This window comes from Anolis sagrei, chromosome Y (assembly GCF_037176765.1).
Source record: "Anolis sagrei isolate rAnoSag1 chromosome Y, rAnoSag1.mat, whole genome shotgun sequence".
Classification (NCBI taxonomy): domain Eukaryota; kingdom Metazoa; phylum Chordata; class Lepidosauria; order Squamata; family Dactyloidae; genus Anolis; species Anolis sagrei.
In genome coordinates this window covers 46,171,227-46,459,584 of record NC_090035.1, presented here as the reverse complement: position 1 = coordinate 46,459,584, position 288,358 = coordinate 46,171,227, and the positions used below count along the sequence as shown (strand labels likewise).

The 288,358-nt window shown below is 44.2% G+C and overlaps 2 protein-coding genes and 1 pseudogene across 8 annotated transcripts; all 3 read right to left on the bottom strand.

Moving 5' to 3' along the window:
• Positions 1-59,753: 59,753 nt before the first annotated feature.
• On the bottom strand, positions 59,754-68,767 carry LOC137095208 (small ribosomal subunit protein uS8). Its single transcript, XM_067461606.1, has 5 exons — positions 68,684-68,767; positions 65,748-65,885; positions 64,909-64,988; positions 62,086-62,171; positions 59,754-59,902 (listed from the first exon to the last, which is right to left on the bottom strand). Exons 2-5 carry the CDS (start codon positions 65,878-65,880, stop codon positions 59,809-59,811), a joined length of 393 nt encoding a protein of 130 aa, XP_067317707.1. The 5' UTR covers positions 65,881-65,885; positions 68,684-68,767; the 3' UTR covers positions 59,754-59,808.
• Positions 68,768-81,595: 12,828 nt separating this feature from the next.
• Positions 81,596-263,396, bottom strand: LOC137095101 (serine/threonine-protein kinase SMG1-like). Of its 7 annotated transcripts, XM_067461345.1 has the most exons (66): positions 263,111-263,392; positions 257,502-257,665; positions 253,361-253,516; positions 251,021-251,157; positions 249,102-249,160; positions 248,015-248,228; positions 231,423-231,548; positions 231,264-231,336; positions 230,887-230,984; positions 228,509-228,682; positions 219,945-220,169; positions 218,853-218,954; positions 218,434-218,703; positions 217,382-217,512; positions 209,655-209,816; positions 209,109-209,227; positions 205,320-205,407; positions 205,124-205,225; positions 204,481-204,621; positions 203,584-203,783; positions 199,022-199,218; positions 198,212-198,376; positions 196,858-197,012; positions 196,598-196,743; positions 195,780-195,981; positions 194,003-194,112; positions 192,392-192,539; positions 191,859-192,018; positions 188,276-188,396; positions 186,586-186,834; positions 185,518-185,802; positions 175,959-176,103; positions 169,265-169,400; positions 164,659-164,889; positions 164,374-164,551; positions 164,000-164,161; positions 163,180-163,397; positions 162,861-163,015; positions 161,728-161,950; positions 161,272-161,518; positions 160,476-160,705; positions 159,863-160,111; positions 136,978-137,226; positions 136,535-136,753; positions 136,067-136,257; positions 135,428-135,600; positions 132,011-132,290; positions 131,232-131,504; positions 130,529-130,763; positions 129,310-129,533; positions 126,690-126,840; positions 126,412-126,601; positions 124,703-125,172; positions 124,038-124,175; positions 121,712-121,864; positions 121,386-121,565; positions 120,261-120,488; positions 119,546-119,757; positions 117,622-117,728; positions 106,771-106,950; positions 106,540-106,646; positions 85,920-86,053; positions 84,491-84,610; positions 83,333-83,450; positions 82,709-82,793; positions 81,596-82,547 (listed from the first exon to the last, which is right to left on the bottom strand). In XM_067461345.1, the coding sequence occupies exons 1-66, from the start codon at positions 263,212-263,214 to the stop codon at positions 82,429-82,431; spliced, it is 11,493 nt and encodes a 3,830-aa protein (XP_067317446.1). In that variant the 5' UTR covers positions 263,215-263,392; the 3' UTR covers positions 81,596-82,428. The 7 variants fall into 7 exon arrangements, 6 of the variants coding, with proteins under 6 accessions (XP_067317446.1, XP_067317447.1, XP_067317449.1 ...); XM_067461346.1 differs by lacking the exon at positions 84,491-84,610 and having other exon boundaries at positions 263,111-263,393; XM_067461348.1 differs by lacking the exons at positions 257,502-257,665; positions 263,111-263,392 and adding an exon at positions 254,339-254,376.
• Positions 210,321-210,645, bottom strand: LOC137095259 (ATP synthase subunit epsilon, mitochondrial pseudogene; annotated as a pseudogene).
• Positions 263,397-288,358: the final 24,962 nt, after the last annotated feature.

The window sequence follows — 288,358 nt, the reverse complement described above, 5'->3', positions numbered from 1 at the left end:
AGCTATTTTGTAATTGTTTTGTAATTGTTTCGTTATTATTTCAGCTCCCAGGCTGCAAAGGGGCCCGAGCAGGAGCAAGGAGAAGGGAAGGCAGGCGAGAGAGAGAGACTGAGCGAGCAAGCTCCCTTCCCGGCCTGGCTTCCTCCCCTCGCTCCCCTGGCTCCCCCCACCCCCTTCTTCCCCCTTTTCCCGGCTCACCTGGGCATGCACACCCCACACATGCCCGGCCTGGCGCAGGGGTGGTCCAGCGTGCCCGCTCGGCAGGGCCCTGGCATCCGCCGCCCTGGGAAAGACCCCCGCCCAGCAGCAGCGGCAAGGCTGACGATGCTGCGGTTGCTGACTCCCCCGATCGCCTCCCCCGCCAGGAAAAGGAAACACAGGAGGAGGTGCAGCAACGAGACGGAGGCGACCGCACGGGTGGGAGGGAGGGAGAGGGAGGGAGGGATAGAGAGGGGGTGGACTAAAACTATTATTAAAAACTATTGTTATTAAAACTATTAATAAACTATTAATAATTATTAATATTATTAAAAACTATTAATAATAATAAAAACTATTATTATTAAAACTATTATTTATTTAAAACTAATATTTTCATGTTGCGCAACCGCGTCCGCCATTTTAACGAATTGATTCGTTAATAATAACAAAATTTCGTAAATACCTAACTTTTAAAAAGGAAAATTTTGTAATTAATTTAAATATCAAAACGCAAAAAACCCCAAAAAACGAATCGATTTTAGAAACAAATTTTTGCGTTGTTACCCAGGCCTAGTAAATATCTGAGTTGCAGAATGTATTTTTGTTCTGGAACAGCTGTTCCAGGAGCTCCAATTTTATTTGCTTTGAATTAAATGTTGGTTTGCAATCCCAGGCTTGGGATTTCGCAGCAGGGTGGCTTCCTGTTATAGTTTGCAATAATAGGGCAAGCTACTTGTCTATTATAGTTAGGATCCCTGGTCCTGCCCCTCTCTGGGTTTTTTGGAGGGAAGGGGCCATTTTTCAGTTAGTCTCAGCAAAGGAAGTCAATGCAGAGGATGTATACAGACGTCCTCCTGTGCAAAGGCTTCGTCCCTTAAGACTTCCCGGGGGAGAACAGTCTTGAGAGCCTCTAAAGATTCCCAAAGGTTCCAGGGAAACAGCCTTACAGCCCTGAGGAATTCCGGAGGGAATATCAGCTCTAACCATCAAAGCAGCTAAGTGATTACTGTTGGTACGTCTACTCGGTTCTGAGACGCAGTTCAGCCGGTAGTGGATTCAAATCAGTCAGGTTTAGGTTCACAGCAGCCTGGGAGGAGCTAGAAAGGGGAATTTTCCTTTGAACAAGGTTTTTGAAGATAGTGCCTGTTCCCTGTGGACAAGATTGCAAGAGCCAAGGGACTGTTTAGAAAACTTTACAATTCCTATTTGTTCATCAATAAAAGACTGTTATATTTAAGCTCAAGCTTCATAAAGACTGTTTAATAAGGGAGATTTCTCTAAAGGCTTCTTTTCGGGGGCCCTGGCTTCCCGCTGGATCCAAGCCATACATCCTCTCTTAAAGGCACTTCATTTCAGGTCCAGCGGCGACAGAACAATTTTCATTCACTGTACCAAATTTGACACAAATACCCAATACGCCCAAATTTGAATACTGGTGGGGTTGGGTTAGGGTTAGGGTGTAGATGTGAAATCATGGGGGAATTTAAAAGGGTCTGGGCCTGAAGGAGAGACCCTGCGGACCCACCAAAGAGGCTCGCTACAATGGTGAGCAAAGAGAAGCCCAATTTAAAAGGTTTTTCCTAAGTTCCCAAAAGAAATCTCACTAAAGTTGAAGGAAGCACAATTGAGATGATTTTATTGCGATTTAGCTGAAAAGGATGCAAAGCAGCAATATTTCGGCATGTTGAGCATACAGTGTACAAAAATAAAGGCCTTTTTATACATAAAACCAGTTTTTAATTGCGTCATGTCATTATTGTGTTGTTTTGCTTTCTTATGAGTTATTTATTGTTGTATTGTTGTTGTTATGTTTTATGATGTATTTGGGCTTGGCCTCTTGTAAGCCGCACTGAGTCCTGCGGGAGATGTTAGCGGGGTATAAATAAAGGTTTATTATCATTATTATAAAACAGAGCTGCCAGGTTTGAATCACCCATTCCCTGCCCCTCTGCTGGCTCGACGATGATTGGCTGGTGCTCTACAGTTGGGAGGAGGCTTGACCGCCTCCTGAGTGCCTGGACCAATCATTGGGCTTCTGCCGCTTCGGTGTCCTGATGAATCAGGAAAGAGGGAGGTGGGACAAGGGTAAACAATGCTTTCTTGAATGGATTATGGAGATTTTGAGATGTCCAAGTGACCAGCGAGTCCCAAGGGCCTGTGAGCTAGCCTTTGCTATTGTCCTTGAATGGCTGCAATAAACGTTGATCTGGATTTTTACAGTGCTTAGACACAGAAACAATGAGGGAATCTTGACTGTAGTTTCAGTGGATAAAAGTTGTATCAGTAACAAATTAGGACAAAGTGTGACTTTCTGAAGGCTTCCTTTGTCCTATTAAGATATGATTATAAATGCCAAGTGACTGTTTCCTCTGGGGGGCCAACTCCGATGCCTTTGTTATTGTCCATGTAAATAGTGTCTTTTTATAAGGGTCTTTTCAACTGAAGATTTCCTCCTTTCCAGGGTCACGCAAGGGTTGTTGCCTTGTATTTTTTTGTACATTTTTCAATAAAGGGGAATTGGGCAAAAGGGTCAGGAAAAGGTCAGATACACAGAGAGGAATATAGAAATATAGAAATCATGTTATAGAAAACATACCCACTTATCCCTCCCACCAGAATCCCATAGAACAGCGGTTCTCAACCTGGGGGTCTCGACCCCTTGGGGGGTCGTTTGGCCATTTTCTGGGGGTCGCAAATCCGCATTGGCTGGCCACGCCCCCTCCAAAATGGCGGCCGACCCCCTGCGCCACTGGCATTCCCGTGTGCGAAGCCATCCGCCTGTCCCTCATCTCCTTCTGATGGCAGAAGGAGGCGAGGGACGGGCGAACAGCTCCATGGGCGGTTAGGCCACGCGCGAAGCCATCTGCCCGTCCCTCGCTTCCTTCTGATGGCAGAAGGAGGTGAGGGATGGGCGAGAAGCTCCTTGGGCGCTCCTCGCCTGCTCCGCTCTCCCGCCGGCCGGCAGGGGTGCGGAGCAGGCGGGGGCCTTTGGAGCAAGGCCTTGCGCCAGGCGCCCTCAACTGCTCCGCTCTCCCACCGGCTGGCAGGGGTGCGGAGCAGGCAAGGGTCTTTGGAGCAAGGCCTTCCGCCAGGCACCCTCACCTGCTCCGCTCTCCCGCTGGCCGGTGGGGGTGCGGACCAGGTGAGGGCCTTTGGAGCAAGGCCTTGCGCCAGGCACCCTCACCTGCTCCGCTCTCCCGCTGGCTGGTGGGGGTGCGGAGCAGGCGGGGGCCTTTGGAGCAAGGCCTTCCGCCAGGCGTCCTCGCCTGCTCCGCTCTCCCGCTGGCCGGCAGGGGTGCGGAGCAAGTGAGGGCTCTTCGTTGCAGGTGAACTATAAATCCCAGCAACTGCATATCCCAAATGTCAAGGTCTATTTTCCCCAAACTCCACCAGAGTTCACATTGGGGCATATTGAGTATCTGTGCCAAGTGTGGTCCAGATCCATCATTGTGTGAGTCTGCAATGCTCTCTGGATGCAGGTGAACTACATCTCCCAAACTCAAGGTCAGTGCTCACCAGACCATTCAAGTATTTTTCGTTGGTTGTGGGAGTTCTGTGTGCCAAGTTTGGTCCAATTCCATCATTGGTGGAGTTCAAAATGCTCTTTAATCATAGGTGAACTATAAATCCCAGCAACTACAACTCCCAAATGACAATCAATTTTCCCTCCAACCCCACCAGTATTCAAATTTGGGCATATTGGATAACATAAGGTAAAAGTTTTCCCCTGACATTAAGTCCAGTCGTGCCCAATTCTGGGAGTTGGTGCTCAATTTCTAGGCCAAAGAGCCGGTGTTGTTCATAGACACCTCCAAGGTCATGTGGCTGACATGACGGCATGGAGTGCTGTTTTTGGGTATTTGTGCCAAATTTGGTCCAGTGAATGAAAATACATCCTGCATTTCAGATTTTTACATTATGATTCATAACAGTAACACAATTATAATTAGGAAGTAGCAATAATAATAATTTTATGGTTGGGGGTCACCACAACGTGAGGCACTCTATTAAGGGGTCGCGGCATTATCCAGTCAAGGTGATCCCAGTGGTGATTGGCACACTGGGTGCAGTGCCTAAAGATCTTGGCCTGCACTTGAACACAATCAGCGCTGATAAAATTACCATCTGCCAACTGCAGAAGGCCACCATACTGGGATCTGCACACATTAGTTGCCAATACATCACACAATTCTAGACACTTGGGAAGTGTCTGACGTGTGATCCAATACAACAGCCAACAGAGTGACCTTGTTTGCTATGGACTCATCTTGCTGTGTTTCTAATAATAATAATAATAATAATAATAATAATAATAATAATAATAGCTTCTGCAAATATTCTAGTTGACCTCCAAGAAAGGCTATTTTCCCCCTGAACCCCAATTCTCAAAATAAACCTGATGATTAAGTTGTTTGCAAACCAGGCCAGGATCCCTGGTTGATCTAAGCAGCATTGTAAACAGATGGCTCTGTTCAGCCCTATAGCTCGGCAATTCCTGGACAGGGCTCCAGGTTCCACTTAAGTGAATGTGCTTTTCTCTGAAATACGTGAAAATGTCAGTTCATTTCCATACATAATTTCCCCTAGCGTGCCGACATTTGTATCTAGCTGTGCCAATTAGGCCCACATTTCTCTGCATTTCAAAGCCTAAAATACACCAAACATTTGGAGGAGAGTGGAGGCTTCAAGATTACCATATTTCTATCCAAGTATTTGTCGAGAAACCACAAATTAGGTTAGTAAACTTTAAAATGTGGATCATGCAAAATTCTCCTCCATATCTATCTCTTTAAACACACACACTGAACACCGGAAAGCACGTCAAAAGAGACCTGATTCCTCAGAACAAACATCCACCTTCTCTGATCATCATGTTTCCTAACATTTACTCACTAGAATTTTCTGAAAAGCCATTGAGCAAAGCACAAAGACAAGACACTTTTCCTATTGTTCCAACTGAGCAGCAACTGGGGATCTTGGGGCTGAGTTTGGATCCTCCAAAGAAAAAGGGGAGTCCTTTGGATTCCTATTGTTATAGAGTATCACTACCCCCACCCGCCCAATTAAAAGTTCATAATTAGGGAACTTAAAGTTTTGCCAAGGACACCAGGCTGGAATGGCATAAAAGGGGTTAAATCTTGGCTAGCTAGCAAAAGGACTAACAACAAGGACCCCTTCTTATGTTAGATCTGTGTACATTTAATCAAGATCTTATATTTATTTACTAGCTTGGGGACCCGGCGCTGCCCGGGTTATTAGAGAAAAGTAATGGCGGTTCTGTATGCCAAGTTTGATCTTTATTGGTCATTGGATGATGGTTGCATTGTTTTCAGGAAGTGAGTGAAGGTATTTGAAGTCACATCATCCATGGTCCACCCTCCTCCAAACAGTAGCAGGATATAGAGTGGGTCATGGGGGCTCTGTGTTCGAAGTTTGGCTTTTATCAGTCATTGGATGAGGGTGGCAGTGCTTTCAGTAAGTGAATGAAGGTACTGCAAGTCCTATCATTCAAAGTCCATCCTCCTTCAAACTGCAGAATGATGCAGAGTGGGTCATGGGGACTATGTGTGATAAGTTTAGTCTGGTGAGTGAAGTGACTGCAAGTCCCATCATCCATTGTCAAATTCTTCCAAACTGCACCAGGATGTAGAGTGGGTCATGTGGGCTCTCTGTGTAAATTGTGGTCCTGATCCATCATTGTTGACAGTTGTAATGGTCTTAGGAAGGGAGTGCAGGTATTGCAAGTCCCATCGTCCATGGTGCATCCTCCTCCAAACTCACCCCCCCCCCCACACACACACACACACACTGTCCCTTTTCCAAAGACGTACATAACTTTTCCTGCTTGGCTCTGCCCACTTCTCACTCTCCTGAGCTAGCCTGCCTGGTCTCCTTGGCAATGCTCACTGTGGATTCAAACCAGATAACTCTAGTTTTAGCTACTGGTTTTTTTTATTTTCACTTGAAATTACAGACAACAACAACAACATGTTGGGAAGATCTGGGTTGGCATAGGGAGGGGGTGAGGGGTGGAAGGGGGGGATGACATATAAAGGGAAAAATTGGAGGGGGAGGTAGTACAGGGGTGTCAGGGGAGGTCGTTATAGTGATATCGAACATTGAATGACATATACAAATTAGACTTCCTTAAGGTTATCGCGGGATTATAAAACTAGAGTAACTTGTGTTTAGTGCTCTTTTTTGTGGATTTTTTTTTGAATTATGCTCCTTCTCCTAATCAAGGTCAATATTTTTCTTCTTTTTTAAATAAAGTCTTAATGGATGCCAGTCGATCCTTCTTTTCTTGCTTGTTTCTTCTATCATATTTGCTAACGAGTCCAATTCCATATAGTCTCTTATCTTTAGTAGCCAGGTGTTAATTGTTGGTAGATCTTTGGATTTCCATTTGCTTGACAGCACTGTTCTGGCAGCTGCGGATAAGTGGAATAGAATCCTGTCTTTGTTTGGTTCTAACTTGAAGTCGATAATGTGCAACAGGTAATATTCTGCTTTAAATTCTAGTCTTATCTGTAGGATTCTCTGTACTTCCTTGTGGAACTCCCGCCAGAACCTTCTTACTTTTTTGCACTGCCACCAAACATGGTAGTGTGAGCCCACTTGTGCTCCACACTTCCAGCAATTGCTGTTTGCTCCTTTGTGGTATTTGGATAATTTTTGAGGGGTGAGGTGCCAGCGGTGGAATACCCCAAAATCCATCGCCCGGGCAATCATACTTTCCTTTATTAGTTCAGTTTCGGTTTCCCACTCAAGCAGCTTCTGGTATATGGCTTTTATAGTTTTTCTGTCTTTCCCCATAACTGTGTCCCAAAAAGTCTCTTGCGGCGAGAAGTCCTTTTTTCTGTCGTCCTTGAAGCAGTCAGCAACTTGAAGATAGTGAAACCAGGAGAGGTTCTTCCCCGTTTCCCTCAGTGACTCTAAGGATTTTTAGCTTCCATTGATTTCCTTCTTTTTCCAATAGTTCTTTATACATGTACCATTTTTCGCTTGGGATTTCTCTTTTATGGTGGGCTTCGATAGGTGACAGCCAGAGAGGTGTTTTGTTATATAGCTTCCCCTTGTGTTTCTCCCAAACTTTCAGCAGAGCGGCTCTTATAAAGTGATTTGAGAAGTTCTTTTCAATTTTCGCCTTGCTGTGCCACAAGTAGGCATGCCACCCTCTCCTAATATCGAAGCCCTCAAGATTTAACAATTTCCTCTTCTTTAGCTTAGACCAGTCCTTTACCCATGACAGTGTGCAGGCCTCAAAGTACAAGTGTAGATTGGTAATGTAAATGGATTGAATGTACCCAATAAAAGAAACGTAATTTTCAGTGCATTAAAAAAAGAGAGGTATGACTTTATTGCTCTCCAAGAAACTCACATCACACAAAAGCACAGTAAATATTTAATGCAACCCCAATTGGGCAAAGAATTCTATTCCCTGGCTCCACAAAAGAAAAGAGGGGTAGTAATTTATGCTAGAGACACCCTTATGGCCACATTTGCTTTCAAGGATGAGGAGGGTAGAATGATAGGGATCAGATCTAAAATTAATAACTCTGACACTTTAATTTGTAACATCTATGCCCCTACCGGACCAAAAACAAACTTTATTAGAACATTAAAGGAAAAAGTGGCAGAACAAACCTTCCAGAACTTGATTATCATAGGTGACTTTAATGGGGTGATTGATTGTGAAATGGATAAAACCAAAAAAAATAGGAAGGACAGAAATGGAGGCAAACTCCCAGCAAGCTTTTACAGCTGAAAAAAGAATTGTATCTTCAGGATGTCTGGAGAGCCAGAAATCCCTGGGGGAGGGATTTCACCTTTTACTCCGACAGACATGCCTCCTGGTCCAGGATTGACATGATCTGGGCTTCCAACACATTGACAACCCAAATAAGCAAGATCCAAATTCTGCCCAGATCTCATACGGACCATTGCCCCATGATAGCAGAATTCCAAGGAGCAAGTTTTCAGAGAAGCTGGAAACTAAATGAATTCCTCCTAAAGACTGAGAAGGACATCGAATATAATAAAAAACTAATCAAGGAATTCTTTCTACTTAATAAGAACGAGGAAATTAAATCCAAAGTGGTGTGGGACACCAGTAAGGCGTTTATGAGAGGGCAGTTCATTCAACAAGGGGTGATCAGGAAAAGGAAAAGAAATGAAGAAATCACCTCCATCACAAAGAAAATAGAAGAAAAGGAAAACATTAAAAAAGAAACCAGGCAACAAGAAAACCAAATTAGACCTGGAGTTCCTGAGAAAACAGCTGAACTCGACTCAATAAGAGTTGCTGGCAAAAAAAATTAAATTCCTGATAGCAGGATACTATCAGCACTCCAACAAGCCAGGCAAGCTGCTGGCAAGGAAACTGCAAAAAAGAAGGCAACAACAACATATCACTAAGATAATGAAGGACGGTCGAAGTTTTGTCACAGAGGAAGAAATAAAAACACAATTCAAAGAATTCTATGAAGAATTGTATAAAAGAGATGAAATACCCATAGAAGAGATAGTCGAATACCTGGCGAAACACAAATTAGAAAAGATCTCGGAGGAACAAAGAACAGACCTCAACAAACAGATTGAAAAATCGGAAATCAGTAAGGCAATAAAAAGCCTCCCCAGCAATAAAGCACCAGGCCCCGACGGTATTAACGGCTCTTTACTACAAAAGACTTCAGGAAGAACTCATTCCACATCTAATGGAAATATTTAATAACATCCTGTTGGAAGCCAGAATACCCGATTCCTGGCAAGAGGCGACCATCACCCTGATCCACAAAGAAAAAACAGAGGAGGACAATGTTAAAAACTATAGGCCAATTTCGTTGCTGAACATCGACTACAAAATATTCATGAAGATCATGGCCAACAGGCTAAAGGCTTTCCTGAACGACACAATTCATGAGGACCAAACGGGATTTCTCCCAAAGAGACAGATGAACGAAAATCTCAGAATGATACTTAATATAATTGAGTACTACGAAACCAACTCACAAAAAGAACTCGGCCTGTTATTTTTAAACGCAGAAAAGGCCTTTGACTGCGTCAACTGGGATTTTATGTTTCAAATTGCGAAAGAGTAAGACATAGGGTTCCAATTCACCAATACACTGAAAGCCATCTAGTCGAAACAACGCGCCAAGATTAGAGTCAACAGACAACACACAGGAAACATCAACGTGGAGAAGGGCACAAGACAAGGCTGTCCCCTGTCCCCACTGTTGTTCATCATGTAACTAGAGATTCTGCTGGAAGGAATAAGGAGGGATGATGAACTGAAAGGGATTAAGGTAAGGAAAGATGAATTTAAGCTGAAAGCATATGCCAACGACATAGTTTACGTAATTGAAAATCCTATTGAATCAATCAACAAATGGGTGGAGAAGATCGAAAACTATGGAAAAGTCGCGGGGCTCAGAATTAATAGAACAAAGACAAGAATCCTCACCAAGAACATGGAAAACGACAGGAGAGATAAACTAGAGGTCGTCTCACAATTCAGGGTCACCAGCAAAATAAAGTATTTGGGAATACAAATGACTGCCAGCAATTCACAACTGCTAAAGAAAAATTACGAGTCAACATGGAAAGACATCCATAAAAAACTGGAAAGCTGGAGACAACTGAATCTAAGCCTGTCGGGAAGGATCGCTTTGGTCAGGATGAACCTACTCCCGAAGATGATCTTCCCATTTCAAATGATTCCAGTGCTCAGAACTAACCACTGTTTTGCGCAGTGGAAGAAAGATCTGATGAAATTCGTGTGGTGTGGGAAAAAGCCAAGAATTAAACACAAGATAATGGTTGACACGTGTGAGCGAGGTTTTAGCTACTGTTAAAAACACAAATATATACAAAATATAACAGTTAAACACATACAATGACTTCTGCACAGTGGGCCAAGGGGATTCTGTGTGCCAAGTTTGGTCTTGATTGGACATTAGATGAGGGTTGCAGCAGTCTTGGGAAGAGAGTGGAGGTATTTGAAGTCCCATCATCCATGGTCTGTCCTCCTCGAAATCGCACCAGGATGTAGTGTGGGTCATGGAGACTCTGTGTGCCAAGTTTGGTCTTGATCGGTCATTAGATGAGGGTTGCAGAAAGTCTAGGGAAGTGAGTGGGGGTACTTCAAGTCCCATCATCCATGGTCCATCATGCTTGAAACAGCATCAGGATGTAGAATGGGTTACGGGGGCTCTGTGTGCCGACTTTGGTCTTGATCAGTCATTGGATGAGGTTCGCAGAGGTCTCAGAATGTGAGGTTCTGGAAGTCCCATCAATCCATGGTCCATCCTCCTCCAAGCAGCAGAATGTGAGTGAAGGTACTGGAAGTCACATCATCCATTGCCTGTCCTCCTACAAAACTACAGCGGGATGTAGAGTGGGTCATGGGGGCTCTGTGTGCCAAGTGTGGTCTGCATTGGTGATTGTCTGACTCAGCCCCCTCTGGCCTTTTCCTTTCCTCTCTTTGTCATCTCGGAATCTTGGAATTGAGGCTGGCCAATCAGAGACCATATGCAAATTTCCTTCTCTCCTGTCTCCGTTTCTGTCATGAACCCTTTTCTCCACCAGGGGCTCCTGTTGCGGTTGGCCAATTAGAGACCATATGCAAATAGCACCACAGTGGCAGCCAATCAGAAAGCTGGCACATACCCGGTCGCACCGCCACATACAAACTATGACTTTTATTATATGTACTAGCTTAGGGACCCGGCGTTGCCCGGGTTATTTGAGAAAGGAATTGTGTATCAAGGTTGGTCTTTATCAGTTATTTATATGACTCGCAGTTGTCTCAGGAAGTTAGTGAAGGTACTGTGAGTCCCATTATCTGTGGTCCACCCTCCTCCAAACTGCTCCGGGATGGAGAGTGGGTCATGGGGGTTTTGTGTGCCTAGTTTGGTCTTGATCGGTCATTAGATGAGTGTTGCAGAGCTCTTGGGAAGTGAGTGGAGGTACTTGAAGTCTTCTCATCCATAGTCTGTACTCCCCCAAACCTCACCAGAATGTTGAGTTGGCCATGGGGGCTCTCTGCTCAAAGTTTGGTCTATATTGGTTTTTGAATGAGTGTCACTATGGTTTCAGGAAGTGAGGGAACGTACTGCAAGTCCCATCATCCATTGTCCATCCTTCAAACAGCACCGGGATGGAGGGTGGGTTATGGGGGCTGTGCATGCCATGTTTGGTCTTGATTGGTCATTAGATGAGGGTTGCACCAATCTTGGGAAAAGAGTGTAGGTACTTGAAGTCCCATCATCCATGGTCTGTCCTCCAAACTGCACCAGGGTGTAGAGGGGTCTTTGGGCCTCCGTGTGCCAAGTTTGGTCTTGATTAGTCATTGGCGAGGGTCTCAGTGGTCTCAGAAAGTGAGTGAGGTTACTGCAAGTCCCATCATCCATCTCCAACTTTTTCCAAATGACACCAGGATGTAAAGTGGGTCATGAGAGGTCTATGTGCCAAGTTTGATCTTGATCAGTCATTGCATGATGTTTGCAGAGGCCTCAGAATGTGAGTGAAGGTACTGGAAGTCACATCATCCATTGCCCGTCCTCCTACAAAACTACAGCGGGATGTAGAGTGGGTCATGGGGGCTCTGTGTGCCAAGTGTGGTCTGCATTGGTGATTGTCTGACTCAGCCCCCTCTGGCCTTTTCCTTTCCTCTCTGTCATCTCGGAATCTTGGAATTGAGGCTGGCCAATCAGAGACCATATGCAAATTTCCTTCTCATGTCCCCGTTTCTGCCATGAACTCTTTTCTCCACCAGGGGCTCCTATTTAAGCTGGCCAATCAGAGACCATATGCAAATAGCACCACTGCGGCAGCCAATCAGAATGTTGGAACTTTCAGGCTGGTCAATCAAAACGCTGGCACATACTCCTCCTGTCGCACCGCCACACTTTTGTCCGCCACATACAAACTTTCACCTTTATTATATATATAGGTATAGACTAGCTCAGGAGCCTGCCGCTGCCCGGGTTATTAGAGAAAGGAATTGTATATCAAGGCTGGTCTTTATCAGTTACTAGCTTGGGGACCCGGCGCTGCCCGGGTTATTAGAGAAAGTGGGTAATGGCAGTTCTATATGCCAAGTTTGGTCTTTATTGGTCATTGGATAACGGCTGCATTGTTTTCAGGAAATGAGTGAAGGGACTTGAAGTCCCATCATCAATGGTCCACCCTCCTCCAAACAGCAGCAGGATATAGAGTGGGTCATGGGGGTTCTGTGTGCCAAATTTGGTCTTTATCAGTCATTGGATGAGGGTGGCAGTGGTTTCAGTAAGTGAATAAAGATACTGCAAGTCCCATCATCCATGGCCCATCACCCTTAGAACTGCATCAGGATGTAGAGTGGGCCATGAGTACTCTGTGTGGCAAGTTTGGACCTGGTCTCTGATTTGTAGGGGCTACAATGTTCTGTGGGAAGTGAATCGGGAGAAGGCACTGCAAATCCCATCATTAGTGGCCATCCTACCCTGAACCGCACAGGAAGTCCCATCATCCATCGTCCCTCCTTCTCCAAACAGCATCGGGATGTAGAGTGGGTCAAAGGGGCTCTGTGTGCCAAGTTTGGTCTTGATCGGACATTAGATTAGGGTTGCAGCAGTCTTGGTGAGGGAATGGAGGTATTTGAAGTCCCATCATCCATGGTTTGTCCTCCTCGAAAGTGCACCAGGATGTAGAGTGGGTTATGGGGACTCTGTGTGCCATATTTGGTCTTGATCAGTCATTGGCGAGGGTCTCAGTGGTCTCAGGAAGTGAGTGAAGTGACTGCAAGTCCCATCATCCATTGTCAAATTCTTCCAAACCGCACCAGGATGTAGAGTGGGTCATGCGGGCTCTCTGTGTAAATTGTGGTCCTGATCCATCATTGTTAGCAGTTGTAATGGTCTTAGGAAGGGTGTGCAGGTATTGCAAGTCCCATCGTCCATGGTGCATCCTCCTCCAAACTGCACCAGAATGTAGAGTGGGTCATGGAGACTCAGTGTGCCAAGTTTTGTCTTTATCAATAATTGGATGAGGGTTGCAGTGGTCTCAGGAATTGAGCAAAGGTACTGCAAGTCCCATAATCCATGGTCCATCCCCCGCCAAACCACACCAGGATGTAAAGTGGGTCATGAGAGATCTATGTGCCAAGTTTGGTCCTGATCAGTCATTGGATGAGGTTAACAGCGGTCTCAGAATGTGAGTGATGGTACTGCAAGTCCCATCATCCATGGTTCATCCTCCTCCAAACTGCGGTAGGATGTCGAGTGGGTCGTGGGGGCTTTGTGTGCCAAGTCCGGTCTGTATTGGTAATTGTCTGACTCAGCCCCTGGCCTTTTCATTTCCTCTCTTTGTCATCTCGGAATCTTGGAATTGAGGCTGGCCAATCAGAGACCATATGCAAATTTCCTTCTCTCATGTCCCCGTTTCTGTCATGAACTCTTTTCTCCACCAGGGGCTCGTATTGAAGCTGGCCAATCAGAGCTCATATGCAAATAGCACCACAGCGGCAGCCAATCAGAACGCTGGGACATACTCCTCCCGCCACACTTTTGTCCTCCGCATACAAGTTTTGACTTTTATTTATATACATAGATTTATACGGCTCGCAGTGGTCTCAGGAAGTGAGTGAAGGTACCGCAAATCCGATCATCCATTGTCCCTCCTCCTCCAAACAGCACCAGGATGTAGAGTCGTTCATGTGTGCCAAGTTTGGTCTTGATTGGTCATTAGATGAGGGTTGCAGCAGTCTTGGGAAGTGAGTGGAGGTACTTGAAGTCCCATCATCCATAGTCTGTTCTTCCCCAAACCTCACCAGAATGTTGAGTTGGCCATGGGGGCTCTGTGTTCCAAGTTTGGTTTTCATCAGTCATTGGATGAGGGTCTCGGTGGTTTCACTAAATGAGTGAAGGTACTGCAAGTCCCATCGTCCATGGTGCATCCTCCTCCAACCACACTAGGATGTAGAGTGCATCATGGAGACCCGGTGTGCCGAGTTTGGTCCTTATCGGAAATTGGATGATGGTTGCAGTGGTCTCAGGAATTGAGCTAAGGTACTGAAAGTCCCATAATCCATGCTTGATCCACAGTCAAACCACACCAGGGTGAAAATTGGGTGATGAGAGGTCTGTGTGCCAAGTTTGGTGTTGCTCAGTCATTGTTGAGGGTCGCAGCAGTCCCGGAAAGCGAGTAGAAGTACTTCAAGTCCCTTCATCCATGGTATGCCCTACTCCAATCCACAGTAGGATGTAGAGTTGGTCATGGGGGCTCTGTGTGCCAAGTTTGGTTTAGATCGGACATTAGATGAGGGTTGCAGCAGTCTTGGGAAGGGAGTGGAGGTACTTGAAGTCCTATCATCCATGGTCTGTCCTCCTCGAAAGTGCACAAGGATGTAGAGTGGGTCATGGGGAATCTGTGTGCCAAGTTTGGTCTTGATCAGTCATTGGTGAGGGTTCCAGTGGTCTCAGGAAGTGAGTGAAATGACTGCAAGTCCCATCATCCATTGTCAAATTCTTCCAAACCGCACCAGGATATAGAGTGGGTCATGTGGGCTCTCTGTGTAAATTGTGGTCCAGATCCATCATTGTTGGCAGTTGTAATGGTCTTAGGAAGGGAGTGCAGGTATTGCAAATCCCATCGTCCATGGTGCATCCTCCTCCAAACCACACCAGGATGTAGAGTGCATCATGGAGACTCCCTGTGCCAAGTTGTTCTTTATCAGCAATTGGATGAGGGTTGCAGTGGTCTCAAGAACTGAGCAAAGGTACTGCAAGCCCCATAATCCATGGTCCATCCCTGGCTAAACCATACCACCACAGCGGCAGCCAATCAGAATCTTGGAACTTTCAGGCTGGCCAATCCGAAAGCCGGCACATACACCGCCACACATCCGCTGCATACAAGTTTTGACTTTTATTATATATATAGACTGGCTTGGGCACTGGTGCTTCCCAGATTATTAGAGAAAGTGGGTAATGGCAGTTCTGTATGCCAAGTTTGGTCTTTTTTGGTCATTGGATAATGGCTGCATTGTTTTCAGGAAGTGAGTGAAGGTACTGCAAGTCCCATCATCCAAAGTCCATCCTCCTTCAAACTGCAGCAGTATGTAGAGTGGGTCATGGGGGCTCTGTGTGCTAAGTTTGGTTTGATCAGTCATTGGGTTAGGGTCTCAGTGGTTTCAGAAAGTGAGTGAACTCCCATCATCTATCTCCAAATGTTTCCAAACGACACCAGGACATAAAGTGAGTCATTAGAGGTCTATGTGCCAAGTTTGATCTTGATCAGTCATTGGATGAGGTTTGCAGAGTTGTCAGAATGTGAGTGAAGGTACTGGAAATCCCATCATCCATGGTCAGCCCTCCTCCAAAACTGCAGCAGGATGTAGAGTGGGTCATGGGGGCTCTGTGTGCCAAGTTTGGTCTTGATTGGTCATTAGATGAGTTTTGCAGCATTCTTGGGGAGTGGAGGTACTTGATGTCCCATCATCCATGGTCTGTCCTCCTCGAAAATGCACAAGGATGTAGAGTGGGTCATGGGGACTCTGTGTGCCAAGTTTGGTCTTGATCGGACATCAGATGAGGGTTGCAGCTGTCTTGGGAAGGGAGTGGAGGTACTTGAAGTCCCATCATCCACTTGAAGTTCCATCATCCACCCCCCCAAACCTCACCAGAATGTTCAGTTGGCCATGGGGGCACTCTTGCTAAGTTTGGTCTTTATTGGGTTTTGGATGAGTGTCGCTATGGTTTCAGGAAGTGAGTGAAGGTACTACAAGTCCCATCATCCATTGTCCATCCTTCAAACAGCACTGGGATGTAGGGTGGGTCATGGGGTTGTGTGTGCCAAGTTTCTTCTTGATCGGTCATTAGATGAGGGTTGCAGCAATCTTGGGAAGGGAGTGGAGGTACTTGAAGTCCTATCATCCATGGTCTGTCCTCCTCGAAAGTGCACCAGAATGTAGAGTGGGTCATGGGGACTCTGTGTGCCAAGTTTGTTCTTGATCAGTTATTAGTGAGGGTCTCAGTGGTCTCAGGAAGTGAGTGAAGTGACTGCAAGTCCCATCATCCATTGTCAAATTCTTCCAAACCGCACCAGGATGTAGAGTGGGTCATGCGGGCTCTCTGTGTAAATTGTGTTCCTGATCCATCATTGTTGGCCGTTGTAATGGTCTTAGGAAGGGAGTGCAGGTATTGCAAGTCCCATCGTCCATGGTGCATCCTCCTCCAAACTGCACCAGGATGTAGTGTGTCATGGAGACTCAGTGTGTCAAGTTTTGTCTTTAACAGTAATTGGATGAGGGTTGCAGTGGTCTCAGGAATTGAGCAAAGGTACTGCAAGTCCCATAATCCAAGGTCCGCCAAACCACACCAGGACATAAAGTGGAGCATGAGAGGTCTATGTGCCAAGTTTGGTCCTGATCAGTCATTGGATGAGGTTAACATCGGTCTCAGAATGTGAGTGATGGTACTGCAAGTACCATCATCCATGGTTTATCCTCCTCCAAACTGCAGTAGGATGTCGAGTGGGTCATGGGGGCTTTGTGTGCCAAGTCTGGTCTGTATTGGTAATTTTCTGACCCAGCCCCTGGCCTTTTCCTTTCCTCTCTTTGTCATCTCGTAATTTTGGAATTGGGGCTGGCCAATCAGAGACCATATGCAAATATCCTTCTCATGTCCCCATTTCTGTCATGAATTCTTTTCTCCTCCCGGGGCTCCTATTGAAGCTGGCCAGTCAGAGACCAAATGCAAATAGCACCACTACAGCAGTCAATCAGGACGCTGGCACATACTCCTCCTGCCACACTTTTGTCCTCCGCATACAAACTTAGACATTTATTATATACATAGACTGGCTTGGGGACCCAGCACTGCCCAGGTTATTTGAGAAAGGAATTGTGTATCAAGGTTGGTCTTTATCAGTTATTTATATGGCTCACAGTGGTCTCAGGAAGTTAGTTAAGGTACAGCAAATCCCATCATTTGTGGTCCATCCTCCTCCAAACTGCTGCAGGATGGAGAGTGGATCATGGGGGCTCTCTGTGCCAAGTTTGGTCTTTATTGGTATTTGGATGAATGGTTTCAGAAAGTGAGTGAACGTACTCCAAGTCCCATCATCCATCGTCCATCCTTCAAACAGCACCAGGATGGAGGGTGGGTTATGGGGTCTTGCGTGCCATGTTTGGTCCTGATTGGTCATTAGATGAGGGTTGCAGCAATCTTGGGAAAAGAGTGGAGGTACTTGAAGTACCATCATCCATGGTCTGTCCTCCTCAAAAGTGCACCAGGATGTAGAGTGGATCATGGGGGCTCTGTGTGCCAAGTTTGGTCTTGATCAGTCATTGGCGACTGCCTCAGTGGTGTCAGGAAGTGAGTGAAGTTACTGCAAGTCCCATTATCCATCTCCAAATTTTTCCAAACTGCACCAGGTTGTAGAGTGGGTCATGCAGGCTCTCTGTGCAAATTGTGATCCTGTTCCCTCAGGACTTTTAATGGTTAGGACTTGTAATGGTCTCAGGAAGGAAGTACATGTATTGCAAGTTCCATCATCCATGGTGCATCCTCCTCCAAACCGCACCAGGATGTAGAGTGCATCATGGAGACTCAGTGTGCCAAGTTTGGTCCTTTTTGGTAATTGGATGAGGGTTTCAGTGGTCTCAGGAATTGAGCAAAGCTACTGCAAATCCCATCATCCATGGTCCATCCCCGGCCAAACCACACCAGGATGTAAAGTGGGTCATGAGAGGTCTAGGTGCCAATTTTGGTCTTAATCAGTCATTGGATGAGGTTCACAGCGATCTCAGAAAGTGAGTGATAGGACTGGAAGTCCCATCATCCGTGGTCCATCTTCCTCCAAACTGCAGTAGGATACAGAGTGGGTTATGGGGGCTCTGTGTGCCAAGTTTGGTCTTTATTGGTAATTCGATGAATGTTGCTGTAGTCTCAGGAAGTGAGTGATGATACTGCAAGTCCCATCATCCATGGTCCATCCTCCTCCAAACAGTACCAGGATGTAGAGTGGTTCTTGTGGGCTCTGTGTGCCAAGTTTGGTCTGTATTGGTAATTTTCTAAAACATGTTGGCCACATGACCTTGGAGGTGTCTATGAACAACGCTGGCTCTTCGGCTTAGAAATAGAGATGAGCACCACACCCCAGAGTCAGACATGACTGGACTTAATGTCAGGGGACTACTTTTACCTTACCTATAGATACGTCCTTGCAGACGGCCAATTCTCTCACACCAGAAGCAACTTACAGTTTCTCAGGTCGCTCCAGACACGACCTATAGATATAGATATAGATAGCAGAAATGGACAGGTAACAAATAGAGTGTTCCCTCACATCATAGGTGTTACATTCCAGAACCACCACGAAAAGTGAAAATCCATGAAGTAGGAAGTAGCCAACCTTCTTGCTTGCTCTCTCGCCCACCCTTCCTCATTTGCTCCTCACCGGGCTGAGTCCCAATGAGTGAGCAAGCGAGGGAGGGAGGGTGGGTGAGTCAGTGAGTGAGCGAGGACAGCAGTAGCGGCAGAAGCAGGAGCCTGGACACCTCTTCCAGGCTCCTGCTTCTGCCACTGCTTCCCCCTTTGCACCCCTCCCTCACTCTCTCACCCACCCTCCCTTGCTCACTCGCTACTCACCAGGTCGGGTCCCGGTGGCAGAACAAGGACTTGGCCCAGTGATTTGCAAGGAAGAAAAACAGTGAAACAGCGAGTCCGCAAAAAAAGTGAGCCACGAAATATTGAAGGAACTCTGGAATCCATGTTACAAAAAGGTATTTGATCTTTACTAGGCCTTTGCTGATTGGCTGGCAGATACTGTAGTCCTGCTTATGCAGGGAATCCCTCCCTCTCCATGATATTAATAGAACTCAGCCAATCATGGCAAAATGGGCCCCAGTTGGGGCGGGTACAGGGAATTCAAAGGATTTATGTCTATAAAAGGTCTGGGTTTCCCTCTAGAAATATGAAAGCCTTTGGTTGACTTTGGTTTAGTTATCGCTAAAGCTGTAAGGCTCATGTTGAACATATTAAAAGCAATTGCTTTGTATCTGGGAACTTTCCATGGGCCAGTTTAATCTCCCCCCCCCCCCCCTTGGTTTCATGCTCAGACCTGAAAATGAACATGAGTGGAAATCAACATCCACTTTCTTTTGTTTTAGAAGGGCATTACTTACCCACCTTGATTTAAGGGGAAGTACCATATTTCATCAAATCTAGAGAGTACTTTTTCACATTTAATGGGCTTCAAAGATGTGTCTTAGATTTGACAACACCTTATATTAGGCAGTTTTGGTTTTTAAAGAGGTGGAAGAGGTGGCCAGGCTCCTGCTTCTGCCGCTACTGCTGTCCTTGCTTACAAGGAGAAGAAAGGGAGGAACGGTCCTGGCTCTAATGGCTCTGCCATCCCCCATCATTTGGTCCTCAACCTTTGCCAGGTGACTATTTACAATTGGCTGAGCTAAGAGCCACTTCCTGAATTCACAACGGGCTCATAAATTTAGCAAAATAGACTCAGGTACCGGGCTTAGCACAACAGGTGAAAGCGCTGTGCTGCAGAAAAATCCTGCCAATCAGAAGGTCATCAGTTTCAGCCCAGGTGGAGTGAGCACCTGCTGTTAGCTTCAGCTCACCAGTCCACCTAGCAGGTCAAAAGCAGAAATGTGAGTAGATAAAATAGGTACTAGGTAATAAAAAGCACCTTTTAAAAAAGGACATAGATTGGAGGAAAATTCCTCAGCATGGAAGATGGAGCGACAGCACTTCCCTGTGGCTCGAGTGGAGCACAGCCTCCAAGATGCTGGAAATAAGATGGGAAAAACTGCCTTTACCTCTGTTTGTGTTGTCTGTCCTTGTGTTGTCTGTTAATTGTATAATTGGCATTGAATATTTGCCGTATGTGTATTCTGTAAGCCACTCTGAGTCCCCTTTGGGGTGGGGTATAGATACTGTAAGTAAATGTAAAGAAATAAAGGCAGGCAGAGCATTAGCGGGATTTTTCACACTTTCTCCTCATCCAGCAACAAAGATTGCATTGTAAAGCCACATTGTAACAAAAAAAATATTTATCATCTGGCTGAGCTAAGTGCCACTTTCTGAATCCCCAATGGGTCCGTAGACTTAGTAAAATAGACTCATGCAGACAGCTCACTAGCAGGTCTTTTCACAGTCCCCTTTGGGGTGGGGTATGGTGCCGAGCCCCCCCCCCCCCCCCCCGCCTCGTGATTGGTCTGCACTGCAGTGGAGAGTTCCGCAGTTCCTGGTTGTCATAATTGGAAAAAAAACTGATGAAATGTGCCCCAGCAGACGGCTCAAAATAAGGGACTGCGCTCAAGCTTCTCTTACTTCCCCCCAAGCCCTGACTTCGTAACTAACCCCTAATAAAGTACTTGAGCTTTGCAACTTTAAAACTTTTCCGCTTGCTACTTTTGTGCCCTTTCCTTGCCTGAAACTCCTTTTTATGTGAAATAAACCCTTTTCCAGGCTCCGGAGAGCCGTGAGCCTGGTGGGGATGCCTTTCCAGCATCCCCAGGGGGCAGGATCTGCGTCCATCAAAACCGCGGATACTGAAACTGCCATTTTGGACCCCAGTAACCACTAAAATCTCAACATGGCGGATCGGCTCCGTCTTAATTTCATATTTTTCTACAACTAATTCTAAGACTAACTGCTATCTCGCTTTCCTCAATCTGGATCCCTCCACCCGGGAAATAATTTTTTTGTTTTAAGTAATATAATTTGACAGAAATCAGTTGTTTGCCAAATCTCCGCCGGCTCTGCATGGGCAACCCATTTCTCCTTGCTGCCACTCGTTCCTGATTGGCCCCGCAACCGGGGACTTGCTTCGGATGCCCCCAGGAGACATCGGAGAGGGGGCCGGGCAAGAGCCCCAACTCATGGGAATTGTAGTTCCCCGAGGACTGAGCAATGGATTTTGTTATTGATCAACTCAGCGCCCATCTGCTGACTTCTTCAGGGAAAAATGACTCTTTGTTGCCTGACGGGCTGCAAGTCACCTCCGTTTCCATGAACCTTCCCCAGGAGCATGGGATTTCTAGTTTCTTTTTAATAAATCAATATTGAAATAAAATAAAGGTGTGGGGTGGGAAAGGAAATTTTGTATGAACTCTGTATAAAGATATTACTGTATGAAATATAACTTGTTTTCCCCCTTCCCCTTGACTTTTGCCCTACTAAAAGTGACCAGGAACTGTTGAATTGCTCAAGGGGAACCCCTGCCTCCCTCGATACTCTTTTGTTGATCCACTCATCTGCATGAGACAATAGCCATGTCTTCCTTATCTCATTTTCTGAGCCTGTCTGATGAGGGAAGGAAGCTCATGAAGACAAGGAAAAAAAGATGATTAAATTTACAAAGGACAGCGTTGATCCTCTTTTGGGGTTTGCAGCCTGACCCTGTTTGTTCCCCTACCAAAACCCATCAAAAGACAGGAAAACTTTTGTTTGTAAAGATCACACCTTGCCGGCCCAAACAAAGCCTTGCATTCCAGCTGGCTGACAACTCCTAATCCCATCATTTCCCCCCATTGTCCACGGTCGTCTCGCCTCCCAGCTTCTCATTCGTCCATCTTCAGAAGCGGTAGAAGAGTGCTGGTTGGCCCTCTAGAGGCGAAGAAGCAAGCTGATTGGTCCAGAGGCAAGGCAGGCCGCCAAGCCTCCTCCCAGCTCTTCAGCTGCCAGCCAATCAGCACGAAGCCGGCTGGCAGGGGGCGGGCGGGAATTTTGAAATGGTTTTCTTTGTCTTTTCTCTATAAAATGCCTGTAAAATTCTGTAGCAGTATGCTTGTGGTGGAATTATCCCTGCAATGCATCCGATTGCAGCTGAATCACAAATAAATCACCTCGATCGCTTGAACTTCCTCCGCTTTGGTGAGGGTTATTATTTTTAATATTTTGAATCGCTGAAATTGACTTCTGCTGGCCTCACCAAGGTTTCGGGGCCCTTTTTACGTGGTCCTCAGGGATCCCCTCCGCTGAGGAAACCCTGCTAAAAGCAGCTTGATATCAGGTATAGATACTGTAAATAAATGTAAAGAAATAAAGGCAGGCAGAGCATTAGCGGGATTTTTTACACTTTCTCCACATCCCACAACAAATATTGCATTGTAAAGCCACATTGTAATCACAAAAAAATTTTATCATCCGGCTAAGCTAAGTGCCACTTCCTAAAATCCCCAAAGGGTCCACAGACTTAGTAAAATAGACTCATGAAGACAGACCAGTGACGGGATTTTTCACACTCCCTCCTCACCCCACAAGACAGATTGAACCATAAAGCAGTAGTGTAACCAAATGTATATATATATACTGTAAATGCAGAGAGAATCTAGTAATTTCAAAAATGGGGTGCACCTCACATTCAGTGGTGCCTTAGTGAAATATGGTCTATCTCGGGGAAGCTTCAAGGAGCTCTCTTCTCCCTTTTCAAATGACATATATGTAATGAGAACTTCAAGAATGCTGTAAAATTGAGCAGGGGGCATGTGGCCCATCTCAGGGCATATTTCCTGCAAAGGAAAGGACCAAAGTCCACCAGGTCTCCCACCCAGCCTGGCCACTACACATGTTGGCTAGAGGATTATGGGAGTTGTAGTCCCAACACATTTGGAGGGCCCAATACTAGGGAAGGACAGCAGGGACCAGACATGCTGGATAGATGCACCCCAAACCTGTGGGAGCAGGGAGACCCCATCTTAAAATCCATTATTCTTGTAAAGACTTTATGCAAACTGCCATGTTTTCTTTTTAAAACAAAAGACTGAAAGTATCAGGAGAAAAGAAAACACACTCCTTAAATAGATAGTGAGTTGTTTTTTTTTATTTTTGTGCAAACTGAAAACAAAAAGAGGAAAGAAGAGGAGAGATCAGTGCACGAATCACTATAATCAAAGAGCATAAATAAATAAAACCATCTGAGGACAGTGAGGACAAGAAAACAGATAAGAACAAAGCATAAATCTATTAATTCTATCAGAAGCATTTGTCTGCGGCAACAATGGGGTTTTGGAAAGCTTGATAGCATTTTGTATTAATTCCTGCTTTAACAGAGTGAAAACCACTCAGATGTTTGCTGGAGGGAGATTGGCTTCATCAAGCAAAACTGCAACGTGGCTTTGTTGGGCCATTGTTACACACTTCTAAAGCAAAGCAAAGAAACAAGAGGCAGTTATGTTTTAATCAGCGTCGAACACAGCTCCAATGTCTTTTTTAGAAAAATGCAAAAATAAGACTTCAAAAGGCGGACTGATATTTCCATTTGGAGATGGAAGAACCATATACAATTACAACAGAATCACCAACACACATACTCCCACTCTGACCAACAGGTTTGGTGGGTATTGACCTTGAATTTTGGATTTGTAGTTCACCTACATCCAGAGAGCACTGTGGATTCAAACAATGATAAATCTGGACCAAACTTGGCACAAATACTCAATATGCCCAAATGTGAACACTGGTGGAATTTGGGGAAAATAGACTTTAACATTTGGTAGTTGTAGTTGGTGGGATTTATTGTTCACCTACAATCAAAGAGCATTCCAAACCCCACCAACAATAGAATTGAGCCAAACTTCCCCCACAAAACCCCAATGCCTTGAAGGGACTTGCAGCCTCGCACACTCTTCCTCGCCCGCACATGCTCACCATGCTGCTGAGACCGAAGCTCCTTGCCTTCAAGCTGATCTGACCTGCATCAGGGAGCTCCACAGTTCTACAATGCCCTGCTTGGCTAACTGCATGAATGTGGCCACAGCAGCAGCTGCAACTCAGAAGCCTTATCATTTCTTTGCTTCCTAACATTGTAACTAATCCCCCCAATAAAATGTATCAATTATTTGTAACTTTTCCCTCTCTGTAGTGTTACATTAGGTCCTTTTACTACCTCAAATTTTCCTTCCAATAAATCTTTCCTCTCCCGGGCGGCAGATGGCTGCCAGCCCTCCGGGGATGCGATTCTTGCATCCCAGGGAGGCCGAAACTGCAGGCCCCCGTATCTGTGAGTTAACGGATCACTTCAAAAACTGTGCCAATCTTCTCCTGGGATAATTCCAGGACTAATGGCTATCTCAGTTTCGCTCTGCTCTTCTTTCTGCCCCAGGAATAACTTTTTTTTTTGCCCCAAAACCATATCATGGAGTCCAGATGTTTTTCTGCCACCATTTTGTGGATATCCAAAGAGTCTGCTGATTCTGGGGAACTGTCGCAGTCAACCCATGGAACCCCTAAGATGTTGGTGGGCCGCCTTGGTCCTTGGTGTGAAGGGATCTGTAGTTCTCCCCCAGAGTTTGATCTTCAGCATTGGTGGATGATTATGAGGACTCCGTGGACACTGGGACATCATTCCACACTTGCCTTTTCTGGATTTTACAACTTTGGACAACTTTCTCAAACTTTCAAGGAACTTTGACAACTTTATGGAACTTTCCCCAAGCCCTATGGACTCCCTTCTCATGATCAAGGGATGTTATGATTTTATGCTTATGGACTTTTTTCCCCTTTTTTTGTACTCTGGTGGGCGGGATGGGTATATGAAATTCCCTTTATGCCTTATTATTCCTTATGTATCTCCCTGACCCCTATGCATATGTTTATATATGAAAATATAAGGAAGCCACCATTTGTGATCTTCAGCATATCAACAACCTTTTCCCTATTGACTCAGGATCTGAACAAAGGACTAATTGCATGATAATACCTTGGCCCACCGCAGTCTCAGAGCAAGACCGCTGGAGGAGAGCCACCTGGAAAAACCAGTCATTTCTCAACAAAGGACACCCTGCTTTCAAAAGAAGTCAGGATGTTCCCATTTCCTTCTCTTTTGTCATTTCCCCATGGATTGAGGAAACCATATGATTACACAATGGACTCAAATCTGTGACCGGGGAAAAACCAGGGCCAGGCAATCTTGCCAGCCACATCTGCATATCTCATCCTTTCAAAAGACTAGATCGGCTTTTGAGGAATCGTTTCATAGATTTATTGCTTGTCATTTGGACAGCTTAAATCAGCCTGTCAATCACCTGGACATTCTTTTCATTGTTCTGCCCAAGGACCGCCTCCTCCGCTCTTATTGGCTGCAGGCTGGAAGGGGTGCTGGCTTTCTGATTGGTGGAGGCTCAGGCAAGCCGGCCGTGCCTCCTCCCCAGCTGTTAACGACAACCAATCAGAAAGAAGCCGGCTGAGGGGCAGGAGGTGGGAAATTTGAACTTTGACAGCTCTGTTTTTTCTGTAAAAATGTACCAAAATGTACTGCTTGCATGTCTCTCCTGACAAACTATTGTGGTTTGACATCCTATCCAGCTGGATCGCAATAAACAACTCGGTGGCTTTTCTTCAACCTTGGTGAGATTTATTTGGAAAAATTCAGGGAAAATTCTGGGTTCCTTCCTCTTTGCTTGCCACGGTTCCGGATCCTCTTTGGTGGGTCTGAGGGCTCCTCTCTCCTGGGCGGGAGCCTCCAAATTCAAGCACGATATCATTGCCATGTGCCGAGCACACCTGCTCCCACCTCCCCCCACTTGGAGTCCCAGAAACAGCCCTCCCCTCGACTGAGAGACCAGCTGAAAGGTTCACCAATCACAGCAAGAGGAGAGCTTTTGATGGGAGGATTCGCAGTCTATTTCCCAAAAGAAAGAAAACGACAGGCAGAGAGATCTACTTCAGCCTTCTCTACCAAGGGGTTTCTAAGACCATCAGCAATATATATTTTCTGCTGGTCTTTGGTGACCCCTCTGAAACCCTCTCATGACCCCCCCCCCCCCCAGGGTCCCAACCCCCAGGTTGAGGAATGCTGATCTAGATGGAGGGAAGTCATGGTTACTCTCCATTCTGATTTGATCAGACCTCTTCACCTGGATTTACACTGTGTACAATTCTGGGCACCATGGTTTAAGAGAGACATTGACTTTAAGCTGGAAGGTGTCCAGAGGAAGAGGGCAACTAAAAGGATCAAAGGTTTGGAGACCATGAATAATCCCTCCAAGGAGCGTCTTAAGGAGTTGGGTCTATTTAGCCTACAGAAGAAAGGGTTGAGAGAAGGAGCCATGAGAGCCATGTATAAATATTTGAAAGGATGTCATAAGAAGCAGGTTTGCTTTCTGCTGCTCTGGAGACTAGGACTCGGAGCTATGGGTTTGAATGACAAGAAAGGAGATTCTATCTGAAGAGCTGTTCAATGGGAGAACTCTCTGTCTCGGAATCTAGCAAAGACTCCTTCTTTGGAGGCTTAGAAACAGATGGCTGCTTGATTGTGCTTTTCCTGCATGGCAGAAGGGGATTAGACAGGATGGTCCATGTGATCTCTATGATTCTGATTCTGTAATTGGTGAGAAAAAGTGATAGCAGGCAGTTTTGCTTCCTCTTAATACAGGCATAGGCAAACTTTGACCCTCCAGGTGTTTTGGACTTCAACTCACACAATTCCTAGCAGCTGTAAGATGGCTGGCATTTCTGGGAGTTGAAGTCCAAAACCCTTTGAGGGAGGGCCAAACTTTGCTCATCCCTACCTTCATGCCTTCTCTCCCTCCACAACCAGATTTCCACTTTTTCTGAGCTCTTCCCTTCCTTCCTCACTCCGTGACTGTAGTTCTCCCCTCTTCCAACTCTCCCTTACTTTGGCACACTTGTATTATTACTTCTTCACCAGCCCCCACCACCCCCTCACTACCAAAGGTGCAGCAATCACTGATTATTTTGCTACTGGCTTTGTCAAGAAAATTGCATGCATTCAGCCTGACATGGTTGTCACAACTCTTGGCGATAACATTTCCCTGCATCCCTCTTTATCTCTAAAATATCAATGCTTTATAAATCAGCTAATCACCATGGCGATTTTCTTAATGCTTTAAAACTTAGTGGCCGAGCTGAGAGGCTCAGAACATATAACAAGAGTGTGGAGTGTTTCCAAGCAGAGAATGCTGTTGTCATAACTAGCAATGCTGCCCTAATTGTGAAACCCAGTCATGTTCAAGACGATACGCATGTGTCTGGTTGGTGATGCAAGATGATGCAGGAATGCATTTGGCCACTGCAGCTAGACATCGCAGTTGTCCTCGTTCTTAATTCATATGATGATAGTGTCATGATATAACCATTGCTGCTACTACTGTTGGAGTTAGCAAACTCTGCATGCTTACACTCACTTGGTGAGAGCCAATACTCAAGTCAAAGCAAAGCAAAGAAATTTCATCTAAACATTAGAAAGAGCTCTTTCTTGATTTAAGGTGTTGGCATGCTTTCTGATATCCGAACAAAGGATGGATCAGAGATGTCAGTGCCTTGGGGTTCCAGTATGGTGGAAATCAACAAGACCCTGAGCTGCGCCTGCTGAGCTTCTTAATCTGAGGAAATCTAAGGCGATCCTCCCCCCAGACTCTTCCCTCGACTCAAGTGGGGGATCCGGAATAACCAGGGATCTTGAAGGAGGCCCTGGTGGTCCGTATTATCTCAGGAGAAGGGGAAGCAGAGGAGGGGAAGGTGAGGTAGAGCGCTGCCATTACATCACAGCTGGCTCCCTCAACTCTAAGATCTTACCTGTATCCTGGAGCTCCCGGAGCTTTCTGTTGGCATTTTGAGAGGCGATGGCATGCCACCGCTCCTTCTTGCCACCTGAGAAGAACAGGCCACGATGGGCTTGCAACACCGCCATTCCCGCCATTACCGCCGACGCTAACACGGCGGCTAGGGTGTTGGCGGGAGTTAACATCTAGAACTGTCGGCTGGAGGAGCAGGCCGCGGCGGGTTTTCATTGCCATTTCTGCCGCCGCCGCCCTGCCGCCACCTTCAGGGCTCATTATTGAGCTGTCCCCTGGCTATCGAGGGTGGGCTGCAGTGGGACCGCCATTGCACCGCCGCCAGCGCCGCCAGCGCCATCAGTGTGAAACACCTTAAGCCCCCCTCTGCTCCCGGCTGTTCCGGCCTTGCTTCCAGGCCGTGCGGAGCCGAGCAGGCAAAGGAACTTCCCCCATCTGCCAGACCGGAGGTGGGGTTGAAGGAGCCGAGCCACCCCATCGCCCGCTGCTGAATTAAATTATCTTCTGGCTGCCGAGGGCAGGCTGCAGTGGGCCGCCATTCCATCTGCTGCTAACGCCGCCAACGCTGAACATCCCAAGCCCTCTCCCCGCTCCCGGTTGCTCAGCCGGCCAACTTCCCCCCCCCCCCACCTGCCGGACCGGAGGTGAGGGCGAAAATAGTCAATCTGCAGAACAAATCCTGGTGGGAAGTCCCCCCCCCCCACCTGCCAGACCAGATGTGGGGGTGAAGGAGAGGGGAGTCAGCCAGCAGGAACTTCCATCATCTTGCTGGGTCTTGCTGTTTTGTGTTTAACATCATAATTGACATCATAGCTGCGGACGTACAAGGCACAAACAACGGCCGGAAGATTTGGTCCGCCATATGACTCAATGTTTTCACTGTTTTACCATCAGGGGTCTCAGGATTCAAAGATCTAGTTATTCATTGCACACTGCCCTCCCTGGTCAAGCCAAGCAGTGCAAGCAACATCATCTCACACAGCTTGGAAATTGTGCTGGCAACCAGTGATAAATTCAGTGACTGTCTTCATTGGTCGGTATGATGGCACACCGGGAAGATAAGGAGAAAACTATATGTGTCTGGCTATTTTCCCAGTGACCATCGGTATGCCCTAAATATACTTTAATACCTCCAAAATAAAAACGAGACTAAAATTCAACCAATTAAGTTACTAAACAATCAAGATGAATCAAAACAAGGTATACAAAAGTGCAGTTTGAATTTTGATGATATAGAATTAGAATAGTAAGGAACAGATATAAGGTATAACTCTGAGGTAAATAACAAAACTATATTCTATGAGGTAAGTACTCTATAAACTCTGGGACATGTACTGCTTAGGTCTCTGGCATGTACATCTATAAACTTTGGTCTCCGAGGCATGTATATCTGTGTTCTCTGTGGCCTGTATATGCTAAGGGTGGCCTGTTCAGACTGCTGAGCTAGACCAGACACTTTCTGGCTAACTACTAAAAGCTATGGTCCAAAAAGAATAGAATAAAAGGTCGTTCCACCAGGCTCTGAGCCAGAATGGGCTGAACCAACCGAGCTTGGCCTCTAGAGGGATCCTAAGCTCCTATCCTAAAACTTAGCAGAATAGAACAGTCTACCTCCAGGGAGCAAACAGAGGGGTAAAAACTAGGCCGAGACTTCACAGTAGGGTCACCATCTTTTCTCGTTAACTTTGCCATCATCTCTCCTGGATGGCCAAGAAGAATCAGAGACCTGACCTTTGATTGCCGGCTTGTTTTCCATGGGTCCAAGAAGTTGGGCTCCTATGGTTTTGAACCAACTGTCCCTGATTGAGTGACTTTTGGATTTAATCCTAGAAGTCATTAACTTTGAACTATATAATCTGTTCTAGCACTAAGGCACTTTAGTCTGAGCACTTTTTAGACCTTCCTTTAATCTGCCAGAACCCATGCTATTAATTAATTGGTCCCAAATTACCAAATCTGTGATCAAGTTGTTGTTACTTTAGCACTTTAAACAAATGCTCTGAGATCCTGCACTGTCACTTTAGAGCTATTCAGATATATTGCTAACCACCAGCACTTTACTTCCTATGTCACCATTTATGCTATTTTTGCTACTTCTGATATTCTATCAGCTACTTTTCCCTTCCACTATTGTACAAGTGCACTTTACAATCTTTGGTACACTGGAAGAAACAGGAAGCACTAAGGGGTGGGAATGTTGGGGTCCAGCTATATGTAACTATTACAATGTCTGTTATAAAATATCAACAGCCGGAACAACCATTGAGGAAAATGGAGGGAGCTTCCCCGGGGGGGGGGGGGATGGTTCCGCGGGCAGGGGGGTGCCATAGAGGTGGTGACAGGTAGAGGGAGATACGGAAAAGGGAGAACAAAACACTCATTCTGGCCCAAAATTCACAATAACAAATTGGCAAATTCTAAATACACAAGTGATTCAAGACAAAAGCAAATTTGATCCAAAATCCACAATAGAATATTGGCAATTTCAAAGATTACTCATGTCACATGTCAACAACCTATTCGGGCTGAAATTAATAAGGATATATTGGCAACTCTAAAACACTCTCCTGTCAAGATACAGCTGGGGTGCCAGGATGGTGGCCCCTCCAGGTTAAAGGTGATGCTGTTCAATGCCAGGTCAGTAAATGGGAAAACTTCTATTATTCAAGATCTAATCCAGGAAGAACAATCTGACCTGGCTTGTATAACAGAAACCTGGTTAGATGAGGGAGGAGGGGTGAATCTCTCCCAACTCTGTCCACCGGGCTACTCTGTGCAGCACCAGCCAAGGCCTGGAGGGTGGGGAGGCAGAGTCGCAGTGGTCTATAAGGATTTTATCCCCCTGATCAGGTGCCCCATCCCACAGCCATCTTCTTTTGAGTGTGCCGGCTTTAGGATAGGTGACCGGGACAGGATAGGTATTCTGTTAGTGTACCGACCACCCCGCTGCACAACAGTCTCCTTACCTGAGCTAGCAGGAGTGGTCTCGGACCGGGCATTGAGCTTCCAACGGCTTTTAGTCTTGGGAGACTTTAATGTCCATGCCGAGACCTCTCTCACAGGTGCGGCTCAGGACTTTATGGCTGCCATGGCAACCATGGGCCTGTCCCAATTAGTATCTGATCCCATCCTTGGTGCCAGGCACACACTGGATTTGGTTTTTTTCCCAGGGATGGGGTGAAGGTGATGGGGTGGAGGAGCTGACCATCGCTCCATTGCCATGGACCGATCATCACCTGATCAGGTTTAGACTTACAGTGCCTCCTAACCTCCGCAGGGGTGGTGGACCCATTAGAATGGTCCACCCCAGGAGACTTATGGATCCAAATGGCTTCCTGATAGCTCTTGGGGAATTTCCCACCTCCTTGGCTGGCGACTCTGTCTATGCTTTGGTTTCTCACTGGGACACTGAGATGACTAGGGCAATCGATACAATTGCTCCAGAATGCCCCCTCTCGAGTAACCGAGCTAAACCAGCCCCTTGGTTTACTGAGGAGTTGGCAGCGATGAAGCGAAATAAGAGGAAGCTAGAGTGCGTGTGGCACCAGAGTCCTACCAAATCAGCCCAAATACATCTGAATGCCTTCTTAAGGTCCTACGATGTGGCAATAGTGGCGGCACAGAAATCATTTCTTGCTGCCAATATTGCATCTGTGAAGAATCGTCCAGCTGAGCTTTTCCGAGTTGTCAGGGGTCTGTTAAATCCACCAAAAAGCGAGATCCCTGATGACTCGGGGGCTCGTTGTGAAGCATTTGCTCGATTCTTTGCAGATAAAGTTGCACTGATTTGGTCAGATTTTGACGCCACATTAACAGCGGTCTCTGAGGATGTAACACGAGCATCTGCTTGTCCAGTTTTATTGGATTCATTTCAATTGGTTCAGCTTGAGGATGAGGACAGGATCCTTGGGGAAGTGAGACCTACCACATGCATCCTAGACCCCTGTCCATCCTGGCTGATAAAAGAAGCCAGAGTAGGCTTGGTAGAGTGGGTGAAGGTGGTGGGTAATGCCTCCTTACAGGAGGGAAAGTTTCTAGCGAGCTTAAAACAAGCTATCATAAAACCTCTGTTGAAAAAGCCATCACTGGACCCCACTCAATTAGACAACTTTCAGTCAGTTTCCAACCTCCCCTACTTGGGCAAAGTCATGGAACGTGTGGTGGCAACACAACTCCAGGGATTTCTAGTAGACACCGATTATCTAGATCCAGCACAGTCTGGCTTTAGGCCGGGACATGGAACTGAGACAGCCTTGGTCGCTTTGGTAGATGATCTTCGCTGGACAGGTAGATGAGCTGGTAGATGAGCTGGACAGGGGGAGTGTGTCCCTTTTAGTTCTGCTGGACCTCTCAGCAGCCTTTGATACTGTTGAGCATGGTATCCTTCTGGGACGCCTCGTAGACATAGGACTTGGGGGTACTGATCTGCAGTGGCTCCGGTCCTTTATTGAGGGACGGTCCCAGAAGGTGTTACTGGGTGGCACCTGTTCGGCCCCACAACCATTGTTGTGTGGAGTCCCACAGGGTTCAATTCTGTTCCCGATGTTGTTTAACATCTACATGAAGCCGCTGGGGGAGATCATTCAGAGTTTTGGAATGAGGTGTTATCTCTATGCAGATGATGTCCAAATCCATCACTCCTTCTCACCTGTCACCAAGGAGGCTGTCCAAACCTTGAACCGGTGCTTGGCTGCTGTGTTGGACTGGATGAGAGCTAACAAATTGAAATTGAATCCAGACAAGACAGAGGTCCTACTGGCCGAACAGGGCATAGGGTTACAGCCTGTGTTAGATAGGATTACACTCCCCCTGAAGATGCAGGTTTGCAGCTTGGGAGTGATCCTGGACTCATAGCTGAGCCTGGAACCCCAGGTCTCGGTGGTGGCCAGGAGAGCTTTTGCATAATTAAAACTTGTGTGCCAGTTGCACCCATACCTTGGGAAGTCTGATCTGGCCACAGTGGTCCACGCTCTTGTTACATCCCGAATAGATTACTGCAACACACTCTACATGGGGTTGCCTTTGAAAACTGTTTGGAAAGTTCAATTAGTCCAGTGGGTGGCAGCCAGATTACTCACCGGAGCGTCATACAAGGAGCATACCACCCCTCTGTTATGTTAGCTCCACTAGCTGCCAATCCAGTTCCAAGCACAATTCAAAGTGCTGGTTTTGACCTACAAAACCCTATACGGTTCCGGCCCAGCGTATCTGTCCGAACGCATCTCCTTCTACATCGCGCCTTGGAGTTTACGATCTTCTGGGGAGGCCCTGCTCTCAGCCCCACCTCTATCACAAGTGAGGTTGGTGGCGATGAGGAGCAGGGCCTTCTCGGTGGTGGCCCCTCACCTGTGGAATTCATTCCCCAGGGATATTAAGTCATCGACATCCCTCCTCTCTTTTGGAAGGAAATTAAAAACATGGATTTGGGACCAGGCTTTCGAGTAATCTGGCAGATAGACAAAGGACAAGCGACGACTAGAATTGATGGATTTGACAATGTGGAATTGAATTTACAGACTCTGAGCTGGCAAATGTTGAGCACTAGATTGGTTTTAGGGATTGTGATGCATAATGGATTGTTTTTAATTGTTTTAATTACAGTTTATATATGTTTTATTTTTATCTTGTTGTTGTGCTGCCATTTAATTGTGCCTTTTGTAAGCCACCCTGAGTCCCCCCTTGGGGGTTGAGAAGGGCGGGGTAGAAGTGTGAGAAATAAATAATTGGTCCTTTCATTGCTGGTTGCTTCTTCCTGGCAAATATCAGGTGGTGCAAAACCAGCTAAATAGTGTAATTTCTCCAGCTGTGTAGGGCGTGGTCATCCTGTGATAATGCGGCTTGTCTCATTAAGGACCACATCCACTGTTTTAACATAGTGAGATGTATTGCACACTGGGCACGCGTACTCAGCAGCACAGTAGCAAAGCACAAGGGCAGATGTCTTCACTGTGTCTGCTTGTGATCCCCAGGTTGTGCCAATCAGCTTTCATATGATATTATTTCTAGCACCCACTTTTTGTTTGATAGTCAAGCAGTGCTTCTTGTAAGTCTGAGCACAGTCCAGGGTGACTCCCAGATATTTTGGTGGGCTGCAATGCTCCAGTGGGATTCCTTCCTAGGTGATCCTCAGAGCTTGATATGTTTGCCTGTTCTTAAGATTAAAAGCACATGTCTGCATTTTTGATGGATTAGGGATCAGCTGGAACTCCAATTAAACATGTGGAAAACAGGTCTGTTTCAAATGGTGCTGAAAGAACAGCTCTACAGCACTCATGCTGAACGGGGCCTCAGTAGAAATCGAAAGCAGAAAGTTCCTTAGAGCAAACTGTCAGGATCAGCTGGAGCCAACTTCTGACAGCTGTCAAACGAGCCGTCAGGAACCCGGAAGTGGTGAAAAAATAGGTTCCCGTGGTGCTAGAGATTCGAAATTAAGAGAGAAGGTTGGAGATGGGTCTCCAGCCTCATGTGCAATGTTTCTTCTTCCTGGGTGCCTCAGAAGGTGGTGGGTTGGGTTGGTCTGTGGGAGGGGAGGTCTTGCTGTGGTACTTTCTGGAACAGCAACTGCAGGTCCTCTCCCGGCTCGACAGTCCACTGGTCCTCGCCTTTCTCCTCCTCAGCTGATTCAGGTTCTGGCTCTGGGGCTCGCTTCAACCTGGAATGAAGGACCCAAGCTCGGATGCCAGATACCTTGGCCGCTGTGTGAGTGGTCAGGAGGATCTGATGAGACCCGACACACTTCTCCATCAAAGGGTCTGGCTGCCACATCTGCATGAAGACCCAATCACCAATGGAGAAGTCGTGGACAAGAGCATCCAAAGGGACAGGAAGTTGGGAAAGCAGATATGTGTTCAAAGAAGAAAGAGTGGAGGTGAGAGAAGACAGCCTATCCCTAATACTATCGGACCCGACTTCATGCAGGTGTTCAGCCTTCAGAGGGACCTGTGAAGAGGGAAAAGGCCTGCCATAAAGAATTTCAAAAGGATTCAACTTCAGCCCACCCCGAGGAGCCGCCATAACCCTAGTGAGAGCAAGAGGGAGGGCATCAGGCCAAGGCAAGCTCACCTGCTGACAGACCTTAGCCAACTGTCTCTTGATGGTCTGGTTCATCCTCTCAACCTTACCACTGGCCTCAGGATGCCAGCTGGTGTGCAAGGTCTGGGCCACCTGCTGAGTTGTCTTGGAGATGAAAGCACCGTTGTCAGAGGAGATCCAGATGGGCAGTCCGAAGCAAGGGATGATGTGATTGAGGAGGGCCTAGCTTACTTCCTTGGCTGTGCAGGTGTAGCAGGGAAAGGCTTCTGGTCATCCATTGTAACAGTCTACAAATACCAGCAAGTACTTGTACCTTTTACTGGATAGCAACTCAGCAAAGTCCACCTGCCACGCTTGCCCTGGTTGCAGTCCTGCCTTGAGATGTCCCACTTCTGGCCTCTTCTGGATCTTAGGGTTGTTCTTCAGACACAGGAGGTATCGCCTGCAGGCCCAGATAGACTGCTGGGCCATACAAGGGCTGAGATGCTCCAGCATGGCATCATGACCCCAATAGGTGCTCTTGTGGAGGTGGAGGGCCACCTCATGCATAAGGGGATCAGTCAGTAGCAGACGGCCTTGGCCATCCTTCCACCAACACTCTTCCTGTTTCAGACCCTCCCTCTTGGCAAACTCATCGTCCATAGCTCCGTACACAGGGAGGGTTGTCAAGGTGGTGTCTGGAATGAAGGCCCCTTGGAAAGTGGGCTCCTGGTTGGCAGCTCCCTTGGCAGCGGCATCTGCCCTTCGGTTCCCCTTAGCAGTGTCCTGGTCCCCTGTCTGGTGCCCTCTGCAGTGAATGACAGCAACTACAGCTGGCTTGCAGACAGCCTCCAAGAGTCTTAGGATCTCAGTCTGATTTTTGACAGGGCTGCCAGCTGTTGCCAGCAGCCCCATTTCCTTCCAGATGGCTCCATGGGCATGAAGCACATTGAAGCCAAACTTAGAGTCTGTATAGATGTTGGCAGTCTTTCCCTCAGCCAGCTCCAAGGCTCTGGTAAGGGCAATGAGCTCTGCCTTCTTGGCAGAGGTGCCAGGAGGAAGTGGCTCTGCCTCTATGGTGTCCCATAGAGTGACTACCACATATCCTAATCTTCTCTCCCCATGGTGGATGCTGCTGCTGCTGTCTGTGAAGTACTCTAGCTCCACATCTGGAAGGGGCTGGTCCTTGAGATCCGGCCAGCTGGAGTAGACCTCGATGGTGGTGATGCAGTCGTGAGGGCTCCTGGTAGTCTCCCACCGAATCCTCAATGGGCATCAAGATGGCAGGGTTGAGGCAGTTGGTGGTGGCCAAGGTGAGGTCTCCCTGGTCGATGAGGAGGGCCTGGTAGCTAATGAGCCGGCCTGCAGACAGCCAGTTGGTCCCGTGGCATCCAGGACAGCCAGGATGCTATGAGGCATGTAGACGGTCATAGGCTGGCCCAACGTCAGCTTCCTGCCCTCTTCAGCTACCATGGCAGTGGCAGCCACAGCTCTCAGGCAGGCAGGCCAACCAAGACTGGTGGGGTCCAGCCGCTTGGAGAAGTAAGCAACCGGCCTCTTGGTGTTACCCAAAGGCTGGGTCAACACCCCCGCAGCCACCCCCTGACATTCATGGGCATAGAGATAGAAGGGCTTGGTCATGTCTGGGAGCCCAAGGGCCTTTTTGATGGCCTCAAAGGCAGTCCTACATTCTGCAGACCAAACAAAGAAAGTCTCTGGCCCAGATGTTGCCTCATAGAGGGGCCTGGCAAGCAGTCCGAAGTTCGGCAACCATATTCTACAGAAGCCAGCCATGCCCAAAAAGCCTCTCAGCTGCTTTTTGGTCTTTTGATTCCGGACCCTGCAGCTGAGAGGCTTTTGATCCCGGACCCTGATCCCGGATCCTGCAGATGGCTTCCTTCCTTTCTGGTCCCAGAGCCCTTTGTCCTTGGGAGACATCAAACCCCAGGTACCTCACAGTGTCCTTGCAGATCTGTGCCTTCTTCATGGAAACCTTGAAGTCAGCCTCACCCAGGAAGTTGAGAAAGCTGATTGTAAGCCACTCACAGGTGTCCCGGTCATCCTTGCATAGAAGAAGGTCATCTATGTATTGGAAAAGGACCCCCTGGTCATGATCCGGCCATTTCTCCAACTCTGAGGCAAGGCTTTGGCTGAAGATTGTTGGAGAACAGGTAAACCCTTGTGGTAAGACCTGCCAGCAAAGCTGCACCCACCTGGCTGTGCCCACATGCTCCCACTCAAAGGAAAAGATCTCCTGGCTATCTGCATGGATAGGGATTGAAAAGAACACATCCTTCAAGTCCAAAACAGTAAAGCATGAGCAGGAAGGAGGAAAAGTAGAAAGGAGAGTGTAAGGATTTGGCACCACTACTATGGCATTGATGGCTCTAAGGTCCTGGACAAAATGAAATTCGTCCGAATTCAGCTTACGAACAGGCAGAACTGGTGTGTTATGAGGCACACTCCCTCAACAGAGAGTGCTGTAAGAAATTGTCAATAATGGGCTGGAGCCCTTTGCGGGCTTCCAGGGAAATCCTGTACTGGGGTATCCTGGGAGGCGTGACATCAGGCTTAAGGGCAATGGTGACGGGGCAATGTTCTTGGCCCTCCCTGGGACCCCATCTGCCCAAACTATGGGGTCCACCTGCTGGAGAATGGCCAAGGGGAAATGCCCTTTGAAATGCCCTTTGGCCTGACATGGGTAACACCAGGCCTCCCTTTGCCTTCCATGCCTCCCTTGGTCCCTGTCCCTCCAAGCTGGCTGGTCCTGGTTGTCTCTTGCCCCCCTGTCCCTGTCCCTTTCTGCCAAGGCTGCAATCATGCTGATGGTCTGGGCCTCTGCTTGAGCCTTCCGATCGTCCTCTTCCTTCTGGACAGCAGCATCCTCCCTGTTGTGGAAGACTTTAAAAGCAATATTGATTAAGTGGGAGATGGGCATCGCATCCCCAGCTTCCAGCTTCTGGAGTTTGAGCTGGATATCCCTACATGACCTCCCAATGAACAGAGAGTTCAGGATGGGATGGAATTGGGAGTCAGTGGGGTCAATGTTGGTCCATTGCTTTGCAGTGCAACAAAGTCTGTCATAAAAATCAGAGGGGCTCTCATTTGGCTCTTGTTTGAGGTCATAGAATTTAGAAAGGTTCAGGGCAAGGGGTTAAACAAGGGGCAAAGTGACCAAGATGGCATGATGGAAACCCTTCAGTACCAGCCTGCCAGCATCAATATTGTAATTTCACCCTGGGTCATCTTTGGTATGGAAACTAGCTCACTATCCTGCTCATCATCCACATCTGCCTTCATGACTTCTGCCTGAGCTGTGGCCAGAAGGCAGCGCTTCTCTTCTTGGGTGAGAAGAGAAGCCAGCAGAGTCATCATATCCCCCAAGTGGGGCGATGGGTGAGAAAGATGGTCCTAAACAGTTCTACCATTTCTGATGGGTCCTGGGACAGTGGGGCTGTGCTCCTTTTCCAATTGATGAGATCTGAGGTGGTGAGGGGAACATGTACAAGGGTTGGCCTCCCTCCACTCCCCACCATCTCCCTAGGGGGGGGGGGCAATTATGTTTGTAGGATGGCTGCACAGGCTACCCTTGGTGATGAGGGGCTCAAAAGGGTCCTCTGGGGCAGGAGAGGCCACCTGGGAGCTGAGGAGGGGGCAGGAGAGGGGATGAGGGGTGGCTGGACCCTGGAGAGGGCCTCCATGACTTCTGGGTGGGCTGGTAGGGTAGCTGGAGAATGGGAGGGGGCCACAGGGGTTTGTGGAAAAGCGGAAGCAGTGGGTTGAGGAGAAGGGGCAGCCCTGGGGGTCGCTAGGGGCTGAGAAGGAGGTAGCAAAGAACAAAAGGATTTGGGGCAGAGGGAGCAAAAGGGTCTGGCAAGGGGCCAGAGGGGGTCTTAGAGGAGGTGGCCAGAGGTGAAGGAATCAGGGGATCAAAGGGGCTGTGGGGTGAGGCGGCTTTGGGAGGACGAAACAGGGGAGTGGAGGGGCTAAGAGCCAAGGAGGGGGTCAGGGAAGAACCCTAAGGGAGAAGTGAAGGGGATTGGGAAAGGGGAAATGGGATGGGGCTTGAGGGAAGAGCATGAGGAGACTGGGAAGGAAGATATAGAGGGGTGGAGGAACTTTGAAACGATGAGCCAGGGGACTGGAAAGAGGAAGTTACAGCAGCAGGAGGTTTGGGATGGCCTTGGGACAAAGCAGGGGAAGCTTGGAGTGTGGGGACCTCAGCAAGGAGGGGCTGGTCAGAGGGGGCCTTCTTGGATTCCTGGGACAGTGAAGGGTACAGAGCTGGGGCAGAGGAAGAAGGGGATGGGGAGGTAGAAGGGGGCCTGTGATGTTAAGGAGGGGGGCAAGCAAATGTCTCAAGGAAGTTCTCCTCTGCAGGAGGAGGCAAAGGGTCTGGAGAGGATCTTCTAGAGGGAGGGGGTTTGGTGATCACCTCTTTGCATGGTTAAGAGTTGGGCACCTTCCCTCTTTTCAGCTTCCTTCCAAATCAAGGTCAAAAAACATGAAGCATAAGTGAGTTCAGTCCATCTGGCCTCAGAATGGCAGCAGGCTTGGAGCTTCAAAATGAGCTCTTCATCCAGACTCCCATGGGGAGGCCAGGTGGCACCGCCCTCCAAGGACCTTAAGGGCCACTTGTGCACACTATATTTGACCATCCTAGCGGGCAGCAACAATCTTGATGCAAGCCCATCCCAATCTTCTAGAAGCTTGCCAAGTGGTGTTTCTTTTGGGATGGGGTGTCTGTGGCGGCTAGAACAAGTACCCATTTTTCCAATCAGCCCCTGCATTCACTCACAGTTAATGGGGAATCCGCCTTGCCAACTGGGAACGCAGGCTCTCCCCCAATGGTCCCCTCCACGGAAAATTAGATGGCTAGCACTTGGGCCGACCTGTGGGCGATAAAGAGAAACACTCCCACAACCCCACACAATCACGAAGCCTGCAACTTGCAAAGCTAGACTGCTCTAACCTAACCTAGGAGCCAGATCTTCCACACCTCACCTAGGAATTTGTTTCCGAATCCTGTTACCCGAAGTACCTTACTTCTAGGATCCCGCCCACCTAGGGTCTTGATGTGCCCCTGCCTGCTTTCTTACCTATGGCATCTTCCGTATCACATCGGTGGCCCTTCTTCTGGGAAGTCCTTTGAAAGCTTCCCTGTTGCTCCTTTGATGCTGAAATCCCAGGACAAATCAACCAAGAGGAAGGTGCTGTGAGAATTTTTTTTATGAAATAAAAACTTGACATAGGCGCCTCTTTCCCAGCTGTTCCTCCTGCTGAGCTGCCCCAAAATTCCTGGACCAAGTAGCCGGTTGGAAATTTGCTCTAGAATTTTCTGGACCTACAAACTGGGTCCCTTCGTGAAAGTCACCAATTGAAATCAATAAGAATTTTAGGAGGGTCTACCCCAGAAGGAGAGACCCTGAGATTCCACCAAATGAGATCGCTACTTCGGCGAGCAAAGAAAAGCCTGATTTTCAGCAATTTTATTTCCCTAAAAATCCAGAAGAAATCTCACCAAAGTTGAAGAAGTGGCACCGAGGTGTTTTATTAGTGATTCAGCTGAAAAGGATGCAATGCAGCAATCATTCACCAAGCAGAGCATGTGGTTACAGAAATCAGAGGCATTTTTATAGGAAATACAGGCTTGGAAGTTTCAAAATTCCCGCTCCCTGCCCCCCTCCTGGCTCGATGGTGATTGGCTGATGTGATAACAGCTGGGAGGAGGCGCGGCTGCCCTCCCCATGCCAGAACCAATCACAGAGCTCCTCCGCTGCGCTAAAGCCTATCAGGAAGCTTCTACCGCCTCGGCGCTCTAGCGAATCAGGAGGAAGGAAGGCAGGATGAAAAGAAACAATGCTTTTTTGAGTGGATTATAGGATTTCAATGTCCTGGGGTTCCTTGAGTCCAGAGATCGGCCTTCTAAAGAAACTAGTTCTATTGTTCTTTGATGGGTCAGTGATAAGTAATGATTACTTAATCCGGGCTTTCCTGTCACAATCAGATATGACACAATGAAGAGGCTGGGGTGAATGTCTGTTGTGGAAAACTTTGAATAGAAAAAACAGTGTTGGGGGAAAGAGACTTTTTGAGGGTCATCTTGCCCCCATTGTTATGTGATTAAAAGTTTGCCAAGCGAGATGCCAATGACAGCCCGACTCCGAAATCAAAAAGGAATTTTCAGTTCTATTTTCCATGCAATAAGTTTCAAGATAAGAGTTCTTTTGTGATTGCCGATCGCCTTTTCAAAGCCAGGGCAGCTTCCTTGTTGATTTTCCCCCAAGGGGTCGGGAAGGGACAAAAGCTTCAGGGCCAGGTCAGAAACATGAGGAAAATACATGGGGAAATATAGGAATCACAAGAAATTCATATCAGGCACCCCCTCTCTGTCCCACCCACCAGAGAAATTGATTAAAGTAATAATTTCAGAAAAACATGAGTCCATACTTCATTCAAGGGGAATTCATAGGTGTCTTTTTGAGTCCAAGACACTTGGCAGAAAGTCCACAAAAAGGAGTCTGGTGATTTCCACTGAGCCAAAGGATGGAGTCCTGCAATGCCGAGATCGAGCTGGTCCTTGGTCCTTGGTAAACTACAACTCCTTCTAAGGACTGAAGCCCCAAGGCCAGGCTGTTCCTCAAAAGCCTCGGGGGGTAGCCGCACCGGGTCTCCAGAGCAGGGGCTTGGCAGCGGCGAAGAAGTGGAGAGGGCAGTGGCAGTGCAGCAGCAACAAAGCTGGGCTTTTGACAATCAGCTGTTTCTTTGAAATTATATTCTTAAAACTTAAAAGTTTATTCCCCAACCGTAGAAGCCCGAAATACAAAAAGCGAGATAGCAGATAGTGTTAGAATTTAGCCAGGAAAAATATGCCATCAAAATAGAGTCGATCCGCCATCTTGCGGATACAGGTGCCCGAGGGGTTTCCATATCCGCTGTTTGGGGGAGTGCAGATTTGGCCTCCCCAAGATGCCAGGAAGGCATCCCGGGCAGGCTTGCAGTCTCCTGCAGCCTGGAAAAGGTTAGTTTCATGCATTTGGATAGTTTCAGGCAAGAAAGGGACACAAAGTATCAAGCTGGAGAGGTTAAAGTTGCAATTTGATTAATCTTTATTTGGGGATTGGTTACATAGTTGGGTCTAGCAAAGGAGTGAAAGGAGAGAGCACACGGCTGTATAGAGTCCCTGGTTAAGGCTGCTTCTGGGGCACATTTCATCAGTTTGGGCCAACTTGGCAATCAGGAACTGTGGAACTCCCTGCTGCAGGTCACACCAGCTTGAAGGCAGGGTTCTGGGATGTCCTCAATGATAACTTCTGCATTTTGCCGGGAAGGCTTTTCTGTATCTGTGTTATGAATAACTTTTCAATAACTTTAAAGCATAGGGTTTTTTTTATTGCAATTTCGAGCAAGAGAAAGGGTATCAGAACTTTTACACTTACACAAAGTACGATATTAAGACATATAGACATACAGATTCTATGTAACTACATTGAATCCACAACCAACCTATAGTTACACTGGCTAACAAACAAAGGGGAATTGCCATTTTACTCAGCATTCATATTACACATACACATTCATTCATCCTCATTCATCCAAACAATGCCATATCCTTTCTCCCTCTTTGGAGAAGCACCTGCTTAATAATAATAATAATAATAATAATAATAATAATAATAATAATAATTTTGGACCCCACCTCCATCTTCCTGAATGGACTTGGGGTGGTTTCCATGGGGACAAGCTTGAGATTCAACAAGGTTAAAATATAACAACAAAATTCATAAAAAAAAACATTCCAAACAAAACAAAAACAACCACAGCACGCAACAACTTCTAGCAACCTTAAAAAGTCTGAATAATGCATAGTACTGAGTTCGGGTGGGCGACTAGTACAAATCACTTGCCAAAGGATAAGGTTGATGGATAAAATGCTGGAAGAAAGTAACAGGATTAAGACCTAGGAGGTAGTATAAAGAGAGAACTATATCTTTAAAGGGGGCAATGGTAAAGATCTGATTATGGATCAAACTGGAGGCCAGGACTATTTGGGGAACCATCTAGTCAAAGGCAGAGTGGAACATCCTTTAGTTCTTTCCGGAAGTTGGACAAAGTAGGTGCCAGTCTAATCTCTCTAGGGAGAGAATTCCAGAGCCGGGGAGTCACCACCAAGAAGGCCCTCTCTCTTGTCCCCACCAACTGTGCTTGTGACGGGGGTGGGAGCGATAAAAGGGCCTCCTCTGAAGATCTTAGAGATTGCATAAGTTCATAGGGAAAGGTGCAGTCTTGAAGATAAGCCAATCCAGACCATGTAGGGCTTTATAAGTGATAACTTGCACCTTGAATTGGGATCAGAAACTTATTGGTAGCCAATAGATCTGTTTGAACAGGGGTGTTGACTGCTCCCTGTAATTTGCTCCTGTTATCAACCTGCTTAGGCCAGACCCTGCTTTCCCTGCAGCCTGCCAATGCACAGTTCCAAATCTTCCAAAACGTCAACATGTATCTTCTTTCCCTAAGTTGCCAAGGATCAGATCTCTGTTTTCCTTACAGCAGAAACTGACTCCTTGCAAACATATTGACTCCAAAACCACAATCCTTTCTCTTCCCTTGTGAAAAGGAACAAGTAACCAAACCACGTTCCATTGCAGATCTGCACTCACATCTCTCTCCTTCCCATGAATCACATCATCATAGGTGGGCCAGACTCCTCTGGTCTGCCACAATTTTGGAATATTAGAAGGTCTCTTATATAGCAATGCTTCTTGCTGATGTTGTTCCAAAGCTGTAAATGAATTATAGATGTTTTTCCAGCCTGAAACATCCTGGCTTCATCTCAATGAATTTACCAACACCATTAAAGGAGAATTAAGCCATATTGATAATATAACAAATATACTCATATATATGGTCAACTTATTTATTTATTTATTTAAACATTTATATTCCACCCTTCATATATATCTTTGAAATGTATGATTTATTGTTTTTTCCACAAGGACTCTGCTTTCTCATTATGTTTGTGCAACACACTACGACCGAAACACGAATGCATTGTGACACGCATTTTGGAAAGCCCTGCAATAAGGACTTCCAATAGAAGAGGGAACACACCAGCTTCCCTTCACTTAGAACCCCCTTATACATGGAAACAAATGCAGCAATATTTTAGAGCATACGTGTCAAATACAAGGCACACGGTCCTAATCCATCATGTCATTTCATGTGGCCTGCAAGACTTTCAATGCTAAGGCAACACAGTTCCATTTATATAGTTTCACAATTACAAATGACCCTTTTAAAGACTTTTTGTGTGTGTTAAGAGTGACTTCAGAAACTGCAAGTCGCTTCTGGTGTGAGAGAATTGACTGTCTGCAAGAACATTGCCCAGGGGACTCCCGGATGTTTTGATGTTTTACTATCCTTGTGGAAGGCTTCTCTCATGCCCCTGTATGGGGAGCCGGAGATGACAGAGGGAGCTCATCCGCGCTCACCCCAGATTCGAACCTGCAACCTGTCGGTCTTCAGTCCTGCCGGCACAAGGATTTAACCCATTGTACTACCAGAGCAAATGAAAATGACTGAAAATGGTGAAAATGAGTCTGACAGCCCTGTTTTAGGAGAGGCTTACAAATCCATTGAGAAAATACCCAGAACCCCCTGCATCTTCCAAGGAACGTCTCTGTGATTCAACTGATGGACCCTCTCTGGTCTTGAAAATCAAGTTCATCTTGTCACCTTCTAAACTCATATAATACCTCCTTTGTTTGCAGAATAAAGAAAGCTCGTTTTAATGAAAAAAGGCTTTGAAAAGATTGTGTAATTGGCATCTTCTGAAGCAAAAGGGGTAAAAATAAAAAATAAAATACAAAGAAAGGCTTAATGCAGAATAATGCTTAATGAAGAATAGATTAAACATGCAAGAATAAAGATGATGCCGACAATGAGATTTCCATCTTGATGTCTTGAACCCCTCTGGGTCCTAATCTCCCATTGTGAAAATCAATGGCCACTTTTGTCATTTACTTCAATGGGTCGAAAGGTCCTCATCTTTCTTTGGCAGTCTCTCTTCAGAGGGTAGCAGCTTGAATAGATTTGTTATCACATTTAGGGCACACACACCCCTGGGAGATAGGGCAGCGTATAAATAAAGGATTATTATTATTATTATTATTATTATTATTAGTGTTGTTGTTGTTGTTATTTGAAACACAACAAGATTAGTACCCAGCAAACAAGATCACTATGCTAGCTGTTGTATTGGATCACACACTGGACATTTTTCAAGTGTCTAGGACTATGTGATGTATCAGCGAATAATATGTGCAGATCCCAGTAGGTAATTTTGTTAGCGCCAATTGTGCTTAAGTGCAGGCCAAGGTCTTTAGGCACTGCACCCAGTGTGCCGATCACCAGTGGGACCACCTTTACTGGCTTGTGCCAGAGTCTTTGCAGTTTGATCTTTAAATCCTTGTATCTTGTCAACTTTTCCAGTTGTTCTTTATTTTTTATTTTTTTTATTATTATTATTATTATTATTATTATTATTATTATTATTATTATAAACATAACAGATGAGTCCACAACAGACAAGATCACTCTACTGGCTGTTGTATTGGATCACACATCTAGGACTGTGTGATATATTGGTGAATAATGTGTTGATATTGTTGTTGTTGTTGTTGTTATTTGACTTTACTGCATGGAAGTGGAATTAGCACAAAAGCAGGGCCATCACCTGAAATACAATGTCCCCATTGCACAGTGTCATGCAATACCCTTTGGCACTTTAACCTCCCTCAAGGAAGCCATCCCTGGCTATTGATGGGCTTTGCAGATCTGCCACTCCCAAAGGTACACCATCTCTCATCTACAGCAAATTTTCCAGATGTGATGGAATGCAAACCCTACAATTCCCAGCAAGCCGTTAGCTCTGAGCAGTTGATGCATATCTGAAAAGGACCAGGTTGGAATAAGCAACTTACATTCCCCGAAACCCACTCTCCACCTAACATTAATTTTAAAAAACCATCTCATATCAACTTAAACAGGGTTTTTTACTTCACTAACAGTGAATGAAACATATACAGTTTCTACTATTAGCATTCAAATCCCTGGGAAACGGGTGCTTACTCATTTCCTTCATTAACAGACAGAAGGATGTTCCTTCCTCAGCCAGCAATCATTTGTGGCTTTAATGCAAAGATGTTCTGCAATTATTTGAGCTTGTTTTCCTCATAACTGTATCTAAACCTATCTTCTGCCTTCAGAGGATCATACATTTATCTTTCCTTTAAACTTGATAAGCACTATTTGAGTTTCTAGGTTCTTGTGGGTTTTTTCGGGCTATAGGGCCATGTTCTAGAGGCATTTCTCCTGACGTTTCGCCTGCATCTATGGCAAGCATCCTCAGAGGTAGTGCTTGCCATAGATGCAGGCGAAACGCCAGGAGAAATGTCTCTAGAACATGGCCCTATAGCCCGAAAAAACCCACAAGAACCTAGTGATTCCAGCCATGAAAGCCTTTGACAATACTATTTGAGTTTGCTGGCATTTATGCTTAGAGCTGTGAGTGTAATTCAAAGTGAAATTAAGAAAACAACCTCTCCATTTATTTCTTGTCCTAAAGCTGCTCCCTAGCGGGTGAGAGCTATGAAGAAAGTCCACTTGGTTGGTGCCAATTGTGAGGCCACGTACCATATTTTCGTTCTTGGGGACCACTGATGATCCATGGACCACAGGTTGGGAACCACTGCATTAAACCCAGGGGGTTATTTTGACCCAAACACTTTCTTTCAGTCTGATCTACTTCACAGAGTTGTGAGGATAAAGCAAGGAAGGGAGAACAATGAACTCTTGGGAGGGAAAGCGATATAGAAATAATAATAATTTTAAACATTGGCTGTTTCCCTATTAGGTATTTATGTCACCATGCTGACAAACAGGTCTAGGTGAATTGGGATTGTGAGTAATGTCCATATTCTCAGGACCATTGGGCGAACGGAGCAAGCCATGTGCCCATTGCGGTATGGCTCCCAAGTCACATGATGTTCCACAGTTCCCTATAAGGGTTGCGTATCATGTCAGGAGCATAGCAACTTCCTTGTAAAAGGTATGAGGTATAGTCTCTGATTTGAGATTTTGATAAAAATAATGAAAATAAAGTGGGGGTTTCCTGTATATATAAAGATCGGATAAATCAGATCTCACTTGCTGCCACCAATTGTCAAGGGTTAACCAAATTTTAAAGGGCTTATTTACTTTGAAAGGAACTATTTTTATGTTTAACAGGGAGAAATATTAACTGTGTAAGTTTTTATTGTATAATGGGTGATGACTGAAGATTATTGAAACTGTTTCTTCTAGTTTGGCTGATGCTGCTAAATTTCTATTTTTAGGGCTGAGAAAAACCAAATAACACACTTCTTTGTGATACAATGCTGTTGAGTTCTTCAGAGAGGTTATATTTTTATCTAATATATCCACAAACAGTCTGTGGTAGTGTGAAAATAGAAGAGAACTTTATTAAACAATCTTGAAAAAATATTTCAGGCACAAAAATGCTTGTTGGTTGCATTCAATAGTACAGTGCTTGGATTCAGTTACGGTCACAACTTTAAACTGGGAATTTACTTTCCCCTCAAAATAGATTTCTTCACTACACACAGCCCAATACACAGGGTCTGTCTAGAAAATAGTCCTTCATCTGAAGTAACTATCTAAAATCTATTTTCAAGTTAGACACCTCACTAAATCTTCACTACTATTCTTATTCTACAACTGCTCTCCCTAACTATCCAATCCAACTCCTCTCTAGCACACAAGCCTCCCTCTCCTTTTAAAACGCTCCTTTTTTCCTCTCATCTTCTCCTAAATTCTGCCCCCTTTCTCTACACCAATCCCGGCCATTCCCTGCTGTCTAATGCCTAGAACACGACCCCTGCTCTGAACTACACTCAAATGGCGTCTCCCTTCTCCAAAATGGCTGCTGATGCTTTGCCTTGCACATTTCCTATCTTTCTACGCTGACAGGCTTTTCCAGGCCCTGCATCCTGGCAGTAAATAAGGTAAGGGTTCTTCACATCCCTCCCCATCTCAATAGGAGCATAGTGTCTAGATCTAAGGAAGTAATGCTACCCCTCTATTCTGCTTTGGTTAGACCGCATCTGGAATATTGTGTCCAATTCTGGGCACCACAATTCAAGAGAGATATTGACAAGCTGGAATGTGTCCAGAGGAGGGCGACTAAAATGATCAAGGGTCTGGAGAACAAGCCCTATGAGGAGCGACTTAGGGAACTGGGCATGTTTAGCCTGAAGAAGAGACGGCTGAGAGGAGATATGATAGCCATGTATAAATATGTGAGAGGAAGCCACAGGGAGGAGGGAGCAAGCTTGTTTTCTGCTTCCTTGGAGACTAGGACGCGGAGCAATGGCTTCAAACTACAAGAGAGGAGATTCCATCTGAACATGAGGAAGAACTTCCTGACTGTGAGAGCCGTTCAGCAGTGGAACTCTCTGCCCCGGAGTGTGGTGGAGGCTCCTTCTTTGGAAGCTTTTAAGCAGAGGCTGGATGGCCATTTGTCAGGGGTGATTTGAATGCAATATTCCTGCTTCTTGGCAGGGGGTTGGACTGGATGGCCCATGAGGTCTCTTCCAACTCTTTGATTCTATGATTCTATGATTCTATGTTTTGCGGAGTGAAGAGGTTTGCCTACCTCTTCTGACGCAAAACCTAACATAATATCCTAAGTCTAACTAGACCCTCTAACTAATCTATTTACCTTCCCTGTAGTACACAACACATCTAAATATATTCTGCAATAAACACATTTGTAAATGTTAACATTACATATCAAGCAATCAATACAATATACACAATAAATACACTCCTGTGGAAAAAAAACATGTTAAATACATTACAGTAATGCATATAAACAATCGATCACAACAAACACAATACCTTTTTCAATCCTGGATTCAACCTTAACTCATTGCTCTGGATAATGTATCTGGAATGACTTTTTGGGTGCCCTTAATACGTTTTACCTCAAAATCATAATCCTGAAGTGCTAAACTCCATCTAATTAATTTACTATTGGTACTCTTGACCTGATGTAACCACCGTAAAGGTGACTGATCTGCGCAAAGCGTAAACCTTCTTCCCCATAAGTACAGTTTTAGCTTAGTGATGGCCCACACTATAGCCAAACACTCCCATTCAATCAAAGATAGGTGCTGTTCTCCTTCTATTAGTTTCTTACTCAGATACAGCACAGGTTGTATTACACCTTCTTCATTTTCCTGTCCTAACACTGCTCCAAGTCCTATCTTGGATGCATCTGTAGTCAAAATGAGAGGTTGATCAAAGTTAGGTGCTATTAAAATGGGTTCACTCATTAAGGCACTCATAGCACTCTGACACTCTGTTGTCCATTTTATCTTATCAGGTGATGCCTTTTTCGTGCAATCCGTTAAGACAGCCGCCAGAGAACTAAAATTAGGAATAAAACGCTTCTTGGTTTTGGGATTAGGCCATTTGCGTATTGCCTGTACCTTATCCATGTCTGGCAATATGGTGCCTCCTCCCACTACATGACCCAGATATTTGACACGTGATCTGGCCATTTGACACTTAGAGGCTTTGACTGTTAAACCAGCCTCTCTGATTTTGCACAACACCTTCCCTAAGTGCTCCAGGTGTTGTTCCCACGTCTGGCTATATATGGATAAATCATCTATATATGCCTGGACAAAGTCTTTCATCCCTGATAACATCTGAACGATTAACCTTTGAAAGGTTGCTGTGGCATTTTTTAAACCAAAGGAGAGGACAATAAATTGATATAAACCTTCTTTTGAAATAAAAGTGGTTTTCTCTTGATCCTCTGGGTGCATAGCCACCTGCCAATAACCTTTTGTGAGGTCCAGAGTCGATATGTATTGGGCTGACCCTTTGGTCTCTATGAGCTCATCTATACGTGGCATAGGATACACATCAGAGATAGTGACCTGATTCAATTTACGGTAGTGCACACAAAATCTAATGGTGTTATCTGGTTCTGGGACTAACACAATGGGAGATGACCATGGGCTACTCGATGGGACAATTAAACCAAGGTTTAACATCTCTTGGATCTCTTTTGAGATCAGTCTGGCTTGCTCTCCTGTTACACGGTATGGCGCAGATGCAATAGGGTTAGCTGTCCCTGTGTTTATTTGGTGACAAGCTAAATGGGTTTTACCAGGTATATTTGAAAATAACTCCCTATGCTGGTGCAATAGATCTTTCAACTGTTGCTTCTGTAGATCTGTAAGGTTGGTATTTTCATCCACAGAGGGTAAAGTACACTCAGCCGATACCTTTCCCCATCCCGACAGTGAAACTTCCCCATCTGTCTCTTGGGATACTTGCATAACTACCCTAGCCCTGGAATAGTAAGGTTTAAGCATATTTACATGTAACTTTTTACATCTTCCCCATCTATGTTTTCTCCCACCAGATATGTGACTTCTGAAATCTTTGACAGTACTACATAAGGTCCCTTCCAAGAAACCTCCAGTTTCTTCTTAGATCTTGGTTTTAAAACCAGGACCTTATCCCCCACATTAAAGCATCTGTGTCTTGCATGAAGATCTGCCTGTTCTTTTTGTTTCAGCTGGGCGGTCGCTAAACTCTCGGCTGCGCAGTCTCTCATGGTTGACAAATGTTTTTGCAAGTCCTCAATGTAACTGCTGATATCAGTCCCTGGAACGTGTTCTGCTCCCGTCCATGCTTCTTTTAAAATGTCCATAGGTCCTCTTGGTGTTTTTCCATACAACAGTTCAAATGGGTTGAACTTGGTGCTGGCTTGTGGAACTTCCCGATATGCAAACAAGAAGTGTTGTAGTTTCTTGTCCCAATCATTAGGGTTTTTATGGACGTACACCTTCGGCATATGGTTGAGGGTACCGTTGAATCTTTCCATCAAGCCGTTGGTTTGGGGATGGTATGGAGTAGAAGTAAGATGTTTTATTCTGCAGGTTTGGAACAGTTCTGCATCATCTGCGACATGAATGCAGCTCCAAGATCCGTAATAATGGATCTAGGAAAACCCACGCATGCAAATATGTTAAGAAGCGCATCTGCCACTGTTTTTGAGTCAGTTTCCTTTAAAGGAATTGCTTCTGGGTATCGAGTGGCGAAGTCCACTGCGGTCAAGATAAATCTGTGTCCATCAGGTGTCTTGTGGGACATGGGGCCAATAATGTCCACCCCGACCTTGTCAAAGGGAACAGTGACAACTGGAATTGACTGTATCAGTCCCTTCATTTTATCTTTGGCTTTTCCCACCAGTTGACAAGTCTCACAGGTCTTACAGTATGTTGTCACATCACGTCCCATTCCTGGCCAAAAATCTAGCCTGGATGCGGTCTTTTGTTTTCTTAATACCCAGGTGTCCACTGAAGGTAGTATCATGGGCTAACTTAAAGATTTTAGCCCTATACTTCTGTGGAACTACTAGTTGTGTTCTTTCATCAAAGAATTTGCGACTCTTCTGTCTCCTCACAACTCTATATAATTTATTCTCCACAACTGTAAACAAAACTGGGTCTTCAATTGTGGGTGTGCGATTTTCTGGGACCACTTCATCCCATAAGGCTTTTAGACTTTCATCTTGTTGTTGGGCTGTTTCAAACTGCTTCATATGGCTCTGGTTTAAACTAAAGGGAAATTCATGGCTGTCATTTTCTGCTCGTGAGGTAGATGGCTGTTTATTTGTAACACTGTATTCAGCCTCCCCTTCTAGTTTATCCTGGCTTCTGGTAATCATGTTAACATGGCGACAGCGGTCAGCCAAATCATTCCCCAACAATACTGGAACTTCCAAACCATCAAAAAGTCCCATTCTCCATTTTCCAGAGAAGTTTTTATACTCGATTGGGATTTTGGCCACTGACACTTCAAATACAGGACCATAAATGCCTCTCAACTTATATTTTTGGCCTGGAAGTATCTGTTCTTCTTTGACAAACTCAGGCCTTATGAGAGATACATCTGACCCAGTGTTTCTAAATCCCATTAGCTCTTGATATTTCACTTTTATCACCCTCAAATAATCTCCATTTGTTTCTTTTCCTGTACTCCATACTCACATTATTTTTACAGGTTCTTCTTGTGGGTGTGGAGTGTGATTTTCTTTGTGTGGAGATATTTGTTTAACCACTTTAACTGCTTTAGGTGGTGTGGTTGGCCTTTTCTGATTGTTCAATTTAGGGCAAGCCGTTCTCTTATGACCCTCTTGGTGACAGAAGTAACAGAAAAATTTTCCTGTGGCAATCCCAGAAATGGCGTCCCTTCTGACTGGGTTTTGACTTCCCATGTCAGTTTTCTCCTTTGGAACCCATTCTCTCGGCCTTTTGGTGGCTACTGAGGTATGACTCAAATTCCAGTCAGTCTCCATTTCATCCAACCAAGCTGCAAGATCCGCCACCTGTTTAATTTTCTTATCTTTAACGAACCACCTCATTTGTATGGGGATCAGCCGGTAAAACTGTTCCATACAAATCAAATGTTTTAAATCATCGAAAGTGGTCGTTTTACTTCCTTGTAGCCATCTACCTAAGGTTTTCTGTAACTGGCTTCCTAATTGTGAAAAGGTCACTCCTGGTTTTCGTTTGACCTCCCGGAATGTTTTCCTGCTCTGCTCAGGTGTCAAGCCAAACCTTAGCTTAACCCTCTCCTTAAATGTGAGGTAATTCGCACTTTCTGAATCACAAAGATCAGTGTAAACCTCACTAAGTTCCCCACAAAGTAGTGGTCTCAGGTACACCATCATTTTGGCTTCAGGTATCTCAAAATCATGGCAAGCACGTTCAAAGCTAGCCAAAAATGACTCTACGCAATTCCCCTTTAAGTATCGAGGAAAGTTCTTTAAAACTCTTTGCATAGTGGAGTAGGTTGTTGGTTTAAGTTAGGAGATCCCCCTTTCTCTTTCAGTTGTAGTTCTGCCATTCTCTCCTCACGTTTCAAATGTTCTCTTTCTCTTTCTATCTCAGCTTGCATTCTTTCCCTCTCAGCCTGCATCTTTTCTCTTTCCCTCTCAGCTTGCATCTTTTCTCTTTCCATCTCCCTCTGAAACTCAAGTTCCTTCATTCTCATTTCTAGTTTAAGGCTTTCAAGTGCCAAAGAGGTAGCCCTTTGTTCCTGACTACTCCCTTGCACTTGGGTCTCAGTTTCCTCAACTGATTCAGTAGCCCCTTCTCTTTCTGTTTCCTCAGAAGTACCCTTCTTTGCTTTGGGCAGTGCCATGGTGTCTATTAGGGCTGGGCGGTTTCGTTTTGTTAATTCGTAATTCGTTAATTCGTTAATTTTGTTAATTACAAAACGATAACGAACCATTCTGGAGCAATTTTTTAAAAAAATGAATTTTTAAATAGTTTTGTAAATGCTTCGTATTTCGTTATTGTATTCGTTTTGTTATTGTTTTGAGGTCGGTTTGTTATTATTTCCGCATGTCTGGGGCAAGTTTTATGGTTGTTTTTTGTTTAATTAGTGAAAAAAAATTATAATATCACACCAACAGTCAACAACAGAGGGAGAGGGAAGCTTCAGAAGTTTTTGGAGGTTTTTTAGCGTATTTCGTGGTTGCGTCCGCCATTAACGAATCGATTCGTTATTGTTTCGGAAATCGATTCGTTAATGTTTTGTAATTTTTTTCACATTTACGAAATTTCGTAAATATCGAACTTTTTAAAAGGAAAATTTTGTAATTCTTTTAAATAACGAAACGCAAAACCCCCCAAAAAACGAATCGATTTTAGAAACAAATTTTTCCGTTGTTACCCAGGCCTAGTGTCTATTGTATTTCAAAATGGCTCTAGTGATGTTCTTTCTCTGAGGTAATTTTCAAATGTCACTTTTGGGTAAAAATTTACTTCAGGATTATCTGAAAATGTACTGGATTGAGATGTTATGCGATCCACACCGCTGCAAACCAATTATAAAGATCGGATAAATCAGATCTCACTCGCTGCCACCAATTGTCAAGGGTTAACCAAATTTTAAAGGGCTTATTTACTTTGAAAGGAACTATTCTTATGTTTAACAGGGAGAAATATTAACTGTGTAAGTTTTTATTGTATAATGGGTGATAACTGAAGATTATTGAAACTGTTTCTTCTAGCTTGGCTGATGCTCTAAATTTCTATTTTTAGGGCTGAGAGAAACCAAATAACACACTTCTTTGTGATACAATGCTGTTGAGTTCTTCAGAGAAGTTATATCTAATATACCCACACACAGTCTGTGGTAGTGTGAAAATAGAATAGAACTTTATTAAACAATCTTGAAAAAAATATTTCAGGCACAAAAAAGCTTGGTTGCATTCAATAATACAGTGCTTGGATTCAGTTACGGTCACAACTTTAAACTGGGAATCTAAAATCTATTTTCAGGTTAGATTCCTCACTAAATCTTCACTACTATTCTTATTCTACAACTGCTCTCCCTAACTATCCACTCCAACTCCTCTCTAGCACACAAGCCTCCCTCTCCTTTTAAAACGCTCCTTTTTTCCTCTCAGCTTCTCCTAAACTCCGCCCCCTTTTTCTGCACCAATCCCGGCCATTCCCTGTTGTCTAATGCTTAGGAAACGCCCCCCCCCTGCTCTGAACTAACCTCAAGATAGCGTCTCCCTTCTCCAAAATGGCTGCTGATGCTTCGCCTTGCCCATTTCCTATCTTTCTACGCTTACATGCTTTTCCAGGCCCTGCATCCTGGCAGTAAATAAGGTAAGGGTTCTTCACATCCTGCACACTACAGATATAACAGAACATGCCTTTTAATGTTCCTTATGAACGACCCCTCTGTTGTAGCCACTAGTATACTTATACTGGCTTGGCTAATACTCTCCAGGCTAACATTCTTCACAAAGAAAAAGATTGTCAATTCAGAGTGTTGTTGATTCAGAAGATCCAAGAATTTTTTCTATGCAGCAGTGATTAAGACTAATCCCGCCCCCCCCCCCCAAGAGCGTTGGTCCCCATTACAGTAATCTGAAATTACTTAACTCTCTCTTTTTCTTCCTTCCTTTAAAAAGCCCTCTCCTTTTCTATTAAATAATACATTGTATTTCAATTGTTAAGGAATCAGGGCAGCCATCCAAGGAATGGCTTTATATAAGATTATGACAAAAAAGCAAAGATATCCATTCAATCTTCTACTTTTTTAAAAAAGAGAGAAGATTAGAAAATTACGTGTGTTTCATCTCCACAATACTATTGATAATTGAGTCTGTATTAGAAGGGTGCGAGCCAGTGAATTGGAAAAGTATTGCTTCAAAGGAATCCCAGCATTTTTATTAAAATGGCATTACTGCTGCATTAAGTGATCTCTTTTTATTACTTCCCCAGAAATGAAAGTGTCTCTTATAAATGGTTGCTTTTCTTCTAACTTTCCCATCCATAATGTACCCCTATTAAGAGATGCATCACTGGTTGCTGTATGGTCATAAAGACTGGCATGTTCTTATTATAAACTGGAGGTTATTTGCTATCTAATGTTTTTTAAACTAGCTCAATTTCTCATTAAGTAAGAAAATACATGCCATTTGTAAAACCTGTCTTATACTGTTTCATTTTGCTGATTTTTTAAACCTCTCTAAATGAATTTTATTTAACTCTATTGTTTTGAAGTATCTGTTACATAGTGGGTCGCTGTGAGTTTTTCAGACTCTTTTGTTGTGCTAAGGGTTCTAGTTCATCTTGTTTATTTCCCATGTTCTGTGCATTAGTATAGTGACAGCTATGCCCAAGATACCAGGTTCCCCTGTAGGCAATGACGGCATTCTAGTGGATAACGGGTTATTTCCGTCCAAAATGTGCTTGATCAATTTAAAGCTAATCACTCATTTCCCCTGGAGTCACAGAACGCCCATTAGGCTCTTGAGTGACATTTAGCAGAACATGAAGAACGGTAGAATTGGCATGGTTTTGAGGCAGCTGGTCCTGGTTATGTAAGGTAACAAAGTTTTCTCCCTCTTGGATGAGGCAACATTGTGGGGTATATTATGCAAACCAAGCCACTGCTCCTATGAAATGCTCGGAATTTTTCCCTGTCCGGTTACATTTGTCTCCATTCAAGCAAATCTGAAAATCTTGTTATTGTTTCTCTCCACTGGATACAGATGCTTTCTAGCTTTGTTTTGTAAATTATTGGGAGAGAACTTTCTTCCCCTTCCCTAACCAATACAAAAATGTTGACCTGAATAATTGGGTAAGAGCTTCCAAACCACCTCCTATGGCTCTTTCTATGCAAGGAGGTGGATGACTGATGACCTTCCAAATCCATCTTGTCAAAAATGGATGGGGACTGCACTCCACATCAGGCCTGGTCTCTTTGTCCCAAAATACTGAGCTTTAATGTGCAGCTAAAAACAGAACTGCCTCAGGTGCTGAACACATATAAACATTAAAGCAAGTACTGAGAGTGTCTGGCCATCAAAGTTGCATCTACGGAAGTTGTAATGGGGCATCTGCAACAAGGATGGATCGCTTATTATGATCCCATCTATAATACTATATAAACCGCCAGTTACAGAAGATCTTCCCAACTGGAAGGTTGGCAGTTCAAGCTGCGGATTGGGGTGAGCTCCGGCTGTCAGTCATAGCTAAATGGCTTACCTAGCAGTTCAAAAACAGTAATGTGAGTAAATAGGTGCCACTTTGGTGGGGAGGTAAAAGGTGCCCCTAAAGAAATCACGGCAATTCTATCAGGAAGATGTCCATGGACTACAGGCTCCTTGGCGTTGAAAAACGGAACAGCACCTCCCACGGCCAAGTCAGGCACAGCTTCGAGATGCCAGAGATGAAAAAATAGTGAAGCCTTGACTCTGTTTATGTACTGTCTTTGTTGTCAATTATATAATTGAATTGAATGTTTGTCATATATGTACCTTGTAATCCGCTCTGAGTCCCTTTGGGGAGATAGAGTAGAATATAAATAAAGAATCATTATATTATTTCAGAATGAAGTGTAACTGCACTAGACAACATTATATGGCATGGAGCCTATGACCTTAGCAAATGCAATAGGTGACAATCTGGCACTTGCAAGGTGTGGCTGAAGACTGGTATCGCTCATTTTTAAAAAAATAAACCAAGAGTTCCCTCTGCTGAACAGGATCTGTTCTTCAAATACTACCATGCTAATAAAATATTGATGAAGAAACTGTTTTAAACCTTTCCACTGTTTTGTTTTGTTGATTTGTTTGAGAAATTCTTTCCATCCTTCTGTTTAGGTTCCCTGCATATTTCTCAACTAGGGCGTCATGAAATTACAAAACCAGAATTTCTTAGGATGTTGCAGTTAAAAGGAGCCCCCGGTGGTGCAGTGGGTTAACCTGCTGAGCTGCTGAACTTGATTAGGTCGCAGGTTCGAATACGGGGAGCGGCGTGAGCTCTCATTGTTAGCCCCAGCTTCTGCCAACCTAGCAGTTTGAAAACATGCAAATGTGAGATCAATAGGTACTGCTCCAGCAGGAAGGTAATGGGGCTCCATGCAGTCATGCTGGCCACATGACCTTGGAGATGTCCACAGACAATGCCGGCTCTTTAGATTAGAAATGGAGATGAGCACCAGCCCCCAGAGTCAGACACAACTGGACTTTATGTCAGGGAAAAACCTTTACCTGTAGTTAAAATGCTAGGTCTCAATCCTATAGTTACTTCCGACTGAATGGACCGACTCTGAGACTAATAAGCAGGATCCAATCCCACGTTTCCTGACAGAGAGAAAAACGGTACATATTTATTTGGGGGTTTTGATCACACTTGTTTTTCCCCTTTCAACTCCCTTTCAAGGGGGGAGATAAGATTATCAATTTATCTAGCTATTTATACACCACTTATACTCTGGCAGAGACTCAAAGCAGCGTATCCTTTGAGTTCTTTACCCATGAATACTCAGAAATAGCTATGGCTTTGCTGATGTCAATTGCCAAAGTGTGTTCATTCACAAGGCAGTTTTCAGAGACATTTCCACATACATCTCGCCTTGTTTGTTCCCAGCATCATGGAATTGTAAGGCACAATACAGGAAGACACCGCTCAAATATGCCTGACAAATGGTCATCAACCCTGGCTTCAACAAGACCCATGTCTAGTTCTGTAGGCCCCCAACCACCACCATAGCTTTATTTCCATGGATTCCTAGCTTGCTGTCCTGCAGATACATTGGTCTGAAATTCCCCATTCTTGCTTAGAATGAAGCATCGTAGTCCTATTCTATCAATGGGTATCCTGTTAGGGAAACTATCCATAAATGTTCAAACTTCTTTAGTTATTTTGGAACAAATGTAAGAGAATGGACTTCATTTGGTTCTGCTTTTAAAACTATGTTCTGAAACCAGTGTTGACTATTACTGTGGAGAATACTTTTATGTTAAAACTCCTCGCTTTAGGCATCAAAACATCTTGGTCTCTGGACTTAAATGCTTTTGTAAAAGCACAGGTGCTCCATCCTCTGGCCAACCTGAAAATTGCATTTATATAAAATCAAATCCTCCTATGTTAACTGCCCAAATTATAGGACAGGAAATGGGACCCACCCAATACACAGGATAGCAACATCTGCCATTCTCCGCAATTGGCTAAGGATGATAGGCTGTTCAATAACATCTAGAGTGCCATACCTGACATAGAATAAGTCATAGAATCATAGTTGGAAGAGTCCAGAAGGGTCATCCAGTTCAACCCCCAGCCATGGAAGAAAATACGATCAAAGCACAATTGACAGATGGCCATACAGCCTCTGCTTAAAAACCCCGAGGAGACTCCATTTATCTGGATCATGTCTGTATATTTAGCATATTTGTCACCATTTCACACACTGAAATTTACATTGAGATGTATTGGAACAGAACTATCCCCCTTCCTGTTGGAAGCAATTGGGGAAAAAATAAATTCTATATAAAGAAGCTGTGTACCTAAAACACCAGGCATTTTGAGCTTTGTAACATGTAGGGGTGGAGCCCAACATGCCCCTCTCCCTATATACATACAGACACAAACTGCAAGGATGTAATTTGAAGTGATGAAAATGATTTATTCTATTCCTGGAGCTTTATATCAGGGTCAGGGTATAATTATCTTATTCAGTTATTTTAAAAGTTAATTTGTGTGGTCTGAGACTGAAAAAACAGCTAATTGGAGAATGATGTCCACCAGTTACATATAAATGTTATTTATACAAGTCTAGAGGAATGGTAAAGAAGAGAAGATACCTCAGACTAGCTATGTCTCGCCAATCTGCAGATGCTGTCGACTCTTTAACACCCAGCATTCCTAGGCAATGGATTTGCACTTTAACCTCTACACATTTCCGAGATCTGGAGTAGACTGGACACTGGAGGTGTAATTGAGTCATTTCTTGGGTTCAATTTCCTCCAAAGAAGTCTGCTCCTTGCCAAAACAGCATTTTCTCATTGTGCTGCTTAGCAGACTTAAGCAGAATATTTAAGATTGAACACATGGCTGTCTCAGCAAGGAGCTGTGTCATAATCCAAGGTTTGTTTCTGCACTCCCAACACACACATTCCACCCAATATGCAAATAGACAAACTTGTACAGATATCCATATGGATTGCGTATGCGTTCTTGTGATGTCTTTTGATAGGCAAGGCTTCCCAAAACACTAAAGCAATCCGATCCACTTTAAAGAGAAACAGTGGCATTGTAAAGGAAAACTGAAGACAGTTTATTCTCCTTAAATGGTCATTTTTTAAAACAGAGGTTGAATGACCACTCTGAAGGGCGCTTGGCTATTGATTCCTACATGGAAGGGGATGGGATTAGATCAGCTTTGGGATTATTTCCACCTCTTTAGTTCTTTGATTTTGGACATCCACAAGGGAGGCTGACCAGCAGCAGATCTGCTGTAACCTAGCTAAGATTATAAACACTAGGAAAACATGCAAGAATCTGATACACATGAAAGAACCTCAGTGAACAAAGGGTAACTTTTAAGACACTGGCTGCAGAGTCCATCTGAATGATTTATTTTTTATAAGTTTAGAAAAAGAATCCCAGGATTTTTCCTCCTGTGTGTTTTCGCCTAGCTTCCTCATGGTCCATGATGCCAGCTGAAGTTGTCAGCACAATGAATCTATTAAAAGGGAAGGAAAACAATTTGTCAAGGGCAACGTCAATCAGAGATCCTATCTGTTCATTCAGAAAGAGGAATTCAGCTTTATCTTAACAGGAAATGCAAACTAAGAAATTTTTCTAGGGCTAAAAGCTAACCACACAGGCAACTTCAGTAGAAATAACTGTACACAAATCACTATGAGATCAATTCTATACGACTCAATAGCAACATCTTTAAAAGTTACCAGATCCCCAAAATCTGGAGGAAAGCAAGAGTCATCGCCATCTTGAAGCCAGGCAAAGACCGTAACGCCCCAAAAAGCTACAGACCAATCACCCTGTTGTGCCACCTCTACAAAGTTCTGGAGAGATTATTTTGCATAGAATTACGGAAAAAATAGACCCATGTCTGATTCCACAGCAAGCTGGCTTCAGGAAAGGCAAAAGCTGCACATCGCAAGTGCTGAACCTGACTCAGCACATAGAAGATGGCTTTGAAAGGCAGCAGATCACAGGAGCTGTCTTCATAGACCTGTCAGCAGCCTATGATACTGTGAACCACCGCCTCCTCCTGAGAAAAATGTATAATATCACAAAGGACTATCACCTCACCCGCTTCATAGGAAACCTGCTACAAAACAGGAGCTTTTTTGTTGAGTTCCAGGGCCAGAGAAGCAGATGGTGGAAACAGAAGGCCTGCCTCAGGGGAGCGTGCTTGCTCCATCCATGTTCAACATCTACACAAATGACTAGCCACTGCCAGAAGGGACAGAGTTTCATCTATGCTGATGATCGTGCCATTACTGCCCAAGCAGGGTGCTTTGAGACGGTAGAACAGAAGCTCTCCGAAGCTCTACGTGCTTTTACTGCCTACTACAGGGAAAACCAGCTGATCCCTAACCCATCTAAAACACAGACATGTGCCTTCCATCTCAAGAACAGAGGAACATCCCGAGCTCTGAAGATCACCTGGGAAGGAATCCCACTGGAGCATTGCAGTGCACCCAAATATCTGGGAGTCACTCTGGACCGTGCTCTTACCTACAAGAAGCACTGCCTGAACATCAAGCAAAAAGTGGGTGCCAGAAACAATATCATACGAAAGCTGACTGGCACAACCTGGGGATCACAACCAGATACAGTGAAGACATCTGCCCTTGCGCTGTGCTACTCTGCTGCTGAGTATGCATGCCCAGGGTGGAACACATCTCACCACACTAAAACAGTGGATGTGGCTCTTAATGAGACATGCCGCATTATCACAGGGTGTCTGTGCCCTACACCACTGGAGAAATTACACTGCTTAGCCGGTATTGCACCACCTGACATCCGCCGGGAAGTAGCAGCCAATAGTGAAAGGACCAAGGCAGAGACATCTCCAGCTCATCCCGTTTGGGTATCAGCCAGCACGTCAACGACTTAAATCAAGACATAGTTTTCTAAGATCTACAGAGACACTCGCTGGAACACCTCAGCAGGCGAGAGTCCAAAAGTGGCAGGTTCAAACCCAGCACCTCAACCAATGGCTGATACCAAATGAGAGACTCTCTCCTGGGCACACAGAAGACTGGGCGACTTGGAAGGCACTGAACAGACTGCACTCTGGCACCACGAGATGCAGAGCCAACCTTCAGAAATGGGGCTACAAAGTGGAATCCTCGACATGCGAGTGTGGAGAAGAGCAAACTACTGATCACCTGCTGCAATGCAACCTGAGCCCTGCTACATGCACAATGGAGGACCTTCCTGCAGCAACATCGGAAGCACTCCAAGTGGCCAGATACTAGTCAAAGGACATTTAACCAACTAACAAACTCACAAGTTTTGTATTTTTCTATTTGTTTGCTTTGTTCTGTTAGAAATGTAATATAATGGACTGGTTGCTCTGACACGACAAATAAATAAATAAATAAATAAAAACCAGTCAAGTGCTCACATTCATTTTGTATCTATTGTGATAGATGTCCATTTATTAGTTTTAAGATAATTTTCCTGCTGATGTTTATTGCAAGGGGCATTTCAGTGCCCAGCCACATGGTTTTAACCAATGTTTTGAAGAGTGGCTGTTTAGTATTTTTGCACAGAATTTACATAATTAGTTACACAGATATTTCTTACAGTATATTAATTTGGCAGTATAAATAAATATACAGACTTAACTATCATAATTGTAAACTGCAATTCAGTTCTGTTGACACTTACCCGAACTGACGCGAAGGTAGCAGGTTGTTCTGCCACTTTTCCAAATCTTTCAGCTGGACATCAAATCTGGGGCTGATCACACCACACTGTCAAAACAAGCAAGAAAAAGGCACTTTATTTTTCCCCCTTCCATTATTTACGTAACCTCTGTATTATTTTTCAACAACTGTATACTTGAAATGCAGGGTGTAACATCCAAATCTTTGGATAAAGTTGAGGAATGCTGTTGTACTTAGTCCTGTCACCAAGATTCTGTAATTAGCGGTTGTTACCCAGCCACTTACCTCTATGATAAGGCCAGTTGCAGATTTGGCTACCATTGAAAAGATAGAATGGCATAGCTGCTGCATTCCCTATTGTGTGGTGACAATTGTAACTTAGTTGGATCTCATTTGGAGAACAATAGTATAGTTGAGTGTACATTGGCAAGCCTTCTTATGCTCAAGCATAAGAAGTATTTGTGGTGAATTCAGTACAATTTTGCAAAAAAACAAAACAAAAACAAAAAAAACTCAAAGGAGTCATCAGAAGATATGTGGGGCGATTGTCCTATTGTAGCTAGGCAGGGCTGGGTCAAATCAGTACATAAAGAGACAACCCTGGAAGCCTGTATTTCCAGCAAAAAATTGGGACCACATAATGAGCCATTTCCATTTTTTACAAGGCAAAGCACCATATTCCTAAGGTGTTTTTTAAAATAAAAAGTGAAAGTAGACCCTTCATACTCTGCCTAAGGAGCATCCCATGGTAGGCTTCACTTCACCCCCATATCCCTAGTCTTAAATCAGTAAACCTCAGCAGTGAATTCAGCACATGCCTCTCAACAGTTCCAAAAAAACTAGACTTGCCAATGCACACTCAACTATACTATTGTTCTCCAAATGAGATCCAACTAAGTTACAATTGCCACCACACAATAGGGAATGCAGCAGCTATGCCATTCTACCCTTTCAGTGGTAGCCAAATCTGCAACTGGCCTTATCATAGAGGTAAGTGGCTGGGAAACAACCGCTAATTACAGAGTCTAACACTGAGCAGGAACAGTTCTATGATGATACTCACTTTCTTGCCACATGAGTTACATTTCCAAGCCTCTTGAAGAATCCCCAACTAAGTTTATTAGACATGCACATAATTAAATTGTGTGTGTTAAGTGCCTCCAAGTTGCCCACCGTCCCCATGGATTTTATAAGGTTATCTCAGGAAATATTCAGAGATGATTTTGCCAGTTCCTACCTTTGAAATACAGCACCCCACATTGTTGGCACCATTCATCCCAATACTAACCAGGATTGTAAATAGCTCAGGTTAAGCAAAACTAAAAATTGAAAATTTCCTACAAGATTTATATTCTAAACGTATTATTTCAATTTTTAACTCACAAAAATATTCTTTGAAATAATTTCAGCAACACCCTTGTCCCAATATTTGGTAAGATGACAGCTATATCCTTTTAGGTTCACTACTTTAAAAAAAACTCATAAAGAGAGACCTTTGTTTTCCAATACATATGATACTACACAATATTTCTTTTAGGACCAATACCCCCAGAATATTAAACCTCTGGAATTTTGTAGAGTTTTTCTAAGCAGATGTGGAATAAAGAGAAGGAAAATATGGCTGTACAGGAAAATGTACAGGAATCTCTCCAATGTTTGTTCACATAAATACCTTAAAAGAAGAGTTATGTGAAATTTCACAGTTTCAGTATTTCGTGACTGTCAGTTCATCTCATAAAATAATTTTGCTCGATGCCTTAGGTATACTTTTTGAGCCAATTCAAACAACTACTTCTATTTTCAGTATTATGTCTATTAGGAATGGTTCAAAACTTTAGCATGAATGTAGAGAATTCCAAGTTGTCAACAGGACTTGGTTTGTCTGTTGAACCAAATAACTTGTTACTTCCTTTGAAAATAATACAACAAACTGACACATCTTGCAGAGAACTTCAGTAAGAAAAATACATTGTAGAAATCAATTCAAACATAAGTTTCAGCTTCTTCACAGAGCGGTTTTGTTTAGAAATAAGATTCCTCAAAATGTCAATGTATATAATTTTTAACTTCAAGAAAACTATGTATACATTTTATTTTTTGTGCTTAGCACTGGACCTTATGCATATTTATCAGGCACCCACACATCTATCAGCAAGTACTGAAAAAGGAACATTTTTTGCTGAAAACTGAACCATTTTCCATATTTCTATGTGCTTTTATGTCATGCACAGGCTTAAATCAACGACTTAAATCAAGACATAGTTTTCTTAGATCTACAGAGACACTTGCTGGAACACCCCAGCAAGGCACTGAACATACTGCGCTCTGGCACGACGAGATGCAGAGCCAATCTTAAGAAATGGGGCTACAGGGTGGAATCCTCGGCATCCGAGTGCGGAGAAGAACAAACCATTGACCACCTGCTGCAATGCACCCTGAGCCCTGCCACATGCACAATGGAGGACCTTCGTGCGGCAACCCCAGAGGCACTCCAAGTGGCCAGATACTGGTCAAAGGACATTTAACCAAATACCAAATTTGCAAAATCTGTGGGTTTTTTTTCCTTTTTCTTTTTAATCTGTGTTTGTTTTGCTCTGTTAGATTGTAATACAATGGTTGCTGATGACACAATAAATAATATGCACAGGCCTTAAATGGGTGAGCCCTCAGCATAAATATCAGGTATAGGAGTGGAAGACCCTAGGGCTTCAAATGTAGTCCACTGGCTATGCTTTTCATACACCTGATTTAAATATCTCACAATCCTATCTCCCAGGAGTGGTTATAGAAGAGAATTGAACTTTAAAATCAAGTCAGATCCTACCTTGTTGAGTCTGCCTGTGAGATTAACAACAATCTTTCCAGCTCTGTGGTCATCAATGATCTCAAATTCACCTATGTAACCTGCAATTTAAAGGGGAGCATTAAGCATAAACAAACCTTTCAACTGTTCAAACAAAATCATATTCCTGGGAACCAAAATACTATGTACATGGTATACCGTATTCATATTCAGAACTAGAGATCCATTTCCCATGATGAATACTTGACTATTTCATTGAGAGGCCTGAATGTTAAAATCATAGAATCAAGGTGTTTCCCTTTGGAAGAGCCAGCACATAACTGAAATTGCTAATAATGGGCTTCAGAGCTCTGCTGTGACATGTATCTTGTCAAACACTCAACACTGCTGGTCCTTCTCCAAACCCCTTGGAGAAAGGATGAGACGGAAGTGACGTTATTAAAAATACTGTTCACATTGCTGATCTAAAAGAGCAAATCTGTTGAGCAAGGGAGTATCCCTCCCAAGCACGTGGGCACTCTTCTGAGAGAAAAAGAAATCAACTACAATCTAAGACATATTAAAGGTTTATTCTGGAGTATTCCAGATCACTTTGAACTCACATCTAAAGTTAATTTTGAATGTTCTGTTGTCCAGCATTTTATTCTGCAGAACGAAGGCCGAATGTACATGGCCAAGAATCTGGATCTTTATAAAGTAATGATGACAATAATGATATTATTTATTTATGCCCCACTTTTTCTCGTAATAAAGACAGACAGGGCACAATATAGCCTTTGTCTATAAAAGCACAAATCAAACCATACACATCTTTTCCAGCCTATCATACACAAGCTTTCCTATTCATTCTGGGGACTTACCATGCTTCATCATCACAGTTAAGAACCGGACAATTACTTTAGAGCACGGTCTTATGAGAACTTGACGCTTTCCACGCTTTTCTGCATTATTGATACTCTTAAGAGCATCTGCCAAAACATTCATGCGTACCATGATGCCTGTGTGGAAAAAAGGGAAATGTTTAACTGAGATGCAGAGTTCTTCATGTGTATCAGAGATTTCCAAGCCAGACAGCTTATGAACACTGAAAGCAGCATAAAACAGTATGGAATGAAAAAAATCACCAACATACATCTTTTTAATAAAGGAGATCTGTTTGTAAATAATTAGCAAGAGTTACAGGGAGTATATATCGTGTTATTGGAACATGATCACTATGAAATGCAAATTTGCTTGTGGGCCCGAGATAAAATGAAGTTACTATATTTTTTATAATTGTTTCAAATAGATATTATAAACAATTCTTATTTAACTGTGATTGCCATATAGTCTATGTACGTCTGCAACAAGCTTTATATATTAAAACACATAGATAAGAGTTAACACATAGATAAAAGTTCCTGCTTACACTGATTAAGGCCAAGTAATGCATTTTCTCAAATATCTGTTGAATTAGTTTAAAGCAGATTCGAGTTACCTGTAGCACATTAACACCGTTCATTTAAAAAGTTCTCCTCTCCCTTTTGAGAGATCTATCTACTTCTTGCTTGAAAGCTATGGATTCTCACTTGCAACTGACAAAACTATATAAAACAAGTACCATGTATCCTATCCCTAGAAAGACCTGCACTGCAATACATATTTGCTATCAATAATACAGGGCAAAACAGAGGCACTATGCGTATATTGAGAACCCAATAATTATTCTTCATTGCTTCAGGTAACATTAAACAAACACAGACAAAAAGCCCTGGCCACCAAGTTTCCTAGCCTATTTGGGTTGACTTAATACAAATGTGTCTGAGCATAAAGGACTATACCCAATGAAAAAACACTAACCAAATAGCCACAATGGTGATATATTTATTATTTATTTATTTACTTTACTTATATACCGCTGTTCTCAGCCCAAAGGCGACTCACGGAAGTTCACAATTAAGAACAGCAAAAATTCAATGCTACAGTGTAAAAAGCAGTTAACAACCTAACACATTAAACAATTAATAAACAATTACTACAATAACCATTCACTATCGTCAGATCATCAAAAACATAATCCAGATTCGTCATCCATTGTTCTATTCCTATGTTCATTACCAATCATTGCACTAATTATTCGAACGCCTGCTCAAACAGCCAGCTCTTCGCGTTTTTGCAGAATACCATTAGAGATCGTGCTAGTCTAATGTCCATAGGAAGGGCGTTCCACAGCCGAGGAGCCACCACCGAGAAGGCCCTATCTCTTGTCCCCGCCAGCCGTGCTTGAGAAGCAGACGGGATCGAGAGCAGGGCCTCCCCGGAAGATCTCAAAGTCCTGGTGGGTTCATAGGCAGAGATGCGATCAGATAGGTAGCTTGGGCCGGAACCGTTTAAGGCTTTATAGGCTAACACCAGCACCCTGAATTACGCCTGGTAGCAGATCGGTAGCCAATGGAGCTGGCGCAACAGGGGGGTTGTATGCTCCCTGCGTTCCGCTCCTGTTAGAATCATGGCTGCCGCACATTGGACAATTGAAGCTTCCGGGCCGTCTTCAAGGGCAACCCCACGTAGAGAGCGTTGCAGTAGTCTAGACGGGATGTAACCAGAGCGTGGACTACCGTGGCCAAGTCAGACTTCCCAAGGTACGGGCGCAGCTGGTGCACAAGCTTTAGCTGTGCAAATGCTCCCCTGGTCACCGCTGAAACCTGGGGTTCCAGGCTCAGCGATGAGTCCAGGATCACACCCAAGCTGCGAACCTGCGTCTTCAGGGGGGTGCGACCAAGGGCGGCTCAACCCATTACGCAAAGTAAGCATTTGCAGTATAGTTGATTTTGCCCAGGGACGCTCTTGAGGCACTCTTGGGGGAAAACAGACCTTGACATATGTAGTTACTGGGATGTATAGTTCACCTACAATCAAAGAGCATTCTGAACTCTACCAATGATGGAATTGAACCAAATATGGCACACAGAACTCCCATGACGAACAGAAAATATATATCAGTGATTGGTTGGGGGGGGGGGGCAAAATACTGTTTGCTTACCGTTGAAAATTACCTAGGGCCACCTCTGGGTGCGACCCCAGCACAGGCTGTAACCCTATGCCCTGTTCGGCCTTGCAACTGACCAAGAGTGCCTCTGTCTTGTCTGGATTCACCAGTGTTATTTTCTAGGCAACCTCTGAACATTTTGGACTACAACTCAGGTCCAGAACCTCAACCAATGGCTGATACCAAATGAGAGACTCCCCCCTGGGCACACAGAGGACTGGGCGACTTGGAAGGTGCTGAACAGACTGCGCTCTGGCATCACGAGATGCAGAGCCAACCTTGAGAAATGGGGCCACAAAGTGGAATCCATGACATGCGAGTGCGGAGAAGAGAAAACCACTGACCACCTGCTGCAATGCAACCTGAGCCCTGCCACATGCACCATGGAGGACCTTCTTGCGGCAACACTAGAAGCACTCCAAGTGGCCAGATACTGGTCAAAGGGCATTTAACCAACTACCAAACTCACAAATTTTGCATTTTGTCTGTTTGTTTGCTTTGTTCTGTTAGAAATGTAATATAATTTGACTGGTTGTCCTGACACAACAAATAAGCCTCTGAGCCTGCCCGCCTCCTTCCCTCGGCCTCCCGGCCTCCCTTCCGACGCCCCCCGAGACGCTCCGGAGCGGCGCCGAAGCTCCCAAACCGGTCCCGGAGGACGAGCAGAGTCCTTTCTTTCCACTATTGAATTCAGATCGGGATAAGGCCATGGGATGGTCACGATACGAGGCGGATGCTCGCAGGGAGCCACTATGTCCCACTACTCACCCACGCAGCAAGATGGCGGAAAAAGGAAGGCCGAGAGCCGGCCGAGGGGAGTTGTGGGGAACCGAGGCCCCGCGCACGACGGCAAATCTCGCGAGGTTTCTCTTATTCCCGCGTCAATTTGAAAAACGGGGCGGGGCCACGTAGTTGATTCCTCCCCCCCCCTCCAGAAATGAGGAAGAGCTCTCCGTATGAGGAGGCTGGCTTTCAATGTTTTTATGGATATAATCTGGATTGTTTTTGATACTAATGATGTTTGTGGGTTAAACCCTTGTGCCGGCAGGACTGAAGACTGACAGGTCACAGGATCGAATCCGGGGAGAGTGCGGATGAGCTCCCTCTGTAAGCTCCAGCTCCCCTTGCAGCGACATGAGAAGCCTTCCACAGAATGGTAAAAAATCAAAACATCCGGGCGTCCCCTGGGCAACATCCTTGCAGGCGCCCAATTCTCTCACACCAGAAGCGACTTGCAGTTTCTCAAGTCGCTCCTGACACAAAAAAGTACTTAAGGAGCATGTCATGCTTTTAATGTGAGCCACTTTGATCTACTTATGGAGAGAAAAAGCAGAATATAAATAAACATTATTATGTATAATAATATTATATACTAACAATATTATTATTCCAGTAGGGTATGGCGTGGAAAAAGGAAGAGAGGCCGCCCAAGGGTAAGATGGATGGATGTCATACTTGAAGTGACTGGATTGACTCTGAAGGAGCTGGGGGAGGTGACGGCCAACAGGGCGGTTGAAGAGGGAGGGAGGGTGGGAGGGATGGAGGGAGAGGGAGGGAAGGTGGAGATAAGGTAATACATACCAGTGTAAATTAGTATAATATCTTTAATATATGTTGAATTATTCAGGTTTTATATGTGTAACACTTGGAATTTGGCTTATTGATCTCTGTGTATAATATAATAAAAATATCTTTAAAAAAAAACTTGTTGTCCACAAGGACTCCAAGATCTTTTTCACACGTACTGCTCTTGAGCCAGGCTTCCCCCATTCTGTATCTTTGCATTTCGTTTTTCCTGCCACAGTGGAGTATCTTGCATTTCTCACTGTTGAACTTCATTTTGTTAGTTTTGGCCCATCTCTCTAATCTGTCAAGATCGGTTTGAATCCTGCTCCTGTCCTCTGGACTATTGGCTATCCCTCCCAATTTGGTGTCGTCTGCAAACTTGATGATCATGCCTTCTAACCCTTCATCTAAGTCCGTGATGGCGAACCTATGACACGTGTGTCAGTACTGACACCCGTAGCCATTTCTACTGACACACGGCCTGCCTGCTGGTCAGCTGCTGCTTCAGCAAGGGCGGAGGAGGGGGAGACAAGAGGAGGACGGAAGGAAGAGGCATCAGGACGAGGAGGCTTTGCAAAGCAGGGACAAATCAGGGAGTTAAGCTTTTTCCTTGAGCCCGCGTATGGGGGGGGGGGGGGACGCTCTTGAGGAGGAGGCAGAAAAGCTGTGCATGGGGCAAGGGAGAAGGGAAAGGCGCGCGCCTTTCCCTTCTCCCATGCCCCGTGTAGCGGTAAAGGGTTAGAACTTACATGCCAAGTGTGAGAGCCAGGTGGTAAAGGCGCACACGGGGCATGGGAGGAGGGAAAGGTGCGCACCTGTCTCTGCTCCCTCGTGCGCCTTTCTTGCCTCTGCCACCGAGGAAGGCGTGCAAAGGGCGAGAGAGTAAGGGCAGAGTGCGCACCTTTCCCTTCTCCTTTGCCACGCCCCATGCGTGGCTTTTCTGCCTCCTCCCGGCGCTGCCCCCCGCACCGCGGCCGTGCATGGGAGAGGGAGAAGCAGAGCAAGGCTGTGGAAAACTCTGGGCTGGGGCTCCTTCCTCCTCTGCCGCCGCCTTCTCTCTCGCCCCGTGCCTCCTCTCTCTCCCTAGGTTGCCCGCTGCGCTTGGGGGTGGGGCGAGCAGGGTCGATGGCCTCCTTGCATGGCCAGGAACTGCCTGGGAGCCTGGGTCATTTGGCTCTCGCCCTCCGCTGCACTTGGGAAGGGGGGGGGGGTGTAAACCGGGAAGCAGACTCCCTGTAGGGCCCAGGCCTGCGTTAGTGTTTGGGTCTCCTGGCTCTCACACTTGGCATATGACAAGTTTATTTCAATTCAGTGGTTGTTGGAGTTTGGAATGCTTTTTAATGGCAGAGGAATTATACAGCCCAGCAACACCCAAATGTCAAGGTCTATTTTCCCCAAACCTTTCCAGCATTTTTTCTTGATCATGGAAATTCTGTATGCCAAGTTTAATTCAATTTCATGGTTGATGGATTTCAGAATCATGAGAAAATATTTTTTCATGGATTAGATGACCTTTGGATACTCTTTCAATTGTCTGAGTCTTATAACAATAATAATAATGCATAGTAATGTAATAGTAATTCTTTCTTCCTGCCTGGCAGGAGGGGGCTGGACTAGATGACCTTTGGGGCACCCTTCCAACTGCCTGAGTCTTATAATAATAATAATAATACATAGTAATGTAATAGTAATTCTGTCTTCCTGCCTGGCAGAAGAGGGCTGGACTAGATGACCTTTGGGGCTCCTTTCCAACTGCCTGAGTCTTATAACAATAACAATAACACATAGTAATGTAATAGTAATTCTTTCTTCCTGCCTGGCAGAAGGGGGCTGGACTAGATGACCTTTGGGGCACCCTTCCAACTGCCTGAGTCTTATAACAATAACAATAATACATAGTAATGTAATAGTAATTCTGTCTTCCTGCCTGGCAGAAGGGGGCTGGACTAGATGACCTTTGGGGCTCCTTTCCAACTGCCTGAGTCTTATAACAATAATAATAATACATAGTAATGTAATGTTTTGGTTTATCAAATATAGTTATATATTAAAATTATATATTTTTTGTTATTTAAACTAAATATTGTGAAATTATGGTTTTTTTCTTGAAGTGACACACCACCTGAATTATGTTTGGTTTTTTGGCGAAATTTGACATACCCTGCTCAAAAGGTTGCCCATCACTGATCTAAGTCATTAATAAAGGTGTTGAACAGGACCGGGCCCAGGACGGAACCCTGCAGCACTCCGCTCGTCACTTCTTTCCAGGATGAAGAGGAAGCATTGCTGAGCACCCTCTGGGTTTGTCCATTTAACCAATTACAGATCCACCTCACCGTAGTTTTGCCTAGCCCACATTGGACTAGTTTCCTTGCCAGAAGGTCATGGGGGACCTTGTTGAAGGCCTTACTGAAATCCAGGTACGCTACGCTAATTACTATCCTGTTACAGATACACCTGGGTATAACTTGTAAATTTTATTCCATTTGCAAAATTAAAATGGTACATTGAAACATCAGGCAGCAAAGCCAGTCTCAGCCAGTCCTAAGGGCAATTTTGGATTCAAGATTTCTGGATTTCTGTATAAGGGATGCTTAACCTGGATAGGCAAGACTTTGGTTTGGCCAGAGCCTGGCCTGTTGCAGAAGTGGGGGAAGCCTTTAAAAATCAGTGAGTTTTATTTTACTGTTTATGGCAGAGGTTCTCAACCTGCGGTCCGTGGCCCACCCGTGGTCCCCAAGAACTAAAATATGGTCTACGGCCGCCCTGTTACTACACAACTGGTAGCAGAGAATGACTGGTCTCCCGAAAGCTTGTAACAGTGCTGAGGCAACAGCGATATTGGGAGGGGAGAGGCTGATTTTCTGAATCAACACCCCAAATAACCAAACCGAATCTAAAGATGACCAAAAACTGATTCGTAACCCTTTTGGTACTAATATTGGAGAGTGGTCCTTGGTCAAAGTTGTCCCTGGTTACCAAAAAAAAAAAAAAAAAAAGGTTGGGAACGACTTGTTTATGTTGTAATTGGATAGTTGTTTGTCTGCCCACAAACTGAAGACAGTAGCAAATACTGAGCACTAAAATATTTAATAGAAGTACAACTAGTGATGTGGTTGGTCTAGTGGCTCCCTTACTTTGGACCAGGCATGGGCAAACTTTGTCCCTCCCTCCAGGTGTTTGAGACTTCAACTCTCACTATTCCTAACAGCCTACCAGCTGTTAGGAATTATAGGAGTTGGAGTCCAAGACACCTGGAGTTCACCCATGCCTGGTATAGAGCATTCTGCTCACAGCAAGCAAAAGCAACATAGTGTAGCTGTAAAGCAGGTATGGGCAAACTTTGCCCCTACAGGTGTTTTTGACTTTAACTCCCACAATTCCATCTCATCAAGCATATTTTTTAAAATTATTGTCATCTGGCAGGCGGTACTGGGTGACAAAGGGAAGGACAAACAGACTGAGAGACAGCTTTTATCCTAGAGCTGTTGAACTTCATGGCTTCACATTAATATGGCATTGGAGGCTGTGCAGTGGTGGTGAGAGTGGGAAGGGATGGGTATGTTGTGTTTTGTAATGTGTGCTGGGGAAAGCACTTAATTTCATTATACAATGTACAATGGCAATAAAGTTATTCTGTTCTATTCTAAATTAATACCAAAGGAAAAATATCTAAAGACTACTGTGACGATGTTATGGTTATGTGTAATTGGTTATGTGTAATTTAAACAGTAGTTTATGGATGGTAAGTATGGAGGATTGTGTTTTGTTGGAGATGGTAGCTTGGCGTTAGCTGGGTTGCCATAGCAACAGGGGCGGAGCCAACTGCCTCTTCACGGAACAGCTGTTTTGAAAGTCAGTCAGTAAGCCGGTGAGCTACTGAGAAGACTGAGTCTCTGGGTGGAGATTCAGGGAATTAATTGGTGACTAAAGGGGTTACAGAAAAGGACCCGGTAGTGATAAAACTACAGGGGGTTATTGATTCTGAGTTAAGAATCAAGGTTTGGCTGGGAGCCAATTCTGTTAATAAGCCTTTTAGCTTATTTGTTTTATTAGGACAGTTGTCCAGAAGAGTTACATCTGCTTATAGAAACCTCTTGAAGTCTATGCCTGAGATTACTCATGAAACCTTACTAATGTAACCAATCAAAATTTGTGCCTCCTGTGAAGAAACAGTTAAACATGTTATACTCCTGTTAAAATAAACTTGTTACTGCTTTCCTCAAGCCTTGCCTGATACAGTTTATCTTAAGACAAACAGCCTGCATAAGAAGTACAGTCAGCCAGGGACAGTAAACGCTACGCTATCAAATGAATAAAGCCTTCTGTAATTAATAGTCCCTTTATAAAATAGCTCCTAAGCTGAAATTGATCGTTGCCCGGCTTCCCTCACAGATTAGGTGGCAGTAAGTTCAACCACACTCTTTCACAACTACATTTTCCCATTCATGTACAACTAGAGAGAGGCTCAGAATGAAAAGGTGAAAGAAGGAATGACCAGAGATCTTACAACAAAGGAACATGCATCCTGAAGACTTCCATTCTATGTTATCAATTAGGATGGGAAGAGAAAGGATAGAGAGAAAACAGAACAACAAAAGACATTGAGTGGGAAGTGCGGCCTTGCTTAATTCTGTCTTCTTCTCATCGACGAATACAGAGTTGGGCTGAATTCCAACAGCAGCCACAGACAGGGTCCCATTAGCTCAGGCCTCCTCCAGCGGTTTGGGCTTCCAACTCCCAGAATGCTTGACCATTGGACAAGCCGGCAATAGGAGCTCCTAGGAGTTAGAGGCCCAAACAGCTGGAATGCTGTTTGGAACCTACTTACAGGTTGAGGATGCCTGCATCAGCTCAATGTTATGGCTCTGAAAAAATTGGCTATTCTGAAGTGAGAGGGGGATTGACAACTGTTATGTTCAATAAAATATCACTGTCTTGCACTTTATTTATTTGTTTAGGTGTCTGGGTATATATAGGTTGGTTACCTGTAAACATCGTTTCCCGAGTGATCACCTGCGAATTTGCACATATGGTTTATTCCTGCGCTCGCGCAGGCAGCAACGGAAAAATCTCGAGACCTTTTGGCAGTTAGTGTAGCCCTGCCCACTCTCTCTATAAATAGCCCTCAAGGGGGGCTACGCTCAGTTTTTCCGCCGCTAAAATGCAGCTAAGATCCGAGGCATGACATAAGAAGAGGGGAGGATGGGCGGGTTGTGCAAATTCGCAGGTGACCACTCGGGAAACTATGTTTACAGGTAAGCGACCTATATTTTTCCCCTCGTGGTCACTGCGATTTGCACATATGGTAGACTAGCGAGCTGCTAACCTTGGAAGGCGGGCGTCATGCCACAGTTGAAAACAACACTGCCCTGCCAAAAGTGGCATCCGCCTTAGATGACATGTCCAACTTGTACTGCTTCACAAAGGTTTTTGGTTTGGACCAAGTCGCTGCTCTACAGATCACATCAAGTGGGATCCCTCAAGAATGCCGTCGACGTCGCAACAGCTCTCATGGAATGCGCTCTGACCTGTAAAGGCAAGTCTTTCCCACATAAACGGTAAGCAAGTCTGATTGTGGAAACAATCCATGAGGATATCCTCTGTGAAGACACAGGGAGTCCCATGGAATCTTTCTTGTATTTCAAGAATAACCTTGGGGACTTTCTATGATCTTTAGTCCTGTCAATATAATACACTATTGCCCTATGTACATCCAACATGTGTTATTTTTTCTCCAGAGGAAAAACGGGATCCTGGAAAAAGGCCGGTAGCACTACTTCTTGTGACAAATGGAACCTACTTACTGATTTGGGAAGGAAAGATATGTCTGTTCTCAAGACAATTCTATCCTTATGAACCCTCATATACGATTCATCACATCTCAAAGCACATAATTCCCCTGCTCTGCAGGCTGAAGTAATTGCCACTAAAAATGCCGTTTTCCACAACAAATAACATATGTCTACTGATGACATCGGTTCAAAGGGCGGTTCAGTCAAAGCCGTGAGTACTATCTCTAGACTCCAAGGTGGGATGATAGGGGATACAGGAGATCTTAAATTCTTTAAACCTTTCATAAAAAGAGAAACCAGTGGGTTGCTGATACATGACGGTAAACCCGCTTTTCTCCTATACCAGGATAACTCTGCTAGGTAACACTTCAGAGAGGACCAGGACAAACCCAAATCCACCAAATATGCTAAGAAATCTAAAATAAGGGAAATTGGGACTGTTTCAGGCTCCACTCCTTTCTCTTTAGCAAATTTAGAAAACCTAGACCACTTATAGATATAGGATCTTTTTGTTGATTGTCTCTGTGCGGCTTCAATAATCAACTTCACTGCACTAGAGATACAGGATTTACAGGCTAATGAGATGTTGACACTTGCCAGGCTGTCAATCTTAGGCTGTGAACGTCTGGGTACAAGACAAGACAGTCCTGAATAGACAAGAGGTCCTCCCTCTTTGGTAGTGGCTTGAAACTCCCTTTGGACATTTGAAGGGCCAGGGAGAACCATGGCTGTCTCAGCCACCACGGGGTGATCAATATGCCCTGAGCTCGATTGTGGAATAATTTTGATACCACTTAAAGTATGAGGGGAAACGGTGGAAATGCATAGATCATGTGTTGCTCCCAGTGCAGCAGAAATGCATCGCCTAGGCAATTTGGCATCGAATTCCGGTACTCTCTGGCGCAGAACAGGTGACACTGTCGGGTCTGTGCTGACGCAAACAGGTCCAAGTCTGGTTCGCCCCATGCACAAAAAAGTAGTGCTGTTCACTTCTCTGTTCAGAGTCCATTCATGGTGAGTGAGTGGGCTCCTGCTGAGAAATTCTGCTAGTATTCTTTGTTCTCCTGGTAGGTGAATTGCTAATAGGTGAATACCTTTGTCTATGCACCAGTTCCAGATCTTGAGTGTCAACGACAACAGCTCTGGAGAGTGTGTTCCTCCCTGTTTGTTTATGTAAAACATCACTGTAGTGTTGTCTGTTACTAGCTGAACTACCTGGTTTATCAGTACCGGTTCAAAAGACTTTAGAGCTTTTTCTACCACTAGTAACTCTAGAATGTTTATGTGGTTTGTGGCTTCTAGTTCCGTCCATGTGCCTTGGGTTGTTAGCCCATCCACATTTTATTTATTTATTTATTTATTTATTTATTTATTTCTGTTGCTTATACCCCGCCCTTCTCACCCCCAAGGGGGGACTCAGGGCGGCTTACAAAAAGAAGGCACAATTCGATGCCTTATCCAAATACATACAATTATAAAAACAATTACAATAGTTAAACGATTAACGAATTAAAAACATCAGTATATAACACAATAACACAACAATAAACAGTCTCATGGTCAGTGTCTCAAGTTCCATAGGTCCAATAGGTTTCGTCATTATTTGCCCATCATTATGGTCTTTCTTTTTTAGCTGCCAGAATTTCCAAAAGCCTGGTCCCACATCCAAGTTTTCAGCTTTTTCCTAAATGAGAGAAGGGAAGTTGCTGATCTAATCTCCCCGGGGAGTGAGTTCCACAGGTGGGGGGCCACCACTGAGAAGGCCCTGCTCCTCGTCCCCGCCAGTCTCACTTGTGAGCTCCCCATCCCTTGAGGGAAGAATCTGTAGTCAAGATTTTGGATGGGCTGGGTTGATGAAAAGGTAGGCCAATACAAACATTGTGATGCTCTGTCCACCACATTAAATGCCCACGCTGTTCCATAGGCAAAAATAGGCACATACTGGAACTGTGCAACTACGGGTTGAAAACCGACAGGAATCAAGATTGTATTGGTCTGAGGTGCAGTCTTGCGTGTGGTGTCATTGCAGTAGTAGACGCCATGTGGCCTAACAACACTTGAATCTGCTTTGCTCTTATATAGTCTTTTTCTACTGCTTGCAGCACTAAAGTTCGTAGTTTTTGGAACCGGTCGTCCGGCAAATAAGCCCTCTGTGTCTCCAAGTCCAGTAGGGCTCCAATGAACTGGATTCTCCTTGATGGAATTAGGTTGGATTTCTCTCAGTTTATTATTAGACCTAGGGACTGGAGCAGAAACAAAATTTTGCTGATGTGTGAAATCAATAATTCCCTTGTTTTTGCTACTATCATCCAATCATCTATATAAGGATAAACCGTTACTCCAGCTGTACGGAGGTAAGCCGCCACAGTGGACATACATTTTGTAAAAACTCTCAGGGCTGTTGCCAAACCGAACGGAAGGACATTGTACCAGTAGGCCTGATTCCCAACCATAAAGGAGAGAAATCTATGGTGTTGTACATTTGAGACGTAGAAATAAGCATCCTTTAAATCCACGGTTGCGAACCAAACGTTTTTATTCAATAAGGGAAGCATTGTCTTAAGAGATACCATGCGAAACTTCTTAGTACTTATATAGTTATTAACCCCCCTTAGATCCAATATTGGGCGTTGTCCCCCTCCTTTCTTAGATACTAAAAAGTATCTCAAGAAAAAAATCTTACATAATCAGTTGGTGGAATGGAGCATATTGCCCCTTTGGAGAGTAGGGTTTCTATCTCCTCTAAAAGTGGGGGAGATGGAGATGTGATCTTAATAAAGCCCACAGGAGGTAAACTATCAAATTCAATTAAATAATCATCTTTAAAAATCTGAAGAACCCAAGAGTCAGTGGTAATGTCTGACCAGACTTCATAAAATGGAGCTAAACGTGCTCCAAAATAGGGTAACGTGGAATGAATAATATTCGGATTACTACAAACAGAAAAAACAGGAACTTGGTGTAGTAAATCAGATTTCCCTTCGTCTGCAGCGAGAATGTCAAAAATGCTGCTTGTTTCCCCTATACGATTGGGTTTGTTTGATATGGCTGGAATCTATTCCTTGACCCGTAAGATTGCTTTCATGGAGTAAATGGTTTGTTGTTCTGGAAAGCACATTGATGCTGCTGACTTCCATAAAAATTACCCTTATTCCTTCTGTAGTGTGATGGTGATGTCTGCCATCGAGGTTTCTGTTGAAAATATCCTTGTTTCGGAAAACCATAAATTTGCATGGTTTTCTTCATTTCCTGGGTATGTTTTAATTTTTCATCAGTTGTTGGGTGGAACAACCCTTCTTTTTTTTTTTTTTTTTGCAAAGGAAGATGTTCAGCCAAGGAACGACCCTCTTCTGACAAAGCAGAAGCACGCAGCCAAGCATGTCATCTTATTGCTATGGCATTAATAAAGATTTTCCCTGCTGTATCTGCCATATGCTTCGCGAAATCTTTCTGGAATTTCGCTAAAAAAACAGCCTCCGAATGGAACGCTCATGATAGGCGCTTTTCAGTCTCTGGCAAAAGATCAATATATGGTAGCATTTTGTTCCACAAGAATGTTTGGTATGCGCTCATATACATAGCATAATGAGCCATCCTTGTATAAAGTCCAGCAGCCATGTGGGCTTTTTTCCCCATGGCATCTATCTTCCTACCTTCCTTATCTGAAGGCGTAGGATTTAATTTTTTGGCTTTCTGTCCTTGGCCCACTTCAGCTATAGCCGTATTAGGCACTGGCGGTTTAGCTATCCAATCTGTGGAGGATAAATCTATCTTATAAAGACTGTCTACCCTCTTCGGTACTGCAGGGGTTAAAGAAGGAGAACCTTCTTGCATCTTTGTTAGTTTAATCAAGTATGGTAATGCTGGTAGAGAAGTTGTGGTATTGGATTCTTCTTGTTCTGCATTGGGAAACATCGGGTCCTCTACCGACTCAGGTGGTTTAGGGGTTGGTAGATCAAGTGCCCGGGTCATTCTTGTCAACAAAGATGCAAAACTTGAGTAATCTTCATTATGAGCATCATGTTCTGTTTCCCTAAAATTTTCCTGAACATTTACGTCTTTATCAGAAGACTCAGATTCATTTAAATGCACAAATTCATCTTGATTAGTTGGAGACAATTGACCCTGTGAGCTCATATGCTCAGTATTATGAGTATGTGCTTCAATACTTTTATTAGAATGCAGTATTTTTGTTCTTGAAGAGCCTGATTTGTTATGGGTATTTGCTCTTGGGTCATTTGGAGGCCAATGCACAGGCATTGCCTCACAATATATCATTTGGCCACTAGATGTCATACGCCAGTATCCTCCCTAGTCCATATAGGGTGGAGGCATGCATTGTCCCCTCCGATCTGCAAACGGTGGAGGAGGGGGGAGAAGAGGAGGAGGAGGCAGGAATTGCCGTTTCCTCCCCCTTGGAGAATGGGAGGTGCTTCTTTGACTCCTTTGGCTCTTACGGCTCCTCCCCTTTCGGCATCGCTTCCTTGAAGGGGAGGAGCTCAATGAGCTGTAGGAGGAGCTCATGCTCTCTGACGTCGAGCGGCTTCGACACCGACGTCTTTCAGCCCTCGTCAACTGCCTAGAGGGGGCTCGATCCCAAGTGCGCTTAGGGCTCGATCGAAGAAGCCTTGGCGGGGAAGAGAGAGTCTCTGGTATCGACTCTAGGCTGTTATTTGAATAGCGGGCTAAAGTCTGAGGGGTTCTTGAGGCCTCCACAGAGGTCCCTCATCGTTTGCGGAGCTTTCACGCACTCTCCGGTAAGCTGAGAGGATTCAGCTTCATTAATTTTTATTATTTCTTTCTCATTCGCCAGGGACACCACTGCGTTTGGCGGTTGGCCTTGTTTAACCGCTTCTCCCTCCTTTGAGGGGTTTTGCGGTTTGTTCTTCTTTGCTAGGCCATTTTGAGCCGCTTCACCTCCTTCTGAGGGTTTGTTAGGCTTTATTTTTTTCACTTTAATTATTTTCTTTTTTCTCAGAGACAGATCGCTCTTCTCCGCTGTCTCCGTTAAAGTAGGATTTTCTTTTGGCAACAAGGCCTGCTCATATAGTGCTGCTTTCAGATGCAGCTCCCTATTTTTTCTGGTCTGAGGGGTAAAGGCACTACACATGCCTGAGAGAGATGCTCCTCTCCCAGGCAAACAAGACAATTTATATGAGCATCATTGTCCGAGTATTTGTTTGGACACGACACACATTTTTTAAAAGATGTTGTTGTCATTGTTGTTAAATGATTGTTAGATTATTGTTGTATTATAGTTTGGTCTCTTCTTTCCCTGCTGCTTTTAAGCGCGGATAGGAAGAACTGAGCGTAGCCCCCCTTGAGGGCTATTTATAGAGGAGAGAGAGAGTGGGCGGGGCTACGCTAACTGCCAAACGGTCTCGAGATTTTTCCATTGCTGCCTGCGCGAGCGCAGGAATAAACCATATGTGCAAATCGTAGTGACAACGAGGGGAAATACACATTTATCAGCAGTCTACACATCAATGCGAAAGAACAATGCTAAGCAATAACAATAACAACTGCATGACATTGATTCCCACTCTCTCCAAGAATGTGTCCTTCTCTCCCTACCTACCCACCCTATTACACTTTTCTTTACACACTACACCACATTCCTACTTCAGCTTAAAGTATTTTGTGTAAAATAAATATGCAAAATAAGAGAAAGGCAGAGCAGATAAAATATACAAAAGATTTCCAGAGAAATGGATTTATGTTCCTCTTTCTGTATTTTCCTGAAAGCTTTTAATTTCCCTTTTATACCATTCTCCTTTCTCTGTAATGTGCGTTTGACTTCAAATAGCCAAGAATGGTCTTGGCGGTGGCTGCGGTATTTGTGTGCCACACCTAAAGCTTGAAGGAAAGTATTAATGAAGGTGAATGAGCCATGCAGCAATTAATGGGGAGTTCAGTCACATTCCTGCAAACAAATTTGTTAAAATAATTTCTCTTTGATTAGCAATTCTAATAACTATTAGGGTTTGAAGTCTATTTTTTGAGTGGCCAAATTCTTAGATATGGGCAAACTTATTTTTAATCATTCAAAGTTAGTATTACACTTTCATGTTGGTTCTAGGCAGATAACAAGATGGAAGACATTTCACTTTTTGTTGCTGACAGTCACAGTCATAACTACAGGCAAGAAGAAAAGGAACGAAAAGAGGAATTAACCTCCATTCCAACTATAATGAACCTATGATGGCAGCTTAGAATGAGACAAAACTACACCTGTAAGGCAACAATATAAGCACCAAGTATCCTGGTATGCTTTTTCCAAAGAATAAAAATGCTTACAAGGTAATAAAAAAAGAGAAAATTTCAAGGTTTCCCAATGTTTCTATATTTCTTTAAACCAGCAATAACACTGCTTATCCATTTACAATTAAGACAGAAATTAGTCTTTTAAACACCAACTTAAGAAGCTTATTGTGTTAACAGGTTACAACTTTTACTTAAGAAAAGTGAATTATTAATAAAAACAAAGCAGCATTAAGAAAACACAACTCTACAGAGACTCATTGACATGGATACATCAAGTATTTTCAACATGATTTTGTTTATAGACATTAAAAACTTTCAAGACACGTGGCACAATATCAAAACTATCACAAATTAAATAACAAGCAAGAAAGTAGACTGTTCATACATTCTAATTTTCATTTTTCACAGTTTAAGTGCAGTAGGTTGTATACAGAAATAATGACAGCTTGGGTACTAGAGTTGAGGAGCCCTGTTTATTTAAATTGCTCATGGCGCTTAACTTCCTAAGTTTCTTGATGTTATCATACAATACATCTATGGACAGTCCAGTGAATCTTCAAAATGCTTTAAAAGAGGTTTTAACTAGTATCTTTCCACCAGAAGCAGAAGCAAAGGCTATCTTCAGGCAAATACCACCACCAATTATTATTGATGAACAAACTTATCACATTATGGTGTTGCTTAGCCACACTTACTATAAGAACGACTGCTCATGTCATAGCAGACTGTATTCATGTGTGACTGAAAGACCACACGGTTTCTACTTAAACTGTAGAAGGAACCCCATTTAAGGTTAAAGGCGATTACTGAAATGAAAACTTATATCCTATTAAACACACAAGAATTCATGTAATTGTTCCCAGAACATAAAATCAGTGTAACAGAGCTTCATTCATTTTTCTTCTCTTTGTGCTTGAGGAGTTTGTTGACCTCCCTTTTTGCCATTCCAGCATACTTTGAAATGATTCCATGTTTGTTTAATCCAGGAAACAACAAGAAGCAGCTCACTTAAAAAGAAAAGAAAAGAGAAAACAAGTTATCATCACTTATGATCTTTTACAGATGCCCTCCCTCCCTTTCCTCATTTTCATTCATATTCTACTTAAATTACTTCAGGCTTCCAAATGGCAGACATTGCCCCGTTCACATCATATTGTGCACTGCTTACCAATAAGGTAGGTGAGGAAGAGATTATGAACTTGCTGTCCTATCCAAGCAATCATAGCCAGAAAACACAGCATTGTCATGAAGTACTAGAAAATAAACCACACAGTCAATAGTCTTCTAATGATTCTAACATATAAATGGATTTCCTAGGCATTTCCTATTGTTGCTATTTCAGGAAACATGGTTGATTAGCATTCTGACCACATATAGACTCATGACCTGATTTATTTATTTTTATTTATTTACTCTATTTGTATCCCGCCTTTCTCTACCTCAAAGGGGACTCAAGACGGCTTTACATATGGCAATTATTCAATGCCTTTGAACAACAAACAGTAAAAGTACACTAAGTTAAAAATTTAAAAATTAACATTAAATGCACATTAAAACTAATAAAATATTATTAGTGTTTTCCTATATGCAATTTGGAGAGGGGATCCAAATACGGGCAGGGACTATCTATCTATTACTACAGTAACTACCCTAGATTTCAATTAGGACAACATTAAAAAAATGTACTTTCCGATCAACAAACGAAAATATTTGTTTCAATAAATATAAAGCAAAATGGCTTATGAAATGTTTCATGTATTATGTCTGAAAATCTTCAAAGTACAGAAGTTACCATTTTTGGCTTCTCCTCCTTAAATGTGAAAAGACGTTTCCACCAACCGACAATTCCACAGCATGTTTTTACCAGGTTGCTGCAGATTTCATGAAAACGTTGTTGTTGTTCGGTAGTCCTTTAAAAATATTTAAGCAGAAAAAGATGACATGCTGTATCTATATAGCAAGTTAGCACTTAACACTGTGCACAAACATTTATTTATCTCTTACCTTCAGTCATTTCATAGGCACTGGGCATTTTGGGTGCTTCAAGTGGAGTGGAATGGTGGTGGCCATTTTTAATAAAACCTAATTGCAATAATAAGCCTCTCTGCAAAGAGACTGTGGCAGCTATTTTTTATAGAAGCAGACAGGCTTTTACAGGCACAGTCTGTCTTCAGAGAGGCTTGTTGCAGGAAGCCCTTGTTTAACATGGCTAACACCATTCTGCTCTATTTCAAGTGCTCTAAATGCAGGCTCCCTGTGTTGCTGCTAAATGTTGCTTGGGCAGAAACAAAAAGGTTTGGGATTTGTTTCTTTCTCGGGTTTCAGCAAGGGAAGGTTAATAGAGTTTAGGCTTCATACTTCTGCCTTTGTGGCGCTTCCTTAATAGAGGCAAGGTTGCTTTCCTTCCTCTGCTCTTTCCACCCTTTTTATTAGGCCCATATTCTCATTCTTTTTCCTCATTTATTTTCCTTTCCTTATCTGCATTGCACAACTATAGACATTAAAGATCACCAATGCAATTTACATCCTCATTCTAACACCTCAAATAAACAAATCCTCTTCTTCACTTTAGCTTTTCCTAAAGTCCCTATGTTTTACTACTGATTTATGCACAACTATGGATTGTAAGTGTTTAGTATGTTAATTGGTAGATAACTAGTGCTGACACAATATAGCTCTTTCCAAGAGTGGTGAGGAGACATAAGTTTATAAAACTAATAACTAAATACTATTTTTTGTATAACCATACTATTGTTTGGCTACAGCCATAGGAAATACTTCAATAGAGCCATATTAAAAGCTTATACACTAGTAATAATGAGTTCTTGTAAAGATTCTGCTGGCAGAAAGGTCAGAAGTAATACAGCAGTGCTTGAGCATAGTAAACATAGCAACTGTTACAGAAGGGCAAGGAAATGCCACAAATTCTGTATCAAGTCTTCAAACATACCATTTACTGGAACCAAAAATCCGAGGAGCAAAAGCAGGTACCAGATAGTCAGCCAAACAAAGCAACATAACAAAACAAGAAACACCTGAAAGAACAGATGGATCCAAGTAGTAGATCATCCTGTTGAGAAAAAAAAATTATCTCCTTGCCATTTTTAAAGCTGAAACAAAATCCACAATAACCTGCATATGTTTAGTCTTTGCTTATTTGAAATATGCATAGTCAACTGTTTAGCCCAAAAATTCCTGGGTTCATGCACTAATTGAAGTTATCACAATTAACCAGCATGGAAAGAGTTTGAGTAGGCAGTGGAAGAAATCTCACTAGAGACAGTTGAAGAAGAGCCAAGAGTAAGTAGCTGGGCTCTCAGTAGAGGTGATGATACAGCTCTTTCTCTCGCTGCTTTGCAGCCTAGTAGGAAGAGTAGTGGTTGGTTGGCAGTTGGGGAGAGTCAGAGGCACCTGATCTCTCAGCAGAATTGGTGAAACTCTGACAAAGCCCAGTGTAAAAGAGTGTAAATAGTGTAAATAGCTTCAAGAGCTATTATTTAATATGGACATGATATCAACTTGACATTTTAAGTGGGCTTTTTTGTGAATTACTGTATCATGGACAAGTGAAATGTGGCGTTAGTTGTCAAGTGCAGTCAAAATATGTAGGCCTCAAAATACAAACAGCCATTAGGAGTACACTTGACACAATGTGTTCCTCCCCCTTAAATTTGCTGTGGAAGGAAAGGAATCCAATCAATTTCCAACTTTCCTCTCACTGCTTCTTCAATAGATGTTTGCACAACAAATGGAAGATGGCAAGTCAACCTCCAGCCCAGCCATGCTTCTTACTGTCTGATTTGTCTTCCTTCCTCCTTCCCTCCCCGTTTTTCTCCCCACCCTTTCTCTTTCTCCCCTTTGTTGTTGTTGTTTATTCGTTCAGTCGTCTCCGACTCTTCGTGACCTCATAGACCAGCCCACGCCAGAGCTCCCTGTCGGCCGTCACTACCCCCAGCTCCTTCAAGGTCCGTCCAGTCACTTCAAGGATGCCATCCATCCATCTTGCCCTTGGTTGGCCCCTCTTCCTTTTGCCTTCCACTTTCCCCAGCATAATTGTCTTCTCTAGGCTTTCCTGTCTCCTCATGATGTGGCCAAAGTACTTTCTCCCCTAGATTACTCTAATTGTTCTTTTAAGTGTTTGAATCCAAATGATAACTGGATAAATAACTATTATCCTCAGTTGATTCTTTTTAAAAAGCTCTTCCAGTTAATAAGCCCTTTAAAAAAACCACAATGACTTAAAATCTGAATACATTGGTTTCTACATCAACACAATTTTTCCAGCTACATTTCACACAATGAGATAATGCCAGTTACTCTTGGGTAAGTTAGCCACAAACTTGTTTATAAGAATTTTCCAGAAGATAATGTTAACTTACAGAAAAATGAAGGAAACTACAGCAATGATGGCAGGTGGAAACCATGCTTTTTCCCAGCGTAGGATTTTGTCAGTCACTAAAATCACTTCACCCCATCCTTGCAACTGCTCCTCCAAACCAGCTGTTTCAGCAGCCTGTGAACATAAGCATTAAAACCATTAGTAAAATCAATACTAGTTTTATTAGAATTCACCTGACTTTGCTACTGATAATCCAGCTGTTTGTAAATCTCCTGCGTAAATCTCCAGGATAGATCCTTTTTAGATTTTTGCAAATGTGTTTCTTTGACTTTGAATCAGGACTTTTATATGAAAAGCTGCATAAATGCCTTATTTTCCCAACTTAAAAATAGCACTGAGACAATATTTCAAACAGGATTATACTGCTTAAACCTACTTCTACTCTAGTGTCAAAGGGGGCATTAAAGGAAGGAGTGAGACCTTTTATTAATTAACTATAATTTTAATCATTTCACTATTTTGATAAATGGGTTATGGTCTACCAGATAAATGCATTTATTGGCAATGTTTACTACTGGAGTAGTCAGCTACAAAATGCCATGGTTCAGGTGCCAAATAACTTATCCTGACTTTTCTACTGTAGTGTATAGCCTGTATCTACGGCTTGAAAACATTTTAAAATATCTGAATGGCAAATCCAGATATTGCCATTTTCTATAAAGGACATCATTCTACTACAACAATGTATAAATGGGATTTTGAATATCATTAGATTTTGATATACGCTGGAGGGCGATCCTGGAAACAAAGTGCAGAATATATCTTGATTTGTTAGAGGTGGTGAAGTTTCTTTTCCCACACTAAGCAAGACATCTGTTGGTCTGGCCCTGACTTCCTCCAAATTCCTTAGAGCAGTGTTTCTCAACCTTCCCAATGATGCGATCCCTTAATACAGTTTCTCATGTTGTGGTGACCCCCAACCATAAAATTATTTTCATTGCTACTGTTTACTACTGTTATGAATCGTAGTGTAAATATCTGATATGCAGAATATATTTTCATTCACTAGACCAAATTTGGCACAAATACCCGATACGCCCAAACGTGAACACTGGTGGGGTTGGTGGGGAATTGATTTTGTCATTTGGGAATTGTATTTGCTGGGATTTATAGTTCACCTACAATCAAAGAGCATTCCGAACTGCACCAACAATAGAATTGGGCCAAACTTCCCACACAGAACACCCATTCCTTGAAGAGACTCACTAGTGCAAGTCTCCCTCCAGCCTTGCACATTCTCTCTCACTCACACATGCGCACCACACTGCTATGTGCCTAGCATGCCTCCTCTTCCCTCTCTGCTTGGAGTCTCAGAAACAGCTCTCCCCTTGGCAGAGAGGCCGGCCAATCACAGCGGAAGAGGGTTTTTGGTGGGAGGATTTGCCTTCTGTTTCCAAAAAGGAAGAGAAGGACAGGCGGAGAGATCTTATAATAATAACTTTATTTTTGTACCCCACCTCCATCTCCCCAAACGGACTCGGGGCGGTTTACATGGGGACAAGCCTGAGATTCAACATGGTTAAAATATAACACAATACAATTCATAAAATCAATGTCAACAGTATAAAACAACAATACATAATACAATATAGAGCAACCATCTAACAACCATCAGTGGTCTGAGTAGTGCACAGTTCTGAGCTCGGATAGGCAGGTTGGTGCAATCACTTACAAAAGAAGGGGATGATGGATAAAGTGCTGAAGCGAATGCCAAGATTAGAGACGGGGGGGGGGGGGGGGGGGTAATATAAAGAGAGAAATATATTTCTAATTAGGGAATAATGGTAATGCGCAAGAGCTGGTTTTGGATCAAACTGGAGGCCAAAATTAGTTGGGGGATTGTTTAGTCAAAAACACAGTGGAACATCCACATTTTTAGTTTTTTATGGAAGGTGGACAGGGTGCTTGCTAGTTTAATCTCTTCAGGAAAAGAGTTCCAAAGTCAGGGAGGCCCCCACCGAGAAGGTCCTCTCTCTCTCATCACCATCAACCTCGCTTGTGACAGGGATGGAAGCAAGATGAGGGCCTCTCCAGAAAATCTTAGAGATTGCATAGGTTCGTAGGGGAAGATGCGGTCACAAAGATAAGCAGGTCCCAAACCATTTTACAACATACAGAAGCCTTCTCTGCCAAAAGAATTCCTAAGACCATCAGAAATATATGTTTTCTGATGGTCTTCGGCAATCCCCCTAAAACCCCTTTGCGACTCCCAGGTTGAGAAACGCTGTTTTAGAGGATGATATCCTTTTAACATAAATACCTATGATCAATACTACTACTACTAATAATAATAATATCCAAATAATTATTACCATCTGCAGAAGGCCCTTACTAGCATTATTCGCCGATACATCACAAAGTCCTAGACACTTGGGAAGTGTCCTACGTGTGATCCAATTCAACAGCCAGCAGAAAACCTAACACAGCACAAGTGGACTAGAATAATTCCTACAGCCATGTTCAGCAACCTTTTTGCTCAATGCTGTGTTTACAGCTTCATCTGCTTATCCCCTCCGGCTCATCTGGCAGCCAAGGTACCCTGCGTACTTCTGCTCCTATCAATGAGACAAGCAAACAGGCCAGCCAGGTGTTTCTATTGGGCGGTGGGTACGGACTCAGTCGTTCTACCTCAAGGTCCGAGGCAGTTGAGTAGTTCGGCAGCTGTATCCGCGACTGAGCAGCCCTTTTGAGGACCCACTCTGCTCACCCCACATGGGGAGGGGGCTAGAAAAGGTGCCCTAAACATAGTCTGCCTCACTTATCCCTGACTGGACAGCCGCGTCCAGTGGGGTCACCACCCTGCGGCCAAAAAAGGAAAATGAACTTCAGTACGTGGAACGTACGGACTCTGATGGACAACAGTGGCAGTCAACGCCCCGAACGCAGAACTGCCATCATTGCAAGGGAGCTGGGACGCTACAACATCGACACAGCAGCCCTTCAGGAGACCCGGAGAGCAGGAGAGGGACAGCTGAAGGAAGAAAAAGGAGGCTACACCTTCTTCTGGAAGGGACTGCCCGAAAAAGACCAAAGAATGCACGGAGTTGGCTTCGCCATCAGAAATGATCTGATGAAACATCTGTCTGAAGCACTCACTGGCATCAATGAACGACTCTCAACCCTCCAAATCGATCTTGCCAAAAACCAATGGGCAACCATCATAAGTGCCTATGCACCAACACTAGATGCTGACGAAGACATCAAGGAGAAATTCTACTGTCAGCTGGACACCGTCCTATCGGGGATACCTAAGGAGGACAAAATCATCCTCCTGGGGGACTTTAATGCAAGAGTCGGGCGAGACTTCGACCTGTGGCCAGGGACCATAGGAAAAGACGGGGTGGGAAACAGCAACTCAAATGGCATCTTGCTTCTCACCAAATGTGCGGAGCACAACCTTGTCATCACCAACACGCTCTTCCGCCAGAAAAACAAGTTCAAGACATCATGGAAGCACCCCCGGTCAAAGCATTGGCACCTCTTAGACTATGTAATCACACGCGCCAGAGACCGCCGTGACGTGCTCCTCACAAGAGCCATGACAGGTGCTGACGACTGCTGGACTGACCACAGGCTAATTCGATCCTCGATGGCTATCAAGATCGCTCCCAAGCGCAGACTCCAAGGAAGGAAGACAAGGCGCAAAATGAACACCCAAGCCCTTCAGGAGCCCTCCAGACGAGCCCATCTCCAAACAGCACTCAAGGACCATCTACCCACAGTACACCCCGAAAATGTTGAGGAACATTGGAACAAACTGAAGACCTCCATCATCCAAGCCTGCGAAGAAACTATTGGATACCAAGCCAAGAAACATCAAGACTGGTTTGATGAAAATGACATCGAGATCCAACAGCTAATTGACAAGAAAAGGAAAGCCTTCCAAGCATGGCAGAGAGACATCAACTGTGCTGCTAAGAAAAAGATCTACGCCAGCGCAAAAGCTGAGGTCCAAAGAAGGACAAGAGAACTCAAGAACATCTGGTGGACAAAGAAGGCCGAAGAAATCCAACACCTGGCAGATACCCATAATGCTCAGGGATTTTTCAAAGCCACAAAGATCATCTACGGACCAAGAAACCATGGCATACAGCCTCTACGCTCATCAGATGGAACCAAACTCCTGAAGGACCAAAACTCAATTGCACTACGTTGGAAAAAACACTACCAAAGCCTCCTGAACCGCAGCTCCAATGTGGCCGAAGAGGTCCTCTCACAAATCCCACAACAACAAACCAGGGACGAGCTTGCAGCACTGCCTAGTTTGGAAGAAGTCAGCAATGCCATCAGCCAACAGAAGAATAACAAAGCCAGTGGACCAGATGGGATCCCTGCTGAAATCTTTAAAGAGGGAGGACCTGAGCTGACACACCAACTCCACCAGCTCATAGAAAAAGTGTGGGTGACCGAGAAAATCCCAGCAGATTTCAAGGACGCCACCATCATCACCCTCTTCAAAAAGGGGAAAGAACAGACTGCGGAAACTATCGAGGTATCTCCCTTCTAACCTCCGCTGGGAAAATCCTCGCAAGAATCCTTGCAAACCGCCTTCTGCCCCTCTCAGAAGACACCCTCCCAGAATCTCAGAATGGCTTCTGCCCCTCCAGAGGAACAGTGGACATGATCTTCACTGCACGACAGCTCCAAGAAAAATGCAGGGAACAAAACCAACCTCTGTACATGGCATTCATCGACCTTGCAAAGGCATTCGACAGAGTGAATCGCAGTGCTCTCTGGACCATCCTCCACAAAATTGGGTGCCCTAACAAATTTGTGAACATCCTGCGGCTCCTCCATGATGACAACAGTTTTGGACAGCAGTGGCTCCCAAAGTGACCCATTTAAAGTGGAATCCGGTGTCAAACAGGGATGTGTTATTGCCCCAACTCTATTCTCCATCTTCATCACTATGATACTTCACCTTGTTGATGGGAAGCTTCCCACCGGAGTGGAAATAATCTATCGGACAGATGGCAAGCTATTCAACCTCAGCAGACTGAAAGCCAAAACCAAGGTTACAACAACAGCCAAAACCAAGGTTACAACTCCAGTATGCTGATGACAATGTCGTCTGTGCGCATTCAGAAGAAGATCTACAAGCCACTCTAAACACCTTTGCAGAAGCATACGAGAAGCTCGGCCTGTCACTGAACATTGAGAAAACCAAGGTGCTGTTCCAGCAGTCACCAGCCAACCCCTCTCCAATGCCAGTGATACAGCTTAATGGTGTAACATTAGAAAATGTGGACCATTTCCGCTACCTTGGCAGCCACCTCTCCACCAAAGTCAACATCGACGCCGAAATACAACACCGCCTGAGCTCTGCAAGTGCAGCATTTTCCAGAATGAAGCAGAGAGTGTTTGAGGACCGGGACATCCGTAGGGAGACCAAGGTGCTTGTCTATAAAGCTATTGTCCTCCCAACCCTGCTATATGCCTGTGAGACGTGGACTGTCTAGACGTCACATGCAGCTCCTGGAACGTTTCCATCAGCGCTGCCTCCGGAAAATCCTGCAAATCTCCTGGGAAGACAAGCGGACAAACGTCAGTGTGCTGGAAGAAGCAAAGACCACCAGCATTGAAGCGATGGTCCTCCAACATCAACTCCGCTGGGCCGGCCACGTTGTCCGGATGCCTGACCACCGTCTCCCAAAGCAGTTGCTCTACTCCGAACTTAAGAACGGAAAACGGAATGTTGGTGGACAGGAAAAGAGATTTAAAGATGGGCTCAAATCCAACCTTAAAAACTCTGGCATAGACACTGAGAACTGGGAAGCCCTGGCCCTTGAGCGCTCCAGCTGGAGGACAGCTGTGACCAGCAGTGCTGCAGAATTTGAGGAGGCACGAGTGGAGGGTGAAAGAGAGAAACGTGCCAGGAGGAAGGCGCGTCAAGCCAACCCCGACTGGGACCGCCTTCCACCTGGAAACCAATGCCCTCACTGCGGAAGAAGATGCAGAGCAAGAATAGGGCACCACAGCCACATACGGACCCACAGGGAAATCCATAATGGAAGACCATCTTACTCGTCCAACGAGGGATCGCCTAAGTAAGTAAGTCTAAGGGGGAAGATGACAATGCAGACTTTTGTTGAAGAACAAGAAAAATAGGACATCACTTTTTTGTGGGTTTTTTTTTGTAAAGCTGTGTGACTAAGCATTTTTTATTGGCACCACTTGTTAGAGGGAAGAGCCAAAATGCAACCACAATGACAAGAGACTCGGGAATTTATTTATTTATCGTGTCATCAGCAACAATACCATTGTATTACAATTCTAACAGAACAAAACAAACACACAGATTAAAAAGAAAAAGAAAAAAAAACGGATTTTGCAAGCTTGGTAGTTGGTTAAATGTCCTTGGACCAGTATATTTTATTTATTTATTTATTTCACTTACTTATACCCTGCCCTTCTCACCCCGGGGGGGACTCAGGGCGGCTTACAGTGGGGGCACAATTAGATGCCCAAATCAATTGACAAGTAATACAAAATACAAAACAATTCAACAATTAATTAAAACATCAATACATAATAAAATAATAAAACAATCTCATGGTAAAACAATCTCATGCTCAGGGTTCAGAGTCCATATTTCATTCCATTCCATTTGTCCTTGTCTATATATGGCCATCTGTGCATGTGGCAGGGCTCAGGTTGCATTGCAGCAGGTGGTCAGTGGTTTGTTCTTCTCCACACTCGCATGCCGAGGATTCCACCCTGTAGCCCCATTTCTTAAGATTGGCCCTGCATCTCGTGGTGCCAGAGTGCAGTCTGTTCAGCGCCTTCCAAGTCGCCCAGTCTTCTGTGTGCCTAGGGGGGAATCTCTCATCTGGTATCACCCATGGATTGAGGTGGCGGGTTTGGGCCTGCCACTTTTGGACTCTCGCTTGCTGGGGTGTTCCAGCGAGTGTCTCTGTAGATCTAAGAAAACTATGTCTTGATTTAAGTCGTTGACGTGCTGGCTGATACCCAAACAGGGGATGAGCTGGAGATGTCTCTGCCTTGGTCCTTTCACTATTGGCTGCTACTTCCCGGTGGATGTCAGGTGGTGCAATACCGGCTAAGCAGTGTAATTTCTCCAGTGGTGTGGGGCACAGACACCCTGTGATAATGCGACATGTCTCATTAAGAGCCACATCTACTGTTTTAGTGTGGTGAGATGTGTTCCACACTGGGCAAGCATACTCAGCAGCAGAGTAGCACAGCGCAAGGGTAGATGTCTTCACTGTGTCTGGTTGTGATCCCCAGGTTGTGCCAGTCAGCTTTCGTATGATGTTGTTTCTAGCGCCCACTTTTTGCTTGATGTTCAGGCAGTGCTTCTTGTAGGTCAGAGCACGGTCCAAAGTGACTCCCAGGTATTTGGGTGTGTTGCAATGCTCCAGTGGGATTCCTTCCCAGGTAATCCTCAGAGCTCGGGATGCTTGTCGGTTCTTAAGGTGAAAGGTGCATGTCTGTGTTTTAGATGGTTAGGGATTAGTTGGTTTTCCCTGTAATGGGCAGTAAGAGCACCTAGAGCTTCTTTTCAACCATCTCAAAGCTCCCTGCTTGAGTGGTAATGGCACGATCATCAGCATAGATGAAACTTTCTGTCCCTTCTGGCAGTGGCTGGTCATTTGTGCAGATGTTGAACATGGATGGAGCAAGCACACTCCCCTGAGGCAGGCCGTTCTTCTGTTTCCGCCATCTGCTTCTCTGGCCCTGGAACTCAACAAAGAAGCTCCTGTTTTGTAGCAGGTTTCCTATGAGGCAAGTGAGTTGGTAGTCCTTTGTGATATTATACATTTTTCTCAGGAGGAGGCAGTGGTTCACAGTATCATAGGCTGCTGACAAGTCTATGAAGACAGCTCCTGTGATCTGCTGCCTTTCAAAGCCATCTTCTATGTGCTGAGTCAGGTTCAGCACTTGCAATGTGCAGCTTTTGCCTTTTCTGAAGCCAGGTTGCTCTGGGATCAGAAATAGGTCTATATTTTCCATAATTCTATGCAACTTAAGTTTCTCCAGAACTTTGTAGAGGTGGCACAACAGGGAGATTGGTCAGTAGCTTTTTGGGTCATTACGGTCTTTGCCTGGCTTCAAGATGGCGATGACTCTTGCTTTCCTCAGATTTTGGGGATCTGACAGGATGCAGTGCAGTTGTTCATCAGCTCCAGCAACCAGCGCCTTGCTTTTGGACCAAAGTTCTTGATTTGTTTCATCCGTAGATCATCCAAGCCAGCTGCTTTGCTATTCTTACATTTGTTGAGAGCCATGTCCAATTCAGTAGATGTAAAGGGTTCATGAAGGTTGTTGTTCTCAATCTCTTGTTGTCTGGCTATTGGTTTCTTTCCTACTTTGGTGGCAAGGTTGGGTTTCCCGTTCTTCAAGAGTTGGTGTGCTATCTGATTTGCCTTTATGTTGGCATGGGTATTAGTTTGTGAGGGGTCATTTCTCAACCGTCTCAGCAGCCTCCATGCCTTCTGGCTGCTCCTGCCCATGTCGACCTCTGTGATCAGCTTGATCCACTGTTCTTTCTTGTTTTCAGAGATGGAGGACACAATGTTCTGCGCTGCCTGAAGAGTCTGCTCACTAAATGGGTCTTCGTTATGGAGCCTGTAATAGTTTTCCAACAAGGCAGCTGTTTCAGGAGTTATGCCCTGAAGGTAGTTGGTTCTGGAGCCTCTCGGTATGGAGGCCCATGAGCAGGTTTTCACGATTTCAATAAAATGCTCGTATTCCTCAGGGATTGGCGCGGTCGATCCAGAAGCAACCAGAGACTCGGGAAAAGATTATGGCATACATTTTATAATCAGTGGCAGAATTGTTTTTTAAAAGTCAGTAATATGAACACAGGCAGTCTCCAAGTTACGATCAGGAGAATCAGAACAAATCCTGCGGGTTTGTTCTGAAGCTGAATTTGTAGGTATGCTGGAATAGATATATTTTAAAGTATAAGTCCATATACTTATATTTGTGTGTTTGTGCTTGTGGCACTGTTTTAGAGAATTTCACCTCCTTTTCTGTCCCTATGATAACTGGGTTTTGAAAAATGTGTCTAGTTGTGGAAATAACAATTGGGGATAAAGCTTCAATGGGGATCCTGTTTCCCCATGATAATAACTCTTCCAGGACTAGTTTTCCTCCCGAGGGGCAGATTCCCCTCACTTCCTGTTGTCTCAGTCCCATTCTTAACTGTGAGTCATTTGTAAGTTGGGTGTTTGTAACTCGGGTACAACCTGTATGTAGGAGGGGAAAGGAGGCTAACCTACTTACCCTATGCTCATTTATCAGAAAACCTACTTGACAAAACATTTATTTATTTACTTACTTGCTGTATTTGCATACCGCCTTTCTCAGCCAATTGGCGACTCAAGGCGGTTTCCAACAAATCAATATACATAAAACATAATATAGATTAAAAAAATTAAACAGTATAAGACATCACAAAAGCAATAAAAACAACATCATTAGTGTCTCATTATTCTCAAGCATTGTTCAATTCCATTGTCAGGTCATTCGATTTCCTATATTAGCTACTCTGTATTTGTAAACGCTTGCTCGAATAGCCACATTTTAACTTGCCTCCGAAACGTCAAGAGGGAGGGAGCAGATCTGATCTCCCTAGGGATGGTGTTCCATAGCCGAGGGGCCACCACTGAGAAGGCCCTGTCTGTCGTCCCTGCCAAACGTGCTTGTGACAAAGGTGGGACCGAGAGCAGGGCCTCCCCAGATGATCTTAAAGTCCTCAGAGGTTTTTAAGGGGAGATACATTCGGACAGGTAAGTTGGGCCAGAACCGTTTAGGGCTTTATAGGCCAAAGCCAAAACATCTTTTTCTCCTTTCTCTCACTTCATGCATTAACCTCTCCCCTGATTTTAAAGCGTCATAGGAGTTTCAAAAGGCAACTGGAAATGCACCTCCACCTGGCATACCTTCACTGTGGGCCATCAAAATAAAAAGTTTTATGCCTTAAAGATGAACAAGTGCTATTGGACACAACCTCTCACAGGACACAATGTCCTGGTGTGCCTCTGAGTCCTTCCCCACTTACAGCGATCCTAAGACAAACCGATCACAATTTAGCAAGATCTGTTCAGAAGGGTCAGGCCAATAACACTTGTTCATCCTCTCAGCCACCAAAGAAGGTTATTGGGAGCTAAGAGGGTGACTTGCCTAGTTGGTTTTCATGGCTGAGCCTCCAGAGCCCTGGTCCAATGCGTATGGTATAGTGGTTTTTAACTCTGGATATGTTTCAATGGTTTTTAACTAGTAATTTTTAAAATATGTTTTAATGTTTACATAGTTGTAAATTTGAAATAGTGTACAAATGCTTTTATGTAAAGCCACTGTATAAATATGTGAAAGGATGTAATAAGGAAGAGAGAGCAGGTTTGTTTTCTGCTGCCATAGAGACTAGGACTCAATGGGTTCAAATGACAGAAAAGGAGATTTCAATGAACACGAGGAAGAACTTCTCACTGTGAGAGCTGTTCAGCAGTAGAACTCTCTGCCTCGGAATCTGGTGGAAACTCCTTCCTTGGAGGATTTAAACAGAGACCGGATGACCCTCTGTCAGGGGTGATTTGATTGTGCTGTTCCTGCATGAAGGTGGAAGGGGGTTGGACTGGTGGCCATCTGTTGCGAGTACTTTAACGGTTATTTTCCTGCATAAAGGCAGAAGTGAGTTGGACTGGATGATCTCTGGGGTTTCTGTTATGATGATGATGATTATTACAAAGACTGGATGGCCATCGGTTGGGAGTACTTTGTGTTTTTGCTGCATGGCGGAAGGCAGTTGGACTGGGTGGCCCTGGGATAGGTTTTACTACTACTACTATTATTATTACAATGGCTGGGTGGCCATCTCTTTGGGGTACTTTGATTGGGCTTTTCTTGCATGAAGGCAGAAGAGAGTTGGATTGGATGACCTCTGGGGTTCCTCCTTTTTAAAATTTATTTATTTACATCCTGCTTTATCTCTCCATACGGACACTCAGAGTGGCTCACAATAAAGAAACATTACAACTTAAAATATACAAATATACAACAATAAAGCAGTATATTATTATATGTGATTAAATATTAACAGTAGTAATTGTATTTAATACGTTAGCATTACTATATTACAATATTATTATCAATATTATATGTCTATATAGTTTACTATACTATTAGTCTAGCACAATATTAGTATTACATATTACTATATTCTACTATACCACTATACTGCAATACTATTAGTAATATTGCATGTAATATACAGATATTATATTATTATATTGTACTATATTATTATACCACAACATATATAATACACGACCAGTATATTATACAAGTATTAGCATTATATAATATAATGTATTGTTATTATTAGAAAAGCTAGGCGGCCATTAGTCGGCGGCGCTTTTATAAGCACTTTGACGGTGCATTTCCTGCAGGGTAGAAAGGGGTTGGACTGGATGGCCCTTGGGGTTTCTGCTATTATTATTATCATTACTAAAAAGGCTGGGTGGCCATCTGTGCTTTGATGGTGTTTTTCCTGCATGAAGGGAGTTGGACTGGCCCCTGGGGTCTCTTAACTGGGCATCTACTCTACTATTCGATATGGAGCTAACAGGGCACCCCAGAATCTATATCCCGTGCCATGATCCCTGCATTGACTTGGTGTTCTACTGAAAGAGAGGCCCTGAAAGGAAAAGGCCATGCAGGCTCTGGGCCTGAACCCGGAAACGAGGCCTCAGCCAGGGCCCTTAGTCTCGCCAAACCCGCCCTGGATCGGGACCACGACTGAGGCCACGCCGTCTCCCCCTTGCCTTGCCTAGAAGATAGATAGATAGAATAGACCGTTCACCCACCAGCTGGTTGGTGCTCCTGTTGTCGCCTTCCGCCATTTTATTCGCCTTCGACAGCCCCAACAGTCAACCGCCCGGCACCGCCCCCAAGAAAAGCAAGCCACGCCCCGTCTTTCACCTCGCCTCCCATTGGTCAGGGTAACCAAACCCCACCAACCAATCAGCGTCGTCTTCTTAGCCTCTAGGCCAATCGCCTACCTGCTTACATTTTCAAAACGAAGGGGCGGCTCCCTGTAGTCACTAGGCAGGCATGGGGAACCTTCGGCTCTCCAGGTGTGGTGGACTTCAACTCCCACAATTCCTTGTGCTGTCTTTAGCCTAAAAAGCCTCAAGGAATTGTGGGAGTTGAAGTCCACCACACCTGGAGAGCCGAAGGTTCCTGACCCCTGCTAGTGTGAGCATAGGCCAGCTTGGGCCCTTTCTCCAGATGTCGTGGACTTCAACTACCACAATCCCTCATAGCCTCAGGCGCCTTGCTTTTGCCCCCCCCCCCAGCCGTTTAAGGTTGGTTTGAGGCTGTGAAGAACTGTGGGAGTTGACGTCCAAAACACTGGAGAGAGAGCTCAAGTTGGCCCAGGTCTGCTTTACACTAGGTAACAAAATTGGAAAAGAAACATTTTGTTTCTTCTCAACCACAGGCACCACTACATAGAAATCTTAACAAAAGGTTTCTGAGCTACTTTGAATTGGGGAAAAGCTAGGAAATGGCAAACACCAAATGCAAGCCTTGAAGGAAAGAAGGAAGAAAAGGGGAAGGTAAGACATAAAAAGGAAGGAAAGAAAGAAAGAAAAAAGGAAGGAAGGTAAGAAGGAAAAAAGGGAAGGAAGATAAATAAGAAAAAAGGAAGGAAATAAAGAAGGAAAAAGGGAAGGGAAAAAAGAAAAAGGAAGGAAAGAAGGGAAGGAAGAAGCAAAAAAGGAAGGACAGAAAGAAAATAAGGAAATGAAGGAAAGAAATAAGGAAGAAAAAAAGGGGGTTGGTCACTTCACAGGATGAACACAACACCTTTTTGTTGTCATTTGTATTTTGGTCATGGGCCGAAACATAATGTTGATATTAAGCAGACATGAGACTTTTGAGATACCCAAGGTGCTTTTTTTTTTTTTTTTTTAAAGTTTGGTTGTTTTCCAGAAAGGCAGGATATATATACCTCTAGTTCAAAATGGAACCAGCTTTGAGAAAGCTCCGGTTGAGAAAGTTGTTTGAAATTATTTGAATGTCTGCCTGCATGCTCAGAAAGGTGACTCCAAAAAGATTTGAACTTAATGTGCCTCAACCATGGAGGCAGGCATTAGCAAATTTAACTTGTATGTCGATGATTTTCTATTATGATATCCCTTTCTGTTCAATTGTGTTCTGCATGTGGGCTCAAAAGGAGAACACTAAAACGTAGTTTCACAATGCTGCCCAGTTCTAATTGACAAACATAATCGTATTGGGTTGGCAGGGATGTGATAGCAAAGGAGTATTTGAACTAAGCAGGAAAACGGGAGGTGAAACCATGCAAGCCATTAGAGAAAGAAGAAAAAACCACCCAAAACCAGAGCCTTTCTCTGGTACAATTGATTCAAATCAAGCTAATGTCATTGGTAATCACCCCTGAGAATTTAGTGGCTTTGCTTTGGGAAGGAGAAGGATCGGTGAAGGATCGGTGTCCCGTTATGACTTGGGTGTTTAATACATTCAGAGTGAAGAGTGTGTTTAGTGTGCCTTATGGGAAAATTTACATCAGGCATCCATTGTTTTTTCTTGCATGAGTTTTGCAATGAAAAACCAAGTAAATACTCCTCACAACCTCTGAGGATGCCTGCCATAGATATGGGTGAAACATCAGGAGATAAAGCTTCTGGAACATTGCCATAAAGTCCAAAAAACCCCACTGCAACCAAGTAAACATGTTGCTGGTTTTTTTTTTATAAAAAAGCTCATGCTTGGTGCAGAGAAACAGCTCTCCCATTTTCAATATAAAATGAATGCAATGCAAAAAATAAGAACACAAGTAGATTTCTGAACTTTATTACAAAATGCAGTAAAGATTCCATCTCCACACACTGTTCATTTCTGGATAAAAGAACAACAACACACGAAGCAAGGGAGTAGCATGCCCTGTCCACACTTCCAGGAAACAAGAGGCATAATCGCGTCCCGATTGCATTTGGATACAGACCGAAGAGGTTTCATACAGAAGGGAAAACCAAAGTGCACTCACCAATTCCATGAAGATGTTGGGCTGGAATGCATTGACTCAAAGGTAAAACAAAATACACAAGCAGCACACAGGACTCATATAGGCCCAATAAAACCAAGGACAACAGAAGCCTGTGTGGAAGATGGAGAACAGCATGAAGCCATTCCTTTATGGGATGTTCAGAGGAAGCCAGGAGACTCCACCTCATCCCAATCCCATTTCAGAGGATGGAAGTAACTAGTTTCTGCCCCTTCTATTTGGCCTCAACATATATATAAAGGTTTAAACGTTCACTCCAGATCATATTGAAAATCCTGTTTTGTCCTCCTTAATGGCTTATGAAGGAAATGCGCAAAGTAACAAGTGTATGCAGGGGAGGCCCTTAACCCCACCATTTCAACCTCAAATTTTTGATGCAAAAGGAAGATACCTCTACCTTAAATGACACCACAAAGTTATGGCTGCCTTTTTGCAGGAGCCAGGAAGCAGCCCGTTCTTTCCAATGGCAAATCCGAGACAGGCTCATTAAAGTTACTGGACATTTTTATGAAAAGGAAATAAAACACTGAATACATATGGAAACCGACTGGTTTAAAGTGCCATTTTAATAGCAACTTCTTTCGCATCCACCATTCAAAAGTGCAAGGTCGATTTAGTTAAAAGGTATTGAGAAATTCAACACGACCTATTGGAAGTCATAAGGAAAAGCACCTTCATACAAATCTTTGTAAGAATGATTGACAACTGGAAAATAGAGGGAGAAAATGCGGAGGCTGTGACAGACTTTGTATTTCTAGGTGCAAAGATTACTGCAGATGCAGATTGTGGTCAGGAAATCAGAAGACGCTTACTTCTTGGGAGGAGAGCAATGTCCAATGTTGATAAAATAGTAAAGAGTAGAGACATCACACTGGCAACAAAGATCCGCATAGTCAAAGCCATGGTATTCCCTGTAGTAACCTACGGATGTGAGAGCTGGACCTTAGGGAAGGCTGAGTGAAGGATTTTTCTGAACTATGGTGCTGGAGGAAAGTTCTGAGAGTGCCTTGTACAAATTTCACTTGACCCAAACAAAGTCTTGTTTTAGTTTGCAGTTTTGTTTTTCAAACCCCAGCCTGAACTAAAATATATATTTCCAAGTGTAAATCAAAATTTGAAGTGAATCAAACAGCATAAAACTACCTTCACTAGAACGTCACTTTATTGATTTTTCTGTCATCAACAACGCACTTAAGATAATGTAATCATGGGGCTTGCTTTTTTTTGTAAAAGATAATGGTTACATTGGAGTAGCTATGTTTACAAAAAAAAACTACAGCAAATCACAATAGAATGAGCTTTTTCGAGGGGAAAAGTTGGAATTACAAAAATGCGGATATAATGCAAGCAGAGGGAGGTACACATTTAAATAAAATGCCTGTGGAAGATTCATTACTTTGAAATGCACAGTGAATCTGGGGGAACTGTACATGATAGAATCACACACACAAATCACCTGAAAACAAACAAAAAAGTCAATTTGCATTTGATCACAACTCAAAGGTAACTGCTTAAATGTTCAGCATTCCCTGCGCTTTTGAAATTATGATTAGCAAATAAAAAATTAAAAAAAATATTTGACTCAACCAGTTAAACACAAGGACTGAAATTAAAGCATACTGGAAATATACCTAAGTTACAAGAATAAACCAGAAGTGGGAAAGAACTTTTTCCTTTAAAAAAAAAAAAAAGACAAAAGCTTTCTCTTCTCAGAAAGTTCTTTCAATGCAGCTGACATCGAGCTCTTTCCGTTTCAGTCCATATCTGAAGTTCATCTTATGTAGCATTTCCCCCCAATTTAATTTTTTTTATTTTTGTTTAAACTTTTGCACTAACTGTTCGACTCAACCAGCACCGATGCCAAGCAGCCAGAGTGACTCAAGAAACGCAATCTTGCAAATCTTCCTCTGCGGCCCCCCTTTTGGTGTGTGTTCGGTTTTGCCCCGGATTGTTCACAGGGTCAGGCGGAATGGGGTTCCAAATGGCTCTGTGGCCTTTGGAGTGCCCCCCATTTCCCTTTCTGCGGCTCTTACCCCCCCCCCCCCCGAGACGTTGGCAGTTCTTCTGCAGCAGAAAAACAGCCCTGCTGTGCTGCGGCGGTTCAGGCTGCGGTTGGCTTCCCCCCCTGGCCCTGCGGGGTCCCTCCAGGTCACTGTGTTCAGCGTATCCCTGAGTGCAGCCACTCTGCAGGACTCCCTCCCCCAGGGCCCCGAGAGGGCCTGGGTGGCCTCACGTTGAGCCCCTGAAAGGCACCACCACTGACCGTGGTGCTGCCGCCATGGATAGACGCCTGAGGCCGAGTGGATTCCGCTGGAGGTCTGACTTTGTGGAACCAGGCGGACCTGTTGTCGTCATCTCCCTGTTCATACCCAGGCTGTCCAACCTTCATAGAGCTGAGCCAAGTTATCTAGATTAGTCGCCTCCTTAATCACATAGTCGACCTAGGAAGTCACAACAAGAGAAGTAAGATGTCTGAGGTATAATTTCATCTTCTAAGGAGCTTATGACTTCTGTATCTGAAGGAGTATCTGAAAAAGCAAGTTGACGCTGACACAGTAAGAGGTGGTCTAATGGGCTCTGGTATATTTGTTTTTTCCCTACTCTTTTTGAAACGGAGAACTGAAAACACAGCAGGACAACCCCTGAGTCTACCACACACCATAGGGCTTCTGAAAAACTCAGGATAGAGTCTAGACAAATTGTTCGGGGAAAGAACTGTGAGTATATCTGACTTAAACACATTTTGAAATTGCTGCACATTTACAAAGCCATATTGGGCTCACTACACACTACATCAAGGACTCAGCCCACTCCATAGAAAAAATCGGCAATCTCAAGTTAAATACCAACGACAAACTGATCAGCTTCGATGTGGTGTCTCTATTTACCATGGTCCCGGTAGCAGACACCATTGCAACCAGAGGTTCCCAGAAGACAACACAGCTCTGTTTCACCATTGCCTTACCACCAGCTACTTTCAGTGGGACAATGAGTTCTACAAACAGAAAGATGGAGTAGCTATGGGGAGCCCTCTCAGCCCGGTCATAGCTAATTTCTACATGGAACACTTTGAAAAACAAGCCCTGGAGACAGCAACAAAAAACCCACGATATGGTTCAGATGTGTGGATGACACTTTCACCATTTGGAGCCATGGAGAAGAAGAACTCAACAGGTTCCTGCACCATCTTAACAGCATCCACCCCAACATCCAGTTCACCATGGAAAAAGAAAATGAAGGAAGACTGCCTTTTCTAGATGTCCTAGTCATCCGCAAACTAGATCAACAATTGGGTCACACCGTTTACAGAAAACCCACACACACAGATAGATATCTACATAAAAACTCCAACCATCACCCAAGTCAAAAAAGAAGCACCATTAAAGCCTTGGCAGAGCGTGCAAAAAGAATCTGTGAACCCCACCTCCTCCAAGATGAACTGAACCACCTCAGCTGGGCTCTCCAGGCCAATGGATACTCCACCTCAGACATCAAAAGAGCTGCAAGATCAAGAACAAGCCACAAGAATAAAGATGAAGATCCACCCAGAGGAAAAGTGTTCTTGGCATACATCAAGGGAACCACTGACCCCATAGGGAAGCTGATGAGGAAACACAATATACAAACTATCTACAGACCCACAAGGAAAATCCAACAAATGCTACGTTCAGCAAAGGACAAGAGGGATCCTCTCACTTTTGCAGGAGTCTACCGTGTACCATGCAGCTGTGGACAAGTCTACATAGGGACCACCAAACGCAGCGCCCAAACACGAATCAAGGAACATGAAAGGCACTGCAGACTACTTCAGCCAGAGAAATCAGCCATAGCAGAGCACCTGATGAACCAACCTGGACACAGCATTTTATTTGAGAATACAGAAATGCTGGACCACACCAACAACCACCGTGTCAGACTACACAGAGAAGCCATTGAAATCCACAAGCATGTGGACAATTTCAACAGAAAGGAGGAAACCATGAAAATGAACAAAATCTGGCTACCAGTATTAAAAAACTCTAAAATTGCAACAGCACAACAACAGAGAGGAAGCAGGCAGGGACATCTAATTACCTCTCAACAAAAGTTTGCCCCAGGCACAGTCAGGCCATTGTATGCTAATCAAGGTGGTCAGTTGAAACATTCACACCTAGCTCCAGCAGACAAGAGTCCTTTGTCTCACCCATCATTCCACAGATATATGGGTGCGGCCCGGAAGCTGCAGCTAGTCCAACGCGCGGCAGCCATGTTGTTAACGGGAGCAGGACGCAGAGAGCATACAACGCCCCTGCTGTCCCAGCTCCACTGGCTGCCGATTCGCTACCGGGCCCAATTTAAGGTGCTGGTGTTATCCTACAAAGCCCTAAACGGTTCCGGCCCAAAATACCTTGCAGACCACATCTCGGCCTACGAGCCCACGAGGGCCTTGAGATCATCCGGGGAGGCCCTTCTCTCGGTCCCGCCGGCCTCACAAGTACGTCTGGCGGGGACGAGGGAGCGGGCCTTCTCGGTGGTGGCCCCCCGGCTGTGGAACATCCTCCCTGCTGAAGTTAGACAGGCGCCCTCCTTGATGGCCTTTCGTAGGGGCCTGAAAACATGGCTCTTCGAGCAGGCCTTCAATTGAGTGTATCTTGGAATGACACTGGAATGAACTAGGATTATGAATTTCGGCTATGACCCCAGGACCTGACGAAGCGGATTTTTAGTATAGGTATGTGCTATGTTGTAACCGTCTGGTTTGTATTGTCGTGATTTACTGTACACTGTCTTTCTTTGTTGTTGTTCACCGCCCCGAGTCGCCCTCGGGCTGAGAGGGGCGGTCAATAAATGCAAGAAATAAATAAATAAATAAATAAATATAAACACTTTTGCCAATTCCAACAGACCTCACTATCTCTGAGGATGCTTGCCATAGATGCAGGTGAAACATCAGGAGAAAATGTTTCTAGACCATGGCCATATAGCCCGAAAAAACCTACAACAACCCACATTTTGAAATTACTACTGACAACAACAACAGTTGCTCAGTTCCTCAAGACAAGGTTAATGATAAGGTTAATGAACCCACCCTATTAGAAGCCTTTGATTTTTGTCTGTTTTAATATGTGTTGTTTTATAACCTGAAGTATATACCTTATTTGATTTTCAGTTTCCTTATCTCTATATACCTAAAACAGTGGGAGGGGCTGCAGGTCCCGTGACTGACTGAGAGTTTGCAATGTTCAGTTTTAAACAAGATGACATTTAGGGAATGTCAATTGAGCCTTGAGTCTGTTAAAAGTCGGTTTTGAGCCTTAAATGAGTTTGAGTATAGATGTCTGTCAGAGTACAGAAGCTCATCTTAGGAAGTTAGAAACTGTTGAAGCCCCTATTAAAGAGAGCTGCATAAAACAACATAGTCTATGAAGAAACTGTTAAAGATTTTAAGTTCAAGATACAAATTCTCTGAAACATTACTGAAGACTTTGAATGTGCCTGTATCTTTAATTACATGAAGTTATCAATAAACAAAACTTGTTATCTGTAAAAGTCTGCTTGCATCATTGTCTGCTGAAAGTATCAGACAGAAACAAAATATCTACATGCCCAGCAACCATTCATTACCAATAAACTCTGCTTCCCTGATTAGGTTGTGATCCTAACAATTCATGCTCTATACTACCGTTGGTCAGTGATCCTAACAGGTCGTGACCCATTCATTATTCCCAATAGGTTGTTTATTATGAAGGAGTATTCTTGGAGTCAGATATACCAGAGGAAAACTCGCATTACCGAGATAAAACAACATACAGAAACTACTACTAGTAGTACCACTGCTATGCTTCCATTGACACGTGGAACCTTTGAGCCCATCTGAAACACAACTAAGAATAGCAAACTGGGACAATGCAGCTTATAAGGCAAATAGATGCAAAACAATTTTAGGAAATGCAGAATTTGTTCCTGTATCTTTACAGGTAATGCTCACATCATGGGCTATTAAACAATATCACAGTGGCTAAGTTTAAACCTAGCAATCTGGCACTTTATTATTATATAGTATTACATATGTATATTTAATATTTGTTAATATTTACTTTTTATTTACTATTAAACTATATAATAGGGGTTTAAACCTAGAAATCAGTCACTTTATTATTATTTATTATTAAATCTTTATGTTCTATATTTATGACTATTTACTTTATTTACTATTTAACTATGTAATAGTGGTCAAGTTGAAATCTCACAATCAGCTGCTTTATTACTATTATTACATCTTTATATTTTATATTTATTACTATTAAACTATGTAATAGTGGCAAAGTTTAAATCTAGCAATCAGCCACTTTTTGTTCTTATACTTACAGGGTAACAGAAGTCTCAAGCCCACAAAGATACACAAAGGACGATTCAGGGGTCACTGTACTTGTCCAGCAACAACACCAAACAAGACCATATTTTTTAAAAGTTCACCATATAAAACTGAGCGGAGGGGTTTATCTGAAGTAAATTATACTTTGGAGGGATTTGAGAAGAGAACAGGGATTGCCCATGGACTCACCTGTTCAGCCACAGACATTCTCCGGTTGGGATCCAAGTCCCGGCCCTCTAGCTTGGCTTTGACACGCTTCCACACACTTACTGCATATGAATTCCGCTCTTGCACAGCTTTAAAAAAAGCAGGGGGGACGGGGGACGGGACACACCTCCATTTTAATATATCTGATATAAATCATTCAGATGTGTTTTGCTCATTGAAAAGTAGAATGTTCTACATTATTTTGCAACTTACCTTTCCCTGTTTTAGGATCTCTGATGGCCTTTTTAGGGCTAGACACAACACTCTTCCCAGTCCCTGCAATTGTACCTGGAGGAGTATTTGCTGACGGCGCAAGGTTCTTCTGAATTACCTTTCTTGTATTCTGTGACATGACCTCTGGCTGGGTTTTCTGCCCTGTATTGCTACGGACCGCTATAAACATATAATTTAAACAAAGCAATATTGAAAATGTCATAAAAATCAATCAAAAGTTATAATATAGGAGAAGGATAGGTAGAACAATATATAGTAAAAGTAAACGGTTCCCCTTGACATTCAATCAAGTGAAGTCTGACTCTGGGGGGTGGTGCTCATCTCCATTTCTAAGCCGAAGAGCCGGCATTGTCCATAGACACCTCCAAGGTCACGTGGCCAGCATGACTGCATGGAGTGCCGTTACCTTTCCACCAGAGTAGTACCTATTGATCTACTCACATTTGCATGTTTTCGAACTGCTAGGTTGGCAGAAGCTGGGCTAACGCCGGGAGCTACCCTGCTCCCAGAATTTGAACCACTGAGCTTTCAGTCAGCAAGTTAAAAAGCTCAGTGGTTCAACCCACTGCATCACCAGAGGCAGATATTATAATATGATAATATCATAATTTTATCTTAATATATAACAGTGGTTCTCAACCTTTCTAATGCTGTGACCCCTAAATAAAATTCCTCATGTTGTGGTGACCCCCAACCATATTTTCGTTGCTACTTCATAACTGCAATTTTGCTACTGTTATGAATTGTAATGTAAATATCTGATATTCTGGATGTATTTTCATTGATAGAAATAGAACATAATTAAAGCATAGTGATTAATCACAAAAACAATATGTTTGCGGGAGTATGGACAAGGGATGGTGGGATCTGCAGTACCTTCAATTGGTTCACCTCTAACATCCACAGTCCACTGCGACTCCCACGAATTACAGACCTGGACCAAACTTGGCACACATAACCCCAATAACCAACAAAAAATATGGAGGGGATTGGGAGGAATTGACAGTGATTTATAGAAGATGTACATCCGGAGAGCAACGTGAACCCAAATGATTATGGATCTGGACCAAACTTGGCACAAATATTCAGTATTCCCAAAACTGAACACTGGGGGAGTTTGGGGAAAATAGATCAAGACATATGGGAGTTGTAGTTTCTGGGATGTATAGATCACCTGCCATCAAAGAGCATTCTGAACTCAACCAGAAATGGAATTAAACCAAACTTGGCATAGAGAAATCCCATGCCTAACAAAAAACACTGAAGAGGCATGAGGAAAATATACCTTGGCATTTCAGGGTTGCTGGAATGTATAGTTTCCCTGCCATCAAAGAGCATTCTGAACTCAACCAGAAAAGGAATTAAACCAAACTTGGCATACAGAAATCCCATGCCTAACAGAAAACACTGGAGAAGCAGGAGGAAAATAGACCTTGGCTTTTGGGAGTTCTGGGGATATATAGTTTCCCTGCCATCAAAGAGCATTCTGAACTCAACCAGAAAAGGAATTAAACCAAACGTGGCATACAGAAATCCCATGCCTAACAGAAAACACTGGAGAAGCAGGAGGAAAATAGACCTTGGCTTTTGGGAGTTCTGGGGATATATAGTTTCCCTGCCATCAAAGAGCATTCTGAACTCAACCAGAAATGGAATTAAACTAAACTTGCCATACGGAAACCCCATGCCTAGCAGAAAACACTCGAGAGGCAGGAGGAAAATAGACCTTGGCTTTTGAGAGTTCTGGGGATATATAGTTTCCCTGCCATCAAAGAGCATTCTGAACTCAACCAGAAATGGAATTAAACCAAACTTGGCATACAGAAATCCTATGCCTAACAGAAAACACTGGAGAGGCAGGAGGAAAATAGACCTTGGCTTTTGGGAGTTCTGGGGATATATAGTTTTCCTGTCGTAGTCAACTGTGAAATCGCACTTATGGTATTCCTGCGCCCGCGCAGGCCCAGCTTTCGGAACCTTCTAGACTTAAAAAGAAACATTTTGCTCCCCAGTCCCGCCCCCCCTCCCCCTGAGTATATAAGGTCCGTGGGCGGGACCAACCGTCAATTCTCTTTTTTCCGCCGTTAGAGTAGGCATCAGCATCGTGAACCTATACTTTGGCTTTGAATCGGATTGAATTTGACCACGTTTTCCAATTTCTGGCTCCCCGACTTGGACTGATCGACAACTCTTAGCTAAACTGGCACGAGTGGCACGAGTGGCTGCTGAGATGGCGACCACTTCTTTCAAGAAGTGCAGCAAGTGCCCCAACATGCTCCCAGACACGGACGGACATGACCTGTGTCTCGCCTGCCTGGGAGAAGTCCATCTCTCCCAGGCCTGTGCGATTTGCGCGGCCTTCACTCCGCAGACGCGGAAAAACCGTGAAACGCGCTTAAAGGCGGCTCTTTATGAGAGGGCCCTGCTGCCCCCACCGCCCCAGAAACCAGCGCCGGGGCCTGACCCAACCTCCTTACCTCCAGAGGCTGCTGCAAAGAAAAAGGCCAAAAAGCCTAAGGAGAAGGCGCAGGAGGGCCGCACCGAGCCTCAAGGCCGCAGCGCTTCCAAGAAGGTGGGGAAATCTTCGTCGGACAGCCAGCGGCGCCCCGTGCAGGCGCAACCCACGGCCAGCCTCCTCTTCCCGCCAGGGAGATTAGCGCCTCCCCGTGAATCGGGGATGAAGAGTGCGCAGCCTCTAGCCTCCCCGACGTCGACGGAGGCTCTCCTGGCGCCCGCGGTGGCGAGCTTGCAGACTCCTCCTCCAACCGCTCGAGAGGCGCCCGAGATCGAGGCCTCAGTGAGAGGGGCGGGAGTCGGCGCATCGGCTGGCCCCGCCCTCGCTGAGCTGGCCCCGCCTGAAGCAGGAAGGGCAACTCCTGGAGAAGGAGGAGCCGCGGGCGCGCAGCAGCGAGCGGTCCCCGATGCCGAGGCTTGGAATGGACCGCTCGATACCGCCAGGCCCGCGAGCTCGGCGAGCCCGGGGGGAGGCCTCCTTTCCCTCTCCAACCCAACTCCGCCACTGGCCTCGCCTGGGAGGGAGGAGCGACCCCGCAGACCGCGCAGGTCTAGGTCTCCCTCCAGGCGGAGCAGATCGCGCTCCAGAAGGAGCAGGGCATCCAGCCGCCGATACCGACGGGGATCGAGGGGCCGCTCCAGGCGGACCTCTTCTTCATCTTCCTCCTCTTCATCGTCATCATCCTCCCCTGCCTCCAGGTCAGCCAGGAGGGCACGTCGGGCCCGCAGGTCCTGTTCCTCCTCATTCCAGCGGCCCCAATTTGCGCCGAGCCCTTACCCTTACCCGGGGTTTTGGCAAATGGCTCCATCGGGTCAAATGCTATTCCAGCATACACCTCCCTTTGCGCCCATGCCCCACATGGAGGCCATCCCTGGAATTCCTCAAAGGGGATTGGGCACATCAACAACTGTTTTTCCGGCCCCAGCCTTAATGCCGCCACCGACAACGGCCTCAACTGCCAGAGCGCAGGAAACTGTTTCACGCCCTGAAGGAGCCCCCAGGGCAAATCAAGAACTTGTTGTGGGACAAAACATATGTACTGAGCGTTCTACTTGTATGAACCAATCTCTGTATATTGATCCTGCTAATGGTGTTAACATTGATAATGGTGATCCCACTCCGGTACCAACTGCCGCTTGTCAATCATTGGCACCTGTAGGGGACCTTGAGGACCATGCTCCCAGTACGGAGCTGAGGGTCACGGAAGCGGAGGAATCAAACTCCGACTCAGATAATCCTGACCAATCGGCGGTCCCCAGCACCTCCGAACCGGGTCCCTTACCCCCAGACTTCAATAAGTTTGCCTGTCTTGTAGACAGAATGATCAAGGCCCTCGACATCCCGGCCCCTAAAGCCCCGGAACATGTCGAGGACCCAATGTTCCCTAGTGAGGAGCAAAATGTGGTTACCTCAACAGCCCTACCTATGCTCCCCTATTTGTTGAAATTGGCTAAAATATTAGACATACCACCGGCCGCAGTCTCAGCAGTCCCCAAGAGGGTCGACAATATGTACAAAATCGACCTGGCCAAGGCAAAATGGGTGACGAATCCACCTAAACCGAATACGGTGGTAGCCGAAGTGGTTAAATCGAAACGCCCAAAGGGAATCCTTTCTGCTCCCCCTGACAAAGAGGGCAGAAAAGTTGATGCCATGGGAAAGAAAGCTCATGTTACGGCCGGTCTGCTAACAAGGATGTCGCATTACGCGACTTATATGAGCGGGTATCAGAGCTTCCTATGGAATAAAATGCTTCCATACCTCGACAAACTGCCCCAAAAGGAACAACGTTTTCCTAAGGCTCTCCACACGGAGGCGTTGATTTTGTCAAAAATCCAAAAGGATTTTGCCAAACACCTGGCCGAAACTGCGGGCCATCTGTTTGCTACGGCCACTTCAATCAGAAGGCACGCCTGGCTTAGGGCTGCTAACTTATCTGAGGAAGGGAAGGCCTTAGCCAAGGACCTGCCTCTACACGAGGAAGGCTTGTTCAATCCGGAAACGGACGGAACACTAAAGGAGAAGCAGGAAGTACGCCAGGCTGCTAATAAATTCGGTTACACCTGGCAGCCCTACAACCAACAACGCACAAGGTGGCAACCTCCTGCGGGTAATTTCCGTAAGAATTTTAATAACTCTTACTCAGGGCCCTTCAGGGGAAGGAATTCATCATCACCCAGATATCAGGGAAATAGGAGATCCTCCTATAATTCTAAACCACGATTCCAACCCTACCAAAACAAACCTAAGCAGGGCGCCTCGCGGAAGCGCCTTTGATGACAGGGACCCTATCATTGAGAGCCCCTCAACCAACTCCTCCGCAAGCTTGAATGTTGAACCTGTTGAGGTCCAAATTGCCCCGGTTGTTAATGTTCATTCCCCGAGTGCTCTAGCTGACTCTCCCCCAGTGTTTGGAGATAGACTGGCTATGTTTTATAATTGTTGGGAAAGTATCACTACTGATACTTGGGTGTTAGCTATTGTTAGACGTGGTTACACCATTGAATTCAATGAGACCCCGGGAACGGGCAGGGTTACGAGCACGCAACCGTCTCCGGCACTCCTGCAAGAGATAAATACGCTCCTACAAAAAGGGGCCATTTCACCTGTTGCGCCGTCTATGTTCCCGCATTGTTTTTTCTCCAGTTATTTTGTAGTTGAAAAGCGCGGAGGAGGTTTTCGGGCTATTATGGATTTAAGGAACTTGAATAAATGCATCATTCCAAAGAAATTTCGAATGGTCACTTTGGCTTCGATCTTACCTCTGTTAAGGAAAGATGTGTGGTTCGCCACCATCGACCTTAGGGACGCATACTTCCATTTTTCAATAGCACCACACCACAGAAGGTTTTTGACATTCATGGTGGGCTCGCAGGCATTTCATTACAATGTACTCCCGTTCGGACTGAGTACGGCCCCGCGGGTTTTCACCAAGTGCATAGCAGTGGTAGTGGCGCATCTACGCACTCAGGGCATTATAGTGTACCCCTACATAGATGATTGGCTGATTGTGTCCCAATCACACAACCAACTGCGTCACCATATCTCTGTCATTCTCTGTCTTTTGCAGTCTTTGGGGTTGATTGTCAACATGGAGAAGTCGTCCCTGACCCCGTCCCGTCAGATCCAATTTATTGGAGTCTTGCTGGACTCTCACACGCAGAGGGCTTACCTACCTGGCAATCGGGTTTCCAACCTTCGAGAGCTTATCAACCGATTCCTGGAGTCCTCCACGGTTTCGGCCAGGCAGGTCCAGGTCCTACTGGGCCATATGGCCTCCACCACATCGGTAATCCCGTTCTCGAGGCTCCGGATGCGTCCTCTGCAGGCATGGTTTGGGTCAGTTTTCAACCCCCTCACAGACAACCAGAATATCAGGCTGTCCCCTCCGGAGCAGGTCCGGCGCTCCTTGGGATGGTGGACGCAACCCCAATGGGTCTGTATGGGACTCCCCTTTCAGCCCCCCTCTCCTACGCTAACTATCACAACAGATTCTTCCCTGTCGGGGTGGGGTGCCCATGCACAAGGACTTGTCGCTCAGGGAAGGTGGTCTCCAAGCGAAAGCACGTTGCACATAAACGTTCTTACGAGCCTCTCATGTCCCGGGGGAACAAAACTCCTTAGCGGACTCTCTGAGCAGGAGCCCGATGGGACACCACGAGTGGTCGCTGGACTTGGAGGAATTAGGAAAGATCTTCCAGGTGTGGGGTTATCCGAGCATAGACCTGTTCGCATCCATGGAGAACAGGAAATGCAAAACGTTCTGCGCGAGGACTCACCCATCCCGACAAGGGGACTGCCTAGGGGATGCATTCCTCAGGAACTGGGGGGGGGGGGTCCCCTAGTTTACGCATTTCCACCCTTCCCTCTTCTCTTGAGGGTGGTAGCAAAAATACAATCAGACAACGCGCACTGCATTCTAGTGACCCCGTGGTGGCCACGTCAGCCGTGGTTTGCACCGCTCCTCCAATTGTCAGGGAGAATCTTTGTGAGACTCAGGGACAAGCCGGACCTTCTAACCTCTCAACAGGGGCAGGGGCAGTCCAAACTCTGAGGTTGACCGCATGGCGGATTCTTCCACAGGATTAGATCGTGAGGCACCCCTTTCAGAGGCTGTGCTAGCCATTATTGACGCGGCTCACAGACCATCGACTAAACGCTCATACACGTACAAGTGGGCACGATTTAGCAGATTTGCAACAGCAAATGGGGTGCACCCAGAGTCCGCACCTATCTCAGTGATTTTGGATTTTTTGTTGTCCCTCTCAGAGGCAGGCATGTCTAACTCTTCGATAAAGTGTTATTTGGCGGCCATCTCATGGGCCAGAAGGAAGACGGGACTTCCGTCCTGTTTCGTTGACCTGTCGGTCAGGGCCTTTCTGAAGGGATTAGCAAATGTCAAACCGCCAACGGCTCCGGTTACTCCCTCTTGGAGTCTAGAATTGGTTCTCTTGTCGCTGATGAAGGCTCCATTTGAGCCCTTAGCGTCAACGGACTTATCCTCACTCACTTGGAAGGTAGCCTTCTTAGTGGCTATTACTTCGGCCAGGAGATCGAGTGAATTGTGTGCTCTTAGAGTGGATGAGCCCTATTTGAAGTTTCATAAGGACAAGGTGGTCCTACGGACAGATCTGGCGTTTTTGCCCAAGGTATCCACTCGTTTTCATAATTCGCAGGAGATCATTCTTCCGGCATTCTTTCAGAATCCGGAAACATCGCTAGAAAAGAATTTACATTTGTTAGATGTTAGAAGGGCACTGGCCCTCTACATACAAAGGACTAAGGATTTTCGGAAATCTCCTAGGTTGTTCCTTAAGTATAGGAAAGACACAAAAGGGCTACCGGTCACGTCACAGCGGTTTTCCGCTTGGATTGTATCTACTATTCGCACCTGCTATCGTTTAGCGGGCAAAGAATTGCCGCAGCAGGTGCATGCTCACTCAACAAGGGCAATGGCCACTTCCGTGGCTTTTCTGAGAGGAGTTCCCTTAGAGGAGGTGTGTCAGGCGGCCACGTGGGCGTCCCCAAGCACCTTTGTATCCCATTACAAGCTTGATGTGAGATCCAGGAGGGATGTGTGCTTTGGCAGGAATGTACTTTTTTCTGCAGTGGCATGACTCCCTCCATCCTAACTTTAGCTCGCTAGTCTACCATAAGTGCGATTTCGCAGTTGACTACGACAGGAAATTATGGGTTGCTTACCTGTAACCGTAGTTTCCTGAGTAGTCACCTGCGAAATAGCACATTCCTTCCCTTCCTCCCCTCGAGTGTCATGCCGCGTTCCTTCTGGCTGCTGTGCGGCGGAAGAGAATTGACGGTTGGTCCCGCCCACGGACCTTATATACTCGGGGGGAGGGGGGCGGGACTGGGGAGCAAAATGTTTCTTTTTAAGTCTAGAAGGTTCCGAAAGCTGGGCCTGCGCGGGCGCAGGAATACCATAAGTGCTATTTCGCAGGTGACTACTCAGGAAACTACGGTTACAGGTAAGCAACCCATAATTCTCTGCCATCAAAGAGCATTCTGAACTCAAACAGAAATGGAATTAAACCAAACTTGGCATACGGAAATCCCATGCCTAACAGAAAACACTGGAGAGGCAGGAGGAAAATAGACCTTGGCTTTTGGGAGTTCTGGGGATATATAGTTTCTCTACCATCAAAGAGCATTCTGAACTCAACCAGAAATGGAATTAAACCAAACTTGGCATACAGAAATCCCATGCCTAACAGAAAACACTGAAGAGGCATGAGGAAAATAGACCTTGGCTTTTGGGAGTTCTGGGGATATAAAGTTTCCCTGCCATCAAAGAGCATTCTGAACTCAACCAGAAATGGAATTAAACCAAACTTGGCATACAGAAATCCCATGCCTAACAGAAAACACTGGAGAGGCAGGAGGAAAATAGACCTTGGCTTTTGGGAGTTCTGGGGATATATAGTTTCCCTGCCATCAAAGAGCATTCTGAACTCAACCAGAAATGGAATTAAACCAAACTTGGCATACAAAATCCCATGCCTAACAGAAAACACTGGAGAGGCAGGAGGAAAATAGACCTTGGCTTTTGGGAGTTCTGGGGATGTATAGTTTCCCTGCCATCAAAGAGCATTCTGAACTCAACCAGAAATGGAATTAAACCAAACTTGGCATTCAGCCTCAACAGCAACAACAACAACAACAACAACAACAACAACAACAAGGAGCTGGGAGAGACCCCTTGGGCCATCTCGTCCAACTCCCTTCTGCCTTCATGCATGAAAAGCATAATCAAAGCACCCATGACAGATGGCCACCTATAGATAACAATGACAAAAACAACAGATTTGGAAGGGACCTCTAAAGGCCATGTAGTCCAACCCCCTTCATTTTACTTTCATGGAGGGAAAGCACAATCAAAGAACCCTTGACAGATGGCCATCCAGCCTTAATAATACAATAATAATAATAATAATAATAATAATGAGTTTTCACCTCTTGGCCCAGGAAGTCAGGCAGGCAGGCAGGCAGGTCGCTGAGTCAGGCAGGCAGGAAGGCAGGCAGGCAGGCCGTTGGGGCCCAGCTGGGCCCAGGAAGGACAGAAGCAGCGTGAGGAAGGAGCCTGCTTCTGGTAAAACTGCCGCCGCTGCCGCCGCTTCCCACATGGCTGCCTCCAGCCTCACAGCCAGGCCCGATGGATGGTGCAAGCCAGGCAAGGGGCCTGGCCTCTTGAGAAGCCCCTCACCTGCTTGCGCCGCCCGTCGGGGCTGGCAGGCAGCTCAAGCCGTGCTCCCAGGCAGGGCCTGGGCCCTCCAGGGAGCATCTTGTCCAGCGGGCGCCTCCCCCGAGCCTGGCGGGAAGCGCAAGCCGGCCAAGCCGTGCTCCCAGGCAGGGCCTGGGCCCTCCGGGGAGCATCTTGGCCGGCGGGTGCCTCCCCCGAGCCCGGCAGGAAGCACAAGCCGGCCAAGCCGTGCTCCCAGGCGGGGCGTGGGCCCTCCGGGGAGCATCTTGGCCGGCGGGCGCCTCCCCCAAGCCCGGCGGGAAGCGTGAGCTGGCCAAGCCGTGCTCCCAGGCAGGGCCTGGGCCCTCCGGGGAGCATCTTGGCCGGCGGGCGCCTCCCCCGAGCCCGGTGGGAAGCGTGAGCCGGCCAAGCTGTGCTCCCAGGCAGGGCCTGGGCCCTCCAGGGAGCATTTTGGCCGGCGGGTGCCTCCCCCGAGCCATCCACCCAGGTTCCCATGCAGAGTCTGGGCCCTGTGGGGAGCCATTTTGATGAGGGGGCGGGGCCAATGGAGACTGCCTCGCGACCCCTCCAAAATGGCCAGGCGACCCCCCAAGGGGTCGCAACCCCCAGGTTGAGAACCGCTTATATATAACATTATGATAAGGTGGTATAACAATATAGTACAATGCAGTAATGTATAATAATATGATAATTGTATAATATATATTACATATAACATTACTAGTAATATTGCAGTATAATGTGTTATTATTTTTGATATAGATGTGGATTTTTGGGGGGATTTGGGGGTTTGTTATTTTTGTCTTTTTTCAGCCTCTCACAGCACTGAATGTTTGCCGATATCTGTTGTAAACCGCCCTGAGTCCCCTTGGGGAGATAGTGCGGGATATAAATAAAGTTGCTGTGGTTGTTGAATACAGATTGGTTTCTTTAAAAACTGAAAAACAAGGTCCTGACTTCAGATTCCTGGCTCAAACGGGGGGGGGGGGGGGTGTGAAAAAGGGCTTACAGAGGGGAATTAGTTCCCCATAAGATCACTACAGGAGAGAGAGAAAAGGATTTATCTTCATTTTAATACTTTATTTATTTCACAATATTTTTTCTTCTTTCATTTGTGCCCACGTGTTATGAGGCAAATATTATTTCTATTTTGAGTTGAACACTTGGAAAGCTTCACAGTACTGGAAATGTTACTTCTTAAACAACAACTCACAGAATACTTTGCCAACATAACCACTAGCATTCAGGGAGTTGCAGATTCTGGAAGGCTAGTAGCAAAGAGTACTCTTAATTGTTTCTCTCCCAGGGTTCCTAATCAAGGAAAAAACGTATTTGGAAATGGGGATTTATTATCTGGCAACCACAAAGAGAACAGTCAGAACCTACACTTACAACCCTGGAAGGAGAGTGGATCCATTTTCCATAGTGGAATTGTTCCTTGACATCTGTATCTTTCAGGAGAAAGAACCAAACTAGTGGGATGGCTGCCCTGATGCCAATGAAAAGGGAACGATGACGATTATAATCTATACACAACTCCCACGATCCCTCACCAATTAATGTATTTTACAAGCTCAAAATATCTAGAGGACTAATTCACCTGCAGCAAATGTTGGCTGACACGTTGCAGCAGACGTTGGGCTTAAGCATTCATTGGGTGTATCTGTGATTAAAGGCGATGCAAAGCTTACTAGGTTGTTGTAGACACTAGGAAAAATAAGAAAAATAAGAAAAATCAATAAACAGATGTATGCATTTTGTGGTCCCCAGAGAAAATCCTGTATAAGAATGCTGTATTACATAACATATATGTGAAGGAGCGTAAAATTACTGCCACCAAATTTGTGAGGAAAGCCGGGCAATGATCAATATCAGCTTAGGAGCTGGTTTATAAAGGGACTATTATTTGCAGAAGTATTTATTTATTTGATAGCATAGCTCTAATTTGGTTCTTGATTTGACCTTTCTTCTTTGGCTTAGAAGTAAGGGTAACAGAGGCAAGGCTTGTAAAAGGCTAATAAAAAGTTTTATTAGAATATAACCGATTCAATGTTTCTTCACTAAAAGCACAAACTTAGTTGGTTACTGTGACGATGTGTAACTTTTGTTCTTATGGTTATGTGTTGTTTAAACAGTAGTTAATAAATGGTAAGTACGTAGGATTATATTTTGTTAGAGATGGTGGCTGGTGGCTTGAGCTGAGTTGCCATAGCAACGGGGTGGAGCCAACTGTCACTTCACGGCACAGCTTTTTGAAAGTGGGAGTCTGTGACCAAAGAGTTACAGGAGAGGTAGTTGATCCTGTGGTGTGTGGAAAACCATCAGGACCACTATAGTTAGAGAACTATAGAGAAGACTTGTTCTATAATATTAAGAATTAGGGTTTGGCTGTGAGCCAATATAGTTAGATAAGTCAGGTGGCTTATTTGTAGTAAAAGAACGCTTGTTGAAGAAAGATATATCTACTCAAAGAAATCTCTTAAAGTCTGTACCTAAAGTCACTCATGAAACCTTACTAATGTAACCTATCAAGATTTGTGCCTCTAGAGAGAAGAAACATCGAATCTGTTATACCTTGCTTGTTCCAATAAACTTGTTACTGTTTTCCTCAAGCCTTACCTGATACAGTTTCTCCTAAGTCAAACAGCCTTCATAAGAAGTAAAGTCAAACCAGGGACAGTAAACGCTACGCTATCAAATGAATAAATCCTTCTGTAACTAATAGTCCCTTTATAAACCAGCTCATAAGCTGATATTGATCATTGCCTGGCTTTCCTCACAGATTTGGTGGCAGTAATTTTACCCTCATTTACAGTTACAATAGTAAGGTTTCATGAGTAACTTTAGGTACAGACTTCTGTAAGCAGATGTATCTTTCCTGGACAACTGTTATAATAAAACAAATAAGCTAAAAGGCTTATTTAACACAATTGGCTCCCAGCCAAACCTTGATTCTTAACCAAGAATCAATCACCCCCTGTAGCTCTATCACTACCGGGTCCTTTCGTGTAACCCTTTTGGTCACAAATTAATTCCCTGAATCTCCACCAGAGATTTCAGTCTTCTCTGTAACTCCAACAGTCACAGACTGCCTATTTCAAACAGATGTGCAGTTAGGTGACAGTTGGCTCCATCCCCGTTGCTATGGCAACTCAGCTCAAGCCAAACCAGCCACCATCTCTAACAAAATATAATCCTACATACTTACCATTTATTAACTACTGTTTAAACAACACATAACCATAAGAATAAAAATACACATCTTCACAATATGTTTTCCTATAATTTGAGGAAATGAGGAGAAATTCAAATATTTCATACTAATTAATCAGTAGCTCAAAATACTCCTTAACCTGAAGTTGCTCTCAAAAGACTTTTGTCTCTCTGGACTAAAGAACATCCAATAAAGTTTGCATTGAGGATTCTATCATTTTCTATTATTCTAGTAACTAGAATATTTCCATTAAAAACAGGCATGTGTTCACCTTTAGTAAATATACAAAGAAGCAATCATGTCTGCCTACCTTTGACTCTGGTTTCTCAGTTCTTTCAGAGTTGGAGTAATTTCTTGCAGCATTTCAATATGCTCCTGACTGTGGACCTGACCCATCACCTGAACTAATGTAAACAGAACTGTTTGAATATTATCTTGCCACAACTTATATTCTCCCAAGAACTGTCTGACACTATTCTCATAGGGAACATCTTCGCCATCAGCCAGAGCCGCTTCTTCATCCTGTAATAAAGAAACAGTCATTGTAACTTATCTTTTGAGATGTGACTTTAAAGTGCAAGAATGTGTATATGACATTTGCCAATACAACACCTTCCTCTTCCAGCTTAGGGCTTATATAATCCAGTACCCACAACATGCTCATGTATCACAGGCATGGGCAAACTTGGGCCCTCCAGGTGTTTTGGACTTCAACTCTCACCATTCCTAACAGCCGCAGGCCCCTCCCTTTTCCCACTCAGCTGCTTAAACAGCTGAAGGGGAAAAGGAAGGGGCCTGAGGCTGTTAGGAATGGTGGAAGTTGAAGTCCAAAACACCTGGAGGGCCCAAGTTTGCTTATGTCTGGTGTATAGGCATATATGAAACATAAATGAATGTCAAGTTCAGACTTCAGTCCTGACTCCTTAGATGTACATGTATGCAAATACAAGTATTTCAAAATCCAAAACACTTCTGGTCCCAAGCTTTTTAGGTAAAAGATATCCAATTTCTACTTTAGAGATCACCTTTGCCATAGCTTTCAGCAGATGCTTGACATCTCCCAGTTGCCTGTTGTGCCCGGTTAGTACACTTTTGATATTATCAACCAGGTTCTGAATGGTTTCACACAGAGTTTCAATCTGCTGCTCTTTTTCTGCTTGCACAGTCCTCTGAGTCGATGTGTCCTGGGACAGCTGCTTGTGAGCAGAGATGAGCCACTCTGAACTACCAATGGGATGCTCAGCATTGGTGCCCTAAAGTGAAGAAATAGTTCACCAAATGTTGTTTAAACACCTTGACAAGCAGGACTCAGTCAGAAAGCTCAGTAGCTGTTGGCTAATTACTCGTCTTCAGTAAATCTTAAAAACTCTTATTAAGTTGACAGTGGGTGGCCCCACATATACTATCCTAAGCTAGTATCCTGGGGGGGGGGGGGTATGAATTTTAAAGACCATTTTAATGTATTTGCTGTATTTTAATTCTGTTTTCAAACACTGTTATTATTGAATTGTTTTTTAAATTTTGTATTGCTCTTTTTAAACTGTTTAATGTGGGTAAATGTTAGCTGCCTTGAGTCCCCATGGGGAGAAAGGTGGGATATTAATAAAGATAACAACAACAACAACAACAACAACAACAACAACAACAAAAACAAAAACAACAAGCTTCTCTATAAATAAAACCTGAATAAAATCTGAAACAAAGTTTAGGTGGTACAATCTATTGTACTATAACTGGTCATTCAGACATCGTGATAAACAATGATTATAAAAGAGACTTATACATGTAACAAAGGCTGAGTTAACATGATGTAGTTTGCAATCAGACTATCTGAACCACAAACAGATGTGAACTGGATTTCCAAGCTATGGTTTCTTTTGATGTTTGGTTTGTTACCTGAACTGACAAATCAAAACTGTAGTGATTGCCCTGCTCTATAGTGGCAGGAAATCAGAACACTAAGCAACCAGAAAATCTAAGTAACAACTTTTTAGACCTTCACTGTACATTTGCATGGTCTAACTATGATTTAGGTACTAAGCTAAGTCTGAAAACAGGGTTCGATTAAATCCAAGATACAGTTCCAATAGCCTGGCTAGTAGATGTAAAACATTTTATTCCGTCTCTCTCTCTCTCCCCCCTTTACTTACCACTCTATGAATTAAACAAAGTTCCAGCTCAGACATTGTGCTGTTAAACTGCGATGCAAATGAACACATTTGTTGGCAACGTTTGACAAGTTCAAACAAGGCAGCATCAAGGTTTAAGGCTTCTGCTGTTCTGGTACGCAAACTTTCAAAATGAATGATATTGCTACAGAGGAAAGTAACCTGCAGGAGAAAGCAGGACGAAAACAAGTCAGAAATCAAAAATTAAAATTCACTTGGATTACTTTAGGGAAAAGCACTGAAGAATTATCAGATCTAAAATGGTGGCCTTCAGAAATAAAGTATACTTCAAATATAATTTATAGTACCTGATCAGCCCTTTGTGTTTCTTTGAGGACAAGATTTCGTCTTTCAGCAATTGTGGCATCAAAATCTTGGAGAACTGGGGCTAAGGCTGGATTTGCCCCTCCGGCCCATTTCAGGCGCTGCTCAATACTGGCCTCAAGGGCTGCCAGCTTTTCCTGAGATGGTAAAAGAGGGAGAAATAATAATAATAATAAACATTACATCCCAGCATTTTTTTTATACAACGCAGAACTGATAGTTACACTGTGGCATCAGACATAGTTTAAATTTAATCCTGGAAACCCGTAGGGCATCTTCCTGTATTCTGAAAGACAATCAGCAATTTAGAAAGAGAGAATCCAAAACAGTAATAAGCAGCAGCTTATGAAAGTAAGCTGGACAAGTTTTAAATTGAAGCTATAGGGCGGAGACCATAAAAACAATATCAATCAATAATTGATTATGGTCTTTGACCAGCACAGTATAAAATGGGGCACAGGTGCCCAAGGAAGGGAATTGCAGTTCCCAAGTAGGCCAGATAAAAAGCAGATTAAAAACATGTTATAAAAGATGTTATAAAAGAGACAGATTAAAAAGCAGACTAAATTTACAGTTTAAAGTGCATGTATGAATCTAAAACAGGGGGGCGGCTAATAACAAATATCAGACAACTGGGAAGCTCTAAAAAGGGATGAGAGGGGAGCATTTACAGCATTTCAGTTATTACAAATCATTCTAACTATATTCCCGGCAGGAAGTTGCCTGGTGGAGTCGGTCATCAGCCGTCTAATGTTAATTGCTGCTGCACAGAACTTGGCAACACTGTAGGTTGTTGCAGAGCAAGAGTCTGAGAGCAACAGGGAGGTGTAATATCTTTCAGTGCGTCCTGGATGTTTTAAAAGCCATGGAATGATGAAATTAGCTCTAATGTCTCTATAGAATACACATTGGAGGAGCACATGTTCAGTTGTTTCAATGTAGCCAGACTCACATGGGCAAAGTCTCTCCTGGGCAGGGGTCTTCCGGTATCTCCCCTCCAGTACTGCTGATGGAAGGGCATGGCATCTTGCCAAAGTGAAAGCTCTTTGGTGTTTAGGCACCTCCAGGTTTGCTAAGTAAGCCCTGGGAGCGATGAGATATCTGTTATCTTCGCTAATGGTGAATACTGGAGAGCAGGCTAAGTCTGATTGTCGCTCTATATCCAGGATCCGTTGTCTAATAAGAGCCTTGGCTTGGTCCCATCCCATACCTAGCAGTTGTCCTTGAGAGAAGCCTAGAGTTGCGATTTTGATTGCCACTGCCTTATTCCATGTAGACTGAAATTTATCTCTCAGAGTTAACGGAGCAAGGCCACATGTTGAGAGAGACAGATGCAGCCAGTAATTGAGGGTGGCTGTCCACACTCTTGCCTCCATTCTCACAAGGCCTGTCTCTAATCGCAGGGTGGCGTTTGAGACACATCTGGGGACCTGCATCGCCGATCTTAGAAATTTTGATTGTACTTGCTCCAGAGGGGCATAGTTTGAGAAGGGACCGAGTTGGGCTCCATACATCATTTGTGCTATGGATTGTGCCTCAAAGAGCTTAAGTGCTGCTAGTATGTAGTGGCCTCCTCCCGTTTTGAGAAACTTTAGGATAGCATATGAGCTCTTTTGCGCTGCCTCTGCTACGTAATCCACATGTACTTTCTTGTTTCCAGTGCAGTGATAGAATACTCTCAGATATTTAAAGCTTGAGACCTGTTCAATATTGTGTCCGTCTAGTCTCCAGGTATGATGCTTGGGTCGTTTCGCAAACACCATAATTTTGGTTAATAAAAACAATAAATACTTCATTTCTTAAACTTGGAGACTACAAAATCAGTGTCCAAGAAAAATAGTTTGTCTTTGATTACTATTCTTAAATGACTTACTTAGCTCCACAATGACTTACTTAGCTCCCTTAAAAGAAGTAAAGGTAAAGTCCTGACATTAAGTCCAGTCATGTCCGACTCTGGGGGTTGGTGCTCATCTTCATTTCTAAGCTGAAGAACTGTCTGTAGACACCTCCAAGGTCATGTGTAACTGCATGGAGCACCATTACCTTCATGCTGGAGCTGCACCTATTTATCTACTCACATTTGCATGGTTTCGAACTGCTAGGTTGGCAGAAGCTGGGCCTAACAGCAGGAGCTCACCCCTTCCGGATTCGAATCACCAACCATTCAGTCAGCAAGTTCAGCAGCTCAGCGGGTTAACCCACTGTGCAACCAGGGGGGCTCTTAAAATATATAAACATACTATTTTTTCATGCTATCTTTTTGAGCAGTTCTCACTACTTACTCCTCTACGAAACAATTGAAATTGTTACCTGAACTGCTGCAATGGAAGCTTCAATCTGGCCAAGTGTGTGAAGTTTCTTTTTCATACTGGCTAAAATGGCAGACCGAGGAGGAGGAGTGACTGTCATGGCTTGTGGACGACTGACGAGGAGATCTTCATGCTGCCACTTTTGAAAGAAAAAGAATTTTAAACATCAGCTTGACATGTTGGAAATTGACTGACAATGTCCATTCTTGTCTGTAGGAGGAGACATCTTGGACAACCAAGGCAGAATCCTCATGGAAGCAAAAGGGTTAAAATAGCACTAATACTTGTAAAAAAAAGGCAGAGCCCATCAATACACGAAGGCAAAGAATGGCCTCCTGGAGAAAGGTAGGGTATAAATAATAAAGTTAATAATAAAGAATAGGGGAGGGTTGGTAAGCCAATGCTTGATCTCTAGTAGATCTTCTCCACAGTTCTAGTATACTCCTATTCTCATTCTTCTGTGCCTCCAATATCTGCTGGACATGGACCAAAGTAATGAATCTAGGATACAGGGTTGCTATAAAATACACATTATTCCACATTAAATTCTCAAGGGGCATCCTGAGCCATACAGAACAACAATTCCCTCTGACTCAAAGCAGTTCTCATAGATGGTTAGTTTTCAAACGTCTGAAGGAAAGTTGCAGAAATGAACTGCTCACCTACCTGGAACATAGCAATGTGCAGTTGCACTCTCTGTAGGCTCGTCTTACAAGAGGAAATGCTGGTTTCAAGCCTCCGCACCAAGTCATGCTTCTTCCATGCAGTATCATATGAACTGGCCAACACCGTTGCTCTGTTCATAACCAATTGTGAGTATTTGCCAATTTGGATGTTGAGCTCAACCGCTTTCTTACACAAGTCGTCCACCGAGACCTTGCTTTCAGCCCCAAAATCCTTGGCCTCTACTTGAGCTATTATATCCACACTGAGGGCGCTAATGAAACTGCACAGCGTCAGACCCAAAGCTTGGTTTGGGAGGCCAATTAAAAGCTGCCGGACAAAGTCAGCTGTGAATGCTTTAATAGGTTTGGCCATTTGATCTTCATTAAAGCAACAGTTCCGGTACAAAGTTTTCACGTTGACCATCTGCACTGGTCCATTCACAGTGTTTTGATCTTCAATTGAGCTTATACCTTACAAAAGAAGAGGATTACAAATAATTATAAGACCCTAAAATCCTCAGTACTACTGATTTCAAACACTACAGAATGTGGTATTCTATGTAAGAGAAAATGGGTTATGCCAATAAGTATAACACCCATTTTAATAGAATTTTGATGCAATGGTTAAAGTATTATATCAGAACTTGGGATCTCTGTGTTTAAGTCACAATGTTCTTCCAGTGGCTATGAGCTGACCTACCTCGCAAGATGCGGATTAAGTTTTGCTCTCTTAAGAACTGCATAAAGAATTTGCAAACATTTAGTAATGTGCTGTCGTTGTATGTCTTCAAGTCATTTCTGACTTATGGTGACTCTAAGGCAGAGCTTTCCAAACTATGTGTGGGCTGTAGCGTATGTAGTGTGTGTCGTGTGAATGTAAAGAGAAACCTCTGAGTCTATGTCAAATAAGCAACAAATCATATATTTTAAAATATAGAAATGAAAGGTTTTCATATGATGGTATTGTGTTCCCATAAATGTCATTATTGCAATTGATGTTTGTGTCCATATCTCGCATTAACCCAGGCATGGGAAAACTTGGCCCTCCAGATGTTTTGGACTTCTGCAATTCCCAACAGCCTACTGGCTGTTAGGAATTGTGGGAGGTGAAGTCCAAAATACCAGGAGGGCCGAAGTCTGCCCATGCCTGGTTTAACCTCTGGTTTGCTAGTAAACCTGAATGACTGTCTCACAAAAAGACTGATGTCTAAAAAGCTGTGTCATCAACATGAAATGTTTGGAAAGCTTTGCCCTAAGGTGAATCTATTCTGGGGTTTTCTCGGCAAGATTTGCTTAGAAGATTTGCAAGGTTTGCCTTTGCTTTGAGGCCGAAAGAGTGTGATTGCCAAGCAACTCATTGGCTTCTGTGGCCAAATGACAATTCAGACCCTGATCTATACAGACCAATGCTCAGATCACTACACCATCTTAGTAAGTATATGCAACTGTCCAATAATAAATGATGGAAATAATAGGTTTTGGAGGGAAATTCAAAGAACAGGGTATGTGTAATCATAAGATACAAGTTTCCTACAACTGTTGGTTTGTGTCTATATACAGTGTTTAGTGTGAATTAGTTGTTTTATTTCATTTTTCACACAAGGAAATTGATGTAAGAAATTGTACCTGCCTTCTACGCAAAGGCTCAGGATATAAAATAATGCTTGAAACAAAATGTTAAGGGAAAATTGGGTCATTTTAAGTTTTTACCTGAAAGCGTTTTAGAAAAAGTACCACAGAGTCTAAAAAATTCTTTTATCGTCTGCAGCCTTTTCAAAAAGAAGATCTCTTCTAGAACTTGTCGATTGTTATCATCATCAAAAAAGTTAACTTGGGTGCTGCGGGCTTCCCTGATGATGTCCACCTTGCGCCATGCCATGGGGATCTCCATCTTGTTAAGCTGATTGGAAATTAAGCAAAGAATAAATTTGCTTGCCTTCTATATCTCTTGCTTTACAAAGCCAGCCAAGTCTGCAAGACTAGTATACCTTTTCAACTAATAATCCAAATGCTGTTTCAACTTGAGCAAACATTCCATCAAATGCTACTAATAGCATTTGGCCTGCTGTCATTTTGGGTGTTTCATCAACTGAGCCATTTCTTGGTTGAATCAATTCACAATACTGTGCATGAAGCAACCTAAAGAAAGAAGAGGGAAGAGCAATTAGAATGTTATATGGAGCACTGGCTGTGAAGATCCAATCATTCTGTAGAGAAGCAGAGACTGCATACATCCTCAGTTCACCCTTCCCCATCTTCTTACAACCAATGACAGGCAGCTAGGTATGACAGATTGCCACAAAAATGAAGACCAGAATATATATTTATAATCCATTGTGGGGAGCTAGATGTTTCATTCTTCACAGATAAGGGTGGATCTTCATAGTAAATGATTAAAGCAGGCATGAGCAAACTTTGGCCCTCCAGGTGTTTGGACTTCAACTCCCACAATTCCTAACAGCCTCAGGCCCTTTCCTTTCCCCCTCAACTGTTTAAGCAGCTGAGCGGGGAAAGGAAAGGGACCGAGGCTGATAGGAATTGTGTGAGTTAAAGTCCAAAACATTGGGAGGGCCGAAGTTTGCCCATGCCTGGACTCAAGCAATATCTCTGTCTGTGACATGCCTGATCAAAAACCACATATATATCTAAGGGGAAATGATCAAGCATAAAAAACTCATCTTCAGCCACCTGCTGCAATGATCTTTATCTTGTTCATTAAGGTAAATGGATTTGCCTGTAAGCCTGCTCTACATATCTCTTGCAATGGAAAAGTGATTTTAAAAAAGGTTGCAGGCTGAGTGGCAACTAGCTCTTTTAGGTGAATCTAGACCTCTCGTAAACTGAGCAAATATACATCTTCAACCATGTAGCCAATAACAACAACAACAACAACAACTGGTGGGAGCACAAGCCTGAAAAAAAGTTACAGAAAATAAACACATCAAACTACTCTGGGACTCCCGAATTCAGACTGACAGAGTTTTGAAGCATAATACTCCTGACCTCACGATTGTGTTAAAAAAACCAAGTATGGATCGTCGATGTTGCAATCCCAGGCGACAGCAGGATTGAAGAGAAATAACTGGAAAAGCTGACACAATATGAGGATTTAAAGATCGAACTGCAAAGACTCTGGCACAAGCCAGTCAAGGTGGTCCCAGTGGTGATCGGCACATTGGATGGAGTGTCTAAAGACCTTGGTCTGCACTTACACACAATCAGTGCTGACAAAATTACCATTTGTCAACTGCAAAAGGCCACCCTACTAGGATCTGCACGCATTACTAATCTTGTTGTGTGTCAAATAACAACAACAGCAACAACAACTTTATTTTTATACCCCGCCTCCATCTCCCCGAACGGACTCAGGGTGGCTTACATGGGGTCAGGCCCAACCAAACAGTTAAAACACCACACATTAAAATGCATATCAACAAAATAATAACAAAAGGCAATATAACAAAATAAGAACAACATTAATATGCATATAAAACAAACATCAGAACCAACAACCAATAGCAAAGTTCAATGTCTCGTCATGGGTGGGCGGACTGGTGCCACAACATTAGAGGAAAGAGCAGGTAGTAAAGTGCAAATATCATGTAGCAGCAATAAGGATAAGAATGATTAATCATTAAAGATTTGAACATAACAACTGTAAATTGCTTGAGGACAAGATTTTTGAGTCCTAACTGGGGCCAAATGTCCAGGGAATTGCCTAGTCAAAAGCACAGTGGAACAGCCATGTCTTTAAGATGGATATGCTTTTCTCCATCGCCAACTAAAAGGGCAAAAAGGGGATATGAGCCCAAGACACAACTTACTCATAAGGTATCATCAGCCACAAGAGACAGGTCAAGGCCATGAAATTCACCACCCGCTTGTTGTGAAACAATGCTATCACCAATGAGACCTTGGACATTATTTCTGGAGACAGGAGCTCAGCTGATCTAAGAGTCTATGAGAAGTCTTAAAGAGAACAACAACCCCCTGGGCAGGAAAAAATGTTTTTCTTTAGCTCAATCAGGAACAGGATCTGAAATCCTTTGGTCTGTTTGAGAACTAACCCTAGGCAACAATAAAGAGCTCATAGGTAGATCTCCAGGGATTCCTTGAACCTTGAGAGAAGTTACCAGAATCATCACTTTTAACGAGGAGACTTTAATTGATATGTGTTTTTAAATTGATATTGACTGTTTTAATTGGTTTTTATATTTATATTAACTGTTTTAATTGTACTTTATGTTTTGGTGCTCACTGTAAACCGCCCTGAGTCACCTGCGACTGAGAGAGGCAGTATATAAGCATAGTAAACAAACAAACAAACAAACAAACAAATCATGAGCTTCTGTACGAGAAAGGTAACCCAATGGAAAAAACAAAACTTTAGAGCTATTTGTTAATTTGGATGACCTGGAGCATCCACATATGCCTCTTGAAGATCAGTGGAAGTACTCTTGTAGATCTCTTGGTTATCTGAAGCAGTTTTTCTCAGGCTGATGTAGGGGACCAGTCATTTTTGTTTTTTGTTGTGATAGTGATTGGCACCATATTTTTGTATCCCTTTTGTGACTGAGACAAAATGAAAACATCTATGCTGCTATTTACCTTGCAACATCAATATAATGTGTGTACATATCTTCTTCGAGTCCCATGGCTGCATTTCTTAAGTAAGCTTGAAGAGACTCAACCAGACTTTGCAAAGGGACATCAGTAATTTGTTCAATGAGATTATCGAGTTCATTAAGCATGCTTTCCAAGGTGTATTCTCCTTTCATTAAACATCTAAGAGCCTCTGGAAAAATGATTTGACGGAAATTTGAATTCAGTTCCTATTAGAAAAACAAAGAAATGTGTAAGGATTAAAAGAGAACACTGCTAAATCATTCTTTATTGTGACTTCTCAAAGGATAGTAGGTTGCTGATTAGCTTAAAAAGTAACAAGTGAAACACTGAGCTTTAAAGGCCTCTACACTTGAACTGAGATTTTTTAAAGGGTTCTTTGATTAACATGTAAAACTAGAATTGATCCTGAAAAAGAGCTAATAGAGAAGAGCCAAATTACCTTTAAATGGCCAATAATAATAATAATAATAATAATAGCAAGGCATGCTTCCTAGTTATACACACACACACACACAGGATGCCTTGGGACCTTTAGTAGCTTGTGTCCTTTAGTAGCCCATAGAATCTTATTCTTATTTACGTTTTAAATCAGAAGTGCTTATATTAAATTATATTATTAATTTAGAATACAAAGGACAATAAAATCTTTCACATTGACAGTTATGAAATCATAAAATTTTTTACAGCGAAGCTCTATGCCAATTTAATCAGAAGCAAGCTCCCAGTATTTTCAGTGGTCTTATTCCCAGGTAACTCAGAGGTTTATTTCACTCACTTGCTTTAATCCTTAAAGGACAACTAGTATTTTAGTGAATCTAGTCATCTGTATAGGTTGAAGATCCTTTATCTGGAAATCTGAAATCCAAAACGCTCCAGTAATCCACACAGATGGCTGTGGTAGTGACACCTTTGCTTTCTGATGGCTCAACACACATACACTTTGTTTCATGCATAAAATCATCAAAAATATTGTGCATCAAATTATTTTCAGGCTATGCTCATAAGGTATGTATAATTTCCATGTTTAGACTTAAGCTCCATTTCCAAAATCTCATTATGTATGTGCAAGTGTTTCAAAAGCCAAAGTGCTTCTCATCCCAAGCATTTCAGAGAAGGGATATTCAACCTATATCATCACACCACAACAAGGGTTGTAGTTAAACATGAGCGTTTAAAAACACATATTGAAGATGTATTTCACCTGAAGTGATATGTAAACTCCATTTGCTAAATGGATGGCTTCTGATGCTTCAGATGGGTTAGGAATATCTAAATCCTGTGGTACTAGGTGACACTGTTTTAGCAACTGCACCAGGCAGGTCACATTCCCGCTCATGCTACACAACTCCTCCAAGAACCAGGCTCCATCTCTTGAGGTCAGGTCGACCAGTTGCTCTCCAGCACTAGATGCAGCACCTTCCATCATTAGATTGCGCCTAAAGGGAAGACTTTTTATTTATTTATTTTGTTACAACACATGTTCCAATTAATGCATTTCTAATATATGCCAACATCCAGAAGTGTTCTCTATATAATACAATGCTGGTGGAATTGAGAACTTCTTCCCCTCAACCTTTAAGCCATCTGTCACAGGGTTGTCCAACTCATTTACCTCGAGGGTCACATCAGCCTCATGGTTGCCTTTAAAGGATTGTTAAATCCATGGACAGAGAATCCATGGATACAGAGGCCAAGTATAATTTTTTATCCCTTTAGTTTTTATCCACAATGGGTCTCTATATGTTACTGAACATAAGCACATTTCTAGATACAATCATTTCCCCCCAAAATTATGTCAAGTAAAATTGATATAAAAAGAAAAACTCTAGAAAATCTATTTTTGAAGGAGGAATGAAATTAGAATCTACTAACAACCCCTGCAATTGTTTTAATAATTCTCTCACCTGGTAAGTGTACAGAGAGCAGAAATGATAACACTTGCTAAGCTCAGCGAACCTTCTTCTCCATTCTCATGTAGGAAGACCTTAATGCAATGCTCAATTTCTTTTAATTGCTCCTCACACACTGGAACAGTGACTGCTTCTTGCTTCAACCGTTCCACTTGTCGGATAAGCCTGCTGTTAATATCAGCTGCGTATCGTTGCAAGGTCATTTCTGTAGTGGTGATGAACTGGCACACAGCTGGAGGCGGTTGGGGAGCATATTGGATTTCATACCTGAACAACAGCAACATTTTAAAAAAGTTACAAACTTCCTGATCGTAAGAGCTGTTCAATACTGGAACTCGCTGCCTCAGAGTCTGTTGGAGGCTCCTTGTTTGGACGCCTTGAAAAAGAGGCTGGGTGGCCATCTTCAGGACTGCTTTGATTGTGCTTTTCCTGCAGGGCAGAAGGGGGCTGGACTAGGTAGTCCTTGTGGTCTCTTTCAACTCTATGATTCGACATTATAAAGTACTTATTCTACTGTATCTTTTCTGTAATTTAAGGTCTTGCTAAGGAATTTTCCTATGTTCTATTTGAACATGTAAAGGATAGAGCATAAATGGAATGTACAGAACTACTCTGTCACATTAAAAATGGAAGTCATAACAAGAAACTTGTTTCATTGCTTCCAAAATCAAGTCTCTGTTAGAACATTACCTTTTAAGAATTTGTGGAGAAATTATTAGAAAGTAATGTTTGCTCTTCCCTGTCTTTTGGAGACTTTTCAACTGACAACTTACTTCCGGTAGACATCCTGGCAGTGTTCAATGGTCATGTTAACAATAAGTTCTTCCATCCAGGTCTTCCACTGCTCAACACGGTGTTTCTGGAACACTGTTTTGGGGTACTGAAGAGCAACAGTGGCATAGTTGTGCAGCTGTTCGAGGCACCCACGCAGAACTGAGCGCCTCTGCTGAATCAAAGCCCCAACATCTCCCTCAAGCTGCTCACACTGGTTGATTAAGTGAGCTTGGCCAGCGTTCTGGAGGAAAGCGGTTGCCGGGACGTAACTTGGAGGGCCTTGGAGAAAACAGAGGAAATCTGTTGCAGGAAAACTGTTCAAAAATGGTCCTACTAGGAAAGAGAGTATCAATACAGTCCTTGCTTGAACACTTTCAATTACCGTATTTTCTGGCGTACAAGACTAATTTTTAACCCAAGAAAATCTTCTCAAAAGTCAGGGGTCGTCTTATACACGGGAGTCATCTTATACGCGGGAGTCATCTTATAGAGTGGGTGCTGGAACTTCCAATCCAAATTGGAGGCTCTGTGGTTGCTGCATATGGTAGGGGGAGCTCAAAAATGGCAGTGGCTGTGTCCCTGCCATATGCAGCAACTTTATGAAAGCATTACGGATGACGCTGTACAAGTACATGGGCAGAAAATCCATTCATCAGGATTCATGGACTTAATGTGGTCCCGATGGTGAGGTGAAGGGGCACCTCACCAGGAAGGTGTAAGTGAAGGACGGAGCAAGCTGCAGGCGCCCGGGGTATGGAAAAAAGAGACAGAGTGGCTCTGGGCCCAGAAAAACACACCTCTTTTACCTGTCTGGCCCGCCCTTGTATCCTATTACCATACCTCCTCCTCTGCCTCTCAGATCTCGCTCCTGAAGACTGCAGTGAAGCAGTGCAGGTGTGTATGTGCGAGATCTGAGAGGCAGAGAAGGAGGTACAGTAATAGGAAAATTACCATATAGAAATCAAATCTGATGCTTTTTAAATGTTTATTTGATGTGCATTGGAAGATGGGTAGTCTTATACAGCGAGTATATCCCAAACTCATATTTACCTGGAAAAGTTGGGGGTCGCCTTATACGCCTAGTCATCTTATATGCCGGAAAATACAGTACATGTGTCAAATTTAATGCCTGCCATGTCATTCTATGTGGCCCTCCTACAATTTCTGCATTCCTCATTATTATATATCACAGCTAGAGCTAATGGGATATAGTAACATCTGGAAGGCTGCAGTTTGTTCTGTTTAGTCAGGATATTCAGGTTTGAATTGAGAAACAAGGCTTGTAAAGTTCCATTAAGCTTTCTCCCCAACCTCAGAGACACAAGTGCTAGTGTGTTGCAATTCCCATTATCATAGAATTAACCCCAGTCCACATCTCCCTTTAATGGGGAGATGTGTCTGAGCAGCTGTTTTTTAGTCTTAGTACTGAAGTGTCTTGGTGACACTTCAGTATCACCTGCTCCCTTGATCCGTGTCCCTCTTGGCTAGTAAAATCTTGCCTGGAGGGATTACGTGAACCTCTGTTGAATATAATAAATAGCTCCCTTGAGCAAGGAGTTTTTCTAGAGGGTTTAAAAGAGGCGATGGTATCTCCGCTACTGAAAAAACCAGACTTAGATCGTTTGGTTCCCTCTAGCTACTGCCCAGTCTTGAACCTTCAGTTTCTGGGTTGAGAGGGCAGCAGCAGAACAGTTGCAGCAGTTCCTTAATGACATAGCTGGACTCGATCCCTTCCAGTCCGGCTTCCGTAGGGGGCATGGGACAGAGACTGTGCTGGTGGCCATTACAGATCAGCTTTGCTGCCAGATGGATCAAGGCGGATCAGCGCTGCTTGTGTTATTGGACCTCACAGCAGCATTTGATACGGTCGATCACAATCTATTGACCCACCGCCTAGCCATGACTGGGGTTAGGGGGATACCCCTTAAATGGGTGTCCTCCTTCCTCCAGAATCGGGGACAGTGTGTGGCGAGGGAAAGGATGGTTTCCGAGAGATCTCCACTAACTTGCGGGGTCCTGCAGGGAGCTATTCTCTCTCCTCTATTATTTAACATCTATATGCGACCGCTTGCCTGACTGGTGCGGAGCTTTGGGCTTGAGTGCCACCAGTACGCTGATGACACTCAGCTCATTCTGAGGATGGAGGGCCGGCCAGACTCTGTACCCGAAAATTTCCATCAGTGCCTTAAGGCCGTTACTGGATGGTTGCGTGCCAGCAGGTTGAGGGTGAATCCAGCGAAGACGGAGATCCTTTGGCTGGGCCGTCCGGGTGGGAGGGAGGTCCAGCTGGCTACCCTGGATGGCAAGACACTACGTCCGTCATTTTCTGTAAAAAGCCTTGGTGTCTTATTGGACCCTCTGCTCACAATGGAGGCCCAGGTCTCTGCTGTGCGTTTTTCCACCTACGTCAGACTAGGCGACTGGCTCCCTTCCTATCTAGGAACGACCTGGCTACGGTGATCCAGGTGATGGCCATCTCGAGGCTTGACTACTGTAACGCCCTCTACATTGGCCTTCCTTTGTCAGTGATCCAGAAACTGAAGATGGTGCAAAATGCGGCGGCTCGTCTTCTCGCCAGGGTGCCGGCGAGGTGTTGTATCACCCCAATTCTACAACAGCTGCACTGGCTTCCGATTGAGTACCGGATTACTTTCAAGGTGCTGGTACTAACCTTTAAGGCTTTATATGGTCTGGGGCCAGCATACCTGAGGGCCCACTTATCCCCCTACCAACCCCAGAGATTACTTCGGTCCGAAGACCAACATTTGCTTTAAGTCCCTATCATCCAGACTTATCATCTGTCCTCTACTAGGCAGAGAGCCTTCTCGATTGTGGCTCGATTTATGGAATGCCTTTCCAGTTGAAACCCGAACCATCCGAGAGCTACTTGCTTTTCGGAAAGCTTGTAAAACTATTCTTTTCCGACAAGCTTTCGATGGGTGAATAACTGGAGACTATGTCTGTTCTCGTTTTTATTGTATTTTAAAGTTGGTTGTATTGTTTTAATCTACTGTTGTAAACTGCTCCGAGCCAAATTGGGAGTGGCGGTATAAAAGTCAAATAAACAAACAAACAAATAAATATACTGAAAACAGAATAATATGACCCCAAATGAGGTCCAAACCCCAACTTTATTTACTCCTAATTTATTTATTATTTCTTTACGGCATTTGTTGCAGCCTTTCTCAGCCTTAGAATGACTCAAGGCAGCTTACAGCAACTGGCAGAATTTGATGTCATACATTCATAAAGTACAATTAAAAACATTCAACCTGATACTATAAAAACATATAAACCATTAAAAAATTATTTAACTCAAATTTTAAAAAAAGCACCAAATGAGTCAAGCCTGTCCATAACCCACCACCTCCCTCAGCCATTTACTAAGCCAAACTTTCAAAGGGTTTAAGCCATACCTAGATCCATTTGAGTGCTAATCTCCTGTAGGAGACTTGCAAGCTGCGTAGCATCCAAGTTAGTGAAAGCAGCTTGATAATGAGATATCCACTGCTCAAATTCATTCAGTTTCACCTGGATTGCTTCCTGTATGGTTCTTTGCTGAGTCTGCAGCTGTGTGTGCTCAGAATACCTGCGTTAAAAGGAAGAATTTCAATTGGTTTTTATTTATGTACTTATGGGACACTACTTTCTTCATTTTAATCAACTCAGCTCACTTCCTTCAGAAACACATTCCAAGACACAATTCTGACATTTAAAAAAACGATCAAATTTGACAGCATATCTAATTTTACTAGCAAGTCTGTAGAATTGATTTAACATTTAATTAACAAATTAATAAATCCAACATGCTATAGCATAATTAATCAGGATTTAAATATGTTAAAATTTGCATTTATTAATTTTTTGGCCATGAAGAAGTGAATTAAGCTTACAACTCATTTCTCCAGCAGAACACATGAGTTTCTGCCTTCTGAATATTACAAGATCTGAATATTTTTATGACACCCAACTTCTTAAGATTAGAAACAGGACCCATCAATAAAACATTCTGATATTCACCAAACTAAAATAATAGAAAGCAAGAATGACTATACCTGTGCTGCAAGGTGTGAGATGGATGATCTACCCCTTCCGCTCCCTCCAGGTAGTCGCTTTCTTTTAATAATTTGCCGTGCAATTTCTCAACATGGGTCACCTCCGCTTGCACATTTAAATACTCCTCTAAACTACCATCCAGTTTAGGAAGAACAGCTAGTATTTCATCTCTATTTTTAAACCAGTTGACCTGTAAACAATTATTACAATTTAAGTAAACTAGATTTCAGTGTTACTAAAATGCAAAGGCATAGTTGTCATCTCTTTTTAAATGTTATCTTGTATATACTTACAAATGAACAAACCGCGATTTGAATGACACAGAATCTTATTCAAATAAGTGTTTAAAATATTGCAATTAAAGTAATTTAAGTAACTAATGCCAATAAAATGTGCACACTATGCTCACAGTAAATAACACATTTAACACAGCTGAACATACACATTTGGAAGCAGCCTGAATCTACCTTTATTTCAGCCACTCTGGAAGAGAAAAGGCTGCGTGTGATGTCTCTCTCCATCTCTCTCTTGCTTTGCTTGCTTTCCGCTTGCTGCCCTCCTCCGCCATACACGGCACCAGCAAACCCTGCTTCTCCCCCTGCGGTCCAGTCCACAAGTGGGTCATAAACAAAAGCCTCAAGCAACGTCAGCAAGGTTTCTCGCCCACGTCTCATAATGTGCAGAACCTATTTTTAAAAGACATTAATTACTTAAGTTATACACTAACTGTTCACAATTCTTTTACATGTTCTTGAAAAGTTTTGCCCAGTGTCTGAAGACATTCAGCAGGGGCAGAAAACACATCTCCCTAGAAAATATATTTAAAAGTTACAATTGTTGCTGAAAATCAAATGCTAAAAGACTCAGCTACACAGATCACATTTACAGCACCCAATATCCCACTGCCTACCTGCTCACAAGAAAGTCTGAAAACTCCTTCTACTCCAGTTACTCCAAATGCTGTTTCGATGTTTTGTGTCATTCGGAAAGGGACTTTCTCTGGCACCCGAAGGCTCTTTCCTTTTTCAAAGCATACATTATAATCAATGTGAACAACTTCTCCGGTAGTCATATCTATCAGAACATTATCCAGATGTCTGTCTCCAAGACCGATGATGTAGCCAACCATAGACATAACTGCCGTGGATCTTGCGTAAGACTTGAGGGGAAAAAAGAAGTTCCGTGTTTATAAATCTGGTTTCTTATCACATAGGCAAAATATAATCTAACTGTAAAGCAACTCTTCAAAACAATAATGTCAACAAGTATACCAGTTGCTTATAACAGTTGGCCTTGGTTGTTTCTGTGTACCCAGTCAAAATATGCTTTTGCCCCCAAATGCAAAAAGGAGGCACAGGGGGAAATTTTGCCACATTTCTCCTGAGTGATTTTAAGCCTAGCTGGAGCCTTTTAAAAAACAGGGACTCCTACACTTCTTGTTGTTAAAAAAACAACCCTATCCTGGATCTACAGTGGTCTGGGAACTCTGTAAAGACATAGTGGAAATACCCCTAACTCTCAGGGTGGCATTTGGAGGCATTTTGAGAAGAAACTTTTGAATTTTTGCTAGGGATCTCTGTGAGAATAATGAGCCTCCCAACTCTTGACAGTTGGCCCAAAGCTTACCGCAGCCCCATTTGCGGTCGTCAAACTGAAAAATCGGTGTAGCTTGCTACCTAGGTGGCTGTGTTAGGCATTTACATGATCCAGGAGAAAAGAAGGAATGCCAACAGAGTATATTCTGCTATGTGAGGCTGAAAACCAAGTATGCCAACATGGCATGAAAAATATTGAAGATGCCCTACGCCCTGCAGTATCAAATATTCAGCCAAGATGTAATCAAAAAGCACCCCATCTCATTAGTATACAAACTGGCTTCAATCTTTTCTAAATGGTAAAACTATAGCTATAACAAAGAATTATTTTAAAGTAAATTTCTTTTATGATTTATTACCAGTAAAGGTAAAAAAAACCCCGGTGAAAAGGGGTTGGAAATCTTATATAATAGCAGTGATGAAGAAGAATGGATTGTGACTTTTTCTTTTTGTTGCTATGTGCCTTTAAGTCAATTCCAGCCTATGGAGACCCTACAATATGGCTTTCTTGGCCAGATTTTTCAGTGGAAGTTTGCCATTGTCCTTTAAGGGTGAGATAATATGATTAAACTATGATCACACAATGGGTTTCCATGGCTGAGTGGGAATTGGAACGCAGGTCTCCCTACAGCAAACAGCTGTATAATTTTTTTAAACTTGTAATAGATGAAAAAAAAATAGATAAGCTCCTGCTCTACACCCTCCCTAAAGCAGACTGTGATTTAGCATAGCCTCTAATCTTATTATGTACTATATATACTTTAATATAAGCCGACCTGAATATAAGCCAAGGCATCTTATTTTACCACAAAAACTGGGAAAATGTATTGACTCGAGTATAAGCCAAGGGTGGGTAATGCTGCAGTTACGGTAAATTTCAAAATAAAAAAAAAATCCAATAAAAGTAAAAATAATAATTATAGGTTGCTTACCTGTAACTGTAATTCCCCGAGTAGTCACCTGTGAATTCGCACATATGTTATTCCTGCGCCTGCGCAGGCCAGCTTCAGAACCTTCTAGAATATAAAAAGAGACATTTTTTCCCCGCCTGGCCCCGCCCATTCCTCGAGTATATAAGGCCCCTGCGCGGGGCTAGGACCAGTTCTCTTCCGCCGCAATGCAGGCAGAAGGCGGGGCATGACACTCGAGGGGAGGTTGGGCGGGGATGTGCACATTCACAGGTGACTACTCAGGGAACTACGGTTATAGGTAAGCAACCTATAATTCCCTGTCGTAGGCAACTGTGAGTCGCACATATGGTAGAATAGCGAGATAATAACTTGGATAGTGGACGCCACGCCATCGCTGAAAACAGGACTGCTCTTCCAAACTCTGCGTCCCTTCTGGAACTGATGTTCAGCTTGTAATGGGACAAGAAAGTGAGTGGAGGCGCTCAAATGGCAACTCAGCACATCGCATCCAGGGGCATACGTCTCATGGAGGCCGTAGGAATAGCCATTGCCCCTGTGGAATCATAGAATCATAGAATCAAAGAGTTGGAAGAGACCTCATGGGCCATCCAGTCCAACCCCCTGCCAAGAAGCAGGAATATTGCATTCAAATCACCCCTGACAGATGGCCATCCAGCCTCTGCTTAAAAGCTTCCAAAGAAGGAGCCTCCACCACACTCTGGGGCAGAGAGTTCCACTGCTGAACAGCTCTCACAGTCAGGAAGTTCTTCCTAATGTTCAGATGGAATCTCCTCTCTTGTAGTTTGAAGCCATTGTTCCGCGTCCTAGTCTCCAGGGAAGCAGCAAACAAGCTTGCTCCCTCCTCCCTGTGGCTTCCTCTCACATATTTATACATGGCTATCATATCTCCTCTCAGCCTTCTCTTCTTCAGGCTAAACATGCCCAGCTCCTTAAGCTGCTCCTCATAGGGCTTGTTCTCCAGACCCTTGATCATTTTAGTCGCCCTCCTCTGGACACATTCCAGCTTGTCTATATCTTTCTTGAATTGTGGTGCCCAGAACTGGACACAATATTCCAGATGTGGTCTAACCAAAGCAGAATAGAGGGGTAGCATTACTTCCTTAGATCTAGACACTATGCTCCTATTGATGCAGGCCAAAATCCCATTGGCTTTTTTTGCCGCCACATCACATTGTTGGCTCATGTTAACTTGTTGTCCACGAGGACTCCAAGATCTTTTTCACACGTACTGCTCTCGAGCCAGGCGTCCCCCATTCTGTATCTTTGCATTTAATTTTTTCTGCCAAAGCGGAGTATCTTGCATTTGTCACTGTTGAACTTCATTTTGTTAGTTTTGGCCCATCTCTCTAATCTGTCAAGATCGTTTTGAATTCTGCTCCTGTCCTCTGGACTATTGGCTATCCCTCCCAATTTGGTGTCGTCTGCAAACTTGATGATCATGCCTTCTAGCCCTTCATCTAAGTCATTAATAAAGATGTTGAACAGGACCGGGCCCAGGACGGAACCCTGCGGCACTCCACTTGTCACTTCTTTCCAAGATGAAGAGGAAGCATTAGTGAGCACTCTCTGTGTTCGTCCACTTAACCAATTACAGATCCACCTCACCGTAGTTTTGCCTAGCCCACATTGGACTAGTTTCCTTGCCAGAAGGTCATGGGGGACCTTGTCGAAGGCCTTACTGAAATCCAGGTACGCTACATCCACGGCATTCCCCGCATCTACCCAGCTTGTAGCTCTATCGAAGAAAGAGATCAGATTAGTCTGGCATGACTTGTTTTTGATAAATCCATGTTGACTATTAGCGATGACTGCATTTGTTTCTAAGTGTTTGCAGACCGCTTCCTTAACAATCTTTTCCAGAATCTTGCCCGGTATCGACGTGAGGCTGACCGGACGGTAGTTGTTTGGGTCATCCTTTTTTCCCTTCCTGAAGATTGGGACCACACTGGCCCTCCTCCAATCTGCTGGAACTTCTCCCGTTCTCCAAGAACTCTCAAAGATGGTTGCCAATGGTTCCGAAATGACTTTCGCTAGTTCCTTCAATACTCTGGGGTGTAGTTGAGCTGGCCCTGGGGACTTGAACTCATTAAGAGCGGCCAGGTATTCCTGGACGACTTCTTTCCCAATTTGGGGTTGGATGTCCTCCAATCCCTCATCCACTCCATCTTGCTGAGGTTGAAGACACTCTTTTTGTGAGAAGACCGTGGCAAAGAAGGCATTAAGTAGTTCTGCCTTTTCCCTATCCCCTGTCAGCATTGCCCCATCTTCTCCGCGAAGAGGTCCTATCGCCCCCTTGTTTTTCCTTTTTCTACTGACATAAGAATAGAAGCCCTTTTTATTGTTTTTAATGTCCCTGGCAAGCCTGAGCTCGTTTTGTGCTTTAGCCTTGCGGACCTTTTCCCTACAGGTGTTGGCTATTTGTTTGAATTCTTCTTTGGTGATTTCTCCCTTTTTCCACTTCTTGTGCATGTCTCTTTTGTGTCTTAGCACAGTTAGAAGTTCTTTGGACATCCATTCTGGCTTCTTTGCACTTGTCCTATTTTTTCTCTTTGTTGGCACGGTTTGCAATTGCGTCTTGAGTATTTCACTCTTGAGAAATTCCCATCCATCCGTAACTCCCTTGTCTTTTAGTATCTGTGTCCACGGAATGCTGCTCAGTGTTTCCTTCATTTTTTGGAAATCAGCTCTCCTAAAGTCCAAAATGCGGGTTTGACTTGTCTTAGTTTCGGCCTTCCTTTGTACCTCAAATTGCAGGAGCACATGGTCACTTGCCCCTAAGGATCCTACCACTTCGACCGCATCGATCAGGTCCTCCGCATTTGTTAGGATGAGATCAAGAGTAGCCAATCCCCTTGTTGCCTCTTCTACCTTCTGGACCATGAAATTGTCTGCAAGGCAAGCGAGGAATTTGTTGGACCTTGTACTCTTGGCCGAGTTTGTTTTCCAGCAAATATCGGGATAATTGAAATCGGCCATGACTACTACATCTCTTTTCTGTGCCTGTTTGGTCAACTGTTGGCAGAAGACTTCATCAAGTTCTTCCTCCTGGCTTGGGGGTCTGTAGTAGACGCCTACAACGACATCTTTTTGAGTCCCAGTTCCCTTGATTTTTATCCAGATGATTTCAAGCTGGTTTCCCAGATTGCTGTCTTGAATCTCTTCTGCAGCATAAGAGTTTTTGACATATAAGGCTACTCCGCCTCCTCTCCCCTTTGTTCGGTTTCTGTGAAAGAGGTTATACCCCTTGATATCTACATTCCAGCGATAGGAGTCATCCCACCAGGTTTCAGTGATCCCTATGATATCATATTTGTGGTGTTGTGCTAAAAGTTGGAGTTCGTCTTGTTTATTTCCCATGCTCTGTGCATTAGTGTAAAGACATGTGAGCCCCTGGGATCTTCCCTTGAGCTGTTTAATTGGGATTATTGTGTTTTTGGTACTTGGTCCTTGTTGTGTTTGTGCAGCCCTCCGTTTAGCCTTCTGGCGATTCCCAGACATTATAGGTAAAGTAGTGTTCGCAAGGCTGTTATCCCCCTCCCCCGGTGGACTTAGTTTAAAGTGCGTCTAATGAGGTTTGCGAGTCTGTGAGCAAAAAGGTGTTTTCCTACTTGTGTGAGATGCACCCCATCACTTGCCAGTAGGCCATCCTCCTGGAAAAGCAGGCCATGGTCGAGGAAGCCAAAGCGTTCCTCCTGACACCATTTTCTAAGCCAGTCATTGACCTGTACTATTTTTCTGGCTCTTGTGGGTCCGTGTCTTACAACAGGGAGGAGGGATGAAAAGACCACCTGTACATTACATTCTTTTAGCTTTGCTCCTAGAGCTCGAAAATCATTTGTGATCTTTTGAAACATATGCCTTGCAGTATCATTGGTTCCTACATGAATCAACATGAGGGGAGGACGGTGATAGGGCTTGAGGAGCCTGGTGAGCCTCTGAGTGATATGGTGTATTTTTGCCCCCGGTAGGCAGCATATTTCTCGAGCCATCCCATCTGGTCTGGAAATGACAGCTTCCGTTCCTCTAAGGAGGGAGTCGCCTACTACCAAGACCTGTTTACTTTCAGGAATGACAGGGCCCCTTTTGTGCAATGTAGTGTGTAGGTCTCCAGAAAAGTGATCCTGTTGGTGTGAATTGTGTAGGTGAAAAGTGTTGTCCTCCTCCTCGACATCCCCGGTGCATTCGTCAAGGACAATCCATTGAGATTCGTCCAAGAGCCTATGGTTCTCCTGTATGTGTTCCTGTTGCTCCTGGTCTATGGTTGGGGATGGTACACCTGCACGATTGTGCAAGTGTGAATGTTGTGAAGTGTTGTCCCAGTCAGGGCTATCCCCCGCACACTGATCAAGGATGAGCCACTGATCAGTATCTAAGCCATTTTGGTCTTTCCCAATATGTTGTGTTTCTTGGTCAGGTGCTAGTTGTGTGAGAATTTGGAATCTATTGTGTAACTGCAGCTGAGCGGAAGTATTCTGAGGAGGCTTCCGGGTCCTATGTGTCCTTCTAAGGGTGACATTTCTCCAAGCCTGAGGGTTGTCTACATCTGAGGTGCTGTTCTGTTGAGCCTCCCCGTAATGTTGGTGTGATATGGGCTGCGTGTCTAGGACAGTGTGGTGTGTGGTGTCTAAGAACAGCTCAAGTTCCTGAATGTCCTTAAGGGTGTTAATACGGTCCTCGAGTTGTTGTATCCTGTGTTCCATGCGAGTGATCTGTGTACGCTTGGGGCAGATGTAATTGAGTAATTGTAGTGTGAAAAAGCTGAACATGCCACAGCTTGTGCATGAGACGGGAAGTTTTTGTGTTTGTTCCATCTGGAGGTTGCTAATGACCTCCTCTTGGTGTGTGTTTGATGTTGTCTGTATGCAGGGGTGAAAGTATAGGTTACTGAGTGTACGAGTGTACTGAGTGTAAACTCAGGAAGCCCCGCCTCTCAAACAAAGCAGTGCTGAAAGCAGTTAAATTTAAACAAAGCTTACCCTGAAGCAGAAGGAAACAAAATGGGTTCCTGCTTCCTCAACTTCTGTGGAAAGCCCAGCTGCCCCTTGGGTTCAGACACTGGTTTATATAGGATAACCAGGAAGCCCCGCCTCTCAAACAAAGCAGTTAATTTTTAAACTCAGGAAGCCCCTCCTCTCAAACAAAGCAGTTAATTTTAAACTCAGGAAGCCCCTCCTCTCAAACAAAGCAGTTAATTTTAAACTCAGGAAGCCCCTCCTCTCAAACAAAGCAGTTAATTTTTAAACTCAGGAAGCCCCTCCTCTCAAACAAAGCAGTTAATTTTAAACTCAGGAAGCCCCTCCTCTCAAACAAAGCAGTTAATTTTAAATGAGCCTTCATTTGCTGAGGTGAGTCTTTACCAGCTAGTAGGTAGCAAAGGCGAATAGTGGACACAATCCAAGATGAAAAACATTGGGAAGATACTGGCAGACCCCTTGTATCTTTACGATATTCCACAAGCAGTCCGGGAGACTTAAAAATTTGCCGTTCTCTCTACACAAAAGGCTAACGCTCTTCGAACATTGAGGAGATGTAACCTACACTCTAAGGGTGTGTCAGGATTTCGAATGGAAAAGGAGGTAACACTAAATCCTATAATATGTAAAAGTGGATGGACACCTTGGGTAAAAAGGCAATATCCGTGCGCAAGACAGCCTTGTCTATATGAAACTCAAGGTAAGGGGAGTCTACCCTGAGTGCACAAAGCTCAATTGCACACCTAGCAGATGTGATAGCTATCAAAATCCACCTTCTATGTAAGAAAAGAGAGTTTGCTGTAACAAGCACCCCCTCACACATCTCCAGCAGAAGATTAAACCAGGGTTGACAGGGCCAACAGGATGCACCGCCCTCTGTCCTGCTTGAGTTAGGACAGAACCATGATGGAGGGGTAGGAGGGCAAAAAAGGAATGAGCGTTTCATATAAAGAGAAACGCATTGCCGAGGTATCTCCCAGCTAAGTTTCTCCACTGATGTGCGCAGTACAGGGGACATTTAACAATCTGAGTGTTGGCAAAAAAAATCTCATCCTGGGGAGCCCCCTGATTGAAAGAGGCTGTGGGATATCTCTGGGTTCAGACACCACTCTTGATGAGCAAGTGGGGTGATGCCGAGTGCGTCTACTAAAATATTCTCTTCTCCAGGGAGATAGATTGCAACAAGACCTTGAGTATTATTTTTAGGAGATTAAGTGAGTGAGTGTTATCCTGTGTGATTATATAGTTCATTGTGGTAATGCTGAATATCACTAACTGTACTGCATTACCCGTGAGAAAGAGTTTGAACGCTTTAGGCCCCCTTCTACGGCTAGAAGATCTAGGGGATTTACGTGCAATGCGGTCTTTGAAATGACTGAGGCTATGCACGGTAATGCACTCTGAATTCACTCACCACCTCTGCAAAGAAGAGCCCGTCTTAACATATCCTGGATGGTTTGGGCTGGTGGAAAGGCAAACTCACACTGACATTGTTCCTGTCTGCCCACCATAAGGGGAGTGGTGTACATGGGTGGGCTATCCATGAAGAGATATGCATGAAGTGTCATAGTCGTAGTTAAAGTCATATGATGAAACACTTTGTAGATGAGATAGGAGAAGGAAGTAGAAGCTTTGAACTAGTTGCTGGTGGTAAGTTATGGATATACAGATGGCTGTAATGCCACTGAGATGAAAATGGCCTACTATGGCAGCCCTACACTCGGGGACAGCACGAGAAGTAGCCATGATACCAAACTGCTGTGCATCAACAAGGGACTGATCCCCTATGATGAAGGGAGGGACCTACTGATAATAAACATCCCTCAAATCTGTTTGGCAAATGAAGCCTCATTAATAGCTGGGGAAGAATAGTAGAAAGTGACATCATCCAGTCTTGGGAGAACGGATATATCAGCTCATGTTTTTCTGGTTCAGGGTAGCATATTAGCCACCATCTCTCTTTAGCAGTCAGAAGTAACCGAAGAAGGTGTAAGAGAAGAGCACTAGTGGATACCAGTGATCGATCAGCCTTTCTGTAAAAAGGTCTGGGCCTCTCCCCAACAGGTAGAGAAAGCAGGGATATAAGCTGATAGTTCTTAACATCAGACCTATGGGGTTAACGTCCATCAGATTGAGGCAAAGGCTTGCAACCTAAGTCCAGCACAGGAGACAGAACAACATGGTCTACACAGGAGGTTATCAAATGAGTGCTGAATGACACAACATGAGAGAGAATAAAATAAGTGAAGCACAAGCGGCCAAATAATTTTGGAGCACAAACCAGCAATATGGTGGGCAATGCTATAAAACTGAAAATGCAACAAGAAAAACGCTGTATGGCACTAGTTTGGCAAACAGTGCGGGCAATGTGTCATCCATTCACAGAATACATCAACGTGAGATAGCAAAACTGTAAATAGAAACCAATGATTGCGTACTGAAGAAATGGCGTATCTGGCTTGAGAGACAGCAATGGGAATGACTAGACATATCATCAATATGAGACAGGAGGGATGGACACCAGCACAAAGTCCGGTGATCCAGCTAGTTACAGAAAGAAGGGATAAAACCAGGGTAATACTGTAGGAGCCAACAAGTGGTACCACTCCAAAGGAATGGTAGGCTACTCACCTGTAACCATCTTTCTTCGAGTGGGCTTCTGTGAATCCACACATATGGAGTATCTGTGCCTGCGCAGGCTCGAACGGAAAACTTCCCAAGTTGAAACTTTTAAGTTTTGGTGGTAACTCCGCCCAGCCACCCAGCAGGGCATAAAAGGCGCCCCGAGCACACTCCCGGGAGTTCCTATGCCGCATTAGTGAGGAAAAAGGGGGAGGTTTGAAGAGGGGATGGCCAGGCGGGTTTGTGTGGATTCACAGAGGACCACTCAAAGAAAGATGGTTGCAGGTGAGTAACCTACCATTTTCTTCGTGGCCTCTGTGAATGCACACATATGGAGAGCTAGCAAGCTAAGGTCCTGGGTAGTGGGAACAAACCGACACCAAGTTGAGGGCCAAACATATGTTTATCAAAGGATTAAAACATACATGTTATGAAGAAGTACTGTCAAACAGTGTGTCATCAAGGTATTTCGCATGTTCAAAAAACATAACATAAGCATCAATATAGCCCTATAACCAAAAGGCACAGTAAACCTGAAAGGCTTTTGAGGTCAAAGAGAAACAAACCCCCACAATGTCTGACTAAATTAGCATAAGGTGGTTGAAAAAACCTGAGTACATACATCAAGCCACCTGGCTCGAGGCTAGAGGCCAAGAGGGCCGAAATAACAAGTGCAAATGCATTGCATAAATATGTGCAATTAAACAACGAGTTAGCATGTGAGGTAAATACGGTACCCACAGGACATATATTAAACTTTGTTGCATATAAACACAGTAGAAACATGAGAAGACAATAATTGAGGAGCAAGGTATACACACAGAAAAAATGAATCCTTGGCAAGCTTAAGGTGGGCAGGCAGTCAGAATTGATCTACTGAAAAAAGTGTCCCTCCGAGACTGGGTGTCTAATCGGTAATGTGACACAAAAGTCATGGGAGTGAACCAAATGGCCGCTTTGCAAATCAAGTCAATGGGGATACCTTTGAGGAAGGCAGTTGTCGCAGCAATGCCCCTTGTCGATTTCGGGCGGATCGAGGCTGGAGGGGCCTTTTTCGAGCAAGTTCGTAACACAGTTAAATGGCTGCCATAATCCATCGGGAGAGTCGCTGCGATGATATTGGTAATCCAATTTTGTCTGGCGCATAGGCCACAAACAGCCTAGGTGACTTACGGAGAGCGGCAGTTCTCTGTCTATAGAACAATAAGGCCCTTCGAACATCAAGGGAATGAAGCCTCTTCTCCGTCGGGGAGGACGGGTGTTGGAAAAAGGATGGTAAAACAATGTCCTCATTGACATGGAATGGGGATATTACCTTCGGTAAGAAGGTGATATCAGTTCTGAGGACTACACGATCAGCATGGAACAACAAATAAGGTTCATCTATTCGGAGAGCTGCCAACTACGATGGCCTTCAGGCCGACGTGATGGCCACCAAGAAAGCCACCTTCCAGGAAAGCAACCTCAAATAAGTCGTGGCTAGTGGTTCAAAGGGAGGGCCCACCAGTTGGGCCAAGACCAGGTCAAGACTCCATCGAGGGCTGGGATGGTGGACTGGAGGATGAAGATTGGTATATCCTCTCAGAAAGGTCTTAATAAGATGATTCTGGAACAAGGAGGGCGAACCCAGTGTCTGGAGGTACAAAGAAAAGGCTGCAACATACGACTTCAATGACGACAAAGCCAGGTTTTGGGTAGCAAGGGACAAAAGGAAGTCCAGGATAGTCGGTATCAATGGAGGCATCTCTGTTCGGAATCTGTCCCAAAGGAAGGTGTGGAGACGGGCGATACGGTAAGCATATGCTTTCTATGTCGACGGTTTGTGTGCAGCTTTGAGGATTGATCGGACCTCCGGAGGAAGGGATGCTATGGAAGGATCCTCCAGGCTGTCAAGTGGAGGGATGGAATGTCTGGATACAGTAGAAGGCCCTGCTCTCTGGAGAGTAGGTCTGGCCTGGGATGGAGATGGAATGTTCGACCATTGGCGAGTCAAAGAAGAGCTGGAAACCATACTTGTCTCAGCCACTCCGGCGCGATGAGTATACAATGGGCTTGTGTGAGCTCGATCTTCTCGATCACCCGAAAGGAGTAACGGGATCGGAGGGAAGAGGTAGAGGAAGTCGGTTGACCAGTCGAGGAGAAAGGCGTCTCCGAGGCATCCTTCGTGATCGTCTCAGGGAAAAGAAGCCCCAAACAGTGGGAGATGGCTGTTCTCCGAAGAAGTGAAGAGATCGATCGACGGTTGGCCCCACATGTTGAAGATGTCTTGGACTTCGATGGGATCAAGACTCCATTCGTGAGACATCGCTGTTGAGCGGCTCAACGAGTTGGCCTGGTCGTTCAGTCGACCGGGGAGATGAAGAGCAGACGGGACTATCGAGTGTTGACAACACCACACCCAGATCTTGATGGAAAGCTTGAGGAGTTTCCTGGATCCTGTTCCTCCCTGTTTGTTCAGGTAGTACATTGCTACCATATTGTCTGCTTGGATTTGGACCGTCTGGCCTTATAGAAGGGGAAGGAATGCTCTGAGGGCCTTGAACATGGTTAAAAGTTCGAGGTATTTTATGTGATGACCCATCTCCTGCGTCGACCAGACATCCTTTATGGAGAATCGACCCATGTGAGCGCCCCAGGCGAAGGTCGATGAGTCTGTTGTAAGGACGACTGACGGTTGCCGAGGATGGAAGGGAAGTCTGACACAGACATTTTTGTGGTTCATCCACCAATTCAGAGACTGTCGCACTTTTACCGGCATCGTCAACACTTTGAGGTCGGAGTCTTGTTGGGGGTTGAAATTGTCGAGAAACCACCTCTGGAGAGGGCGCATTTTTAGTCTGGCTAATGGTGTGACCATTACTGTTGAGGCGATGTGGCCCAGAAGGACTTGAATGTGTTGTGCCCTTATTCTTGTGGAGGCTTTGCAACGGCTGACCTCCTTTTGCAGGGCTAAGTATCTGACTCTTGGCAAGGAGACTGTCTCTGACGTGGAGTCGAACTTGGCCCCGATAAACTTTATCAATCTTGTTGGGGTGAGAAGAGACTTCTCGGCATTGAGTTGGAGGCCGAGGTCCTCGAGGAGATTGAGAGTAAAGGTGATTTGTGACCTGAGGAGGTCTGGCGATGTCGAGGCCAGGGGACAATCATCCAGGTATGGAAAAACCCGGATTTTCCATCTTCTTAGGTATGCCGCGACTACCGACATACACTTTGTGAATGTCCTTGGGGCTGTGCCGAGGCCGAACGGAAGAACTGTGAAAGAATAAGTCTGTTGTCCTATTTTGAAGGACAGGAAAGGTCTGTGGGACTGTCAGGTCCCTGAGCCGCAGTCTCTACGAAGCCCGGCAACACACTCCCAACCCTGGGGAGAGTCGATGAGAGGAAGCTGCTGTACGACATAGCAATATCAGCCACCAGGTGGCACAGATGGAGAGCTTTTAAAGCAGCATTTTAGGGAGCAATTGGTTGCCCCTTTTTTGCTCATTTTAACCCTTTTAGCTCAGGGTTTTTCTCCTCACGAACGACAATGAGGGTATCCTGGCTTTCATTCTGAATTAGATCAGTGGTCAATGAAACCACAAAAAATAAAAGGGGCCTTCTTGGCAGTTTCGACTTCTAATATGGTCTCTTGTAATGATCTGAGGTAAAAAGCTTAAAGCTGCAGTTCTAACGCGTTTGGTGCAAGAGGGGGTGGTGGAGGGGGAGGAATTATAAGTTGCTTACCTGTAACTGTAGTTTCCTGAGTAGTCACTGTGAATCTGCACTAATGGTATTTCCTGCGCCTGCGCAGTTCAGCTTCGGAACCTTCCAGAATTAAACAGACATTTTTAAGTCAAACCTGGCCCCGCCCTCCCTCCCCCCTCCCCTCTCGAGTATATATAAGCCTAACGCGGGGCCAGGCCCTCAGTTCTCTTCTGCCGCAAAGCAGTCAGAAGGCGGGGCATGACACTCGAGGGGAGGAAGGGCGGGACCATGCAGATTCACAGGTGACTACTCAGGAAACTACAGTTACAGGTAAGCAACTTATAATTTCCTGTCGTAGTCACTGTGAATCTGCACTAATGGTAGACTAGCAAGCTACTAACCCCGGATGGCGGGCGTCATGCCACCGCCGAAAACAGGACCGCTCTTCCAAACTCCGCCGTCCTCCTGGAGGTGACATCCATCTTGTAGTGCGACACGAAGGTAAGCGGGGTCGTCCATATAGCAGCCTTACAGATGACATCTAAGGGAACACCTCGCAGAAATGCGGCAGACGTGGAGATCGACCTGGTCGAATGGCCCTTAACCTGTAAAGGCAAGTCTCTTCCCGACAATTGATAACACAAACGAATAAGAGACACAATCCAAGAAGAGAAACGTTGTGATGATAAAGGTAACCCCTTTGCATCCTCACGGTATTTAACAAAAAATCTAGGAGTTTTCCTAAATCCCGATGTTCTGTCAACATAAAATGCAACTGCTCTATGAACATCCAAGCAATATAAACTACACTCCAACGGGGAAGATGGGTTCTGAAAAAACGCAGGAAGTACAATTTCCTGTGACATGTGAAACCTGGTAGCCACTTTGGGCAAGAAGGCAATGTCTGTGCGCAGTACAACTTTGTCTTTATGAAACCTAAGATAAGGTGGGTCTACCCTAAGCGCACACAGTTCACTGGCCTGTCGTGCTGATGTAATGGCCATTAACAATGCAGCCTTCCAGGAGAGATAACGGAGGTCTATCGTAGCCAAGGGCTCGAATGGGGGTTTCATTAATGCTGAGAGAACTAACTCCAAACTCCAGGAAGGGGTAACCGGGGCAACACAGGGTCTAGAATTCGCCAGACCTCTAAGAAAAGTTTTCACTAAAGGGTCCAGAAAACAGGAAGGTAACCCCACCTTCCTCCTGAACCACGAAATGGCGGCTAAGTAGCATTTCAACGAGGAACCCGAAAGGCCAGTATCCCACAATGAAACCAGAAAATCTAAAACCAATGGTATGGGGCTGTCTCTGGAGACACACCTCGCTGCGCCGCAAACTTGGTAAATCTACCCCACTTATACAAATAAGACCTCTTGGTCGAAGGTCTATGCGCGGCTTCAATAATAGAAAGAACCGGTCGAGATAGATCTGAAAGAGTAACTACCGGTTCGGTACAATGTGCCATGCAGTGAGTCTGAGATGCTGTATCTCCGGATACAACACTTGGCCCTGCTGGGACGTCAATAGGTCGGGCCTGCATTGAAACTGAAGAATCCCATTCCCGGCCATCTGAATGAGTGGAACAAACCAGGGTTGGCGAGGCCACCATGGCGCCACTAGAATGCAGTGCGCATTGTCCTCTCTGATTTTTGCGATTACCCTCACTAATAGTGGAAATGGGGGAAAGGCGTAGACTAGGGGGCCCCCCCAACTGTGTAGGAATGCATCTCCCAGATAACCTATCTGCATGTCCGGCTGGGACCGGGCACAGAACAGCGTGCACTTGGTGTTCAGGCAAGTCGCGAACAGGTCTATTTTCGGAAACCCCCAGTCTGAACAGATCGTGCACTGTGTCCTGGTCCAGGGACCATTCGTGATGGGCCATGGGATTTCTGCTGAGTATGTCTGCGAGGCCATTGTCCATCCCCCGGGAGATGAGTGACTACAAGGTGAATCCCTCTGGCGATGCACCAGTTCCAAATCTGCACGCACAGGGCTAACAAGGGTCCTGAGTGAGTGCCGCCTTATTTAAGTAGTACATCACCGTGGTGTTGTCGGTGAGTACTTGAATGACCTTTTTTGACATCACTCTTTCGAAAGCTTTTAGAGCTCTGTCTACTGCTAGCAGCTCAAGCACGTTTATGTGCATGGCGGCTTCTTCGTCCAACCAAGTGCCCTGAACCATCAGTCCCTGGGAGTGGGCACCCCAACCCATAAGGGATGAGTCTGTAGTTATAGATCTGACCGGAGCTGGGAACTGAAACGGGAGGCCCGCGCACACCCACTGCTTGTCCCTCCAAACCAGAAGGGACTGGCGGACATCGTGTGGGATGTTCAACTTGATAGAAGACCTGTCCCTGAGCGGGTTGAACACCGAGAGGAACCAAAATTGCAGGGGCCGCATTCTCAGTTGGGAGTAAGGAGTAACCCCTGTAGTGGATGCCATGTGTCCCAACAGGACCTGTATTTGTCTCGCCGAGATTTTGGGGAAGAATACAGCCTGCTCGACCAACTCCAACAGCTTGGCAAACCGGTCCGGAGGTAGGTAGGCCCTCTGGGAGGTGGAGTCCAGTAGTGCCCCAATAAACTGGATACGCCGAGATGGTGTGAGGGAGGACTTCTCCAGATTGATGACCAACCCCAAGGACTGGAGCAAAGACAAAATGACAGAAATATGTTGTTTGAGTAGGTCGGAAGAACTGGCCACAATAAGCCAGTCGTCAATATAGGGGTACACCGTTATCCCCCTGGTGCGAAGGTAAGCGGCCACCACGGCCATGCACTTTGTGAATACCCTGGGGGCGGTTGAAAGGCCGAATGGCAAAACATTGTAACAATAGGCCAGGTGACCCACTATAAAGGTTAAAAACCTGCGGTGGTGAGGAATTATGGAAATATGAAAATAGGCATCCTTTAAGTCTACCGTGGCGAACCAGACACCTTGAGATAACAAAGGCATAATGGTAGTCAATGTAACCATGCGAAATCTCTTTAGAGAAATGTGTTTATTGAGGGATCTGAGATCCATAATGGCTCGATGGCCACCACCCCTTTTATTAACAAGAAAATATCTTGAGAAGAAGCAGAACAGGAACATTGAAGGGTTAACAAGAGAAACGGCCCCTTTGGACAACAAACTCTGAACTTCATGTGACAAGGGCAACGATACGGGTGTAGACACCACCGCACCCGTGGGAGGGGCATCGTCAAACTCAATTCTATAACCATTTTTGATTATAGACAAAACCCACTTGTTGCAAGTGATGTGGTTCCAAGCATCATAGAACTGTGACAATCTTTCATAAAACAGTGGAGGATAAACAACAGGAAGTAGGTCAGCAGCCAAACCACAGGATAACACTGGCGAGGAAACATTAACTGGGCCACTGACCGAAGAATCATTGCAAACGTCAAACACGCTTTTTAGAGGCAGGTTGAGACCTAGGTTTGTTTTGAAAGGGTTGGAACCTAGATTTGGGAGTGTATGGAGATTTGCGACTTGTCTGGAATCTAGAAAAGTTGGAGTTACGATTCCTAAAGGGTCCCGCATAGTTGTTGGTATAATTTCTGCGGAAACCAGAGAAATTTTGCTGCCATCTAGGCTTGGCTTGGTAATTAGATTGCCAAGTATATCCAAATTTACTCGCCGCTTGGCGAACCTCTTGCTTACTCTTCAACTTTTCATCTGTCTCTGGATTAAAGAGCCCCTCCACATGAAGTGGGAGGTCCTCTGCCAGAGCTTTTCCCTCATCGGACAAACTAGCAGCTCTAAGCCATGCATGCCTCCTAATCGAGGTGGCGGTGGCAAAAAGGTTACCGGCTGTTTCTGCCAAGTGCTTGGCGAAATCCTTTTGCAGCTGTATCAGGACAATGGCCTCCGCCTGAAGAGCCTTAGGAAAGCGTTGCTCCTCGGCTGGAAGCAGTTCAAGGTAAGGCAAAATCTTAGACCACAGGAACTTTTGATAACCACTCATGTAAGTAGCAAAATGGGCCATCCTAGTGACCAATCCTGCCGATATGTGGGCCTTTCTGCCTAAAGAGTCTATTTTCCTACCCTCTCTGTCGGGTGGCGTAGTCGAAGAGCCTTTCTGTCGCTTGCCCTTCGCTACTTCGGCCACCACGGTGTTTGGCCTGGGATGATTGGTGACCCATTTTGCTGAGGATAAATCAATTTTATACATCGCATCTACCTTTCTGGGTATTGCTGCCACCATGGGGGGGGGGGCAATATCAGAGATCCTGGCTAACTTAAGTAAGTAAGGCAAAGGAGGTAACGATGTGTAGGACACGACATTTTGTTCATCCGAAGGAAACATCGGGTCCTCCACATGTTCAGATGGTTTAGGGTCAGGTAAGTCAAGAGCCTTTATCATCCTGCTCACAAGCGAAGCAAAATTATTAAACTCAGGGGATCTGTCCACAGTATCATCTGCAGTTCCCATCGCCTGGGTAGTCAGGGGAGTCAGAGGCGGAATCAGAGGCGCCATCATCCACAGCTCCCTGAGCAGTCATATCTTGTCCCTCTGTAGTGATTGGATCAACATTAGCCAGCTGTAAGTCCCCATTGGTCCCCATGGGGACCGGTGGAGTTGTCAGAAGAGAAGGTACAGATATGGCACTATCTCTCATACCTGGCAAGGTAGCTGGGCCCAGGGCCAGCGGGGGAGGAGGAGGAGGGTTCATCGGGTAGGCATTGAAGGGCCCCTGGGGAGGGAGAAGGGCGACCGATGGAGCACTCCTCTGTGTTGGAATGCTGACAGCTGGGGTTGAGGACAGCTGCAAGGAATTCTGAGCAGGTCCAGGAGTGGGGACAAACACATATTGGCCCGCTGATGATAGCTGCCAGAAGCCATGGAAAGGAATTGGTGCAGGAGGCGGAGCAGGCCTGTAGGATCCCCGGCGGGAGGAGGATCTGGACCATCGTGACCTGCGTCTCCTCCTCGAGTTCCCTGAGGAGGAGGAAGAGGACGACGAGGAGGAGGATGAACGGCGCCTCCTGCGCCTGGAAGCCCTCGAAGACCACGAGGGAGAGCGCGCGCGCCTTGCCCTGCCAGAGGTGCGTGGCTGGATATCGCGGGGGCGGTTTGCTTCTGCATCCAAGCCTTCAGACAGCCCAAACGCCGATGTCGAAGGGGAGGTCCCCAGCTGGGAGGGAGCCTCTCCGTGCACAGAGGAGGCGGGACATGCCAGCTGAGGGGAGGCGATGGCCACACCCCCCACAGGGATCGCTCCCGGCACCGGTAGAAGCAGCTGCTCCACAGGGATGGCATCGATGTCTCAAAGAGGTGCCTCTCCCGCTCGGTCTGCAGCCTCCCCCGACATCAGAGGGGTGAAAGCAGGCATCGGAAAGAGAGGCGAGCCCATCTGTCCCCCGGCGGGGGTGGGGCCTGCGCCGGGATGGAGGGCAGCGCCTCGGCGACGCGCGCTGCTCCCGGTGCGCCCTCGATCGCTGCGGGCTGAGAGGCTGCAGCAGCTGCTCAGAAGCCGGCAGGGGGAGCGCCTGCTCTCCCTGCTGCCGAGGGGCTGGAAGTCGTGTAGGAGGAGAGAGCAGCGTCGGCAAGTTTCCCGCCCTTTTGGAAGGGCTAATTGGCTGCGGAGGGCCCCGGCCGCCATCTTGGTGTGAGCCATCCTTTGCCTTCTTCGCCTTCTTTTTGGCAAGTCCACCATGTTGAGAGGCCTTGGGCACAGGTAAGTCTGAGGACTTGGTGGGCTGGTTAGTTACCACCGGAGGAAGAAGGGCCCTCTCATAAAGTGCGGCCTTGAGCCTGGAAACCCTATTTTTGCGGGTTTGGGGGGTAAAGGCTTGGCAAATCTTACAAGGTTGGGAGAGATGAGCCTCTCCAAGGCACGTCAAACATAAAAAATGCCCATCAGTGTCTGGAAGCGTGTTAGGGCACTGGGTGCACTTTTTAAAGGCAGTAGTCGCCATTAGGCAACGAGAGGCCAGCACCTGTTAAGCACGCTAGTAAGGCAGCAAATGTTCTAGTCCGTTCAGAGAGAGAGTAGTCAGGAGCGGTCCAGGTCAGGAGTACAGAAAAGAGGAAATCCGATAGCCAATCCAAGTCAGCACGAAAAGTCAACCAACGAGATCAAAACTCACGAGGAAGGTTCTCTAGCCGAGTCGCAAGGCGGATCAAGAGAACTGAGGGCATGGCCCCGCGTTGGGCTTATATATACTCGAAAGGGGAGGGGGGAGGGAGGGCGGGGCCAGGCTTGACTTAAAAATGTCTGTTTAATTCTGGAAGGTTCCGAAGCTGAACTGCGCAGGCGCAGGAAATACCATTAGTGCAGATTCACAGTGACTACGACAGGAAACATATGTCTCTCCGAGGCAAAGAAGGGAAAGGCAAGCTCAGATATAGAGAGACACAGCGCACCCATTCGAGCAGCGCACCCAGCCTCCCCCTCACAAGAGGCAGTAAACACCATTACTGGCCTGATACGTAGTGTAGTCCCGGCAAAAACCAAAACCAGTAACACAGTTTAACAATAAGAATAAAATAAGAATAAAATGATGATGATGATGATGATGATGATGATGATGATGATAATAATAATAATGGAGAGAGAGCCTCCATAAAAGACTGCAGTAACTGCTCGGAGGCCAGCAGGGGGAGCAGGGTTTCTCTCTGCCCTCTAGACCAGGGGTCCTCAAACTTTTTGAACAGGGGACCAGTTCACTGTCCCTCAGACTGTTGGAGGGTCGGACTATAGTTTACACGGGGATATTGTGAAACATTTGTTTTATATATTGTGAAACATTTATTTCTAATTACAAATAAATGAAAATTTGACTTCAAGCATGTCGTAGCATGGGTAACAGGTTTACTATAACAGCAGGAACCCATTAATATGTTTACTGATTAGCCTATTGGCCAAACTTTTTGCCCAATAGTTTGTGGCAGCTACACAGTTTCTGGATGAGAACTACTACTTTCAAAGTAAAGGCCGCACAATTAAACAGAAAATAACACTTTCAAACCAGGAACAGATTTCTGTTCTACAATTTAATATTACGTTTATTTATACACCACTTTTTGTCTCCACAAGGAGACTGTGGGCCCTTCCAGACGCCCTATATCCCAGGATCTGATCCCAGGTTTTCTGCTTTAACCTGGATTATATGAGTCTGCACTGCCAGATAATCTGGGATAAACAGAAAACCTAGGATTGGATCCTGGGATATTGTACCTGTCTGAAAAGGCCCTTCCAAACAGCCATATAACCCAGAATATCAAGGCAGATAATCCACAATATCTGCTTTGAACTGCATTATTGGAGTCCATGTAAGCCAGTTAAGTGTGGATTTTATACAGCTGTGTGGAAGGGGCCAAAACAGCTTATATTTCAATACAGTTTTAAATCTACAAATATATGAAACATTACAATAGAATTAAATATTATTACTATTCTTTAAAGCAGGCATGGGCCAGCTTGGGCCCTCCTTGCATTTTGGACTTCAACTCCCACAATTCCTAACAGCCAGTAGTGGGAGCTGAAGTTCAAAACACAAGGAGGGCCCGAGCTGGCCCATGCCTGCTTTAAAAATTCAATGGAAAGCTATCAAAACACATTCACAGCTGAATAGGGAAAAGAGACCCTGACATTTGGGAATTGCAGTTCTGAGGATTTATAGCTCACCAGCCATCAAAGAGCATTTTTAGCTCCTCCAAAATGGATCTGAACCAAACTTGGCATACAGAACTCCCATGACCAACAGAACATACTGGGGGAGACTGGGGGAGACATTATTATTATTATTATTATTATTATTATTATTGTTATTATTATTAAACTCAGTTGGAAGGGACCCCCAAAGGTCATTTAGTCCAGCCCCTTCTTTCTGCCAGGCAGGAAGATAGCATTAGATTATTATTATTATTATTATTATTATTATTATTATTATTATTAGACTCATACAATTGGAAGGGACCCCCAAAGGTCATCTAGTCCAGCCCCTTCCTTCTGCCAGGCAGGAAGATAGAATTACTGCAGGAGCAATAACAACAACAACAACAACAACAACAACAACAACAACAGTCTCCTGAAGTAAACTGAAGGGCATTGGACTTGAGTTTTGGAGTTGTGGTTTACCTACATCCAGAGAGCACTGTGAAACCTGTTATGCTGCAAATGGAATACTGGCCTTTGTGTGGCCCCTTGGCCCTGCTGCTGCTGCTCCGGGTGGCTGCGGAGGGCGAGGATGAGGAGGAGGAGCTGAATCTGAATGGAGGGAGGGAGCGGCCAAGTTGCCGAAGGAAAGAAGGAAGAAATGGAAAAGCCAGGAAAGGGGAAGGGAGGGAAGGGATCAAGGCAGAAAGAAGGAAGGATGGAAGGAAAGAAGGATATAAGGAAGGAAGGAAAGGGGAAAGAAAGGCAAAAGGAGGGAAGGAAGGATGGAAGGCAGGCAGGCAGGCAAGCAGATTGGGGCCTTCCTGCCCCCACCCCCCAGCCCCCAGATGCTCCATCTCCGTCTCCCGTCCGGGGGCAACAGGAGCAGCAAGAGGAGAGTGGTTGGCTAGGAGCGTGGAGAAAAGAGACAGACGTGCCTTCTGCTGCCTGCTAACCTTGCAGCCCCAGCCATGGTGCACCACGCCCCATACACCCTGGAGCTCTACAGGCGGAGATGGAGCATCTGGGGGCTGGAAGGGGGCCAGGAAGGCCCTGATCTGCTTGCCTGCCTTCTCGCTCCCTCCATTCAGACCCGGCACTCACAGCGCCCGTGCCTCCGCCTCCCTCTTCCTTCCCAGCCCCGAGCGGGAGACGAGCAGCAACCAGGCTGCTATTGGTTCAGCCGCCCCTGCCAGGGGCCAGATAAATGCCCCCGGCGGGCCGGATCCGGCCCCCGGGCCGTACTTTGGGGACCCCTGCTCTAGACGGAGGCTGAGAAGCGGTTTGCGAAATGGGAATAGATTGAGTTCCCGCCTTTTTAATCGGGCTCTGGTTAGGCTGAGGGCCATGGCGGCCATCTTGGCAGCCCCTGTTCCTCAGTTTTTTGCCTTCTTTTTCAGCAGAGCACCCTGAAGCCGTGACCAGCCAGAAAGGTAAGTGCAAGAAATTGGCAGACTTGGCTGCTTGAGAGTACAAGGGGTTCTACATATAAGGCCGCCTTAAGCCTGGACTCACTTTTATTTTGAGGTGTGAAGGTCCTGCAAACAGGGCAAGCCTACAAGAGGTGTCCCTCTCCTAGGCAAGTCAAGCAGAGGGAATGCCCCTTAGAGTGAGGGAAAACATTGGGGCACTTTTAAAGAAATGGTAGCCCTGCCTATTAGGGACCAGTCAAGGATCAATGAAGAATCAGAGAAAGAATAGCAAAACAAAGCAGAATAGGAGCAGTCCAGATAATACAGAAGCTCGCACGAAGACTCTCTAGCTGATGCCCAAGCGGCGGATAAAGAGAACTGGTGGCTGGCCCCGCCCAGGGGCCTTATATACTTGAGGGATGGGCGGGGCCAGGCAGGGAGTAAAAATGTGTCTTTTTATATTCTAGAAGGTTCCGAAGCTGGCCTGCGCAGGCACAGGAATACCATATGTGCTATTTACAGTTGACTGCGACAGGGAAATGTAATAATAATAGAGTAAAATATAAATGTAATAATAATAATAGAGTAAAACAATAATGTAATAAAACAATAATTTAAATGTAATAAGAGTAATAAGAGTAAATTAATAAATGTAATAATAATAATAAGCCAGTAAAAAAATGAATAACTTTGACTCGAGTATAAGCCGAAGGAGGCCTTTTTAGCCTGAAAAAAAGGCCTGATATCCTCAGCTTATACTTGAGGATATATGGTACATGACACTCAAAGTCTCAATGCAAAGCAATGAAGTCATAGGGGTCTATGTCATTCATAAACAAGGGAAGTATGTTTGAGGAAAAGCCACACCATTAAAAACAACACATATCTAAAAAGCACTAAAAAGTGTGTGTACATATTAGATACCATACTTGCTAGTTTTACCTTACATGGGTTTCTACCTACCTGTGTCACTCTCCACCACTCATCAGGTGTAGTACATGATGACCACAGTTCTTTTGCAAGGAGATTGGGTGGTGTTGCTTCCATCAGTTCTTCCAAAACAGACTTCATGACATTTAGAGGCCAATCTCGGCGAGACACATCCAAACTAAGCCCAAAAGCCTTCAAAGCGGGTCCAATTTTACTGTAGTACAATTCACTGGGTCTAGGTACAATTCCAGGATTTTGAGGAATCTGATAGGAATCTTGAGCCTAAAAATATAATCCATTAAATGCGATTTGCATCCTTCAAATCTGAGGAATATTTCTGATAGTTTATTAAAAATATTATTCTATATATTTAGAGCCTGGCTAGAAGATGATTTGCAATAGATAAAAAAAATACTCAATTTTGAGGCTGGCATATGATTTCAATAAAGTTATTGTGTCATATTTGATTGGCACTGGAACACAAAGCAGTTCATCCTATTGATTGAAGTCTTGGGCACATTCTTCCAGATCAAATTTTTGATTCTGCCTTAGTAAATCATAACACCTTAATGGGTTATATATCAATATAACTTTCATGTGAAAGTATACATAGATAGATAGTGTCAGGCTTTATAGAAAGTTTTACCTTTTGGGCCTGTAAAACAGCTTCTCTCTGCTGCCACCTTTTATAAAGTCCAAATAAAGGTGTGGCTCCATCCACCCACTGAATGAGGCCTGATCTCGTTCCCAGCGGCGTGACAGAGTAATGTCTGGCATGAAACCGAGGTGTCTCTTGACGATTTATGGTAGCAAACATTGTATTAACAATTGATAAAAACTGCATGATCCTCTCGTCAAGATGCAGGTCTTCCAGTCCTATATAGAAAGGTAGGTGCTTACAGTTATGTATGAAATAGCAGAAACATCTCTTTGAGATTACACAGATCTACGCGGACACATATAAAAAGAAGCCAGGAAACTGTTCACAACAAAGAGAAAATGACTCTGAACTGAGCTACTAGAGTCAGATTTTTCTGAGGAAGAGAAAACCATGCCTAACCACAAGAATGCCAAGCAACAGGCAAAAGTTAAAAGGGGCAATTGTGGCCCATGGGAAGAGTATTAGGCCCCCAAGCCCTTCCTCTGTTTGTTTTTTTAAAGACTAGGGGGAAAGGCCAAAGTCTCTGACTTGGCACTTTAATGCCCTCTCATCGTCCTTAAATCTATATGAAGAGCCAACTTCCCCAGAATTTTCAGGACAAATCCAGAGTTACAGCCAATGAAGTTGTCCATGCTACTATGAATGCATGGATATTGTGTAACTTAGAAAGAAATCCAAGATACCCAATTGTGATCCCACACTCGAAAATGAGATACCCAGTAGTATCTCCCAGTAGTATCTTTAATCCATGAGAATCCACGAGAAGGTAAATCATTCTTACCTTTGAACAGGTATGGGTAGTTTTTCCCATCTGAACCCAGAAATAGTAGCTTTTTGGGCTTTGTTTTTGTAGGAAGGATGGTAATTGTGCTCCCCACACTATGAATAGTGACGGTGTCTCTGGCAGAGACTTCTCCGGGGAGAGCAATTTCTGTGTTGGTCATGGCAGCCAGCCAGGGACTGATTTCTTCAAGGCGCAATATATAACTGGCCCGCTTCTGGGCTCTCTGCTGAAGACTGAGCATTACCTGTTTTCCAAAACACAAGTTTAAAATACAGTCCAAGTCTCTGCATACTTGCAACTGTTAGTAACAAAAGGGCAAGTCACTTCAAAGAAGTCAACTATTTAATTTATCATAGTGAAATTATACAGTTCCTCCAAGTACTTATTACAAAACAGGCATGACTTTTGAGTACATATACAGTGACAACGCTTGGCAAGCGTGAAACACTCTACCTCTTTAAAAGGGATCCAGCTGCTTCCTGGCTTTGCAGGGTTGGATGGGTTCTTCAGTTTCTCCAGGGCATTTTCAATGGAGTCGCCATAGCTGTCCTGAAACCACTTTTCGTGCGGAGTTTCAGCAGGAGCAGCAGTAATACTCCTCACATGTTCCAAAGCAAAAACTATGGGTTTCATCAGGGCGGTATGCTTTTCACGCATGATAGCTATTTTTTCCTCTCTAAAAATGCAGTGGGTTTGGGACAAATATTACTAGGATTTCAAGAATACTAGTACGAGTGTTTTCATAAAATACTAGTACTAATAACTAATAATGTATTTAATTTTTGAATCAGGCCTCCATTTACAATGAATGCTCAAAGTGACTCCCAACTAAAGTATACAATGCTAAAATATTAAACAAAAGGTTAATGACAAAATAATGTTCTGGAACATGGCAGGTTGAATTCATTAAGAGGTTTTTAAACAGCAACTTGTTTGTTTCCTATTAGGGATGTTAGACTGATGTCTATAGGCTTTAGCCTATAAAGCCCTAAATGGTTCTGGCCCTACTTACCTCTCCGAACGCATCTCCTCCTATGAACCGACTAGGACACTAAAATCATCTGGGGAGGCCCTGCTCTCAGTCCCGCCTGCATCACAGGCGCGCTTGGCGGGGACGAGAGACAGGGCCTTCTCAGTGGTAGCCCCTCGACTGTGGAACGCCCTGCCTGCAGATATCAGATTGGCTTCCTCACTGCTGGCATTTCGGAGGAAAGTGAAGACCTGGCTGTTCGAACAAGCATTTGATTAAACAGTGTAATTGAACACAGGAATACGGAATAATGGATGACGAGACTGGATTCTGATTTTACTGTTGAGACGCTAATGAATGTTATACTGATGTTAATGATTTATGTGATAATTGTTTTTAATTGCCCTATACTTGTTTTGTGATATTTTGTACTGATGTTGTTCACCGCTTTGAGTCGCCTGAGGGCTGAGAAAAGCGGTATAGAAATAAAGTAAATAAATAAATGTCCTGCATTAGCAGTGAATCAGGCTAAACCACATCCCCCCTCCAGCTCTGATTCTGGTTTCTGAGAGGAAAGACATTCCACTTGCAGCACAAAGCACTAAGCAAATCTTACTTGCGTAGAGTGTTGTTATTCTGGACTCTCTTTACTTCATCTTCTAGCTGCTGGATCCGCCTAAGGACATTCATATGCTGTTGCAAAAGGACCCCCAGCCAAAGTTCATCCCAAAGGACAGTTACTCTGCGCAACTCTGCCACGAGCATCTGAACCTGGATTGACATCAATGCAAAGAGAAATAGTGGCTGTACAGTATATAACAGGATATATTCCCCAAATATGTAAAAGTAATTTCCTTTTGCATGGAGGTACTTAATTGTGTATCCCTTGTTTGCAAGTGTAAATAACATAAATAAAACTGCAGACCCAACTATACCTGTAAAACCATGGTTGGATTTGCAATGGATAACTTCTCCACGATTTTGCTGTAGCAGTCGTGCATCATCGCTTGGTCCTCATTCAAGCCCATTTTGGGTTCATCCTTTATGCTCTCTTGAGAAGTTGGTGGGCTTCCTCCATCACATTCACTACCCAGCAATTCTTCGCCTTGAATGTTACCCAAAAAGGTAGGGATCGCAGAGGGAAACTTGCTCCCTAGGTTAATAATAATAATAATAATTTTAAAAAATCTTTATTTATATTCTGCTTTTCTATTCATTTCTATTCTATTCATTTCTCCTAATTCAAAACACATATTAGACACGGGGCACTAAAATGTTTCTACCATAAACATAACAAAATCAAACTTTTTGTAATGATCAGAAATGAGAGTAGCACAGTTTAAATCAATTTTTATGCTGATTTTAAATATGTCTTTATTTTTTCCATCATGTCAACTTTTAAAATTATGGATTCAGATCTGTGTTTATTTTTTCACTATCACATGTAGTTTTTGCGATGAGGCTAATTGAATAATACATTTACACACTGATATCAATATCTAATTGATATCTAATTGATATCAGTGCATAAATGCATTATTTGATTATCCTCATCATAAAAACTACATGTGATGCAAAAAAATAAAAATAATAAGCACAGATCTGGATCCAGCACAAAAAACTCTTATTAGAAGGACCTAAAATTATACCTGATGAAAAATACTTGTTGGCTTGTGAAAGTTAATATACTAAACAATAAAATTACCAACTAACTTAGGAAATGAAATACTTGAAAAAAGGGCCCACCAAACATACCTGAAGCTTGAGATTCACTACTAAGTGAAATAGTACCAACAATTGCAGGGTACAATATTAGATGAGGAGAATCTTGAGCTACCCGACAGAGAAGGTTGCAAATACTCTGGCGGACATATACTTCGGGGTGATTCAGTCGCGAGAAGAGTTGAGGAATGATACCTTCATAAAGATAAAAAATGGTGGCCCAAATTAAAGTTTGTACATTCTAATTCAACTAGCATTTTTATATTTTACAGTCCGTTTTTCTGTTAACTCTGTTTAAGTAAGTAGCATCATTGTTATCTTAGACAGTCCTGTGGAGTCTACTTTATGTCTTTCAGCCTTCTTGCAGATACCAGCACATAATTCTAGACTGATCAGCATTTTCATACCTCGCCATGGGGCCGTAGGTGTGGTTTCTAACCCATGTTCTAAATACTGCCTAAGCTCTCCGGCATGTTTCACAAGCAGCCTCAATAATCTCAATGTTGCCATCACAATGACATCGTCAGTGCTCTGTTCTGAAATGTTTCTTAGATGCAGCCTGGGATCGTCTTCATCCAGGGGAACCTGCGTATTGAAAGAACCCATGCAATGAGGTTTTCCTCACAGACTTTAAAAGAGAATAAAGACCAAAAGGGTTTTGCTTGCAAAATGGGTCACAGCGCTGAGCATACCTGACCAGCATTCAACTTCAGGAAAGTAAAATAGGCGCTACACGAGAGTTTATAAAGACTGAAGATTCTGTCTACAACTTTTCTCCACACTTTGATCAGGCCCTCAGTTGAATTTTCATCAAGGTCTGAAAGCCAGGGGCAGCTTGTCAACAATTGATGCCAGATGACATCAACCATATCATCTTCCTCATTATCTTCATTCTCTGCAATTTGAAGGGTTATATCTTCATCCTAAATCCAAATAAAAAATACAGAAATGGGAGATCCATTGTTTCTTTTCTACTATAATTTTATCTTCCAATCAGTTTACTGATGGCCAATATGCTATAAAAGCACTAAACAGATCCTCAAAATGATGATCCAAGAATATAGCCAGACTTCCACATCCACAGATTCAACCATCCACCACTTGTATTTTTTAAAAAAAAAAATCCAAAAAAGCAAAGCTTGATTTTGCCACTAGATATAAGGGACTTAATTCTACGATACCACTGTATATAATTGGACTGAATAATCTGCAGATTTTTGTATCTCTGGGAACCATAGAACAAAACCCCCCTGCAAATACTAAGGACCCAAGGTATTTAACAAAAGAGATAACCATGTGATTAGCTTCACGACATTCCAATGAAGGCTGCATCCATTATGATGACTGGCTATTTCAAATGCATGTGAATTTTAAGCCTTACATGTCTCTTTCAATTTCTGCTAAGACAGCATCACTTTGACCATGTTTCTTCTCAGATTTCTGACTTTATGTGTGAAATTCAGTGACAGATTTTTATAATATTTTTAAAAAAACATTGCACTGAAAGACACATCCTCCTTCCGGACTTTTCTCTAGATCAGTGTTTCTCAAACTGTTCTCCTCCAGGTGTTTTGGACTTTAGGTCCCAGAAATCCCAGCCAGTTTGTCAGCTGTTAGGAATTATGGGAGCTGGACTCCAAAAACATCTGGAGGAGCACAGCTTGAGAAACTCTGCTCTATATTGCTCATTTCCAGTCCACAATTTTTCTCCTGTCTCTTCTTTTATCATAGCTCACACTCTTCTGTTCAAACCAAGGATTTTATTTCATCTTCAACCCCCTTTTTTAAAACTTTTTTTGTCCAGAATATTTTTTAAAACCTATTAATGATGCCTACAATATAACCAAGGAGAATATAGTAGATTACAGAAGGCATAAATCGGAAATCCAGCCTTTGGTTACCATTGGAGATGGAGTGGGTGGCCACTTTTAAGTTCCTGGGTGCTAAATTGTAAAGAACAACTGCTCTATGAACTGTGCCAAGATAAGAAATGCGATGTGCTGTGTGTCCAAGAAACACACAGGAATGAACAACAGAAACGACCCAAAGTCCCAGGAATGGTCTTAGTAGCGGAAAGACCACATGCGCAGTATGGAAGCGCCGTCTTTGTCAAACCAGGCCTCCAAGTCAGCAGTGCCCACAACACTGAAGAAAACAATATAGAGGTTATAGCAGTAGAGCTTAATAACATCACCATCACCTCTGTGTACAAACCCCCAAATGAAGAGTTCTGCTTCTCCTCCCCCGAGAATTTTGATAGGCACCAAAGGGCGGTTGTAATTGGTGACTTAAACAGCCATAGCCACGTATGGGGCTATGCCCAAGAGGACAAAAATGGAGAAGCTGTCCTCTCCTGGTCTGAACTGCACAAACTATCACTCATCCATGATAGCAAGCTCCCACCATCCTACAACAGCAGGAGATGGCACCGAGGTTATAACCCAGACCTCCTATTTGTGAGCGACAGCATCATACAGCAATGCACCAAATCAGTGGGACGACCAATTCCAAACACACAGCACCGACCAATAGTATACCAACTGTTCCCAACAATAAGGCTTCAGGAAGTTCGATTTAAACGAAGATTCAACTTCAGAAAGGCAGATTGGACTTAATTCTCAGACATGTTAGATGACATGATCACATCGGCCACGCCAATCCCTGAGGAATACGAGCACTTTATTGAAATCGTGAAAACCTGCTCACGGGCCTCCATACCAAGAGGCTGCAGAACCAAATACCTTCAGGGCATTACCCCTGAAACAGCTGCCTTGTTGGAAAACTATTACAGGCTCCACAACGAAGACCCATTTAGTGAGCAAACCCTCCAGGCAGCGCAGAGCATTGTGTCCTCCATCTCTGAAGCCAAGAAAGAACAGTGGATCAAACTGATCACAGAGGTCGACATGGACAGGAGCAGCCAGAAGGCATGGAGGCTGCTAAGACAGTTGAGCAACAACCCCTCACAAACTAATACCTATGCCAACATAAAGACAGATCAGATAGCACACCAACTCCTGAAGAATGGGAAGCCCAACTTTGCCACCAAAGTAGGAAAGAAACCAATAGCCAGACAACCAGAGATTGAGAACAACAATCTCCATGAACCCTTTACATCTACTGAATTGGACATGGCTCTCAATAAATGTAAAACTGGCAAAGTAGCTGGCCTGGATGATCTACGGATGGAACAAATCAAGAACCTTGGCCCAAAAGCAAGGCGCTGGCTGCTGGAGCTGATGAACAACTGCACTGCATCCTGTCAGATCCCCAAAATCTGGAGGAAACCAAGAGTCATCGCCATCTTGAAGCCAGGCAAAGACCGTGATGATCCAAAAAGCTACAGACCAATCTCCCTGTTGTGCCACCTCTACAAAGTTCAGGAGAAACTTATTTTGCATAGAATTACGGAAAAAATAGACCCATGTCTGATCCCACAGCAAGCTGGCTTCAGAAAAGGCAAAAGCTGCACATCGCAAGTGTTGAACCTGACTCAGCACATAGAAGATGGCTTTGAAAGGCAGCAGATCACAGGAGCTGTCTTCATAGGCCTGTCAGCAGCCTATGATACTGTGAACCACCATCTCCTCCTGAGAAAAAGGTATAATATCACAAAGGACTACCACCTCACCTGCCTCATAGGAAACCTGCTACAAAACAGGAGCTTTTTTGTTGAGTTCCAGGGCCAGAGAAGCAGATGGCGGAAACAGAAGAACGGCCTGCCTCGGGGGAACGTGCTTGCTCCATCCATATTCAACATCTACACAAATGACCAGCCATTGCCAGAAGGGACAGTGAGTTTCATCTGTGCTGATGATCGTGCCATTACTGCTCAAGCAGGGAGCTTTGAGATGGTAGAACAGAAGCTTTCCGAAGCTCTAGGTGCTCTTACTGCCTATTACAGGGAAAACCAGCTGATCCCCAACCCATCTAAAACACAGACATGTGCCTTTCATCTCAAGAACAGAGAAGCATCCCGAGCTCTGAAGATCACCTGGGAAGGAATCCCACTGGCGTATTGCAGCGCACCCAAATACCTGGGAGTCACTTTGGACCGTGCTCTTACCTACAAGAAGCATTGCCTGAACATCAAGCAAAAAGTGGGTGCTAGAAACAATATCATATGAAAGCTGACTGGCACAACTTGGGGATCACAACCAGATACAGTGAAGACATCTGCCCTTGCGCTGTGCTACTCTGCTGCTGAGTATGCATGCCCAGTGTGGAACACATATCACCACACTAAAACAGTGGATGTGGCTCTTAATGAGACATGCCGCGTTATCATGGGGTGTCTGCGCCCTACACCACTGGAGAAATTACACTGTCTAGCCGGTATTGCACCACCTGACATCCGCCAGGAAGTGGCAGCCAATAGTGAAAGGACCAAGGCAGAGACATCTCCAGCTCATCCCCTATTTGGGTATCAGCCAGCACGTCAACGACTTAAATCCAGACATAGTTTTCTAAGATCTACAGAGACACTCGCTGAAACACCTCAGCAAGTGAGAGTCCAAAAGTGGCAGGCTCAAACCCAGAACCTCAACCAACGGCTGATACCAAATGAGGAACTCCCCCCATGCCACACAGAGGACTGGGTGACTTGGAAGGCGCTGAACAGAATGCGCTCTGGCACCACAAAATGCAGAGCCAACCTTCAGAAATGGGGCTACAAAGTGGAATCCTCGACATGCGAGTGCAGAGAGGAGCAAACCACTGACCACCTGCTGCAATGCAACCTGAGCCCTGCTACATGCACAATGGAGGACCTTCTTGCAGCAACACCAGAAGCACTCCAAGTGTCCAGATACTGGTCAAAGGACATTTAATCAACTACCAAACTCACACATTTTGTATTTTCTGTTTGTTTGCTTTGTTCTGTTAGAAATGAAATATAACTGACTGGCTGCTCTGACACGAGAAAAAAAAATATATTGTTAAGGAGGACCTGAGCTGGGGCAGCATTTATACTAAGAGGCTCCAGCAGAGACTGTATTATGTAAGGCTTTTAAGAAACCAACAACTGAATGGAAAACTGCTGGTGACTTTCTACAGCTGTGCTATAGAGTATGTTCCAACCTACTGCACCTGTGTCTGATTTGCTAATTGTACAGAAGAAGATAGGAAGGCAGAGAATGATTGGTTGCCATCTTCCCTTCCTCTCCTCTTTAGAAGAATTTTATAATTTCCAGTGCCTTAAGAAAGCTCAAAATATTCTTAAGGATCCATTTCACCCTGGATATTCCTTTTTTGAATTATTACTATCTGGTAGCTATTTTTGAAGTTGCTGATACCAACCTGAATGCCAGCGGGTCGACACACTGCTTGTCCAAGAATTCCATAGATTTTCTCTCTGTCTTCTTCTGTAATATTTTCTGGAAGCAGGCTTTGAACTTCGGCTTTCTCTCTTGGCAGCAAGCGAACACCTCCTTGACTAGAAATCACATATTTTATCTCCTCAAAAAGCATGTAAGCTAACATACCTGTACCCTGCCAAATATTATTTTCTAATGTTTTGGTATGCAAATGACTGACAACATTAAGTAAAGACATATTTTCTGCAGAAAAGCCAAAGCAATTACTGCTTCTCAAAATGTGAAAGAATATCTTACAGAACCGCCAATGGTAGGTTACATACCTGTGACCATCTTTCTTCGAGTGATGCTTTGTGAATTCACACATATGGAGTGTCTGCGCCTGCGCAGGCCCCAACGGAAACTTCTCTAGTTTAAACTTTTCAAGTTTTTGGCGGTAACCCCGCCAAGTCCCCGGCATGGCATAAAAGGCGCCCAGCGCACACTCAGCAGTTCCTACATCGCAAGGCAGCAAGAAAGCCAGAGGTTTGTTAGAGGGGAGGCTGGGCGGGTTTGTGTGAATTCAGAGCATCACTCAAAGAAAGATGGTCACAGGTATGTAACCTACCATTTTCCTTCATGGTCTCTGTGAATGCACACATGTGGAGACTAGCAAGCTGAGGTCCCGGAGGTGGGAAGAACAAACTGACCCTTTAATAAAGGACCAAACAATTTTATTGAAGTATCAAAAGCCATCACAGTATCCCCTGGGAAAAGGGGAAGAACGTATGTAAAATACATAGGAGTACGTGATCCTCCTTTGGCCCAGAAAAGAAGGCCATTGTCACCGTATAAACACACTCATTGAAATGAGAGCACACATATTACAGTTGCATAAAACATTCAACATCTTAGCATAACCACGATAGCTTTCGAGGCCATGAATAGCCTCGAAAGCAACAACACTCCTGAGCCCGAGAGGGAAAAAGGTGGCAATTACTTATGCAAGAGCAGAAGTGACATGGTATCCTTCAGTGGGCAATAAACATGACTGAAAGGACGCATAAAAATGCAGGAGAGGTCATGACATCAAAAAACATATTCATGAACTGAGCAGTATGCATATAATGACATTGACATCCGACATGTAACACGGTACTGAGGAACACGGTAACGAAGCTAGGGGGAATAAGAAGTCAGGACTGCCCTCTCAAAGGCCATGTCGGGCCTATGCCTGGTGTCCAGTCTATAATGGGAAACAAAAGTCTGTGGGTTTGCCCAAATGGCTGCCTTGGAAATAGAGTCCAAGGGAATCCCCTTCAAAAAGGTAGTTGAGGCGGCCATCGCCCTGGTGGATCGGGCTCGAACGACAGAGGGAGGCTGGCAATGGGCTAGCTGGTAGCACAATTCGATGGTCGATGCATCGACCCATGCCCAGCCTGTCTTGGGCGTATGACACAAAGAGTCTTTGAGTCCTTCGAGACTGGGAAGTCCTGTCCCTATAAAACAACAAGGCCCTCCGCACATTGAAGAGGTGCAGTCTTTTTTCCACCGAGGTGGATGGCAATTGAAAGAAAGAAGGCAACACAATGTCCTCGTTCACATGGAAGGGGAAAACAATTTTTGGGAGAAAAGAAATGTCCATGCGGAGAACTGCTCTATCTGCATGGAAAATCAAATAAGGTTCATCAACCCGCAAAGCCGCCAGTTTGGATGGCCTATGGGCCGAGGTGGCACCTTCCATGAAAGGAGGCGAACGTCGACTGTCGCCAGGGGCTCGAATGGAGGCAGCACCAGGTGAGCAAGGACAAGGTCAAGTTTCCAGCCAGGGGTTGGAGGCTGAACTGGAGGGTGAAGGTTGTTGAACCCCTTCAGGAAGGATCCCACCAAGTAATTCTGGAAGAGATAGGTTTCCCCCTCTCTGCTGGGCATGCCATAAAATGGCGGAAAGATGGGACTTAAGTGACGATAGCAAAAGGCCGCGCTCGGTAAGGGTAAACAAAAACTGAAGAACAGACGGTATGGAAGGTTGGGATTCCTCTATTCCCCTTTCAAAAAGGAAGGTCTGGAATCGGGCAAAGCAGGCCGCGTATGATTTTTTCGTGGCTGGCTTGTGGGACGCAGTCAGGAAGGAGAGGACATCCGGACACAGTGCCCTCAGAACTGGATCCTCCATGCTGAGAGGTGTAGAGATGGGAGGTCGGGATGGCGTCGGACTCAATCGTCGGAAAGTTGAAGGAGAACCGGGAACCATGCCTGACGAGGCCATGCCGGTGCTATCAGGATACAGTTGGCCTGAGCCGCCTGGATCCTCTCAATCACCCTGGGGGTGAGTGGGAAGGGTGGGAAGATGTACAGCAGATCTCTCGACCAGTCGAGTAGGTACACATCCCCAAGGCACCCCGGTACCATGTCCGGTGGGAGACGGGCTTCGAACCTCGGAAGCTGGGCATTCAAGGGAGACGCCAAGAGGTCGACGTCCGGCCAACCCCAGTCGTCGAAGAGAATGGCAAGCTCTTGTGGGTTGAGCTTCCACTCATGGGAAGATGACCATGTTCAACTTAAAGAGTCCACCTTGATATTCTGGGAACCTGGGAAATATATCGCCACCAGTGAGACCGACCTGGTCACGCACCACTCCCAAAGTTGCAGCAAAAGGGCCAGTAGCTTTTTCAACCCCGTGCCGCCTTGCTTATTTATATAGTACATGGCCACCATGTTGTCCGTAAGGATTTGGACATTTTTTCCTGTGACCAGAAGGGCAAACGCCCAGAGGGTTTGAAGATTGCTAGAAGTTCTAGATAGTTGATGTGGCACAGCCTCTCCTCTGCAGACCACAGGTCTTGGACGGAGAGTTCTCCTGTATGGCATCCCCATGCGAACATAGACGCATCTGTGGCGAGGGTGATGGATGGGGGTTCGGGATGGAAGGGAATGCCCACAATTTCAAGAATTTTTGTACGGCTGGCAGAACGGTAAGGCGTTTTGACGCGTGGTCTCTGACCGGGTTGAAGTGGTCGAGAAACCACCTTTGAAGAGGTCGAAACCGAAGCCTTGCCAGTGGGGTCACCATCACCGTGGAGGCCATGTGGTCAAGCAGGATTTGGATTTGCTTGGCCGATACCGTTAGAGATCGAATGCCTTGGAGTGCCTCGAGGCAGAGTGCCCTGAACCTTGCTTCGGGAAGGAGCACAGACTGGGTCAGTTAATTCAACATGGTGCCGATGAACTTAATGCACGTCATTGGAGTCAAGTGCGACTTTTCTTTGTTCAGCTGGAGGCCGAGATCTCCGAGGAGGGAGACTGTTCTTTGGATCTGCGACCTTAGGAGTGCTGGGGAGTGTGCTGCCAGGAGCCAATCGTCCAGATATGGAAAAATTCAGAATTTTTCCTTTCTGAAAGCTGCGGCGACCACCGACATACATTTTGTAAAAGTCCTTGGGGCCATTACGAGCCCAAACGGGAGCACGTTGAAGGAGTACGCCTGTCCTGCAACTCGGAAGGCAAAAAAACATCTGTGGTGCCTTTGAATTGAGAGATGGAAATAAGCGTCCCAGAGGTTGATGGATGAGGAGAAGTCCCCGTGTTTGAGGAGGGGAAGTATGGACGACACCATCACCATTCTGAACTTCTGAGGCCTGTTGAAGGAGTTGAGGTCTCTCAGGTCCAGGATTGGGTGGAGGGAACCATCTGGCTTGGGGACGGTGAAATATTTGAAGAAGACCTGCTTGTTGTAGCAGTCTGGCAGGGGAGAAATAGCTCCTTTTAGAAGAAGGATGTCGACCTCCAACAGGATTGGAGAGGAGGATTTGGTCTTGACGATGTCTTGTTGGTGGGAGTTCCTTGAACTCCAATGCATAACTTTCCTCCACAATTCTTAGGAGGTGATACTTCACCATGCACCGATGAAACTTGCAAGGCGGTCGCCAAACGGCAAGTGTCAAGGTCAAGATTTGAGGTCGGGGATTGAAAGGAGGGACATGGGAACAGCATCTGTACCGGATAAGGAGTCAGTATCGTCCAGGAGAGCGTGAAACACGGTGCCTGGGATGGTTTCCTTCCGACGCTTGGCGGGACCTCGACCATTGTTGCGGTTGTGACTGACGCTGCTGAGGCTGCTGTGGTTGATGGGTCTGCTGCTGCGTAGTCTGCAGGGGGCAAAACGTCTGACGATACTGGAACTGCCGGTATGGAGCTCCATTCTGCCGTCTCGAGTACTGGAACCACCTTGTTCTATGGGATTGAGATTGGTTCTCAATCCCGCGCTTGGCTGCCAGTATCTTAAAGTCCTGATTCACCTTCAATTTGTCATCAGTCCGCACATTAAAGAGACCGAGAGTGTCGAAGGGCAAGCCCTCGATGACCTGCCTTGACGATGTTGAGGCCGGAGGATCGGAGCCAGGCGTGTCTTCTGACAGCGATCGAATGAGCAATCATCTTCCCAGTTGTGTCCCCTGTGTGCTTGGCCATCTGCATCTGGTGATGCGCCAAAGAGTTTGCTTCCTGGGCCAGGGTGGTCAGGATGGCACGGTCTTCTTCTGACATCCGTTGGAAGAAGGGCATGGCTTTTTCCCACAGGATCTGCTGGTACGCTCCCATACAGGTGCCATAGTTGGCCATTTTGGCCAGCCAGAGGGCACCCGAATAGTTTTCAGCCCATGGCATCGAACCACTTTTCCTCCCAGTCTGAGGGGGTCGAGGGCTGTCTCCCGAATGCTTGTGCAGCCTTCACTACCACCGAGTTAGGGTCGGGGTGGTGCTTCAGCCATTCTAGGCCCTCGTCATCAGTTCGGTACCAGGCCTCAATCTTCTTGGAAGTAGGAGGGAAGGAGGATAGGGTTTTCCAAAAAGCTTGGATAACATCCAGGAAATATGGCAGGAAGAGTAGCAGAGGGACCGGCAGTGTCTCTGAATGAACCCGTTTGAACACTGCATCAGTAACTGCATTGGAACTGTGTTTAACCTCCAGGCCCAAAGTGTCTGCCATGCGGGCCATCTGGTAAGTGATGGCCCTGAAATTGTCCGTCGGTGATGGAGGGTCGGCCTCATAGGCATCATGGTAGGGGACCTTTCGATACCGAGGGACAGTACCGAGCCAAGTGGACCGAGGCAGCAAGTTCTCCATTTTCCTCCTCTTCCTCTGCTTCAGGAGGGGGTGAGGATGAGGAACGGTTTTGTGAAGGTGGAGGAGGAGGCGGAAGTCAGGGAGAGGATGGGGTTGGAGGTTGCTTGGAGGCTGAAGACTGAGCAGCACGTGCCAGTCTGGCCGTTTGTCTCCCCCTTTCCGGCATCACCGTGGGTGGAAAGAGCTCATCTGGCAGTAAGTCCAAGTGGCCGGTTGGATGCCTCTATCACAGAATCACTGGGGATTCTGGCCACACTACGGGCATCTCTGTCAGCATCTGTTACTCCTGTGTTGGTTGTTGGAGGGGCTCTGGCTGGGCCGACTCGATCGGCAAAGACCTCACCGACGTGGTGGCCAATGAGGCTGTCATTGCCCTTCAGGAAGAAGACGATGAAGAAGGGGGAGGCATCGTCTTTTTCTTCTTCGCCAGGGGTTGAGTCGATGTGAACTTCGAGAGTGACTTCCTGGCTTAGGAGAGACTGAAGAGGAGGAAGTTGCGGCACAACGAGATTCCTCCTGGCCCCGACGAAAGGCAATACAAACCGCAGTTAACAATGGCGGAGTTGCTGTTGTCAACCTTGTGGACTGGGCTGACCTTACCGAAGCCACACAGCTGGTTGAGGAATGGCACACAGGTACGGTCTCAGTAGTTACCGTACAAGGCCTCTTGGTCTGTTTGGTCGGCCTCGTGGTCTTCAACGTCATCGGCATGGTTGCTCGAGGTCTCTTTTGTGCTGCCTTAGTTGCCTTTGTTCGAGGAGTCGCGGGTTGTGAGGGCAGATCGGCCGGTTGGGAGGTCAATGCCGCTGTCGAGGTCAACGGTTGTGCAGTCAATGTCGATGGTCGGACAGCTGACATCGAGGGTGCCGGTGCCAGAGACTGCTGGTATAGCAAGTACCGCAGGCGGTGAACTCGGTTCTTCCGAGACTGTGCCGTTAAGGCTTGGCAATGACGGCAGAAATCAGCAATATGGGCCTCGCCGAGGCAAATAAGGCACAAAGAGTGCTTATCCGAATCTGGAATCTTCCTAGAACACTGCGTACAATGCTTGAATCGAGTCGTGGACATCGCAGAAGTTCCGGAGTAAGCCTTGTGGTGGAAAAACAGGAACTGCAGAGTGTGCGCGCGGGGTGCCTTCTATGCCCTGCCGGGGACTGAGTGGGGTTACCGCCAAACGTGAAAAGTTTAAACTAGAGAAGTTTCCGTTGGGGCCTGCGCTAAACAGGATGTAACCAGAGCATGGACTACCGTGGTATTAACCAATAGCTGACAAGGAGAAATGGCAATGTCTTGTTCTCACTATTCCTGTTGGCATGCATGCCTATACTTCCTAGGCTATGAGAAATGGGAATCGTTGGAGCACTCTTCTCTCGGCTCATGAAGGCGAGCTTACTCATTTCCTTGCTCTACTCATCTCACAAGGCTCACACATTAGGAAAAAAGTAGTCTTGTCAAAAAAGGTTCAAAGATTAAGAGAAATATGTCATAATGATTCCGTCAGAAAGTCAACTGCCTGTAATCATTAGCCTGAAGCACATTTTGAACTTGTTTAGTGTTTAAGAACAAGATTTACCTGGCATTATCAACTACCTTTCGGCCCCATCGGTAAGCCCAGCTAGCAAGTGCAGCCCACGATTTAGCGACTTCTGACGCTTGAGCTGAAGACAGGTGGTAGAGCTGCCCCAAAATGAAGTCAGGTTCTCCAACACCAATATTGACTAGAATGGAGAACAAAATGTTGTTAATGTCTTGTATATTTTCAGTTATGTATTTATATATTTGAAATATTTAACAAAATGTTTTAAGAAACAGAATGGAGAACAAAACATGTAGCGATTAATTTTAAAAGGTACACGTGACAAGGTTAGAAAAAGCCCAAATGGCTTGATTTTTACATGCCTTTTTATTGCAATGCCTCTGCTTTTTAGAGTGAAGCCTAGACCGTCTTGACATATATGTTGCCTAAGAAATACTGCTGGAGCATTTTTTAAAATTTAAATATACTGGATTGATTTGATACATAGTATGGTAGCGGCAATGAAATCAATGGAGCTTAAGTTAGTTGTGATTTATCTCAAGCAATATGAAAATATGCATGTTGCTTACCTGTAAATGTTTCCTCGAGTGGTAGTCCGTGAAATTTGCCCATAATGGGTTTTAGTTCTGTGCATGCGCAGCTGTTCAGAACCTTCTAGAATCTTATAAATGAAACAGGCCCCATCCACTATCTCCATTTATAATGTAAGTGCCCGAGCGGGGCGGAGCCTTAGTTCCATAGTCGCCAGCAGCAGCTATGAGAGGAAGGCATGACCACTGTGAGGATGGGCGGGGGATGTGCGAATTTCACAGACTACTACTCGAGGAAACACAGTTACAGGTAAGCAACTTGCATTTTCTCTTCGTGGAGTTTGTGAAAAACGCACATAGTGGGTGATTAGCAAGCTACTAACCTTTGGAGGCGGAGTCATGCGACGCAGGAAAACAGCTCCGCTCAACCGAAGGCTGCATCCTTCCTTGCCAGGGCATCCAACTTGTACTGTGTGGTGAATGTCGACAGAGTTAACCAAGTCGCTGCCCTGCAGATGTCATCAATGGGAATGCCCTTTAGGAAGGCCTGCGAGGTGGAAACGGCCTTTGTTGAGTGAGCACAGACCTGCTGAGGGGGCTAGTCTTATTCTTGAGACGATCCATGAGGCCAACCTCTGTGACGATACAGGCAAACCCAGCAAGTTTTTCCGGTACTTGAGAAAGAGGTTGACTGATTTTCTGTGTGGAGCAGTCCTGTTAGTGTAGAAAGCCAAAGCCCGCCTGACGTATAGAACCACTTCCAAAGGAGAGGAAGGATTAGGGGAAAATGCTAGCAAGGAGATAGCCTGTGATAGATGGATGCGAGAGACTACCTTTGGCAGGAATGAAATATCAGGGCGGAGTACTACCTTTTCTCTGTAGAAGCAGAGGTATGGGGTGTCCTCCCTCAGAGCACAAATTACACTCACTCTTCTGGCTGATGTAATGGCCACCAAGAATGCAGTCTTCCATGGCAGATGAGAGATGTCACAAGTCGCCATGGGTTCAAATGGTGGTTTAGATAACTTCACTTTATTTCTTAATTAGTCGCTCTCCACCAAGGTGCTTCGAGCGACTTACAATCTAAAATAGCATTTACACAATATGAAAACATTCAACATAAAAACATTCAACAGTGGCTATTTGGCAAATTAGATCTGATTACTTAAATGCACAACCAAACAGCCAAGTTTTGAGTGCCTTTACAAAAGGAAGCAACTCCGACATTGTATGGAGGCAATGAGTTTCACAGAATTGGAGAATAGATCAAAAAAGCTCTACGCCTTGTAGCTTCCAGGTGTACCTCACTAGGGCCCGGTATGTATAGGAGATGTTCCTGGGTGAATCGAGGTGACCACTGTTAGAGAAAAGGAATGAGGCGGTCCCTAAGATATAAAGGTCCTTGGCCATTTTGAGCTCTAAATGTCAGGATCAGTATCTTGTAAGAGATCCGATGTTCTACTGGTAGCCAATGCAGTTGTTGCAGAATTAGTGTAATATGGGATCATATAGATGATCCCGCTAGCAGCCTGGCCGCTGCATTTTGGACCTTCCGAATCTTCTGGGTTGTTGACTTCGGAAGGCCGGCATACAAGGTGTTGCAATAGTCCAACCTTGTGGTGACTGTTGCGAGTGCTTCTACTGAAAGGTCGGATGCCAATTTCCTTGCCTGGCGAAGATGAAAAAAGGTCTGCTTAATTATGGCAGTGATCTGGGCCTCCATCGTCAGCGATGAGTCCAACACAACCCCAAGGCTTTTAACAGTGGCAGACGGAACCAGAGCTTCCCCATCGAAATCAGGCAGAACTTGGATTAATTCTGGCGGCTGGCCAGGCCAGAGTATCTCAGTTTTAGCAGGATTCACTCTTAGTCTGCTTGTTCGCAACCAAGTCATCACTGCTTCCAAACAGCCTAAAGTTCTCAGGAATCGCTGTTGTCCCAGGTTTGAGACGAAGGGTAGCTGGGTATCATCTGCATACTGGTAGCACTCTATGCCAAAGCTCTGCACCAGTCCAGCAAGTGGCCGGACGTAGATGTTAAATAACAGGTGTGAGAGGATAGCACCCTGGGGAACTCCACAGCAAAGGCAGGAGCTCTCAGAGCTTTGGTCTAACCACTCCACCCTCTGTCTCTGGTCCCGGAGGAACAAACTGAACCATTTCAGGGCTAAACCTCGTACACCACACATAGCCAATCGATGAATCAGCAAGTCATGGTCCACTGTGTTAAATGCAGCTGTGAAGGCCAAGAGTACTAATAGCGCTGATCCGCCTCAGTCTAATTGACGACGAATTTCGTCAGGAATACCGACCAAGACAGTCTCTGTCCTATGACCTGAACGAAAGCCTGATTGAAAGGGGTCCAAACCCACAGTCTCATCTAAGAATTGCTGTAGCTGCCCCGCCACTGTCCATTCAATCACCTTGCTCAAAAACGGAAGGTTGAAACTGGGCGATAGTTACTAGGTATGGCAGTGTCTAGGCTTGGTTTTTTCAAGAGAGGGTGGACCACTTGTTCTTTAAGGCAATCTGGAAAAACTTCTTGCTCCAAGGAACTGTTGATGATGCTCCTTAAGGGATCTCGTAGTCCCTCCCAGCACTCCTTAACCAACCGGGAGGGGCAAGGATTGAAGGAGCAGGTGGTTGCTCTTGCTGCAGCTAGATTCTTTTCCATGTCTTCCCTTTCTAATGGCACAAAATGTTCTAGAAGTTGGCCACTAGAAGGCCAGATGGCCTCTAGTTCCCTCCATGTGTCCTCTGTGGGAGGTAGCCCTTCGCGGAGCAGATTGATCTTATTTATAAAGTGGCTCTGGAAGGTCTCTGCTGTAATATCTTGACTAGCCACATCTTTGGCCGGATGGGTTGTATTTGTGATGTTACGAACAATTTTAAATATTTGAGCAGGTTGAGATATGGCGGATGCCATCAATGAGGAATTATATTCTTTTTGGCCTCTCTGGTGGCTACTTCATAGATTTTTGATGTATTTCAAAAGCCAACTTTGATGTTTCATCAGGTTTCTTGCGCCATTTATGTTCTAATCTCTTCCACTCAAGTTTCATCTGAAGTAATGCATTCGTGAACCATGGAGATCTATTCCGGCAAGGGCAAAGAGCCCGTTTAGGGGCAACTATATCTAAGGCAGTTGATAGATTTTTGTTCCTGTTTTCCACTCATTCACATAGAGAATAAGCGGTGTAATCCAGTTCTTTAAGAACACTCGAAAGTCTAGTAGGATCCATCAGCTTCCTTGGCCACACAAAAATTTGTTCCTTCTCCAGACACTGTGGTAGTGGAATCCCTATTTGAGTGTTCAGGATGTAGTGGTCAGACCAAGGTATCTCCAAGACTGAAGAGAGTCACTTGTATTCTGATACTAAAAATCAAGTCCAAGGTGTGCCCAACTCAATGAGTAGGACCAGTCACCATTAATGAGAAGCCTATTGTTTCCATAGATTGTACTAGTCCCTTGCAATTGAAGAAGAAAACAACCTATCTGCATGTAAATTGAAGTCTCCCAATACGATGAGACTTGGGAACTTCAGGGCCCAGTCTGCTACAAGATCTAATAACTTGGGGATGCTCTCATTCGGGGATGCTCTCATTCCCAGGGGCCCGATAATTTAAGAGGATAGTCACTTTCCCTAGCAGCTAATGTCAAACCTATACATTTGATACCCATAATATCTGGCGTAGGAATAGTTCTAATGGAGAAATGATTGCGGGCTACTATTCCCACCCACCCCTCCTCAACCCCCCTTTTGAGATCTTTGAAGCATCTGGAAACCTGAAGGTGTTAGTTCATATAAGGGAATATTATCTCTTTCCCGTATCCAGGTTTCTGTAATGTATATTACATCTGTCTTCTGATCAACAATAAAGTCTCGAAGGGTTGCTGTTTTGTTCACCACTGACCTAGCGTTGATCAGTTGCAAGGTCAAGGGGGACAAAGGAGAATGGTTCTCATTATCATATTTGGGAAATCACATAATACAGATGGAAGCCGAATCTGTCGCTGACTTTCTTTTTTTTAGAGACCAGCACGCTATCATTCTCATATCCCTCTCCCGATGATTACTGGGGTCGTCCTCCCAGTACTGTGAGAGCACTAGTTTTAAGCTTCACGCCGGGGGAAGGGGGGACACAACCGGTGGGTGCAGATTAGTGTAACCCTTAAGAAACAGCCTGATCATGGGGGTCATGGAAGCATGATAGGCCTCCTGCATGTCGTCTGTGCCATGAGATGGCCGCCAGGTAGCACTTGAGTGATGACAAAGATAATCCTTTATTGGACAGGTGAACCAGAAAGTCCAAAGTAATTGGTGTGGGGGCAGTAAGCGGGTCTGCCGCCAATGGCTTGAGGAACTCTAGGAACCGAGACCATTTGTAGGTATAGGCCTTCTTGGTTGCCGCTTTCTAGGCTGCATTGATTATCTGTTGCACCGCCTCAGAGAGTGGTGCTGGGGTCACAGCCTCAAAGCTGTGTGTTGCAGGGAGGCTAGATCTGGGTGGTGGACCTGACCCTCCTGGATAGACAGTAGATCCGGTCTGGACCGCAAACGGAGATACTCCCTGCGAGAGGCTTGGAGGAGAAGGGCGAACCAGTGCTGGCGAGGCCACCATGGGGTGACTGGCATAGAGTCTGCCTCATCCACGATCATCTTGGGAACCACCCTGGATATTAGAGGAACTGGAGGGAATGTGTATAGCAGGCCCCGAGACCATGTGTACATGATGCATCCTGGCACTGTTCTGGGGCGAAGTCTGGCACAGAATGTGCCGCATTGTTTGTTCACTGGCGACGCAATCAGGTCAACATCTGGCTGGCCACAATGATGGGCTAGGAGGTTGAATTCTGCTCGGTGGAGTTGCCACTCGTGGCTTGAGTTTGTTGTCCGGCTGAGGGCGTTAGCGAGGAGATTCTCCTCTCCCAGGAGGTGCACACGGTGAGATGGATCTTTCGTGGAATGCACCATTCCAATATTGCCACATCTAGTTGTGTTCCGTCCTGTTTGTTGATGTAAAATTCCACTGTCATATGGCTGTTAGCAGTTGCACAGTATGTCCAGTGATCTGGGGCTCAAACGCACACAGAGCTTTCTGTACTGCCTAGAGTTCGAGATAATTAATGTGATGGCTTGCCTCCTCTTGGGACCACTGCTCGTGTATTGTCAAGTCCTGGATGTGCACCCCCCACCCTTACATCGAGGCATCCGTTGAAAGCCAACGGGACGGACGAGGTTGTTGGAAGGGCATGCCTGAAAGGACATGCTTTCTCTGAGCCCACCATCGGAGGAAGGATAGGATGCGTTGGGGTGGGTGAAGCCACATGTTTTGGCTGTCGGTTTGAGGTCTGAATACATGCAGAAACCAGTGTTGCAGTGGGCGCATCCTGAGCCTTGCAAACTTGGTGACAGATGCCGTTGAGGCCATGTGCCCAGCAGAGATTGTATGACCCAAGCAGAAGAATATCTCCAAGCACAAATGTTGTCCACAGCAGATCTAATGGCGCGAAAACAGTCTTCTGGAAGTTAGGCCTTTTCTTCAATGGAATCTATGGTCGCACCAATGAATTGGACATGAGAAGAAGGGCTCAAAATGGATTTTTCAAAGGTGACCATGAGTCCTAGGCTCTGTAAGAGAGACAGCGTGAAGGAAACATCAGAATGGAGGCCTGACTTTGATTGTGCCGTGAGAGCCAGTCGTCTAAATATGGAAACATTATGACTCCTCTCTGGCTCAATTACGCAGCTACGACTGCAATATATTTCGTAATACAGCCTCATCCATAGATAGATCCTCAATTACTGTTCTAGCTGTTACAAGTCCAAAAGGGAGTACATTGAAAGAATATAACTGGGTGCCTAAGGCAAAACTAAGAAACCTGCGATGATCTGGTCTAATTGAAAAATGAAAATATGCGTCCCGCAGATCGATTGTTGCAAACCACGTTTCTGGTCTTAATAGTTGGATGATAGTCGAGAGGGTGACCATCCGGAATGTGCAAGGCTTGATGAAATAACTGACATCCCTTAAATCTAGTATGGGGTGGAGGCCACCACCTCTCTTGGAAATTAAGAAGTATCTGGAAAGGAAACAGTACTTAGCCTCAGAGAATTTGAGTTTGGAAATAGCTCCTTCATCCAAAAGAGCTGATATCTCCTCGTTTGGGTGAGGGGTTAGTTATCTTAATGTTTCCCACTGGTGGTTACTGTTGAAATTCTATGGCATATTCATTCTCTACTATTGAAAGAACCCAGGAATCTGTGGTTATCCTTTTCCACGCATGCACGAAAGGAACCAGGCGATCTTGAAAGGCTCCTGCAGGAGGGCTATCGCAGGGTGTGAAACTGTCGAACAAAGAACAAGACTCAACGGAGTCAACTGTAGAACACTGAACTTTTGTAACTGAGGTATGTATTGAAGAGTTGTTTCTGGCCTGCTGGTTAGAAGCTGTGCCTCTGGCACTCAGTTTGTTTACTTCCTCCACGTTGTTGACTTTTCTATGGTAGTGGAGGCTTTCTGGCAGCCGTTGTCGAGGAGGATTGGCACTGGCGCCCTCTGAATGCTAGTGGGCTGTAATGTCTATGGTGGTGCTGAAATCGATTCGGTCAGTATGGTCTATGATGCTGCGAAAGGGAGAGAAACCATACCTATGAGCTATCTGGTGCATTTTCTGTGTGTGTTTTAATTGAAAGTATGTATCTGGGTTAAAAAGCCCAGCCTCATCCATACGTAGATCCTCAATTACTGTTCTAGCTGATTGAGATAGTCCTGATGCTCTGATCCATGCGTGATGGCGGAGGGCTACGGCCGTTGCTAAGCGCTAGCCTGCTTCATCCGCCATATGCTTGGCCAGGTCTTTCTGAAAGGAGGCCAAGAATATGGCTTCTTGTTGAAAGGCTTTCACCATCCTCTGCTCATTGGATGGGAGGAGATCAAAGTAAGTTGCTGATTTGCTCCATAAGTAATCCTGGTAGCCAGCCATGTATGCTGCATAATGCGCCATTCTGGATGCAAGGAAGGTTGAGGCATAGATCTTTTTCCCTAGCTCCTCTAGCTTCTTCCCTTTGTCTGAGGGAGTTGTTTGGGATCTTTGGGAGGGTTGGGGTTGACTGACATCCACCACAATGGAGTTTGGCTTAGGTTGCCTCGCTAGCCAGGGGGCAGCAGAGAGATCTACTTTGTAAAGGTTCTCCGCACTTTTAGGCGTAGCTGGCACCGCAGATAGGGCTAAACCTGAGGCTTTACTGAACTGCAGGAAGAAAGACAGTGAAGGCAATATCGTGGTTGGGTGATTATGCTGTTTGGACGAGGGAAACATTGGATCCTCCACAACTTTGGCAGGCTGTGGAACTGTCAATTATAGGGCATGCGACATCCTAATCATTAAGGCAGAGAAGCCCCCGATGTCCTCCATAGGCAGTGCCTCCAGTTCTGGTCGTGAATCGACCCTCAAAAGAGGGGTCCTCCAAATCCGAGGAGCCCAGCATATGGTCCCGATTCCTCTCCTGGGACTGCACCACTAACGATCGGTGCTGGAGGGTGAACAGCGGCAGGAACTGGAGTGGTACCGGGTTGTTTGGGCTGCTGAGGAAGTGCGGTTACTACTCTTGAAGAGTGCTCCGCGGCTCCAAGCAAGGGCAGAGCCGAATTCATCCCGCCAAAATGGGTGTGGCCTGGGTTGGTAGGCATGGCCACCACAAATGGGTGAGTATGGCTACCATAATGGCAGTAATCAAAATGGCAGCAATAACTTTTATCAAATGGGGCATGGCATACTTATAGTGCCCGTAGTCGCAGTGGTAGCGAGAGTGATAGCATTCAGGTAAGTAGTCGTCCTCGTCATACAGTCCTGATGGGCTTCGGGACCGCGAACTCCAAGAGCTCACAGAAGGGGATCTGCACCGGTGCTGAGGCACGTGGCATGGATGGTGCTCTTGGGAGTAGCCTTTTCTAGCAGCCCTTCTTTGCTTTTCGGCAGTCAATACCCCTTCTTGGGATTGTTGAGGCCTGACAGGGTTTGCGAGCCCTTCGCTTGATGGATCGCCACAGGTAAGTCCATCAGCCCGAGAGGACTAACGATCGCTCCTGGACTGGCCCAATCTTGGCTCTCCATGCAGTTGGCGAGAACTTTGGAGGAGCTGACACCCTCCCCCCCCCCCATTCATGAGGGGGGAAGCTGTTTGGGCCACACTTTGCTGAGTTAAGTCTGCCATTAACTGGGGACTGGGAGATGGCTCCTGGGCAGCACCAAGCTGGGCTATGCCTGCTGACAATCAGGGACTCGGGGGCAAGTCCCCCTCCCTGGGTTGCCTCCTCTTCTTGCTCTTCTTGAGTCCTTCTTTCTGTTTGGGGGTGGCTTTGCCATGTTTGGAGGTCTTAGCTCTTTTCGCAGGCTCCGGCTGGGAGTTGCCATTCGCCTCCTGGGTGGGTTGAGGCGATTGGGAAGAGGCAGGCCCTTCAGCATTTGTGGAGTAGAAAGTGATTTGGGCTGGGCGCTTCTCCGGGCAGGTGATGCTCAGGGCCAGGGCTCTCTCATAGAACAGCGCCTTAAACCTTGATTCCCTGTCTTTCTGGGCTCTTGGGGTGAATGCCAGACAGACTTGGCAGGACTAGGGGCGATGGGATTCCCCCAAGCAGAGCAAGCACATCGAGTGCCCATCTGTATCGGGCACATTGCCACCACAAGAGCCACATTTTTTAAAAGGATGTGGAACTCATAATTGAACTCATAATGAAAAGAACTGGCCAGAACCGAGCACAGCCTCCAAGACGCCAAGGATGGGAAAGCCTATATATACCTCTATCTATGTACAGTTCTGTCTTGTCAGTGTATAATGGCATTGAATGTTTGCCATATATGTGTTCTGTGATCTGCTCTGACTCTTCTTCGGGGTAAGAAGTGCAGAATACAAATAATGCAAATAAATAAATAGTAATGCAATTACCCAATACTAAAGTTATCTCAAAATGACACTTGTTACTCAAGTTTTAGAGCTCCCATGTCAAATATATATGCAAACAAAGCACAACTCCAACATGAGATCCCCCCCCCCCCCCTACCTGTGGATTCACTTTCAATTCTGGGATAGTCTTCTTCTATGGTATTAACAGATGGCAAGTCAATCAAACTATAGATGTTTTTAGACAATGTAGAAAGACCAGTGAGATTTTGTTGCTGCCGCGCTCTGTAGACTTGCTTCAGCTGTCCTGAAATCTCCTTCCAATCAGCTTGGATCCATTTGGCGAGCGTAAGGATAGACTTGGCAACAGCATATTCCGCTTTGGCAGATTTACAGAAGCATATGGCACATGAACTCAGCATTTCCATTGCATGGATTGACTGGCCTAAAAAGGATATTTTGTGTAATTGTTTTATTATTATTATTATTTAAAGCTTACGTTTTATTTATGCAGGTTTCAGAAAAGGACAACATTCTTTAAAACACATTTCTTTTGTATATCAAGCAAAAGTTTCCTGGCAGAATCCTGTAGAGATGAGAAAGACGACAAACATCATCTAAAAGGTGAAGAAAGACTGTCTGCTCCTGGCTACCATTGCTGCTGGCTACCACAGCTACCACAGCAAGAGTACTCCTCTGGACAATCCCAACTGAATGCCCCCCAAAGAGGGTGTGCCTCCAAGGACAAACCGAGAATGGGAAACTTTGAAGTCCCTGAACAGACTCAGAAGTGGAGTGGGCAGATCAAAAGGCAACCTGGCAAAATGGCACAACCTAGAAGAACCCTCTGCCTGTTGCAACTGTAGAGCAGAACAAACAACTCAGAACCTGTATGCTTGCCCACAATGCCCTGCCTCATGCACAGAGGAAGAACTGTTTCAAACTATAGACAACACGGCTACTGTTGCCCGGTTTTGGTCTAAAATTATTTAGCCGCTTACATTCCCTCTATTTTATCAGTTTTATACTAATTTATTTATGCAATGTTTTTGACACAAAATAAAATTAAAGGGAATAATTGTTAATACTCTTTCAGTTCTGAAACCCAATGTAAAATGTAATTACACACACATTTAAAAAATAACTCTTGTTCTTCTAAACTCAAAGAAATGCATTAAGAAGATACAACTAAATGTAAATGTAAATTCTGGGGAAAAAACCCACTTACCTGCTGTGTATAACAACTTTGTTTTCTCAATTTCTAGTTCAGGGCCCCATTTTTCATCCATCTGAATGGGTGCTGACAGTTTCTTAAAATGGTGGACTAAATCTTGGGCTGTTGTGGTTTTTCCAAGTTGAATTTTACTGCACTGAGCAAGCAGTCGTGTGGCCAGGGCAACATTCCCACATTTCCTAGCAAATTTTGCAGCAGTAAGCCCCAGTTCCATTAAATGGCTTTGAAGTGGAATACTTTGCTCTGAAAATATACAGAGCCACAAATGTACAGTGAAATCTTTTTAAAAACATTCACTTTTAACAAGCCACACAAGCAGTACTGCTTTGGGCTCAATTTACACATTTACTCAAATGTGAAAGTATCTCCTTAAGCCTAAAACTACCTGGAATATATGAAATTGGCTCTTCCATTTTTATTGGTAGCCTGAGAGGAAATAGTTCATGGACTTCCAAAAACAAGTTTTAAAAAACCCAGCAAGCTTTAAAAATGGAAAAACAAAAACATGAATCTGAAACTGGTTATTCCTTAAACATGTAAGACAGAGAGGCTTCTACTTTAGCATGCTATTTAGAGATAAAGAGTTGTTAGCCTGGAATATAATAATGCAAATGATTTGATACCATTTTTGAGATTAATTGGCAAGAAAGAGGCTGGTAGGATAAGCTTTCATAGACATCCCTATATACTCATGTACAAATCTAGAAAAATCAGCTTAAAAATAACTACCATATTTTCCAGCATATAAGACAGGGCGTATAAGAGGACCCTCAACTTTTCCAGTTAAAATATAGAGTTTGGTATATAAGACTACCCCTCTTCCAACGCACGCCAAACAAAAATTTAAAAAGCATCAGATTTGATTTCAATATGGTAATTTTCCTCCTCTGCCTCTCATATCTCGCACATGCACTGCTTCACTGCAGTCTTCAGGAGCGAGATCTGAGAGGCAGAGGAGGAGGTACGATAATAGGATACAAGGGCAGGCCAGACAGGTAAAAGAGGTGTGTTTTTCTGGGCCCGGTGCCACTCTCTCTTTTTTCCATACCCCGGGCACCCCGGACACCTGCAGCTTGCTCCGCCCTTCACTTACAGCTCCCGGTGAGGTGCCCCTTCACCTCACCATCAGGACCGCATTAAGTCCACGAATCCTGATGAACTGATTTTCTTCTACCGTACTTGTACAGCGTCGCCCTTAATGTTTTCATACAGTTGCTGCATGCAGCAGGGATGCTGCCACTGCCATTTTTGAGTCCGTCCCCCCCGCCATATGCAGCAACCACAGATCCTCCAATCCAGATTGGAAGTTTCAACACTCACTCTATAAGACGACTCCCGGTGTATAAGACTACTCCTGTGTATAAGACGATTCCCACGTATAAGGCCACTCCTTTGTATAAGACAATCCCTGACTTTTGAGAAGATTTTCTTGGGTCAAAATGTAGTCTTATACACCAGAAAATATCTTAATCCACAGGTCAAATAAAAAAAAAAACACCTTAATTTTTACCCCCAAAACTGCCTTTCACTTATATACGAAATGAACTTATACATAACTATATATGGTAAGCACTTGAGTACGCACTTGAGGAAGTGGTCTATAAAAGCTTCTGATACCAGTTTCTTTCTCTCAGTCAGTCTCTAAAGCTTTACAAGACCCCTTGCATGCTTTAATATCTATTACCTTTAAGTTTCTCAAGCAATTGGTTCTGGTACATGGTATATCTCAAGGCGTGCATCCATGGCCTCACATCTTGCTGCTTGCATGAACGCAATGCTTCACTGAAGAGAGGAATGAGACAATCCTGTAAAAACACAAACAATTAGTGCTTGATAGCCCTCCAGGATATTGAAACACCTCTGGCCTCCCCAGGGTTTAATAAAATGTTCACTCCCAAAGTTACAACATGCCTAGTACAGATGCCACTGATCATATCCCTCTCTATCACTGTTTGACATGCTACAGTTATATTCTATCAGTACAAATTTGCAAATTTGATTTTATACTCCTGTTTAATTCACTGGATTTATGCCCGTACTGTGGAATTTGGCTCCCTGAGGGGAAACAGAATACACTTCCAAGAATCTTTGATGGGGCAGGTCATTGACTCCTCCTATATCTCGAAAGGTTGCCAGCTTGTTCGATGGTGTGCTCCATTACCCTGAATCTAAAAGTCAAAGCACTGAGATGAGTTAACATAATCTCTATCCTTAGCTAAGGCCAGAAGAAAAGGGTGAAATCTCAGACTTCCTCATAAATACATAGGTCACATGACTCCTCCTTTTCCTGGGCACTGGAGGAAACAAACCATTATCTGATACCTCACAGTCTTTCCATGCCTTAGCATAGCCATTTTAATAAGTATATTTTTTTGTGAATAATCAAGCCTGGGTTGCTGGGAGTTTTCCGGGCTGTATGGCTATGTTCCAGAAGCATTCTCTCCTGTCGTTTCATCCACATCTATAGCAGGTTTCCTCAGAGGTTGTGAGGTCTGCGGAAACCAGGCAAGTGAGATTATATATCTGGGGAGTGTCCAGGGTGGGAGAAAGAACTCTTATATGTTGGAGTCAAGTGTGAATGTTGCACTTGACCATCTTAAATGCTTTGCAGCTTCAAAGCCTGGCTGCTTCTTGCCTAGGAAGAAACAACTGGTCTTCTCTTGAAATATAAAACACAGTCTTCTTGAGAGTAAATGTCCTGGTCTTTATTCCATATGAGTAGACTCCAGTAGTCACATGAATTGAATCCAACCTACGACCGATTTCGACTCGCAAGAGCCCTATCCTATACTCGCCACAGAATAAAACTCCTTGCAGGGTATATTGCTCAACAAAGACTAGCTCCACTATCTATGTCCCCTTAGGATCCACCCCTCCAGAAGACACTTGGTGAATTGCTCACCTCAAAAGTTGAGCTTTTTGTGATAATTTGAACCCAACCACCTGACGAAGGCTCTTGCGAGTCGAAACCGAAGACTGTGTTTTATATTTCAAGAGAAGACCAGTTGTTTCTACTTAATGTGAATATGGCAGTCCAATTTTTTTGATATGTGCATGTGTAATATATACATTTAGTTAATTTAGTTATTTTCACAATCAGTGAATTTTGGTCTCCACAGTGTCAGGGGAACCCATTTTTCTTTTCTGCTTCTTGCCTAGGGCCATCTTTTGTTGGGAGGTATTAGCTGGACTTTTCTGAGTGTTGTTCTTTTTTTAACTGTCCTGATTTTAGAGTTTTTTTTAGTACTGGTAGACAGATTTTGTTCATTTTCATGATTTCCCCCTTTTTGTTGAAATTGTCCACATGCCTGTGGATTTCAATGGTTTCTCTGTGTAGACTGACGTGTTGGTTGTCAGAGTAGTTCAGCTTTTCTGTGTTCTCAAATAATATGTTGTATCCAGGTTGGTTAATCATGTGCTCTGATATGGTTGACTTCCCTGGTTGAATTAGTCTACAGTGCCTTTCATGTTCCTTGATTCGTATTTGGGCAATGCTCCGTTTGGTGGGCCCTATGTAGATTTATCCACAGTTTCATGGTATACGGTAGACTCCTGCAGAGGTGAGAGAATCCCTCTTGTCCTTTATTAAGCGTAGCATTTGTTGGATTTTCCTGGTGGGACTGTAGGTAGTTTGTAGGTTGTTTCTTCATCAGTTTCCCTCTGCGGTCAGTGGCTCCCTTGATATATAGCAAGAACACTTTTCCTCTGCGTGGATCTCTGTCTTGACTCTTGTGGCTTCTTCTTAGTCTTGCAACTCTTCTGGTGGAGTCTCCATTGGCCTGTAGAGCCCAGTGTAGGTGGTCCAGTTCACCTTGGAGGAGGGTTCACAAATTCTTTTTACATGGTCTGCTAGGGCTTTAATTGTGCTTTGTTTTCTACTTGGGTGATGGTTGGAGCTTTTATGTAGGTATCTATCTGTGGGTGTAGGTTTTTAGTTCTTCTCCATGGCTCCAAATTACATCAGAACCATATAGTGGGCTTTTTGTTGCTGTTTCCAGGGCTTGTTTTTCAATTCTTTCAATAATCAAGTCATTCTTTCCCTTAGCAGCAACAATTCACATGGTTAATAAAACTATTATATATATTTTAAAAGTGTCAGATCAAAACTTCTCCATAAGCAAGGTAGGATATTTTGAGCTATGCTTTCTTGAGCCAACATACTTACAAATGATCAATCCTCTCCTGTAATACAACTGTTGAATACTATTATTTATTTATTTATTTATTTCACAGTTTTGTATACCGAGCTTCTCAACCTCGTTGAGGGACTCAGCCCGGTTTACAGCCATAAAAACATATACATTCATTAAAATATCATATATCACAAATTACACATTAACTTTAAAATACACTAAATATAAAACTACAGTGGTCAGTCGTCCTATTAAGATGGATCTACATCAACTTCCACCCAGAGTCCTATGGTGTTGTCTCATTCCTCAAAGGCCTGACTCCACAGCCACGTCATCACCCGTTTCCTAAATGTTAGGATGGATGGGGCGGTTCTGACCTCCAGAGGGAGAGAGTTCCAGAGTCGCGGGGCCACCACCGAGAAGGCCCTGTCCCTCATCCCCACCAGGCGCGCTTGCGAGGCTGGTGGGACCGAGAGCAGGGCCTCTCCAGATGACCTTAGTAATCTTGATGGTTTGTAGGGGAGAATACGTTCGGAGAGGTAAACAGGGCCGGAGTCGTTTAGGGTTTTATAGGTCAACATCAGCACTTTGAATTGTGCTCGGAAGCTAATTGGCAGCCAGTGGAGCTGGCGTAACAGCGGAGTGGTGTGCTCCCTGTACCCAGCCCCCGTTAGTAATCTGGATGCCGCGCGTTGGACTTGCTGCAGCTTCCGGGCAGTCTTCAAAGGCAACCCCACGTAGAGAGCGTTGCAGTAGTCTAAGCGGGATGTAGTTGTTTCTGGGTGGCAGGGATTAGAGATATTGCATTAAAACAAGGGTAAATTTGATGGCTCCCTAAAACATGAAGAAATTCATTATGGGACAAAATTTCACGGGCTTGAATCCATATTTTCAGATGTAAAACATTACTCGCAGTTAGCATATTCCATATGTTTCTCTATGCATATAAAGGTGCGGCAGTCCAAAAAAGGGGTGAATTCACAAAAAAGGTTTAACTAGTGGTGTCTTTTCAAATAGAAAATGGAAAAAAAATCCTCTACTCTCACTGCAGAGTGGCCCTCTCACCCCCACACTCACATACATTAATGCTATGTGAAATCACAGAATACTTCTTGAGCATGCAGAGAAATATACCTCTGAAGAAAGCCTATTTGACACTGTATTTTCCAAGGCAGATGAACAATACAGCTGGAGTGTACTCAATACTGGCAAAGACTGAGACACTGTCAGAGTGGCAAGTCTTAGAGGTCCAATGGCAATCCGCGAAGTCTGTTTCAAATATTTTATAAGGTTCCTGAAATAAAAGTTTATATGCTATAATGTCTTGTTAAAACAAAAAACAAATCTGCTTGTGCAAATCAAGTATACAACTCTCAAATATAAAAATTACAAATAGGCAACATTAAAGTAGGTTTATTGATACACTGTATAAATCTACTTTAATTTATAAAAATGAGAACAGTACATGGTTCTACCATATCTTCAATATTAATGTATCAGCCTTACACGTATATATTGTGCATGTTCTAACTGAAGTGGAGACTGGGGTTAGAGAGAACCCACACATCAAAAAACTAGTCTTTAGTTATGGTTGCCTTAATAAAAAAGCACACTTCTTCTCCTCTTCTAAAAAGCAGGTAAGATAAATTAGCATTTTTAAAACTCACTCAGTAATAGGTTGCCACTTTTGCTCCTGTTCAATGTGGTTAATCGCCGTTGCCAAACATACTGAGCTTCGCAGGAGCTGAACCTCAATTGCTTTCTGAAGTTCTCTTGGATCAGGGGACAGCATGTTAGGAAGAAGCTTCTTCATATCTGTTAAATATTATGAGCACATCTAAATATAACAGTAGTGGCTGACATTTCATTAGCTTTCAATTCTGTTCCCACACAAATATGCAAAGCTAACATCATATACTGAGTGAATACACAATGTGGAGAGTGAGAGCTACATTGAAACAACAACAAAAAGGTATTATTGTGCATGCAGAGGAATTTTAAAAGATATTCTAAGAAATTTCTTTTCCCCTAAAATTGAAGCTTCAAAAACACAGTGCGTTTTAGATTTAATAGTGTCTTACATTCAGTAAAATATGGTATTTCTCAACTAGCTGACAAGGAAAAACAAGGAAAACTGAGGGAGAGAATAAGGGGCAATGGTAATAATGGATTGGGACATTAATTTCCTTCTTTGGACAGCTGGTATAAAGGCAGTAATGCAATGACAGTGAATTACTCGACTGACCTTCTCAAGAGTCCTAACCCAACACCTTCTACGCCTGGAGCCTGGAGCAACGTCAATTCCAGACAATTTCACCCTATGTCTGGAAGCTCTGTTGAACTGGCTACGTGCTAGCAGACTGAAGGTGAACCCGGCGAAGACTGAGATTCTCTGGCATGGCCGCCCGGCAGGTCTGACTCATCCGTTACCTACCTTAGATGGTGCCGCTCTATCTCCATTCACCACTGTTAAGAGCTTAGGTGTCGTCCTGGATTTGCAGCTGACAATGGAAGCTCAGGTTGCAGCTGCCAGCAAACAGGCCTTTTTCCATCTACGACAAACGAGGCAACTGGCACCCTACCTATCTGACGAGGCTCTAGCAACTGTCATCCATGCCACGATCATGTCAAGGCTGGACTATTGCAACGCCCTGTATGTTGGCCTTCCGATGTCTACGACCCGAAAGTTTCGTATTGTTCAGAATGCGGCAGCCAGGTTACTCACAAGAACACCAATGAAATGCCATATAACACCAGTGCTGCAACATTTACATTGGCTTCCAACTGAGTACCATGGCCTGTATAAGATGTTAGTTCTGACATTTAAAATTCTTTACGGCCAGGGTCCATCGTACCTTAGGGACCGCCTCTCCTTCTCCCACCATCGGAGGTCGCAACAACCAGCCCAACGTGACTTACTCTAAATACCGGGTCCTAGCGAAGTGCACTTGGAAAGTACCAGACGCAGGGCTTTTTTTATTTCTGCCCCTGCCTTATGGAATTTCTTGCTACCCTATATGAGAGCCATGCGTGACTTAGGACCTTTTACTCTAGCACTTAAGACCTGGCTTTTTACTAGAGCATTCAATCTCTGTTAATTTTTAATTTCTGTATGTATGTATTTTATCTTTTACAATTTAGCTGTATATCACCTCGAGCATTCTCGGATGGAGGGCAATTAAAATAATTAAATATGATGATGATGATGATGATGATGATGATGATGATGAAGTACAGACTTGGAAATGTTTGCATGTTCAACAATTGTCAATGTGTACCTATTTTTTCTTTGGCTCCTCCAATAAGTAGGTTGATATCTTCCCCTGGAAGCAATTCTAGTTGTTCTGTACATTCTGCAAGCTCTCTTGATCCAAAACTGCTTAGAGACCTGCAATACAGTTTTAATCTTTTCTTATTTATATTTTCAAGATGAGGCTAAAATCAAACCAGAGGTTTTCTTCACCCCAATAATCACATATACCAAGAAGATGTTAGTCCAAATGTTGAGAAGAGCATGTTGCGTATCTGTACTGTGTTTCTTCAAGCAGTTGTCTGCGCAGTCACACAATACAAGTGAACCTGAAAACTCATGAAGTGATGCACAGAGACTACAAAGAAGATTCCCTAGTTCTTTAAATATAAAATAACTGCTCCTGTCTCCTGTATCAGTGGACAGAATGACTATTGGTGACATCTGCAAAGCTATGTTTTAGCACAGCAGGTTAACCACCAGCTGCAATAAATCTTGCCAATCGGAAGGTTGGCAGTCCAAAGCCCGGATCAGGGGTGAGTACTTGACCTTCAGCCCAGCTCACTGCCCATCTAGCACATCGAAAGCAGCTGTGGGTCCTGCCATGCAGGGAAGGTATTTTAATGATACCATAAGGAAATATCAGAAAAATTCCGGTGATTCGATCAAAAGGAGAAAGTCTGTGAACAGGGCTCTTCGGCATGGTGGATGGAGCAACAGCACACACACACACAAATACACACACACAGGTATAATAGAGCACAACCTCCAAGACACAGAAGATGGGAAAAACCTATACACCCCTATCTATGTACTGTGTCTGTCCTGTTAGTCTCTAACAGAATTAAATGTTTGCTGTATATGTGTTGTGTGATCTGTCCTGAGTCCCCCTCGGGGTGAGAAGGGCAGAATATAAATACTGTAAATAAATAGATAGATAGATAGATAGATAGATAGATAGAAGCTCCACAGCACAAGATGTAAATACACAATTCATGAAAAGGAATATTTTCATTTTACTTCACTGTCATGAATGGTACCTGTGTTGTTCAGAAAGGCGAACTCAAACTAAATTTCTTTAAAATAAATGTCTTTATGAGAACTTAGGCAACTTTTGATTATTAAAATAATCTAATATCTGGGCAGAACCCTGTGGTTAGTGATCCCTGAAGCAGAACCAACACAAATTACAACACTGCAGTAATGAGAATCTAGAAACTAAAGCACGACCAGATTCAACTCACAACATTTCCCCATTTGTGCTCAAGCTGTAGCAGAGGTATATCTCAAGAAATTTGGGGCTATCAGTATATGGCAATACCATTTTGGTAGTTTTAAAAAACAGAATTGAAAATGTGGTCAAAAAGTGTTTTCTCCGGGCTCTAAAATACTCCCTGCAGTGTTTCCATTATACAAGACATTAGGTTTCAGAGAAGAAAACTGGAAGAAGGCTTCCATGATCTCTTTTCTACCAAAGATTTCTTGAAGAGGCTTCACTGGAAGAATGTCGCAGTTGTTCAATAATGGAAACAGAAGCAACAACCAACAGAAAATATAGAAACAGCGGTATTTTCCCAACATCACATTTCCTCTGGAACACAGTAAACAACGCTTGAGCCAAGCTCTCTGTGGACTGTTCTGCAGACTTCATCCTGATTAGAATCATCTAACTATCTGCCTTCACATTAAGAACAGCTTACAAACCGATTGCAGTTTTCTTACTTCTGTTTCTCTCTCCTCTTCAAGCATATCTAACAAGCCAAACCCAGTTCTTGTAGCAATCTCTAGTAATCAATGATACTTACTTGATATAATTGAAGTCTGCTTTTAAACTGACAGAAGCTGTACTGCTGTTTTTTTTCAGATAATGAACTACATTCTGCCATACTTGCACAGCAGACCAGTCAGCAATGGAAATGTAGCACTCACAGGCTTTATTACCCAAATAGTTGATGACTTCGGGTGACGAATCATTCGGCTTAGCCAGTACTGTTTTTCGAGAATCCCCTGTGAAAAGAGAAGTTCAGATATTAGTGCCTCTGAAAATATTTGGCCTTTTAAATAACAGACTTCAATATGGTAAGCCCGTGTTACTTGCAGACACAGGCATTGTGTGAGAATGTAGACCTTTCAGACCTTCTGTCCCTTGCATCATAAACATCTTCCAAAACTCCTGGCCAGACAGCACAGGAATCTATGTCTTTTCTCCCCTAGTCTTAACATTATTCCATGGCAAGGTCCACGAAGGGCCTTTCCACATTTTCATATAACACTGAATATCAAGGCAGATAATCTGCAATATCTGCTTTGAACTGGGTTGTCTGAGTCCACACTGCCATATAATCCAGTTCAATGAGGATTTTTATACAGATGTGTGGAAGGGCCCTAAGAATCTATCCCTCCCCTGAGACTCCAAAAGCGACAGAAAAGACAAATGGCTTCAGAATAAGAAACAGAGCTGGAAGATCAGCATCTCTTTCTACTTTGAAGCCATCCTTTTTTACCTTGAGAGGGGCACCTGCTAAGTAAAGGTATCAGACCTCATGATGAGGAAGACACACAGTCCAATAGTTCATTATCTGACATTCTTAAAAAATATTTAGTTATCTTCAGGAATACTTACCATTTAGAGAGTGCTTTGGGCTTGTGTTGTTTCCACTGTTTGAATTAGCCGATTTCAGGACAGATTTATCAAATCCTGTTATGTAGCAATCCACTCCTGTCATGGCACAAAGATGCTCCTGGTACTCAACAGCTGCTTTTTCAAACCTTCAAAAATTAGCAAAAGTTCCAATAAATGTTTGACCTATTCTATCCCTCACTAATATGTATGCCTCTTATTTTAGTTGTTCAAGAAGCCATCATATGCATGCAGTAATTTACCGTCCTTCGGCTTGCTGGGCTACAGAATTAATCCAGGTGAGACTCCTCCCAACAACAGCAGAGGACCAGACAGCGATTCCTTGAATTGCTTCAGGACAGTGAAGCTCACATAGTGCTTCTACAACCATCATGATTGTCACTTCTAATTCATTTCCCTGGGAGCAGGGAAGAGAGAAGAATTATAATTCAGTTCACATTTTTGGGTGATAAGAACATAATTTTAATCCAAAAATCACTTTTATACATTTGCAGCAAGGTTTTTAAATAGACATCCCTAAACTGAAGTCACTGCATTTCCCCATTCCGGGAAACTCTACACGAAGCATTTAAGATTATGGCAATTGGCTTCAATTTAGAAACAACGAACTGTGCTTCTTTCAAATTGCCATAACACAGTAACAACAAATTGAATTATCAGATCACTATATAGGATGGACAAAGGGGGGGGGGGCACACATGGGAGCTAACAAAATAGTCTTGGATGTCAAGCATAGCCTGTGATCACATGTTGTCCTCTTCTACTACATCACATTGTTTCTTGGTCATTGCATATACACACAGTTACTTACAGTAATGAAAAAACTAGGAAAAGATAGGCAAATTATTTCTTCACTAAAACTAAATCTATTCTAATTTAGTGGCTAATTAATTACAGTTTACCTGTTTGAACATATCTCCTTCTACGAACCTCCAGACACTAAGATCATCTGGGGAGGCCCTGCTCTCGGTCCCACCACCTTCGTAGGCACGATTTGTGGGAACGAGAGACAGGGCCTTCTCCGCGGTGGCTCCTCACCTGTGGAACTCCCTCCCCAATTATATTAAATCGGCCCCCTCCCTCCTGACCTTCTGTAAAAAACTTAAAACCTGGATGTTGGGTCAAGCTTGAGCAATAAGTTGGAAAAACTGGGAAGATAATGTTTTAATGACCGCAATGGACTGAACTGGATGATGTCTTAAACCAGCGAACTGTTTTAAATTGATTGTTTTAAAGTGATTGTTTTATAATGGCGTAATTGTATTTAATTGTATTGTGATTTTTAATGTACTGTTGCCTGTTGTAAGCTGTCCTAAGTCCCTCTCCAGAGGCGAGAAGGATGGGGTATAAATGCCCGAAATAAATAAATATTTATATACTGGTTTTTTCATCCCTGGGAGGACTCAAAGCGGTTTACAAAAAAAAGGGTAAAATTCAGTAGCCTAAACACATAAACCAAATAATAAATCAAACAACATATGACTAAGCATAAAATATAATAGGACAAATTCACCATAAGATAATAGGACATTTAAACATTTAAAAGTATAAAAATTAATTAATACTATGAAAAATATTTTTCTGGAAATACAATACCTGAGAGATACTGTTGCTCTTCATTTCGGTTAGCAAATCAAAGCCATGCCTGACAGTCACTGTTGGCTGCCCAGCCAATAGCCCCACACGCATGATAGAGAGTCGAATTCGAGTGAGCCAATCTTGGCACGTTTGCCGATTGGTATAAAAAAATGTCCTGATAATCTTCATAAATGAAGAAAGAAATGTTTGTTGTATGTACTCAGCAGAACAAAACTACAGCACAGAATGATCTGCACTATAACTACCAATTTCTCTATTACATGATACCTCTCAATGTCACAATTATTTTAACTCTAACCTTTTTTCTTTTGAGAACAAAAATCCTGAAAAACCAAAACGACACAGAAATTGTTCATATACTCAAATCTTTTATTATGCCAGCAATGTTTAAGAAAGCAGGTAAACTGTAAAATAAAATGTTCTAATGTAAAATTATGCACTTAGACATACTGAACTGAAAGCAGGGTTTTCAACAAAAAATTTCAGTGTAAAGAGGGATTTCAGCTTTAGCATTCCACAGCAGCTGTGAAGTATGAATGCTATCAATCAGAATAGATAATAGTGGATTTAATAGACCATCAGTCTAATTCAAGTCACATTTTTATGCTATAAGTAAGTCTGAATTGCAAAAAATAAGAGTAAACACATTAAACCAAGTGGATTTATCTATCTGCTGGCTCGCAATTCCACAAATGAAATAATAGATCTCCTCAACTCAATGGAAATCAATATGATCCCAGCCAATGGATACATTCCATGACAACTACCATGAGTTATTGAAGATAACATCATTATCCTGACACAAACCTTGGGTGGAGATGTGAGTGTATTAGCACATCCTTCATACGCATTGTACATCAGCTTCTCCAAGTTCTCCAAGTACTGCAAAAGCAGAACCAATCTCAGCTGGTTGCTACTATGCCCTTCATCATTGTCTGCTGTAGTCCACTGGCTGACATCTTGATCAGGGTTTAGCGTATGGGCTGCAAGACTTCTAATGATGCCTGGAAACATCCATTTCAAACATTTCAAAGCACAGACTAACACCTTCCAAATTACAAATTCCTTAAAACTAATATCCTCCCAAATAATATAATCCATTAGTTTCAGACAGAATCATAAGCTGACTGCATTTTAATGTACACCTTAATGAATCTGTCTCTACACAAGCCCCACTTCAATGCATACTTTAAGTTAAAGACAGTAGCCTGCAGAACCATAATTCCACAATCTTTATTAATTCTATAATCACATCTTTTTGACAAGCCACAAGAAGGTAGAATTACCCCCAAAAAGGCGAATGATCAGAAGGGGGAAAAAGGAAACAGAGGAAATATCCTTTGGCACCATCATCACACACACCACTATGAAGATCTTTTCCTCTTTTTGAGAAACCTTAAAATGCTTGTTTAAGACAAGAGTCCTGGTCCCAATGTTTACTTTTTCTACTGGATACCCGTTTTTAAAAGGATCAGCAATGCCTATCCTTGCTGCAATCGACACAGATCCTACATGCAGCTCTACAAGGAAGGCCAGGAAACTCTCCAGAGTAGGTTTACTGCCATAAAGATCCACAGAGGGCGAGAAAGAGTCCCAATTATATTACTGTACTCTTGGATTTTAGTCAGGGTTTTCATCATAGATTTTATGTAAGACCATGTACAGTATTAAAGAATGAATGAATTATTATTATTATTATTATTATTATTATTATTATTATAACAATAAAGTTTATTTATAACCTACCCTATCGCCTCAAAGGGACTCAGCGCAATTTCCAAACAAAAAAGTGGCAAACATTCAATGCCATAATGAAAACAAACAAAACAAATCAAACCAATAAACAACATCAATATAAACTTATACTAACCAACAATAAGTAAATTAAAAACAAAATTTAAAAATTAGTTTAAAAGCATAATAAAATATCATCAAACACTTTTACTTCATAATAAAATCTGACCACTAAAGTGCATTAAAGTATAAGATGGTTTACAGCCATCAACAGAGCCAGGGTGGGTTTCCAGCATCCAACGAGGTTGTATATTAGGATGTTCTAATCCTCCTCCACTCCACAGACTAAAGTGCAAAAATGGGTTTTAAAAGTTTTTTAAAGGAGAGGAGAGAGGAGGCAATGTATTGTCAAAGGCTTTCATGGCTGGAATCACTAGGTTCTTGTGGGTTTTTTCGGGCTATAGGGCCATGTTCTAGAGGCATTTCTCCTGACGTTTCGCCTGCATCTATGGCAAGCATCCTCAGAGGTAGTGAGGTCTGTTGGAATTAGGACAATGGGTTTATATATCTGTGGAATGGCTGGGGTGGGGCAAAGAGCTCTTCTCTGCTGGAGTTAGGTGTGAATGTTTCAACTGACCACCTTCATTAGCATTTGAAGGCCTGCCTGAGCCTGGGAAAATCTTATGTTGAGAGGTGTTAAGATGTGCCTGGTTGTTTCCTCTCTGCTATTTTGCTGTTGTAATTTTAGTTTTTTAAAACTTGACAGCCAGATTTTGTTCATTTTCATGGTCTCTTCCTTTCTGTTGAAATTGTCCACATGCTTGTGGATTTCAATGGCTTCTCTGTGTAGTCTGACATGGTGGTTGTTGGTGTGGTTCAGCATTTCTGTGTTCTCAAATAATATGCTGTGTCCAGGCTGGTTCATCAGGTGCTCTGCTATGGCTGACTTCTCTGGTTGAAGTAGTCTGCAGTGCCTTTCATGTTCCTTGATTCGTGTTTGGGCAATGCTGCGTTTGTTGGTCCCTATGTAGACTTCACAATTGCATGGTATACGGTAGATATCTATCTGTGTGTGTAGGATTTCTGTAGACGGGTGACCCAATTGTTGCTCTGGTTTGCGGATAACTAGGACATTTAGAAAAGGTAGTCTTCCTTCATTTTCTTTTTCCATTGTGAATTGGATTTTTGGGTGGATGCAGTTAAGATGGTCCAGGAACCTGTTGAGTTCTTCTTCTCCATGGCTCCAAATGATGAAGAAGATCAACAATTGGGTCACACCATCTACAGAAAACCCACACGCACAGATAGATATCTACATAAAAACTCCAACCATCACCCAAGTCAAAAAAGAAGCACCATTAAAGCCTTGGCAGACCGTGCAAAAAGAATCTGCGAACCCCACCTCCTCCAAGATGAACTGAACCACCTCAACTGGGCTCTCCAGGCCAATGGATATTCCACCTCAGACATCAGAAGAGCTGCAAGACCAAGAACAAGCCACAAGAGTAAAGATGAAGATCCACCCAGAGGAAAAGTGTTCCTGCCATACATCAAGGGAACAACTGACCGCATAGGGAAGCTGATGAGGAAACACAACATACAAACAATCTACAAGCCCACCAAGAAAATCCAACAAATGCTACATTCAGTAAAGGACAAGAGGGATCCTCTCAGCTCTGCAGGAGTCTACCGTATACCATGCAATTGTGAAGTCTACATAGGGACCAACAAACGCAGCATTGCCCAAACACGAATCAAGGAACATGAAAGGCACTGCAGACTACTTCAACCAGAGAAGTCAGCCATAGCAGAGCACCTGATGAACCAGCCTGGACACAGCATATTATTTGAGAACACAGAAATGCTGGACCACACCAACAACCACCATGTCAGACTACATAGAGAAGCCATTGAAATCCACAAGCATGTGGACAATTTCAACAGAAAGGAAGAGACCATGAAAATGAACAAAATCTGACTACCAGTATTAAAAAACTCTAAAATTACAACAGCAGAGAGGAAACAACCAGGCACATCTTAACACCTCTCAAGATAAGATTTTCCCAGGCTCAACCAGGCCTTCAAATGCTAATGAAGGTGGTCAGTTGAAACATTTACACCTAGCTCCAGGAGAGAAGAGCTCTTTGCCCCACCCCAGCCATTCCACAGATATATAAACCCATTGTCCTAATTCCAACAGACCTCACTACCTCTGAGGATGCTTGCCATAGATGCAGGCGAAACGTCAGGAGAAATGCCTCTAGAACATGGCCCTATAGCCCGAAAAAAACCCACAAGAACCTAGAGAGGAGGCAGTTTCTATTTCTTTGGTGAGGGAGTTCCAGAGATGAGGGGCGATCACAGAAAAAGCCCTGTCTCTTGTCCCCACCAACTGCGCTTGAGACGGGGGTGGGACCGAGAGCAGGGCCTCCTCTGCTGACCGCAGCACCCAGGGTAGTTTATATGCAGAGATGCGGTTAGACAAATAGCTTGCACCCAAACCATTTAGGGATTTATAGGCAATAACTAGTACTTTGCATTTAGCCCGGAAGTGGAGCTGCCGCTGAAGGGGTGTTGTTCTCTCTCTATACAGTGCTCAAGTTAATAAATTGGCTGCTGATTTCTGAACTAACTGAAGCTTCCGAACTATCCTCAAAGGCAACCCCACATGGAGAGTGTTGCAGTAGTCCAGATAAGATGTGACTAAGGTGTGGACTACCGTGGCCAAGTCTGGCATCTCAAAGTACGGGTGCAGCTGGCACACAAGTTTTAATCATGCAAAGGTGCTCCTGGCCCTCACCAACACCAATTGAAGTTCCAGGGTCAGTGATGAATCCAGGATCACTCCCAAGCTGCGAACCTGCGCCTTCAGAGGGAGTGAAACCCCATCCAGGACAGGCTATAACCCTATACCCTGATCTGCCTTCCGACTGACCAGGAGTACCTCTGTCTTGTCAGGATTTAATTTCAACTTGTTAGCCTTCATCCAGTCCATTACTGATGACACACACTGGTTTAGGACCAGGACGGCATCCTTGGCTTTGGGTGGAAAGGAGCAATAGAGATGGATGTTGTCCACATAAATTTGATACCAAAATCCAAAACTCCATAGAATTTAAATATTATTGATATTGTAAAAGCCACCTTTATATCCAACACAACACTAATTGTGGATTTTGTGAGTGCATTAAACTGTTAGTGTCAATGATATGTGATACCATTGCTCTTTCCAAATTTTTAACTTTTTTCTACTTTTCATACAGACAATAAGGAGGATATAGATATATTAGGTAGCATAAGAATAGCTGTTTCTGCACTCTTCTTTTCTCTAGTATTGTATACATCCACAGTTTAGTTTATACAAAACAAAAACACTGACACAGTAGGATCCTGTCAAGTCTTACCCACCTCAAAGCAAATTTGATCTTACAGTCCAACAAACATGAATACATTTTTAAAATGTAAACTATTATGGAGGGGGCTGTGTTACACCATGGGATGTATAAAAGAAGTGAATGAAAAGACAAAGACTTTTTACCATGGATTCAAGATTTCTGAGTTTTATACCATGATGTTGAAACTTTAAAAAATCAGAACCCTTCCACCTCCCCTCCCAACATGGTCTTTGATATTACCTTCAATCGTCTGGAATGTGTCCTGAGCCCTGCCTAGTGGTGTCCTCAACTTTGAAAGGACAGTAAACTGGGCTGCTTCCCAGATGGCCCACTGCCAGAGGACTGCTTCCGTTTTCAACAAATTGTGTGGAATACTTGGTTGGTCACTTTTATCCAGTCTTTGGCAACTGTAAAATAGCCTTTCTAGCCAGCTCTCCTTCCTGCAATTAAGATCAGATATTAAGATTAAAAGATAAGTGTTAATATCTGAGAAATACTCCACTGAGAACCATAGGGGTGAGGAGCATAATAATATAATAACATGTCCTAAACTATTACTTATGTAGACAAACTCTGGTCTATGTACAATGGGCTGCATTCAAGTATAACTGTAACCTACAGTTTAGCAGGAAACTGTTGTGGCCTCCAATCTATTTATTTAAAATGCCTCTTACATATCTTATAGATGGGGTGGGCAACTACTGAATACTGGGGGAAAGACTGGTATTTTTGAGGAATATATTTATTTATTATTTACTCCATTTGTATCCCGCCTTTCTCTACCCCAAAGAGGACTCAACATATGGCAACTATTCAATGCCTTTGAAAAACAAATAGTTAAAATACATTAAGTTAAAGATTTAAAATTAAAATTAAATGCACATTTAAAAAATATAAAACATTACAATCACTATTAAAAATCATGCCATCCACAATCATAATCCAGGGCCATTCCAAAGGTCATTGCACATTGCACATATATCCACTTTTCCTAAGTTCTGGGCAACTCCAAGCTGTTTTAGGGCCGGAAGAAGTCTTTTTTCAACAAGTTAATATGACTAGCAGCAAGGGAAAGCTGACAAATGTATCTTTTGTATTCAACCTTTCAAATCTGTGAATGGATCCATGAATCCTTACCCTGTTCTGTGAGAGGTTCCATACAAGATAAAACTAATGATATCGGAAAAGTCTTGTGGGTGAAATGTATTGCTTGGAGCCTTGCTCATATGACTTCTTATTGCTAAAGAAATATCTTGTATTTCTGTGTGGTTGTGGTTGCTGTTGAAGGAGAAATATGTGGATTGTGGTGAGGCCTTTCACAGAAACACAAGCTAAAGCAACTTCCATCTATCATACACACACAATCCTACAATAGATCCAGGTAACTCTCAACTCCTTCTTTCACCCACAGTAGCATTCCGGTTTAGCATACTCGCAATAAAATACATTTATAACACAGAACATACATCCATAATGTGGCAAGAGGCAATGCTAAGGGAAAAAATCCTGGCCTACTGCCCGAGTTGTCAAGAGGGCACTAGTAACCTGAAACAACTCCCATGGCAACCTAGCTAACAATAGACACGCTATCCCACCACTGCCTCCAATGCCTCAATTTATGCTTTGAAATGGTAAACACTGAAGAATAACATTCTGAAAATAAGTTACAGTATCTTAAGTACAGTATTTGGTTAACATGAGGTAAGAATTAGATAAAACTTCCTGTTGCCCTCATTCCAAAAATTCACTTCATTCCCTAAAATACAACCAAGACTCTTACCTTAATACTACATCTAAAGGAATAGACTTCAACAGTTTCCCAAAAGCTTGCCTTATGCGAGCACCACTGTGAACCAGCTGAACGCGACATACATCCACACATCTGCACCAAATTGGAGAAAAGAAATAAACAAGGGACACACACAAATTTGCCTATGGCATTTTTGTCTCGAAACTAGAGAGCACTAACAACATACCTCTGTAACAAGTCATCTGGAAGAGAAGGTGACAATGCATGTAAACTACTACATGCCTGAAGACAAACATTGACATCTTCCAGGAGAGCTGGTAACAAGGAAACAGTATTATTTTTCACTAAAATAATGTAGCTTCAATTATTTCAATAAAGATAAATATAAGAAAATTTACAGTTTTAAATAGACAAAACTCCAGAAATAGAGGACGGGTTAAACAAACTATTAGAGATAAAAAACATGGATAAAATAACGTTGTTTTTTTTTAAAAAAAAGCTCAGGAAAGTCAATAAAAGAGACAAACTGGTCACCATTCGAAAACTATATGAATGAAAGATGCTAAATAAATAAAAATGAAATAATATCAAGACAAATACAGACTAAAAAAGTTGATACTTATCAAATGAAGGAATAGAATGGAAGTCAAATAACTATTGTGTGTTTTTTGTGGGGTTTTTGTCTTTTTTCTCTCACATTTTGAGATTTCCTACTTTCTTATAATTCAATGTTCCCCCACTTTCCTTGTAAATCGTCTGTTTTTCTTTATTTTTTTATGTATAACTCAATAAAAATTCACGACAAAAAAGGAGAAAATTTACAGTTTTTATTCCACACAGTGACCATCATAAATAATACCTACAACTGAAGCCCTTTGCATCAAAGTAAGGTAAAGCCAATATAAAAATGCTAATTCTTATGTACTACCAACATAAATTTGTTCCTGAGGCCCAGGAACTTAAAAGTCGGGCTAATAACTTGTTCAAAGTCAGAAGAATTCCATATTATTCTTTGAATGTATTTATTTATTTGCTTTATTTCTATACCGCATTTTTCAGCCTAGATTAGGCGACTCAATGCGGTTTACACAGTGCAAGTTATACAGTAATATACAATTAAAAACACATCACACATTATAACAAAATCAACAATTATTATCAATTCCTTATCAATTCATGACGCCTCAACAGAACAAGATCCATTCTCATAATCCTTGTGCCATTCCTATGTTCAATTTTACCGACTTCCTGTGTTCAGTTGTTCAGTTGCACTGATTAGCCAAACGCTTGCTCGTAGAGCCAAGTCTTGACTTTCCTCCGAAACGCCAGCAACGAGGGGGCCTGTCTGATGTCTACCGGTAGGGCATTCCATAGCCGAGGGGCCACCACCGAGAAGGCCCTGTCTCTCGTTCCCGCCAATCATGCCTGTGATGCAGGAGGGACCGAGAGCAGGGCCTCCCCGGACGATCTTAATGTCCGCGCCAGTTCATAGGAGGAGATGCGTTCGGAGAGGTAAGAGGGGCCAGAACTGTTTAGGGCTTTGTAGGCTAATGCCAGCACCTTGAATTGTGTCCGGTAGCAAATTGGCAGCCAGTGGAGCTGGCTCAACTGAGGAGTGGTATGCTCCCTGAGTGCCGCTCCTGTTAACAACCTGGCTGCCGAGCGCTGGACCATCTGAAGCTTCCGGGCAGTCTTCAAGGGCAGCCCCACGTACAGCGCGTTGCAGTAATCTATGCGGGATGTAACCAGAGCGTGGACTACCGTGGCCAAGTCAGACTTCCCAAGGTACAGGCGCAGCTGGCGCACAGGTTTTAATTGTGCGAATGCTCCCCTGGTTACCGCCGAGACCTGGGGTTCCAGGCTCAGTGAAGAATCCAGGATCACACCCAAGCTGCGAACCTTCGTCTTCAGGGGGAGTGTGACCTCGTCCAGCACAGGCTGTAACCCTATACCCTGTTCGGCCTTTCGACTGACCAGGAGTGCCTCTGTCTTGTCTGGATTCAATTTCAATTTGTTAGCCCTCATCCAGTCCGACACAGCGGCCAAGCACCGGTTCAGGACCTGAACAGCCTCCTTAGTAGTAGGTGGAAAGGAGTGACAGAGTTGGACATCATCTGCGTACAGATAACACCGCACCCCGAAACTCCGGATGATCTCTCCCAACGGCTTCATGTAGATGTTAAACAACATGGGGGACAATATTGAACCCTGCGGGACCCCACAAGACAATGGTTGTGAGGACGAGTAGTTGTCCCCCATCAACACCTTCTGGGTACGACCTTCTAGGAAGGACCCGAGCCACTGCAGAACAGTGCCACCAAGGCCCATTCCCGCGAGGCATCCCAGAAGGATACCGTGGTCGACGGTATCGAAGGCCACTGAGAGATCCAGCAGGACCAACAGGGACACACTCCCCCGTCTAATTCCCAGCGGAGATCATCCATTAAGGCGACCAAGGCTGTCTCGGTACCATGCCCCGGCCTGAAGCCAGACTCTGCCGGATCCAGATAATCCGTGTCTACCAAGAATACCTGGAGTTGTGAGGCCACCACACGTTCCAGGACTTTGCCCAAAAAGGGGAGATTGGAAACAGGCCGATAGTTGACGAATTGAGTGGGGTCTAATGATGGTTTCTTCAACAGCGGTTTTATTACAGCTTGTTTTAAGCTGGCTGGAATTTTGCCTTCTCGAAGGGAGGCATTAACCACCATTTCCACCCACTCGGCCAATCCCCCTCTGGCCTCCTTTAGAAGCCAGGCAGGGGTTTAGGATGCATGTGGTTGCTCTCATTCCTCCAAGTATCTTGTCCACATCCTCGGGTTTCACCAATTGAAATGAATCCATCAAAATAGGACAAGCAGGTTCTCGTGTTACATCCTCAGAGACTGCCGTTAACATGGTATCCAGGCCAGAACGGACTTTGTCCGCAAAGAACTGAGCAAATGCTTCACAGCGAGCCGCCGAGTTGTCAGGGTTCCCATCCAGGGTGGTGGGATTTAATAGACCTCTGACAACTCGAAACAACTCAGCCGGACGGTTCTTTGTGGACGCGATATTGGCCGAAAAGAAAGATTTCTTTGCCGCCTTTATTGCTGCGGCATATGCCCTTAGAAGGGCAACAAACCGTGTTCGATTTAACTCGCTCGGGTCCGAACGCCACACGCGCTCTAGTCTCCTCTTCCTTCGCTTCATCGCTGCCAGCTCCTCGTTGAACCAAGGAGCTGGTTTAGCTCAGCTACTTGAGAGGGGACGTTCCGGAGCAATCGTGTCTATAGCCCTAGTCAACTCCCCGTTCCAGAGAGACACCAGGGCTTCAACAGGATCACCAACCGAGGTGGCGGGAAAATCCCCAAGAGCCGTCAGGAATCCATCCGGATCCATAAGCCTCCTGGGGCGGACCAACTTAATGGGTCCCCCACCCCTGCAGAGGTTAGGAGGTGCGGTAAGTCTAAATCTAACCAGATAGTGGTCGGTCCATGGCAACGGAGAGGTGGACAACTCCTCAACACCGCCACCTTGCTCCCATCCCTGACAGAAAACCAAGTCCAATGTGTGTCCAGCACTGTGAGTGGGGCCAGATACCTGATGGGACAGCCCCATGGTTGCCATGGAAGACATGAAGTCCTGAGCCGCTCCTGTTTTTGAAACCTCAGTCTTTGCGTAATGTGAAATAGATGCAATTAGAACAATAAACAAATTCCTATAAGGCTCAGGGTAATAAATGTAATGGTTCTTTTAACTTGCTATTCCACTCTCCTCTTTCTAAGCCAGTGGCTCTCAACCTGTGGGTCCCCAGATGTTTTGGCCTTTAACTCCCAGAAATCCCAAAAGTTGTTAAACTGGCTGGGATTTCTGGGAGTTGAAGGCTAAAACACCTGGGGACCCACAGGTTGAGAACCACAGATCTAAGCTAATATGTTTATACAGTCTCTCACTCACTATATTTAGAACAGGCCATTTTGTTGTGCCAGGCTAAATCTCAAGAAGAATAAAGAAAGAAAATTATAAAACTTACTGTTTGCTAGAAGTCCTTTGCAAAACTTGTGAAAGAATGGGAGGGAGAACAATGGTGCATAGGTTTCTGATTTCTTCATTAGTACAGCCACTTCCAAAGCCCAGGTCATTAACAGCTTCCTAGATATGAATATTTCCATTATACATGTAAGTTACATACTTATATTTACATTACAAATGACACATTTACTAAAGCTTTTTTACATTTACATATGGTAGACAAGGTGTACTACTAAACACAATCATTACAAATTTCCAGGAGATGACTTCACCTCATAATGCCTCCATATCTCCCTTTGTATCAGAAAAAAATGCAGTCATGAGTCCTCATGAATTAGGACTACAACCATACACATATATACTGACATGCAAATTCTAATGAGCCAAGTGTAGTTTCTCTATAAAAAGAAATATGTTTGGAAAGAGAAATAATGCCATGTCATGTTATGAGAAACACAGATGTATGAAATTCCCATTTCCATATGTAGATTTATGGATCACCCTGTCAGATAGATATCTCTTTATAATGGAAGAAAGCCCGAATTACCTGGTATCATGTGTAAGGTTATCCTTCTTAAGCAAAAATCCCAAGAGATTTAGTATGATAGAGAAATGCTTCTTTGTAGCTGTGGTTACAGTGCTAATGACAGCTCCGTCAAACAAGGAAGGAGACGAGGAGCTAAGGCTGCTTGAGATGAAGTGGTCATGCCTGCAGATCAATGCATAATTCATTTTAGTCATACTATTATCATAAACGAAGAGAAGGAGCAGGCATTTTCAATTAATTTTCTGTCTGCAGGAGATAGCCAGAAAGCAGGTTACCACTCATTGCCATTCAGGCAATGAAGTTTAACAATGAAAATTTTGAAACAATAATAAGGACCCTAAATTCCTTTCATCACAGCTTTGACTTTACTTTGCTTTTTTCCATTCTCACTAAACAAAACTCAATCCTTTTTTGTTTTCACTTTTAAGAAAGACAGCAACATATCCCAAAAGATTTATTGTCTTGTTCATTCATCTCCTATGAATGAACTTTAAAATGCAATCTGTGGATGCAGAAGTCACAGCAGCCCTTTTGTTTGGAGCTCTCATTCCAAAGGCAGTTAAGAAATAATGCATAGAAATTAATATGTAATGGTTCACTAAAAATTATGGAGACAATGGTACTGACTGTGTTACAAATACAGGAAGGACTCGCTAATGTGCGAACTTTTTTTTTCATGTTCATAAAGTTCCATTTATTGGAATGCTGATTTACACATTTACAGATAAACATCAGAGAGCATGAAGCAGTTGTGTCTAGGTGCATAACCACCAGCTGTCATTTTGCCTGCTAGAAGATCAGACCTTCCATATCATTCTTTTTTAGGTTTCACTATTTTTACATTGGCTCCTGCTGTTTTCTCTGCCTTTGCTTTAAACGGTGGTTTCAGTGCCTTGGCACAGATTTGTGAATATCAGATGTAGCTGAGCCCGGCCTGCCTCCAATACGCCACCACGGCTGCCACACAACCAACCGCGACCGCAAACGCCATCGATTAAAATGTGCTATTTTTTAATATGACAAACAGGATTTTCTATGACATAAGCAAGTAGTTCAACTAGGATATAAAAGGAAAATATTATTTATTTATTTACATTATTTATACTCCACCTTTTTCACCCCGAAGGGGACTTAAAGAGTGGCTTTACAGAACATACATATGGCAAACATGCAATGTCGACTGAACAATTAACAAAGGACACACATCACAAACAGAAGTGAAGGCAGTTTTTCCCATCTTATTTAAGGCATCTTGGAAGCTTTGCTCAATTCCAGCCATCGGGAGGGGGGGGGGGGTGTCTGTGCTGTCGCACCATCTTCCATGCCGAGGAGCTTTCCTTTGGTTGATATAGTTAAGGGTACCTTTATTACCTCCTCGTTAAAAGCGGTAATATAGGTTGCTTACCTGTAACCATAGTTTCCTGAGTAGTCCACTGTGAATAGCACATTATGGTATTCCTGCGCCTGTGCAGGCCCAGCTTCGGAACCTTCTAGAAATCAAAAAAGTAATCTGCCCCCTCCTCACCCCGCCCTCCCCCTCTCTCGGGTATATAAGGCTCCTGGGCGGAGCCTACCACTAGTTCTCTTCCGCCAAAAACTGGCCAGAAGGCGTGGCATGACATCCAAGGGGAGGAAGGGTGGGGATGTGCTATTCACAGTGGACTACTCAGGAAACTACGGTTACAGGTAAGCAACCTATATTTTCCTGTCATAGTCTACTGTGAATCGCACATTATGATAGACTCACGAGCTCCAGTTTCTGGTAGGCAGGATCATGCCACCGCTGAAAACAGCACCGCCCTGCCAAAGTCGGCCTGTTTCCTAGAAACAGCATCTAACTTATAATGTGATACAAATGCGCTAGGGGAAGCCCAAATAGCTGCCCGACACACCATATCCAGTGGGACACACTTCATGAATGCCGCCGAGGCAGCCACTGCCCTTGTGTAGTGACCCCGTATCTGCTGTGGAAGATCTCTCCTTGACAGCTTGTAGCAAGTACAAATAGTTGAGACAATCCAAGCGGGAAATCACTGAGAAGACACTGGGAGGCCCTTAGCATCTTTCTGATACTTCAGAAAGAGTCTAGGGGACTTCCTGAAGTCACCCGTTCTTTGAACAAAGAATGCCAGGGCCCTCCTTACATCAAGCAAATGTAAGTTTTTTTTCCAAGGGAGTCTCAGGGTTCTGAAAAAATGAAGGTAAAACCAGCTCTTGAGACATGTGAAAACTGGTTGCCAATTTGGGCAAGAAGGCCACATCCGTGCACAGCACCACCTTATCCTTGTGAAACCTCAGATAAGGGGGGTCCACTCTAAGGGCACATAACTCACTAGCCCTCCTCGCGGATGTAATAGCCACCAAAAAGGCTACCTTCCAGGTGAGAAACGCTATCTCTGCCGTTGCCAGCGGCTCAAAGGGAGGCCTCATCAATCAAGACAAAACTAATTCCCAAGCAGGGGTCACAGGGGTAACTGAGGGCCTGATATTCGAAAGTCCCTTGAAAAAGGATTTAACCAAGGGATCCATGAAACAGGATGGCAGACCTGCCTTTCTTCGAAACCATGAAATGGCAGCCAAGTAACATTTTAATGAAGAGTTAGACAATCCCAACTCATAGGTAAACCAAAAATTCCAAGACTAAAGAGATCGGAGCTCTTTCAGGCTCCCATCCCTTTGAGCCCTCGTATTTCTTGAAACGTGCCCACTTAAAAATGTACAAACGTTTCGTAGACGGTCTGTGTGCCGCCTCAGTGATAGTCAGAACTGACTAAGACAGGGTCTGGGAAGGCCTAGTTACATCGGCTATACTCTCCATGCCGTGAGCCTCAGAAGGTGCACATCTGGATACAGAACTTTCCCTTGCTGTGAGGACAGTAAGTCCACCCTGTTCCTGAGCTTCCTGAAGCTGCCCCCTGCAGAAGCGGGGCGAACCATGGTTGACGTGGCCATCAGGGGTGCCACTAGGATGCCCGTTGACTTGTCTCTCCAGAACTTTGCTACTGTTCTTAGTAGCAGAGGAAAGGGGGGAAAGGCATAAATCAATCCTCTCCCCCAGTCTTGCAGGAATGCATCTCTTAGACACTTGGCCCCCCAGGGGGGCCTGCATTCTCAAGCAAAACTTGACGCATTTCTCATTCTCCGGAGTGGCAAACAGATCTATCTCTGGGGTTCCCCATTCTCTGAAGAGGCGATTTATCTCCTCTTGGTGAAGTGACCACTCGTGGTGTCCCAGGGGATTTCTGCTCAGGGCATCTGCGAGCCCGTTCTCCTCCCCAGGGAGGTGAGCGGCAGTTAGGTAAATTCCTCTCTGGATGCACCACTCCCACACCTGAAGAGTGAGTTTCAAAAGTTGCTTTGAGTGAGTGCCTCCCTGCTTGTTTAGGTAATACATGACGGTCGTATTGTCCGTCAGTATTTGCACCACTGTGTTGTGGATCAGGTGCTCGAAAGATTTGAGGGCCTTCTCCACGGCCATGAGCTCTAGCACGTTTATGTGCAGAGCGGATTCTTCTGGCGAATACTTTCCTTGAGCGACAAGATCCCTTGTGTGTGCACCCCATCCCGTGAGTGAGGAATCTATTGTGACTGTCCAGCTCGGACTGGGGTGCTGGAAAGGTAATCCCATACACACATGGTGGGGGTGCGTCCACCATGAAAGAGAAAGACGGACCTCCTCCGGCAGTGCCAGCCTGATCTGTGGGCTGTCTCTGATAGGGTTGAAGCTCGACCCGAACCAGGACTAAGGGGGCGTAAACGCAGGCGTGCAAAGGGGGTAACTGATGTTGTAGATGCCATATACCCCAGAAGGACTTCTATATGTCTGGCCGAGAGGATGGGTGAACATAGGGCTAACTTGATATGTTCCTGGAGGGCGATGAAACGGTCCCACGGGAGGTGAGCTCTCTGTGAGATGGAATCCAGGAGCGCACCAATAACTGGATCCGGCGGACCGGGCACAATAGGGATTTCTCTAGGTTGACCACCAAGCCGAGATGCTGTAGGAGACATAAAACAATGCCGACATGTTCTTGTAACTGGGAGTAAGATTTAGAAACCAAAAGCCAGTCATCTATATACGGAAAGACAACAATTCCCTGAGTACGGAGGTGTGCGACGACTACCGCCATACATTTAGTGAACACCCTGGGGGCTGTACTTAGGTCAAACGGGAGTACATTGTACCAGAAGCCTCTATGACCCACCATGAACGCCAGGAATCTGCGGTGGTGTGATATTGACAAATGAAAGTATGCGTCCTTTAAATCAATATTAGCAAAGTAGATGTCTCAAGACAACAGAGGTAAAACAGATGAAAGAGTGACCATACGAAATTTCTTGGGCAAAATTGATTTATTTAAGGCCCTCAAATCCATAATGGCTCTGAAACCACCTCCATGTTTACTAATCACAAAATATTTGGAGAAAAAACATAACAGAAACCTGGTGGGGTGAACCGGGGAGATAGCCCTTTTCTGCAACGTGTCAACCTCCTGCAATAAAACCGGGGAAGGGGGGGGGGTAACTTGAACCGTGCCCACTGAAGGGGTGCTTTCAAATTCTATGGCATACCCCAGTCTAATGATTGTCAAGACCATTTATCAGACATGATACCCGCCCAATTATTGTAGAAGGGTGCTAGCCTGTTCCCAAATGGGGGGGGGTGTTGAGGGGGGTATTCAAGGAACGGGTGAAACAGATAGTGTCTGGGCTCACGCCCGGAGAGCAATCATCAACGGGAACATCAACAGTAGGAGGTGGACTAGGGGCAGTAGAGGTATGTCCATCAAAGGTGCTTCTTAGAGGCGCCCTGAGCCTTTGCCTTATTCTGGTACGGCTGATACCGGGACCTAGGGGAATAAGAATTCCTCCTACTCAACTGGTATCTAAAAGAGGATGTGTTCCTCCCTCTGAAAGGGCCCTGATAGTTATTATTAGGGTTCTTACAATAGGTATTTGCCTGGCCTTGCCATCTAGGTTTCTGCTGGTAGTATGGCTGCCAGGTGTAGCCAAATTTATTGGCAGCCTCTTGCTTCTCCTTAAGAGTAGCATCAGTCTCTGGGTTGAACAGGCCCCCTTCGTGCAGGGGGAGGTCGTCTGCTAGGGCCTTGTCCTCCTCCGAAAGGTTCGCGGTTCTAAGCCAAGCATGCCGTCTGATACAAGTGGCTGTGGCGAAGAGGTGACCTGCCAACTCAGCCAAATGCTTGGCGAAATCCTTCTGTATTTTAGATAGAAGGACTGCCTCTGCTTGCAGGGCCTTTGGGAATCGTTGCTCCTCAGCTGGTAGTTTGTCCAGGTATGGTAATATTTTTGACTGTCTGGTAGCCAGATATATATGTGGCATAGTGCGCCATTCTAGTGAACAAGCCCGCCGCTGTGGGCTTTCTTTCCCAGAGAGTCTACCTTCTTCCCCTCCCTATCCGGGGGGGGGGGGGGGGAGAGAGGGTCCCCTTCGGTTTTTTAACTTTCACCACTTCCGCCACCACCATGTTCAGATTCGGCGAATTAGTTACCCATTTCGCATTCGCCAGGTAAATCTTGTATAATGTGTCCACCTTTTTAGGGGTGGCAGGGACGTTTTCTGGCGATACTTCCAAGATTTTTACAAATTTCAAAAGGTAGGACAACATGGGGAGGGTAGTGGAGGTAGGGGTATTTTGTTCCTCTGAAGGCAACATAGGATCCTCAACATGTTCAGGCGCCCTGGAGGCAGGAAGATCCAACGCTTTGACCATTCTGTCAACAAGTGAGGTAAACTTATTAAAGTGTGGTGGCATTGAGCCAGGCTCCATCACCGACTGGGGCCGGTTAGAGGTTCGAGAGTCAGTGGAGGAGTCAGAGTCCTCTAGGTCGGTCGACCCTTGCTCCACCACGGGAGCAGTAATGTCCTGAGGCATAGCCGGGGTACCTAAGGGGCCCGGGTAAGCAGATAACAACACATTGGTAGCAACACTCTCCGAGCGTTCAACACAATTAGAAAGACCAATACAATAGGATGCAACAACACACGAACGATCAATACAACTAGAGGGGTCCCCACAGAGTGATGAATCAGGTGGTGGTACAGCTGCATCAGTCTCTGATTGCGACGCAGAGTTGAGATGGGAAAATACAGTTGTTGCATTGCCGCAGCCCCTTTGCTGGATGCCTGGTATGGCCTCCATTCGATGACCCCGAGCCCGGAGGAACTCCTGGTGTTGAGCATACATAAGTGGCCCCGGGGGTCCCATCTGCCACATCCCTGGGTAGGGATAAGGGACAGGTCCATATGGCCCCCATCCCGATGTCGCTGAGCGGGATCTATGGGAACGATGGCCTCTCCGAGATCGCCTGGAGCAGGAAGACAAGGAGGATGACAACGATGAGGAGGAGGAAATCCCGGATCGGGACCTTCCTCGCGCTCCCCTGTGGCGACGGCTCTCACCTCTTCTGCTGCGCCTCGAGGGAGAGTGGGATCGGCGACGTCTCAAACGGCGGCTCCCTGCAGAAGCCCTCGGTATCGGGGCCGCCAGAGGAAGAGGCAATGGGGCGGCTCTCGATCCCTGCTGGAGCAGAGATGCCGGCTCCGTCTCACTCTCCTCCTCTGCGTCCGGCAGGGGAGCCCCGCCCTGGCGTAGGGTGAAAGCCCCGCCCCTGGGAGGAGTTCCTCATTGGGGGGAACACGGTCGCAGATGCGTCTCCAGGGTCCATCTCCCTCTGAAGCGATCCTGAAGCCGGGATCGGAGACAGGAGGGTCTGCGGCGACGGTGTTGGCCCCGCCTCCAGCGTCGGGCCCGAAGGCCGTGCCTGCGCCGGGGCTGGAGAAGCCTCCTCGCAATGTGGCTGCTCTCCCGACGGCGAGGCAGATGCGGGCTCGTGCTGCTGGCAGGGAGGAGGTAAGGCGGCTGGCGGGGAGATGGCATCTAACGGCCTTCCCGCCTTTTTGGTGGTGCCCTTTTCCAAGCTCCCAACGGAGCGGCCATTTTGTTCCTTCTTAGGCCTCTTCTTAGTCGGCCCACCCGCCTGAGGCGGTTTTGACCCAGCAAGGCCGTGGGGAGCCTGGAAGTCCCACAAGGCAGGCAGGCCACACAGAGATCATGGCCATCGTTGTCTGGTAAGACATTCGGGCAAGCGGAGCACTTCTTAAAGGAGGAAGTAGCCATATTGGATACCTAGTCAAGTCCGGGAGGCAGCCAGAGATAGTCAAAGTCCAATCCGTTGTCAGGGGTACAGATTACAGAAGTCCAATGTCCAGTCCAAGGTCAATATGCCAAAGTAGTCCAATTAGTAATATAACAATAATTGCTAAGGTTCTCTAGCTGTGCCTACTGTCTGGCGGAAAAAAGAGAACTAGTGGTAGGCTCCGCCCAGGAGCCTTATATACCCGAGAGGGGGAGGGCGGGGTCAGGAGGGGGCAGATTACTTTTTTGATTTCTAGAAGGTTCCGAAGCTGGGCCTGCGCAGGCGCAGGCATACCATAATGTGCGATTCACAGTAGACTACGACAGGAAACCTATAATATCTATTCGCATTTCTGCTTTCGATGGGCAGGTGAGCTGGGGCTAATGGCGAGTGATCATCCATGACCCGGGTTCAAACTGCTGACCTTCTGATCTGCAGGATTTTTCTGCAGCACAGTGGTTTAGCCTCCTGTGCTATGCCCGGTCCCAATAGTTCCCAAACTGAGACAGACAGACAGACAGAGGATCTTTTCTCATTAACATTACATATAATGAACACCTTCACACCTGGTACAATGTGAATAGAGAGTGTAGAGCACTGCATACTGGACGGCAGGAAAGTGAACAGCGATATCATTGTGTGCAACCATCAAGTTCTTGCTGAGCAATGCAAACACCGTTGGAGAAAGAGCCCACATCTGCCAAAACAAAGTAATTGCAAAAAAACCTTTATGGAAGTCATTTTCCTAGCAGTTCTACCTCATTTTAGCAAACTGTTATGACTTCTTATAACTGTAGCCTAATGACAAATACTAGACATAAATGACTAAGACACAAGTCATATGTGAAAGCATCTCTCACGGATAGAATTCAAAGTAAAAGAAAGGGACAAGAGATTAAAGGGGAAAATAAGGGTGAAAATACCTATTTTCTGCTCACAGTCATTCAACACTTAAAAAACAGTGGAATTACAGACAGGAAACAAATAGGGACAGCTAATACCTCCCAAAAAAGGATTTTCCCAGGCTTTAAAGCTGAAGGGCCATTCAATGCTAATCAAGGTGGTCTATTGCAACATTCACACTTGCCTCAAGCAGATAAAATAGTATTATTCCACAGATATATAAACCCCACTTGCCTAGTTTCCAACAGACCTCACAACCTCTGAGGATGCCTGTCATAGATGTGGGTAAAACATCAGGAGAGAATGCTTCTGGAATATGGCCAAACAGCTGGAAAATTCACAGCAACCCAGTGTTGTCGAAGCCATGAAAGCCTTCGACAACACAAAACTATATCTATTTGTTGGTTAAGTGGGATGCCCTATTACACATATTTGCCACTTCCATCAATGATACACCCATAGAGTATAGAAATGTTGCTCCTCTATACTCCACAGGAAATAAATATTTCAACTTTTTTCTGGTATCCAGCAAATTAAAACTGCCATTTTGTCCATGAATCTCAAATATTAATTATTATTTACTTCAGGCAACCAAACAGTTTACTAATAAACAAGACCAACCCAATTAGGCTTTCCATACTAAAGTTTGGAAATTATGAGCAGATGCCAAGATCTAAAAACACTATACATGTGAGCTCTAAAAGGAGGTACTCACTCCAATCAATGAGTTTTTTGCATTTCCAATAGTAGTCAGAGCACTAAGGTCAAATATAACCACAAATTTTGCATTAGACACTTCAAATACGTGGTTTTTGAAAGCATCATGCAAGATTTCAGAACACGCCTCTGGAAGCTGCAGGCTGCAAAGAAGACTGTTCAAGGCACAGGCCATTTCTCCGAGAATCAACTTGTAGGCTGTTTCCAAAACAAGGATGTTCTTTAAGCTCAACACGGCTTGATATATGCCATGCGCTGATGCAACAACCTTGAAAACAGAAAAGTCAATGACACTAACATAAAGATTGCAAAAGTCTGCACTTAGCACAGTTAACTCCCAATGTCATACTGCCAATTAAGAAAGCATACATTTGAAAGTTATTTAGATCAATATGGTATGGGAATTTTACTGCTCACCTCTTTTTTCTTGTGATAGCGGAGAACAAGCAACTTAGACTGAGGTACAAATAATTTCTCTATAAATTGCGATGGGAGCTTTGTATTTATCTGTTCAACAATCTAAACAAAAAGGCACATGTCAATATACATTCATTTAGCAAACATTTGGTTCAAAATTATTATCCTGAAAGAGTCTGACAATTGTCCTATAAAGCATCTATTAGTATACAGCTGCAACAGATGTGGGATTACTAGCATAGAATAAATTAGAAACATGTATATAGTGAACTAAAAAATAGTTTGACAGTAGATTTCTGGAATACTCATAGAATAGAGTCATAGAATCAAAGAGTTGGACGAGACCTCATGGGCCATCCAGTCCAACCCCCTGCCAAGAAGCAGGAATATTGCATTCTAGCTAACAGCTCTTACCAAAGCAATTTAATACTTCTAGGATATTAACATATGCCCCCTACCTATTTACTCTTAGTAATTCTTAGATTTCTGGAATATAGTCTAAGCTATTTCATAGAATCATAGAATCCTAGTTGGAAGAGACCTTGTGGGCCACCCAGTCCAACCCCTGCCAAGAAGCAGGAATATTGCATTCAAATCACCCCTGACAGATGGCCATCCAGCCTCTGTTTAGAAGCTTCCAAAGAAGGAGCCTCCACCACACTCCGAGGCAGAGTTCCACTACTGAACAGCTCTCAGAGTTAGGAAGTTTTTCCTCATGTTCAGATGGAATCTCCTTTCCTGTAATTTGAAGCCATTGTTTCATTGTGTCCTAGTCTCCAAGGCAGCGGAAAACAAGTTTGCTCCCTCCTCTCTATGACTTCCCCTCACATCTTGATACATGGCCCTCATCATGTCTCCTCACAGCTTTCTCTTCTGCAGGCTAAATGTTCCCAGTTCTTTAAGCCACTCATCATAGGGCTTGTTCTCCTGACCCTTGATCATTTTAGTCACCCTTCTCTGAACATCATCTATTTAATCTATCTTATTTTAAAATCTCTTATTTCAAAATAGAACCTAATATTTTCTCAGTTTCTAAAAATGAATACACAGAATGATATAGATAAATCCAGATATTATGAGAGTTATATGTACCAGCATCAATAAGTTCAACACCGAGATGATATAATCAGTACCACAAATCTGACAATTTTCCAGCTGTTCTAATCCATAGGTGATGACCATGTCACAGTGTATGGCCATACTGGGATCCAGGCTACTAAGGAGGACGCCCACACACTCATTGGCAGCGGTCAAGACAGCTTCAGAAAAGAAAACTTGGTTCGCCGCTGTCACACATCTCATGACCCTGTACAGAACCTGGAAAAAAAGGTGAAACAATCTCATTGAACCAAAACACTGGTGTGTTGTATCCCTTTCAACTCAGCACACAGAAGATTGGGTGACAGGCTGCGCTTTGGCACCATGAGATGCAGAGCCAACTTTAAGAAATGAGAATAAAAGTGGAGTTCACGACATGCGAGTGCAGAGAAGAGCAAACAACGGACCACCCATTATAATGCTGCCTGAGCCCTGACACATGCACAATGGAGGACCTTCTCACTACAACACTAGAGGCACTCCAAGTGGTCTGTTTCTGGTCAAATGACATTTAACATAATTGCAAGTTTTTAACTTTGTCTGTGTTTTTAAACATATTATAACAACTGTCAATTCGATTCTGACAAGGATAAATAAAAAACTCAGCCAAAAAATGACAAACCCTTCTGGCACCATTCTGATCACGTTACACCTATAAAAGTAGGCACCAAACTGTTAACAGCATACTTATGTATCCTAAGTGTGGCTTACAAGTGGACAGGTCTCTTTTCGGATGGATTCTTTTATTTCTTATACCAAATCTCCCCCTCCCAAGCAGCTTTCAACCACCAAGGTGGGTCATTAGTGGAAAGGGATTGGGAAGGCAATTTGGACAATGAAGACGTGGCTGATTTTGTCTCCAGGAAGAAAGAAGACAATGGATAGACTCCATCTGTGAGTGCTGTTTCATTTCTTCTGCCTTCTCAAGCAGAAATCTAACACCTTCTTTATTATAAAATTTCCTCGTTAAAATGGGTTTGAATGCTTTTAACCATTTTAATTACACTATTTAACATGATTTTTGTCCCTGGGTTATAAATGTCCTTTCCTAATTGGTTCTATCATAAAAACATGAAAAAAATTATGAAACTGCAAAACTCTGTCTTTGCAGCCTGCAACACATTTTGCTATAGTCTTTCAACAAAGATCTCAGAGACTCAAACAATTCAGCAGAGTTTGTGGCAGCCACAAAACCAAGTTTCTGGGGTAGAAAACCTCCTTTTAAAGTAAGGACCACAGAATTAAACAGGAAATAACACTTTCAAAGCAGGGAAAGAACATTTTTCAAAGGTTGTTATTTATTTATTTTAAAATAGTACTACATTTAATTCTGTTTAAATGTTTATAGTCTTGGTTTAAATGATATATTGTACTATTTTGACTTATGTTTTCTACTTTGAAAAAGTGATACGTAATAATAATAATAAGTAGCAATGAGATATTTTCAAGACTTGACCAACAAACTGGGCAAAGAGTGTGAGCCACACGGAACTGCACAGGCAGAATGACATTTGCTTGATGCAGGATCTTGGCAAGTAATAACATTCTTTAAATGTTCATTGTGTATTGAACACACAGAATAGTTTGAAAGAATAAAAAAACTCAAGGCAAAATGTAATCAGAGTCAGGAACAATGACATTTCCCACCCATTTTAAACAGAAAATTTAAATATGTATGTATCTTGGGAGATAATTCCAATACAGTTCAGACCCCAACACTGATAAAAGTGAGATTTCCTTCCCCTCTTTGTCAGCTTCCGTAATGTGGGAGTATTTCTCACCATTCTAAGAACAAGCTTTTATGGCATATGAAGGGATTTCTAGATAAACTGCCAATTCTGACAGAAGGAACAGGACCAATTAGACATATATCACTGGATCCCTGCTAAAATTAATGGGATTATAAATACTAGATGCAGTATGTTCCATAGAAGAAATACATTTTTCTTCTTATACTGAAGAAACCAAGAACAGCAATTTTTAAATCTGACATGACATTCAATTATTGTGATTTCACATGTCACACAGTCTACTGAAGGTTATTCTGCGAGTGCTTTTGACAGAAAGGTTTTTACTACATCATGAAAGGATATCTAAAAAGAGGGTATATTTAGGATCGTGGGACTTGAAATGTAGACTCTATAATATAGATAAAATTCACTTTGAAGGGCCCCTGGGAAGCATTCAAATTATGTTCTCATTCATACAGAGTAGTGTGGTTAGAGGCCAAATATGAGAAATACAGTCTACTCCCTCAAGGGCATCAGGGAGTGACATGCAATGCTTTTGCACCAAAAGGAATATTTTGGTGCTAAAATCCAAAGAGATTGGCACTAATCCTTAAGAACAGTTGAAAGTAAACACTAATTACAATATTTATTGAAGAAAGGAAACACTGCATTTGTAATTTCAGGGATTAACTAATCTTTTCTCTTTAAAAGAAACTAACTCTTAAATGAAGAAGAATGACCACCCAATCCTGGTTTAAATAACACGTAGTAATAATACAACACATGTACTGCTGTGAATTAAAGTATAAGTTCATTATAATGACATGTTGACATTCACTCCCATTAATGTACCAATCAAAATCACAAATACTGTTATCTTCCTACAGGAAACACATCAGAATAAACCCGATTCAAACGAGCTAAAATCGAGTTGGATACGGAATTATGAAAAATCCTTTGGGTCATCAAAATCAAGAGGGGTAGCTATAGTAATTGCTAAGAAATGTAATTTTGTCATAAACAAGGTATTGAAAGATGAGGAGGGCAGACACATAATAATGTATGGCGAAATAGGGGAAGATAAATATGTATTAGTAAATGTATATGCACCAAATGTAAAACAGCAAGAATTTTATGAAAAGGTGTTAGAACAAATAGAGAACTATCACCAACAAAATGTAATATTTGGAGGAGACTGTAATTGTTATATGGATCCAAAAAGGGATAAAACTACGCTAACATCAAAAATTAGAAATATTGAAACAACGGATTTAACCAGAGTAATGAATAAATGGCAATTAAAGGATGTGTGGAGATTGGTAAAGGGAAATGAAAATAGATATACATTTTATTCAGCCGTGCATAAGGTGTATACAAGAATTGATTATATTTTTGTTTCTAAAAATATGGTAAATAAAGTGTTAAATGCAGATATTGGAACAATAAAGATTTCGGACCATGCTCTGGCATCAATTGAGATCGTTTTGAAATGTGACTATGATAAAATGAGGAGGTGGAGATTAAATACAAAAATTTTGAATCATAAAGAGATAGTGGATAGAGTGAAAGCAGAATGGCAAGGAACTTGGGGTTTTAATGAGAAGGAGGTAACAAAAGGAGTGCTATGGGATACTATGAAAGTGGTGGCGAGAGGGTTATGTATAAAAGAGACAATTAATCTCAAAAAAAGGCAAGAAGAAAAGAAAAGGAATCTAGAAAAAGAAATTGAAGAGATAGAAAATGCATATGTAACAAAGAGAGATACACAAACTTATGCAAGGCTGAGAGCAAAAAAAGAGGAACTGGATAAAATGGAAATAGATGAAGTACAAGAAAATTTAATATATTTAAGAAGGGAATATTTCGAATTTAGTGATAGGAATTCCAAGATGATAGCTAAATCCACACAAAAAAAGAAAATGGAAGGAATGATAAATACGATAAAAGATAAAACAGGTAAATTATGCAGATCTATGAAAGAGAAATTGAAGGTATTTGAAGAATTTTATAATGATTTATACCAAACAAAAGCTAGCTCTATAGAAGCAATTAGGAAATATGTGGAGGAAAATTGGGAGAGTAAATTGGAGGAGAAAGATAAAGAGCTACTGGAACAACCTATTAAGAGGACGGAAATAGAGGAAGTTATACAGAGTTTAAAAGTTGGGAAAGCCCCAGGTTTGGATGGCTTAGGAACTGAATACTATAAAAGCTTTAGAGAAGTTTTGACTCCAAAATTATTAGAATTATATAATGGAATAATGAAGGGAGATAAAATGCCAGAATCATGAAGGAGATCATTAATAATATTAATACCTAAATAGGATAAAGATTTAACAGATCCGGGGTCATATAGACCTATATCGTTAGTTAATCAGGATGCAAAGATTTTATCCGCTATAATAGCCAATAGAATGAGTAAATGCATGTGTAAGTATATAAAAAAAGATCAATGTGGATATGTAAAAGGTAGACAAATGTCAAATTTGATAGGGAGAGTACTAAATAAAATGTGTTTGGCTAAAGAGGGATATTATCATTAGATATTTTCAAAGCGTTTGATTGTGTGGAATGGGAGACAGTAAGGGAAATAATGAATAAATTTGGAATGGGAAATAGAATAAAAGGAATTTTAGAACAATATTACTCAAGAAACTCAGCAGTGGTAACTATAAATGATGGAGTGACAAACGAAATAAACGTGACGAGGAACAAGGCAAGGTTGCCCTTTGTCGCCAATTTTATTTGCCATGGTGATAGAATTGTTTGCAAATACCATTAGGAAAGGTAAGAGTCTAGAAGGGTTAGGAAAAAAGGAGAAACAGAAGGTGAGTCTATTTGCTGACGACACATTGCTATTTATAGAAAATATAGTAGAGAAAATGGATAAAATAAAGGATCATTTGGACATATTTGGGAAAACAACAGGTTTACAAGTTAATTGGAATAAGTCAGAAATGATGTTACTCAATTACATAAAGAAAGAAGAAAAAGAATATATAGAACAGAGTAAAATGGGAATAAGAATTAAGAATAAATTAAAATACCTGGGAGTAATAATAACAAAGGATTTAAAAGAAATGGAAGAGGTAAACGTAGTAACATTGAGGAAAACGGTTCAGAAAACGATAATAGATTATGAAGATATACGATTATCTTGGTTTGGAAGAATAGCATTAGTAAAAATCAAAATACTTCCAAAGATAAATTTCATATTTAGGATGCTGCCACTTCAAATTACAGAAGACGAAATAAATAGATGGCAACAAATGATAAATAAGTACTGCAATGGTAATAAAGGAAATAGATTAAATAAACAGTTATGGTATAAATCGCAAAAAGAGAGAGGATTAGCAGTACCCAATATTAAAAAATATTATGAGGCGAGCAGATTAAAAATGGTGATAGAAGGAATGGTTAAAAAAGAGGGAACAGATTGGCTTAGTAAAGACTCAGAAGAAGTGGAAGAAGAAATTTGGAATATATTTTTGTTAATATCGGAGGGGTCAAGTATAAATAACCCCAATTGTAATGGAAAAGAAGTTTCCAAATAACCTAAAAAAAGTAATGTTAAGGGGAAAAAAATCTGGACAAGATTGGGGATTGGATAAAGGTAGGAATGAAGAAGGAAGTGATTATGAAAGAGTTTAAAGAAAAATTTGACATGGTTCCATTGTATACAATTAGAACAATGTATTGTCGAAGGCTTTCATGGCTGGAATCACTAGGTTCTTGTGGGTTTTTTCGGGCTATAGCGCCATTTTCTAGAGGCATTTCTCCTGACGTTTCGCCTGCATCTATGGCAAGCATCCTCAGAGGTAGTGAGGTCTGTTGGAATTAGGACAATGGGTTTATATATCTGTGGAATGGCTGGGGTGGGGCAAGGAGCTCTTCCCTGCTGCAGTTAGGTGTGAATGTTACAGCTGATCACCTTCATTAGCATTTGAAGGCCTGCCTGAGCCTGGGAAAATCTCTTGCTGGGAGGTGTTAATCTGTGCCTAGTTGTTTCCTCTCTGTTGTTTTGCTGTTGTAATTTTAGAGTTTTTTAATACTGGTAGCCAGATTTTGTTCATTTTCATGGTCTCTTCCTTTCTGTTGAAATTGTCCCCATGCTTGTGGATTTCAATGGCTTCTCTGTGTAGTCTGACATGGTGGTTGTTGGTGTGGTCCACTATTTCTGTGTTCTCAAATAATATGCTGTGTCCAGGCTGGTTCATCAGGTGCTCTGCTATGGCTGACTTCTCTGGTTGAAGTAGTCTGCAGTGCCTTTCATGTTCCTTGATGCGTATCTGGGCGCTGCGTTTGGTGGTCCCTATGTAGACTTGTCCACAGCTGCATGGTATACGGTAGACTCCTGCAGAGGTGAGAGGATCCCTCTTGTCCTTTGCTGAACGTAGCATTTGTTGGATTTTCTTGGTGGGTTTGTAGATTGTTTGTATGTTGTGTTTCCTCATCAGCTTCCCTATGCGGTCAGTGGTTCCCTTGATGTATGGCAGGAACACTTTTCCTCTGGGTGGATCTTCATCTTTACTCTCGTGGTTTGTTCTTGGTCTTGCAGCTCTTCTGATGTCTGAGGTGGAGTATCCATTGGCCTGGAGAGCCCAGTTGAGGTGGTTCAGTTCATCTTGGAGGAGGTGGGGTTCGCAGATTCTTTTTGCATGGTCTGCCAAGGCTTTAATGGTGCTTCTTTTTTGACTTGGGTGATGGTTGGAGTTTTTATGTAGATATCTATCTGTGCCTGTGAGTTTTCTGTAGACGGTGTGACCCAATTGTTGATCTTCTTCACCATTTGGAGCCATGGAGAAGAAGAACTCAACAGGTTTCGGGACCATCCTAGTTATCCGCAAACCAGAGCAACAATTTCTGGGTTTTCTGTAGACGGTGTGACCCAATTGTTGATCTGGTTTGCGGATGACTAGGACATCTAGAAAAGGCAGTCTTCCTTCATTTTCTTTTTCCATGGTGAACTGGATGTTTGGGTGGATGCTGTTCAGATGGTCCAGGAACCTGTTGAGTTCTTCTTCTCCATGGCTCCAAATGGTGAAGGTGTCATCCACATATCTGAACCATATTGTGGGCTTTTTGGTTGCTGTCTCCAGGGCTTGTTTTTCAAAGTGTTCCATGTAGAAGTTAGCTATGACCGGGCTGAGAGGGCTCCCCATAGCTACTCCATCTTTCTGTTTGTAGAATTTGGGACCACCAAACGCAGCGCCCAGACACGCATCAAGGAACATGAAAGGCACTGCAGACTACTTCAACCAGAGAAGTCAGCCATAGCAGAGCACCTGATGAACCAGCCTGGACACAGCATATTATTTGAGAACACAAAAATGCTGGACCACACCAACAACCACCATGTCAGACTACACAGAGAAGCCATTGAAATCCACAAGCATGGGGACAATTTCAACAGAAAGGAAGAGACCATGAAAATGAACAAAATCTGGCTACCATTATTAAAAAACTCTAAAATTACAACAGCAAAACAACAGAGAGGAAACAACCAGGCACAGATTAACACCTCCCAGAAAGAGATTTTCCCAGGCTCAGGCAGGCCTTCAAATGCTAATGAAGATGATCAGCTGTAACATTCACACCTAACTGCAGCAGGGAAGAGCTCCTTGCCCCATCCCAGCCATTCCACAGATATAAAAACCCATTGTCCTAATTCCACAGACCTCACTACCTCTGAGGATGCTTGCCATAGATGCAGGCGAAACGTCAGGAGAAATGCCTCTAGAACATGGCTCTATAGCCCGAAAAAACCCACAAGAACCTAGTAATTAGAACAATAGTTTAAAAATTGGGAAAAAATAATAAAAATGGAAGCAAACTTAATCAATTTGAGCAAATAATACAGAATGGAAGGGCTGTAGAAGAGCATGAAAATTTGAGAGGAACAATTAGTAAAATATATAAGATAATAATTGAAATGAAGGAAGGCAACACAAAAAATAATACCCTCAAAGTGGTTTGGGAAGAAGATTTAGGGATAAAAATAAACGAAACAGAGTGGCAACAATTATGGAGACAAAGACATTTAAAAAATCTATCAATACGAGTTAAAGAAAATTATCATAAGCTAATATGGAAGTGGTACCTGACACCAGTAAGAATAGCATATATAAATAAAAATAACTCAAAAATTGCTGGAGAGGGTGTCAGGAACCAGGAACATATATACATATGTGGTGGCAATGCAAATATGTAAATAATTTTTGGGAGAAAGTATTTAGAGAAATAGGGGTTATAATGAATATGAAAATTGAGAAAAGTCCTAGCATAGCTTTATTATCATTATATAATAATAAACAATTGAAAAAGGAGGATAAAGAAGCGATAACAAACCTATTAACAATAGTAAGATTGCTCATAGCAAGGAACTGGAAAAAAGAAATAAATATACAAATGGAGGAGTGGTACAAGGAAGCATGGAAATTGGCAATAAACGATAAGCTTACATGTATTTTAAAGGTTAAAAAAAGTATATGGAAACAAAGTGATTTTGATGTTGTATGGGGTAAATTTGTTGTACATGGTTTAAAAAACAAAGAAGGAAGGTTACCGTCACAAGAAGAAATGAGATTTTGGACGGATGATATGTAAAAGCTGTGGCTTGAGACGGGGGGAGGGGAGCACAGTGGTGGGGGAAAAAAAGGGGGGGGATGTTCAAGTAGAATAATAAGACTAATATTAAAGAGTGTGTTGAATAATATGTAATTGGTATAAACAAATGTATGACAAATGTAATAACTATGATAAAACAATAAAAAATACTTAAAAAGAAAAAACCCCCACAAATACTATAAAACAAAAGAGGCGGCTCACATCAGTTACATAGGCTTCAGTGATGGGTGGTCCTCGAATGGGACTGAATCGCTCCCCGATGCTCCTCACCACAGTACTGAAAACACGAAGCAGTGCGGCTAATTTGGGCAGAGAAACAGAAGGAGGAGGGATGTCTTCATCGACCAATTCTCCAGATGCCACATGGCCAAGGTCCTACATGGAGAAACATAGCAATATGCAAGGAATCCAGATTAGCAACTCCGCAATGTGTCTGCGTATAAATCACATCTCTACACCACCACAACCTATAAAACTCAGTCTTCAGAAGTGTTCAAATTCTTTTCAGGAATACTAGGATACGTCAGTGTGATAGGGACAACAATGTTATGAACACAGAACTTTTCAACTGCTTTAGTACACTTATATTTTGTTTCATTTTTTCTTGTTTTAATAAATTGTCCTGGATGTTTTGCAGTATTACAGTATAATCTTTTAGATACAGAAAAAGAAACAGAATTATACTTAAACTTAATGAGATATTAAACAAAGATAATAAAAAGAGCATTCCCATTTCTCTCAAATGAGCCATGAAACAAAATTTCAGACAAAAATAATATCAGATAGTAAACTTTGTTGCATCCATTTCTTTAAATAAAATCTAAATGACAAAAGCAGATAGGAATCCTGCATTTATATAAATAATAGAAGTGAAAATATGTATGTGTGAATGTTGCTGGGGTATCCACTTTCACAGAAAGGCTCTCACTTCCACAAACAGCTATGATCCCCACCTATGAGGAGCCACTAAATGCCCTCCCTCCAATAACACTGCAGGTTATAGCGAGTGCGTGTACAACCCTTGCCAGTGTCCTCCACAAACACCATACTGACCACCACCTAAGTGAAGGCTTTCATACGAAGACAATTCCATCCTAGATTTTATGTGTTTCCTCCACCATAGACATCCCAGTGTTTCTTACTCTCTCCATTGGTGTGGAATTTGCTTGACCCCACCCACTGCCACCCTTTCCTATTCTTTTCTATGGCACACAGCAGACAGAGGAATTTATCAGCAACTGAACATACAAGAGAGATTTGGAGATAATTCACCATGATTTATAGGTGTTGTAGGTACTGGGATGTATAGTTCCCCTGTAATCTAAGAGCACTCTGAACTCTACCCATGATGGACCTGGAACTAACTTGGCACACAAAACATACTGGAGGTCTTTGAGGTTATTTATAGGAGTTGTAGTTCACCTATATCCAGAGCACACTATGAACTCAAACAATGATGGATCTGGACCAAACTTAACATGCACGCCTGATATGCTCAAATTTGAATACTGGTGTGTTTTGAGGGGACTTGGCCTGGACATTTGTTGTAGGTACTAAGATTGATAGTTCACCTAGAATCAATCAGCACTCTGAACTCCACCAAAGATGGGATTGGACCAAACTTGGTACACAAAGACTCCATGACCAACAAAAACTACTGGAGGTCTTTGGGGTAAATTCACCTTGATTTGGGGGAGTTGTAGTTCACCTACATCCAGAGAGCACTGTGAACCCAAACACTGATGGATCTGGACCAAACTTGGCACACATACTTGATATGCCGAAATTTGATTACTGGAGGGGTTTGGAGGGAACTGAACCTTCCTTTCTGGGAGTTGTAGTTCACCCCTAACCAAAGAAACAGTGACCTCCACAGATGATAGATCTGGACCAAACTTGGCACACAGAACCCCCATGACTAACTCAACCTACTGAACCCCACTGATGATGCATCTAGAGCAAACTTGTCCAACATAACAATCTTTAAGTACCGATGGAGTTTTTTTGGGTTAAACTGGCATGTCAGCTGTAGTTCACTCACAACCTTATGCATTTTGTACAATTAGAAACTGGCTTTTTCAAATAACCCAGGCAATACTGGGTTCCCAAGGTAGTTTCTTTTAATAAAATCTAAATGTCAAAAGCAGATAGGAATCCTGCATTTATAAATAAAATAGAACAGCACAAAAGTAGTTTATGTGACAGTAATGTGAACTCGCTCTTATGTTCCCAAAATTCTAGTTCTACACAGTGTTATGCAGATTAAATACACAAAACAATTTATTCTCCATTCTAAAAGAGAATCGCCCACAACCCAACTTTTTAATTTTTTTTCAAAATAATATTTTCTCTGAGTTTTTACACATTTATTATTAGTTAGGTCTTCAAAGAGAAGACATCTTAGCAGATGTAGTAAAGAAGGACTTGTATAACTGGGAGGTGACATGGGGAATGTTACTTTAATGTGCAACAATATAGGCCTCAGTGTCAAAATTCACTACCCTCTCCAACTACACTGCATATCACATAATTTATATAGAAAAGAAAAACTATCATAGTAATTTCAGAACATTTATTACCTCAGCATAAGCTTCCATATCCTCTAGAAACTGACCCAGAAGTGTAGTAGAAAATGCAAGGTCAGCCACCCAAAATGGTTCCAGGCTCTGTAACCAACCTGCAAAAATGCCAGAACAAACATTAAGACCAAAGGGTTATTTCATTTCCTTAGTTGACAAAAATATTGTGAACAACAACCTCAATGCTTGTCCATAATGCCCTGCCTCATGCACAGAGAAAGAAATGTTTCAAGCTACAGACAATGCGGTCAATGTTGCCCGGTTTTGGTCTAAAATTATTTAGTCGCTTGTGTTCCCTCTATTTTATCAGTTTTATACCTATTTATGCAATGCTTTTTTATACAAAATAAATAAATAAATATTTTTTCCAGACTTACCTGACACTTGCTGTGTCAAAGAAGGCTTCTGAGTGTGATCAATATGCCATCCAACTAATATGTCAACTGTGTCCTTGGAAAGCAATACAAAAATTAATCCACCTGTACTTAAGGATGTATTTATATTGATATAATGACAAGAGAGACAAATAATCTTACCCTAAAGTTTGTGCTGAATATGTGAGGATAACATCGGGACATGAGAAGGATGCACTTGACACATTTACACAGCAATTCTGGCGTATCCACACTCTCTAGAATAGACTGCAGGCTTGTCATGACGAGCTTTAGGAGAAGAAAACACACACAACTAAAGACATACCGAGGGGAAAAAGCATTAAAATTCATACTTAACACAGTTAAAAAGGATATGCATTTGGTTATAATTTTACATAACCAACACACAGAGAACTAACAAAGATGTCCAGAAAAGTCTGCTGAAAAACAAAAAACTGCTCTAGGCAGATCTACTTTGATTCTAAACTTATAAGGCACATACTTCCACAATCAGAAGGTTTTCTGAAAGGAGTTAGGTGGATAGAGCTTTTAACCCTGAATCTTTTGAATGACGCGGAGACAATTATTTCAAATATGCAATTTAAATCCCAAGGAAACACATTTCTTCTCAATTAGACATCAGTTTCAGTAGCATCAAATGAATAAGAGATGAGCAGTTATAGAAATGGTGACACTCCCAAACTGATGGCTGATGTCAATTATTAGTCTAGACCTTTTAAACAATAATGTCATCACACTTCAAATTAAGGCAATATACTAGTAATTCATTAATCCTAAAATTGATAAATGCTCCCATCATGATTATGAAAAGATGGTGAACAGGGCATAATTTTTCTTAAAGTCAATCAAAGATTTTTTTTCTTAATCAGCATAGTCAATCTGTCCATTTCTGCTATTTCACAGATTTTCATCAACCATTCTTCTTGCATTGGGATAACTGAAATCTTCCGTCTCTGACCATATACAATTCTTGCGGCAGTTATCATATAGTGTAGCCTTCTTCTATTTTTTCTTTCTAGATGATCATCTAGCATTCTCAACAAATAAAACCCCAACCTCAAGTTTAGCCTTAACAATATCTTCCAAAATCAAATGTATTTGGATTCAATATTTAGTAGATGGCTTCTTTGTCTCAGAAAAAAACCAGGAACATTTCAAAATCTGTTTTCAATGTTACTATTTTGTCTATTTCTAGTACTGGAAAAATCTAGAGATTCAGAAAAAATATATCTCAATTACAGTGGATTGTTACAACATATTCTTGGTAGAATAAAATGCATTTCGGAAAGAAAGCACACATTAATATTTCAAATTCAGTTTTAATCCATTTTTATGTTATATTATTTACTAGCTTGGCGACCCGGCGTTGCCCGGGTTATTAGAGAAAGTGGGTAATGGTGGTTTTGTATGCCAAGTTTGGTCTTTATTGGTCTTTGGATAACGGCTGCATTATTTTCAGGAAGTGAGTGAAGGTACTTGAAGTCCCATCATCCATGGGCCATCCTCCTACAAACAGCAGCAGGATATAGAGTGGGTCATGGGGGCTTTGTGTGCCAAGTTTGGTCTTTATCAGTCATTAGATGAGGGTGGCAGTGGTGCCAATAAGTGAGTGAAGGTAGTGCAAGTCCCATCATCCAAAGTCCATCCCCTTTGAAACTGCAACAGGATGTAGAGTGGATCATGGGGGCTCTGTGTGCCAAGTGTGGTCTTGATTGGTCATTAGAAGAGGGTTGCAGCAATCTTCGGAAGGGAGTGGAGGTACTTGAAGTCCCATCATCCATGGTCTGTCCTCCTCCAAACTGCACCAGGATGTAGAGTGGGTCATTGGAGCTCCATGTACCAAGTGTAGTCTTGATTAGTCATTGGCGAGGGTATCAGTGGTCTCAGGAAGTGAGCAAAGGTAGTGCAGGTCCCATAATCCATCTCCAATTTTATCCAAACAACACCAGGACGTAACGTGGGTCATGAGAGGTCTATGTGCCAAGTTTGATCTTGATCCGTCATTGGATGAGGTTTGCAGAGGTCTCATAATGTGAGTGAAGGAACTGGAAGTTCCATCATCCATGGTCCACCCTTCTCCAAAACTGCAGCAGGATGTAGAGTGGGTCATGGGGGCTCTGTGTGCCAACTTTGGTCTTGATTGGTCATTAGATGAGTTTTGCAGCAGTCTTGGGTAGTGGAGGTACTTGAAGTCCCACCACCCATAGTCTGTCGTCCTCAAAACTGCACCAGGATGTAGAGTGGGTCATTGAAGCTCCATGTGCCAAGTTTAGTCTTGATGAGTCATTGGCGAGGGTCCCAGCTGTCTCAGGAAGTGAGTGAAGTGACTGCAAGTCCCATCATCCATTGACAAATTCTTCCAAACCGCACCAGGATGTAGAGTGGGTCATGCTGGGTCTCTGTGTAAATTGTGGTCTTGATCCATCATTGTTGGCAGTTGTAATGGTCTTAGGAAGGGAGTGCAGGTATTGCAAGTCCCATCGTCCATGGTGCATCTTCCTCCAAACTGCACCAGGATGTAGAGTGCATCATGGAGACTCAGTGTGCCAAGTTTGGTCTTTATCGGTAATTGGATGAGGGTTGCAGTAGTCTCAGGAATTGAGCAAAGGTACTGCAAGTCCCATAATCCATGGTCCATCCCCGGCCAAACCACACCAGGACATAAGGTGGGTCATGAGAGGTCTATGTGCCAAGTTTGGTCCTGATCAGTCATTGGATGAGGTTAACAGCGGTCTCAGAATGTGAGTGATGGTACTGCAAGTCCCATCATCCATGGTTGCAGTAGGATGTCGAGTCGGTCTTTCAGGCTCTGTGTGCCAAGTGTGGTCTGTATTGGTAATTTTCTGACTCAGCCCCTAGCAGGATATAGAGTGGTCATGGGGGCTCTGTGTACTAAGTTTGGTCTTTATCAGTCATTAGATGAGGGTGGCCGTGGTTTCAGTAAGTGAATGAAGGTAGTGCAAGTCCTATCATCCAAAGTCCATTCCCTTTGAAACTGCATCAGGATGTAGAGTGGATCATGGGGGCTCTGTGTGCCAAGTTTGGTCTTGATCGGACATTAAATGAGGGCTGCAGCAGTCTTGGGAAGGGAGTGGAGGTACTTGAAGTCCTCCGAACTGCTCCAGGATGTAGTGTGGGTCATAGAAGCTCCATGTGCCAAGTTTAGTCTTGATGAGTCATTGGCGAGGGTCTCAGGAACTGAGTGAAGTGACTGCAAGTCCCATCATCCATTGTCAAATTCTTCCAAACCGCACCAGGATGTAGTGTGTGTCATGCGGGCTCTCTGTGCAAATTGTGATCCTGATCCATCAGGAAGGGAGTGCAGGTATTGCAAGTCCCATCGTCCATGGTGCATCCTCCCCCAAACCGCACCAGGATGTAGAGTGCATCATGGAGACTCAGTGTGCCAAGTTTGGTCTTTATCGGTAATTGGATTTGAGCAAAGGTACCGCAAGTCCCATCATCCATGGTTCATCCCTGGCCAAAACACACCAGGACGTAAAGTGGGTCATGAGAGGTCTATGTGCCAAGTTTGGTCCTGATCAATAATTGGATGAGGTTAACAGCAGTCTCAGAATGTGAGTGATGGGACTGTAAGTCCCATCATCCATGGTTCATCCTCCTCCAAACTGCAGTAGGATGTAGAGTGAGTCTTGTGGGCTCTGTGTGCCAAGTTTGGTCTGCATTGGTAACTTTCTGACCCAGCCCCCCCTGGCCTTTTCCTTTCCTCTCTTTGTCATCTCGGAACCTTGGAATTGAGGTTGGCCAATCAGAGACCAAATGTAAATTTCCTTCTGTCATGTCCCCGTTTCTGTCATGAACCCTTTTCTCCACCAGGGGCTCCTGTTGAAGCAGGCCAATCAAGGAGCATATGCAAATAGCACCACAGCGGCAGCCATTCAGAATCTTGGAATTGAGGCTGGCCAATCAGAGACTAAATGCAGATTTCCTTCTGTCATGTCCCCATTCCTGTCATAAACCCTTTTCTCCACCAGGGGCTCCTGTTGAAGCAGGCCAATCAGGGACCATATGCAAATAGCACCACAGCAGCAGCCAATCAGAATCTTGGAACTTTCAGGCTGGCCAATCAGAAAGCCGGCACATACACCGCCACACATCCGCCGCATACAAGTTTTGACTTTTATTATATACTAGCTTGGGGACCCGGCGCTGCCCAGGTTATTTGAGAAAGGAATTGTGTATCAAGGTTGGTCTTTATCAGTTATTTATATGACTCGCAGTTGTCTCAGAAGTAAGTGAAGTTACTGTGAGTCCCATTATCTGTGGTCCATCCCCCTCCAAACTGCTCCAGGATGGAGAGTTGGTCATGGGGGTTTTGTGTGCCAAGTTTGGACTTGATCGGTCATTAGATGAGTGTTGCAGAGGTCTTGGGAAGTGAGTGGAGGTACTTGAAGTCCCATCATCCATAGTCTGTACTCCCCAAACCTCACCAGAATGTTGAGTTGGCCATGGGGGCTCTATGTTCCAAGTTTGGACTTTATTGGTTTTTGAATGAGTGTTGCTATGGTTTCAGGAAGTGAGTGAAGGTACTGCAAGTCCCATCATCCATCGTCCATCCTTCAAACAGCACCGGGATATAGGGTGGGTCATGGGGGTTGTGTGTGCCAAGTTTGGTCTTGATCGGTCATTAGATGAGGGTTTCAGCAATCTTGGGAAGGGAGTGGAGGTACTTGAAGTCCCATCATCCATGGTCTGTCCTCCAAACTGCACCAGGGTGTAGAGTGGGTCATTGGGGCTCCGTGTGCCAATTTTGGTCTTGATTAGTCATTGGTGAGGGTCTCAGTGGTCTCAGAAAGTGAGTGAGGTTACTGCAAGTCCCATCATCCATCTCCATTTTTTTCCAAATGACACCAGGACGTAAAGTGGGTCATGAGAGGTCTATGTGCCAAGTTTGGTCTTCATCAGTCATTGCATGAGCTTTGCAGAGGTCTCATAATGTGAGTGAAGTTACTGGAAGTCACATCATCCATTGTCCGTCCTCCTCCAAAACTGCACCAAGATGTTGAGTGGGTCATATGGGCTCTGTGTGCCAAGTTTGGTCTTGATCAGTCAGTGGTCCCAGGAAGTGAGTGAAGTGACTGCAAGTCCCATCATCCATTGACAAATTTTTATTAACCGCACCAGGATGTAGAGTGGGTCATGCGGACTCTGTGTAAATTGTGGTCCTGATCCATCATTGTTGGCAGTTGTAATAGTCTTAAGAAGGGAGTGCAGGTATTGCAAGTCCAATCGTCCATGGTGCATCCTCCTCCAAACTGCACCAGGATGTAGAGTGCATCATGGAGACTCAGTGTGCCAAGTTTGGTCCTTATCGGTAATTGGATGAGGGTTGCAGTGGTCTCAGGAATTGAGCAAAGGTACTGCAAGTCCCATAATCCATGGTCCATCCCCGGCCAAACCACACCAGGACATAAGGTGGGTCATGAGAGGTCTATGTGCCAAGTTTGGTCCTGATCAGTCATTGAATGAGGTTAACAGCCTGTTAAGGGCTGAAAAATGCGGTATAGAAATAAAGCAAATAAATAAATAAATAAATAAATAACAGTGGTCTCAGAATGTGAGTGATGGTACTGCAAGTCCCATCATCCATGGTTGCAGTAGGATGTCGAGTCGGTCTTGCAGGCTCTGTGTGCCAAGTGTGGTCTGTATTGGTAATTTTCTAACCCAGCCTCCTCTGGCCTTTTCCTTTCCTCTCTTTGTCATCTTGGAATCTTGAGGCTGGCCAATCAGAGACCATATGCAAATTTCCTTCTCATGTCCCCGTTTCTGTCATGAACTCTTTTCTCCACCAGGGGCTCCTATTGAAGCTGGCCAATCAGAGACCATATGCAAATAGCACCGCTGCCCAGCCAATCGGAATCTTGGAATTTCAGGCTGGCCAATCAGAGACCGCAGTGGTAGCCAATCAGAAAGCTAGCACATACACCGCCACACTTTGGTCCTCCTCCACATACAAACTTTCACCTTTATTATATATATAGATATAGACTAGCTTGGGGACCCGGCGTTGCCCGGGTTATTAGAGAAAGTGGGTAATGACGATTCTGTATGCCAAGTTTGGTCTTTATTGGTCTTTGGATAATGGCTGCATTATTTTCAGGAAGTGAGTGAAGGTACTTGAAGTCCCATCATCCATGGGCCATCCTCCTACAAACAGCAGCAGGATATAGAGTGGGTCATGGGGGCTCTGTGTGCCAAGTTTGGTCTTTATCAGTCATTAGATGAGGGTGGCAGTGGTGTCCGTAAGGGAGTGAAGGTGCTGCAAGTCCCATCATCCAAAGTCCATCCCCTTTCAAACTGCAGCAGGATGTAGAGTGGATCATGGGGGATCTGTATGCCAAGTGTGGTCTTGATTGGTCATTAAAAGAGGGTTGCAGCCATCTTTGGAAGGGAGTGGAGGTACTTGAAGTCCTATCATCCATGGTCTGTCCTCCTCCAAACAACACCAGGACGTAAAGTGGGTCATGAGAGGTCTATGTGCCATGTTTGGTCTTGATCCGTCATTGGATGAGATTTGCAGAGGTCTCAGAATGTGAGTGAAGGTACTGGAAGTTCCATCATCCATGGTCCACCCTTCTCCAAAACTGCAGCAGGATGTAGAGTGGGTCATGGGGGCTCTGTATGCCAACGTTAGTCTTGCTTGGTCATTAGATGAGTTTTGCAGCAGTCTTGGGTCAGTGGAGGTACTTGAAGTCCCATCACTCATGGTCTGTCGTCCTCCGAATTGCTCCAGGATGTAGTGTGGGTCATAGAAGCTCCATGTGCCAAGTTTAGTCTTGATGAGTCATTGGCGAGGGTCTCAGGAAGTGAGTGAAGTGACTGCAAGTCCCATCATCCATTGTCAAATTCTTCCAAACTGCACCAGGATGTAGAGTGAGTTATGCAGGCTCTCTGTGGAAATTGTGGTCCTGATCCATCATCGTTGCCAGTTGTAATGGTCTTAGGAAGGGAGTGCAGGTATTGCAAGTCCCATCGTCCATGGTGCATCCTCCTTCAAACTGCACCTGGATGTAGAATGTGTCATGGAGACTCAGTGTGCCAAGTTTGGTATTTATTGGTAATTGGATGAGAGTTGCAGTGGTCTGAGGAATTGAGCAATGGTACTGCAAGTCCCATAATCCACGGTCCATCCCCGGCCAAACCACACCAGGACGTAAAGTGTGTCATGAGAGGTCTATGTGCGAAGTTTGGTCCTGATCAGTCATTGGATAAGGTTAACAGCGGTCTCAGAATGTGAGTGGTGTTACTGCAAGTCCCATCATCCATGGTTCATCGTCCTCCAAACTGCAGTAGGATGCAGAGTGGGTGATGGGGGCTCTGTGTGCCTATTTCGGTCTGTACTGGTAGTGTTCTGACCCAGGCCCCGGCCTTTCCTTTCCTCTCTTTCTCATCTCGGAATCTTGCATTTGAGGCTGGCCAATCAGAGACCATATGCAAATTTCCTTCTGTCATGCCCCGTTTCTGCCATGAACCCTCTTCTCCACCAGTGGCACCTATTGAAGCTGGCCAATCAGAGACCATATGCAAATAGCACCACAGCGGCAGCCAATCAGAACGCTGCCACATACACCTCCCGCCGCACTTCCTCTGTCTGATACAAACAAACACTCTTCTTTATTATATACTAGCTTGGGGACCAGGCGCTGCCCGGGTTATTAGAGAAAGTGGGTAATGGTGGTTCTCTATGCCAAGTTTGGTCTTTATTGGTCATTGGATGATGGTTGCATTGTTTTCAGGAAGTGAGTGAAGGTACTTGAAGTCCCATCATCCATGGTCTGTCCTCCTCCAAACTGCACCAAGATGTAGAGTGGGTCATGGAGACTCTGTGTGCCAAGTTTGGTCTTGATCAGTGATTGGCGAGGGTCTCAGTGTTCCCAGGAAGTGAGTGCAGTGACTGCAAGTCCCATCATGCATTGACAAATTATTCCAAACTGCACCAGGATGTAGAATGGGTCATGCAGGCTCTCTGTGTAAATTGTGGTCCTGATCCATCATTGTTGGCAGTTGTAATGGTCGTAGGAAGGGAGTGCAGGTATTGCAAGCCCCATCGTCCATGGTGCCTCCTCCTCCAAACTGCACTAGGATGTAGAGTGCATCATGGAGACTCAGTGTGCCAAGTTTGATCTTTATTGGTAATTGGATGAGGGTTGCAGTGCTCTCAAGAATTGAGCAAAGGTACCGCAAGTCCCATAATCCATGGTCCATCCCCAGCCAAACCACACCAGGACGTAAAGTGGGTCATGAGAGGTCTATGTGCCAAGTTTGGTCCTGATCAGTCATTGGATGAGGTTAATAGCGGTTTCAGAATGTGAGTGATGGTACTGCAAGTCCCATCATTCATGGTTCATCCTCCTCCAAACTGCAGTAGGATGTCGAGTGGGTCTTGTGTGCTCTGTTTGCAAAGTGTGGTCTGTATTGGTAATTTTCTGACAGAGCCCCTGGCCTTTCCTTTCCTCTCTTTGTCATCTCGGAATCTTGGAATTGAGGCTGGCCAATCAGAGACCATATGCAAATTTCGTTCTGTCATGTCCCTGTTTCTGTCATGAACCCTTTTCTCCACCAGGGGCTCCTGTTGAAGCAGGCCAATCAGGGATCATATGCAAATAGCACCACAGCAGCAGCCAGTCAGAATCTTGGAACTTTCAGGCTGGCCAATCAGAAAGACGGCACATACACCGCGACACATCCGCCGCATACAAGTTTTGACTTTTATTATATATATAGACCAGCTTGGGGACCCAGCGTTGCCCGGATTATTAGAGAAAGTGGGTAATGGTGGTTCTGTATGCCAAGTTTGGTCTTTATTGGTCTTTGGATAATGTCTGCATTATTTTCAGGAAGTGAGTGAAGGTACTTGAAGTCCCATCATCCATGGGCCATCCTCCTACAAACAGCAGCAGGATATAGAGTGGGTCATGGGGGCTCTGTGTGCCAAGTTTGGTCTTTATCAGTCATTAGATGAGGGTGGCAGTGGTGTCAGTAAGTGAGTGAAGGTATTGCAAGTCCCATCATCCAAAGTCCATCCCCTTTCAAACTGCAGCAGGATGTAGAGTGGATCATGGGGGCTCTGTGTGCCAAGTGTGGTCTTGATTGGTCATTAGAAGAGGGTTGCAGCAATCTTTGGAAGGGAGTGGAGGTACTTGAAGTCCCATCATCCATGGTCTGTCCTCCTCCAAACTGCACCAGGATGTAGAGTGGGTCATTGCAGCTCCATGTGCCAAGTTTAGTCTTGATTAGTCATTGGCGAGGGTATCAGTGGTCTCAGGAAGTGAGCAAAGGTACTGCAGGTCCCATAATCCATCTCCAAATTTTTCCAAACAACACCAGGACGTAACGTGGGTCATGAGAGGTCTATGTGCCAAGTTTGGTCTTGATCCGTCATTGGATGAGGTTTGCAGAGGTCTCAGAATGTGAGTGAAGGTACTGGAAGTTCCATCATCCATGGTCCACCCTTCCCCAAAACGGCAGCGGGATGTAGAGTGGATCATGGGGTCTCTGTGTGCCAACTTTGGTCTTGATTGGTCACTAGATGAGTTTTGCAGCAGTCTTGGGTAGTGGAGGTACTTGAAGTCCCATCATTCATGGTCTGTCGTCCTCCAAACTGCTCCAGGATGTAGAGTGGGTCATTGAAGCTCCATGTGCCAAGTTTAGTCTTGATGAGTCATTGGCGAGGGTCTCGGTGGTCTCAGGAAGTGAGTGAAGTGACTGCAAGTCCCATCATCCATTGTCAAATTCTTCCAAACCGCACCAGGATGTAGTGAGTTATGCAGGCTCTCTATGTAAATTGTGGTCCTGATCCATCATCGTTGGCAGTTGTAATGGTCTTAGGGAGTCCAGGTATTGCAAGTCCCATCGTCCATGGTGCATCCTCCTTCAAACTGCACCTGGATGTAGAGTGCGTCATGGAGACTCAGTGTGCCAAGTTTGGTATTTATTGGTAATTGGATGAGGGTTGCAGTGGTCTGAAGAACTGAGCAATGGTACTGCAAGTCCCATAATCCACGGTCCATCCCCGGCCAAACCACACCAGGACGTACAGTGGGTCATGAGAGGTCTATGTGCGAAGTTTGGTCCTGATCAGTCATCGGATAAGGTTTACAGCGGTCTCAGAATGTGAGTGGTGGTACTGCAAGTCCCATCATCCATGCCTCATAGTCCCCCAAACTGCAGTAGGATGTAGAGTGGGTCATGGGGGCTCTGTGTGCCTATTTCGGTCTGTATTGGGAGTGTTCTGACCCAGCCCCCTTTGGCCTTTCCTTTCCTCTCTTTCTCATCTCGGAATCTTGGATTTGAGGCTGGCCAATCAGAGACCATATGCAAATTTCCTTCTGTCATGCCCCGTTTCTGCCATGAACCCTCTTCTCCACCAGGGGCTCCTATTGAAGCTGGCTAATCAGAGACCATATGCAAATAGCACCACAGCGGCAGCCAATCAGAACGCTGCCACATACACTTCCGCCCTCCACAATTCCTCTGTCCTATACAAACAAACACTCTTCTTTATTATATACTAGCTTGGGGACCCGGCGTTGCCCAGGTTATTAGAGAAAGTGGGTAATGGTGGTTCTGTATGCCAAGTTTGGTGTTTATTGGTCTTTGGATAACGTCTGCATTATTTTCAGGAAGTGAGTGAAGGTACTTGAAGTCCCATCATCCATGGCCCATCCTCCTCCAAACAGCAGCAGGATATAGAGTGGGTCATGGGGGCTCTGTGTGCCAAGTTTGGCCTTTATCAGTCATTAGATGAGGGTGGCAGTGGTGTCAGTAAGTGAGTGAAGGCCATTAGATGAGTTTTGCAGCAGTCTTGGGTAGTATAGGTACTTGAAGTCCCATCATCCATGGTCTGTCGTCCTCCAAACTGCTCCAGGATGTAAAGTGGTTCATTGAAGCTCCATGTGCCAAGTCCCATCATCCATGGTTCATCGTCCTCCAAACTGCAGTAGGATGCAGAGTGGGTCATGGGGGCTCTGTGTGCCTATTTCGGTCTGTATTGGTAGTGTTCTGACCCAGCCCCCGGCCTTTCCTTTCCTCTCTTTCTCATCTCGGAATGTTGGATTTGAGGCTGGCCAATCAGAGACCATATGCAAATTTCCTTCTGCCATGCCCCGTTTCTGCCATGAACCCTCTTCTCCATCAGGGGCTCCTATTGAAGCTGGCCAATCAGAGACAATATGCAAATAGCACCACAGCGGCAGCCAATCAGAAAGCAGCCACATACACCTTCCGCCCTCCACACCTCTGTCCTTCCCATACAAACACTCTTCTTTATTATATACTAGCTTGGGGACCCGGCGTTGCCCGGGTTATTAGAGAAAGTGGGTAATGGTTGTTCTGTTTGCCAAGTTTGGTCTTGATTGGTCTTTGGATAACGGCTGCATTATTTTCAGGAAGTGAGTGAAGGTACTTGAAGTCCCATCATCTATGGTCCATCCTCCTACAAACAGCAGCAGGATATAGAGTGGGTCATGGGGGCTCTGTGTGCCAAGTTTGGTCTTTATCAGTCATTAGATGAGGGTTGCAACAATCTTCGGAAGGGAGTGGAGGTACTTGAAGTCCCATCATCCATGGTCTATCCTCCTCCAATCTGCACCAGGATGTAGAGTGGGTCATTGGAGCTCCATGTGCCAAGTGTAGTCTTGATTAGTCATTGGCGAGGGTCTCAGTGGTCTCAGGAAGTGAGCAAAGGTACTGCAAGTCCCATCATCCATCTCCAAAGTTTTCCAAACAACACCAGGACGTAAAATGGGTCATGAGAGGTCTATGTGCCAAGTTTGGTCTTGATCCGTCATTGGATGAGGTTTGCAGAGGTCTCAGAATGTGAGTGAAGGTACTGGAAGTTCCATCATCCATGGTCCACCCTTCCCCAAAACTGCAGCAGGATGTAGAGTGGGTCATGGGGGCTCTGTGTGCCAACTTTGGTCTTGATTGGTCATTAGATGAGTTTTGCAGCAGTCTTGGGTAGTGGAGGTACTTGAAGTGCCATCATCCATGGTATGTCGTCCTCCAAACTGCTCCAGGATGTAGAGTGGGTCATTGAAGCTCCATGTGCCAAGTTTAGTCTTGATGAGTCATTGGCGAAGGACTTAGTGGTCTCAGGAAGTGAGTGAAGTGACTGCAAGTCCCATCATCCATTGTCAAATTCTTCCAAACCACACCAGGATGTAGAGTGAGTTATGCAGGCTCTCTGTAAATTGTGGTCCTGATCCATCATCGTTGGCAGTTGTAATGGTCTTAGGAAGGGAGTGCAGGTATTGCAAGTCCCATCGTCCATGGTGCATCCTCCTTCAAACTGCACCTGGATGTAGAGTGTGTCATGGAGACTCAGTGTGCCAAGTTTGGTATTTATTGGTAATTGGATGAGGGTTGCAGTGGTATGAAGAATTGAGCAATGGTACTGCAAGTCCCATAATCCATGGTCCATCCCCGGCCAAACCACACCAGGACGTAAAGTGGGTCATGAGAGGTCTCTGTGCGAAGTTTGGTCCTGATCAGTCACTGGATAAGGTTAACAGCGGTCTCAGAATGTGAGTGGTGGTACTGCAAGTCCCATCATCCATGGTTCATAGTCCTCCAAACTGCAGTAGGATGTCGAGTGGGTGATGGGGGCTCTGTGTGCCTATTTCGGTCTGTATTGGGAGTGTTCTGACCCAGGCCCCGGCCTTTCCTTTCCTCTCTTTGTCATCTCGCAATGTTGGATTTGAGGCTGCCAATCAGAACGCTGCCACATACACTTCCGCCCTCCACAATTCCTCTGTCCTATACAAACAAACACTCTTCTTTATTATATACTAGCTTGGGGACCCGGCGTTGCCCGGGTTATTTGAGAAAGGAATTGTATATCAAGGTTGGTCTTGATCAGTTATTTATATGTCTCGCAGTGGTCTCAGGAAGTTAGTGAAGGTACTGTGAGTCCCATATTCTGTGGTCCATCGTCCTCCAAACTGCACCAGGATGGAGAGAGGGTCATGGGGGCTCTGTGTGCTAAGTTTGGTCTTCATCAGTCATTGGATGAGGGTCACAGCAGTCTCAGAAAGTGAGTTATGGTACTGCAAGTCCCATCATCCATAGTCTCCCTCAAACATCACCAGAATGTTGAGTTGGCCATGGGGGCTCTCAGTGCCAAGTTTGGTCTTTATTGGTATTTGGATGAATGTCACGGTGGTTTCAGGAAATGAGTGAAGGTACTGCAAGTCCCATCAGGCTGGCCAATCAGAATGCTGGCAGAATGCTGGCACATACACTGCCGCAACGCCACACTTTTGTCCTCCACATACTTGGATGAGGGTTGCAGTGGTCTCAAGAATTGAGCAAAGGTACTGCAAGTCCCATAATCCATGGTCCATCCCCCGCCAAACCACACCAGGACGTAAAGTGGGTCATGAGAGGTCTATGTGCCAAGTTTGGTCCTGATCAGTCATTGGATGAGGTTAACAGCGGTCTCATAATGTGAGTGATGGTACTACAAGTCCCATCATCCATGGTTCATCCTCCTCCAAACTGCAGTAGGATGTCGAGTGGGTCATGGGGGCTCTGTGTGCCAAGTGTGGTCTGTATTGGTAATTGTCTGACCCAGCCCCCGGCCTTTTCCTTTCCTCTCTTTGTCATCTCGGAATCTTGGAATTGAGGCTGGCCAATCAGAGAACATATGCAAATTTCCTTCTCATGTCCCCGTTTCTGCCATGAACTCGTTTCTCCACCAGGGGCTCCTATTGAAGCTGGCCAATCAGAGACCATATGGAAATAGCACCACTGGGGCAGCCAATCAAAATGTTGGAACTTTCAGGCTGGCCAATCAAAACGCTGGCACATACTCCTCCCGTCGCACCGCCACACTTTTGTCCGCCGCATACAAACTTTCACCTTTATTATATACATAGACTAGCTTGGGGACCCGGCGTTGCCCGGGTTATTAGAGAAACTGGGTAATGGTAGTTCTGTATGTCAGGTTTGGTCTTGATTGGTCTTTGGATAACGACTGCATTATTTTCAGGAAGTGAGTGAAGGTACTTGAAGTCCCATCATCCATGGTCCATCCTCCTCCAAACAGCAGCAGGATATAGAGTGGGTCATGGGGGCTCTGTGTGCCACGTTTGGTCTTTATCAGTCATTAGATGAGGGTGGCAGTGGTGTCAGTAAGTGAGTGAAGGTATTGCAAGTCCCATCATCCAAAGTCCATCCCCTTTCAAACTGCAGCAGGATGTAAAGTGGATCATGGGGGCTCTGTGTGCCAAGTGTGTTCTTGATTGGTCTTTAGAAGAGGGTTGCAACAATCTTCGGAAGGGAGTGGAGGTACTTGAAGTCCCATCATCCATGGTCTATCCTCCTCCAAACTGCACCAGGATGTAGAGTGGGTCATTGGAGCTCCATGTGCCAAGTGTAATCTTGATTAGTCATTGGCGAGGGTCTCAGTGGTCTCAGGAAGTGAGCAAAGGTACTGCAAGTCCCATCATCCATCTCCAAAGTTTTCCACACAACACCAGGACGTAAAGTGGGTCATGAGAGGTCTATGTGCCAAGTTTGGTCTTGATCCGTCATTGGATGAGGTTTGCAGAGGTCTCAGAATGTGAGTGAAGGCACTGGAAGTTCCATCATCCATGGTCCACCCTTCTCCAAAACTGCAGCAGGATGTAGAGTGGGTCATGGGGGCTCTGTGTGCCAACGTTGGCCTTGATTGGTCATTAGATGAGTTTTGCAGCAGTCTTGGGTAGTGGAGGTACTTGAAGTGCCATCATCCATGGTATGTCGTCCTCCAAACTGCTCCAGGATGTAGAGTGGGTCATTGAAGCTCCATGTGCCAAGTTTAGTCTTGATGAGTCATTGGCGAAGGTCTCAGTGGTCTCAGGAAGTGAGTGAAGTGACTGCAAGTCCCATCATCCATTGTCAAATTCTTCCAAACTACACCAGGATGTAGAGTGAGTTATGCAGGCTCTCTGTAAATTGTGGTCCTGATCCATCATCGTTGGCAGTTGTAATGGTCTTAGGAAGGGAGTGCAGGTATTGCAAGTCCCATCGTCCATGGTGCATCCTCCTTCAAACTGCACCTGGATGTAGAGTGTGTCATGGAGACTCAGTGTGCCAAGTTTGGTATTTATTGGTAATTGGATGAGGGTTGCAGTGGTATGAAGAATTGAGCAATGGTACTGCAAGTCCCATAATCCATGGTCCATCCCCGGCCAAACCACACCAGGACGTAAAGTGGGTCATGAGAGGTCTCTGTGCGAAGTTTGGTCCTGATCAGTCACTGGATAAGGTTAACAGCGGTCTCAGAATGTGAGTGGTGGTACTGCAAGTCCCATCATCCATGGTTCATAGTCCTCCAAACTGCAGTAGGATGTCGAGTGGGTGATGGGGGCTCTGTGTGGCTATTTCGGTCTGTATTGGGAGTGTTCTGACCCAGGCCCCGGCCTTTCCTTTCCTCTCTTTGTCATCTCGCAATGTTGGATTTGAGGCTGGCCAATCAGAGACCATATGCAAATTTCCTTCTGTCATGCCCCGTTTCTGCCATGAACCCTCTTCTCCACCAGGGGCTCCTATTGAAGCTGGCCAATCAGAGACCATATGCAAATAGCACCACAGCGGCAGCCAATCAGAACGCTGCCACATACACCGTCCGCCCTTCCTCTGTCCTATACAAACAAACACTCTTCTTTATTATATATATAGATATAGATATAGATAGATAGATAGATAGACTAGCTTGGGGACCCAGCGCTGCCCGTGTTATTTGAGAAAGGAATTGTGTATCAAGGTTGGTCTTTATTAGTTATTTATAAGACTTGCAGTTGTCTCAGGAAGTTAGTGAAGTTACTGTGAGTCCCATTATCTGTGGTCCATCCCCCTCCAAACTGCTCCAGGATGGAGAGTTGGTCATGGGGGTTTTGTGTGCCAAGTTTGGATTTGATCGGTCATTAGATGAGTGTTGCAGAGGTCCATGGTGCATCCTCCTCCAAGCCACACCAGGATGTAGAGTGGGTCATGGAGACTCAGTGTGCCAAGTTTGGTCTTTATCGGTAATTGGATGAGGGTTGCAGTGGTCTCAAGAATTGAGCAAAGGTACTGCAAGTCCCATAATCCATGGTCCATCCCCCGCCAAACCACACCAGGACGTAAAGTGGGTCATGAGAGGTCTATGTGCCAAGTTTGGTCCTGATCAGTCATTGGATGAGGTTAACAGCGGTCTCAGAATGTGAGTGATGGTACTGCAAGTCCCATCATCCATGGTTCATCCTCCTCCAAACTGCAGTAGGATGTCGAGTGGGTCATGGGGGCTCTGTGTGCCTAGTCTGGTCTGTATTGGTAATTGTCTGAACCAGCCCCCTCTGGCCTTTTCCTTTCCTCTCTTTGCCATCTTGGAATCTTGGAATTGAGGCTGGCCAATCAGAGACCATATGCAAATTTCCTTCTCATGTCCTCGTTTCTGCCATGAACTCTTTTCTCCACCAGGGGCTCCTATTGAAGCTGGCCAATCAGAGACCATATGCAAATAGCACCACTGCGGCAGCCAATCAGAATGTTGGAACTTTCAGGCTGGCCAATCAAAACGCTGGCACATACTCCTCCCGTCGCACCGCCACACTTTTGCCCTCCACATACAAACTTTCACCTTTATTATATGTATAGATACAGATATAGATATAGATTTACACTACAGCATGTTCATTAAAATCATCTGGCATATGAAAAGCTAAATTCTGTTCAATTTGTGTTCTTACTTGCATTACAGATGAAAAGGCTTTCTTCTCTCCTACAGTCTCCAATGCTTTGTAAGTTGCACATAAATAAAGAAGCTTGACTTCATCTTTAGTGGATGAACTAAATTTGTTAAAAATCCATTTAAAGATCTTCTCCGCTTCATAGCTCAAAGAAGCACAAAGAAGGCCAAGACAGCAAGCTCCCTCCTGTCTCAGTTCCTGAAGCAATTTGCTACTGCAATGATGGGAGGGAAAAATGTTAACAAATTTCAGTTACTGGCAATAAATAAATAAATAAACAAACAAACGGCTATGATCTGGCTATCCCTCTCCAATGACATTATTTTGAGAAAAATGCAGAAATACATAATGTGCACTGGGTTCCTTCCAGTTGCTCACACTACCAAAGCTGCAACAGCCCTCTAAAACATGCTTCAATGAACCCACAGCAGGAAAACTGCAATGTAGGTGAACTGAAGGTATGAAGAAATGAAAGAAGATTCCTCTCTCCACATGTACTTCTGTTTACCTTGAAAATAGTTCTCAACTCTCAAGGAACTCCTGCATTAAAAATTATAACAGGTTGAATATCCCTTACCAAAAATAGTTGCAACTAGAAGTCTTATGGATTTCAGATTTTTCTGGATTTTAGAATATTTCCATTTGCATAATGAGATATTTTGGAGATGGGACCCAAGTCTAAACTTGAAATTATGTTTCATGAATACAGTATCCACAACAACCTGAAGGTAATTTTGCACACAATATTTTTTAATAATTTTGTGCATGAAAGAAACTTGGTTAAGTGATGATGTCAGTCACCATTGTGGTGATTTTGAAGCCTTTCAGATTTCTGGATAAGAGCTATTCAATCTGCATTATCTACCCCTCAAAAATATTGTATTCTTTTAATTAAATCTAAAGCATGCAGCCTCCCAGAGAAAACCTGATATTCCAGAAATTCCTGGCTGAGAAACTCTGGATTAACTACATTTTGCTTTTCCTGTTGCACAATAGATGTTAGCTGGTCCACTGCCTTCCTCTCCCAGGCTGAAGATGCAATCTAGCCACTTTGTGACCTCTGAAAACACCTGTCATTCCAACTTACCTTTCATTAAGCACATCATGTATAGCAGTCAGGATATTATCCAGTTGCTTAACCAGTACCTGAAATAGTCAACATATACACTTTTAGAAAAGTTCTGTTACAGTTTAAGTTCAAGTTGTCTTTTCATTAACAGTGTAATCACATGCTGCTATTCTATTTCACCTGTGACCGCCCATCCCAAAAGGGAGGGATTTAATATATAAATTGTCAGAAGTGCCTCCTATAATATCTAGGAAACCATTGGGACATTCTATTATTTATTCCTATGAAGGTTCTTCAGTGAGCTAACATGATGGAGAGGGATGGTGAGAGCAAGAAAGGACACTTTGTTTGAGAGACTCGAGCCTGTCAGGCTAAGGAAGTCACAGAAATAAATCTATATCCTTCAGGTGACAAATGGCTTTGAGGTCAACATTTACTTTACTTATGAAATAGCTTGAAGGCATACTTGACACTATAAATATTAAGAATAATTAGTCCCAACAAGCAATTACAAGACAGTTAGCTTCTCAGCCTTTTGGAACTACTTGGAACCTTGAATGGTGGAGACAGTTCCTTAACTATGCCTTCAGTTCTCAGTAATAGAGAGTACTGTCTCTAGTTTATACCTATATATACTGCTAAGAGTACTTTCCCCAATGCAAGCATCTATAGTATTCTTGTTTTAAGCAGAGATACTTATAACAAAAGGAGAAAGAGAACTCTGATCAGATTCTTCCATTAGCTGTGAAGCTGAATATGTTCCCCAAAAACTTCCAACTTCTTAATCAACCACATTCAGGACAAATGAAGCAGCCACTCTTCAAAACTTTCTTCCGTTTGTTGTAGTTTTCAAAGACAAAGCACGTTAATTTCTTTCAGCACATGATGGTTGGAGAGTGAAGAATCTGGCAGCAGCTTTGAGATTAGTTTATTTTAGTAGGAGCTAGTGTAAATATCAATCTGTGTCTTCAGATACACTGTCTCAAAGATGCTGCTACATTGCATAATTCTCCAGTCCAATTTCTCAATTTCTTCACTTTGGCAAACAAGGAGCCACTTCTACAACTACAGCCTGAACAAAGGACCAAGACTCATTGGAAAGGGAAAGGTAGTAGGTGGGGCAGTCCCCGAGTTATAAACATCTGACTTACAGATGACTCATAGTTAAGAATGGGGAAGCCAGCAGGAAGTGAGAGAAATCTTATCTACCTCTCAGAAGAAAAATTCATTTCTGAAAAAGTTGTCATGGGACATAGGGGTCTCCACTGAAACGTAATTACCAATCCTTGTTCCCACAACAAGACAATTTTTTCTAAATCCAATTCTCACAGGGACAAAAAGTCTTTTGAGCAGAGACACAGACAAGAAAATAAGCACCACGAGGGTGTTAAACCTTCCCTATGCTGTCCAACACTGGAAAGGATATTTTTATTTATTTATTTATTTTGGTTACTTCTACCCCGTCCTTCTCAACCCCCGGAGGGGGGGGGGGGGAACGGGACTCAGGACGACTTACAAAAAGGCACAATTCGATGCCTACACAAGATACACATACATACAAAACAGCAATTAAAACAATTATCAAGTTAAAAACAATCGGTACATAACACAATCATTAAATAAATTTTGGGCTGGAATTACACTTTAAAAAGTATCTGTTCTAATATACAAATTCAACTTAAAAACCCATTTTGTTCATAACTTTGGGACTGCTTGTACTGGCTTCTTCCTTTGTATTTTAAACGGGAAGTGAACATATATACAAGGTTCCCATATCAACCCTGTAACTGCTCCGACACTGATGACAAATCTGGCAAACTGACATCCATTAACCCAAATCTCAGCATGGTGTCGCACACCTTCTCTAGGCAGATCCATTTACACAACAAGAAACTCTGTATTCAAGTGGTGATAACAGAATACACTTGATACTTCACCAGTTTGTTCTCTGGTTGCTGAATGAATTCTTTCAGTTGCTTTACAGTCGCCAGTCTTCGGTCTCTGTCATCTTCCCGAGTAATCCTCCGAAGAAGATTTGACAGTCGAGACTCATCAGAGTAAGACAATGATCGCTCTACAAAGGGAGGCATTAACATGTGTAAATGCTTTCCGCCCCTCTCCTAATATGTTTTAAAATTTTAAAAACCAAATTACTACAAAGCAAAATGTACCTAAGTTTTTTTTAAAAAAAATCTATCTGCCATATTCCTAAATACAAGGTGGCTCATTAGAGGAAAAAACAAGCACCCAAAAATAGACAAAAAGATTTTTTAATATTTAAACATTATGAAATAAAAAAAAGTTCTAGCACAGGTTTAAAAGTGCACAATCAATTTATATTCATGTTTCTTTAACAAAAATGAAGCCTGATTTGTAGAGGCATTACTACAAGATGTCTTGCTCTGAAACAAATCAAAATACCTTGTTATTGATCAAGAGCCCATCTTATCACTAAAAGGCCACTTATTAACAATAGTCCTCAGAGTTAAAGCATATTTAATCTATCTATCTATCTATCTATCTATCTATCTAATAAAAGTGAAAATATTTATGTGTGTATGTGGTTGAGCTGCCCACTTCCATAGAAAGGCTCCCACTTCCACAACAGCTTTAACCCACAGTGCTGTGGAGCCACCAAAAGCTCTCCCTCAAATGACATTTCAGGTTATAGTGAGCACCGTGAACATGTAACCAATGTTCTCCCCAAACAACATACAGCCCACCACCCAAGTAATACTTTCATTTGGGACAATTTCATCCTAGATTTTACACGTTTCCTCCACCACAGACATCCCAGTGTTTTTTACTTTCTCCACTGGCATGATCCCACCCACTGCCTCTCCCTTAAACCTTTCCTACTCTTTTCAACTCTATCTACACAATCAACAGAGCAGAACGAATCAGCAACTAAACATACCGAAAGAGTTTGGGGGATTGACTCCACATGATGGAATTTACAGTTCACCCTGAATCAAGTCAGAGCACTGTGACCCCCACTGACAATGGACCTGGACCACATTTGGCACACATAACCCCCATGACCTAAGAAAAATATTGGAGAGGTTTGGGGGGAATTCGCCTTAATTTATAGCTGTTGTAGGTACTGGGATTTAGAGTTCACCTGCAATCAAAGAGCACTCGGGACTCCACCAACAATAGCCTTGGACCTAACTTGGCACACAGAACCACCATGACCAACTGAAAATACTGGAGGGGTTTGGGGAGAACTGACCTGCATTTCTGGAAGTTGTAATTCACTTACATCTAGAAACACTGTGACAACCACCAATGACAGATCGGACCCAATTTGGCACACAAAACCCCCATGACCAACTGAACCTACTGGAGAGATTTGCGGAGGCTGACCCACTATGGTGGGAGCAGTAGTTTATCCTACAGCCAGAGATCACACTGAACCCCAGCAGTGCTGCATCTAGAGCAGGCACAGTCAAACCTTTTTGCCTTGGGGCTACATTGTGAGCATGGCCGGGAGGGCCAGGTCAGGAGGGAGGGGGCTGGGCACACGCTGGGTGGGGTGGGCCTGGGAGGGGGAGGGCCTGGGAGATGGTCGGGCCATGAGGGGTCAGGGCAGGGCCCCGGTAATCCTCAGGTTGTCCTCCCAGCATAAGGCGGGACACGCAGCGACTGCTCCAATCCTCAGGCTATCCTCTTGGCATTATGCTGGGAGGAGGGCAAGACAGGAGGTGGCTGAGAGTGTTCCGGGGAGGCTCTCAGCAGCCGCATGCCTTCCTCGAGTCGGGGGAGACACACAGTGGCTGAAAGCGCTCCAAGGGCTCTCAGCTGCTGTGTGCCTTCCTCCCTCATTTTTTTGGTATAAGGACATGGCAGGGTCACCATGTCTTTCTGCCTAGAGGACAGGGGAAAATAAGGAGGGCCTGAGATAAGCACCCAGGGAGCCGCATCCAGCCCCGGGCCTTAGTTTGCCCATACCTGATCTAGAGCAAACTTGCCCCACACGATAAAATTTAACTACTGATGGAGTTTTGGGGGTAATCTGACATGATGTCAGTTGTAGTTCACCCACAATCTTATGCATTTTGTAAAATGTTTTAAAAATGACTTTTTCAAATAACATGGGCAACACCGGGTACCCAAGTCAGTAATAAACTGCAGTGTAACTGTACCTAATGTTAAGAGATTTCACACGTTTATGTACTTAACAGGATTCTACTTTGGGCATGCATTTATTGGTCCTACTGTGATAACAGGGAATCACTGCCATCAAACAGAATTGTTCAGATCAACACAATTCTCACCCTGTGTTTTCCTCATGTCTTTTGTGATTAAAACACGATTGCCATGCTGAGCACTGGTAAAATCAGAATTGGTCGCATTGTTAATTCTCAGCTCTTGCCCCAACGACTTCTGACCATAAGTATTTTCCCCAGATCCTCCATTGACACTGTAGCCACCTGGAAGTAAAGAGGCCGTGTTAGTTTCTCTGGGAAGCCATATGCTGCAAATGTAGTAACACTGTGCAGACTTCACACCTTTGTGATCTACTTTTCACGTGTAAAACACACCTGCTTTAAAACAAAGAATTCTAAAACCAAGAATCTGAATACCAGAACTGAAAGAGGTCCAGAGTATTTCCAAACAAACATCCATGATGATTTCCACCATTTCCAAAGTTTGTCATTTCAGCTGCATAACTTGGAGGAGATAGCATTCCTACTATTCACACAGGTATAAAGAAAAAGTAGTCTTTCACGTATGTACTCATACATAAGGGTCATTCTACACCAACACAGCAGAACTTTCAGAAATCTCTAGAACTAGTTCATGCTTTTGGCAAGAATCCCACCCTCACTCTTTCTCAACATCTGAACCAAAAGTTGGACAATCCAGTTTACAGGGACCTAATACACTGTACTAGTCCACTCTTGACTGGAACCCGTGATAATTAGCACAGAAAATTCCAGGTTATAAGAAATGCAGAAAGGTGTCCACAATAGGCTACAAATAATAGTGTAAAGGGTCTGATAGGTACTGCTTACACAATCATCAAAGCCCTGAGACCATTTCTGTGCTTATGGGAGGGGGGAGGTTGAAACTTAACTACAAAATGGATTCAGAACAGCCTCCAAGAATGTAGGCAAGAAGAAACACAAGCTCAGTTTAACAGAAACAGAGTCTAACCTCTTCTTCCTTCTAGATTCCTCAATTAAGCCTAATGAAAGCATTCATATATAAGGGACAGCAAACTGGAGAAACCTGGCTTCCTTTTCAATTACCTGAAGTGAGTTCTGTGTCATAGTGCTTCTTGGGCCTGGACAACTAGCGTAAAGTAGTATTATGTAAACTGTGAACAACAAAAAAAAAAATCCTATTCAAGAGCTGAAGCAGGGTTCAATTTGAAAACAATTTGTTTGAGTCCATGTAATGCATCTCAGCTTCCAATATTACAGACCTCTCCTAAATGTATGATAAAAAGATTACCAAGTCCACAAAACAATAGGAGCACAAACGAAATACAGTATAACGTAATTGTCGTAGTAGAGACAAGAGACTGAGTTCCTTTGGATGTATTTTCACCCAAAGAATAAGAATGAAGCAGGGACATCCAGGTTGCTACAATTTTTTTTCAGCCTTTTTGGCTGTTCCTCCTTTCTATCCAGAAATTAAAAATGCTTCCAGTAAACATGCCATTATAGAGAATACAAAATTTCTGAACTGAAGTGTTGTAAGCCTAAGAAGATATTGTACTTTTACTAAAACTAATAGTTTGTCTTTCATGCAAAAGAAAATATATTAAGACTATCACTTTGATAATTCAATTGACTAGGAGACTGATGGATCTGGATGGTTTCCTGAGGAATCTTGGGGTTCTTCCTGCCATGGAGCCTGGCGATCCTGTTGACGCCTTGGTAGATCTTTACAATAGGGAGGTGTCCAGGGCGATAGACACGAGCGCTCCCGAACGCCCCCTCTCGTTGCGTCATGACAGGCCGTCTCCTTGGTTTACCGAGGAGTTGGCTGTGATGGAGCACACGAGAAGGGGGCTAGAGCGCAAGTGGAGGAAATCTCGGGACGTGTCTAATCAAGCACGGGCTAAGGCCTCTCTTAGGGCATACTCTGTGGCTATACAGGCGGCCAGGGAGTCTTTCACGACCGCCCGGATAGCGTCTGCAGCAAATAGGTCATCAGAGCTGTTTCGGGTTGTCGGGGAGCTCCTTCACCCACCTGTGGTGGACAGGATCTCTGACGACCCAGCAGCTCCGTGTTGCGATTTCGCACACCATTTTGCAGGCAAAGTTGCCCAGATACGTCTTGAGCTCGACTCCAATTTCATCACAGTGCCAGAGGAGGTGACTGAGGCATCTGCTTGTCCAATTTTGTGGGATTCTTTTCGGCTTGTTCTTCCTGAGACCGTGGAGGAGGTTCTTGCGGCTGTGAGGGCGACCACTTCGGCTCTAGACCCTTGCCCATCCTGGCTCATTAAATCTGCCAAGGAGGGGTTGGTTGTTTGGTTTGTGTTGATCATTAACGCATCGTTGGAGCAAGGGATTTTTCCATCTAACTTGAAACAGGCTGTGGTTCGCCCACTCCTAAAAAAGTCGTCCCTTGACTCTATGGTGCTGAACAATTACAGACCGATCTCCAACCTTCCTTTTTTGGGTAAGGTGCTGGAGCGGGTGGTCGCCCTCCAGCTCCAGGGCTTCCTAGATGACATCAATTACCTGGATCGGGCACAGTCTGGTTTCAGGCCTGGTCATGGCACCGAGACAGCCTTGGTCGCCTTGGTGGATGACCTCCGTAGAGGACTGGACAGGGGGAGTGTGACTCTGTTGGTTCTCTTGGACATCTCAGCGGCTTTCGATCATGGTATCCTTCTGGGTCGCCTCTCTGGGATGGGTCTTGGGGGCACGGTCTTGTCGTGGCTCCGGTCCTTCCTGGAGGGACGAACCCAGATGGTGAAGCTGGGAGATGCCTGCTCGGACCCCTGGCCTTTGACCTGTGGGGTCCCGCAAGGCTCTATTTTATCTCCCATGCTTTTTAACATCTACATGAAACCGCTGGGAGAGGTCATCCGGAGTTTTGGAGTTGGGTGCCATCTCTATGCAGATGACACACAACTCTACTACTCTTTTCCACCTAATTCCAAGGAGGCTTCTCGGGTGCTAGATGAGTGCCTGGCCGCTGTGTCCATCTGGATGAGGAGGAACAAGCTGAAGACCAATCCCGACAAGACAGAGGTCCTCCTGGTCGATCGCAAACCTGACTGGGGTATAGGGTGGCAACCGGTGTTGGACGGGGTTACACTCCCCCTGAAGCCACAGGTCCGCAGCTTGGGAGTCCTCCTGGACTCATCGCTCACGCTTGAGGCTCAGGCGTCGGCGGTGGCCGGGAGGGCTTTTGCACAACTGAGACTTGTGCGCCAGCTGCACCTGTACCTCGCTAAGGTTGATCTGGCCGGGGTGGTCCATGCCTTAGTCACCTCTAGACTGGATTACTGCAATGCGCTCTACATGGGGCTGCCCTTGAAAACGGCTTGGAAATTCCTTTTTTTTTTTTTAATAATTTTTTATTAAGTTTTATACGATTACAACGGCTTGGAAATTCCAATTGGTCCAACGGGCAGCAGCCAGGATATTAACGGGGCCCATTACAGAGAGAGGTCAACCCCTCTGTTTAAGGAGCTCCACTGGCTGCCGTTTATTTTCCGAGCCCAATTTAAGGTGCAGGTGCTTACCTACAAAGCCCTGAACGGTTTGGGACCACCCTACCTGCATGACCGCATCGCCGTCTACGAACCCACACGCTCACTCCGGTCATCAGGAGAGGCCCTGCTCGTGATCCTGCCTGCGTCACAGGCGGGTTTGGTGGGAACACGAGACAGGGCCTTCTTTGTGGTGGCCCCCCGCCTCTGGAATGCTCTCCCGAAAGATCTCAGACAGGCCCCTACTTTGGCGATTTTCAGAAAGAACCTGAAAACCTGGCTGTTCCAACGTGCCTTTTCAGATTAGGAACCCCACTACCAAAGCCCAGAAGCACCTTAGTATAGCCAAGATCACCCTCACCGCACACTGCACTTATATTTTAATCCTATATCCCTCCGACACTTCAGCACTTTTAATTCTTTACCCTACTCGGGCCGGCTCAGTTTTTAATAATATCTTGTTGTATTGCTATTGCTTTTGTTTCTGCTTTAACTGTTTTATTTGCTATGTACTGTATTGTTGTATTGTGTTGGGCTCCGGCCTGTTGTAAGCCGCATCGAATCCCTTGGGAGATGCTAGCGGGGTACAAATAAAGTTATAATAATAATAATATAACAAAAAAACAGAAGAATACATAGCTTGATGAACTAATACAAATCCAGTAAATCATATTAACTGCTTTGATATTGTCAGTTATGAATCTATTTTTCTCAAAGTCAGTGTTCTTTTTATGTACCTTTTTCTTCATTCTGTATGTCAGTGGAGACTCTGATCTCATCGTGTCTATGTCGAGACACCACAGCTGAATTTGAAGATTGTAATCCATAGGATGAAGAACTACTTCTTTCACGGGATGTAGTGTATTTTAAATTCTCTTGGTCTGTTGATGGATTGTCAGTTCTGCAAGAGGAAAAATGTTTCAGGTGCTTTACTCAAGAAATCCAATTTAGCACTTGCTATTCCCAATAGGAGTCAACATTGGAATATTGGAACAATTACACTATAGGAGAGTTAAATACTCTAAAGGCACCGGATCTTAGAAGCTAAGCATGGTCAACATTAGTTAGCATTTGTATGAGAGATTATCAACAAATACAAGGGTTTTAGGCAATGTTTCAGATGAAGGAAATGGCAAATCCCTAACTAAGAAAAGCCTATGGAATTCAAGGAATTGCCATAAGTCAACAGGTCATCTGAAGGCACATACATGCACCATCTTTGAATAACGACATGTTATTCAAATATTGAATAAGTTCTTCCAATTTGTGCAGTCACTTTTTTTCAGTTGTAGATTATTACATCTATGTGAAACAATGCCTGGGGTAGTCTATCACATTAGAACAGATGACCATATGACAAAATTGGCAGATGCATACACATATCAATTAGGTTGAGAATTCAGCCATTCAAGACAGCCCTTTTTTCTACTACCCTTAGGTGACAAGTTAACCAAGCATCTAGACTTTTCCACCCCAAATGGATGCCAAAAGTATAGTGCAGCCTAACTATAAAAAAAACCTTTAAGGCAGTGTTTCTCAACCTGGGGGGGGGGGGGGTGCAAGGGGATTTCAGAAGGGTTGCCAAAGACCATCAGAAAACACATATTTCTGATGGTCTTAGGAATCCCTTTGGCCGTTGCGTCAAGCGACCCCAAGGCTGAAGATCTCTCCGTATGTCCCTCTCTTCCTTTCTGGAAACAGACATAAAAGCCCTCCTCAGCTGTGCTTGGCCAGCCCATGATCCATTGTGGACTGGGTTCAGAGTGCTCTTTGATTGTGGGTGAACTATAAATCCCAGCAACTACAACTCCCAAATTTCAAGGTCTATTTCCTCCAAACTCCACCAGTGTTTACATTTGGGCATATTAGTCCAGATCCATCATTGTTTGAGTCCAGAGTGCTCTCTTGATGTAGGTGAGCTACAATTCAAGATCAATGCCCACCAAACCTTGCCAGTATTTTCTGTTGATCATGGGAGTTCTGTGTGCCAAGTTTGGTTCAGTTCCATTGTTGGTAGAGTTCAGAATGCTCTTTGATTGTAGGTGAATCATAAATCCTAGCAACTACAACTCCCAAATGTCAAAATCAACTCCCCACCCTCACCAAGTATTCAAATTTGGGCGTATCAGGTATTTGTGCCCAATTTGGTCCAGTAATGAAAATACATCCTGCATATCAGATATTTACATTGCAATTCATACCAGTACCAAAATTACAGTTATGAAGTAACAATGAAAATAATGTAATGGTTGGGGGTCACCACAACATGAGGAACTGTATTAGGGGGTAGCGGCATTAGGAAGATTGAAAAGCACTGTTTTTAGGCTTCCTTTTTAATTCTTACTTTGTAGGAAGGTTCCCTTGCTAGTACTCTCCAAACACAACCACAGCCTAATGTTTCTACAAACAACTCTTTAACTGACAAATTATTTCAAACTAGGAGTTTCTACAGGAATCCTAATAACTCCCATGGTGGTGTGACCAAGACACACATTGCAAGTGGTAACAATTCTACAAAACACTCAAATGTAACAGATAGATACGGCAGAATTCCCTAGCACATTCTACAAAAAAATGTTCTGAAGAACAGATATCACAATTAAACAAAGTGCATTGCAACACCACCAAAATAACATATTTGAGCTTTATCTCAAGTCCTAATTTAATACTTCAAGCGTCTAACACTGGTATCACTTCTCTTGTATAAAATAATCCTTTTAAGGATCCAGAAGATAAGCAAATTAAAAGAGCAACAGCCTCAGAACATCAATCTCTATAACAGATAGATTTAAAGCAAGATAAATGCATTAAGTTCCAATATAACAAAGGGTTAAAGACTTAGTGCTTTCTCCAAACATATGGGCAATATCCCACCATTCCACAAGATAAAAGTCTATTACTATGTAAGAATTAAACACCCTAGTTATTTCCCAGCAAAGAGTCAATGATTTGTGTGCGTGTGTGTGACAGGAGCGACTTGAGAAACTGCAAGTCGCTTCTGGTGTGAGAAAATTGGCTGTTTGCAAGGACTTTGCCCAGGGGATGCTTGGATGTTTGATGTGTTACCATCCTGTGGGAGGCTTCTCTCATGTCCCCCCATGGGAAGCTAGAGCTGCGACAGGGGCTCATCCCGCTCCCCGTATTCAAACCACCAACCTGTTGGTCAGCAGTCCTGCCGGCACAAGGGTTTAACCCATTGCACCACCGTACAATGCTAGTATACATATTGCCATACACCTAGAATGATGTCAGCATATTATAACTAAGTATTGAACATATCCTAGCAGAAACAATACAAGAGTTTGTTTATTCTTTGGACTAGCCTTTAAGAAACTACAACCACATATTCACAGCATCGTTGAATATTTCATTTAGCATCAAATTAACAGAGCCAACATAATACTGAGATGTTTTGCTTTATCCATCATGCAGATTTATGGGGTTACATAGTACACTGAGGTCCATTCTGCTTTTATGTGATATGATGAAACAGAGGTATCGTGTACACAGAATAGAAAGTACACTTGCTATACTAATACTGGAGAAGCAGAAAGAAAAACCAAAATTGAATAAGCTCTGTAAGCTCTATGCTCTATTGAGATTCTCTTTCAGTAACCAAATAAAGACAAATAAAAAGCCCATAAGGGATTAATCCTGAAGTACATACAGTCATTCATTTAATAATTTCAGAATGGAAAGAAATGATTAAAACTGTTCTAAATTATAAACATTTGCTAAAATCTATTACATTACAAATCTCATATTTCTCAGATCCATGCTTTACTTTTTGCACAACTTCACTTAGTTTGTCAACTTGCCAGTCTGTTACTCAATGTCAATACAACCTACCACATATCCTGTCTGTTTAGAAGTTTGACAGAAACACTACAATACAATACAAGTGTAACATACAAAGTCTTGTTTCAGAAGCAAGAGAAGGAAATAGAAGAACCTAATGAAACAGCAAAGCATGTATAAGAGGAAAAAATAAGAGGAAACCTCCCCTTCCATGTCACAACTATATCACTCTCCCAGGAAAACACTCTTCCCAGTCTTTACTTCACTGGAAGGTTGAGGACCTTGTGGCCCTTCTTTCAAATGTTGAATTCCAATTCCCTTTAGTCCGACACAACCTAATCAATAGTGAAGTATGTTTTACTGGTTTCACATCAAACTATAGTTGAGCATATCAGGAACTAAAATTACTAGCAGTGGTGTGAAAATGGATACAGGAAGCTCAGAACCAGATCCTGTTGGCCAGAATAACTATACTACTGCAGATGGAAGAATAAGAAGTTTTCTTTAAAAGTAACAATGCCAGTGGTGTGTGTGTGTGGGGGGGGGGGGGGGGGGCAGTGAAAGTGTTGGACCCAAATGCCTATTTCAACATACATCCCCAAAGCTTAAAACTTATGAAAAATCATACCACACACAAGTGATCCTGCAAGGCAAACTCTGCAGAACACATTTAGCTTTTAGGACTCAATTTGAAGCAGCCACTGAAGATCCAGCAAACTCACTGGTGACAAAACAGCCTCCCCCCACCCCTTGCTGTACATCTAGAAAAAAGGCATTAAACCAGTGCAGTCCAGTCATCCATAGGATTAAAATATCATAATTTTAACAACAAAAAATCTGATTATTACTTGAATGTATCCTACATAGATATATGTTTACTATGGTTGTAAATCTACCACTTTCACTTTCTATTTTAGTGCCCATCAAGAGTTGCTTACTATTTCATACCCCCTTCTCATTACCTGATACAAATGTCCTAAAACCCCATAATTCTCTATGATTTCTATAGCTTGCTATTATCATGCTTGCATACCTGTTGTAGGGTCTTGACGAAACACAATATGTACTGTGTGTTTATTTATGTAGTTTAGTAATCTGTTGTATTTGTATGTTCGTTCGTTCCCGAATCTGTTGCACCCTGCGTCGAGTCATCAGCAAATGCGGGTTTTGAATCAAATGTATCATTATTATCAGGAGAGGTGGGTTTAAAATCAAATGTATTCGTATTAATATTATGTTTGTGTGTTATCTATGAAATTTAGCTATCGTATTTGTAGCTCCATTTATTTATTATTTATTTATTTCCCACATTTGTACCCCGCCCTTCTCACCCCTTAAGGGATGAAGGGAGGCCTAACAACAGGCAATGATTCAATGCAAACACATATCAATCCAAAAATAAACAAATGCAATTAAAATCCAAACAATTAAAAATCAATTATTTTTAAAAAGTTAAAACCATGCTAATTCAAATTGTAGTCCTAGGCCTGTCCATTTATCAATCACATTAATTCATTATCATTATTGCACTGCTACAATTACTGTTCGAATGCTTGGTCCCACAGCCATGTCTTAACCTTTTTCCTAAAGGTCAGGAGAGAGGGAGCTGACCTGATGTCACTGGGAAGGGAGTTCCACTGACGAAGGGCCACCACTGAGAAGGCCCTGCCTTTTGTCCCCATCAGTTGCGCCTGCGAGGGGGGTGGAATTGAGAGCAGGGCCTCCCTCGACAATCTTAACCGCGAGGCGGATTATAGAGGGAGATACATTTGGACAGGTAAGCTGGTCTGGAACCATTTAGGGCTTTATAGGCTTGAATGTGTTACACCCCGTGTCAAGCCATCAGGAGAAGTGGGTAATAAATAAAACGTATTATTATTATTACTAATATTGTGTGTGTGTTTATGTATATAATTTAGTAATCTGTTGTATTTTTATGTTCATTCATTCCTGAATGTGTTGCACCCTCTGTTGAGCCATGAGGAGAGGCGGGTTATAAATAAAATGCATCATTATTAACAGGAGAGGTGGGTAATAAATAAAAAGTATCATTATCAGGAGAGATAGGTCATCAATCAAATATACTTTTATTATCAATAATACTATTTATGTGTGTGTTTATCCATGTAATTTATTGTATTTTTATGTTCATTCATTCCTGAATGTGTTGCATCCCGCACTGAGCCATCAAGAGGAACGGGTAATAAATCAAATGTATCATTATTATCAGCAGAGATGGGTCAAAAATCTATTATTATTTTGTGTATGTTTATCTCTATGTAATGTAGTAATCTGTTGCATTTGTATGCATCGGGCCATGAGGAGGGGCGGGTAATAAATCAAATTATTATTATTATTATTATTATTATTATTATTATTACAACTACTATGGGCCTGCGTAGTGGTGGTGAAGGCCTCTGGAGACACTAGGCGTCGGGTGGGCGAGGCGAAGAAGCCGCCCTTGCCTGCCTGCCTTCCTTCTTTCCTCTCTTGAGGCCCAAGCCAGGCCCACCGACCAGCGGTGCTCGACCGCCCCCTTCGTGCTCACCTGCTTTGCCAGTCATTCCAGCTCCGCGGGGGGGGATGGCTGTGCGGCTGCGCCTGTGACCTGGTGCTGGTGCTCAGCCAAGACCCCGGGGCTCTGCGGCTCATTCCCTTGCACGAGACGGCATGGCCGGCCGGGTCGCGGAGCTGGGCGGTAGGCAGGTACGCCTCTCCTCCTGCCTCTTCCTCACGCGGAAGGAAGGGAAGGAAAGGAAAGGGAGGGTCGGGGCGACGGCCGCGGATTAGGCCCCGCCTGCGTCTGCCTCCAATTAGGCTGAGGGAAGCAGACCGCACGGCATGCCGGGAACACAATCCCCAGCCGGAATGCGCCTCCGCCGTAGAGCATGACGGGAGGGACGGGGGGCGGGAGGGTCCAGGCGGAGGCGCTCTTCGCGAAGCTTCCTCCAGGGGGAGCCCGCGGGCCGGAACTCAGGGCATGCGTAGACACTCTCTGAAGAGAGAGACATCCAAGCTTCCTCCAGGGAGAGCCCGCGAGGCAGGTTTCTGGACATGCACAGACTGTCTCCACCCCACCCTCCTCCTACCAGCTGCTTTGGCTGAAGAGGCAGACATCGAAGCCTCCTCCAGGGGCAGCCCGTGAGCTGATACTCTGGGCATGCGCAGAGTATCTCTTGCTGAAGAGACGGGCATCCTTATCTCTTGCTGAAGAGACGGGCATCGAAGCCTCCTCCAGGGGGAGCCCGCGCGCCAGAACTGTGGGCATGCGCAGATTGTCTCTTTCCTATTCTGGCAGCAGCTTTGACTGAAGAGACGGGTATCGAAGCCTCCTCCAGGGAGAGTCCGTGAGCCAGGATTCTGGCCAAGCGCAGACACTGGCCATCCCATCATTCTGGCAGGAGCTTGGAGAGACATTGGCAGTGACTGCTCTTGTGTCAGCTGGATCCACACTGCTATTGAATTCGTAAAATCCTAGAGTTGGAAGAGGCCACATGGCCATCCAGTCCAACCCACCCCCCCCCCCCGGTTATTCTGCCAGGCAGAAAAAAGCACCATCAAAGCACCCCCGACAGAAGACCACTCAGGCTCTGTTTCAAAGTTTTCCAGGAAGCTTCCACCAGGCTTCGATGCAGAGAGTTCCACTTCTGTGCAGTTCGTACAGTTTAGTGTTTGGTTGGTATAGGCATCTGCAAAGCCTGGCTGTTGTTTCCTGGAGGCTTTCTCTGCTTGGGAGGTGTTAACTGTCACTTGATTGCTTGTTGACTGTGGTTCCCCTGTTTCTGTCTGGTGTTCCTTAATTACTGTCTTGATTCTGGTTTTTTTAAATACTGGTAGCCAGATTTTGTGCATTTTCATAGTTTCCTCTTTTCTGTTGGAATTGTCCACATGCTTGTTGATTTCATTGGCTTCTCTGTGCAGGCATTTATTTATTTATTTATTTATTTATTTAGGACATTTCTACCCAGCCTTTCTCAACCCCGGAGGAGACTCAAGGCAACTTTACACATACGCAGCTATTCGATGGTATTGAAAACGATGTACAATTAAAATGAACATTTAAAAATAGAATTATAAAATACATCAAAATGTTTAAAAACATTTAAACCAATATCTGACATGGTGGTCGTCAGAGTGGTCCTATTTACTTATTATTTATTTATCTCATATATTTATACCCCGCCCTTCTCGCCCCCAAGGAGTAATTCAGGGTGGCCTCAAAACAAGCACCATACGATGCTATCACCATCATAAACAATCAACAATTACATTAAAACATTAAAACAATTCGTTAAAACAATAGATTAAACACGCCAGTTAAAATTCAAATCCAAGTCTGGGTTAATTCAGTGTCGCACATTTCCTAAATCTTCTTTCCGCTTGCCGCTATTCACTAGTTGAATGCCTGGTCCCAAAGCCAAGTCTTCAGTTTTCTTCTAAAGGACAGGAGAGAGGTGGCCAGTCTGATGTCCCTGGGAGAGAGTTCCACAGAGGGGGGGGGGCACTGCCGAGAAGGCCCTTTCTCTCATCCCCATCAATCGCGTTTGTGATGGTAGTGGGATCGCGAACAGGGCCTCTCCTGATGATCTTAAATTTCGTGATGGTTCGTAACAGGATATACATTCGAACAGGTAGTCTTGGCAGGTATATTGCACAGGTATATATACAGCCCATTTGTCTCACTAGCAACAGAACCCCTGAAGATGTCATTAGCTACAGATGCAGGCAAAACGTCAGGAGAAAATGCTACTGGAACATGGTCATGCAGACAGAAGAACTCACAGCCAACCAGATGATTCAAATAAAATAGAGCACATGGCCTATCCAAATAACATGCCCTGTTTTAAAATACATACAGCTATGAAGGAAGAGATGCCACATTCCCAATCATGTGATCCACAAACCCAGATGGTATTACTTGCCTTTCAGATAGCATACTCTATATGTTTTTCCGATAGTCACCATGGGGATATACTGTCTAAATACTAAGTATATGAGAATGTACAGGCTAGCAGAGACAGATGTCTCCCTGACAACAGTTTGCATAATTTAAGACAAAACATCTTTGCAAAGAAAACGTAAGAATGCCTTTGACCATTGCCTTAAAAAATAGCAGAAGAGTCCTTTGACATAGTCTAAGGTCCCATCTTCACTGCCATATAGTCCAGTTTCTAAATTTAGATTATCTGCTTTGAACTGGATTATACGGCAATGTAGATAATCTGGATTCAGAAACTGGATTACATGGTAGTGTAGAAGGAGCCTTAGAGACACATCTCTGTTGACAATAGCCAGATTCATGACTTGCCTCCTAGGCTCAAGAAGCCCTTCAGCTATCAGATTCATTTAAGCAATGGCTCACAGTGTTTTAGTCCTCCAAATGTTTTGGATTCAAGTCAAGCTCCAGAACACCATGCAATAGTTATGTATTCTGGGAGTTGAAGCCTAAAACACCATGAAGAGCAAATGGTGAGAATGTTGATTGAAAGCTTTAACCATAGCAAACTACCAGCACTTTGACCTGGGCTATTATCAATCTAAAAACAGTGTTTTGAAATAAATAAATGAATAAATTAATAAAATAAAATAATAATAAATAATGAAATAAATGGAAATTAATTAATTAATAATTGATAATAAAAATAATGAAATAAATGGAAAGCTTTCGAAGTGTAGCCTCTATGCATACCGTAGCAAGTGCCTAATATGAAATATAATCTATGGATTACAGATAACTATAGCAAGACCAGCCATTTATTTATTTATTTATTTATTTATTGGATTTATACCAATTAGTCAACTCTAGCTGTCTGCAGTGGAGACATGGCTTAATTGTCTTCATCCCAACTGATGGCTATTTCTTTTATTTTGATCATATTTATTTATCGTGTCAGAAGCAAATTGAGAATACAGTTACAATGTAGAAAAAACACACAAATAAAGTTAAAAACTTTATACTAAATGTCCTTTGACCAGAAGCTGGCCATTTGGAGTGCCTTTGGTGTCACTGTGAGAAGGTCCTCCATTGTGCATGTGACGGGGCTCAGACTGCATTGTAGTAAGTGGTCTGTGGTTTGCTCTTCTCTGCCCTCGCATGTCACGGACTCTACTTTGTGGCCCTATTCCATAAGGTTTGCTTTGCATCTTGTGGTGCCAGAGCACAGCCTGTTCAGCGGCTTCCAATTCACCCCATCTTCTTTGAGCCTAGGAGGGAGTTTCTCATCCACTGATTGATGTTCTGGATTTCCCAATGAAAATGAATAGTCGGCAGGCGGTGGCTCATCTCTTCATCCTCCGGTGGCAACCAGGATCTCAGCCGGAATAGCTGGCAGTTCCCTCAGCTATAGAGAGAAGCACGTCACAGTCTCATTTTTTATAGCGTCCGGCAGTTTTTGCATAGGTTGCATTTTTTCCGCCTGAGCTAAGCCTGCACGGCCATAAAGATGTTAGTTGGTCTGTTGCAGTGAAGCTTGCTGCCAGACTGAAAGAAAGGTGAGGAGTGGGGCTCCATTCCCTCAGCCCTTGCAGTCCCCTGCTCTTTGGCTCGCATGCGCATGTGTGGCCCAGCGGCTGTTTTTGGGTTTGCACGGCTGTGCAGAACTCAGCAACCCTCAAGCTCTCCAGTGGTAGGCCTCGAGCCACAGAGCTCCAGCGGCAGTTCTTTGGCTCACACGGAGGTGTGGAGCCCAGCAGAACAAGGCCAGAACCCGGACGGGCCTGGCAACTCCACGGCAAGGATCTCTTCATCCTTTGGTGGCGACCAGGATCTCGGCCAGAATAGCTGGCCGGCGGTGGCTCATCTCTTTGTCCTTCGGTGGTGACCAGGATCTCGGCCAGAATAACTGGCCGGCGGTGGCTCATCTCTTTGTCCTTTGGTGGCGACCAGGATCCCGGCCAGAATAGTCGGCCGGTGGTGGCAGGCCTTGAGCCACAGAGCACGAGGTGTTTGAAAATTGGGCAAAGCCACCATCTTAGCAGCTTGGGTCATTCGACCAAAGGAGGCTCCTCCCTCCTTTCACAAGGGAGGTATCAAGTGGCAACCGCCAATCAGTTGCCATTCTGCAGTTTGCCCGCCAAAGTTTGGCACCAAAAGTCTCTTTCTTTGCAAAGTATAGTTTTAAAGTGATACATATTGCAGTGTTTAAGTGCTGTACATTGTATGATACATTGCATTTGTCTTTCTTATAATTTCACTTGCTGTAAGGGTTCATTATGTCTGTGCAATCTCAAAAGGATGCAGGTGAGGTGCCTACTACAGAGGCAGAAAGTAAGAATGAAAGGCCCCAAAGAGTTAAACACCCTTCATCCAAGTTACTAGCCCAATTCGAGGAAGAAAAGGAATTCCTCCATGTAAAGTTAGGTTCAGCATGGGAGCGCATCACAATATTGATAGTCAGAATAGAAAGCTTAGATATTACAAAGGTGCCATCCATTTTAAAGTCAGACCTTGAAAAAAATTTCAGTCTGTGGAAAGGTTTGGTGACAAAGGTAGTTCAAGTTGTTGAATGCATTAATGCAGAGGACTCAGAGTCAGAAATAGTGGGTCTCTTAGCCGACCATGGGGAGAAAGAAGATAGGGTGATGGCAACTCTAGATGCCCTAGAATCCAGTTCTCCATCTGCTGAGCCAAGGTCTGGGCCAAAAGAAAGACAGTCTCCCTCATGTAGCCTTAAGTCCTGCCGTTCTAGTCAGGCGTCTAGAGTAAGGGAGTGCGCTTACAAGTCTTCCACTGCTGGAAGTGCCATCTCTTCACTAGCAGCATTGGACATTAAAGAAGCTGCACGTCTTGAGTTCCAGAGTAAAATCGTGGAGGCGGAAGCCGACGCAAAGGCAGCTGACCATACCCTCCACTTTAAAGAGGAAGAACAGCTAGAAGAAGACTATGAGACTATGGCCAAGGCCCTGTGGCAATCGTTAGGGGAAAAATAAAATAATAATCATAATTTAAAATGAAAAGATTCCTACCTGAAAAAGCGTAAGGAAGATTTTTGCAGAATAAGGGAAAAAATCAACAGATGGTATAAATCGATAAAGAGGTCAAAATGACTGTTCTAAAAGACATGTTTACACAAGCAGAATGTTTACTCAAAGACTATTGTTGACCACCAGAAACCTGGCGACACAAAGTAAATCAATAATTTACCTATCAGACAGACGGATCGGTCTAACTTTGAAGAATATGAAAAAAAGAAATATGAATCTTAAAAGGGTCAAGAATTAAATAGAAGAGGCACAGACAATCCAACGTTTAAATATAGTAAGGTGCAGGGGAAGTAAGGAGATTCATAAGGAATCCCCAGAGAATAGTTGAGGATACTCTGGTCGGAAACTAAATGGAAGTCACCATTGCTCATCTCCACCCAAGAAGGGATGGACTTGGGATCAAGGTTTTTGTTGTGTAATGTGTATGCCTTTTACCCCCTCCCCTCCCAATTTCCCCCCCCTATGCTCCTCCCCCCCTCTTTCCCTTCCCTCCTAGTTATTCCCTTCCCCCCTTTTTCCCCGCTCCCCAGTCTCCCCTGCCCTGTGTGATGTATTTTTTGTACTTGTACTTGTATTTAAAATCAATAAAAAAAATATCAATCCGAGACTGGAACATCTAAGGTCATGTAGTGAGAGAGCGTCATCTCCTGACTATTTGATGTAACTAGCAGGTAATTTCAGAAACGTTCTATTTGATAGTAAATTCCCGGGGAACTAAAGTTATTAACAAAGTAGTTATGGCAGAATTGATAAGGAGATTGCCTTGATCAACTTTTATGTTAAAAACATATATAAAGTTATGATTTATTTAAGAGATCTAAGGAAATTAAAAACAATTAAACATGTCATCTAGGGACAAGGGATAAAGGTTAATGGTTATATAAGTAAACAAATATTTGGGGTCATAATGATCTTGCCAGAATTGTGTTCTTATATAAAAAATTCTGTTAATGATTGTATTGTATACGTGGCAGAGTTGTTATACGCATGTGCAAAACTAGCAATTCCATACTATAAAAACTGGACTAAATGTAACATTCGGGATGCATCAGCCCTTTGGTAAAGCTGAGCGCCCTTACTCCGGAGTAAGAATAAACGACTGGAACCCTGCCAAGCTGTTTCTCAAGCTTCTTCCTTCTCCAAAGGTACTCAATGAAAACTTGGTAAATATATTGATCTGAGATTGATCTGCAACAGCCCTAGGTGGGCAACTTACAGAAGAAAATGTAAGTCAGTTGCCAATGCAGGACCCTTCTTCCAAGGTGCTTGCGCACATCAACAGCATGAACAGCCAACTTTTGGATGAGGAACAGGAAAACTTCTCTCCTTGGCCAGAGCAGCCCACTAAAGTTGCCTTCGAGTTCCCTGAAAAGCAGAGCATCATAGCCTTAATGTTGCCTGTGCCTCCCACTAAGATCCCAGGACAGCCAACCAAGGCCGAGCACCAATTGGGCCCTACAGACAACTTCACAGGGAGCCATCGGTCCATCTGCAGGTAATGTCATCCCCCCAAAGGGCCAAAGGTCGACACAAGGAACACGGTTGGATTTCATCCCACAACAGCCAACGCCTCACTTGTTCCCATCGACACCTGAATCCCAGCTTGTCTCCATCCTCAGGAGCCCCAAAAGGGATCTCAAGAGACAAAGGAGTTTAAAGGTTTTCAGACAAGCCTGAGGAATTTCTGCTCTGGAAGGTCACCTTCCAGAGAGCAATCAGAGACTTAAAGCTGTTGCCTGATGAGGAGCTGACTCTTCTGGGTGCTTGGTTGGGTCCAGCCTCATCTTCACAAGATAAGAAGATATACACAGCCCACGTATATCTTGGAAAAGGCCTGGGCCAAGTTAGAGCAGCAGTACGGAGCCAGCACAGAGATTGAAGCATCTCTTATGGACAAGCTCCAAAGGTTTCCAACCTTGAAGCTCAAAGACTTCAAGCTCTTGTGGGACCTCAGTGACCCCCTGGCAAACTAGAGTCAGCCAAAGAGAATCCAGAGCTGCCTGGCCTCGTGCATTGATCAACACCTGTCTCAACGGCAGATTCTGAGCAAGCTTCCTTTCACCCTCCAAGAATCCTGAGGGAAGGAATTTTTTCAACTACAAAGAAGCCCACTCTCAAGCTTACCCTCCATTTTCCCATCTGGTCCAGTTCATCACCAGAGCGGCCAGGGAAAAGAACGATCCATAGACGGGCCTCCCCACCTTATATCAAGGGATCCATCTGGAGAAGGCATCTAAAGTGGACAAGAAATCACCTAGAGAGGCCAAGAGACTGGTCAGTGTAAAGGCTGTTGAAACTGAACACACAACCGACGAACCCAAGTCAGAGGTGAAGGAGGCGCTTTGTCCCATTCATCAAAAGCCTCACAGTTTGGCCAACTGCCGGGAATTTGGCAAGAAGCCATACAAAGAAAGACAGCAGATAGTTCAGAAGCAGGGCATCTGTTTTAGGTGCTGCGGAGCTACTCCACACTTTGCATCCAAGTGCAAAGAAAGCGTAAAGTGCGAAAAGTGCAATAGCCTCAAGCATTGCATCGCAATGCACAACTCCAATGCTGCCTCCCATGCCAAAGGGGACATGTCTTCAAAGGAAAGGTCACCTACCGAAGCCACCAACAAGCAGGCTGCACCACAGATGCAGGAAGATGTTCCAACAATCGCCTGCACTGAGCTGTGCTCTGACGCGCACCAGTTCAGAGTCTGCCATTCCATCTGCCTGGCAGACATATATCCAGCCAAGACCCCTTGACTTAGAAAGAGACTTTATGTGGCTTTGGACTCTCAGAGCGATGCCTCCCTGGCTACTCCAGAGTTCTTCCAAATGTTCGACCTAAACGCCAAGACGGTCAACTACACTATGTCTATGTGTGCGGGAAGGAAGAAGTTGCAGGGCTTCTGGGTTTGTTGTCTCCTCTTGCGACTAAAAGAGACAATTCAAGCTGCCAGACTTCATCGAGTGTTCCTCTGTCCCTCGGAACAAAATGCAAATTGTTACCCAAGAAGTTGTGGAGGCTCATCCTCATCTGCAAAGGCTGAAGAATGCCATACCAGCTTTTCTGCCTGATCCCTTTTCTGCCTGAACCCTTTTGCTTGGTTCGGACTGCCTGAGCTTGTTCTGCATAAACGACCAAGTTAAGGGACCTCCAGGTGTTAGAGTTAGAGTTAGCTAAATCTATTGCACCATTGTCCTGGGCCCATTGCTGTTCTTCTTAATTATAGGTAGGCTGCACACTGGGATTGGGCAAAGGAAGTAGGATAGCCACCTGGAGAGACATGGCATCTGCTTCTTGGCAGCTGCATCTGTCCTCTGGTTGATTTCTGGCTAAAAGATCCTGCCCTGCCCTGTACATTACAACCACCTGTTTTGGGACCCATACAGCTTCTAAGAAATGCAATATCTTTTTCTGAATGTTTTGGCTGGTTGGCATGCCACAGTTAAAAGTCCTCTTTCTTTTTGTAAAGTTCACCATGGACATGTAGTACTGAAAGTACATGCTTTGTATCAGTATTTAATAAGCTGAACTCCTTGCAATGGAACATCAGTCAAGTCAGGACAACTGGTATAAATTGTGTCCATTTTTCAATACAGCTATGATGTTCCTTTTGCAGGAGGGTAGCAAGTTTAAAAGCAGCGCATTGCTGAACCTTTAAGGATTTGCACATAACAGTGCCTGATATTTTTGCATTCTTGAGGTGCTAAGCAATTGGTGTTCTTTGAGTTCTAACAGTCTATGGTTTGAGTTAAATGCCTGTTGCTACATCTTCCTTCTCAGCAACATAACAAGTGAAGGATTTTGTTACTTCAGGTTGGCATAAAACAGACTGTCCTCAGCGCAGACTTTTATTTGCTGAAAGGCAGCATTTTGCTCTTGTGTCCACTGGAAAGGGCTCTCTTTCGCCCCCCTTTGTAACTTGACACAAGAATTTGCCAATTACTTCATAGAGATCCAAATTTCACAGAACTTTGCTGCACCTATAGACTTGCATTGGACTTGCTTCCTTGAATTGGAGACTAGGATCTGGCAGATGGTTTGCTTTCAGTCCTATGATCCTCTTTTATCTGGAATCCTAAGTATTTGACTTCAGTTTTTGCATGGCTGGGTCTAGGAATTGGAGTGTTTCTTCTGACTGACTGACAGGCTCCTGGAATCAGCTGTACTATTTCCGGAAGTATGCATTTGGCTATTCCGGGGGGCTTGTTTTCTGCCCATACCTCAAGAGTTTCAAACTTTTCTCATATTCATTTTTCTCTGAGCCTTTTTAAACTACTAACAGCCTCCACCATGAGATAGGTGAGGTGCAAAAGGTCTTGTTATTTTCTGAAGCCATCTTAGCAAAATCATTTTCCTCAAAGAATAATATTAGACTTTGTTTGCATAGCAAGTCACTTCCCAGCAATGAACTGGGCAGTTATCTATATCTATAAATTTCCTCCTGGCGTCCAACGAGGAAGCAAAACTCTAAAACCCCTCCACAAAACTCTACCAAAATTGCCATGCCCCAAGGACAACCCACTAGGTACAAACTAATCCACTCAGAAAACAAAACCGCACAACAACAACCACAAAAAACGGCAGAACAACTGAGCATGCGCACTGGCGCAAACTCCCCGGCGCGCGCGCACACACATGGCCCCTCACACACACACCCCGCGCGGCACACACGCGCGCGCGCGCGCCCTGTCCTCCACTCAAAAAAACCCCCAAAGAAACAGCAGACACCCCAAAAATCCACACAAGGGAAGAGCTACCGTTACAGCATTGAGAGCCAAGTGCGTGCGAGCTTCCTCCCTCACGGCAGCATACTCGGGAGCCTATCCCGCACACATGGCCACACACATACACACAACTTCGCCTTCCCCTTGCTCTTTGCTTTTTTCTTTTAAAGGTGAGGCAAGCAGGCGCAAAAGAGGCATTTCTTCCTGACGGTTGTGTGTGAGTGAGAGAGGGGGGAAGGAAACTCCCTGTAAGGCTTGCAAGCCCTCCTCCTTTCTCCCTTCAGGCAGCTTCCTCTCCTTCTCATTCCTCCTCCTCCTGCCTCTTTCCTTCTCTCCCTCGCTCCTTCCCCTTGAACTTCCCAGGCGATCTCCATGGCGCCATGACCCCTTCACCTTCCTCCTTGCATGCTGTGGCAACGGAGGAAAGAGAGAAAGGAAGAAGGGGGGAAAGAAAGAAGGAAGCATGGGAAAGAGGGGAGAGCGCGCCTTGCACAGCCCGGGGGGGGGGGGGTATAGAGAGAGAGGTAGAGAGAGGGGGAGAGGTAGAGAGAGAGAGAGGTAGAGAGAGGGGGAGAGGTAGAGAGAGAGAGAGAGGTAGAGAGAGAGAGAGGTAGAGAGAGAGGTACAGAGAGGTACAGAGAGAGAGAGAGGTAGAGAAAGAGAGGTAGAGAGAGAGGGAGAGGTAGAGAGAGAGAGTGGTAGAGAGAGAGAGGTGGGGGGGGGGGGAGAGAGAGACGGCGTTTTCCATAGACACCTCCAAAGTCATGTGGCCACTGGCATGACTGCATGGAGCGCCCTTACCTTCCTGCCAGAGTGGTATCTATTGCTCTACTCACATTTGCATGTTTTTGAACTGCTGTATGAATTGAAAATCATTCTATCTATCTATCTTTTACAACTTGGCAACATACACATGTTGGCAGAGCAACAGTGGCCGCATATGGGTGTGTGGAGTTGTGAAAATATAGTGGAATTAATGCTCATGCAAGATCATCCCCACAATAACCCCTCAAGACATGCACTCCACCAGAGCCACTTATTTCCCGTGTGACTGTGTATTTGAGGGGAGAGTTGAGGAAATATAGTAAAATTAACATCCATGTAGGTATTCTCCACAACTTCCTTTCAACATAGACATTGCCATATTATCCACACCCATATGTGTATGCGCGTGTGTGTGCATGCACTATATCTCCTCCCAAAGAAAGGAGACAAAGAGGGAGGTAAGGTTGGCCACAGCAACGCGTGGCGGGTACAGCTAGTGCATATATAGAAAACTGATGGTAACTTCTTTTGTTGCTAGCTGACTTTTTCTTCCTCTTTCTTTCTTTCTTTCTTTCTTTCTTTCTTTCTTAGGAAAGGATGTAGGCATTGATCTCCAGTGGCTCCCATGAGCTTTATGGCTTTCTGGGTTATGGTGCCACTGGGGTGGTAATAACTGATTTCTTCTGCTCTTATGTCTACTAAAAATGTTTTCTAGGATCCTACTATTGCCTTGAATAGGGATCCTAAGGTTAGAACTCTTGACTGATTTGAGTCTTCTGACTTCTTCATTGGTGGCATTTGGCCAATCCAATGATTTTTTTTTCTTCTTCCCCTGGCTGCTCCTGTGACTCTTGATAGAAGGTCAGCTCTCTGGATCTTCCTATCTGCTCCTGGTAGCCCTTTTCCTCTTCCTCTCATCATCTGGGAAGTTTCTCATTCAATGTCCATGATTCTTACAGTTCGGACATTGATTCGGCTCAAGAAGCTGTCCTCTTTTCTGGCTCATACTTCACCCTCTGCTTCACCCTCTTTTTATTCGCTTCCATTCCCTTAATGCCGCTGATAAGCAAATGGCTTGAGCCTTCATTTGTCACTGCTTATCTTCTCCTTTTAATCTTTATTCACAATCACTCAGCTACATCTGTTAGAAACAAGTGGCTGTGGACTCAGGCGGCATAGAATCTGGGTCATCTATATCATCTGATGGGGAAAGATTCAGGTATCTTCTATGTAGGGACACTGTGGTGTTGGAGGGCTATACTGGCTTCTTGCTGCTGCTGCTGGCTGGAGGGCTGATTTGCAAGACTTTGGCAGATCTCCCATCATCTCAGTAGAGTAGGGAGGTTAGGCATTTCTTAACCAAAAGAGTGGGACAGGATAGAAGATTTGATCTCATTTATTCCTGCCCAAAATCTAGTTTTTCAAAACTTTTCTCAAAATCTGCTAACATGTACCCTAGCAGGGCTTTAAGCTTGCTTCTGAATGATCATCACATGTTTTAGACAGACAGACAACTAATACATAAAAGAAGGGAAAAGGTATGTGGGACCTAACCACACAGCATCTGGTTTCAGACAAACGAACATTGATTCATTCAATTCATTCATACAACATACAACATTGATTCAAACATACAGACAATGTACCTAGGCTTTCTCTTTCTCTCTCTCTCTCTCTCTCTCTCTCTCTCCCTAGGCAGTCGGTTTCCCTTCCTGGCACACCCAAAAAATCCCAAAAAGTCTACTCGGGACTGCCTTTTTTCCAGGTTAATTACTCCTGGATTGGTCACTAGCAAGCACAGCTATGACCTGTCCTGACGTCTACACTCTTCTTCTAAATGTCCTTTTTTCACATTCATACTTGCCTGATCCGTGGTTTTCAGCCTCCTCTGATGAAAGGATGGAACTTCGTCGGAAACAGCAGCCCAACTTCACCCTCCCGAGAGAACCCCTTCAGTGTTAAAAAAAACACTGCCTGCAGGATGGGAATAGCTGTCGAAAATGATGGGAGCCAGCCTGCTGTCCGAGAAATCTCCAGGCTTTTCCAAAAAAGCCCCTTTTCTCTGTCTCCCCTTCTGCAAACCTTCTTCAAAACTCCTGGCTGCTTCTACTGGCTGGCTCGCCAAAAATGTTGTAGCAGGAACGGTTTGATGAAAGGAGACACAGAGAGAGGTCTGGAGACTTTAAAGCACATTTATTTACCAGCTGGTGTGGCCTGGTGTGGAGTCATCTCCCAAAAAGCACCAGAAGCCCCGAAACAGGCGTGAACGATGGCTTTTATAAGTTTCAGACTCAAGTAGACAAAGAACATACCACAACATATGTCATCGTCATCCCTACATCATCTAAGCATCATAAGAATATCAGGTTCCAACCTCCAACATGCAAAAAGCATGTCTCTGTGTCTAGCTGAAGAGCAGGCATTTTTGCAGTCATCAATCAAGAGGCCACTTCCTAAGATGTCAAGAGGCTTCTTACTTAGAGGGAAGGCAGTGGGCCTTCTCGTACCAGCCTGTCTTATCTCTCTTCTGGAATGCATGCCCCCCTTCTCCTCCCTCCTGCCATGCCTTGGAGGTAGCCTGCTTGTTTTGGGTCTCTTACACACAGAGAGAACTTGAAAATCCTATGCATTTCAGTGCTTGTAAGATACATATGATTTTATGCATAGATCAATCAATAAATATCTATATTTTCCCAATATCTCCTCATCAAGAGCAGTTACTAGACACATACATCGTTTAGCCTGTAAAGACAGTGGGCCTTTACAGGTCCAGGACATGATAAAGGCTAAGAGAGTCATACTCAGTTCAGTTCAGAGACATGAGTTCAAACAGGAAATAGCTAGGTTAGAGCAAGGGCTCAACACCCCTAACCAGAGTTCTCTTCATGAGTTAAACCCATTTTTGGACAAAGAGGGTATTTTGAGAGTTGGAGGAAGGTTAGCTAAGGCTAAACTCAAGGTGTGCATAAAAAACCCCATCATCATACCCCCTAATAGCCACATTGCACTGTTGCCCGTTTGCCATTGTCATGAGAAAATCCATCATCAGGGCAGAACCCTAACTGAGGCAGCCCTTAGAAATGAAGGTCTGTGGGTGGTTAATGCCAAAAGGTTGGTCAACAGTGTAATTTTCAAATGTGTCAAATGCAGGCGCCTTAGATGTAGCTGCCAAAGACAGATAATGGCAGACCTATCTCAAGATAGGACTCTGACAGACCTCCCCCCCCCCTTTTCCCACGTGGGAATGGATGTGTTTGGTCCTTGGGAAATTGTTACAAGGAAAACCAGGGGTGGTGTTGTAAATAACAAAAGATGGGTGGTTTTGTTTACTTGTTTAGCAATACGAGCTGCCCATATCGAGGTCATAGAGGGAATGGACACTTCATCATTTCTAAATGCATTGAAAAGGTTCACAGCCCTCAGAGGGCCAATAAAATCCCTCTGGTCAGACTATGGCACCAATTTTGTAGGTGCAACCAAAGAACTTAATTGTGTGTCTAAGTTTGGGAGAGACACTAAGGTTCAGGACTTCACTAACAGTGAACAAATTATTTGGACATTCAATGTTCCCCATGCCTCCCACATGGGTGGTGTTTGGGAGAGGATGATTGGCATTAGTCACAAGTTCCTTAATGCCATGCTTCTGAACCATAGGTCTTTGACTCATGACGTTTTAGTGACACTTATGGTGAAAGTTATCGCAATCATCAACAACCGACCACTGGTTCCTCTTACCAGTGACCCAGAGAACTTACAACTGTTGACTCCTGCATTTATTCTGACACAGAAAGTGCCAGGAAGGAAAGACATTATGCATCCAGTTCCGGACAGAACTGACCATGCCCTGTGGAAACAGGTGCAGACCTTAGCCAACCACTTCTGGAAGAGGTGGAAGGCTGAGTACTTAAGCCACCTTCAAACCAGGAGAATCTGGCAAAACCTACAGGACAATATTGAGGTGGGCAACATTGTGTTGCTAAAGGACAAAGACTTGTCCCGCCATGCTTGGCCCATGGGCATCATACTAAAGACTTTTCCTTGCCCTGATGGTAAGGTCAGGAAAGTTCAGTTGAAGACTCATATCAGAGACAAAATGTCTGTTTTGGACAAACCTATCCGCTATCTTGTATTGCTTGTGGAAAGTGTTAATGTTTTTACTGTTTATTGTTGTATATACAAAGGTATTTGTATATGTTTAGGTGGGAAATTTCCATATCCTGGGAAATTTAAGCGGGGAGCGTTCCGTCTACCAGGAGCCTGGCTTGCCCTACCTTTCAGCTGCTTGAGGCTGCTTTCTTTTGCATTTTGTTCCAGGTCTGCTGCAGTTTGCAAGAGCCTTAAAGGTTAATAGTATCAAAGTCTGCAAGCCAGCCTGCAGACCTCCTTTTCAGTTACTGGCCCAGAGAGATGCTTTTGAGCCCGCCCCTTCTACCAGTCCAGACCTCCATTTTGGAGTCCTCCCTGTCCTTTTCAGTTTGAGGAAAGACTTCAGGACGTGCTGATGGCTAAGCAGCTAGCTCTGGGAAAACAATTGAAAAAACTACACTATAGATGAGTATTAAGCTAGTCTGAGCAAGCTATATTGAGCTATAGATAGTACATTACATTATAGATAAGTGTTAAGTTATACTGAGTTAGTATAGTATATGGTTTGTTTGCTGTATTAAGATATTATAGATGGATAAGCTTCATTAAGAAGATTGAATTATATAGCTATAGAGAGAGATGTTCTAGAGGCATTTCTTCTGACGTTTCGCCTGCATCTATGGCAAGCATCCTCAGAGATAGTGAGGTCTGTTGGAAATAGGACAATGGGTTTATATATCTGTGGAATGGCTGGGTGTGGGGCAAAGAGCTCTTCTCTGCTAGAGCTAGGTGTGAATGTTTCAACTGACCACCTTCATTAGCATTTGAAGGCCTGCCTGAGCCTGGGAAAATCTCTTGTTGAGAGGTGTTAAGATGTGCCTGGTTGTTTCCTCTCTGCTGTTTTGCTGTTGTAATTTTAGAGTTTTTTAATACTGGTAGCCAGATTTTGTTCATTTTCATGGTCTCTTCCTTTCTGTTGAAATTGTCCACATGCTTGTAGATTTCAATAGCTTCTCTGTGTAGTCTGACATGGTGGTTGTTGGTGTGGTCCAGCATTTCTGTGTTCTCAAATAATTTGCTGTGTCCAGGCTGGTTCATCAGGTGCTCTGCTATGGCTGACTTCTCTGGCTGAAGTAGTCTGCAGTGCCTTTCATGTTCCTTGATTCGTGTTTGGGCGCTGTGTTTGGTGGTCCCTATGTAGACTTGTCCACAGCTGCATGGTATACGGTAGACTCCTGCAGAGCTGAGAGGATCCCTCTTGTCCTTTGCTGAATGTAGCATTTGTTGGATTTTCTTGGTGGATTTGTAGATTGTTTGTATGTTGTGTTTCCTCATCAGCTTCCCTATGTGGTCAGTGGTTCCCTTGATGTATGGCAGGAACACTTTTCCTCTGGGTGGATCTTCATCTTTACTCTCGTGGCTTGTTCTTGGTCTTGCAGCTCTTCTGATGTCTGAGGTGGAATAGTCATTGGCCTGGAGAGCCCAGTTGAGGTGGTTCAGTTCATCTTGGAGGAAGTGGGGTTCGCAGATTCTTTTTGCACGGTCTGCCAAGGCTTTAATGGTGCTTCTTTTTTGACTTGGGCGATGGTTGGAATTTTTATGTAGATATCTATCTGTGTGTCTGGGTTTTCTGTAGACGGTGTGACCCAATTGTTGATCTGGTTTGAGGATAACTAGGACATCTAGAAAAGGCAGTCTTCCTTGATTTTCTTTTTCCATTGTGAATTGGATTTTTGGGTGGATGCTGTTAAGATGGTCCAGGAACCTGTTGAGTTCTTCTTCTCCATGGCTCCTCATGATGAAGGTGTCATCCACATATCTGAACCATATTGTGGGCTTTTTGGTTGCTATCTCCAGGGCTTGTTTTTCAAAGTGTTCCATGTAGAAGTTAGCTATGGCACTGACAGGAGAAAATGGCAGGCATTTTACCAACAGAAGTAAGGCTTGTGGTTCATGCCATTTCATAACCAGTTGCCCTCTATTATTGCTCCCAATTCCATAAATCTTAAGTTCCAAAACAAAGAAATAACTGCACAGCCAGCATATCCACTAAGCCACTCATTTTCATTTAAAGTTTTTTTCTCTCTGGTTGGTATTTTTGTAGTTCATAATTGGACATTTTCTATCATACTGCACACATCGTTTTGAATTCAGCTCCTGTCTTCTGGAGTATTAGCTCTCTTGCCCAATTTGATGTCATCTGCAAACTTGATGATCATGCCTTCTAACTCTTCATTTAAGTCATTAATAAAGATGTTGGACGGAACCAGGCCCAGGACAGAACCCTGCTTATGGCACTCCACTCCTCGCTTCTTTCCAGGACGAAGAGGAAACATTGGGGAGAATCAACCTTTGGGTTCGTTCTCTTAACCAATTACAGATCCAGCTAACCGTAGTTTTGCCTAGCTCACGTTGGGCTAGTTTCCTTACCAGAAAGTTATGGGGGACCTTGTCAAAGGAAGGCTTTCCTGAAATCCAGATACACTACATCCACGGCATTCCCCACATCTACCCAGCTTGTAACTCTATCAAAAAAAGAGATCAGATTAGTCTGGCATGACTTCTTTTGATAAATCCATGCTGACTGTTAGCGATAACCGTATTCCTTTCTAAAACCCCAGAATTCTGCAGGAGGCAGAAAACGGATTTTAAGTGGGTTTTTTCTCTAGTGTAATGAAATGGTAAGTATTTGCAAACCACTTCCTTATCAAGATGCAGAGCCAACCTTAAGAAAGGGAGCCACAAAGTGGAATCCATGACACGTGAGTGTGGAGAAGAGCAAACCACAGAGCACTTACTGAATGAACAACAAACCCCTATACCATGGCTGTCTCATACCAAGATGTCCTTTTTATGTGCTTTATCTCATCCCTTAGTGAAATTAAACCCCATTGTTTGTCCTATCCGAATATGCACAATGGAGGACTGTCTCACAGCAACAACAAAAGCACTCCAAATGGCCAGCTTCTGGTCAAAGGAAATTTTGCGTAATGCCAATTTTTTTATTTTGTTCTGTTTGGGTTTTTTTATATTATAACTTTGTTCTCATTTTGCTTCTGACACGATAAATAAATACCTGTATTGAATGGTGTTTTGTATAATTGAAATTGTTTGTTCGGTTTGCCTTGTTTTGTCTGATCTGTTGATCGTAATAATAAATTTCAACAATTTTCAACCGGTATGCCCACAACAAGAACAGCTGGCTGCATCTGCTTTGTAAAAGTCACTTTTTCAAGAGCCATGGGATGATCACATTTTGTACCTGGCTCATTAAGGAAATTACAAAGAAAGCCAGGTACCAATTCATCTGGAAACACCAACTGTGTCAAGAATAAACAACAGCTTTCTGGCAAGAATGGCACTCTGTAAAACATGACAGGAAACATAATACAGCTCTTTTTGTTTTATTTTTGCTAGGGTCCCTTATTGCACACCAATTGCAACTTGTCACAAAGTGGGAGTGGGTTTGTTGATGCCCCCAACTGCAAGTCAGAATAATAACTTGTGGGTGGAATTAGAAACACCTTCTGTGCCTTATATTAAGCTGGGTTGCCAATATAAGTCCAAAAAATTATGGGAATTGCTAGGAAATATTTATGTATATACATATATCTCTTTTAAATTGATGGCTCCTTATTTTAGTAACACTAGACAAGACACTCTTCCTTTATATTTGAAATATTCCAGATCTGGGTTGGTCCCTCTCATTTGTGCTCTACGATCAGACAAGATCCTTTGTGGGGGATGATTTGTCAAGAGTTCATTGCCAAGATACTGCAACATATTCATCAGGCGTTGCTGTTTTAGATTCAAAACAAGCCTGCAGGTGTTTCAGTTAGACACGTTCTCTCATCCTTGTACAGTTTTCAGGGTAATCTCAGCAAAGTGTTCTGGCCGTTGATCTCAACCACTTGGTATTTCCAAACAAGCAACACAGATGATGAGAGTGAGCCACAGTATGTGCCCATACTGTGTAGTATCCTGCCCTGTTTGAACTGATGTTGAGTTAAGATTTGGGCTTTCCCCCAGCTCGGCTTAACTCAGGGTAAGGCCATGTGAAGGCAGTCTTGCCCCAGGTCGAACTTAATCAGCCCCATGTGCCTTTGAGCTCTATGAGTAACAACTTAAAGGTAAGGTAAAGGTAATCCCCTGACATTAAGTCCAGTCATGTCTGACTCTGGGGTGTGGTGTTCATCTCCATTTCTAAGCCGAAGAGCCAGAGTTGTCCGTAGACACCTCCAAGGTCATGTGGCCGGCATGACTGCATGGAGCGCCATTACCTTCCCGCCAGAGCGGTACCTATTGATCTACTCACATTTGCATGTTTTCGAACTGCTAGGTTGGCAGAAGCTAGGGCTGACAGCGGAAGCTCATGCCGCTCCCCGGAATCGAACCTGTGACCTTTTGATCAACAAGCTCAGCAGCTCAGTGCTTTAATCCACTGCGCCACCCGGGGCTCCGAGTAACAACTTAGGGAGTTGGATATGTTTAGTTTGGAGGGGGGAAAAGCTGAGAGGATGACATGATAGCCACGGTGAAATATGTGAAAGGATGTCACATTGAGGAAGGGGTTGCTGTGAGTTTTCTGGACTGCATGGCCATGTTTCAGCAGTATTCACTTCTGACGTTTTGCCTGCATTTGTGGCTAATGGCATATTCAGTGGTTGTGTTGGCAGTGAAGCAAATGGTGTGTGTGTGTGCACGCGCGTGTCTGTATATACTTGCGGAATAATGTCCAGGGTGGAAGAAAAAACCCATGTCAGTTTTAAGCAAGTATGAATATTGCAATTATCAAACTTGATTGGCATTGAGTAGCCTTGCAACTGCAAAGTCAATCAGTGAGGGTATCCACGTAGAGGTAGCCTGGTTGTTGTTGCCTGGAGGCACCCTCTTCTTGGGATGTGTTGACTTGCACTTAGTTGTTTGCTGTCTAGAGATCTCCTGTTTCTGAGTGATGTTCTTTATTTACTGCCTTGATTCTAGTGGGGTTTTTTTAAATACTGATAACCAGGTTGTGTTCATTTTCATGGTTTCCTCCTTTTTGTTGAAATTGTCCATGTGCTTCATACGGATTTCAATGGCTTCTCTTTGTAGACTGGCATGATGGTTGTCAGGGTGGCCCAGCATTTCTGTATTATTAAATAATAATATTCTGTGTCCATGTTGGTTCCTCAAGTGCTCTGTTATGGCTGACTTCTCTGGTTGAATCAGTCTACAGTGCCTTTCGTGTTCTTTGCTTTGTGCCTGGGCAATGCTGCTGCATTTGGTGGCCCCTATGTAGACTTGTCCACAACTGCACAGCGTGTGATAGACTCCTGGAATGGTTAGAAGATCCTTCTTATCCTTTTCTAAATGTAGCATTTGTTGTATTTTCTTGGTGGGTCTGTAGATAGTTTGTAGGTTGTGTTTCTTCATCAGCTTCCCTACGTGGTCAGTGGTTCCTCCCCCTCGATGGACTGTCACCTTGTCGTGGTGAGGGGGCTTGCATGTTCCAATGAACCTGTGGGCACAACAACTGGAGTCCTGCACTCCCAGGAGTGGCCGCGGGGGAGGTCCCAGACCAAGCACAGTCCGAAGACTCAAAGACCTCAACAGCGGAGCAGGCGGAGGATAACATGGCACATGTTACAACGGCTGCGAAGACAGAAGAAGGCTGCAACAGACTGAGAAGCCATGGTCATTGTGTTAAACTACATCACCAGTGGAACCTCACTCTGTGAAGACTGTGTGTTGATCAGTTGTGCACTGACCTCCACACATTAAAAAAAAACCCACGCACAGGCGTCTTCCAAAGAAAATAAAAAAACAAACCAACAAAAGTCCCATGGCAATCAGCGAGTGGCGACGGGGCAGGACTGTGAAATCTGGAAGCCCCTAGTCACAGACTGGCACATGGGCGGTGGGTACGGACTCAGTCGTTCTACCTCAAGGTCCGAGGCAATTGAGTAGTTCGGCAGCTGTATCCGCGACTGAGCAGCCCTTTTTAGGACCCACTCTGCTCACCCCACACGGGGAGGGGCTAGAAAAGGTGCCCTAAACATAGTCTGCCTCTCTTTTCCCTGACTGGACTGCCGCGTCCAGTGGGGTCACCATCCTGCGGCCAAGAAGAAAAATGAACTTCGGTACGTGGAACGTACGGACACTGATGGAAAACAGTGACAGTGAACACCCCGAACGCAGAACTGCCATCATTGCAAGGGAGCTGGGACGCTTTAACATCGACATAGCAGCCCTTCAGGAGACCCGGAGAGCAGGAGAGGGACAGCTGAAGGAAGAAAAAGGAGGCTACACCTTCTTCAGGAAGGGACTGCCCGAAGAAAACCAAAGAATGCATGGAGTTGGCTTTGCTATAAGAAATGATCTGATGAAACATCTCATCAGAAATGATCTGATGAAGCACCCACTGGCATCAACGAACGACTCTCCACCCTCCGAATTGATCTTGCCAAAAACCAACGGGCAACCATCATAAGTGCCAATGCACCAACACTAGATGCTGATGAAGACATCAAGGAGAAATTCTACTGTCAGCTGGACACCGTCCTATCGGGGATACCTAAGGAGGACAAAATCATCCTCCTGGGAGACTTCAATGCAAGAGTCGGGCAAGACTTCGACCTGTGGCCAGGCACCATAGGAAAAGACGGGGTTGGAAACAGCAACTCGAATGGCATCCTGCTTCTCACCAAATGTGCGGAGCACAACCTTGTCATCACCAACACGTTCTTCTACCAGAAAAATAAGTTCAAGACATCATGGAAGCACCCCCGGTCAAAGCACTGGCACCTCTTAGACTATGTAATCACACTCGCCAGAGATCGCCGTGACGTGTGTGAAGATCCCTTACCTTGCCAGCCGGGGTGGCAGGGCCTAGGAGAGACAGGCCAGTTAGTTTCAGCCTTAGAAGGCCTGGCAGAGGGCAGCAGGAGCCATTTTAGTTTAGGGAAAGCTCCAGTTCAGAGAGGGGGAGTGGCCTAGGCCTGAGCCAGCCTTAGAGCAGCCAGGATTTGTTTGTTAAAGGGGGGCGGAGTTGGACTGTTTGGAGGGAAAGAAAGAAGCTGTTTTAGTCAGTCAGTCTGTTGATGTTAGAGTTAGAGCAGGATTACAGTTTTAGGAGTTCGTGACTAGAATAGGCAGTTTGCCTGAAGTTTGCCAGCCAAGTGAGCTGTGGCAAACTGGTTACAGCTATTTAGGAAAGAAATAGCTGGGTTTTATACTTGTAACAAAGAAAGAACCATTCTCGTGCAACCGTTACGCTTACAAGAACAAGAACATTTTATCTGTAACAGCCAAGCTTATTAAACTGCATTCACTTCATTCTGTACTATATTAAATAAACTTTTCTTGTTTATTTTAAAACTTTAAGCCTGAATCCAGTGTGCCAGTTTGTGGCTATAGTCTTTTCATTCAACCTCAACTTGTTTTCCTTCAAAGAAGCCCTTTTAAAAGACACAGTGTTTGGTGGTCTAGAAAGCCTTTTAATAGTTTAACCAGCTAGAGGGTTCCTGTTCATTTAGTGTATCGTGGCAGCGAAAGTTTAACTAGAGAGACATCTCTTCAAATGTTATATTGGTGCCAAAGTGGTGTGAAGTCTTTATTTTAAAGGAAGGGCAGTGGTGGGATTGTTTGACCCCCTGCCCAGACGCCATAAAGAAGTTATTATAATTGGTTTGCAGCGGTGTGGGATCGTGTAACATATCAATCCAGAGCATTTTTGTGAGAATCCTGAGGTAAATTTTTGTCAAAACGTGACACTAAGAATTACCTCAGAGACAGAACACCTCTAGCGCCATTTTAACACACATTAGGCACCATGGCGCCACCTAAAACAAAGAAGGGTACTCCTGAAGAACCAGAAAGAGAAGGGGAAACTACTGCTTCTGTAGTTGAGGACACTGAGACCCAAGTACAAGAGAGTAGACAAGAACAAATGGCTACCTCTTTGTCAATTGAAAAGCTTAGGCTAGAAATGAGGTTGAGAGAACTTGAGTTTCAAGAAAGGGAGAAGGAAAGAATGATTGAATTGGAAAGAGAAAAGATTCAGGCTGAAAGAGAAAAAATGCAGATGCAAGCTGAAGAGAGGCAGAGAGAAAGAATGGCTGAGGTAGAAAGAGAAAGAGAACGGTTAAGACATGAGGAGAGAATGGCAGAACTACAATTGAGAGAACATGAGAGAACTCCTAACTTAAGCCAACAGCAGGACTCTAACATGCAAAGGGTGTTAAAGAACTTTCCTCGTTATGTAAAAGGGGACTGCGTGGAGTCATTTCTGGCTAGCTTTGAACGGGCTTGCCACGATTTCGAGGTACCTGAAGCCAAAATGATGGTGTACCTGAGACCACTACTTTGTGGGGAACTTAGTGAGGTTTACGCTGATCTGCGAGAGACAGAGAGTGCGAGTTACCTCATATTTAAAGAAAGGGTGAAGCTGAGGTTTGGCTTGACTCCTGAACAAAGTAGGAAAATGTTCAGGGAGATCAAAAGAAAGCCAGGAGAAACCTTTTCACAATTGGGAAGCCGAGTGGAAAAAGCCTTAGAGAGATGGCTTGAAGGAAGTAAAACGACCACTTTTGAGGAGTTAAAGCATTTAGTTTGTATGGAACAGTTTTATCGACTGATCCCCATACAAATGAGGTGGTTCGTTAAAGACAAGAAGATTAAGCAAGTGTCAGATCTCACGGCTTGGTTGGATGAGATGGAGCATGACTGGAATGTGAGTCATAGCTCAGGAGCCACCAAGAGACCGAGGGAATGGGTTCCAAAAGAGAAAACTGACGTGGGAAGCCAAAATCCTGTCAGGAGGGACCGCATTCCAGAGATTGCCACAGGAAAACTTGTCTGTTACTTCTGCCATCAAGAGGGTCATAAGAAAACGGCTTGCCCTAAATTAAACACCCAGAAAAGGCCAATTACACCACCAAAGCCAGTTAAGGTGGTTAGGCAAATATCTCCACACGAAGAAAGTCAGTCTCCACACGCACAGGAAGAGCCTGTAAAGATAATGCGATTATGGAGTACTGAGAAAGAGACAAATGGAGATTATTTGAGGGTAATAAAAGTGAAGGGTCAAGAACTAATGGGGTTCAGAGACACTGGGTCTGAGGTATCGCTCATTAGGCCAGAGTTTGTCAAGGAAGACCAGATACTTCCAGGCCAAAAGTACAAGCTGAGAGGAATTTATGGCCCTGTTTTTGAAGTGTCAGTGGCTGAAATCCCAATAGAATACAAGAACTTCTCTGGAAAATGGAGAATGGGACTTTTTAATGATTTAGAAGTTCCAGTATTGTTAGGCTGTAGACATGTTAATATGATTACCAGAAGCCAAGCTGAACTAGAAGGGGAGGCTGAATACAGTGTTGCTGATGAACAACCATCTACCTCACAAACAGAAAATGTCAGCCAAGAAATTCCCTTCAGTTTAAACCAAAGCCATATGAGACAGTTTGAAGCAGCCCAGCAACATGATGAAAGCTTAAAACCTTTATGGGATGAAGTGGTCCCAGAAAACCACACACCCACAAGTGAAAAGCCAGTTTTGTTTAAAGTTGTGGAGAATAAATTGTACCGAGTTGTAAGGAGACAAAAGGGTCCCAAATTCTTTGAGGAAAGAACACAACTGGTAGTACCACAAAAGTATAGGGCTAAAATCCTCAAGTTAGCCCATGATACCACCTTCAGTGGACACCTAGGTATCAAGAAGACCAAAGATCGCATCCAGTCTAGATTTTTTTGGCCCGGAATAGGAGGTGATGTGACAGCCTATTGTAAGTCCTGTGAGACTTGTCAAATGGTGGGAAAAGCCAAAGATAAGACAAAAGGACTGTTACAATCCATTCCAGTTGTCACTGTTCCCTTTGACAAGGTCGGAGTGGACATCATTGGCCCTATGTCCCACAAGACACTTGATGGACATAGATTCATCTTGACTGCCGTGGACTTTGCCACACGATACCCAGAGGCAATTCCTTTGAAGGAAACTGACGCCAAAACAGTGGCAGACGCGCTGCTCAATATATTTGTACACGTGGGTTTCCCTAGATCTATCATTACAGATAGATCTAGGGAAACTACATTCATTGGAGCTACATTCATGTCGCAGATGATGCAAGAACTGTTCCGGACCTGCAAGATAAAGCATCTTACTTCTACTCCATACCATCCTCAAACCAACGGCTTGACGGAGAGATTCAACGGTACCCTCAACCACATGCTGAAGGCGTATGTCCACAAGAACCCTAATGATTGG

Bases quoted from the DNA above. Each gene is read 5' to 3' on its own strand.
- LOC137095101 (XM_067461345.1), bottom strand. From the start codon at position 263,214: ATGAGCCGCAGAGCCCCGGGGTCTTGGCTGAGCACCAGCACCAGGTCA. The intron at 257,666-263,110 runs GTGAGCACGAAG...TTCCTCTTGCAG, and splicing joins TGGAATGACTGGCAAAGCAG to AACTGACAATCCATCAACAG. The intron at 82,548-82,708 runs GTAAGCAGTGCA...TTTCTTTTTAAG, and splicing joins CTTCCTCACCTACCTTATTG to TGAGCTGCTTCTTGTTGTTT.
- LOC137095208 (XM_067461606.1), bottom strand. From the start codon at position 65,880: ATGGTACGCATGAATGTTTTGGCAGATGCTCTTAAGAGTATCAATAAT. The intron at 62,172-64,908 runs GTAGGATCTGAC...TTGTTTTGACAG, and splicing joins TCACAGGCAGACTCAACAAG to TGTGGTGTGATCAGCCCCAG. The intron at 59,903-62,085 runs GTAAGTGTCAAC...CCCTTTTAATAG, and splicing joins CTACCTTCGCGTCAGTTCGG to ATTCATTGTGCTGACAACTT.